This window comes from Heptranchias perlo, chromosome 12, assembly GCF_035084215.1.
Source record: "Heptranchias perlo isolate sHepPer1 chromosome 12, sHepPer1.hap1, whole genome shotgun sequence".
Classification (NCBI taxonomy): Eukaryota; Metazoa; Chordata; class Chondrichthyes; order Hexanchiformes; family Hexanchidae; genus Heptranchias; species Heptranchias perlo.
Genome location: NC_090336.1, coordinates 14,915,033 through 15,158,825, shown reverse-complemented (window position 1 = coordinate 15,158,825; position 243,793 = coordinate 14,915,033). Strand labels below are relative to the sequence as shown.

The window sequence follows — 243,793 nt, the reverse complement described above, 5'->3', positions numbered from 1 at the left end:
CCGCCTCCCCCACCTCCTCGGGCAGTGCATTCCAGATCCTAACCACTCGCTGTATTTTTAAAAAAAAAAATGTTTTTCCTCATGTCACCTTTGGTTCTTTTGCCAATCACCTTAAATCTATGTTCTCTGGTTCTTAACCCCTCCACCAATGGGAACTGTTTCTCTCTATCTACTCTGTCTAGACCCTTCATGATTTTGAATGCCTCTATAAAATCTCCTCTCAACCTTCTCTGTTCCAAGGAGAACAACCCCAGCTTCTCCAGTCTATCCACGTAACTAAAGTCCCTCATCCCTGGAATCATTCTAGTAAATCTCTTCTGTACCTCTCCTCTAAGGCCTTTACATCTTTCCTGAAGTGTAGTACCCAGAACTGGACACAATACTCCAGTTGTGGCAGAACCAGTGTTTTATAAAGGTTCATCATGACTTCCATACTTTTGTATTCTATGTCTCTATTTATAAAGCCCAGGATCCTGTATTGTTTTAACCACTTTCTCAACCTGCCCTGCCACTTTCAACAATCTGTGCACATATACCCCATGTCTCTCTGTTCCTGTACCCCTTTTAGAATTGTGCCCTCTAGTTTATATTGCCTCTCGTTCTTCCTACTGAAATGTATCACTTCACATTTTTCTGCGTTAAATTTCATCTGCCATGAGTCCACCCATGCCACCAGCCTGTCTATATCCTCTTGAAGTCTATCACTATCCTCCTCACTGTTTACTATCCTTCCAAGTTTTGTGTCATCTGCTAATTTTGAAATTGTGCCCTGTACATCCAAGTCCAAGTCATTAATATATATCAAGAAAAGCAGTGGTCCCAGCACCAACCCCTGGGGAACACCACTGTATACCTCCCTCCAGACGGAAAAACAACCGTTCACCACTACTGTTTCCTGTCTTAGCCAATTCTGTATCCATGTGCTACTGCTCCCTTTATTCCATGGGCTGCAATCTTGATGATAAGCCTACCGTGCGGCACTTTATCAAATACCTTTTTGAAAGTCCATATACACCACATCAACTGCATTGCCCTCATCTACCCTCTCTGTTACCTCATCAAAAAACTCTCCGGTTAAACACTATTCGCCTTTAATAAATCCCTGCTGGCTTTCCTTAATTAATCCGCCCTCGTCCAAGTGACTCTTAATTCTGTCCCGGATTATCGTTTCTAAAAGTTTCCCCACCACTGAGATTAAACTGACTGGCCTATAGTTGCTGGGTTTATCCTTACACCCTTTTTTGAACAAGGGTGTGACGTTTGCAATTCTCCAGTCCGTGGGCACCACCCCCGTATCTATGGGTGCTGGAAGATTATGGCCTTTTTGTTCTTTCCTCTCCTTCCCCCAGCCCTTTACCTGGCTCTGTACTTGCTTAAAAACTTTAACTCTTTTAACATCTTCCAGTTCTGACGAAAGGTCTTCGACCTGGAATGTTAACTCTGTTTCTTTCTCCACAGATGCTGCCTAACTGGCTGAGCTTCTCCAGCATTTTCTGTTTTTAATATCAGATTTCCAGCACCTGCAGTATTTTGCTTTTGATTTTGGGTCTACACTGTGCTGGAGCAAGTCAGTCACACAGTGAAAGCTCTGGACTATCATGGGGTCAGTCACACAGTGATAGGTCTAGACTATTATGAGCATATTTATCCCTCAACCAACATCACTAAAACAGATTATCTGGTCATTTATTTTGTTGCTGTTTGTGGGAGCTTGCTGTGCGCAAATTGGCTGCCAGGTTACCCAATATTACAACAGTGACTACACTTCAAAAAAAGTTCTTCATTTGGGTCGATGTACAGAGGCGGTCTTTAAATGCAAGCTCTTTTCTTTCTCTTCCCTCCATCTCTCCTTTTTTCTCTTTTTCAGGAAAACACTGAATAGAATAGACTGGTTATGTTGTATAATTTATTTTACAATCCAGTTATTTGGGGGAGAATGCAGAAAAATATGTTGGGCTGGATTTTGCTCTGAGCGGCGAACGAACTGTGCCCGTTAGACTTTGACATGCCCATAGACTTTTCCCTGGGCTTTTTCACGGCAAGTTCCTCTCATCGGGCCCTAAGCCCAGCGCGGCGCCCTCTCCGGGCATCTGGGACCTGTGTGAACGGGGCACGGAGCTGGCTATCAACCAATCAAATTGAAGCATGTTAATAAGCCACGTAGATACAGAACCAGGAAGTGTAAGTCAGAACAGTGAATTCAATGTAAAATCAGTTACAGGAAATGAAATAGAGAGGGTAAGAAATGCTGAATTAAGAGACAGTTTAAAAAAAAAATTAGTTTTTTTCTTTAAATGTCCAACAGCAATTAAAATGTGAAGGAGTGAGACTCCACACTTGGGAAAAAGTTAATTTTCCATGCCGGAGAGGTTGTTTGGCAGTCATTAAGACTTACCATGTAGTTAAAAGTTTGCTTAAACTTAAAAAAAAACTTGACGTACATTTTTCTGGTGAGATTAGCTCGTATCCATCAGGGCAATAGAGGAAATTCACACTGTTGAAGTAGTTTCAACTGTGAATCAGCTGGCGAGATCTCCTTCCCGCGAAGCTTCTGGAGGAGCAGGGCATCTCGGACAGCAACGTCCAGATTTCCGGGTTTAACTGCACGTGTACGGTCGCAGGAAGTTGCTGCCTGATTTGCACTGAAATAACGGTGAGTGCTGTTAGGCTCGCCGTTTTTAGAGCAAAATCCAGCCCAATCTCCCTTATCTCAGTCCCTGCTGTTGACATTCATAGGAATCCATAAGCTTGCCCATCTGTAAGTTCTTACAGTGATGGATGGCACATGCAACAGTCTTGCTGGTTTGTAGCACTAGTACATTTTTCTAATGGCTGTCGACAGTGGTTCTCCCCTGTTTCCACTCATTCACTGCATCGGTTTCACATCAAGTGGCTCATGTTCAGAAGTAACAGCCGACCTAGTATTGAACTTGATTAAGAAATAGTTGAAGGGTTTGCCCGATTGTTTCACTGGTGTTTAACGTCACCTGGTGTAAAACTGAACCACAGGGGTCAGCAAGTCCTATGGTTGTTGCCCCCCCCTCCCCACCCCCTTCCAGGTTGTGCTGAATTAGCTGCTCTCGGCCAGAATGGAGATTGGTTGCCGCTACTGGCCTCCGGCCCCTGAGCTAGGGAGGGGGAAAACTCAGCCCCTGGTCGCTTTGGATGTGTGGGGGGGGGATGGGATCGGGCTTGGCCGTGATGCCCTCACAGTTGAACAGCCTGCCGACACCCACTGCCCAGGCTCGCTGCGTAAAGAACGGTGGCTTGAATGAGGTACCGGAGGGCACCCTTGGAACTGTAACCCAGCAAGAGTTGGAGCCTTCAGAAGAGGAAGGGGTGAGGAGAAAAAAAAGGAAGAAGCTAGCCAGTAAATAGGTTACTGGAATAAAATAGAAACCTTTGAAAATGGTCGTAGCAAACATTGAAACTGTATCACAATGACACTGTTGTTTATTCCAACAAGTACTTGGAATTTGAAACTTCTTTAGTTCTGTGCTGCACTGATATCAGCCAGATTTCTACTGCATGACTCGTTTTTTTTTCTCTATTGTTGTATGTTCTCTGGGAACTGTTGCCTGCACTGTGTAGGTGTAATTGCAGATTGCGACCTGGATCTTTGCTACGTACTGTACAACAGTACATAACAAATCGTGCTGTCTTGCGTCTGACTGTCTTCGCAAGCCTGCATTGTTACAGGATACTACTTTATATACCTTCACGGATCCAAATGCAACTTTAAATATTAATTTAGTTTGTTTGTTTAACCACTAATTCCCCATCATTCTCTGCTGAGGATTAAAAAGAAAAAAATGCTAGAAATTTGAAATACAGAAGATGCCAGGTCATAGAACCATAGATGTTTACAGCACAGAAAGGGGCCATTCAGCCCTTTGTGCATGTGCCAGCTCTTTGCTAGAAGAATCCAAAACTAATCCCACTGCCTTGCTATCTCCCCGTATCCTCCTCTACTTCAAATATTTATCCATTTTTCTCTTAAAAGTTGTAATCCTTTCTGCCTCAACCACTCCCTGTGGCAAAGCAGTCCATATTCCAATACCTCTCTGCTGTAAAGAAATTTCTCCTAACCTCCCTCCTCTTCCTGCATCGCCCTTTCTTGCTTTCACTCTTGCCTCTCCGATCTCTTCCCACCCCTGCACCGTTACCTCTGGAGTCCCCCAAGGATCTATCCTTGGCCCCGCCCCACCTTTTCTTCATCTACACGCTGCCCCATGACGACATCATTCACAGACATAGGGTCAGCTTCCACATGTACGACACCCAGCACCATCTCTCGATCCATTCACTGCCTTTGTCCATCTTGGATGAGCTGTAACTTCTTCCAGTTAAACATGGGGAAGACTGAAGCCATAGTATTCGACCTCTGCCACCGACTCCAACCCCTCCCCAGCCACTGTCTGAGGCTAAACTAGACTGCTCGCAACCTCGGCATCCTATTGAACCCCGATCTGAGCTTCCTCTCCATCACAAAGACCACCTATTTCCACCTCCGTAATATGGCCCACTTCCATCCCTACCTCAGCCCTTCTGCCGCTGAAACTCTCATCCGTGCCTTTGCCACCTCCACACTTGACTAATCCAATGCTCTGCTGGCCAACCTTCCCATCCTCCACCCTCTTCAGCTCATCCAAAACTCTGCTGCCCGTATTGTGACTCGCACCAAGTCCCACTCACCCTTCACACCTGTGCTCGCTGACCAACAGTGGCTCAAATTTAAAATTTTCATTCTTGTTTTTAAATCCTTTCATGGTTGCCCCTCCCCTATCTCTGTATTCTTCTCTAGCCCTACACTCCCTCTGAACTCTCTGGCCTCTTATGCATTGCCCCCTCCTTTACCCCACCATCTGCCGCAATATCTTCCAATAGCTCTCTGGAATTCGCTCCCTAAATCAGCCTCCCCACCTCCGCACCTCCTTTTGACTCTCCTTGAAGTCCACCTCTGTGACCAAGTCACCCCTCCTAACATCTCCCAGATTAGCTTGGCATCTGTTTCTCCACCCCTGCCTGCCCCCCCTCTCCCAGCCAACTCTGAAACACCTTGGGCTGATTATCTATGTTAAAGACGCTGCATAACTGCAAGCTGCTGTTAATGTTGCAGGTTCGGTCTCCACCAGAGAGGTTTAAACGTCTCACCTCTTTACAGATGCAGATGGGACTAGTGCATATTTCCAGCATTGCCTTTTGTTGTGTCCATTCATAAAGGATGGAGCTATGCATTTAGAAACAAGTGACACTGGGCTGGATTTTCCTCTGCTATACTGCCCAATTTCGGAAAAAGAAGAGAAATGGAGCAAGAAGGCCTGCTGCCAGATTCCCATTTCCCAAAGTGTTGCTAGAAATTTTCTTCCCCACCCCCCTCCCCAGAGGGAACTTGGCCACTCGTTGGTTGACCCCCCTCTTGGAAGGAGAGAGCCTAGTCGTGGCCACCTCTCCCACTCTTCTGCCTCCAGTCATTCGGTCCGCACAGCCCAAGGCTTTAAACTAAACTTCGGCGAAAATCTTCAGGGGTCGTTTCTACCCCATTCGACTGTGGCTCTTCTTTCTGCCACTGCAGGGTGTGTCCCACTGAGGCTTCAGCCACCATGTTTCTCTGGCTAGAAGGGCCTAGCTCCCTCCATGTAGCCCCAGTAAAATGGGTAGGCATCACGGCAACGGGACCAAGTCTCCTCCCGACCCACCTGGAGGGAAATCCAACCCAGTTAACCTTAGTCATCTCATTTAAAAGGTCCCAGCTGAGGCATGTCTGTCCCAGGTCTTCCTAATCAGTGCCAACCAAATTCCACATCAACATTGCTTCAGGTAAAAGCATTTTCATTTTGCTCCCACAGTTGTGTAAGTGTAAGACAGTTTATATTTGGCCAGTAATATACAACCACCACGCTGCATTTAAAGGAGTGAAACTGCTTAATATATAAAAAGAAAGAACTTGCATTTATATGCTGCCTTTCACAACCTCAGGATGTCCCAAAGCGCTTAACAGCCAATTAACTGCTTTTGAAGTGTAGTCACTGTTGTAATGTCGGAAATGCGGCAGACAATTTGTGTACAGCAAGATCCCACAAAAAGCAATGAGATAATGACCAGATCGTCTGTTTTAGTGATGTAGGTAGAGGAATAAATATTGGCCAGGACACAGGGGAGAACTCCCCTGTTCATCTTCAAAATAATGCCATAGATTCTTTTAAGTCCACCTGAGAGGGCAGAAGGGGCCTCTGTTTAACGTCCCCTCTAAAAGATGGCACCTCCGACAGTGCCGCCCTCCCTCAGTGCTGCACTGGAATGAGGGTGTTGGGAGTAGAATGAGGAACATCGCAGTTCAACCATGAACTGCCTTAAGTTTTCCTCAATAAAATAACTTCCTGGAGGTAAGTGATTTGCCCCAGCCCGATATCCTGCACCATTTGCCATAATCTTTGTGCTTGCCGCACGGATTTAATACCCAAATGCTGGACTTTTGCACAAAAATCACACAGTCGGCGACAATTAGAAGAATCCCAGGGATTTATAACAAAAAAATTATTTGCTGCTACAAATCATAACAGGAAGTTACTGCTCACAACAGGACCTCCCAGACAGGTGTGTGGCACAGCCTGTTGCATCCTGTGATGGATGTGCTCTCCAAGTTCTCTTCCTAAATCTGTGCCACGAACAGGGAAACGCTGTCCTTTAATAATATCCCAGTGAGAGGGAAGGGCAAACTGGAGCCTAAATCTTGTGCAGTAAAGATCCAGTGTTCTTGCCATGAGAGGGCACTGGTGCACCTGCTATCCCCACACAGCCGCCATTTGCAATGTAATCGTTGGGCGGGGAGGGGGTGGGGGGGTGGGTGTGGTGTGGATAAGGGAAGCATCCTGAGATGTCACCTGGAGCCAGATCGCATTCCCCGGACAGCCTTTTGTACAGGGGCAGATGTCATGGGCTAACCATCTCGTATTTCCTTCGCTCCACCATTGGCGGCCGTGCCTTCGGCTGCCTAGGCCTTAAGCTCTGGAATTCTCTCCCTAAACCTCTCCGCCTCTCTGCATCTCTCTCCTCCTTTTTAAGTCACTTCTTAAAACCTATCTCTTTGAGCAAGCTTTTGGTCACCTGTTCTAATATCTCCTTATATGGCTCGGTGTTAAATTCCGTCTGATCATGTTCCTGTGAAGCGCCTTGGAACGTTTTGCTACGTTAAAGGTGCTATATAAAGGCAAGTTTTTGTTGCTGTTATACCTGACCCAGTGAGAGCACAGGCGATGCAGATTGGATGGATGAATGAATAGAGCGCGACCCTAAGCTTTAATCAAAAAATCACTTAAATATAAACATTTTCAAAAATTTAACTTGCTGGTGTAGGTGAGAAGAAGCTGTAACTTCACTGCTTAGAACAGAATGATCCCAAAATCCTTTAAAAGCACTAAACTTACACTCTCCATTGTATGTCTGAGGCTATTTTTCTGGCCAAACAGAGATGCAATAAATTATAGTTTGAACAAGGCTGCCTTGTAGTTAGATTCCATATTTTTTGAAGGACACATCTACTCTGTTAATGTTTGTAATTCGTTACTCTGAGTGATTCTGGTACAGTCTAGATAGCGGCCTGAGGTCAATGTTTACACCAGTACTCAGTGATTGCGGTATAGTCCAGATATCAGTGTTTATCAGAATCACCTGAGTCATGGTGTACAGACCAGATATCAGTGTTTACACCAGGACTCCGTGATTCTGGTACAGACCAGATATCAGTGTTTACACCAGGACTCCGTGATTCTGGTACAGACCAGATATCCGTGTTTACACCAGGACTCCGTGATTCTGGTACAGACCAGATATCAGTGTTTACACCAGGACTCCGTGATTCTGGTACAGACCAGATATCCGTGTTTACACCAGGACTCCGTGATTCTGGTACAGACCAGATATCCGTGTTTACACCAGGACTCCGTGATTCTGGTACAGACCAGATATCAGTGTTTACACCAGGACTCAGTGAATTTGATCCTTCCTGACCCTTTTCCAATTTTTCCCTGCTGCTTGATGTCCACTTAGCATCTCCTGCCCTGTAAAGTGCTTGGAAATTTCTTTTTGTATATAATGATTACTGTAGAAATGGAAATGATTTTTAAAAGGAACATAAGTGACCAGATAATCTGTTTTGAGTATGTTGGTTGAGTCAATTTTATGAACTTGCACTCCCAGCACAAAGCTTCGAGCCCCCAGAAGCATTTTTCAAGAATTTGGGGCCAACGGCCGTGAACAGGTACTTTCTGGCTAGCTACGGTAATTTATTACATAAGGAAGGCCGAATTTAAAATGCTTGTCTGCTCCCCCCTGAACAGCTGGTAAGAACTCCCCTCTCTCTTGCGGCTCGCTGCAACACAGTCCTCTGTTCTTCTGACTTGCTTATCCGTGAGAATTTTGAAGGAAGATAATAGAAACACCTTTTAAAACATTAGCAGAAACACCCCAGGAGCAGCTGGCTGCGTTTTGTGTTTGGCGAAAGTACCTGTCAGTGTTGCCGCCCAGGTATAGTGTCCCTGAGGACTTCAAATTGAATGCACAATGCCCTTTTTATAGCTCAGCAACATGTTTCCAGCTCAGTAATTTCATTTCATTTAAAAGGTGTACAAGATACAGTCTCACGGAGCATAAGCACAGCATCCTGTTGCTACGATTCAATCAGTAAACAAAAGGAGCGTAGCCTGTTGTTGCAGAGCCAAGCACAGGGACACGCTTTATTTAATCGGTGGTTTAATTGCACAGAATGAGAAAACTACCAGATACAAGCATTAAACGGCAAGTGGTTCATCGTCACTCTCATCATGGAACCTAGAGAGAGGAGATCCAAGAAAGAATCTTCGTTTATTAATCTAGAGAGGATATAAAGCATTTGGACAGTTACATGGGTAAGATGGGTATAGAGGGATATGGGCCAAGTGCAGGCAATTGGGACTAGCTTAGTGGTATAAACTGGGCGACATGGACATGTTGGGCCGAAGGGCCTGTTTCCATGTTGTAACTTCTATGATATTCACGAGAGAACCTTCAATATACGTTTCTTGATTCTCCTCTCTCTCTCTCTAGATTAATAAACGTATATTGAAGGTTTTCTCTTGATTCTCCTCTTTCTCGATTAATAAAGAACCTTCAAGCTAAGCTTCTTTATCTAGAGAGAAGAGAACCAAGAGCTACGTTAATTAATCTAGAGTGTTCATCACACAATCGATTCCTCTGTGAATCAGAGCAGCGAATTAGTGATCGCAGCGGTGACCCATCAGGCTAGGTGCACAGCACGTCTAGTTGTACCCATTGCACGTCCTGAGTGTTCCTCCGTGTCTTCTTCCTGAAGCTGTGCCCTTTAGTGCTATCCCAGTAAGCAGTGGCTAAATATTGTGAAGTAAGGACCAATTATTTTTGCCATGAGAACAAGAGTAGGCCATTCAACCCCTTGAGCCTGCTCTTCCATTCATTTAGATCATGGCTGATCTGTACCTCAACTCTATTTAACTGCCTTACCTCCATTTGGAGGACTATGGTGTAATTTTAGTATTTTACTGAACTGTACTGAATTTAAGTTAAAGATGCATTGTGCTATTGAAATTCTGCTTTGCAATTTATCTTAGATCTGAATCCAGCCACTTGATTTTATATGAAACTCCCAAATCCAAAATGACCTGGCGTCTTCATTATAAATAGTGCCAGAATGAGTGATATGCTAGACAAGGCATTGGGGACCTCAGTGCACTGCACCATTTGTTGGTAGTTTGCATGTTTGCACTTCCCATTCTGCTCACTGTTCGGTGGGAGAAGAGAAGAGTGCTCCATACACATTTACAATTTGGCTGTAAATATTGAACAAAGAATGTGCTTACGATTTCACTATAAATACTGTCGAGGGGACATTTTCCCCTGTGAGTTTTACAGTCTTGGTCATGTTCTTATGGAAAGGTGTCTAGCAGAGCCCAGCCAGTTCCTCACAGGTATGGAGAGACTATTTTGAGGGGCAGTTTTTCCAGGCCGCCCTTGCATACCTCCAGCTGAGCACTTATAGATTCTCATTAGTAAAATCGGAGGAGTAGGTTTTGGCCTACCTTCAAAGATGGGGGATGTCTGTGGCATGGGAGTGACCAAAGGAAGGGCAGAAACTAATTTTCTTCTCCTCCCTTGATAGTCTGACAGAACTATTTTTTTGTTGTAACATTTCTCTTGCAGACAATGAACAGAGTTCCATACAGTAATATCGGGGAGAGTTCCACAGGCAGAAATGATGCGTGATATGAAGCTTTGCCATGTAGGCTTTTGGATTGATACGGAATATCGGGATGCAGCTGCAACAGCTCTCGTGTTCCTGGCATAAATACGGATAAACACAAACATAACTTAAGCACTAGTTCATAGATAACATGTACAATCTACATGTTCCCAATGCATCCTTAAAGGAGCCTTGAATCTAGACTGTAGGCCTTTTTTTAAAGATTCTGCATGCAAAGGAGTACGCAATAAATCAACTGAATCACTAATATTTTTTAACTTCATATGAAACCATTATAATACAAATATTAAAGGTTGTAAACGACAAGGCGTTTGAAGGGTTTTTTTTTCCACCACGAATATTTCTTGGATGTTTCTGCAAAAATGAGTCCGTCTGAAAGACTTTCCCCTCCTTTTTGGGTAATGCTCTTTTAAAAGCAAGTGCATAGAGGGTTGCCAACTCTGGTTGGACATGTTCCTGGAGGTTTCATCACATGACCTCCCGTCTCCAAGTGCCCCGCCCCCACGTTGCCATCATTGGTTGCCTGACGTGTCCATTGTGGAGCACCGCCTTCCCACGCCAATTGGAAAGAGAACAGATTCTCTGTTACGCGATTGGATGTCAGCCAAACAGCCATTTTTCCACATCTCCAATATTTTTATCACAAACAAAAGTGTTCATAGAAAATTTTTTAGAAACACCATTTTTAAAAAAAAATGCCCCAAGATTTTTCTCCTGGGTTATTTGCAGCAGTGTCCTGGAGATTAACCTTTAATTCCTGGAGGGTTGACAACCCTACTTGCATATGAGAAAACAAAGGTAAGTTTTCCCACTTTGTTGCAGACCATGATGTGTTTATTAGGGCATGATGAAGATGAAAGGCAGATAGTTAGGCTTGGAGGCCATTAGTACACAGATGGGAAAACAAATGGGAACATCACAAATACCACTGTTATTTGCTCAACACTTTAACCCCTTAACTAGCAAAGGAGCAAAACCAAAATTTGGGCTCCTTAAACTGGACATCTATTTCCACGGCTCTCGTTACCTGCTGTGCTGCCTTTAGCCACATTTGTCGGAGGCTGCGTAGTCTTGAGCAGATCCATTGGTTCATCAGGCCTGGCACTGTCATGAGTATAATTTATTGATTTGTGACCTTGGTCCTGCCAAGATTCTGGTTGCTGGTTGCTGGGGCCTGCCAGGGTACTAACTGCTGATTGACTGGGTCCAGTGCCGTCACAATCAAAGCTGCTGGTTCATAGGGCCTCTGTCTGTTAGGGTTGAAACTGTTGGTTCATAGGCCTGGAGCTGGCAATATTTCAACCTGCTGGTTTGCAGGCCCCAGCCTGTCATGGTTTATCTCTTCCCAAAATTACCACAAATATTTTGTAAAAGTCATTATCAACTGAAGGTTATAAAGTTGTGAAACTCATTTTAGAGGACTAATGATCATGTTAGAAATCAATGTAGCTGGAATGGGGAACAGAGCTTCCTCTACTATACTCGTATTTGAAATCAAGATGTGAGTTGATTGATGGTATCACTGGGCACCGGGACTTATTCTCCAGATAAATAAATCCTGAAACCAAAGTATCCTTTCACATATTTTACCTAATACTGTCTCACTAAAATATAGATATTCTGTTAAACGTTTGCATTGAGGGTGAAGTTAACCCTTTGACAGCTGGGTTTGAATGCCGTCAATCAGCTCATCCTGCCAGCATGAGGTGAGCTACCATCTGTGGCAAGCACCAGCAGAGACTGGTGAAGGGATTAAGGCTGATAAAATTGTCAGTCCTTCTTGTAAGTGTCAGCGGGTTAATCATGAAGCGTTCTGTTACAAATGAGACTGTGTTAGGTAAGTATCATATCAAAAAAAGCACCAGTTAGCAGCTTGAAAAACTCAAACCCCTTGTAGAGTGAACAACTAATCAGAGGGACTGGGGTGGCACTGAGTAGGGGCAGCAGTGAGAAGGGGTGATATTGAGGTGAGTAGGGGCAGCAGTGAGTTGGGGAGGGACAGGACTGAATAAGGGTGACATTAATGAGGGTAAATGCAACATTGTGGATGGGAACAAGACTGAATATGAGGGAATGCACAGAAATAACAGCAGTTTGGAGTGAGCAGGTTTGTTGTTTGTGCATGTTGTTTTGGAGAACAATGTAAGCTGTGGTTAAAGTTATGCCTCAATACTTTAGACTTCCAGTCTACAGAAAGCTTCACATTTATTCAGTCTTTGCTGAGTTAGCTAATTTTAGTCAGAGGAGCAGTTGGATGGCTACAATTGGCGTCGGTAGCCAGGGCTAGGGAGCGGAAAAAATTGGCTATGTTTCCTACTCCTGATCGCTGTCCAGTGACCCTGCTGGGGAAGTACACCTGTGTCTATTGGGGAAGGATTGAATCGGACAGACCTGTGATGCTGTTCACCATGGATTAGCTAGCTGGTTGGACTCCCACATGAAAAACTAACCAATTGGGCAAGGTACTGAATTGATGCTGCTATCCATGGAACTAAAGTTCCCTGACCAAACAACAATTAAACTCTGATTGGCCTAAGCCTGTGTTTACTTAACAACAACTAAGCTGTGGCATTAAAGGAACACAATTCCATCTCAGCAGGATAACATGTTGTGCATTGCATGGTGTAACATTCCTGGCCTTCATAAAAAGGCATGTCACTGTTACAGATGCAAAACAATCTTCTAAAAAAGAAAAGGAAAGCCAATCATTTAATGCTGAGTACTTCTGCCCTGCAGCCTGAAACATGCAAGTATTTTTCAATCTGTACTGCTCCTTTAGCAAATAATTAAACTTTAACTAACCTGAGACTTGGCTTATTTGCAGCAATTATACATTGTGGCCTTAAAGAACAATGCGTTGTACATTGCATGGTGTAACACTCATGTTATTATAAAACACCATATCATCTGACACTGTAGGATATATATATATGTAAAACGTGCGCATCGCTTTCAAATGTCACGTATCATATGTCACACTCTTGGAAAAACAACCTTTAAAATAAAAGACAGTTTTTGATCTGCACCCTGACATTTACAAGCTGCAACGATTACGCTCTGACTGGCCTTAGCAGCTTTATAAGTAGCTACAGTTACCTGGATTTTCCTGTCCAGAGCAGCAGCCTTAAAGGCTCAGGCAAGGTCAGTGGCTAAACATCACAACCACGATCAAGAGCAAGAACTCTGGGGGTCGTTTTACCCTAACCCGCCAGGCGCGAAATGGGCGGGTTCAGGTCGGATGCCCATTTTGCACCCTGCCCAATTTTACGCTCTATTGAAGCCATAGAGAGTAAAATAGGGCGGGGTATAAGACAGGAGGCCAACCCAAACCTGCCTGTTTCCCGCCTATGGCATTAGGTTAAAGTTACCCCCAGTTCTGTGTGAGTAACTGCACAGGAGATCTGCTAGTATATATAAATAACAAGATTATTGGACCAGCACTGGTAACGGCCTATTTCTGGTATCAGAAATGATTTGATGATAAAGTCATCCTAAATGCCCAGAAGTGTCATTCAGTGGTTAAGTTAACAGGCGTGAGTGAAACACTGTGGGGGAGGGAGGGTGAGAGCGTGATGTCACATAATGACAAAAAAATGACAGCCTGGAGCAGCTTAATGAGACTGAAGAAAAAACAAGGAGCCATCTGATCACATTATTAGTTATTGTATTAAAATTCGTTTTCTTTTTCTTTTTTCCCTCCAAGGGTGGGAGGAAGTGAGAGATAAATAGACTGAAATCAATAATCGGTTTTAAAAAGTGAAATGACACCCGTCCCTTCCCTGTTTGCCAGCTTTCTTGCTAGAGTCTGAATACAAAATTTGGAGTAAGATGTAGAATGAGGCAGTATAACTCTCCACCCTTTAATGAGATGGTAAAGGACATGGAGATGATCTAGCTCATTAACTGAGGCTAAGTGAACTAAAAGGCATGAGGCATGCAATAAAAGGGACAGTGCCTCCATGAAAATGTTCAATTAAACTGGGGAAGGAGAACAGCCAGAAGCTACAGATTGTCATGAAGACACATTGACACAAAGATCCCTACTTTTCGAACTGTTCAAAATATCAAATTCATCCCTCCATAAGTATCATTAATCTGGGTCACTGGTGTAACCCCCGTATGGAGGGTTGGGGAGCAGCATCAGGGAGAAATCCATGGTTTTGAGCAGGGCACAGAGGATGACAAAACCCGTGCCTCATTTCTCCTCCACACCCCCTCCATCTCCGTGGTTGCACCAATGAATTTGACCCCTTTTTCTTAACAGCCACATCATCACACACTGAACACTGGGCATCCCTATTGACGGTGGAGGCTGAACAGCTGGATTTAATTTTACTTCCCCAGGTGCATCACACGTGAAAGATGTGGCATAAAGTGGCGGTGCAGATTGTTGAACTAATGTGGGTCATCTGAATTGAGCATTTTTCTGCCGCACATCAGAGTGCTGGAATTACATAGCTGTGTTTGGGAAGGAAGTGAAATTCCTTACAGATCAGTGAGGCCTAACGGGGCCTTTCCTTTCTGGTAGCTGAACATGTTTCATTTTTTTTAAAAAAAACTTGAGATGACAGAAAATAGCAAAAGCATTAAGATAAAACAAACTTGTATCTTTTAAAGCCCCTTTCGCAACCTTTCGAATGTCCCAAAGCGCTTCACAGCCAATGGAGCACTTGTGAAGTGTACTCACTGTTCTAACGCAGGGAAATGCGACAGCCACTTTGCGCACAGCAAGGTCCCACAAACAGCAGATCACCTGTTTTTTGGTGATGTTGATTGAGGGATAAATGTTGGTCAGGACACTGGGCGATCTCCCCTGCTCTTCTTCCAACAGGGCCGTGGGATCTTTTACATCGACCTGAGAGGGCAGACGGGGCCTCGGTTTAACATCTCATCCAAAAGACAGCACCTCTGACAGTGTAGCACTCCTTCATTCCTGCACTGGAGTGTCGGTCTAAATTACATGCTCAAGTCTCTGGAGTGGGGCTTGAACCCTCAACTTTCTGACTCTGGGGCAAGAGTAACTACCACTGAGCCAAGGCTGTGAGTTACAAGAAAATTGGGAGGGGCTTGATTACTGCACTAACCTGGCACAAATAGTCAAACTCTCTGAGAGGCCTGACTGGTGTGAGAATTAGAAAAATTCACAGAAGAGCAGCTTTATTGCAACACTGAGTTTGGGGTTAGGGCCTATTGTTTGGGCAGAGCAGAGGGTGCTTTACTCGGCACCAAACCTGTGTTACACCTGAGTCTGATGCTGTCACTGAGTGCCTAATTTAGGAACAGAGATCTGGCACTTTTTGAGCAAAAAAACTTGATAGAAGAAAACTACCCAATTATAAGAACACAGAAATTGCTAGACGAAACAGGACCAAGTTCCACCTAGTTCTCCTTCTACCATCCTGGTATTTGCATGATACAATGATAATGGAGTTGTTGACTGATCAAAGCAATCAATCTCTCTCAATTAGTCGACAACACACCCAGACATGACACGAGGAAAACTCCAGTAGTGGCGAGCTTTGGGAACCACAGGTCCAAAGTCACCTTATTCCCCTCAAACATGCAACATTCAGCACGTCCTGTCTCAAATTACACATATTACAGCTAGGGCAAGCATGTTAGATTGGGAATAATTGGAGTTTGATTTTTTTTTAGTGCTTATGGTCTTGTGAAGCAGTGACTAAATGTCCCTTGCTGGATGTTGGGATGATAATGGAGCAGGGTGCATTTTTCCAAATATTGAACACCAAAGTACCAGTCATGGATGGTTAATTAAAAACATTTATAGTGCACTCCCTCAATTGGTAAGTGCATTTCCCCAATGTGGAGCTGAGTCACCCAGACCAGAGTTGAGTTAGCTGACCTCAGCTGGGGAGGCGGTAGTCATGCTACAATTGGCCTCAGGAGCTTTGGTCTAGGGAGGGAGAATAAAATTGGCCCCTGCTCGCTAACCTGTGACCTGGTGTGGGCATCAGGTATGGGGTGTGGGCATCAGGTGAGGTCCAGGTCAGGCAAGTTTTCTGCAGAGAGTCCACATCCCCAGCAGGGACTAGGTTGAGAGTTTTAAGCTCCCTTCACGGGTCATCCTTGAAAGCCCCATATGGTCAAATAGTCGGTCTATGTCCATTCGTGACGAATGGACACTTGGAAGAGACGCTGGAGACTGTTGGCTCCAATGGGCAGTACCCCAGCGTGAGTCGCCGCCTTTGGGAAAGAAAAAATAAATAAAATTGGTGTGGGGGAAACAATGAAAAAAAAAGTTTCAACGGCTTCTTCAAAGGGCAAGGTTCAATCTTTACTCTTTTTGTTTATGCCTTTGTGTGAAATAAATTAATAACTGTGACCAGCCCAAGGATGTGAAGAGTGACCCTGCAGCCATTAATGTGTCACGCTGACTGGTAATTCATTTGTTTCCTTCGCAGGATGAGGCAGCTCGCAGCAATGAACAGAAGTGGCTGGTGCTCGGCAGGGCAGTGATACCATCTTCCCCCTGCAAAGGCCCTCTCTCTTCTTTTGATCTGGGGGAGGGGGAGGGAGGGTCGGGGGTGGGGGGAAGAGGGATCTCTTTCTTCTTGAAGACCTCGGCCAGCAATGGCAGGGGAGGAAGCCAGGCCCAAAGTGATCGATGCCCAGAAACTCGCCAGCCTCCTGCAGAATGGCGTCGCGGGCACGCTGGTGATTGACAGCCGCTCGTTTGTGGAGTACAACGCCTCCCACGTGCTCAACTCGGTGAACATCTGCTGCTCGAAGCTGGTGAAGCGGCGACTGCAGCAGGACAAGGTCTCCATCACCGAGCTCATTCAGCCTTCCTGCAAGATGAAGGTATTGTGTCCTGCTTCCTTTCTCTTGACCCTCACCCCTGCGGCACGCGATTAGCACAGTGACAGCAATCGCCACAATGCTCCCTATAGTGCAGGAAGCACAAACCCAAGTTACCCTCTCCACTTCCTCCAGTCTTTTTGATGTGACATTTGTGTGTGTGTGTGTGTGTTGGTTTATTTAGTTCCACTCTCTGTCTCAACATGTGTCTCTGTGTTTGTGTCTCTTCCTCTGCCTCTGTCTCTGTCTCTCTCTCTCTTATCTCTCTCTGTTTATCCTCTCTGTCTGTCTCTCTCTCTCTCTTATCTCTCTCTGTTTATCCTCTGACTGTCTGTCTGTCTGTCTCTCTGTCTCTCTCTGTGTGTGTCTCTCTCTTATCTCTCTGTTTATCCTCTCTGTCTGTCTCTGTCTCTCTGTCTCTGTCTCTGTCTCTCTGTCTCTGTCTCTCTGTGTCTCTCTCTGTGTGTCTCTCTCTCTCTCAGCAGCCCCCCCCCCCCCCCCACCCCCCCACCCCCCACCCGGTCAAACTCCTTTTATGAGGACCTCTCTACAGCTAAATCGCACAGCTTTCTCTCTCCCCTCCTCCCCTTTGCTTTAACCTGTTCCCTCTCCTATCCAAAGCCGATAAAGTTGCAAATAATGAAAGACTGGATCAAGCTGGAGCTCTCAAGGCCTGCTGTGATTGGCTAGCAATGACATCATTGGCCTGGCCCTGCGGAGCTAAATACTGTGGCAGATTGAGGGGACAACACACGCAGCTTGCTGCCTGGCAGTGTGCCTGTGTGATTGATGCTGAGTGTTTATGTGCTGCTTGGAAGCTTAATTATAATTTTGCCATCTTGCGCTGTTGAATATTTATTAGACCTTCTTTTTTTTTTCTCCCCAAGTCCCTTGACTAAATCTCTCTGCTCAAGTGTTTGGTGCTTTTGTCTAATTCTGGATGTAGAATAGCAGAGGGGCCCCCCATTAGCCAAAGAATCCGCTTTTCCAAATGTTAGTCTCCTTTTTCTTCTCCGATACCTTTATTCATCCCGGCACTTGTTAATTAGTTTATGGGAGCTCTGAATTCATTTGCCCCTCAATAGCCGAGAGAGAGAGAGAGAGACCCCAACAGCAGCTGAACTGCAACAAAGGTACTTCCTATTGGAAAAGGTTCATTAAAGATTTGTTTAAAAATAACCATTGGGGCTCCCCTGATAGCTCAGTTGCTTAACATACTGAGAAGCTGAGCCATACAAAACAGGGAGGTCCAAGGCCTGTTCCCCAGTCTGTGCTGAGTTAAGGCACTTTAATGTTAAATATATATGGACAGACTCCAGGGATTGCTGAAATGAAGAGCTATGACCTCTGTGCGCTGCTTCTCATTTATGTGTGTTGGCACTCCTGAAAACTATCTTGCTGTGGGTCTCTGAGGTAGTGTCTCCAGAGCTTGGCAGCTTTATTCTAGAGGGTGTCCTCAATGGAAACAGACTCCCGGGTCTACCATCGACCTGAAGGAGAATTGTGTTCTATCACTGACTGAAGGAGGACCAAGGGTCTACTATCGACTGAAAGAGAACCAGGTCTGCCTGGTGTTACCTGATTGCTGCAGAATGCATAGGCTCACAGTTAACACCTACAACACTTGGGGAGCGGAGGGAAAGAGAATTTAGTAAGGATTAAACCCAGCCATCCAGACTGTTGTTATCAACGCGCGACTTCTTCTGCTAAACACTGGTCTATAACGTTCCACAGCGGGGACCCTTTCCAGGATGGTTATTCGGAGCAGATGTAATTCTCGTGAAAATTAACACTGTGGGATACATAAGGATACAGTAGTTGGTATTGAAGCTATATCTGTGTCTCCCCTCCCCCCATAGGCCTCTTGAGCTCTCTCACCCCCATGCAGAGGGTTCCAAGTGGCGCAGTACAGTCTGAACTCAACACTGACAACCTGATGCGATTGAGAGTTAAAGCTGCAGGGCCACGTGATGTTAGTGTGACTTAAGAGACACGATAGATGCAACAGTGCAACTTTTAACACTTTTTTTTTTCTCTCTGTTTATCTTGGATCTTTGTTATTTTTAATCTTTGTTAAAACAAATGTGTAGCACCAGACTTGACTGTGTGGCCAACTGTGTCATCGTGCCTTTCCTCTGTTTATAGAGACAGTAAAATATCTTCACCAGTTTGTTACTGTCCTTTTTTAAATACCTTTTTAGAGTATGGCCTTAACAAAGATTGTAACTCACCAACTAATTGGCATTATTTAGTGATATTTACCAGGACTGTTCCTCAATTATCACCTGATTTTCCCCACTCCCTGCAAATTTATACTTAAGGGCTCCCCACCCCCCCCCACCCCCTCACCGCCATGGCACAGTGAGTTTATCCAGTGAGAAGCTACACCATACAAACGAACAGGTCCCAGGTTCAATCCCCAGTTTGAGTTTCAGTCTCAGCTGAGATGGCGGTCACAGAACTACAGCTGGTTTCAGGGAAAAATGAGGCTGGGTTCATGGGACTGAAAACTGTGTGATGGCTGCTGTTGGAGGTGCACATACACATTTGTTGAGGATAAGGTTGAGCATGGCTGTAGTGTCAGCCTTGGTTCAGTGGTCGCATTCTTGCCTCCGAGTTAGAAGGCTGTGGGTTGAAATACCACTTCAGAGACTTGAGCACGTAATCCAGGCTGACACTCCAGTGTCGTACTGAGGGAGTGCTGTACTGTCGGAGATGCCGTCTTTCGGATGAGACGCTAAACTGAAGCCCAGGCTGTCCTCTCAGGTGGACGTAAAATATCCCATGGCACCATTTTGAAGAAGAGCAGGGACATTCTCCCCAGTGTCCTGGCCAACATTTATCCTTCAACCATGATCTAAAACAGATGATCTGATCATTTATTTAATTGCTGTTTGTGGGACCTTGCTGTGCGCAACTTGGCTGCTGTGTTTCCTACATTACAGCAGTGACTACACTTCAAAAAGTACTTCATTGGCTGTAAAATGCTTTGGAACGTCCTGAGGTCGTAAAAGGCGCTATAGAAATGCAAGTTCTTTCTTTTCTTTCATTCTTGCAGTTGAATAGACTACTAATGCTCTCTGTTAAGGCCCACGTAGGAATAATGACCACTTTTGCAAAGTATGGGAGGGTGAGCAGTGCCTTTGGAAGTGTACCTCGGGAGGGGGTCATTGCTTTCACCAGGGCTAAGGAAGGACAGAAACTTGACTAAAGAAAGAAAAAGTTTGATTCATCAGTCCTCTTCATTTCCAGGGCTCCTCAGTCGAACTCTATAAAGATCCACGGTCTCTAACAGCTTAAGAAGCATTTGAAGTGAGATAATGTCATACAAGAATCCCCTTCTGTGCCTTTGCTCCACAACATGTTTACAGGTCCGGTACAGAGTGATTGGTGGAGGGTTTCTTTTTGAAGTATCAAAACCAATAAAACTGCAAACCCCTCTCCCCCTCAGTCGATGAACTGGATGAGCTGAAGTAGGTTCCCTGTTCTCTCGACCCATTTCCTCCCCGCTGCCGGCCATCTTTCTTGATATCGTTTCACAGCGCTCGCTTCACAAGTCGCTCAAGAAATGGCTGCTTACTGGGCTCGATGGAGAAGGCTCGGGAACGAGAATTGTTCCAAAGTGAAAACTTTGCAAAAACAAATGATACAAGCCGAGGGCGGAGCTCACTGAGACAGTATTGCTCAGTGCTGACATTTACCCACTGTGTGAACTAACCTTCACACTTTCTGCCCGGAAACTGGGCTTGGAACAGAGGCAGACATTCAGGCCTGCCAACCAAGACGCCTCCAAAGGTCACTCGGTTGGTAACTGAGCTTCTAAATATGACATCTCATTACATCTTAGCCGATGTGAGCTTCTGGAGATTTCTATCAGTGCAAGTGGTGGGTGGTGGTGCTTGAAAATGTACCAGCCAAAGCTGTTGTTATCCCCTAGAATCATAGGATCTTACAGCACAGAAGGAGGCCATTCGGCCCATCGTGCCTGTGCCGGCTCTTTGAAAGAGCTATCCAATTAGTCCCACTTCCCTGCTCTTTCCCCATAGCCTGGCAAATTTTCCCTTTTTCAGTATTTATCCAATTCCCTTTTGAAAGTTATTATTAAATGTGCATCCACCTCCCTTTCAGGCAGAGCAATCCAGATCATTATAACAATTCACTGCGTAAAGAAATGGATCCTCATCTCCCCCCTGGTTGTTTTGCCAATAATCTTAAATCCATGCCCTCTGGTTACCGACCCGCCTGCCAGTGAAAACAGTTTCTCCCCATCTACTCTATTAAAACCGTTCATAATTTTGAACACCCCTATTAAATCTCCCCTTAACCTTCTCTGCTCTAGGGGGAACAATTCCAGCTTCTCTAGTCTCTCCACGTAACTGAAGTCCCGCATCCCCAGAACCATTCTAGTAAATCTCCTCTGCACCCTCTCTAAGGCCTTGACTATAATGCAGAAGATTGCACCTTATTTCAATAGAAATTCTATGTGTAAGGATATCCCTCCAACAGCTTTGATGACAGCAGTGCCTAGACTCTGATTGCCCGTGAATTGCACAGTCCGTACCTGGAAGAGGAAGCTTGCACACACTGCTGGTTCTAGCCCTTAGAAACAATCCGTAAGGCAGCCTCAGTTAGAGACAGTGTTAACCTCAGTCCCACAGTTTGCACATATGAATATACAATACGAAAATGACGGGTAGGAAAAGACCAACCGGTCAATCAAGCCTGCCCCACACTCATGATGCCTGAAGCATCCTGACGAGACACTTCCTCCCCCGCCCCCCCCCCCTCCCCCCCCATGTAATCTCCTGGGGAGAGGCAATAAAACAGAACTGTTGCATCAATTACAGGTAACTTTAACATCGTTCTGTTTCCCATCAATTTTGCATTTGAGTAATGTTATTTAGAGATACAAAGATGGAACTTCCATGTATATGGAGACCTTGTCACAGCATAAGGATATCCAAAAACATTTATTGCTTTTGAAGTGCAGTCACTGTTGTTGATGTTTGAAGAAGGAATGTCTGCTCTTCTTCAAATAGTGCCATGGGATCTTTTACATCAACCTGAGTAGGCACAATTTAACATTTTCAGCACCTCCAACACAGCACTCCCTCAGTATCACACTGAAGTGTAGGTCTTGATTAGGTCCTCAAGTCTGTGGAGTGGGGCTTGATTCCACAACCTTCTGAGAGTGCTATTAAGTGGGCCGAGCTGACACGAGAGGAGTGGCTGAGCCTGATGGTGTTTAGGAGGCTGTATCAACATCTGTCCAGATGCCAACCGTTAGCCGACAGTGCTCCAGCTGTACGTGTGGCAGTTTAGCTCCTCGTGCTGTCGGCTTCAATTACTTCCCAACCATTTCACCCAATCATAATCATCAGCACTCATCACTTAAACCGAACACCAAAAGTACATGTGGACTTGTTCACTGGGGAGGACAAACAGCTGGAACAACTGCACAACATCTGAGGCCCAATGGCACCACATGCGGATGACAGAGTTTATTCCATGCAATGACGCACATCAATGCAAATTGCTTCATCACATCACGTTTAGCAAATACGAGGGGGGAAAATGGTTTGGCACTTTCTCAGCAAAGATATTGCAGGGTAGGAATCCATCTTAGATGGCAACGCAAAACGGGCGGGATCGTACAAACTGCCTGTTATACGCCCCTGGGGGGGGATCGAATGGACTGCCTGTTATACGCCCCTGGGCGAGATTGCACGGGCCTCCTGTTATATGCCCTTGGGCGGGATCATACAAACTGCCTGTTATACGCCCCTGGGCGGGCTTGCACGGGCCTCCTGTTATATGCCCTTGGGCGGGATCATACAAACTGCCTGTTATACGCCCCTGGGCGGGCTTGCACGGCCCTCATGTTATACGCCCCTGGGGGGGACCGCACGGACTGCCTGTTATACGCCCCTGGGGGGGACCGCACGGACTGCCTGTTATACGCCCCTGGGGGGGACCGCACGGACTGCCTGTTATACACCCCTGGGGGGGGAATCGCACGGACTGCCTGTTATACACCCCTGGGGGGGGGAATCGCACGGACTTTTTTTTTATTCGTTCACGGGATGTGGGCGTCGCTGGCAAGGCCAGCATTTATTGCCCATCCCTAATTGCCCTCGAGAAGGTGGTGGTGAGCCGCCTTCTTGAACCGCTGCAGTCCGTGTGGTGACGGTTCTCCCACAGTGCTGTTAGGAAGGGAGTTCCAGGATTTTGACCCAGCGACAATGAAGGAACGGCGATATATTTCCAAGTCGGGATGGTGTGTGACTTGGAGGGGAACGTGCAGATGGTGTTGTTCCCATGTGCCTGCTGCTCTTGTCCTTCTAGGTGGTAGAGGTCGCGGGTTTGGGAGGTGCTGTCGAAGAAGCCTTGGCGAGTTGCTGCAGTGCATCCTGTGGATGGTACACACTGCAGCCACAGTGCGCCGATGGTGAAGGGAGTGAATGTTTAGTGTGGTGGATGGGGTGCCAATCAAGCGGGCTGCTTTATCTTGGATGGTGTCAAGCTTCTTGAGTGTTGTTGGAGCTGCACTCATCCAAGCAAGTGGAGAGTATTCCATCACACTCCTGACTTGTGCCTTGTAGATGGTGGAAAGGCTTTGGGGAGTCAGGAGGTGAGTCACTCGCCGCAGAATACCCAGCCTCTGACCTGCTCTCATAGCCACAGTATTTATATGGCTGGTCCAGTTAAGTTTCTGGTCAATGGTGACCCCCAGGATGTTGATGGTGGGGGATTCGGTGATGGTAATGCCGTTGAATGTCAGGGGGAGGTGGTTAGACTCTCTCTTATTGGAGATGGTCATTGCCTGGCACTTATCTGGCGCGAATGTTACTTGCCACTTATGAGCCCAAGCCTGGATGTTGTCCAGGTCTTGCTGCATGCGGGCTCGGACTGCTTCATTATTTGAGGGGTTGCGAATGGAACTGAACACTGTGCAATCATCAGCGAACATCCCCATTTCTGACCTTATGATGGAGGGAAGGTCATTGATGAAGCAGCTGAAGATGGTTGGGCCTAGGACACTGCCCTGAGGAACTCCTGCAGCAATGTCCTGGGGCTGAGATGATTGGCCTCCAACAACCACTACCATCTTCCTTTATGACTCCAGCCACTGGAGAGTTTTGCCCCTGATTCCCATTGACTTCAATTTTACTAGGGCTCCTTGGTGCCACACTCGGTCAAATGCTGCCTTGATGTCAAGGGCAGTCACTCTCACCTCACCTCTGGAATTCAGCTCTTTTGTCCATGTTTGGACCAACGCTGTAATGAGGTCTGGAGCCGAGTGGTCCTGGCGGAACCCAAACTGAGCATCGGTGAGCAGGTTATTGGTGAGTGAGTGCCGCTTGATAGCATTGTCGATGACACCTTCCATCACTTTGCTGATGATTGAGAGTAGACTGATGGGGCGGTAATTGGCCGGATTGGATTTGTCCTGCTTTTTGTGGACAGGACATACCTGGGCAATTTTCCACATTGTCGGGTCGATGCCAGTGTTGTAGCTGCACTGGAACAGCTTGGCTAGAGGCGCAGCTAGTTCTGCCTGTTATATGCCCCTGGGCGGGAATCGCATGGACTGCCTGTTATATGCCCCACTGGGCGGGAATCGCATGGACTGCCTGTTATCCCCCCCACTGAGCGGGAATCGCACGGACTGCCTGTTATACGCCCCTGGGCGGGATCGCATGGACTGCCTGTTATACACCCCTGGGGGGGAATCGCACGGAATGCCTGTTATGCGCCCCTGGGTGGGATCACATGGACTGCCTGTTATACGCCCCTGGGTGGGATCGCACGGACTGCCTGTTATACGCCCCTGGGTGGGATCGCACGGACTGCCTGTTATACGCCCCTGGGTGGGATCGCACGGACTGCCTGTTATACGCCCCTGGGTGGGATCGCACGGACTGCCTGTTATACGCCCCTGGGTGGGATCGCATGGACTGCCTGTTATACGCCCCTGGGTGGGATCGCGTGTACTGCCTGTTATATGCCCCTGGGGGGGATCACATGGACTGCCTGTTATATGCCCCTGGGGGGGGGGATCGCATGGACTGCCTGTTATACACCCCTGGGGGGGGATCACATGGACTGCCTGTTATACACCCCTGGGGGGGGGATCACATGGACTGCCTGTTATATGCCCCTGGGGGGGGATCACATGGACTGCCTGTTATATGCCCCTGGGGGGGGGGGATCGCATGGACTGCCTGTTATATGCCCCTGGGGGGGGGGATCGCATGGACTGCCTGTTATATGCCCCTGGGGGGGATCACATGGTTTGCCCTGACTTGGGAGCATAGCACGCAATTATCCGATATGAAAGGAGCGGTAGAATGGAAAATAAATAAATTGCTACGATCAGGCACTGAAGAGCTTCCAAGTTACAGCTCAGCTTCACAAATGAGATCTTTGCTGTTTGATTCCAGACTCCATCCAACAAGGCCAATGCCTGAAATTAAATAGAAAACAATAAAATAATTGATAGCTGGCATGGGTGGTGCGAGGCAACGGAACTAATGGGGGTTCAGATGCTATCAGTGACCATGAAAGCTAAGCTGGAGTGACCTCTGCACCTCCTCCTGAAGAAATGGCCCATTTATGCTGCAGGTAATGGGTGGGGGGAGTATTTGACACCCCTTCAGGGTGGTACGACCCAATAGCACTGAGTCATGGGGGTCATTTTACGAGGCCGCGCTTTGGGCGGGCAGCCTTGCTTGCCGGTAACGTGAACCAGATATTCGGGCATACAGCAGCCACCAGCGAATATGGACTGGGGGTCGGTGGGGGGGGTTCGTCAAAATAAACTTGTGCTCTGCAGCTGAGACAGGCTGGCCTGTGCTTCACTTCGTGGTGAGCAGATGCCTCGGTGTCGGAGAGAGGCAAGGGTCAGGGCAGCAAAACCAGAGCTTCCAGACATGCAGACATACACATGGACACAAGTACAAACAAGTATACATATGTGTGAATATGTGCCTGCACAAGTCACGTGTGCACACAAACACGCAGGCATAAATATGCATACAAACACACAAGAGCATGCAGACAAACATACGCAAAGATGTTTACATGCAAAGATATGCACGTGTACATAGTCATGCCTGCGTACATTGATTTTTTTTATACACGCTGTGCCCAGGTTCATCTTTCAGAAATGACAAAAGAGCTCAGTGGGGTGAGCAGGGCTGCAGACATAGGATTGTAAGCCCCTGTAGGGACCGTCTTAAGTCTGCACAGATCTCTTGGGGAAAGAAGAATGCCCTGTTTGCTGAGTGAATGATGTCACTGCTGGGACCATCTGCTCGTGAAGGTAAAGCTGGATAGTCAGGGCAAAGAGAGATCGAGTGGAGCAGAACAGACATCGACCGTGGGGTCTGCTAAAAGCATCTGTGCTACAGGCGTTCTCCGGCACAGAAGAGCAGCAGGGAGAAAAATATTCAATGTTATTTTGTAGCCTGCTGGAGAATTAACCTTATGGTGACCGTGACGAGATTTCTGCACCAAGGTCAAAAATGAGACTCAGTTATATTTTCCCAGTTCTAAGGCCAGTGGCACATGGCAGAGCAAGGGAGCCAGAAAATCTGTGATTTTTATTGATTCTCAGGATGCGGGCATCGCTGGGAAGGTCAGCATTTATTGCCCATCCCTGTTTGCCCTGGAAACAACTGCTGCTAGGTCACCTCAGAGGGCTGTAAACCACGTTGGTGTGGGACTGGAGTCACATAGAGGCCAGACAGGGTGAGGACAACCGGTTTCATTAATGCACGAGTTGGGTTTTTTTTTACGAGAGTCCGACAGCTTCACGGTCACTTTTACCGACACCAGCTTGTTATTTTCAGGTCTTTTCGTTGAACTGAATTCAAATTCTCAAACTGTCATGGTGGGATTTGAACTCATGTTCTCTGGATTACTAGTCCAGTAACACAATCACCACTACACTACCGTACCCCTGAGAGCCATATAGTTGGTTTTGCAGAGCAGGGATTTTCCGGTGTGTATTTTAAGCCTCGAGTGGTCTTGCTGAAAACGAGCCGTAGTTTAACTTTAATATTGTAGTACATTGAAATAGAGCTGAGGCAGGCATTGAGGAGGCTTCTCTTTTCACCCATTTGCAATGGGCCCAAGAGCAAGTCCATGAATGAAAAAGCTTTCAAAGGGACAGAGGCTTTTTTTAATTCTTTTTTTCTTCGGTACATTTTTAGCACAGGCTTCTGGTATTATTTTTTTTTTTGGTATGTTAGCACAGGCTTAAATCATCAATTTTTGTAAAAAAAACAATTGGATGACTCTTTTTGCCCACCAAATACAGTATTTCACGGTTGAAGGTGGACAAGGTGAAAGGAGACATCTCTGGGACATCAGCGGGCACCTGGGACAAACTGCCTGCACCCACTATTATGCCACCAACTATATCTGCAAGGTCTGGCACACTTACCTGGCAATGGCTGTGAAGAACTGGTTCCACGGGCTCCAGTTTAGCCAGGAGATTTGTGCCATCTACTGCAAGCACACCTGCAGCCAATCTGCACCACGTGGGTAGCACTGCCCATGGAAGTCAAAGTCACCTCTTCCCCCCCCCCCCCCCCCCCCCCCGCATCGTTTCTTCATTTTCAGGATGTGAGCCTTGTTTACAAGGCCGGCATTTATTGCCGATCCCTAGTTACCCCTTGAAGAGGTGGTGGGTGAGCCGCCTTCTTGAACCGCTGCAGTCCGTGTGCTGAAGGTGCTCCCAAAGTGTTGTTGGGTAGGGAGTTCTAGGATATTTGACCCAACGACGGTGAAGGAAGTAGTTGAAGCAAACAGCGTGACGCTTTGAAGGGGAGGCTTGATGTATACATAAGGTAGAAGGGAATAGAGGGATATAGGGTCAGGGCGTTAAGAGGTAATTAGAGTGAGAGAAGGCTCGTGTGGAGTGTAAACAGCGGCAAAGACCAGTTGGGTCGGATGACCTGTTTCTGTGCTGTAGATTTTATGTAAATCCTGGAACAGTTTTCCTGGAAAGTGGGAAGCGCTGTGCTCATTGTACGGATACTTCATCTGTGGTCCTGTGGAAAATGTACATGATAAAGTATAACAGATACCCAAGAGCGGACTAAGGGCAGAAATCTAATAGAGGGCTTCGGACGGTTTATACAGCAATGAACAACATTTACAGAGCAATTTTCATGTCCTCAAAATGTTTTTTTTCTCCTCCCAGTGTATGATTTTAATTTTGAATGAGAGTTTTATAAAATGTGCTCGTTCCCGCTGCGCGCTCTCGCTCGTTCCCGCCAGTGCGCTGGATCTCGTCCATTTTACCTTTCCAGCTTATTTTTTGCTTCCCTATTCAGTCTCGAGTCCAACATCAGCCCGATGGCTGCTTTCCTTCCCAGTCATTTACTTTTGCCTCTTTTCAGACCCCACCCCACTGCAACTCAGCCGATCATCGGGGTACGTAGGTGAGGGGCGGGGGGGAAGGGTATTTTACGATACCTTTGTATCCTACCACTCTGGCACCGAGCACTGGTCGTGCCGTGTGCTGTTCCCTACGGCCGGTATGCCCTCCTATTGCAGGAAGCTATGCCAATTCTTTCAATCTTGCTCCACGGTTGATCAGTGTATAAAAAGTATGGCATTCTCCTGAAACGGCCGTCAACTCAATTCGAACACAGCTGCTCCTCAAGTCACGTGGCAGACTTATCCCCAAGGCCTTTCGGGAACAGAACATTGAGAGATCATTATGTTTCTGCATGTGTATCATAAAGAATAATTAACACCTCCCGGAATGTGCTCCAAAGCAGTAACACTTCCAGTAACACCTCAGCTTTGGAGTGAGATTAATACATTTTTTGGAAAAAAAACAATTTTCTTTCCACTTGACAATTTTCCCCCTTCCTGTCCTGAAAGGCATCGTCTCTTTGTGTTTGTCTGATTACCGCTTTCGTGAAGCGCCTTGGGGCGTTTTACTATGTTAATAACAACAACTCCCATTCATAGAGCACCTTTTAAAGTAATAAAATGTCCCAAGGCGCTTCACTGGAGCATTATCAGACAAAACTTGATACCCAGCCACATAAGGAGATATTAGGACTGGTGATCACAAGCTTGGTCAAAGAGGTAGATTTTAAGGAGCATCTTAAAGGAGGAGAGAGAGAGGTGGAGAGGTTTAGGGAGGGAATCCCAGAACTTAGGGCCTGGACAGCTGAAGGCACGGCCGCCAATGGAGAGGTGAAGGAAATCGGTGACGCGCAAGAGGCCAGAACTGGAGGAATGGAGGAACTCCAGAAATGGAGAGTTCTGTGAGGGTTGTAGGGCTGGAGGAGGTTACAGAGATAGGGAGGGGCGAGGCCATGGAGGGATTTGAACACAAGGTTGAGAATTTTTAATTTGAGGTGTTGTTGGACTGGGAGCCAATGTAGGTCAGCGAGCACAGGGGTGATGGGAGAACAGGACTTGGTGCAGAGTACCAGAGTTTTGGATGAGCTGAAGTTTATGAAGGGTGGAAGATGGGAGGCCAGCCAGGGGAGCATTGGAATAGTCGAGTCTGAAGGTAATGAAAGTATGGATGAGGGTTTCAGCAGCAGATGAGCTGAGGCAGGGGCAGAGACTGGCAATGTTACAAAGGTGGAAGTAGATTGTCTTAGTGATGGAAAAGATAGGAGGTCAGAAGCTCAGCTCAGGATCAAAAAGGATGCCGAGGTTGCGAACAGTCTGGTTCAGCCTCAGACAGTGGTCGGGGAGGGAGGGCGCTGTATAGGTGGAAGTTGTTGTTTTCGTGGCCCTGGTCTCCCTCTCAGACTTCATCCACGTGGAGCCGTTCATCGCTTACGGACCTTGACGACGAGCGTCAGCGGCCAACTTATCAATGGAGGCCTCGGCCAACACCCGCGCACGCACGCTTCCAGCAGGGATCGCTGAGCAGTGATCAGGAAGGGGTTGGGCATTGAGACGAGGATGGGAATCCTTGGCTCTCTCTCTCTCTCTCGACTCCCTAACTTGTGGCACTGAGGCACGACTGCTTAATGCTACCCCAGCACACAGATCAGGGATCCTGGTGCGTGTAGCTCAGCTACCGAGTGTATAAACTCAGTGAGCGATCGGTGAGGCCTCCTGTCTTGTGGTCTGACACCAACTCAACCCATCGATCTATTGCTGGCTGGTAACACATGATTAAGTGTTTCCAAGTTTCATTTGTTAAAAACTCCCCCTTTTTTATTCCCTTATTGTTTTCTTCATCACTTCCGCTGGGATGTATAATGGAGCCCTGGAACTGTTGATTATTTTTATAGAGTCTGATGCAGGTCTTGACTTTGTGCGATCGTGTAAAACAGGTGATAGCTAGTGGGCAGTCCAATTTGCTCCTCTCCCGATTTTCATTTCCATCGACTGGATTGGTCCCATTACCACAAATTTATTACCTTTTCTCTTTTTTTATTTTAATGCAGAAGGATGTGAGAAGCACATTAGGTAACACTCCACAGTGAAGCAGGTATAAGGACTCGCTCTGAGTGGCTCTGCTCCCAGCTTGGAGCCTCGCTCGATGTGAGCATGGGTCGGAGGCGGAGCTATTAAACCAAGGGCCTTATTCTGTGACCTGTGCTCTAGTCTAGCAACTCTCCACACCAGGAGCGCAGCCTCACAAAATAACCCCTAGAGCATCTAATGCACCAAAACCGATCACCCCCGGAAACCACTGTAGTGGAATTTTTGGAGATGATTTTTAGGCACTGAGTCTCTGAAAATATCCCCATGAGGTGACATCACCCATTTAAAAAGTTTTGCTTAAAGGGGAATGTCAGCACGGGGAGGGGCAAGGCCCTTAAATGCATCTGTCACTTTGGGCATAGATCGTTACAGAAACCGCGCAGGTCGCTAAATAAGGCCCTTGGTGTTATAGCTCTGTCTCCAACCCACGTTCACAGCGAGCGAGGCTCCAAGATGGGAGGAGAGCCACACAAAGTGAGGCCTTGCTTCAGTGTGGAGTGTTGCGATGTGCTTCTCCTGTTCTTCCATGGGTCGTCATTAAAAATAAGAGAGCAAGGTAATAAATTTATGGTAATGGGACCGATCAACACAGCGACAATCATGTCACCGCACCTTCCTCCTTGTGTAAACACGGGAAAGGGTCTTCCAAATTCCTTCACTGTTGGTGACAACAATTCATTGTCAGGACTGCCTTATATTGATAGGGGAAAGAAAGAAATGCACAAAGCTTTCCTGGCATAGCAGATTCTTTCTTGAGATAGCAAACTGCTTAGTCATCAAAATATCCCACTGCTGCAGACATTCTGAGCTGGAGAACAGACGTGAGGAGCTGGAACTTTTTTGTTTTTTAAATAAAAAACTAGGAAAGTGGCACAGTGAGTTGGAACACTGTGACGTGCTTCCATGAACACCTCCGCACTCACACACACACACACACACACACACACACACATTTATATAGCACCTTTAACATAGTAAAACGTCCTAAGACGCTTCGCAGGAGCCATTATCAAACAAAAATTAACACTGGACCAAAGAAGGAGACATTAGGACAGGTGACCAAATGCTTGGTCAAAGATGTAGGTTTTAAGGAGCGGTTTAAAAGAGGAAAGAGAGGTGTGGAGGTTTAGGGAGGGAATTCCAGAGCTTAGGGTCTAGACGACTGAAGGCATGTTTTGGCAAGATGCCAAGTAGAGCTCGGGCACTTTCCCATAGTGAGGGTCGGAAAATAGAAGGGAGATTTTTCCTTGTTCTGCTGTCACGTGGCTATGTTAGAGTGGCACTGGTCACTTGCCAGTCTCTTTGACTGTAGATATTGCGTAGCGAAGGGACATCAGGAGAGAGGCGACCACAAGGAGTCTTCTCCTCTCATTAAAAGTAAGTTAAATAAAACAGCACCGAGTCTGTGCCTGTCCAGCTGGAATTGACCTATTGCAGGCCCAAGGGCCATTTTCTGGTTCCTCAGGTGAGTTGGGACAAATTACAATGCAGTGGCTGCTTGCCCCACTTTGGACCGGGTATCTCCATTTGTCCTGGGCTTGCTTATGTTGGGATTCCCGGCTGTTTTGCAAAATCCTTTTTTTCTCTCTCTTTTTAAGCTTGCGTGAAATCGGTGGAATTTTCACCGCGAAAGCCACCCGCAGCCTGTGGTGCCATACCTACGGTGCAGACCGGTCCTGCCCCTCTCACACTCCCTGTTGTGAGTAATATATTCATGAGGGAGGACAGATGGTGCGAGTGCAACAGTAGGGTGACGTTACCGCTTTTGGGCATGCTATTTCAAAGCAAGGAGCTTTAAAAAAAAAAGGCCGGTGCTCACAGCCAGCGATACAAGAGTTTAATCAGTGGGTAAATGAGGTGGCAGTTAGCGGGAATCAAATGGAGATGTGTATCTGCTGTGATGTGAGCAACGTTCAAACGCCCCCGATACAGTGAGAAAAGAATCTCGGCACTCTGCGGGTCAGAGGGGGGTTTCCAGTGTTTCAGCAAAACAAATGCAATCTGAGTGTTCGTAAAAAGATACACGGGGTTGAGATCTCGCTCAGATTTCGAGCATCAATAGCTCCCTTTGACCAAGAAGGGGACCTCCTGCCAAGAGGCCAAGAGGAGCTTTCCAGCTTGTTTCGTGATGACTTCTCAAATGGGGGAAGGTTTAAGACCTCCCGTGACTCTCTTTTTTGAAACAGGAACTATCACTGAATTGGAGTGTGTGGGCGGATTAGGTTTCCTGCCGTCGACTGCAGTGAAAGTGTTGCAGAAATCCCACACCAGAGGCCGCCAGGATAGGGCTGGCCTTGCCCACCCTCCAAGATTGTCCTGGAGGCTCCAGGAATTAAAAGATTCATCTCCCGAACGCTGCTACGAGCAACCCAGGAGAACAATCATAGGGGGCATTAAAAAAAATAGATTTTTTTTTTTCATTTTCTTTGAACACTTTTGTTTATTAGTTATAAAAAATATTGGACGTTTTGACTGGGAGGGGTGGTTGGAGATGGGAGGTCATGTGATGAAACCTCCAGGAATACGTCCAACCAGAGTTGGCAACCCGTAAGGGGTTGTATATGCTCACTGGCGTGTGGTATATTTGCTGCAGCCCGGAATATTATCTGCTGTCGTTCTTTTGATTTTTTTAGCTTTTGATAAGAGAGAACATTCGAAATGACAACTCAACAGGGGGGCAGGCACAGCCCGTGACACGGTGACATCATTCATCTCACCGGTTTGGATCGTACTGCCGCCTTTTCAAGTTGCAATGTTCTGTCAGCAGTCGAGCTTTGCTCACACTTCTGGTACAAAGTCTTCGCGGGATCCTGTCCCAGGTTGCACTGCCTCTCTTTGGAAGGCTCCCTGCACATCGCCTGACAGGGGCGCACAGGAATGTTCCGGATTTGACTCTACCCTTTTTGGCACTGGGTTTTTTTTTTCCTGGCTTTTTACCTCTCCCAAGAGATTAAATGGCGGTGGTGGAGTGGTGGGGGGGGGGCGGGTAGGAAGTGTCTAGTCAGGATGCTCCAGGTATCATGAGTGTGAGCAGGCATGATGGGCCAGCCTGCCTGTCATTATAGTATGTTTGTACATATTTCATATTTTTGGCTATGAAAGAGGTTGGGGGAAAAGTCTTGTAAATAACGATTACATTTCTCCCCCCAACAACCACCTCTGCACTGTGCGATTGCCGGGTTTTCAAAGCTGCTTTTCAGCCCTTGCTGACAACTCAGCATGTTTATCCAGGATCCAGTTTTGTGCTGAATAATCTGATCTCCACCGGGGCAGTGATAGGGTTGCTGCACTTGGCCTCAGTCCCCTTGGGGTAGAGAGAGAAGAACCAGCCAGTGCCTCCTGCTGCAAGTGTGAGGTGGGTGAACGCTGGGTCTGGTTGGATCTGGCTAAGCAGCGATCCGCACTGCTGGCAAATACCATGGCAGCACTCATTGTCGAGGGTCACATGTGGATAATTGCCACTTGGGCAAAGTACCAGAGGACATACAGTGCTTGTGAAACTGCCCCCCCAGCAAGGAGTCGACGCCTTCAGAAGAGACGGGAAGGAAAATTGAGAGAGAGAGGGGTGTGTAACAAGCCCAATTTCAGAGGTTTGCTGTTTTTCATCTGGCTGTTGCTATCTGAAATGCTTGTGCTCAGGACGGGAAAGGTTCGAAATGCACTTCTTGCCTAGGTCTGACAATCATTCCGTCTCTGCTGCACTTGATCAGGAGCTACGACCCTGAAATGTATGAGCAAGTCTGGGTGCTGCTGCAACTTGAGCATGTGACAGTGGAACTGGGTCTGAGTCTGGGTCTGGGTCCGGGACTGAGTAGGGTACATGGCCAGAGCCTGGGGCCAGGAGAGTACGGCAAGGCATTTAGCTGGGAGGGGCAGTAATGGGGGTGGTGGGGGACGCCTTTTAAGCTATAAAGCTACATTTTAATTATGGCTAGTTCTAACTTTTTGGTTTTTTTGAGCCAGGAGTATAGTTCTGCAATCATCCTACTCAAGCGTAAATGCTTCCAAAGCAGGTCTCAAGTAACAGAAACAAAAACTGAGTACTCCTGAAGTGAAAAATAACCAGCAGGACTTTGACAAGTGAATACACATGTTGGGCAACTCAGAGAACTTAATCTCAGTTGCCAGGATACACTTATGCCTTTACACCAACAGTGGCACATATAGTTCGGCCTCACATTATTCTCTCAGCATTTTCTAAATCGGTGCCATGAAGCCTGAGAGTGAGAGAGATAAAAAAGCTCGTGGAGACTGCTCGCTCACAGAAACACTTGAGTTTAACTAGGATACGGAGCGTTCCCAATCACTTGAACTGGAATGGCTGCTTGTGGGAACAGAAGACATGGGCCGGAGATTTGCCTAGGGGGCGATAGCTCGGGAGGCTGGCCACAATACTGCCCGCCACTCGGGGTTGGGTGGCTGGGAAGATGCCAGATTAGGTCCTGTTGGGTCAGCTAGGATGGGCTCAAGGTAGAAAGTTGCAGAGAGAGCAGGTCAGATATAAAGGCTGAGTGTGATAGGACCTTGTAGGGTCGCCAACCTTTCAGGATTGCCCTGGAGTGTCCAGGGATTAAAGATTAATCTTCTGACTCACTGCTGGCGAGCAACCCAGGTAAAATATCATAGGGGCATTAAAAAAAAATTGGTATGGTTATATTTTATTTTCTTTGAACACTTTTGTTTATTAGTTATAAAAATATTGGAGATGGAGGGGAAGAAAGGCTGTTTTACTGGGCGGGACGGTTGCAGGCGGGAGGTCGGGTGAGGAAACCTCTAGGAATACATCCAGCCAGCGTTGGCAACCCTAGGACTTTGGGGTGTGAATGTGCTCGGTGGGAGAGGAGATTTGGTTCAAGTCGAACAGAAAGATTGAGTGTAAAACCTGGGAAAAATAATTTCAAAATTTAGAAAGCTCAAAGTGAAAGTAGAAAATAAAAATGTGGCTGCCTTATTTGTTCTAATGGGGACCTAAGTGGTCCATGGTGTCATAGCGTTAGATGGACCAATGTTGGGACCTGAGTGGTCCATAGTGTCACGGCATTAGATGGACCAATGTTGGGACCTGAGTGGTCCAAGAGTCACGGCGTTAGATAGACCAATGATGGGACCTGAGTGGTCCATGGTGTCACGGCATTAGATAGACCAATGATGGGACCTGAGTGGTCCATGGTGTCACGCATTAGATGGACAAATATTCGGACCTGAGTGGTCCATGGTGTCACATGATGGGACCTGATTGGTCCATGGTGTCACGTGATTAGATGGACCAATGATGGGACCCGAGTGGTCCATGGTGTCACGTGATTAGATGGACTAATGTTGGGATCAGAGCGCTCCATGGTGTAACGTGGTTAGACCATCCAATGTTGGGACATGAGTGATCCATAGTGTCATGACATTAGATGGACCAATGATGGGACCTGAATGGACCATGGTGTCACGGCGTTAGATGGACCAATAATGAGACCTGATTGGTCCATGGTGTCACAGCATTGGATGGACCAATCAGGTCTCATTATTGGTCCATCTAACGCCGTGACACCATGGCCCATTCAGGTCCCATCATTGGTCCTTCTAATCACGTGACACCATGGACCACACAGGTCCCAATATTGGTCCATCTAATGTCATGACACCATGGACCACTCATGTCCCAACATTGGATGGTCTAACCACGTTACAGCATGGATCGTTCAGGTCCCAACATTGGTCCATCTAACGCCATGACACCATGGACCAATCGGGTCCCGTCATTGGTCCGTCTAATGCTGTGACACCATGGACCTGAGTGGTCCATGGTGTCACATGATGGGACCTGATTGGTCCAATGTGTCATGGCGTTAGATGGACCAATATTGGGACCTGAGCGATCCATGGTGTAACGTGGTTAGACCATCCAATGTTGGGACCTGAGTGGTCCATGGTGTCACGACATTAGATGGACCAGTATTGGGACCTGAGTGGTCCATGGTGTCACGGCGATAGATGGACCAATGTTGGGACCTGAGCAATCCATGGTGTCACATGATGGGACCTGATTGGTCCATGGTGTCACGTGATTAGATGGACCAATGATGGGACCTGATTGGTCCATGGCGTCACGGCATTAGATGGACCAATATTGGGACCTGAACGATCCATGGTGTAACGTGGTTAGACCATCCAATGTTGGGACCTGAGTGGTCCATGGTGGGACATGATGGGACCTGATTGGTCCATGTTGTCACGTGATTAGATGGACCAATGATGGGACCTGAGTGGTCCATGGTTTCACGTGATTAGAAGGACCAATGATGGGACCTGAATGGTCCAGGGTGTCACGGCGTTAGATGGACCAATACTGGGACCTAATTGGTCCATGGTGTCACAGCATTATATGGACCAATATTGGGACCTGAGTGGTCCATGGTGTCACATGATGGGACCTGGTTGGTCCATGGTATAACGTGATTAGATGGATCAATGATGGGACCTGAGTGATCCATGGTGTCATGTGATTAGACGGACCAATGATGGGACCTGATTGGTCCATGGTGTCACAGCATTAGATGGACCAATGATGGGACCTGATTGGTCCATGGTGTCATGGCATTAGATGGATCAATGTTGGGACCGGAGCGATCCATGGTGTAACGTGGTTAGACCATCCAATGTTGGGACCTGAGTGATCCATAGTGTCACGACATTAGATGGACCAATGTTGGGATCTGAGTGGTCCATGGTGTAACGTGGTTAGACCATCCAATGTTGGGACATGAATGGTCCATGGTGTCGCATTATGGGACCTGAGTGGTCCATGGTGTCACGACATTAGATGGACCAATGATGGGACCTGAGTGTTCCATGGTGTCACGGCATGAGATGGACCAATGTTGGGACCTGAGTGGTCCATGGTATCACGGCATTAGATGGACCAGTATTGGGACCTGAGTGATCCATGGTGTCACGGCATTAGATGGACCAATGATGGGACCTGAGTGGTCCATGGTGTCACGGCAATAGATGGACCAATGATGGGACCTGAGTGTTCCATGGTGTCACGGCATTAGATGGACCAGTATTGGGACCTGAGTGATCCATGGTGTCACGGCATTAGATGGACCAATGATGGGACCTGAGTGGTCCATGGTGTCACAGCATTAGATGGACCAATGTTGGGTCCTGATTGGTCCATGGTCACGGCATTAGATGGACCAATATTGGGAACTCAGCGGTCCATAGTGTCATGGCGTTAGCTGGACCAATATTGGGATCTGAGTGGTTCACACTAGTCATGTGACACCATGGGTCAATCAGCAGTGTTGCAGATTGCTGATAGTTTCAGATGTAATATATAAGGTGACAGCCTTGGCTCAGTGGTAGTGCTCTCCCCTCTGAGTCAGAAGATTGAGTCCCACTCCACAGACTTGAGCACATAATTTAGGCTGACACCTCGTGTAGTACTGAGGGAGTACTGCACTGTCGGAGGTGCTGTCTTTTAGATGAGACTTTAAGCCAAGGCCCCATCTGCCCTCTCAGGTGGATGTAAAAGATCCCATGGCACTATTCGAAGAAGAGCAGGGGAGCTCACCCCAGTGTCCTGGCCAATAATTAAACCTCAACCAACACCATTAAAAACAGATTATCTAGTCTTTATTTCACTGCTGCTTGTGGGATCTTGCTGTGCACAAATTGGCTGCTACGTTTTCCGACATTGCAACAGTGACTACACTTTTAAAGTATTTCATTGGCTGCTTTGAGCTATCCAGAGGACGTGAAAGGTGCTATGTAAATATAAGTTCTTTCTATCATGTACACAACACACACATACAAACACACGTACATCATATACAAGAGAGTTTTAATAATATAGGATTCTGTAGCTCATTAAGCCTGCTGGTCTCGCTGCACCAGTACTCCTTGCTAAAGGAGGCAGGGGTACAGTCCACAGTGTTTTGTAGAACATTCTTGAGGGGTGATGTATTCCAAACCTGTTCTCACTATGTTATAGCTCCTGGCACATGAAAGAAAACACGAGAATGACTCAGATCCTAAAATGTAAATGACAAAATGTGGTTTGCAGCTGACTTGGCCGGGCCCCGATATACGTGTCTTTGAATCTGATAGGAAATCAGCTTGAGCGGTGCGAGTGAGGAGTAGGAACAGTATGTTACAATCTGTGAGGTTTTCATTTGTACATACACAGCCTCGACAAGCTGCAATTACTGCATGGGTCTGGTATGAAGCAGTTGCCTGTAGCAGCTACTCACAGGAGAAGGTTGGAATGCACAGTCCTCAGCTGGATGGAGATCCTCCTGTGTATTCAACTCCATTTAGAGCGTAAACAGCAAGGAAGGTTTATCTATAAACCATTGTGGCCTTGTTTAATGGAATGGAGTTGACACAAATATGATTTGCCTAAAAGCATCACCAACCTGCAAGGCTCTCTGGCATTGCATTGACCCAGTTACGAGAGTTGCCAACTCTGATTGGATGTATTCCGGGAGGTTTCATCACATGACCTCCTGCCCACCACTGCCCCCCCCCCCCCCCCCCGCATTGGTCACCTGACACGTCCATCCCAAATTCCCACACCAATTAGAAATCCGATTGGATGAGTCTTGACCGTCGGTCAGACAGACTTTTTTCTCCATTAGTTATATTTTTATAACTAATGAACAAAGATATTCAAAGAAAATGCGAAAAAAACACCATTTTTCTTAATGCCCCAATGATTTTTTTTCCGTGTTGCTCGCAGTGGTGTCCAGGAGATTAATCTTTGATTCCTGGAGACTCCAGGACAATCGTGGAGGGTTGGCAACTCTTGCGATTTACACTTGGCCTGTTGCATCTTTGAGACGAGATAATGCCGGGGGAAGTTTTCTGCCAGTTTGCTGTACGCAGCAAAAGCTTTTGTACAAAGAATATAGTCACAGTTTCACTATCGATATCAAACAGTGGAAATTTCCCCCCCCCACCACTGTGTTTTAATTTTTAAGCCATCTTGTTTGCAATTACCTACAGTGACACCCTGTTTCTAATGCGTTGACTTTAAAATCCCCGTCCTCAGCTTCGAATGCCTCCATGTCCTTTCCCCACCCAGCGCCTGCAACCTCCTGCAGACTCTCGACCCCTCCCGTACCCTTCAGTCTTCCGACTCTGGCCTTCAGTACAACCCCCCTTTCCTTTCCCTTTATTTATTTATCAATTTTCTCCCCCTCTATAAAGGACCTTGGGATACTTAAAGGTACAAGTATAAGTAGTTGTTGTTGGTTGCTGTGTTTCTCAGCAATGCTGAGAACGTCGTGGATAGCACGTTTAGTGAGATGGTCACACCGCAGGTAAAGGTTGTACAGGCAGGAAGTAATTGGGTGACCACCAGGCAGAGTAAGAAGAGCAGGCAGGCAGTGCAGGGGTCCCCTGTGGCCGTCCCCCTCTCAAACAAATATACCGCTTTGGATATTGTTGAGGGGGATGACTTATCAGGGGAAGGCAGCAGCAGCCAACTTCCTGGCACCAGGGGTAGCTCTGCTGCACAGGCTGGGAGGAAAAAGAGTGGAAGAGCTATAGTGGTAGGGGATTCTATCGTAAGGGGAATAGACAGGCGTTTCTGTGGCCGTAAACGTGACTCCAGGATGGTTTGTTGCCTCCCTGGTGCCAGGGTCATGGATGTCACTGAGCGGCTACAGGGCATTCTCAAGGGGGAGGGTGAGCAGGCAGAGGTCGTGGTCCACATTGGGACCAACGACATAGGTAGGAAGGGAGATGAGGTCCTGCATCAAGAATTTAGGGAGCTAGGTAGCAGATTAAAGAGCAGGACCTCAATGGTTGTAATCTCTGGATTACTCCCAGTGCCACGGGCTAGTGAGTATAGAAATAGGAGGATAGAACAGATGAATGCGTGGCTAAAGAGTTGGTGCAGGAGGGAGGGTTTCAGTTTCCTGGATCACTGGGCCTGCTTCTGGGGAAGGTGGGACTTGTACAAGTCGGACGGGTTGCACCTGAACCAGAGCGGGACAAATATCCTTGCGGGGAGGTTTGCTAGCACTGTTGGGGGGGGTTTAAACTAACTTGGCAGGGGGATGGGATACAGAGTGGAGCTACAATAGGGGGTGATGTGCAGCCAAATATAGAGAAAAAAACAAGTCAGCTTGGAAGACAGGGCAAATATGTGAGGGCAAGGCTGGATGGCATCTATTTTAATGCAAGGAGTCTTGCGAATAAGGTGGATGAACTGAAGGTGTTGATAAACACATGGGAGTATGATATTGTTGCTGTCACAGAGACATGGTTGAGGGAGGGGCAAGACTGGCAGCTCAATATTCCGGGGTACAGAATCGTCAGGCGAGACAGAGGGGGAGGTATAAGAGGAGGGGGGGTCGCAATATTAATTAAAGAATCAATTACTGCCATAAGGAGGGATGATATATTAGCAGGTTCCTCTAATGAGGCCATATGGGTGGAGCTTAAAAACAAAAAGGGGGCAAGCACTTTGATGGGAGTGTACTATAGGCCCCCAAACAGTCAGGGGGAGATAGAGGAACAGATATGTAGGCAAATCTCAGAAAATTGTGCAAATAATAGGGTAATAATAGTGGGGGATTTCAACTTCCCCAATATTAACTGGGATACTCAGAGTGTAAAAGGCTTAGAGGGTACAAAATTCTTAACGTGCATCCAGGAGAGCTTTTTGAGCCAGCATGTAGAAAGTCCTACAAGAGAGGGGGCGGTACTGGACCTAATTCTAGGGAATGTGGCCGGCCAAGTGGAAGAAGTGCTAGTAGGTGAGCACTTTGGTGACAGTGACCATAATTCGGTGAGATTTAAGGTGGTCATGGAAAAGGACAGGGAGGGGCCGGAAATAAAGAACTCCAGGGAACCTTGGATGTCAGGGGATATACGAGAATGGATTAGGAAAAAAAGGAGGGCTTTTGGCAGATACAAAAGGCTAAAGACGGAGGAAGCCCTAGAGGAGTACAAAAAGTGCAGGGGGATACTTAAAAAAGAAATTAGGAGATCAAGGAGGGGCCATGAAATAACACTGGCGAGCAAAATAAAGGAAAATCCTAAGATGTTTTATAAGTATATTAAGGGTAAGAGGATGACTAGGGAAAAAATAGGGCCCATTAGGGACAAAAATGGCAATCTGTGTGTGGAGCCGGCAGATGTAGGAGGGGTTCTAAATGAATTTTTTGCATCTGTTTTCACTATGGAGAAGGACGATGTAGACATAGAAATACGGCAGGGGGACTGTGATATACTCGAACATATTAACATCGAGCGGGAGGAGGTATTGGCGGTTTTAGCAGGCCTAAAAATGGATAAATCCCCAGGCCCAGACGAAATGTATCCCAGGCTACTGTGTGAGGCAAAGGAGGAGATTGCGGGGGCTCTGACACATATATTCAGAACCTCTCTGGCCACAGGGGATGTGCCAGAGGACTGGAGAACCGCTAATGTAATACCATTATTCAAGAAGGGGAGTAGGGAAAAACCGGGGAACTACAGGCCAGTGAGCCTAACATCAGTGGTAGGAAAATTATTGGAAAAAATTCTGAAGGACAAAATTAGTCTCCACTTGGAGAAGCAAGGATTAATCAGGGATAGTCAACATGGCTTTGTCAAGGGAAGATCATGTCTGACTAATTTGATTGAATTTTTTGAGGGGGTGACTAGGCGTGTGGATGAGGGTAACGCAGTGGATGTGGTATACATGGATTTCAGTAAGGCCTTCGATAAAGTCCCCCACAGGAGACTGGTCAAGAAGGTACGAGCCCATGGAATCCAGGGTGCCTTGGCACTTTGGATACAAAACTGGCTTAGTGGCAGAAGGCAGAGGGTGATGGTCGAAGGTTGTTTTTGTGACTGGAAGCCTGTGGCCAGTGGGGTACCACAAGGATCGGTGCTGGGTCCTTTGCTGTTTGTGGTCTACATTAATGACTTGGATATGAATGTAAAAGGTATGATCAGTAAGTTCGCTGATGATACAAAGATTGGTAGGGTGGTAAATAGCGAGGAGGATAGCCTCAGTCTGCAGGACGATATAGATGGGTTGGTCAGATGGGCGGAACAGTGGCAAATGGAATTTAACCCGGAAAAGTGCGAGGTGATGCACTTTGGAGGGACTAACAAGGCAAGGGAATACACAATGAATGGGAGGACCCTAGGCAAGACAGAGGGTCAGAGGGATCTTGGTGTGCAAGTTCACAGATCCCTGAAGGCGGCGGAACAGGTAGATAAGGTGGTAAAGAAGGCATATGGGATACTTGCCTTTATTAGCCGAGGCATAGAATATAAGAGCAAGGAGGTTATGATGGAGCTGTATAAAACACTGGTTAGGCCACAGCTGGAGTACTGTGTGCAGTTCTGGTCGCCACACTACAGGAAGGATGTGATCGCTTTGGAGAGGGTGCAGAGGAGATTCACCAGGATGTTACCAGGGCTGGAGCGCTTCAGCTATGAAGAGAGACTGGGAAGATTGGGTTTGTTTTCCTTGGAGCAGAGGAGGCTGAGGGGGGACATGATTGAGGTGTACAAAATTATGAGGGGCACAGATAGGATGGATACTAAGGAGCTTTTTCCCTTCGTTGAGGGTTCTATAACAAGGGGACATAGATTCAAGGTAAAAGGCGGGAGGTTTAGAGGGGATTTGAGAAAGAACTTTTTCACCCAGAGGGTGGTTGGAGTCTGGAACTCACTGTCTGAAAGGGTTGTGGAGGCAGGAACCCTCACAACATTCAAGAAGCATTTGGATGAGCACTTGAAATGCCATAGCATACAAGGCTACGGACCAAATGCTGGAATATGGGATTAGAGTAGACAGGGCTGATGGCCGGCGCGGACACGATGGGCCGAAGGGCCTCTATCCGTGCTGTATAACTCTATGACTCTATGACTCTATGACTTTCCAAGTCGTTCCAGAAGGATTTTTGAACAAGCCGCTGACTGTAGTGAACAAATTGCAGTTTATTCCCCATCTCTCCTAAAGGCAGCGTCTGCTGCCAGGGGACACTACCATGGGTGCAGTGCTGGACACCCCCTGCTACCTGAACCTAAACAGTGAGTGTGGGATAGCTATTTATCCTGGCCACACATCTACACTTCCAGCAGGGGTCACCAGAGAGCAATTAGAAACAAGAACAATGACTGATTTTTTTTCTCTCTCCTGAGCTGAATTATAGTCCAACGATTTTTATTTGAAATCTACAAGCTTTCGGAGGCTTCCTCCTTCCTCAGGTAAATGTCAGGAGCTCCTTGAAGCCTACGCATTTATACATCATAGAACATCATATAAATGCGTAGGCTTCAAGGAGCTCCTGACATTTACCTGAGGAAGGAGGAAGCCGCTGAAAGCTTGTAGATTTCAAATAAAAATCGTTGGACTATAACTTGGTGTTGTAAAATTGTTTACAATTGTCAACCCCAGTCCATCACCGGCATCTCCACATCCTGAGCTGAAGCCATTTGTAGCACCCCAATTCCCACCTCACTGACACAGTGGAGAGCAGAGATTAAACCTGGCACCTCCTGCCTAACACTTCACCGGGCAGTGCATTTAACCACTGGTCGTCCAGTTGAGCCTTTGAACCAGCACTCCATTTGAAGTTGGATTCTGCAGCAGGCTCCCGTGCAGTGTGTAATATTGAACTTAATTTGGACTCTGCATTTTATGCGTTCGATTTTCGTTGCAAATTACCCAGGTTTAACAAATCCTACTTCACTGGACAGTGATCAGAAAAGGAAGCCATAGCTTTTGTTTCTTTCCTCATCCCCACCAGCCCAGTTCAGGAACATTGCAGCCAACCCGCACAGCCCCTTCTGTTTCTGTGACTGAGATCAGCTAAGTCAGGCAAGGGATCGCAACCTGGGGCCTACTGGTCTGTGCAGCACTGGGCGGCGCATATATCAACTGAGCTATTGGGGGAGAGGGGGAGGAGCGGCCATTTTCATGCTCAAAAAACATGCAACTTTATGGTTGTCGTCTTAATAAAATGCAGCCATTTTGAACGATGAACTATTGAACCCTTCGACACTGATCGGCAGGTTGCTGGGGGGGGGGGGGGTCTGGGAAATTCCAGTCTCCCTGGGGTGGTCATTTTTTCCAGGGTTTCCAGCTCGCCCACACAGTGACGGTGAAACAATATTACGTTGGTAGTGGTTTCACTGTTAGGAGAAGCTTTATTACTATAATATTAATCCTGTTCAATTAAAATAAACACCTAAAATACAATTTTAAATAAAAAATAAATTTCAACCACTTCTGCTCACCCTTTTTCCTCTCTTCCCATCCTCTCCTCCATTCTTTCTTCTATTTTTATTATTTTAACTGATTTTTTTTGTTTCAAACTGCTTATCTAGCTTTTCAACACTCTCTTACAGTTTAAATTTGTTTTCCTCACTTGTCTTTCTAAGCCTCTCTGCTCGCACTCTGCATTCTTGCGCCTAACTCAACACTAACTCCTAAGCCAGTTTTTTAACCAGTCGAGGCCTAGGATCCTGAAGGTTGACGAAGGTTCATTCTCATTGGGGTAATCTTTTCTGCGACATGCTACCACTGTGAGCTATTTTGTCCAAGGTGCTTGCAGCCTGGTTGCAACCCCGTCAGATGAGATAACTGCAGATATCCGCACTACGGTAGCAGTTCATTTGTTTTTCTGCTTACTGTGTTATTTGATTGGACGATGTAGCAGCAGCAGCAACAGCAGCAACAAAACCCCAAGGCACTATTTCGAAGAAGAGCAGGGGAGTTCTCCCCGGTGTCTTGGCCCAATATTTAGCCCTCAACAAACATCGTTAAACAGACTATCCGGTCATTACCACATTTGTGGGACCTTGCTGTGCGCAATTCGGCTGCCGCCTACACCTCAGAAATACTTTTACGCCTTCCCGGGAGGGGTTTAATGTCTCACCTGAAAGGCGGCATCTCCGACAGTGCAGCACTCCCTCAGTACTGCAGAGTATCAGCCTAAGTTATGTGCTTAAGTGTCTGGAGTGTGACTTGAACCCACAACCTTATGACTCAGAGGTGAGAGTACTTCTCACTGAGCCACGTTATAGAAGCCGCCTAATATTCATTCCCACTGAAGTCAATAGAAATGAAAATCGGGCGGTTTCTATACTGGGCAGCCGATCCGCACCCGGGCAGCAAGCAGAAGATCTACTATAGTGTTTATTGTAATTAATTCATGAACAGATGAGCCTTACCTGTTCCTGCAGCCTGAACATCTCCACCCAGACTAGATAAAACCAAAGACAAAAACTCCTTTTTTTTTTGTTGCATTAAAAGTCCCTCCCAATAAAAATAACAATAATAGCAACAAAAATTCATTTATATAGTGCCTTTAACGTAGAAAAACATCCCAAGGCGCTTCAGAGCAGTGTGATCAGACAAAAACGGCGCCGAGCAAAAACAGGAAATATTACGAAGGGGGGGGGGACTAAAATCTTGGTCAAAGAGGTGGGTTTTAAGGAGGGTCTTAAAGGAGGAGAGGAAGCTGGAGAGGTTTAGGGAGGGAATTCCAGAGCTTCAGGCCAAGACGGCTGAAGGCACAGCCGTCAGTGGTGGGACGAAGGGATTTTGAGATCTACAAGAAGCCAGAGTTGTACTTATCGCCTTAATGAGCACAAGAAAGTTCAAAAGCTTAAACTCCAAGAAAACAGGAGGAAAGGTTGTTTACTGTAATGTGCACCGCATGAAGCCATTCCTCGCACAGTAACAGTGTAAAGCACATCTGATAAAAACATTTGGTGGGAGAGACCGATTGGCGTGTATATGAATTGTCAATAACTTTACACAGAGAATTATACTAGCGCAGTGCACAGAAAGTATCGGGCTCTTAAATCCCTATATTTAGAGTCCGATAAGCTGGAGATCCTGTTTGCAGCTAAGGTTTACTGTGTTGAGGGTCAATAAAGTAGGCCGCGAAAGAATTTCTCACTGTGATTAGGATTGGTGTGGTTTTTCCGCTGATGTAAAAGATACTAATAGGATCTTCTGTATTTCTGGATTGGGTGGAGGGGAGGAGGTGAACAAACATTCGTTGCCTTCAGACCTTCGCATGAAGGGGAGATATCTTTCTCGCTCCCTCCGATGCTTGAACAGCATCCAAAAGACGGAATAATTTTAGCAGAGAAGCAAATGGCGAGGTTCTCAACAGGGGAAGCCTCTCTGGGGAAGTTTGCCACTTGGTAGAGCATTTCCCTCTCTCCTTCCTGGGCGACACTTCTTTCTGCGGCCGTGTCGTGGTCCTGTGGTATCACAACCGTCAGATCCTCGGCAGCTGGCGCACGTAGTAGCATAGTCACGTTTTGTGGGGGATACTGAACTGAGCCCACTTCTAACGTCTTTGGCGCCATTCTACAGTTTCAAATTATTATTTACTCAAGCCAAATTGACAGGGGCCCATATTTTAAAACAACTGAATTGAGCCCGCCTGGGGAGCCATCATCAGTACATTAAGCTGTATATTAAGCAACTTTGTCTCTCAAGCTATCTTGAGCTCAGTGGTAGCACTCTTGCCTCTGATTGTGAAGGTTTTGTGGGTTCAAGCCCCACTCCAGAGACTTGAGCACATAATCTAGGCTGGCACTCCAGTGCAGTACTGAGGGAGTGCTGCACTGTCGGAAGTGCCGTCTTTCAGGTGAGATGTTAAACCGAGGCCCCGTCTGCCCTTTCAGGCAGAAGTAAAAGTTCCCATGACACTATTTCGAAGAAGAGCAAGGGAATTCTCCCCGGTGTCCTGGCCATATTTATCCGTCAACCAACATCACTAAAACAGATTATCTGGTCATTATCACATTGCTATTCGCGGGACCTTGCTGCGTGCAAATTGGCTGCCATGTTTTTCCTACATTACAGCAGTGACTACACTTCAAAAGTACTTCATTGGCTGTGTAGCGCTTTGGGACGTCCCGAGGTCGTGAAAGTCACAAGTTTATCATTCATTCTTTTTCTATCTGAACCCACTGGGGACTGTAGTCGGATCAGCAAATAGGGAGCATAGTTTTATTCATACCGAATTAGTGCTGTGGCCACTACGTTAACTTGTGATATGAAGGCTCATTGCCTCTCAAACTGACTAAACCTGTCATCGGTGTCAACAAAACGGTGGTGTGAAGAGGCAGATTAACGCACGTGCTTTCAGGGCCCCCTGCCCAAGGTTCCCAGTCAAATATGGGGCCCCTGGTAAAATTAAGCATAAAATATTGTGATAGGATTTACTTTATTATTAATGCAGTGTGTAAATATTCTATGGAGCTGTTTTTCATACAATTTACGAAAAGTTTGTGATTTATTGGATCAGAGGGGCTTCCGAATGATAGAATCATAGAATCTTACAACACAGAAGGAGGCCATCCAGCCCATCGTGACTGTGCTGGCTCTTTGAAAGAACTGACCAATTAGTCCCACTTACCCCGCTCTTTCCCCATAACCCTGCAAATTTTTCCTTTTCATGTATTTATCCAATTCCCCTTTGAAAGTTACTCTTGAATCTGCTTCCACCACCCTTTCAGGTGGTGCATTCCAGATCATAACAACTTGTAGCCAGTGGATACCGTTTCTGCCCATGGCCCCAAGAATGCTTAATCCGCCTCTGGAGGTACAAGGGGAATATTATTGATCAAATTGACTGGGTCCATTCTGCAGCCGTTAATTTTGAAATTTAAGTGCTAAAGGCTCTGATCTGACTTGAATTTTGAGATTGGCTTCTTGGCAGCAGGGGAATGGAGAGAATTAAAGTCCTTGTCCTTTTTTTTAAAACTTGAAACCACTTATAATTTTGAACCAAAAATGTGAGAAAGCCCCTTGGGTTCCCTGTCCTTCGAAATACATTTTCTGTGCTTTAAATTCACCAAATAGAATAGTTACTATTGTCAGAGCTTAACCTTTTATACACAAGACTGAGGCCATTTGAGTTAGTGCAACGTAACAGTACAAGTAACATAGAAACTCCAGTAAGCCTGTCTACGCTCCAGCATCTGGGCAGGAGCGTAATGATCGCATCAGCAAATAATTTGGTATGTGCATAACTCCATCGAGGTATTAGTAGGCCAGTTGTGTGACAAACCAAGTGTGTAATCACTCATGCTGTTCCAGTCATCACTCAAGGAGCACCTGGCCGCACTTGAGACATAATGAACAGAGGAACAGGAGGAGGCCATTCAGCTTCTCGAGTTTGACCCGCCATGCAATTAGATTCATGGCTGATCTGTACCTCAACTCCATTTGTTCCATATCCCTTGATACCCTTACCCAACAAAGTTAAGAAGGGGAGGTAATTCAGAGTTAGCTTGGAAAGGGCTGATTGAAAGACATTAATATACTGCAGGCCAATTAATGGAGACAACTGAAGTCATTTACCTTCGTGCAGTGGTTGAGATTTACTTCAGATTCAACGTGTCAGACTTCGCTCAGTGGTAGCACTCTCACTTCTGAGTCATAATGTCATGGATTTAAACCCCATTCTGGAGACTTGAGTTTCTAATCTAGGCTGATGCTTCATTTCAGTACTGAGGGAGTGCTGCACTGCCGGAGGTGCCATTTTTCAGATGAAATTAAACTGAGGCCCTATCTGCCCGCTCAGGTGAATGTAATATTCAAAGAAGAGCAGGGGAGCTCTGTCGGTGTCCTGACCAATATTTATCCCTCAACCATCAGCGCTTAAAATAGAACAGATTATCTGGTCATTTACCTCACTGTTGCTTATGGGACCTTGCTGTGTGCAAATTGGCTGCTGTATTTCCCTACATTACAATAGTGACTACACTTCAAAAGTAATTAATTGGCTGTGAAGTGCTTTGGGCATCCTGTGATCACGAAAGGTGCTATATAAATGCAAGTATGTCTTCCTTACTGTGGGAGCCAGAAGATGGTGCGGCATAGGAGCTATCAGAGTTCGAGACATTGTAAAGTCAGTTTTAAATCCTCACTTTTAAAATGGAAAATGGCTTCTCCTACACCCTTAATTCAAACAGTTAGTTTGACTTGGCCATAAGTAGAGAGAGATCAAAGGACGCCTGTTATACTGAGGGATGTCACGGTTGGAATAAACAGCGAAATGTGACTGAGTAAAGCAAGCCTGAGTGAAATGGTTTTGGATGGCGGATATCATCTGACAATTCTTTGGGGAGCATCTGGAGATAAAAGGCCAAATTTGTTCAGTAGCATATTGGAGGAGTAGGAAATCTGAAATTCTTGCATGATCAATAGCCTTTTTCAATTTGCATCCATTATTTATATGGGAAAAGATTTTGGATAAGAAAGAATATTGGAGATTATTTTCTCAAAGTAATGGAGAACCAGGGATAAATAGGGAAGTGAATTTTGACTATTAAACATTTATTTTCCTGACCCTGAACTTTGCATATCTGTTTATTGCCCAAGCACACTGGAATCACAGGATAATTGTAAACGAGAAAGGCCATTTGGCCCATTTAATTCAACCATCCATAAGAATTCTACAGTTCCTCCATTACTAGATGATCACATATGTCTCAAACCAAATCATTACACTCAATGAAATACATAGAAGTTAAAAACGGAAACAGGCCATTCGGCCCAATCAGTCCATGTTGGCGATTACCGTCGATGTGAGAAAATAGTTATATTCACATTTACCCATCCTACTCCCATATTCCTTCATCCTCTTTTATTTTCATCCATTAATTCAATCTGATCTTGAATGTTGACATAGCTTCTGCCTCAACCACTAACCTTGGAAGTGAATTCCATAGCCTCACAGCTCTCTTTGTGAAGAAGTTTCTCCTGCTCTCAGTTCTAAATCAATTAAATTTGGTCTTGTATCTACGGCACCTTGCCTTAGACCCCTCAACTACTGGAAACAAGTCTGCTTCTATCTACTGAGGTGATTTTGTACCTGGACTGCACTGCTGGTAATTCAAGAGATCTGTGGAGAGGGCGAGAGACACAGCCCCAGACAAATATAGAGGCTAATAAAGCCACAACAGTGTTCGACACAGTTTTGGTGGAGAGCCAGCTTTCAGGCTTATCGTGCATTGTAAACTCAAAGAGGCAGGACTCTCTATTCTAATGTTGTACTTGAGAATTGATACAATCTTTGGTTCTAACAGAGGATGAACATCTTCATAGGCGGATATTAATCTTCTACAATCCCTGAGTCTTTGTTTGACATTCTTTTAAAAAAAAATCTATATCAGAACTCTCAACAGTAGCAATTGAAAGTTGAGTGCATCTCTTCATCAGGGACAGTCCGTTATTCTCACGTTTAATAACAGAGTAGGCTCATCTGCTATTATCTGAGAATTGACAAGATGTCTAAAATGGCCAGGATGGTAACACTTGAGAACATTATTACAGATTTGAACTCTGTCATTACCAGAATGAAGGTCCACTTATTTTGTCAAAAATACACAAAAAAAGGAGTTTCTATCTAAATTGCCTATTATATAAGAGAAAATAGAGTTTATTCTAGTGGAAAATTAAGTGGAGTTCCTGAGGCAGGTAGATTGGACAGCACAATAGATTGAAATGCTAAATTCATAGGATTGAGAACTAAAGCTTTGAAATTCCCCTTCCCTATTTGAACATTCTCCTGTGCGAACATTATCTTGGTTACGACCCTACTGTGTGGTTTGATCCCAGTTATTTCTCCGATCTGTTGGAGCCAAATATCCAGCATCTGAAGAAACGGTAGATTCCGCTTGCAATAGATTTAAGAGAGAGAATGCTGTTCAGTGGGGTTAATGAGGGACCTACTGCTAAACCATTTCCAAGCCTCTGGCAGTACCTCTACATACCTGCTTGCTGAGAAACAGGGTAAGCTTGTCCTTGATTAACTTACCTTTCCATTTTCTCCTTCGTCTCTATGAGGTGGTGTGTCTCTTCACCATCTCCCAGGCCAAGATTGAGTCATTGGAAAATTGTAGGCATGAACTTCCTTTCTGTGTTCTCAAGGCTCTGTGTGTATATATAAAAAAACACACTAAATCACATAAATATGGATGAGGAAGGCTAGTCAGCAGCACTTTAAAAAAAAAGTCTTCTAAAGCTCAGCACCATGTCTTCAGCAATCCATTGCTGCCTCAATCCTAAACTCTGGAATTCCCTCCCTAAACCTCTCTGCCTCTCTACCTCTCTCTCCTCCTTTAAGACGTTCCTTAAAATCTACGTCTTCGGTCAAGTTTTTGGTCACCTGTCCTAATATCTCTTTATGTGACTCGGTGTCATATTTTGTTTGATAAAGCTGCTCTGAAGCGCCTTGGGATATTTTGTTACATTAAAGGCGCTATATAAATGCAAGTTGTTGTTGTTGAAGTGTCTTGCCTTCACTGACTCTCGAAGTAAAATAATTCTCCCTTTCCACAGGTGGTTTGAAACCCCTTTCTGTTGTCTACATCAGACAGACTGTACTTTTTTTTTCAGTATCATGCTGGGGGGGCTAAATTAATCTGGCATCAAGAACCCATCCAAAATCTGGGATCAATTCCTTTTATTCCATCCTGAGATCCCCTTTCTGCTGTTTGTGAGTGTGACAGTGGTGCAGAGTTAAACGAGGGTCCAAAACAGATAAGAATCCAGGTGGGGGTATAGATGGGGAGAGCGACAGTAAGGAATACGATTCAAATAGTGGAACCCATTCAAAAGATACACTCCACAGAAAGAGTTGTGGGGGGGGGTCGTTGAAGTCGATGAAAGGGAAATTCGGGCAGGTGTATAATGGGCGGCTAATTCGCTATCACCCACTCACACCATCGCTCAAAGTTAAAATTACCCACTTAGATTGTAGGGAGGGCCCAGAGGCCTTGAGGGAGCATCAGTGGTGAAACAAGGCAGGAAAGATTCAACAACAACAACAACCTTTAACGCAGTAAAACGTCTCTAGGCACTTCACAGGATCGTAATCAGACAAAAGAAAATTGACACCGAGCCACAGAAGGGGACATTAGGACAGGTGACTAAAAGCTTGGCCAAAGAGGTAAGTTTTAAGGAACGTCTTAAAGGAGGAGAAAGAGGTGGAGAGGTTTGGGGGGGCGACTTCCAGAGCTTAGAGCCTAAACAACTGATGGCATGGCTGCCAGTCGGGGGGGTGGAGAGAAGAAGTTGGGGATGCACAAGAGGCCAGAACTGGAGGAACGCAGAGTTCTTGGAGGCTTGTAGGGCTGAAGAAGGTTACAGAGATAGGGATAGGAGAAATAAGATAGCTGGAAAGATTTGGACAGGTTTTCTAAGAACAGATAGAGTGGGGGATGAAAGGGAAAATCATGCAGGTGGTGTTGTTCCCAGGTGCCTGCTGCCCTTGTCCTTCTAGGTGTTGGAGGTCACTGGTTTGGGAGGTGCTGTCGAAGAAGCCTTGGTGAGTTGCTGCACTGCATCCTGTGGATGGTGCACACTGCAGCCACGGTGTGCCGGTGGTGAAGGGAGTGAATGTTTAGGGCGGTGGATGGGGTGCCAATCAAGCGGGCTGCTTTGTTCTGGATGGAGTCAAGCTTCTTGAGTGTTGTTGGAGCTGCACTCATCCAGGCAAGTGGAGACTATTCCATCACATTCCTGACTTGTGCCTTGTAGATGGTGGAAAGGCTTTGGGGAGTCAGGAGGTGAGACACTTGCCACAGAATACCCAGCCTCTGACCTGTTCTTGTAGCCACAGTATTTATATGGCTGCTCCAGTTTAGTTTCTGGTCAATGGTGACCCCCAGGATGTTGATGGTGGGGAATTCTGCGATGGTAATGCTGTTGAATGTCAAGGGGAGGTGGTTAAACTCTCTCTTTTTGGAGATGGTCATTGCCTGGCACTTGGCTGGCGCAAATGTTACTTGCCACTTATCAGCCCAAGCCTGGATGTTGTCCAGGTCTTGCTGCATGCGGGCACGGACTGCTTCATTACCTGAGGGGTTGCGATTGGAACTGAATACAGTGCAATCATCAGTGAACATCCCCATTTCTGACCTTATAATGGAGGGAAGGTCATTGATGAAGCAGCTGAAGATGGTTGGGCCCAGGACACTGCCCTGAGGAACTCCTGCAGCAATGTCCTGGGGCGGAGATGATTGGCCTCCAACAACCACTACCGTCTTCCTTTGTGCTAGGTATGATTCCAGCCACTGGAGAGTTTTCCCCCGATTCCCATTGACTTCAATTTTACTAGGGCTCCTTGGTGCCACACTCGGTGAAATGCTGCCTTGATGTCAAGGGCACTCACTCTCACCTCGCTTATTTACTTGGGGAGTAAGGGTATTGAAAGAATTGGAGGAAGGGTGGTGAATTGGAATTGGAAAGATAAAGCTACCGTGGCTAACACAATGACAGAAATGGCTCAATGGGCTGAATGGTCTAGGTCTGTGACTCTATCACTGGGATATGATTCTGTGATGCCGGTCAAACGTCTAGTACCTCTCCCGAGTGGTCATTATTCAGGTGCGAACTTAAATGGTGAGTGTCACCAGGATCTGCGGGAGGAGGAGGCATCCCAGCCGAGCAGCCCACCCCTGCCCTCATGGAGCGTCCATACACACTTACTTACAGCAGGGTTTGCTGTATGATGATGAGACATAGGATGACTTTCTTCTCACTATCGCACAGGTACTGTGGCCAATTGTAGTACCCTGCCCTGACTGAGATCCACCACCTCAAGTGTTGAACCTAGGACCTTCTGGCTTAGAGGTTGAGATGGTACCTCTAAGGCCATTGGGACCAGCTACCTATGACTTCTATAGGGAACTCCACCAATCCTGTTGTGATGTACCGGGCTTTCCATAACATCAAAAATTCTTAGTCATTCAGTTGCCCAGTAACAGGTCGTCACTGTCATGGAGTGGTCACATGATTATAGGTCTATGCTCTTGTAGAGTCAATCAGTCCCACTGCAATTACAATCACCCAGAAGCTCCTATTCTCCTCTCCCATTGAAATGATTGTGAGTCTCAACAGCTCGGCCAAGGCTAGAACATTCTTATAGAATGAAAACAATGACCTTTTCCTTTGTTGGTGCCTATGGCACGGATTATCTCATCGGTTATTAACTACCTCCCTGGGTCTAAGAGGAAGTGCCTTTATTTTCATTGTCGTATCTGATCGACTGAGCTGACTAATCTCTTACAGTCACACAGAGTTGAGGTGAATTAAATTGCTCAAAGGGACTATTAGCATGACCTCACCCAGATAACGAATGGTCACTGTAGGCGTAGGTATCTTTACCTCAATTTGCACACTGAAAATTTTTTTAAAAATCAAAGTTTGAATCAGAAAATAAAAATTCAGCTCCACTCAGCAGGTGAGGGGATTATCCTTTGTGCTACTTGGCCGTTCAGATCCGAAGGAGCCAGGTTCAATCTATGCTAAGTTACCTGATCTCAGCGGCAGCGGGCAGCATTTTGGGCATTCCAAGAGACCTCAACATCTCTGGACTAAGGGAGGGGGACGTCGGTCAGCGCTCCCGTTCCTGATTGTGCTCCCGGTGACCACTGCCAGAAGGTTGTTGTGAGTGGATGTCAGGTCAGTACAGGATCAGGCTTGGCTGTGATGCCTGCCAGTGCCAAGTAGCCTGCAACGCTCACTGTCTTGGCTCACACACGAAGGGGTGGATTTTCAACTTGCCGTCCTGGTGTAAAACCAGCGTTACGGATCGGCTGCATATTATAGAGACCGCCCGATTTTCCATTTCAATAGAAATAAATATCAGCCGATTTCCACAACGGATGGCTGATCCGCAACGCCAGAGAAGCCATTTTGTTGTGGTATCAGAGGACTCCCACGAAACTATAAGCTGATTCCTCAGTTGGGCGTTCCCAGCGATCGCAGGGAACGCGTGTCGGGAAATTCATGAAAAGAACCGCGGGCTGCGGCTCCGTGATTCCCCATCCTGTGCTCCTTGCGCATTGGGGATTGTCCCAAGGAGGAATCTGCCCTTGTGTCTCAATGTGAGTCAATAGCCCGAATGTAGGAGGAGAGAAAACTGGAAGGAAAAAATACATAAAAAGTGTTGTGAGGAGGAATGGCGCCGTTTCCCAGGATGGAAAGTGCCTGAAAGGACCACACACATTGTATGCAAGCTCCAAGATGATGGTTTGCAGGGTGGACTGCATCATTGCGCTGTCGCGTCGCGGTGCTGGTCATCTTTAGGGAATCAGCTTTCCCAACAATTTTACCAGAGGGACGATGCCCCCTTTAACAAGTTGGTGGAAGTTCCATCCTTTTTGTCCGTGATTGTTAACTTTAACGGGAGCCCATGTGCGAGAGAAGGAGCCCGCAGGTCACTGCAGCTTTCAGATGAATAATTTGAGATCAGCCTCGAGTAGCAGGGCGAGCACCACCCTCTGTTCCAGAGCCGGGTTCATTTTCACCTTTTTAGCTGATTTTGATGCCACAATGAGCTTCGTTTATGCCGTTCGGGTTCCAGGAAGTTGGCGTTCGCAATCCCCCTCCCGGCATTTACACCGTGAGATACGGGCTCCCTTGCCCCGGCGGCAGGCTCCTGGACCCAGCTTTCATACAAAAGAAAAGAAAGACCTGCATTTATATAGTGCCTTTCATGACCTCAGGACGTCCCAAAGCGCTTTACAGCCGATGAAGTGCTCTCTGAAGTATAGTCGCTGTTGTAATGTGGGAAACGCAGCGGCCAATTTGCGCACAGCAAGGCCCCACAAATAGCAATAAGATAAATAACCAGATAATCTGTTTTACTGATGTTGGTTGAGGAATATATATTGGCCAGGACTCAAGGGAGGACTCCCCTGCTCTTCTTCGAAATAGTGCCATGGGATCTTTTATGTCCACCCAGGAGGGCAGACGGGGCCTCGGTTTTAACATCTCATCCGAAAGACGGCACCCCTGAGGTGTCAGCCTAGATTATGTGCTCCAGTCCTTGGAGTAGGACTTAATCCCATAACCTTCTGACTCAGAGGCGCGAGTGCTACTCACTGGGCCTCATGGGGCTCAATTTTGAAACGGTGATGGGTTGGCAGCGGGGGGTGAAGGTGCGTGTGGCAAACCCGAATTTAAAAAAAACTTACCGTTTCCGACGCGGTCAAAATGCAATTGATGGTGATTAAAGTTGTTTCCGGGTTTCGCGCCCGGCAGCCGGCCTGATTTGACAAGCTGGCTGCCGACGGGAGCTGCAACGCCGAGAGTGCGGGAGAGAAAGAGAGAGAGAGAGAGAGAGACGTCATCTGACGCTGGAACAGAGATTGGAGGGCGCTGATGATCGGGGGGGGGGGGAGAGGGTGGGGCAAGAGGGGAAGATCAGGGCGGAGAGGGAGAGATCGGGGCGGGAAGATCGGGGGGGAGAGGGGGAGATCGGAGAGGGACATGATGGGGAGAGGTGGAGATCGGAGAGGGAAACATCGGGGGCTAAGAGGGACATCAGAGAGGGAGACATGGGGGGAGAGGAGGACATCGGAGAGGGAGACACCGGAGCAGGGTGGAAAGGTAGGTTTGTTTCGTTTTTTAACTGTGCAGTGTTTTTTTATTTAATTTATTTTGTTTATTTTTGCCTGATGAAACCAGGCGTGAATCGGAAGCCGTGGGAAAGCCGCCCAGTTTAGTTTAAAATCGTTTTAACGATCTGCTACGTCAGAAATAAAGTACCTTAAGTATCTCAATGGAACATTTGGTACTTTAACTATCATCCCGCCGACTTTAATTGCCAGCGGGAGTCCACATTCGTGAGGCGCGCGCGCACAAGGACGCGTCTGCGGGGAACCTGGAGGTCGGCAGGTTGGTGCCGGCTTCCTCACCCGCTCGAGATATCCCCCATTTTTGCAGCCCCCAGCCCACCCGCAATTTCCTTTGAAAATCGGGGCCATGGTCTCTATACCTGCTGCCAGGATAAGGGAGCTGGATTTAGCTGTGTTAAATGCCAGGGGCCAGCTCAATGATGCTGGTCTCACACAATCCAAACTAAACAAGCATCAGTGTGAAAGCATCTCTGATCGGTGCCAGATCCCAGCCACCAAAACCATTCAAACCCCTGTTCCCACAGTGGAGATCACCCGTGCAAGTGGAACAGAATTGCTCTTAATTTGAGTTGGGAGCACTTGTAAAATGGCGAATCCCAACATTTCAGCTCAAAAACTGATTGCACTCTTTGGAACCGTGCTGGGTTTTTATGAATTGGAGGTATATACTTCCTCCCCCCACCCCCCCCCTTTATATCTTATATTATTATATCTGCTAAGAAAGCACGAACTCATATCTGGGGTCCAGTTCCACAGGGTTTGGCAGCTCTCCACTATCTTCATGTGTGTGAGCCTAGACAGTGAGTGTTGGCAAGATGACCGACCATGGAGGGAAGGGAGGGAGGGAGGGGTGTGGACAGACATCATAGTCTAACTTGACCCAGTCTGGTGTCCACGTGCAGCCCCTCCAGCTGCAGTCCTGGCTGATTTTTATTTCTCTCCCTGGTGTGTGGACACTGAGGTCAACGTAGGACACTCACTGTGACCCCACACCAGGTCAGTGTAGGACACTCACTGTGACCCCACACCAGGTCAGTGTAGGACACTCACTGTGACCCCACACCAGGTCAGTGTAGGACACTCACTGTGACCCCACACCAGGTCAGTGTAGGACACTCAATGTGACCCCACACCAGGTCAGTGTAGGACACTCACTGTGACCCCACACCAGGTCAGTGTAGGACACTCACTGTGACCCCACACCAGGTCAGTGTAGGACACTCACTGTGACCCCACACCAGGTCAGTGTAGGACACTCACTGTGACCCCACACCAGGTCAGTGTAGGACACTCACTGTGACCCCACCTCAGGTCAGTGTAGGACACTCACTGTGACCCCACACCAGGTCAGTGTAGGACACTCACTGTGACCCCACACCAGGTCAGTGTAGGACACTCACTGTGACCCCACACCAGGTCAGTGTAGGACACTCACTGTGACCCCACACCAGGTCAGTGTAGGACACTCACTGTGACCCCACACCAGGTCAGTGTAGGACACTCACTGTGACCCCACACCAGGTCAGTGTAGGACACTCACTGTGACCCCACCTCAGGTCAGTGTAGGACACTCACTGTGACCCCACACCAGGTCAGTGTAGGACACTCACTGTGACCCCACCTCAGGTCAGTGTAGGACACTCACTGTGACCCCACACCAGGTCAGTGTAGGACACTCACTGTGACCCCACGCCAGGTCAGTGTAGGACACTCACTGTGACCCCACCTCAGGTCAGTGTAGGACACTCACTGTGACCCCACGCCAGGTCAGTGTAGGACACTCACTGTGACCCCACACCAGGTTAGCCAACTCAAAATAGCTCTGCTTTTTTTTCAAATAGGAAACCCAGAAGTTAATTGAACATAATGGCTCAGTGGGGGAATTTTTTAATGAAATTGTTGTGATTCTGTAATCAGATCTGGAGGTTTGTCCTATCGTGAATAAGTGTAATATGTTGAATAAGAGTCTCTGTGGGTGTTATGACCAGTCTTCACTAATGCTTGCATTTAGATGAATGTTTGTTGTTATAAGGAACCTCAGATGAGTCCTAACTTGCCTCCTGTTTACATTCTTAGTGTTACATGAGGGCTCAAAGTATCAAAATGACAAGCCCTGCAACTTATCTCTGTGTCACACTGATTCTAATCCCTTACTTCCAGTCCTTTGGCACTGCACAACCTGAAGGACAGATGCGGGTCAGATAGGCAAAACCCTCTGATGAATTCAATGCAGTGATGGGGGGAGCTGCACCTTCTTAACGGTCTTTTTGGTGAGCCTGCACCAGGTTGGATGTGGATTTCTTCCACCTCAGCAATCGGACATTGAGAGCTGGAAGTGTCCCAATAAAATTCAAGACGGCCGTCGTTGCCCTCTTGGTTTTTATTGTTTTATTATTTGGTGCTTCTCCCAAAAGCGTGTGGATACATAAAATAGTTGTCCTGCGACAGTTTAGCCTGGCATTTGCGAATCTGGTTAACTAATTACACACTTTACCTTCTGCACAGCAGTGATCAGTCTGATCACTCCTTTCCCATGTAATGAAACTGTTTCAGAGTGAAGTGGATTTACACCAGATTAAATTTGTAGACTTGCCATTGCTGTGTGTTTTTGATTCCCTGAAATTCAGGACATTCTGCCGGATTGGCTGTGTTGGTTTTAAATGTTGCAGCATGTGGGAAATCTGTTTCTCCCCCCAATTTCCCACCTTACGACTCGTTTCCTGGTAGCAATGACTCGTGCTGGGGTACAGTTGTATGGAAACCATAAAACCATACTCCAGCTGTCAGCTTTAAGGTGCCAGCCTTGTCTCAGTGGCTAGCACTCATACCTCTGAGTCAGACGGTCATGGGTTCAAGCCCTACTCCAGCAACTTGAGCACCAAATCTAGGCTGACACTTGAGTGCAATACTCTTGGGAGTGCTGCACTGTTGGAGGTGCAGTCTTTTGGATGAAATATCAAACTGAGGTCCTGTCTGCCCTTTCAGGTGGATGTAAAATATCCTGTGGTGCTATTTGAAGAAGATATGGGGAGTTCTCCCAGTGTGCTGGCCAATGTTAATCTCTCAACCAACAATACTAAAACAGTTTAATTATTCATTTATCTAATTGCTGTTTGTGAGACCTTGCAATGTACAAAGTGGGTGCTATGTTGCAACAGTAACTACACGTCAAAAATAATTCATTGGCAGTGAAGAGCTTAGGGACGTGGTGATGAAAGGTGCTGTATAAATGCAAGTTCTCTTTTACATACCAACAGCCCTCGAGTATCATGTCCAAGTGACTTTCTTTTCATCAAATTTTCACCTTTTTTGTGAGCAAGAATCCACATTGATGTAGCACCATTCATAGCTTCAGGAGATCCAAACAAACACTTCAATCACTTTTCGAATGTAGTCGCTGTTGTTAAGTAGGCAAATGTGGTAGCCAATTTGCACACAGCCAGGTCCCTCCCAAACAGCAAAAAAGATAAATAATGTGTTAATCTGTTTTGTTGGTGTTGCTTAAGCAATGAATGTTGGCCATGATACTGGGAGAACTCCCTGCTCTTTTTCGAATATCGTTCAGGGATGCCTTTCATCCACCTAAATAGCGGAATCTCACCCAAGTCGGCATTATCCAAAAATGGGCCTTGACGGTGAGTGGTAGCAAACTATTCCACCATGTGGGCATCACAGCCAATCCTGGTCCTGCCCTCACCTGATGCCCATACATGTACCATCTAGCTGGGATCACTGGCTAGCCATCTAAGAATGGGTATCCAGGCCCATGCTCTCTTTCCTAACCCAGGGTTGCTGAGACAACAAGAACCTACCTTTCTATAGCACTTCTCATTGGTTGGCCAATGTCTCTGGGCACTTTACAGGGTAGTGGGCGACCAGAGGGAACACCCAGCCGGAAGCAGAAAAGGAAAAGAGAGGGGTCGGGGGACAAAGGCACCATCAAAGGGAAGGGTCTTTGACGGTCTTTGAAAGCAGAATGGGAGGTGGCGAGGCAGAGGTTTTGAGGGAGGGAGTTTCACAGGGCAGAGGCAGAAGGAATGGCTGCTGTTGCTTGAGTGGAGGGAAGGGGAATCCGCAATGGGTGTCAGAGGAGTAGTGGGTGCGCGCAAGGGTGTATGTCCGATTGTAGCACCCGCATCACTGCTCCAACTGGGAGCAGCTAATTCCACATGGAACGTGGAGCAAACCTGGGGCCTACTATATGGATAAAGTGAGCTTAGACAATAAATCTTGGGTCCTTGTTTGATTGTAGTAACCATCAAAGGCAACCCCCTCCATCCTTTTGCCTGGAGATATTGAGACAAATGGCACTGGCTGAGATTAGCTATCAGACCAAGGCTCAAACCTGGTACTTTCCTCGGCTGTGGTCATCGAGTTTTAAATAGTGCCGTGCCGCAGCAAGTTGAGAATGGTTTGATTGATTTGTATACATTTCAGTCTACGGAGTCATCTGCTCATTTTGTTGATTCCATTCCAAGGTGAGATCATGTCAGTGTAATTTAAGATGGCTTCCTGTGTCATATTAGTTTTTAATGTCACCTCAGCACCTCCGGAAATCTCCGTCAGATTTGCACTGAGTGAATTGAGTAAGCAGATGTTATCAAGCCCTATTAACAAAGATTATTATCGTAACTCGAATGCAGTGACATTGACTTTATGTGTTAGTGTAAAACGGGTGAAAGTGAGTCGGCAGCCCATCTTACATCTCTCCCGATCTGATGGTCTAACTCTCCAATGCCCCTGCATGGGCACCGAACGGAACAGGCACCAGGAAAGCATTGAGGACTTGAATTTTGCCGAATTGCGCTAACATTTTAGTTTGCTGCTGGTATCAAAGTTGCACGTGGCAACCATTTCAATTTGGCAGCCTCATTTTGTACCATTCTGGGTTTTATTACGTTATTTTAATTTTCATCTCCCAATCAATAGGGGTAGATTTTGATTTTGTGCAATCGTGCGAAAGAGGAGAGTGAATCGGCCGCCTTTTTTACATCTCTCCCGATTTTTATTTCCATTGACTTCAGTCGGGAGAGATGCAAAATGCCAATTGGGAAATCTAGGCCAGTGGGGTTGTCAATTTGGGTTTGTTCAATACAGCACGTCATTCCAAATCTATCATGGAATGGTGATCCAGTGGCATAGAGTGCTGATTCACTGTCATCCGTTTTACACTATCACACAAGGTCAAGATCTACCCCATTGTGTCTTCTGCTTCCACCAAGTAACAACACATGAAAGATGTTTGTTAAGGCAAGACGCTTGGTGTATTTGAGTTAAGCTGACAAGACTTTTAATCTTCAGGAAATAAAAGCTCATTTCTAACTAAGTGATATTATCCTGTAAATGCCACTCCACATCAAACATGCTTACTAATAGCATGATATGCAGAGCTGTTCATTTCTGTTTAGCTTGTACTAATGTTTGTTTAAATATTTACACCTTTGAAAACTGCTTCATGCTGGTTGTATTTTTTTTAAATTGAGAAACCTAAGTAAAGGGCCGAGGCTCACAATGGAGGACATCACTGAGGTTGAAAAGTGTAGGAGAGAAAGAAATAAATACTTGCATTTATATAGCGCCTTTCACAACCTCAGGACGTTCAGAGGTGCTTTACAGCCAATGAAGTACTTTTGAAGTGTAGTCACTGTCGTAATGTAGGAAACGTGGCAGCCAATTTTCGCAAACAGCCAGGAAATAATTGATCAGAAAATCTGATTAAGTGATGTTGATTGAGGGATAAATATTGGCCAGGACACCTGGGAGAACTCCCCTGCTCTTCTTCAAATAGTGTTATAGGAGAGGTCGTCTGATCCGAAAGACGGCACCTCCGACAGTGCAGCGCTCCTTCAGTACTGCACTGGAGTGTCAGCCTGGATTTTGTGCTAAAGTCTCATGGAGTGGGACTTGAACCCACAACCTTCTGACTCAGGGGCAAGAATGCTGAGCCACGCACCAGAAGGCGAGGTAAATCAAGAAGTAGTGATTATAGTGATATCAAAGGCTGTAAATTGTAAGAAGATGGAAAGAGGGACCTAAAGAATTCCATAGTTTTGAGGTCCTGGGGGGGAAAAACTGAGTAGGAATAGGTGCGGTGAGTCTTGAATTGAACACAGTGAGGACTCAAGGAGGAAGTAGGACAATGTATTTTGAGCTTAAGAGGAACAAGAGAAGAAAGTGGAAGGAGATAACTGGTCAAATCCGCTCAGGAAGCATTAAACACTCGCTATTCGATGCAGGGTTAAACAAACAAAACAGACCGAATGTATAAATGTCAGTTCAGATTTGCAATCATTTGAGGCTCAAGGCTCCTAGCAACTCTCCCTGCTGGTCTGCACATACACTTGGCTGATCACACCAGGATTAATGTTCCTTGGGATTTTTCATTTATTCAACATGTGCACAAATGCTGGTATCATACAACTAACTGCACTCAGGAAGTCCATTAGGACGCCCTTAATTGTTTACACGGATTATAGTCGCTCAGGCCTATAAATAACTAGAACATTCTATCACTGCTCAGACCTATAAATAACTAGAACATTCTATCACTGAGGGAAATAATTGACCAGTTTTTAATAGAACAGCTATTAGTGTATTAATGAACTGCATTAAAACGATATAATGTGCCGTGTGTTACAGTGTTTACATTGTAATATGCTTATGTATTTGTTTAAGCACTTAGCATCACAGGCTTCCATTTAGTTACTTCTCATTTGCTTAAAATGTTTAAACATTCAACAGACTTAATCATAACATGCAGAACTTTTTGATATGAAGCTGTTTATAATTGTGACACAGACATGAAAGCTACTTTGCAAAGTAATATTTTTCGAGGCCTGCAGTGTTTTGAAATCAGGAGATTGGCATGTCTGAGCAACAAAGAAAGAGCCTGTTATAATTGCTATTTACTGTCCTTTGCTTTTAGTAGCTCCACTCTTTCCAATAGTGTTGCTTGGATGCAGAACCGAGAGAGAGAGAGAGAGAGAGAGATGGAACTGCACTTCCAAATGGGCACTCTCATCAATTTGGGAATGGTCTATGTATAGACTAAGTACCAGGAACCAGCTCATTGAACACCAACCACTCTATTGGCCACTGGCCTGAAAATGTACTCAGCAAATTCCTTTTTCCACCAGTTCTTTTCCCTAGTCTCAGGACATTTACCTCTTTGCTGAAGTTCAGTTCCGTGGGAACCGAACATCCTCCCTTGCCTCACCCAAGAGACCGTTCTTCGTGTGTGAGCCTGGGCCTTGAGTGCTGGTAGGGCAGCATGGCGTCAGAGCCGAGTCTTCGCCCGACTCCCACTCACGCACATTTGCACAAATGGCCACCAGATAGTGATTTTTCCTTCCTCTGACCCAAGGGTAACTGTTAACACCCTTAACTCTGCAGCAGCTGAGATCAGCTAACGCAGCACAGACTGGGGATTGAACCTGGGTCTATTCTGGGCTGTAATGGATAAACCCGTTGAACCATCGAGGAAGCTCACATAGTTTGGGATTTAATGTTCTCATTGTAGATGCTGTAGCCCCTGATGGTACTTCCTTACTCAACTTGACTTATATTGGGAATTGAACAGGCAAGAGCAAGGGGAACCTGCAGCCCCCCCCATCGATGGTACATACGAAGAATGATGGACAGGAAAAGACCGGTTAGTCCATCCAGCCTGTCCCACACAGTTGGAATGTCTTTGTGCGTCACAATACATACACTCCCCACCCCACCCAGAGCTATGTAATCTCCTGGGAGAGGCAAAAAAACAGATCAAAACCCAGGCCAATTTGGGGAGGGGACCTGGAATATTCCTCTCCGACCCCCCCTCTTACGCGATCAAAACTAGTCCAGGAGACCACCCCGGCCCTGATTAACGTTACCAGTGCTGCGCATCAGTGTTCCAATGTCCAGTGCCTTTGTTCTCGCTCCGGCCCTCCCAACATCAGGCCTCATTTCTTGACCATTGAGAGAGTTGTCAAGCAAGGGTGCGGTGGTGTAGTGGATATGTTACTGGACTAGTAATCCAGAGGCCTGTGCTAATAATCTAGAGACTGTGAGTTCAAATCCCACCATTGGCAGTTTGAGAATTTGAAGAAATTTCCAGTTTAAAAAAAAATCTGGAAAACAGTAGAAGTGAACATGAAGCTGTCGGAATGTCGAATAAACCCAACTGGTTCACTAATGTGCTTTATGGAAGGAAACCTACCATCCTTACCCCATCTGGCTTATATATGACTCCAGTCCCACACCAACTGTCCTCTGACATGGCCTAGTTGTAACTAAGGATGGGCAATAAATGCCAGTAAAACAAAGAAACATGGCCAGGGTGAGGACTCACGGCCTTAGTTACCCACGTAGTTTAGCTTTCTTTTTAGTCTCAGCCGCTGCATCAAAAGGAGGGAGCAGCGAAGAGAGAGCAATGGCTTCTTCACACGGAGACTGAGGCAGTCCCTCCCCCCTTACTCCAAAGCACCCCGTGCTGCTCTGAGACAGAAGAGAGCACAAGGAAAGACCTGGGGCTTGCAGTTCTAGAACATTCTGTCAGTCTAGTTGGGGTGCGGGGTGGGTGGGGTGGGCGGTATGCAGCACACTGGGGGAACTTTAAATGTTGAACAGGAAATTTAAAAAAGACAAGCAAAAAAGCCCAAATAATACTCAACATAAGTTATTCAAAAAAAACTGAACTAAAAACACAAGCTGTACCAGTAGTGAAACATATAGGACAGAACTCGACAGTCTCAGGGACTTAACGCAGCAGCAATGTAATATGTAATAGCAGCGAGTGAGGAATCCCCCTCCCCTCTCCCCTTCCCCCTACCCCCGGAAACCACATCTCTGCAATCCTGTGGTGATGCTAGCTAGCTCTGTTCCTGGTTTTAATGGGAATGGATAAGCTGCTGATGATGTCACCTCCTGCTTCAGATGAGCCAACATGTAGTATCTCCTGCCGAGTCGCATAGAACTGTGTCCCAGGGGGGAGATTCTCACTGACCTGGGACTTTCAGTATCACGCTGCAGCTCAGCAGTTTCTTGGAGAAGATTACATAAGTTTCCATTACTAAATGCACATCAATATATATGTATGTTTGTGTACGTATATATACCTGTATACATATAAATATAAATATATATATACACATACACGTATAAAAATATACATAATATATAAACACACCCGCATATGTATATATATTAAAATATACATTCATGTATATATATATATATCTGGCATTGATGTCCTGGAGTCCTGCCCACTTCAAGGGGGAAATTGGAGCCCTGGAACAGGACAGAGGAAGACATTGTGCTGGCCTTGCTTTTTTTAAAAAAAGAAAGTCAATTGTTCATTCATTTTATTTTTACAAACTGCTGACACACATGCACATATTGGGTTGCAGTCTGCAGGAGGGCAGGGCCTGTGAATTCCGTCTCCATTGATAAGTACCATGTTTCTGGGGCGGAGGAGGGGCCTCGCGAAACGGATGCTGTACATCTTGTTCGGTGCCACTTCTGAAGGTCCTGCTGCAAAAGGAGTGTGACTCTCTGTCGGGCCTGCCCTGTTTTTTTTTTAATCCTGCTCTCTTACAGTTTTCTTTTTTTTTCATTTCCTACCAGTACCTCCCGTCAATGATCCTTCTTCATCTGAGAGCCTTGGGCAGTGTCAGCAGCCTCTTTGACCTTTGACCTTTGGGAGGAGGTGCCACAGCAAAGTTCCCCCCCCCCCCACTACCCCCCCAACATTCTGCCCTCACCTGACATCACGCATGAAGACCTTGTAGCAGCAATCAGGAGCGGGAACTCTGGCTGTTTTTTCTCCTCTGGTGCACTGAGGCCATTCGTAGGCAGCTTACCATTAACCCCGGTTGAGATCAGCTCGCTCACATTAGACTTAGTTCCACATCAGGCAGCAATGTGCTGAAAATACATTGGTTGCCTGACAGGTGCTGCATCGACAGTACTGATATAAGGTTTATCTTAACAATTCAGGTCTTCAGTCTGCACGCTGACTTAATGGGCAAAATGAGACCCTGCGCGACGCGTGGATCTTGTGTATTCAAATGTGCTGATCAGTGGCATGGCAACGACCAGTTAATGCCTCCTCCAAGACATGGGTGCCACTATTTTTTAATCAGGCCTCAAAATAACACTGATCGGGAAATCTAGGCCCACGGTTGTCGATTTGGGTTTGTCCAATAGTGCCGGTTGTTCCAAAAGTATCGTGGAATGGAGATCCAGTGGCACAGGGTGCCAACATACCGCCGTGGGATAAAAGTTGGCAAACCACCTTCGGTTGGGCTTGTGCCAGCACTCAGCAGGGCCATTGGCACCAAGGTGCCAGACGCAGGCTGAGGGTGACTCCGCTTCGGACCGGAAGGTCTGTATTCAGGTGCGGTGATTGGGAGGAATAAAGCACAACGGTTACAATTAGATTTTCTTTGGCTGCTGCATTTAGAAAGAAACACGGCAATGCGCATGGCAGAGTGGGCCAGCGAGGGCAAACGCGCCATTTTCCTGCCTTCACGATTGTGCGCAGGGGCGAGCAAACCCGTTTGGCGTCTGCATACAGCTGTTTTCAGAGCCACGGCCCCGCCCACACTGGGCAAAAAGTGATTGGGCTCTATCTTGACTGTGCGATAGTGTAGAACGGGCAATTGTGAATCAACAGCCCATCTTACATCTCTCCCGATTGAAGTCAATGGAAATGCAGGAGCATTATCAAACAAAATTTGACATCGAGCCACACAGGGAGACATTAGGACAGGTGCTTGGTCACAGAGGTAGGTTTTAAGGAGCGTCTTAAAGGAGGAGAGAGAGGTGGAGAGGTTTAAGGAGGGAATTCCAGAGCTAGGGACCGAGGCAGCTGAAGGCACGGCCGCCAATGGAGGGGCGAAGGGAATCGGGGATGCGCAAGAGGCGAGAATTGGAGGAACGCAGAGATCTCGGAGGGTCATAGGACTGGAGGTGGTTATAGAGATAAGGAGGGGCGAGGCCACGGAGGGACTTGAAAACAAGGATGAGAATTTTAAAATCGAGGCGTAGCTGGATCGGGAGCCAATGTAGGGTCAGCAGGCACAGGGGTGATGGGTGAACAAGACTTGGTGCAAGTTAGGATACGGGCAGCAGAGTTTTGGAAACAGGGAGTGAGGGGCTGCCCTTCTGCAAAGCAAGTTTTCAGTAAGATTTTTCTATGGTCTCCAGGAACTCTGCACCTGCTGTTTCGTGCAATTATTTTGCAAACTTTCAGCATAGATTTATAGATACCCGATTTACGAGGTCTGCTTTCAATCTTGTGGGGACAAAGGAAAAACACTGTCCAGAAAATCCGCTCCCCACCCCTGCCTCTGTTGTGTTTTCCAATTCCGAGTTAAGGCTTACAATCCAACGCAGTGCCGTTAGACTAGGAAGGGGGAATCGGCTGGGGTTCTTGCTCCTGGTCGCTATCCGGCAACTCCTACCCGCGGATGGCGGCCAAGGACAGGGTCGGGCTTGGCTTTGATTTGCCCACTGTCGAATATCCTGGCAGCATTCACTCTGTTTAGGCTCGCATGGCCACTTGAATGAGTTTCTAGAGGGCAGTTGGCTCTTGAGGAAAGGTACCCCAGCATGAGTCAGTGCCTTAGGACAGGAAGGGCAGAAATGGATACAAAAGGGAAACAGGGAAAGGCTGATCCAGGCCTGGAAACATTACATTAAAGTCGATCACTGCTTTGAGCTTTTCAAGTACTTTAATAGAATACCAAACTGGATCGGGTGAACTTTAGGTCTAAGGCATTATTTTTACCACAGAACACAGGATGTAAAGCTAGGCCTTCACAATATCGTAAGGCCTGACGTGAATCCTGCTGCCACTCAGCTCAAGGTTTAGTCGATCTCTAGGTGATATCTTTTATATTCGGTCAGTGGGTATCTGACACGTGGAGGAACCCGTCACTGTGTTTAAGAGTCTCCAAACCAAGCTGCTGAGAATCCACACGAGCACCGTTTCTGTTCGCCCAATATGGAGTCCAAACTTTTCCCATAAGTTAGGGTTGCCAACTCTGGTTGGATGTATTCCGAGAGGTTTTATCACATGACCTCCTGCTCCAACTGCCCTGTCCAGTCAAATAGCCTTTTTTTCCCATCTCCAATATTGTTATAACTAATAAATGAAAGTTTTCAAAGAAAATGAAAAAAAAAATCACCCTTTTTTTTAATGCCTCTATGATTTTTCGCCCGGGTTGCTCGCAGCAGTGTCCAGGAGATTAATCTTTAATTCCTGGAGACTCCGGGACGATCCTGGTGGGTTGCCAATCCTACCCTAAGGTCACAGCTTACTCACTTAAATCCAGGTTGGCAACAGTCAGGATCCAGGAGCTCTACAGTGTCTGCCGTCCTACACCTGGTGTATAAGCAGCTCAAACCACATGGCTTACTAGCATGGAGCATTGGTAATGTTCCTACTGCTTCTCCAGCCAGAATTACCCTACCTGTTATAGGGCATTGGCTGCTGTGTTATCTCTGAAGAGAAAGCTTAGTTCAGGCAACAGCTTGTCAGTTTAATCTCGCCAGAATCGATTGCAACTGGGATGCAGCAGGAGTTCCCTGCATTTCTGTGTTTACCCAGGAAACGCGATTGGTTCATTGTCGATGTGTTAAAACATACAACTGTGTCCGGACAGAAGATGAATCTCACCCTGACACTGCTTTCCTTATCAAATGTAGTCCAAGGGCTAGATTGGACATTTTAATCCTACTCTGGCTAGTTTTCCTTGAAGCTGTCATTCAACAAATCAAAGTGATTTTTTTTTTTAAAAGTCACATTGTCCTCCTGAAAAAAGATATTTAGCAAACCTTTATTTACAAGCAAATGATGCAGTGACGTAAATCCAAACATATCTTCTTGCCATTTGCATGTGACATGCCAATGACCAAAATGGTGCCTCGCTTTCTAGCTCCTTCCTACTTCAGTTGGAAGAAAAAATGTTTTTCATTAAGAGGGAACTCCATTGTAAAAAAAATTTTAAAAGCACTTTGTCTTCACTCAAAGAGTTTTGGCAAGTTTTTTTTAATGTTTGGAGAGGGAAGAGTCAAAACTTTGTCATTCTTGTCATGGTGACAGAAGGACGATTTTCAATATGATTTATGTGGCTACATTGAGTAATTAAGAACATTCCCTTTTCAAACTTTTCCGTGAGATGTTCTTTTGTTGTTGAGGTTATTTTAAGGGTACAGATGTTCATTTATGAAGTCATTTATTTCTGAATTTAATTACAGGCAATAAAGAAATAGAAACTACTCAGCAGTCGGAGACTCAGTTATGTGACTCTGCGACCAGCACAGCTCACTGCCAACCAGTACTATAGGTTGTCAGTGCTGAAAAATGAAGTTTATCGTACACTAACGAATGTTAGACTGATGGGAATGTGGTATATCGGAGAGTGTTAGAGTGAGGGACATGTTGCATTGGAGAATGTTAGACTGAGGGATGGGGGTATATCGGAGAGTGTTACAGTGAGGGATGTGGTGTATTGCAGAGTGTTATAGTGAGGGATGTGGTATATCAGAGAGTGTTATAGTGAGGGATGCGGGTATATCGAAGAGTGTTAAAATGAGGGATGTGGTATATCAGAGAGTGTTATAATGAGGGATGCGGGTATATCGAAGAGTGTTAAAATGAGGGATGTGGTATATCAGAGAGTGTTATAATGAGGGATGCGGGTATATCGAAGAGTGTTAAAATGAGGGATGTGGTATATCAGAGAGTGTTATAATGAGGGATGCGGGTATATCGAAGAGTGTTGCAGTGAGGAATGTGTGGTGTATCGGAGAGGATTAGACTGAGGGACGTGGGACATCGGAGAGTGACACAGTGAGGGATACGTGGTATATCGGAAAGTGTCAGACTGAGAAGTGGTATATCGGAGAGGGTTATAGTGAGGGATGGGGGTATATCGGAGAGTGTTAAAATGAGGGATGTGGTGTATCGGAGAGTGTTATAGTGAGGGATGGGGGTATATCGAAGAGTGTTAAAATGAGGGATGTGGTATATCAGAGAGTGTTATAATGAGGGATGCGGGTATATCGGAGAGTGTTGCAGTGAGGAACGTGTGGTGTATCGGAGAGGATTAGACTGAGGGATGTGGGACAGTGGAGAGTGACACAGTGAGGGATATATGGTATATCGGAAAGTGTCAGACTGAGAAGTGGTATATCGGAGAGGGTAACAATGAGCGATGTGTGGTATATCGGAGAGTGTTAGACTGAGGAACGTTGTGTATCGGAGAATGTTGCAGTAGGGCAAGTGCAGTATATTGGAAAGTGTTACTGTGAGGGATGTTCAGTATATTGGAGAGTATTACAGTGAGGTGTGCAATATATCACAGGTTGTTAGAATGAGGTGCGTATGTGTCATAATGAGGGTAGTATGCGCTTATATTATATCAGAGGGCACGGAGGAGGTCAAGATTTGATGAGAACCATTGCACTGTGAGAGAACTGGAGGTTATAAATCCAAATGAATGTAGAGTAGAATCGTCAGCAAAGAGTGAATAGGGTGGGTTGGTTGATGAGAAGGATGTTGGTCTGGAGAAGAAACAGAGCAGAAGAGAACACAGCCTGAGCAAAATCCTGAGCTAATGAGAAAAGATGTGGAGATGCCGGTGATGGACTGGGGTTGACAATTGTAAACAATTTTGTAAACTTGGTGTTGTAAAATTGTTTACAAATGAGAAAAGAGGCAGAGGATGAGCCATCGATGCAGCAAAATTGGAGAGGAAACTAGATAGCAAGCAGTCAGCTTTGACTCAGTGATAGTACTCTTGCCTCTGGGTCAGAATGTTGTGGGTTCAAGTCCCACTCCAGAGACCTGAGTACGTAATCTAGGCTGATACTCCAGTGCAGTCAGAGGTGCCGTCTTTCGGATGAGACATTAAACCGAAGCTTGTCTAGGAGTGTGCAGTGCCAGACCCTGTCAAAAATTGGGTAGTTGGGAACAATTTGTGTTTGGTTCAGGGTTTGGTATTCAAATGTTATATTTGGATGAGGAATTCCATACAATCTAGGGAACGGGAAGTGGTTTGTCAGACTGGTATTCTGCGCTTCGTGCTTTTCTAGAGTTAGCCATGTGCATATCATAACATTGGACCTTTCCTCATCAACAAGATGAATGGCAGCCCGAGCCATACTTTCTCCTGGTGGATGGCTTTAGTCAGAATAGAAAATGCACTCCTGCCACTTTTAAAAATAAAAACATTTACACATTTAAGCCATTTTCCTCCCTTTCCCTCTCTTCAAGGTCTCCTGCATGGTGTGGCATACCCTGACTGAGGGGACAAGCAGACTCCTGGTCTACTCCTGGCCCTCCATCGTCGCAGTGTCACCAATTTGGTAGAAGGCAGCACAGGAAGGGGTGACTGGCCCACCTGTGATGTCTCCCCTCTTTGCCCAGTTCCTGCGTGGCACCTCTGCCAACAGCATGCCATGGGTATGAAGCTGCGACCTATCACCCTGAGGCACATTGAGTTAGTCAAAGCTCCCAATGTCACAGTGCCATTACATCCACATATTTAGAGGAGCGTAGCGTTTGTCAGGATAACAAACCCTGGTGTTGTGTTTTGGACTGCCCATGGCCACCCTTTCCTTGACTTGTGGAGTAGGCTTGATGGACCAGCTAGGATATGGGGGCACTGGGGAAGGTGTAAAACAAGATTTACAAGGATTTTACCAGAACTGAGAAGTTATAACTATCAGGAAAGACTGAATAGGCTGGGGCTCTTCTCTTGACTCAGAGATGACCTAATAGAGGTCATCAAAGTTATGAAGGAGTTCAATAGGGTAGACGTAGAGAAGATGTTTCTACTTGTGGGGAATCCAAAACTAGAGGTCAAAAATATAAGATAGTCACTAATAAATCCAATAAAGAATTCAGGAGAAACTTTTTTACTCAGAGGGTGGTTAGAATGTGGAATTTCCCACCACATGGGGTAGTTGAGACAAATAACATAGATGCATTTAAGGGGAAGCTGGGTAAGCATATGAGAGAGAAAGGAATAGAAGGGTATCCTGATAAAGTTAGATGAAGTAGGGAGGGAGGAGGCTCGTGTGGAGCATAAACCAGTTGGGCCGAATGGCCTGTTTCTATGGTGTAAATTCCATGTATTTTTCCTGCCTGTCATTTCTGTATATTCGTTCTGTACTGCAGCTGCATCACGGCTTTGCAGGATGCAGGTGCCTTTGTCTAATTCAAGGATTAGCTCATCCGCCTTTTGATGGTATTTCCACCAACGAGAGTCCCACTCCCCTCTTGCAGGCGGTCCCCTCGCCGCCCCCCCCCCCTCCCTCCCCCCCCCCCCCCCATCCCGCCTCCCGAAGCCATTGACATCTTCCAGAGGAGACCAGATTAACCTTAACCACTTTCCCGCACTCGGTGTTGACCAATCACAGGTGGCGCCGTCCGCTGTCATTACAGTAGCAGGTTTTAACACCTGTTCCTACCTTAAGAGGTGTGGAGGACGGTCTCAGGAGCTCCGCTGATGGTCGGCTGATGACCATGAAGGGTGAAGAAAACCTTTGAGCTCATTAATCATTAGTATATAACATGGATACAACCAACTTCTAAGGACTAAGAAAGACTCGCAATATAAAGAACCTTTCACAATCTCAGGACGTCCCAAAGCGCTTTACAGCCAATGAAGTGCTTTTGAAGTGAAGTCTCTGTTGTAATGCAGGAAATGTGCGGCCAATTTGCACACAGCAAGGTCCCACAAATAGCAGTGAGATAAATGACCAGATAATCTGCTTTTTAGTGATGTTAGTTGAGGGATAAATATTGGCCAGGACACTGGGGAGAACACCCCTGCTGTTCTTTGAAATAGTGCCATGGGATGTTTTAAATCCACCTGAGAGGGCAGACAGGGCCTCGTCTTAACATTTCATCCGAAAGACGACGCTTCCAATAGTGTATATGTGAACGTGCCGGAGATGAGGTGAGATGTGCTCCAATGATGAACATTGAACTCAACCTGCTCCAAAAATAACCCGTGCAGCAACGATGTCCCTTTAACAGGTTTTTAGTGTTTCGGATAAAGTATTTTCCAGGTTACTGAACAAAACTCTTGTCTGCTGTGACACGATCACTAAGGTGTCATCCACTTTGGACCTAAGAAAGTATTTTCGAAATGGTGAGAAGCTAGGAATTATGGATGAGCGGAGAGATTTAGGGGTCCAAGCACAGAAATCACTAAACGCTAATGGGCAGGTAAAAAAATAATGTAAAAGGATAATGGAATGTTGGCCTTTATCTCAAGGGGGCTGGAATACAAAGGGGAGGAAGTTATGTTAAAGATGTATAAAGTTCTGGTTAGACGTTATTTAAAGTACTGTGTTCAGTTCTGGGCACTGCACCTCAGGAAGGATATGTTGGCCTTGGAGGGAGGTGCAGCGCAGATTCATCAGAATGGTACCGGGGCTAAAAGGGTTAAATTATGAGGACAGGTTGCATAGACTAGGCTTGTATTCCCTTGAGTTTAGAAGATTAAGGGGTGATTCAATTGAGGTGTTTAAGATGATTAAAGGAGTTGATGGAGTAGATAAACTATTTCCTCTGGTGGGAGAGTCCAGAACAAGGGGGCATAACCTTAGAATTAGAGCTAGGCTGTTCAGGGGTGAGGTCAGAAAGTACTCCTTCACACAAAGGGTAGTGGAAATCTGGACCTCTCTCCCTCAAAAAACCTGTTGAGGCTGGGGGTCAATTAAAAATTTCAAAACTGAGATTGATAGATTTTTGTTAGGCAAGGGTATTAAGGGTCATGGAACCAAGGCGGTCAGATAGAGTTAAGGCACGGATCAGCCATGACCTAATTGAATAGCGGAACAAGCTCGAGGGGCTGAATGGCTTATTCCTGTTCCTATGTGTTAACAAGCGCACACTCGGCCAGTTATCTATGAACCTTCATTAAAAGCAAACGCATAAAGAAGTTCGGGTTGCACCATCTGGCTGTCGCGTAGATGGACAGCTCGACCAGAGGTGGGCAGCTCGGCCAGAGGTGGGCAGCTCGGCCAGAGGTGGGCAGCTCGGCCAGAGGTGGGCAGCTCGACCAGAGGTGGGCAGCTCGACCAGAGGTGGGCAGCTCGGCCAGAGATGGGCAGCTCGGCCAGAGATTCAGCTGAAATTTCTGGAGTGAGCTATTTCCAGGAATTAAGTTTTCCCTGCACACTCCCCTTTAAATGTATCCCTTTTAATTTATTGTGGGTGTGCCGGAGAGTGTGTTGACATGAACTCACTGACGAGGAAGTATTTGGTAGAAACAATGTGATTTTCCAGACTTTTCCTCAGTTTTCCCGCTCCACACCACCTCTCCAAATCACTTCAGTCAGGCTATAAAAACTACCGCTTGGAAAATTCCACCCTGTTTATACAAGTCTGCTGTGTCCCTCCTGATGTGTCCCACCCTAACACTTTTCTTATGTCCCCTTTTCTAACTTTGCAGATTGATATGGAGGGGAAGCAGGAAGTGGTGCTTTACGACCAGTGCACGCGAGACCCGGGCAAGCTGGCGTCAGACAGCTTCACCTCTGTACTCCTTGGCAAGCTGGAGGGCTGCTTCCATTACGTCTCTCTACTGGCAGGTACGGCTCCCCCGCCCACTTTCCACACTCGCTGTTAAATGCCCTCGATTTCCTTCTTTATTTTGAAAAGAAACATTACAACTTCCTCGTCAAAGACCATTTGCAGAGCGCTCAAAGTTATTTGTGGTTTCCTTAAACGTCATGTTCGATTAAATCATTTTTTTTTGAGACGATCTTATGGATGTTCAGGGCTCAACTGAATGTATTTCTTTATGAACGATGTTCATTAAGGCTGTTTGCCGGCTGGGTGAATTTATCCAATGAGTAGCTGATCCATACGGAACAGGATGGTCCTAAGTTCGATCCCAGTTTTGTGCTGGGTTAGTTGGCCTTAGGTGGGTTGGTGGTAAGGGTGCTACAATTCCCTCAGCTCCCTTGGATGAGGGAGGTTGTATATTAGCTGGAGCTTCTGCTCCTGATGTCTAGCCAGTGACCTCCTGCTCGAAGTGTGCGCGCATGGCTGTCAAATGAGGAGAAGAATAGTTTTACTGCGATGCCCACCATGGCCGAATGTCCTGCCGATACTTGGTGTCCAGGCTCACACATGAGGAATGGCCATTTGGGCAAGTTGCCGGAGGGCGCACAGCACCTATACCTCAAAAGGAGGTCAACATCTTCAAGTGAGAAGGAAAGGAGAGCAGAGGGAAGAAAAGGAGGCAATTTTTTTTTAAAAAGGAAGTTAATTATGTAAAAGTTGCTCCTTGGTTTCGGGCAGTGTGATGATATACGTTGCAATAGGGTGCCGTAGTGTAGTAGTTATGTTACTGGATTAGTAATCCCAAGGCCTGGACTAGGAGGGAGAACCTGAGTTCAACTCACACCATGGTAGTTTGAGAATTTGGATTCAGTTTTTAAAATGCTGGTATCAGAAAAGTCCTTTAATATCCCACTCCATGATTTTGTCACAAAGTCTGTTCACCAATTTTCCCATTGCATCTGAACGATGAAGATGTGGAGGAGCAATGTTACAGAGGACTGGTAACCACGGGAGGGCAGTAGGGCACAATGTGCCTGAACACAAGACGCATCGAGGCATGAAAGTCGAGTATCCACCAGCTCATCCACTCCCGAAAATGACAACAGCAACAAGGAATATTAACCTGGGCCACTTCCAAATACCCACCTCACCACCCCCTCCAGACTGAGCTTCAGATCGGCCGTAAGGTGAGGTGATACGTGCCCTGATGACAGAATCACATCCTGAGTCGCAGACACCAGAAATTCAGACACTCTGGAAGCAGAAATTAATCTTGTGTGGCTAATTACTCAAAAAGAAAGGGTTTTTCCAGAGCTGTCAATTAGTGGCTGGCACGGAGAGCGCTGATTGTAGGCTTGCAAAGGCAAAGGCAAGTTCTAAATTAGTTGTAATCATAGAGTATGATGTTCCCCTTTTTTTCTGTGGGGTGCTCGTGTGTATTTTTCTGGTAATAACATCGCAATTCCTGGCGGTCGGGTCGCATGATTAAATGAGATCATTGGGATGAGGATAACAGCCCGTATCAGATGATGTCCATTAGCTGCGGGGAGTGCCGGGCTGATTGCCCGAAGCAGCTGAAAAGCAATGCTAGGATCTGGCTTCGGCTCTTCTGCAGAACTCTGCACCAGAACATAGGAGCAGGAGTAGGCCATTCAGCCCCTCGAGCCTGTTCTGCCATTCGATTAGATCATGATCATCTGTATCTTAACTCCATTTACCTGCCTTGGTTCCATAACCCTTAATACCCTTACCTAACAAAAATCTATCAATCTCAGTTTTGAAATTTTCAATTGACCCCCAACCTCTACAGCTTTTTGGGGGAGAGAGTTCCAGATTTCCACTACCCTTGGTATGAAGAAGTGCTTCCTGACGTCACCTCCGAACAGCCTAGCTCTCATTTTAAGATTATGGTCCCTTGTTCTGGACTCCCCCACCAGAGGAAATAGTTTCTATCTATCCTATCAAATCCTTTAATCATCTTAAACATCTCAATGTACTGTGCCTCGTTCCCATTTGACAGATTTCCACTTTTATGCCGGGAATTCAATAGCTGCTGCAGCTCCACCCCTACTCTGTATCGATCAAATTTTTTGAAAAAGGCCCACAATGTGATACCAGTGGAGCGAGCCTTTGGCTGAGTGGTAGCATTCCTTGCCTCTGAGTCAGAAGGTGCAGGGTTCAAATCCCGCTTCAGACAGTCGAGTGGAGACCAGAGCTCCGGCTCTGAATTCTAGGTTGACTTCCAGCTGGTTACCCCCACCCAGCGGGTGTGGGCGCCCCCTGGCCATCATATGGGTCGTGGGAGTCCATAAAACCCTCCCGCCGTACAGGACTGATCACCCTGTCGGCTGGTGGAAAGATGGTTAGGGCCATGGAAGGAGCGTTCACATCGCGGCCTGTCAGACTGTTAACCAGCCTGAGAATCCTCCCACTGCTTCGTACCATTCCCGAAGGGAAGAGCGTGAAGATATGCTTAAAAAAAAAATGAAATACCAATGGCAAAGCTTCACATGCCACTTCTTCTACCTGTGGGGCCCCATCGCCCCTCAGCAAGACAGTGTCACCTGGGACTGTGCACCTTGCTAGACCTTTAAATACTGAGCTAACCAGCACTTGCTGAGCAAGAATTGCAGGAGCTCGTATTGAGTCACGGGAAATCTTGGTTTCTTGGCAGTTGCTGCAATCTTTCCAAGTCTTTCCGTGCTCCTCGCAGCCACCAGGGTCAACTTCATTCAACACCTTGGCCTGGACTTTCTGTCCGTGCTGTGGAGAGCTGGGGTGGAGGAGCATTTCCGGACGGGGAACCCGGAAGTATGGGTTTCCCAGACGTTCTGACGATTTTAACGTCAAGACGCCTTTTAAATTTCTCTGCTTTGAACGGTGCCAGGCAGATGGTTAGCAAACCCACGTCCGTTGCTCGTGTGCCCTCCTTTGCAGCCTCACGCGACCGACCAAAATCACCTGACAAGTCACAATTATCCCAAACAGACAGTTCCAATCCTCTCCGTGCCCTCTGGGCTCTGTGGGACGGAGCAGTTAGGAAAAATTGTCAATTAGTTGTTAATGTTGACATTTGCATTTAAATGCGATCGTGCATGTTTATATACCTGCGTTTTTTTTCCAAATATCACATTCTCACAAATATTGCAACAAAGCATAAATATTTTTTGAAACCTATTGCAGCAATTAAACTAGTCTGTTCTTGCCAACCATTCTATGAGAAAATATCACAAAGTTTCTTATCTATTGCTTTATAATAGAGAAAGCCTTCCAGAATTTGAATAAATGCTTATCTTATCCAAGTACAAACCTCGGAATGTACCGCTCACCATTGCTGCCACTGTACGTGGAATCTATTTTGTCTAGAAACACAGTCCTAGTGCAATACTCAAATGTACGATGTTTGGTCTTTCGCCTTGCGGATGAGATCCCAATCACACCATAACATTACAATGCTCCATTCCCAATTACAACATTGCATATCCAACCCTGCAAATTAATCAAACAATAACAACAACTTGCATTTATATAGCACCTTTAAATTAGTAAAACATCCCAAGGCACTTCACAGGGGCGTTATCAGACAAAATTTGACACCAGGCCACATAAGCAGATATTAGGAAAGGCGTCAAAAGCTCAATCAAATAATATGGCGGATCTCCCCTGGCGTTGCCCAGGAAAGTCAGGATCATCCAGATTTCCCTCAGAACGCATGAGTGATGCTGTGAGTGAAAGTATGGAGACTCACAGCTTCTGAAGTTCCAACCAGTGGTAGAAGTCTGCAACTGCAGGCGTGATGTTGTGTCACAGAATGGTAATGCATAAATGGGGAGTGTGCAAAATACATACAAATGTATTTTAGATATAATACATGCTTATTTTTTAATGCAAACCACTTCTGTTTGCTGTGCTGTGCTGTGCAAACCGGCCCAGTTAGATCACAGACCAGATACTGAAAATCGTCGACCACAGAGATACCAAGGGAACATCTGCACAGGGCAGAGAAAATGACAGCCGTCACCCATGACTGTGACAACACTGAGGAGGTTTATGGGTCCTGCGGCAGCAATAGCACTACGTCATTGGTATTATAATGCAGCCACTGAAACTGGGGCTCTTGTCGGTGCTAGAGTCGTTATATGAAGGGGCTGAAGTAACGTCCTTGAATTGTGGACACTCAGCGTAACCTTGAAGTTGCAGCAGCAGGTTTTACTCAATGAACTGGAAGAGGAGACCAACATCGCATCAGTTAGAGTAGTACCGCACCGGGGAGACCTCTACCGTACCGGGGAGACCTCTACCGTACCGGGGAGACCTGTACCGTACCGGGGAGACCTGTACCACACTGGCGGAGACCTGCCCCACCCTTGGGAGAACCTCACCGCATTTGTGGAGACCCGCCCCGCGCCCGGGAGACCCGCTCCGCACTGGGGAAACTTGACCTCCCCCCTGGGGAGCCCCTCACCACAGTGGGGAGACCGGCACCACACTGGGGAGACCCTCACCCCACTGGGGAGACCCTCACCGCCCTGGGGAGACCCTCACCGCCCTGGGGAGACCCGTACCGCCCTGGGGAGACCTGCCCTGCCTGGGGAGACCTGCCCTGCCTGGGGAGACCCGCACCGCCCTGGGGAGACCTGCACCGCCCTGGGGCGAACCTTACCGCCCTGGGGAGACCCTTACCGCCCTGGGGCGAACCTTACCGCCCTGGGGAGACCCTTACCGCCCTGGGGCGAACCTTACCGCCCTGGGGAGACCCTTACCGCCCTGGGGAGACCCTCACCGCCCTGGGGAGACCTGCCCTGCCTGGGGAGACCTGCCCTGCCTGGGGAGACCCGCACCGCCCTGGGGCGAACCTTACCGCCCTGGGGAGACCCTTACCGCCCTGGGGAGACCCTTACCGCCCTGGGGAGACCCTTACCGCCCTGGGGAGAACCTTACCGCCCTGGGGAGACCTACCCCACCTGGGGGACTCTCACCGCTCTGGGGAAACCTGCCCTGCCTTGGGAGAACCTCACAGCACTGGGGAGACCCTCACCACACTGCGGAGATCTGCCCCACACTAAGGAGATGTGCTGCTATTCTAAATATTTTTAGATTTAACACTTTTGTATTTGGGGTTTCAGGAGATCGATATCCACATGCCAACTCCCTGTGTTTACACTGCCAAAAAGTGCCTCCTTAATCCTGACAAGAGAATCATAGACCATCATCTTCATAGGTCTCTCACTCTGACATTGGGAGAAGGGATCTGGTGATGTAAATGCAGGGAGGTCGCTGTCCTACGACTTCAAGTACAGAAGCGCTGCATAAAAATGCCTCAAAGATCAGTCAACATGACTGAATCCTGCTCGACCTTTACCTCCTGCATTTGTCTCTGTACATGTAACAAAATACGGACCAGCTCCTGATTCCAGCGAAACCTTCCCACGCAGATAGTCGGTGGCAGAAACATTTCATTTTCGCAAATCATTACCACAATCCTGAAAAAAGTATCAACCATTTTTTCGGAAGTTGCTAATAAGCTAACAGAAACAAGCAATGCTAATCTTTTAAAGTGTCAATTTTAGTACCTACTGTCAGCCTTTCTAAAAACCAAATTGTTAGCAGAAAATTAACTTCCCTCTTCTACAAGCTTGCTGACCTGTGCCTCAGATTAGTCTGTGACCAAGCTGACAATTGTTAACAAAAGAGAAACCTACAATTTGTGAGGCTCCTTTCTATGTGAGCAGTGGTTGTGTTTGTGCAGTCGTTTAGTTACAGATCTGCACACAGGGCTGACCAACTACCTCACTGCTTGGGGGTCATTTCGATTTTGTGCGATGATGTAAGTCGGCAGCCCGTTTTATACATCTCTCCTATTGAAATCAGTAGAAATAAAAATCGGAAGAGATGTATAAAACGGGCTGCCGACTCACTATTGCACCTTTTACACTATCGCACAAGTCAAGATCTACCCACTCACACTGACTCCAGTTTCCCCTCCATGAAATGATCCAAATGAACAACTTGTGATTCAGGGCCTGAAGGGGACTTGGAGCCGTGTGATGTCCATACAGTGGAAGAGCAGGCAGTCAGTCTGTGGTGCTGTCCTCTCGGTGCCCCCACACTGCTGCTGCTACACTAACTTTTTAAAATTCATTTTTGGCATAGGAGCATCGCTGGCAAGGCCAGCATTTATTGCCCATCCCTAGTTCCCCTACAGAAGGTGATGGTGAGCTTTCTTCTTTGAACCGCTGCAGCCCATGTAGTGAAGGTTCTCCCACAGTGCTGTTAGGTAGGGAGTTCCAGGATTTGGACCCAGCGACGCTGAAGGAACGGCGATATATTTCCAAGTCGGGATGGTGTGTGACTCGGAGGGGAACTTGGAGGGGGTGGTGTTCCTGCTGCCCTTGTCCTTCTAGGTGGTGGAGGCCGTGGGTTTGGGAGGTGCGGTCGAAGAAGTTTTGGTGATGTGCTGTAGTGCATCCTGTAGATACACACACTGCAGCCACGGTGCGCTGGTGGTGGAGGGAGCGGATGCTTAAGGTGCTCTTCTACAGTAACAAAAGTGATTGGTAGATTGACCATTGCACCCGCCCTGCACCCTTCTCGCCACACCACCCACCCCATTTGCCTGACTCTCCAGTGTGGGGCGGGTCTCCCCAGTTGCGGGTCTCCCCGGTGCGGGGCAGGTCTCCCCAGTGCGGTACTACTCTAACTGATGCGATGTTGGTCTCCTCTTCCAGTTCATTGAGTAAAACCTGCTGCTGCAACTTCAAGGTTACGCTGAGTGTCCACAATTCAAGGATGTTACTTCAGCCCCTTCATATAACGACTCTAGCACCGACAAGAGCCCCAGTTTCAGTGGCTGCATTATAATACCAATGACGTAGTGCTATTGCTGCCGCAGGACCCATAAACCTCCTCAGTGTTGTCACAGTCATGGGTGACGGCTGTCATTTTCTCTGCCCTGTGCAGATGTTCCCTTGGTATCTCTGTGGTCGACGATTTTCAGTATCTGGTCCGTGATCTAACTGGGCCGGATTGAACAGCACAGCACAGCAAACAGAAGTGGTTTGCATTAAAAAATAAGCATGTATTATATCTAAAATACATTTGTATGTATTTTGCACACTCCCCGTTTATGCACCACCATTCTGTGACACAACATCACGCCTGCAGTTGCAGACTTCTACCACTGGTTGGAACTTCAGAGGCTGTGAGTCTCCATACTTTCACTCACAGCATCACTCATGCGTTCTGAGGGAAATCCGGATGGTCTTGACTTTCCTGGGCAACGCCAGGGGAGATCCGCCATATTTATTTGATTGATCTTTTGACACCTGTCCTGATATCACCTTATGTGGCCTGGTGTCAAATTATGTCTGATAACGCCCCTGTGAAGCGCCTTGGAATGTTTTACTAATTTAAAGGTGCTATATAAATGCAAGTTGTTGTTGTTGTTTGAATATATAATTAATTTGCAGGGTGTTCATGTGTGGATTAGGGATGGATATTGTTGACCGGAGGTCACCGGTTATGGTTATTGGCTTAGTGCAAAGAGGAGAAGAGTCAATTCTCTCTTAACTCTCAATTCGCTTTATTCACGTCATAAGATCATATACATATAGCTTATACATCTGGTTAGATATAGACATGCAGTTTGCACCAGGTTATACAGTTTTATACCCAAACTAGGATCTAAACACACACCCACTAGGTTTCTCTGACACTCCCTGAGTAGTCACAGAATATAAAGGCTAATACCCGAAAAGGAGAGCTGACGCTGGCCAGGCGCTCCGTTCTCTCTCTCTTTCGACGTTGTCTCTACGTCCCTGACGTAGGTGCTTCCACTTCCGCGATGGTTGGTCTCCGGAGTCTTCGCTGGCTCCGCGCCCGAGATTCTTCATTCTTATTCCGAATCTTATCTCTTCAAGCTGTGCTGTCTCTCTCTCCCGTTGTTTTAGGCTTGCTCGCCTAGTCCGTGTCTTCTCCTCATTGGCTCTGTCCCAAGGACTTAGGTAGCATTACCTCATTACTCCTTTTCTAAATAAGGACTTGTGTCTTATCACATCTCCTTTATCTTTCACGAAACTTAGCTAATTCAAACCGGTTCCAGCCAGCTCAGGCCAGCGACTGAACTCAGATTACTTCAGTTCAAAAGTTGCTTTTGCCTGTGTGTCAGCAGTTCGGAATAAACTCAGTAGTTTCTGCAGCCCCATGCAATGTTGTAATTGGGAATGGAGCATTGTAATGTTATGGTGTGATTGGGATCTCATCCGCAAGGCGAAAGACCGGAAATAGTACATTTGAGTATTGCACTAGGACTGTGTTTCTAGACAAAATAGATTCTACGTACAGTGGCAGCAATGGTGAGCGGTACATTCCGAGGTTTGTACTTGGATAAGATAAGCATTTATTCAAATTCTGGAAGGCTTTCTCTATTATAAAGCAATAGACAAGAAACTTTGTGATATTTTCTCATAGAATGGTTGGCAAGAACAGACTAGTTTAATTGCTGCAATAGGTTTAAAAAAATATTTATGCTTTGTTGCAATATTTGTGAGAATGTGATATTTGGAAAAAAAATGCAGGTACATAAACATGCACGATCGCATTTAAATGCAAATGTCAACATTAACAACTAATTGACAATTTTTCCTAACTGCTCCGTCCCACAGAGCCCAGAGGGCACGGAGAGGATTGGAACTGTCTGTTTGGGATGATTGTGACTTGTCAGGTGATTTTGGTCGGTCGCGTGAGGCTGCAAAGGAGGGCACACGAGCAACGGACGTGGGTTTGCTAACCATCTGCCTGGCACCGTTCAAAGCAGGGAGAGAGAGAAAAAAAAATTTATTTTGTGATCCTGCGAACTCTTCACTTTCTAATTAGGCCATCATTGAATTTACATCTGTACAGTGTGGGGGAGTCAAGGTCATTGAAATGTAGAATAGTCATCCATTGTTGCTCGCAACAACAAAAAAATAGGTTTCTCTCCACAAATCAGTGTGTGAAAAAAGAACAGCTGACCCGCCCCCCGTAGGAAAAAGGGAGACGGAAAGTAAATAATATTTTGCTAAGATCAGTGTCAAAGAAAAAAAAATCGGAGCTACAAATAATCCCATTTAATTATTTATTTTTCATGTGTGCCCTTCAGAGCGAGGAATGATAGCGTTGTGGAATAGGACACTGCTCACTTCAGACACCCGGGGATCAATTCTACCGTAGAGCAGTCCCGGTACATTGCTTTGGGCGATGGGGGGGGGGCACATTTCAGGAATTCGGAGGCAGAGTCCATGCCGTTCCTATTGCTCGGAGTTCTGCGCCAGCAGCCCTGAATAACAACAACAAAAACTTGCATTTATATAGCGCCTTTAACATGGTAAAATAACCCGAGGCACTCTACAGGAGCTTCAATCTGAGAAAAAGTTAACACTGAGCCAAAGAAGGAGACATTGAGACAGGTGACCAAAAGCTTGGTCAAAGAGGTAGGTTTTAAGGAGCGTCTTAAAGGAGGAGAGAGGTAGAGAGGTGCAGAGGCTTAGGGAGGGAATTCCAGAGCTTGGGGCCTAGACAGCTGAAGGCACGGCCGCCAATGGTGGAGCGAAGGAAGTCAGAGATGCACGACGACAACAACTTGTGCTATGGACTTGCACCCATTACAGACTGATGTTTGACTGCCCCCATCTCATTTCATATACAAATCTTACAACCAGCAGAGAGATTTTTCATCCCAGCGATCTGGCTGGATCCAAGGGATGGAAGAACCACGTTCGACCCTTCCGACCAAGGCCATTTTTTTACACAGACATAATTATTCAAAATAATGGAACCCAGTGACGAAGTTACAATCCTTTCTGCTAGGTCAATGTTCCTCTGAAAGGAGGGGTGAGCGGAGCATGTCATGCCAAGTTACGAAACAGTCTCTAAATCTGAGTAAACCTCAAATCATCATTCCCTTCAGGTAGTGACTGAATAGGCCGCAATCCGTCAATCTCTGATAAAATCCTCTCATAAAGAAAGACTTGCGTTTACATAGCGTTTATCACGACCTCAGGATGTCCCAAAGTGCTTTACAGCCAATGAAGTACTTTTAAAGTGTAGTCGCTGTTGCAATGTAGGAAACGCGGCAGCCAATTTACGCACGGGGAGAACTCACCCGCTCTTCTTCGGAATAGTGCCATTTTCGTCCACCTTAGAGGGCCTCAGCTTTACATCTCATTCGAAAGACGGCACCTCCAACAATGCAGCACTCCCTCAGTACTGCGCTCGAGTGTCAGCCGAGATTTTGTGCTCCAGCCTCTGGAGTGGGATTTGAACCCATGACCTTCTGACTTCAATTTATTTTTCAGCAGCAGGGATTGAGCTTCCATTTGTCCCAGTTTTGGACACAGAGCTGGAGATAGAAAAAGGAAACTAAAAGTATATACCACAAGTGGGCAGTAGGAAGGGATCTTATCCCAAGTTTTGCGTGTGTGTGGTCATTCTGTGTGCACAATGAAACCTAAAGAAGCCCATTCAATTCAATGCATTCCCAAAGTTACTGCGTTTTCCAATTTTGATTGCTACTGGGCAAAGTAGTTGAATCCTGATAAACACATAAGTTGTTCGCCAAGGAATGTTTTGCTTGGATCCAACTTCCTATAAACATTTGATAAAAATAGCTTGTTTGCAAATTTTTGTGCCACAGCCCATTTAATCATTCATTCAACAGTCCGGTTTAAAGATAAACAACAAAAAACACTCAACAAAATGATTGGACTGTAAAAATATGCTGCTGTGTCTTCTGTTACATTTGGCTGTGGATTGATTCATGTAGTGAACAAGCGCCATAAAGTGGATAATTTGGGGGAAATTTTATTAATGTATGGCTCGGGATTCTGAATTTAACTGCTGTGCTTGGATAATTAATTGCATATAGTAGGGATAAATAGGAAGGGCTGTAATCCACTGGATTTGAAGTGGGAGTGAATGGGAACGAGTTTGTCCCACTGAGCTATATAATGAAAGTAAATGGGTTTTAGTCCATTGGGGTTCTATACAATGAAAGTGAATGGGGCTTAGTCCAGTGAGGTTCCACTTTATGAAAGTGAATGAGGTTTGATCCATTGAGGTTCTATATATTGGCAGTGATTGGGTTTTAGTCCATTGAGGGTTTATATAATGAAGGTAAATGGTGTTTAGTCCATTGAGCTTCTATATTTTTTTTTATTCGTTCATGGGATGTGGGCGTCGCTGGCGAGGCCGGCATTTATTGCCCATCCCTAATTGCCCTTGAGAAGGTGGTGGTGAGCCGCCTTCTTGAACCGCTGCAGTCCGTGTGGTGACGGTTCTCCCACAGTGCTGTTAGGAAGGGAGTTCCAGGATTTTGACCCAGCGACGATGAAGGAACGGCGATATATTTCCAAGTCAGCATGGTGTGTGAATTGGAGGGGAACGTGCAGGTGGTGTTGCTCCCATGTACCTGCTGCTCTTGTCCTTTTAGGTGGTAGAGGTCGCGGGTTTGGGAGGTGCTGTCGAAGAAGCCTTGGCGAGTTGCTGCAGTGCATCCTGTGGATGGTACACACTGCAGCCACTGTGCGCCGGTGGTGAAGGGAGTGAATGTTTAGGGTGGTGGATGGGGTGCCAATCAAGCGGGCTGCTTTATCTTGGATGGTGTTGAGCTTCTTGAGTGTTGTTGGAGCTGCACTCATCCAAGCAAGTGAAGAGTATTCCATCACACTCCTGACTTGTGCCTTGTAGCTGGTGGAAAGGCTTTGGGGAGTCAGGAGGTGAGTCACTCGCCACAGAATACCCAGCCTCTGACCTGCTGTTGTAGCCACAGTATTTATATGGCTGGTCCAGTTAAGTTTCTGGTCAATGGTGACTCCCAGGATGTTGATGGTGGGGGATTCGGCGATGGTAATGCCATTGAATGTCAAGGGGAGGTGGTTAGACTCTCTCTTCTTGGAGATAGTCATTGCCCGGCACTTATCTGGCGCGAATGTTACTTGCTACTTATCAGCCCAAGCCTGAGTGTTGTCCAGGTCTTGCTGTATGCGGGCTTGGACTGCTTCATTATTTGAGGGGTTGCGAATGGAACTGAACACTGTGCAATCATCAGCGAACATCCCCATTTCTGACCTTATGATGGAGGGAAGGTCATTGATGAAGCAGCTGAAGATTGTTGGGCCTAGGACACTGCCCTGAGGAACTCCTGCAGCAATGTCCTGGGGCTGAGATGATTGGCCTCCAACAACCACTACCATCTTCCTTTGCGCTAGGTATGATTCCAGCCACTGGAGAGTTTTCCCCCTGATTGCCATTGACTTCAATTTTACTAGGGCTCCTTGGTGCCACACTCGGTCAAATGCTGCCTTGATGTCAAGGGCAGTCACTCTCACCTCACCTCTGGAATTCAGCTCTTTTGTCCATGTTTGGACCAAGGCTGTAATGCGGTCTGGAGCCGAGTGGTCCTGGCGGAACCCAAACTGAGCATCGGTGAGCAGGTTATTGGTGAGTAAGTGCCGCTTGATAGCACTGTCGACGACACCTTCCATCAATTTGCTGATGATTGAGAGTAGGCTGATGGGGCGGTAATTGGCCGGATTGGATTTGTCCTGCTTTTTGTGGACAGGACATACCTGGGCAATTTTCCACATTGTCGGGTAGATGCCAGTGTTGTAGCTGTACTGAAACAGCTTGGCTAGAGGCGCAGCTAGTTGTGGAGCACAAGTCTTCAGCACTACAGCAAGGATGTTGTCGGGGCCCATAGCCTTTGTTGTATCCAGTGCACTCAGCCGTTTCTTGATATCACGTGGAGTGAATCGAATTCTATATAATGAAAGCTAATGGTGTATAGTCCATTGAGCTTCTATATAATGAAAGTGAATGGGGTTTAACATAAGAACATAAGAAATAGGAGCAGGAGTAGGCCAAATGGCCCCTTGAGACTGCTCTGCTGTTCAACAAGATCATGGCTGATCTTCAACCTCAACTCCACTTTCCCGCCCTATTCCAATATCTTTGATTCCCTTAGTGTCCAAAAATCTATCAATCTCAGTCTTGAATATACTCAACGACTGAGCATCCACAGCCCTCTGGCGTAGAGAATTCCAAGGATTCACAACCCTCTGAGTGAAGAAATTTTCCTCATCTCGGTCCAGAATGAAAGTGAATGGGGTTTAATCGATTGAGGTTCTATATAATGAAAGTGAATGGGGTTTAATTGATTGAGGTTCTATATAATGAAAGTGAATGGGGTTTAATCGATTGAGGTTCTATATAATGAAAGTGAATGGGGTTTAATCGATTGAGGTTCTATATAAGGAAAGTGAATGGGGTTTAATCGATTGAGGTTCTATATAATGAAAGTGAATGGGGAATAATTGATTGAGGTTCTATATAATGAAAGTGAATGGGGTTTAATCGATTGAGGTTCTATAGAATGAAAGTGAATGGGGTTTAATCGATTGAGGTTCTATATAAGGAAAGTGAATGGGGTTTAATCGATTGAGGTTCCATATAATGAAAGTGAATGGGGTTTAATCGATTGAGGTTCTATATAATGAAAGTGAATGGGGAATAATTGATTGAGGTTCTATATAATGAAAGTGAATGGGGTTTAATCGATTGAGATTCTATATAATGAAAGTGAATGGTGTTTAATCGATTGAGGTTCTATATAATGAAAGTGAATGGGGAATAATTGATTGAGGTTCTATATAATGAAAGTGAATGGGGTTTGGTCGATTGAGGTTCTCTATGATGAAAGTGAATGGGGTTTAATCGATTGAGGTTCTATATAATGAAAGTGAATGGGGTTTAATTGATTGAGGTTCTATATAATGAAAGTGAATGGGGTTTGGTCGATTGAGGTTCTCTATAATGAAAGTGAATGGGGTTTAATCGATTGAGGTTCTATATAATGAAAGTGAATGGGGTTTAATCGATTGAGGTTCGATATAATGAAAGTGAATGGGGTTTGGTCGATTGAGGTTCTCTATAATAAAAGTGAATGGGGTTTAATTGATTGATGTTCTATATAATGAAAGTGAATGGGGTTTAATCGATTGAGGTTCTGTGTGATGAAAGTGAATGGGGTTTAATCGATTGAGGTTCTATATAATGAAAGTGAATGGGGTTTAATCGATTGAGGTTCTATATAATGAAAGTGAATGGGGTTTGGTCGATTGAGGTTCTATATAATGAAAGTGAATGGGGTTTGGTCGATTGTGGTTCTATATAATGAAAGTGAATGGGGTTTGGTCGATTGAGGTTCTATATAATGAAAGTGAATGGGGTTTAATCGATTGAGGTTCTATATAATGAAAGTGAATGGGGTTTAATTGATTGAGGTTCTATATAATGAAAGTGAATGGGGTTTAATCGATTGAGGTTCGATATAATGAAAGTGAATGGGGTTTAATCGATTGAGGTTCTATATAAGGAAAGTGAATGGGGTTTAATCGATTGAGGTTCCATATAATGAAAGTGAATGGGGAATAATTGATTGAGGTTCTATAGAATGAAAGTGAATGGGGTTTAATCGATTGAGGTTCTATATAATGAAAGTGAATGGGGTTTAATTGATTGAGGTTCTATATAATGAAAGTGAATGGGGTTTAATCGATTGAGGTTCTATATAATGAAAGTGAATGGGGAATAATTGATTGAGGTTCTATAGAATGAAAGTGAATGGGGTTTAATCGATTGAGGTTCTATATAATGAAAGTGAATGGGGTTTAATTGATTGAGGTTCTATAGAATGAAAGTGAATGGGGTTTAATCGATTGAGGTTCTATATAATGAAAGTGAATGGGGTTTAATTGATTGAGGTTCTATATAATGAAAGTGAATGGGGTTTAATCGATTGAGGTTCTATAGAATGAAAGTGAATGGGGTTTAATCGATTGAGGTTCCATATAATGAAAGTGAATGGGGTTTAATCGATTGAGGTTCTATATAATGAAAGTGAATGGGGAATAATTGATTGAGGTTCTATAGAATGAAAGTGAATGGGGTTTAATCGATTGAGGTTCTATATAATGAAAGTGAATGGGGTTTAATTGATTGAGGTTCTATATAATGAAAGTGAATGGGGTTTAATCGATTGAGGTTCTATAGAATGAAAGTGAATGGGGTTTAATCGATTGAGGTTCGATATAAGGAAAGTGAATGGGGTTTAATCGATTGAGGTTCCATATAATGAAAGTGAATGGGGTTTAATCGATTGAGGTTCTATATAATGAAAGTGAATGGGGAATAATTGATTGAGGTTCTATATAATGAAAGTGAATGGGGTTTAATCGATTGAGATTCTATATAATGAAAGTGAATGGTGTTTAATCGATTGAGGTTCTATATAATGAAAGTGAATGGGGAATAATTGATTGAGGTTCTATATAATGAAAGTGAATGGGGTTTGGTCGATTGAGGTTCTCTATAATGAAAGTGAATGGGGTTTAATCGATTGAGGTTCTATATAATGAAAGTGAATGGGGTTTAATTGATTGAGGTTCTATAGAATGAAAGTGAATGGGGTTTAATCGATTGAGGTTCTATATAATGAAAGTGAATGGGGTTTAATTGATTGAGGTTCTATATAATGAAAGTGAATGGGGTTTAATCGATTGAGGTTCTATATAATGAAAGTGAATGGGGAATAATTGATTGAGGTTCTATAGAATGAAAGTGAATGGGGTTTAATCGATTGAGGTTCTATATAATGAAAGTGAATGGGGTTTAATTGATTGAGGTTCTATATAATGAAAGTGAATGGGGAATAATTGATTGAGGTTCTATAGAATGAAAGTGAATGGGGTTTAATCGATTGAGGTTCTATATAATGAAAGTGAATGGGGTTTAATTGATTGAGGTTCTATATAATGAAAGTGAATGGGGAATAATTGATTGAGGTTCTATAGAATGAAAGTGAATGGGGTTTAATCGATTGAGGTTCTATATAATGAAAGTGAATGGGGTTTAATTGATTGAGGTTCTATATAATGAAAGTGAATGGGGTTTAATCGATTGAGGTTCTATAGAATGAAAGTGAATGGGGTTTAATCGATTGAGGTTCTATATAAGGAAAGTGAATGGGGTTTAATCGATTGAGGTTCTATATAATGAAAGTGAATGGGGAATAATTGATTGAGGTTCTATATAATGAAAGTGAATGGGGTTTAATCGATTGAGATTCTATATAATGAAAGTGAATGGTGTTTAATCGATTGAGGTTCTATATAATGAAAGTGAATGGGGAATAATTGATTGAGGTTCTATATAATGAAAGTGAATGGGGTTTGGTCGATTGAGGTTCTCTATAATGAAAGTGAATGGGGTTTAATCGATTGAGGTTCTATATAATGAAAGTGAATGGGGTTTAATTGATTGAGGTTCTATATAATGAAAGTGAATGGGGTTTGGTCGATTGAGGTTCTCTATAATAAAAGTGAATGGGGTTTAATTGATTGATGTTCTATATAATGAAAGTGAATGGGGTTTAATCGATTGAGGTTCTGTGTGATGAAAGTGAATGGGGTTTAATCGATTGAGGTTCTATATAATGAAAGTGAATGGGGTTTAATCGATTGAGGTTCTATATAATGAAAGTGAATGGGGTTTGGTCGATTGAGGTTCTATATAATGAAAGTGAATGGGGTTTGGTCGATTGAGGTTCTATATAATGAAAGTGAATGGGGTTTGGTCGATTGAGGTTCTATATAATGAAAGTGAATGGGGTTTAATCGATTGAGGTTCTATATAATGAAAGTCAATGGGGTTTAATTGATTGAGGTTCTATAGAATGAAAGTGAATGGGGTTTAATCGATTGAGGTTCTATATAATGAAAGTGAATGGGGTTTAATCGATTGAGGTTCTATATAAGGAAAGTGAATGGGGTTTAATCGATTGAGGTTCTATATAATGAAAGTGAATGGGGTTTAATCGATTGAGGTTCTATATAAGGAAAGTCAATGGGGTTTAATTGATTGAGGTTCTATAGAATGAAAGTGAATGGGGTTTAATCGATTGAGGTTCTATATAATGAAAGTGAATGGGGTTTAATCGATTGAGGTTCTATAGAATGAAAGTGAATGGGGTTTAATCGATTGAGGTTCTATATAATGAAAGTGAATGGGGTTGAATTGATTGAGGTTCTATATAATGAAAGTGAATGGGGTTTAATCGATTGAGGTTCTATATTATGAAAGTGAATGGGGAATAATTGATTGAGGTTCTATAGAATGAAAGTGAATGGGGTTTAATCGATTGAGGTTCTATATAATGAAAGTGAATGGGGTTTAATCGATTGAGGTTCTATATAATGAAAGTGAATGGGGTTTAATCGATTGAGGTTCTATATAATGAAAGTGAATGGGGTTTAATTGATTGAGGTTCTATATAATGAAAGTGAATGGGGTTTAATCGATTGAGGTTCTATAGAATGAAAGTGAATGGGGTTTAATCGATTGAGGTTCTATATAAGGAAAGTGAATGGGGTTTAATCGATTGAGGTTCCATATAATGAAAGTGAATGGGGTTTAATCGATTGAGGTTCTATATAATGAAAGTGAATGGGGAATAATTGATTGAGGTTCTATATAATGAAAGTGAATGGGGTTTAATCGATTGAGATTCTATATAATGAAAGTGAATGGGGTTTGGTCGATTGAGGTTCTCTATAATGAAAGTGAATGGGGTTTAATCGATTGAGGTTCGAAATAATGAAAGTGAATGGGGTTTAATTGATTGAGGTTCTATATAATGAAAGTGAATGGGGTTTGGTCGATTGAGGTTCTCTATAATGAAAGTGAATGGGGTTTAATCGATTGAGGTTCTATATAATGAAAGTGAATGGGGTTTAATCGATTGAGGTTCTATATAATGAAAGTGAATGGGGTTTGGTCGATTGAGGTTCTCTATAATAAAAGTGAATGGGGTTTAATTGATTGATGTTCTATATAATGAAAGTGAATGGGGTTTAATCGATTGAGGTTCTGTGTGATGAAAGTGAATGGGGTTTAATCGATTGAGGTTCTATATAATGAAAGTGAATGGGGTTTAATCGATTGAGGTTCTATATAATGAAAGTGAATGGGGTTTGGTCGATTGAGGTTCTATATAATGAAAGTGAATGGGGTTTGGTCGATTGAGGTTCTATATAATGAAAGTGAATGGGGTTTGGTCGATTGAGGTTCTATATAATGAAAGTGAATGGGGTTTAATCGATTGAGGTTCTATATAATGAAAGTGAATGGGGTTTAATCGATTGAGGTTCTATATAATGAAAGTGAATGGGGTTTGGTCGATTGAGGTTCTATATAATGAAAGTGAATGGGGTTTAATCGATTAAGGTTCTATAGAATGAAAGTGAATGGGGTTTAATCGATTGAGGTTCTATATAATGAAAGTGAATGGGGTTTAATCGATTGAGGTTCCATATAATGAAAGTGAATGGGGTTTAATCGATTGAGGTTCTATGTAATGAAAGTGAATGGTGTTTAATCGATTGAGGTTCTATACAATGAAAGTGAATGGGGAATAATTGATTGAGGTTCTATATAATGAAAGTGAATGGGGTTTAATCGATTGAGATTCTATATAATGAAAGTGAATGGGGTTTAATCGATTGAGGTTCTATATAATGAAAGTGAATGGGGTTTAATTGATTGAGGTTCTATATAATGAAAGTGAATGGGGTTTGGTCGATTGAGGTTCTCTATAATGAAAGTGAATGGGGTTTAATCGATTGAGGTTCTATATAATGAAAGTGAATGGGGTTTAATCGATTGAGGTTCTATATAATGAAAGTGAATGGGGTTTAATCGATTGAGGTTCTATATAAGGAAAGTGAATGGGGTTTAATCGATTGAGGTTCTATGTAATGAAAGTGAATGGGGAATAATTGATTGAGGTTCTATAGAATGAAAGTGAATGGGGTTTAATCGATTGAGGTTCTATATAATGAAAGTGAATGGGGTTTAATTGATTGAGGTTCTATATAATGAAAGTGAATGGGGTTTAATCGATTGAGGTTCTATATTATGAAAGTGAATGGGGAATAATTGATTGAGGTTCTATAGAATGAAAGTGAATGGGGTTTAATCGATTGAGGTTCTATATAATGAAAGTGAATGGGGTTTAATCGATTGAGGTTCTATATAATGAAAGTGAATGGGGTTTAATCGATTGAGGTTCTATATAATGAAAGTGAATGGGGTTTAATTGATTGAGGTTCTATATAATGAAAGTGAATGGGGTTTAATCGATTGAGGTTCTATATAAGGAAAGTGAATGGGGTTTAATCGATTGAGGTTCCATATAATGAAAGTGAATGGGGTTTAATCGATTGAGGTTCTATATAATGAAAGTGAATGGGGAATAATTGATTGAGGTTCTATATAATGAAAGTGAATGGGGTTTAATCGATTGAGATTCTATATAATGAAAGTGAATGGTGTTTAATCGATTGAGGTTCTATATAATGAAAGTGAATGGGGAATAATTGATTGAGGTTCTATATAATGAAAGTGAATGGGGTTTGGTCGATTGAGGTTCTCTATAATGAAAGTGAATGGGGTTTAATCGATTGAGGTTCGAAATAATGAAAGTGAATGGGGTTTAATTGATTGAGGTTCTATATAATGAAAGTGAATGGGGTTTGGTCGATTGAGGTTCTCTATAATGAAAGTGAATGGGGTTTAATCGATTGAGGTTCTATATAATGAAAGTGAATGGGGTTTAATCGATTGAGGTTCTATATAATGAAAGTGAATGGGGTTTGGTCGATTGAGGTTCTCTATAATAAAAGTGAATGGGGTTTAATTGATTGATGTTCTATATAATGAAAGTGAATGGGGTTTAATCGATTGAGGTTCTGTGTGATGAAAGTGAATGGGGTTTAATCGATTGAGGTTCTATATAATGAAAGTGAATGGGGTTTAATCGATTGAGGTTCTATATAATGAAAGTGAATGGGGTTTGGTCGATTGAGGTTCTATATAATGAAAGTGAATGGGGTTTGGTCGATTGAGGTTCTATATAATGAAAGTGAATGGGGTTTGGTCGATTGAGGTTCTATATAATGAAAGTGAATGGGGTTTAATCGATTGAGGTTCTATATAATGAAAGTGAATGGGGTTTAATCGATTGAGGTTCTATATAATGAAAGTGAATGGGGTTTGGTCGATTGAGGTTCTATATAATGAAAGTGAATGGGGTTTAATCGATTAAGGTTCTATAGAATGAAAGTGAATGGGGTTTAATCGATTGTGGTTCTATATAATGAAAGTGAATGGGGTTTAATCGATTGAGGTTCCATATAATGAAAGTGAATGGGGTTTAATCGATTGAGGTTCTATGTAATGAAAGTGAATGGTGTTTAATCGATTGAGGTTCTATACAATGAAAGTGAATGGGGAATAATTGATTGAGGTTCTATATAATGAAAGTGAATGGGGTTTAATCGATTGAGATTCTATATAATGAAAGTGAATGGGGTTTAATCGATTGAGGTTCTATATAATGAAAGTGAATGGGGTTTAATTGATTGAGGTTCTATATAATGAAAGTGAATGGGGTTTGGTCGATTGAGGTTCTCTATAATGAAAGTGAATGGGGTTTAATCGATTGAGGTTCTATATAATGAAAGTGAATGGGGTTTAATCGATTGAGGTTCTATATAATGAAAGTGAATGGGGTTTGGTCGATTGAGGTTCTCTATAATGAAAGTGAATGGGGTTTAATCGATTGAGGTTCTATATAATGAAAGTGAATGGGGTTTAATCGATTGAGGTTCTATATAATGAAAGTGAATGGGGTTTAATCGATTGAGGTTCTATATAATGAAAGTGAATGGGGTTTGGTCGATTGAGGTTCTCTATAATGAAAGTGAATGGGGTTTAATTGATTGATGTTCTCTATAATGAAAGTGAATGGGGTTTAATCGATTGAGGTTCTGTGTGATGAAAGTGAATGGGGTTTAATCGATTGAGGTTCTATATAATGAAAGTGAATGGGGTTTAATCGATTGAGGTTCTATATAATGAAAGTGAATGGGGTTTGGTCGATTGAGGTTCTATATAATGAAAGTGAATGGGGTTTGGTCGATTGAGGTTCTATATAATGAAAGTGAATGGAGTTTGGTCGATTGAGGTTCCATATAATGAAAGTGAATGGGGTTTAATCGATTGAGGTTCTATATAATGAAAGTGAATGGGGTTTAATCGATTGTGGTTCTGTGTGATGAAAGTGAATGGGGTTTAATCGATTGAGGTTCTATATAATGAAAGTGAATGGGGTTTAATCGATTGAGGTTCTATATAATGAAAGTGAATGGGGTTTAATCGATTGAGGTTCTATGTAATGAAAGTGAATGGGGTTTGGTCGATTGAGGTTCTGTGTGATGAAAGTGAATGGGGTTTAATCGATTGAGGTTCTATATAATGAAAGTGAATGGGGTTTAATCGCTTGAGGTTCTATATAATGAAAGTGAATGGGGTTTAATCGATTGAGGTTCTATGTAATGAAAGTGAATGGGGTTTGGTCGATTGAGGTTCTATATAATGAAAGTGAATGGGGTTTAATCGATTGAGGTTCCATATAATGAAAGTGAATGGGGTTTAATCGATTGAGGTTCTATATAATGAAAGTGAATGGGGAATAATCGATTGAGGTTCTATATAATGAAAGTGAATGGGGTTTAATCGATTGAGATTCTATATAATGAAAGTGAATGGGGTTTAATCGATTGAGGTTCTATATAATGAAAGTGAATGGGGTTTAATTCATTGAGGTTCTATATAATGAAAGTGAATGGGGTTTGGTCGATTGAGGTTCTCTATAATGAAAGTGAATGGGGTTTAATCGATTGAGGTTCTATATAATGAAAGTGAATGGGGTTTAATCGATTGAGGTTCTATATAATGAAAGTGAATGGGGTTTGGTCGATTGAGGTTCTCTATAATGAAAGTGAATGGGGTTTAATTGATTGATGTTCTATATAATGAAAGTGAATGGGGTTTAATCGATTGATGTTCTGTGTGATGAAAGTGAATGGGGTTTAATCGATTGAGGTTCTATATAATGAAAGTGAATGGGGTTTGGTCGATTGAGGTTCTATATAATGAAAGTGAATGGGGTTTGGTCGATTGAGGTTCTATATAATGAAAGTGAATGGGGTTTAATCGATTGAGGTTCTATATAATGAAAGTGAATGGGGTTTAATCGATTGAGGTTCTATATAATGAAAGTGAATGGGGTATGGTCGATTGAGGTTCTATATAATGAAAGTGAATGGGGTTTAATCGATTGAGGTTCTATATAATGAAAGTGAATGGGGTTTAATCGATTGAGGTTCCATATAATGAAAGTGAATGGGGTTTAATCGATTGAGGTTCTCTATAATGAAAGTGAATGGGGTTTAATCGATTGAGGTTCTATATCATGAAAGTGAATGGGGTTTGGTCGATTGAGGTTCTATATAATGAAAGTGAATGGGGTTTAATCGATTGAGGTTCTATATAATGAAAGTGAATGGGGTTTAATCGATTGAGGTTCTATAGAATGAAAGTGAATGGGGTTTAATCGATTGAGGTTCTATATAATGAAAGTGAATGGGGTTTAATCGATTGAGGTTCTATATAATGAAAGTGAATGGGGTTTAATCGATTGAGGTTCCATATAATGAAAGTGAATGGGGTTTAATCGATTGAGGTTCTCCATAATGAAAGTGAATGGGGTTTAATCGATTGAGGTTCTATATCATGAAAGTGAATGGGGTTTGGTCGATTGAGGTTCTATATAATGAAAGTGAATGGGGTTTAATCGATTGAGGTTCTATATAATGAAAGTGAATGGGGTTTAATCGATTAAGGTTCTATATAATGAAAGTGAATGGGGTTTAATCGATTGAGGTTCTGTGTGATGAAAGTGAATGGGGTTTAATCGATTGAGGTTCTATATAATGAAAGTGAATGGGGTTTAATCGATTGAGGTTCTATATAATGAAAGTGAATGGGGTTTAATCGATTGAGGTTCTATATAATGAAAGTGAATGGGGTTTAATCGATTGAGGTTCTATATAAGGAAAGTGAATGGGGTTTAATCGATTGAGGTTCTGTGTGATGAAAGTGAATGGGGTTTAATCGATTGAGGTTCTATATAATGAAAGTGAATGGGGTTTAATCGATTGAGGTTCTATATAATGAAAGTGAATGGGGTTTGGTCGATTGAGGTTCTGTATAATGAAAGTGAATGGGGTTTAATCGATTGAGGTTCTATATAATGAAAGTGAATGGGGTTTGGTCGATTGAGGTTCTATATAATGAAAGTGAATGGGGTTTGGTCGATTGAGGTTCTATATAATGAAAGTGAATGGGGTTTAATCGATTGAGGTTCTATATAATGAAAGTGAATGGGGTTTAATCGATTGAGGTTCTATATAATGAAAGTGAATGGGGTTTAATCGATTGAGGTTCTATACAATGAAAGTGAATGGGGTTTAATCGATTGAGGTTCTATATAATGAAAGTGAATGGGGTTTAATCGATTGAGGTTCCATATAATCAAAGTGAATGGGGTTTAATCGATTGAGGTTGTATGTAATGAAAGTGAATGGGGTTTAATCGATTGAGGTTCTATGTAATGAAAGTGAATGGGGTTTAATCGATTGAGGTTCGTTATAATGAAAGTGAATGGGGTTTAATCGATTGAGGTTCGTTGTAATGAAAGTGAATGGGGATTGGTCCACTGAGATTCCATACAGTGAGAGTGAATAGGAAGGGGTTTAGCTCATTGAGTAATATCCAGTGGGAGTGAATGGAAAGGGTTTGCATGAATTACAGTTGGATCAATTTTTCATTGACCTTGAGCCAATTACAGTGAATATTCTTGAGCTGGGTTTGTGTTTGTGAGAGGACACTGGACTGCTGGTGAGAATTCAGTGCAGACAGGAGCTCGATTTGACTCTGTTGTCAAAAGAGCTAACATTCAGTACATTTTCTAAACATATTGTTTGTTGAATGCATATCACATAACAGTCTAATTGAAAATTTGCATAATGGCTTCTGTTTTGTTCTTTGCTTTAATGGGTTCATTAAGCATAATTTGAGCGTCAGCACTATAGAGAAATCAGATTGTGCAGGACTGGGTTAGATACTTGATCTGATGACTCTACAAATGGCAGGTTGTCTGGGTTGAATAATAAAACATGAGCCTTTCTAATTATATCTACAATCTAATGGCATTTTTTGCCTCCCCTAAGAAATAAAATGGTACTTACATTTTTAAACGTTTCCGCAGAATGACAGTGATTTAATGCACATCACAGTTTATTATGACACGCCCGTCCAGCATTGCTTTGCTCCATTGATACCAGTGGAGGATTGCATGCGCACACATGCCCCTTTTACTTTACAGTGCTGTCACCAATGTCAGCCTCAACGCTAGTGCTGTTAGCTAAATCAGTGTTGTCCAATTCCTTAGCCGCTAGCCACATGTGGAAATCCAGATGTGGCTAACTGCACTTCAGATTAGTAAATTAAAAATGAGTAATAGTCACCGTCATTGGGCTTGTGATCTCAATACTCATTCTCACAACTTTTTGCATGTGAATTTTAACCTATTTGTGCGTTTGTTGGCAAAATGGTAAGACGAAAAGCAGAGTGTGCAAGAGTTTTTTGATCATTGTGAGTGCTTTACTTCCTTGATTACTGAATGGTGGTGAACGTTTGTTAAGTAAATATACACTTGTGAAGTACATTCACCTGTGTTGTAAGGGTGTATGGATGGGATTTTTCACTAAAATAAGTGTATGTGACTAAAATGGTGTCGCTGTAGCCATACCTGTGGCTAGTCATCAAATACTATTGGACAACACTGAACTAAATGAGATGATGCTGCTGCCTGCCAAAGTCCAACAAAAAGTTGGTTTTCACCAGTGCCTCAGGAGGTAAAACCAGCCCCGTGGTAGATATAAATTCTGAGAAGTCTCAATCTTTTCTAGCCACGGCTGTGCTGTGCCGTCAAACCCCCCGCCCCAGTCAGCAATACAGTTTCTAGCTCACTGGCCCATGCGGGCATTCGCCAGTACCGTGCCCCTGTGCCTGACCTCTTCTGTGGTGTCTGTCCTCCGTTACAAAATAGGTAGATTTCACAGTGCCTGCAGTTTCAGGCGAGACTCAGGCAGCCTCAGGCTTTCTTCAGGCAACTCTGCCTTACAAAGAGAGCATCACGCTCACTTGCACCTAATCGCCTTTGCACATACATACACGCCAATCAGTAAGTGATGCTTTGCACCTTGGGGCCGAGCATGGGCAGACAGCAGAAGTCAAGAACCCAATGCTAATCCTGCACAATTAGTGTCTTGCAACATCTGTGCCCGCCCATGCAACATTCATCAGTTAAGGGACGGAGAGCTCCACGGCTGTGATTTAGCACCAAAATATTGGTTCTCATGTATAAAAATGTCATGCAAAGATTTGCCTGTATTTGTATCAAAACCATGCGCATGGTGATAGATGGAATTTTGAAGTTTTTTTCTATCCATTGATGGAGTTGCCGCAAGTTAGACCTCTGGAAGTGGTTGGAGAGGACATACGATGCCTGACAGGACGTTAGTACTGAGGGAGTGCTGCACTGTCGGAGATGCCGTCTTTCAGATGAGGTGATAAATCGAAAACCCGTCTGCCCCCTCAGGTAGACGTAAAAGATCCCATGGCACTATTCGAAGAAAAGCAGGGGAGTTCTCCATGGTGTCCTGGCAAATTTGTCCCTCAATCAGCATCATTAAAAACAAATGATCTGGTCAGTATCTTATTTCTGTTTGTGGGAGCTTGGGGTGTACAAATTGATTACCGTGTTTCCTATATTACAATAGTGACTTCATTGGCTGTAAAGCGTTTGGGACGTCTTTTAGCTGCTAGTTGGGGGAATGCAGCATTTGGTCCAACATTCCAATTTAGTTCCTCTCAGCACCAAACAGTGAAATGATTGTGAGTGACATCAGTTTTAACCCATTTGCACACCATTTTTCTGTCCACCATTTAATGGAGTTGATAACCTCTTTAAATTAAACAGGTAACGCCCAGGTTCAAGTAGCAGGTGAAGAAATACCACTCGGACATAGTGGATGCATTGGTGATCATCTTCCAAAATTCTATAGACTCTGGAACAGTCCCTACAGATTGGAGGGTGGCAAATGTAACCCCACTATTTAAAAAAGGAGGGAGAGAAAAATCAGGGACTTACAGACCAGTTAGCCTAACATCAGTAGTGGGGAAAATGCTAGAGTCTATTATAAAAGATGTGATAACAGAACACTTGGAGGGCATTAACGGGATTGGACAAAGTCAGTATGGGTTTATGAAAGGGAAATCATGCTTAACAAATCTACTGGAGTTTTTTGAGGATGTAACTAGTAGAATAGATAGGGGAGAACCAGTGGATGTGGTGTATTTGGATTTTCAGAAGGCTTTTGATAAGGTCCCACACAAGAGGTTAATGTGCAAAATTAAAGCACATGGGATTGGGGGAATGTACTGGCATGGATTGAGAATTGGTTGACAGACAGGAAACAGAAAGTAGGAAAACGGGTCTTTTTCCGGGTGGCAGGCAGTGACTAGTTGGGTACCGCAGGGATCAGTGCTTGGGCCCCAGCTATTCACAATATATATCAATGATTTGGATGAGGGAACGAAATGTAACATTTCCAAGTTTGCAGACGACACAAAGCTGGGGTGGAATGTGAGCTGTGAGGAGGATGCAAAGAGGCTCCAATGTGATTTAGACAAGTTGGGTGAGTGGGCAAGAACATAGCAGATGCAGTATAACGTGGATAAATGTGAGGTTATCCACTTTGGTTGTAAAAACAGAAAGACAGATTATTATCTGAATGGTGATAGATTGTGAAAAGGGGAGGTGCAACGAGACCTGGGTATCCTGTACACCAGTCACTGAAAGCGAGCATTCAGGTGCAGCAAGCAGTTAGGAAGGCGAATGGTATGTTGGCCTTCATTGCAAGAGGATTTGAGTACAGGAACAGGGATGTCTTACTGCAGTTATACAGGGCCTTGGTGAGACCACATCTGGAGTATTGTGTGCAGTTTTGGTCTCCTTATCTGAGGAAGGATGTCCTTGCCATGGAGGAAGTGCAACGAAAGTTTACCAGACTGATTCCTGGGATGGCAGGACTGATGTTTGAGGAGTGATTGGGTCAACTAGGCCTTTATTCACTAGAGTTTAGAAGAATGAGAGGGGATCTCATCGAAACATATAAAATTCTAACAGGACTAGACAGACTAGATGCAGGGAGGATGTTCCCGATGGCTGGGGAGTCCATAACCAGGGGTCACAGACTCAGGATACGGGGTATGCCATTTAGATTCGAGATGAGGAGAAATTTCTTCACTCAGAGGGTGGTGAACCTGTGGAATTCTCGACCACAGAAGGCAGTGGAAGCCAAGTCATTAGATGTATTCAAGAAGGAGATAGATATATTTCTCAACGCTAAAGGGATCAGGGGATATGGCGGAGAAGCAGGAATAGGGTACTGAGTTAGACGATCAGCCATGATCATTTTGAATGGCGGAGCTGGCCCAAAGGGCTGAATGGCCTACTCTTGCTCCTATTTTCTATGTTTCTATGTAAACCCTAAGGTAGCCACCGCAAATTTCAGCTTTGTGAAATCAAAGAGACAGATTTCAATTGTAGATTACCTCAGAAAAGTAAGCTGGATTTCATTATTTTTTCGACTTGTTTCAGCAGCAGTTCAGTTTCCTCCCCACTCTGGGTGTTGCCCACTGCCCAATACGGCTTTCTTTCGCTTGGGTGGGCGTGGGGGGGGGTTTGGGTTCGGGGTGGGGCTGTACGCTTCCTGTGGGCTGCTGTCATCACCCTTGTGTGTGGTCAACTGATGCCACGTTTGCTGCGGAGCGAGATGGATCTCGTGGTTTTCACTGCGAGAATGAAGTGTTGGGGCGTCTTTCAATGTTAAGATGCTGTATAAATGCGAGTTGTTGTGTCATAGGTAGTGAGTAATAATCATCGACTCAGCCATGTGAAAAAGTCGTTCGGTCTGTAGTTTAGTGTCGATGATAATCCCTGTACTGTGGTGGATCCTCTTTATGTGGAACATCCTCCTGTGCAGATCTGGACCACGGTTTCTCTATTGTGCTGGACCAGCCTCCCGTTGTAACATTTATCCAACCAGGCTCACCAATTCAACGAGACCTACAGCTGAATAAAGTCTTTGAATTGATCATCGGGCCTTTAATCAAAACAAACTCAATATTCGAGAACCTGTACAATGATTCCGACAGCCCCAGTTGCCAGGCGATCATTTGATAATAAAGTCTACCAGCCATTAACAAAAACCCTTTCAAGGCACAATATTTAATTTAGATGAGCAAATTTATCAAGTATATTAAAATGCGACCTATCGTTTACCCCAGGCATTGCTGTGGGTGTGCAGCTGAGGCCTGTGCGTTCCAGCAGAAAAGAAGCAATTGTCATACAATACAAAGTTAATTTTGTAGCAAAGACTATTTTATAGACACCAGTACAAAGCTGATGCGTCTCCTGGGGTCGGCAGGACCATTAATTGATGAATCTGTGCGTGAAGATTTTCACTAGATGCAGTGCCTCAGGAGGTAAAACCACCCCCGTGGTAGATATAAATTCAGAGAAGTCTCAATCTCTTCGAGCCACGGCTGTGCTGAGCATTCAAACCCCCCGTGCCAGTCAGCAATACAGTTTCTAGTTCACTGGCCTATGCGGATATTCGCAAATTCTGTGCGCGCGTGCCTGCCCTCTTCTGTGGAGTCAGTCCTCTGTTACAAAATAGGTGCATTTCACAGTGCCGGCAGCTTCAAATGCGACTCAGGCAGCCTCAGGCTTTCTTGAGGCAATTCTGCCTTACAAAGACGGCATCACGCTCACTTGCACCTATCCGCCTTTGCACATACATACACACCAATCACTAAGTGATGCCTTGTACCTTGGGGTCGAGCGTGGGCAGACAGCAGAAGTCAAGAACCCAATTCTAATCCTGCACGACGCAATTAGTGTCTTCCAACATCTGTGCCCGCCCATGCAACATTCATCAGTTAAGGGACGGAGAGCTCCACGGCTGACATTTAGCATCAAAATATTGGCTCTCGTATAAAAATGTTATGGAATGATCTGCCTGTATTTGTATCAAAACCATGTGCGTGGTGATGGATGGAATTTTGAAGTTTTTCCGAACGATCGATGGAGTCGCCACTGTTAGACCTCTGGAAGCGGTTGGAGAGGACATACAGTGCCCGACAGGACGTTAGTACTGAGGGACTGCTGCACTTTCGGAGATGCCGACTTTCAGATGCGATGTTAAATCGAAGGCCTGTCAGCCCCCTCAGGTAGGTATAAAAGATCCCATGGCATTATTCGAAGAAAAGCAGGGGAGTTCTCCATGGTGTCCTGGCCAATATTTATCCCTCAATCAGCATCATTAAAAATAAATGATCTGGTCATTATCTTATTTCTGTTTGTGGGAGCTTGGGGTGCACAAATTGATTACCGTGTTTCCTACATTACAATAGTGACTACACTTCAAAAGTATTTCATTGGCTGTAAAGTGCTTGGGACGTCTTTTAGCTGCTAGTTGGTGGAATGCAGCGTTTGGTCCGCGGCGGTGGGGGGATTGAAGAGATTATAACAGAAAATTCTGGCTGGGTTCTCCTACATTTAAATTGCATTAACTTTGGAATCCAACATTCCAATTAATTCCTCTCAGCACCAAACAGTGAAATGATTGTGGGTGACATCAGTTTTAACGCATTTGCACACCATTTTTCTGTCCACCATTTAATGGAGTTGTTAACCTATTTAAATTAAACAAGTAACGTCCAGGTTCAAGTAGCAGGCGAAGAAATGCCATACGGACATGTTAAACCTTCGTCCGCTAATGTAGCCAGCGCAAATTTCAGCTTCGTGAAATCAAAGAGACGGATTTCAGTTGTAGATTACCTCAGAAAAGTAAGCTGGATTTCATTATTTTTTTGACTTGTTTCAGCAGCAGTTCAGTTTCCTCCCTACTCTGGGTGTTGCCCACTGCCCCACACGGCTTTCTATCACTTGGGAGGCAGTGCAGGCTGGGGGTGGGGTGGGGGTGGGCTTTGGGTTCAGGGTGGGGCTGTACGCTTCTTGTGGGCTGCTGTCATCACCCTTGTGTGTGGTCAACTGAAGCCACGTTTGCTGCAGAGCGAGATGGATCTCGGGGTTTTCACTGCGAGAATGAAGTGTTGGGGCGTCTTTCTATGTTAAGATGCTGTATAAATGCGAGTTGTTGTGTCATAGGTAGTGAGTAATAATCATCGACTCAGCCATGTGAAAAAGTCGTTAGGCCTGTAGTTTAGTGTCGATGATAATCCCTGTACTGTGGTGGATCCTCTTTATGTGGGACATCCTCCTGTGCAGATCTGGACCACGGTTTCTCTATTGTGCTGGACCAGCCTCCCGTTGTAACATTTATCCAACCAGGCTCACCAATTCAACGAGACCTACAGCCGAATAAAGTCTTTGAATTGATCATCGGGCCTTTAATCAAAACAAACTCAATATTCGAGAACCTGTACAATGATTCCGACAGCCCCAGTTGCCAGGCGATCATTTGATAATAAAGTCTACCAGCCATTAACAAAAACCCTTTCAAGGCACAATATTTAATTTAGATGAGCAAATTTATCAAGTATATTAAAATGCGACCTATCGTTTACCCCAGGCATTGCTGTGGGTGTGCAGCTGAGGCCTGTGCGTTCCAGCAGAAAAGAAGTAATTGTCATATAATACAAAGTTAATTTTGTAGCAAAGACTATTTTATAGACACCAGTACAAAGCTGATGCGTCTCCTGGGGTCGGCAGGACCATTAATTGATGAATTCTTGGGTGAAGATTTCCACTAGGTCCTGTTGTCAAACACCGAGATACTTTGATTTACACACACACCACACTCTAGATAAGCTCTCATATAAAAAGGATGCAAGAGAGTCCCCAATTGATACCCACCATCTGAATGCAATTAACACTATTTATATTTGCACCCAGAAGCACTTTGCCTCAGAAACCTGCCTCGCAAGGTGAGTTTTGGTGCCTCCAGGTGCACCTGTCCTGCTTCATTCATATTAAAACGCTGCTGCTGAGGGAAGCTCTTTAATGTCAAAAGGAAATACAAGGAGAGTGGGTGATATCGATGTCAGCCTTGGTTCAGCGGTGGTGCTCTTGCCTCCGAATTAGAAGGCTGTGGCTTCAAGCATAACTCCAGAGGGTACTGTCTTTCGGATGAGACGTTAAACCGAGGCCCCGTCTGCCTTCTCAGGTGGATGTTGAAGATGCCACGGCACTATTCCGAAGAAGAGCAGGGGAGTTCTGCCCAGTGTCCTAGCCACTATTTATCCCTCAACCAAAGTCGCGAAAACAGATTGTCTGGTCAGTATTTCATTTGTGGGATCTTGCTGTGCGCAAAATTGGCTGTCGCGTTTCCGACATCGCAACAGTAACTACACTTCAATGAAATACCTCATTGGCTGTAAAGTGCTTTGGGACATCCTGAGGTCATTAAAGGCACTATATAAATCCAAGTTCTCTCTCCTTCTCTTAAAAGGTGTTTACATGCATCAGTGTCTGTATTAATTCTTAATATTTAAAAAAATGGCTGGGGGAAGGCAGATCAGGGCTGAGCAAATTGGTGTCCCGCTGTGGCTGCCTGTAAAATCTGCGCTGGCAGTCGTTTTCAACAGTGACTGTCACCTCCCCTCCCCCCAACCCTTCCCCATTTCATTTTTCACAGTGCAAAGGTCTCTGTCACCATCAAATTGTGAGTAAAGGGGACGGGGAGAGTGGGAAAAATAGGTGTTTTATTTTCGTACTGGCAGATAGTCCTCTGCTAAAGCACAATGAGGGATTGAGTGTGAGGACTTGCAGCTGGCCCCGACCGCGCTCTTTGTCTGAGAAAGACTGAATCATCTTTCCGGCTGATCCCAATGTGTCACAACGCCCTGAATTTGCGGAAGATTAACATAATTACAGCCTGCTAGGGGAGGACGGAGTGTGACAGGGTTATGTGGTGACATTGTTCTACAAGGTGATGACTCCATTATGAAGCAGATTTTCATAACACAATCATTAGACAGTCAGTATTCCTCCCCAACAGATCTCTCATATTTAGTGGGATGTAAAGGATGCTTTCTCTGCCACTGCTATTTGTATGTTCTCTTCCCATTAAACGTGCTGCTTTTAGACACCTCAACGCATCAGCAGGTTATAGGCAGTGGTGTACAAGATTATTAAAAAGACTTTCGCATCTGTTTCTGCAGACTTCCTGCCGCTCGCTCCAATCGTGCGGGTAAATTTTGTCACTGTGGCCTTGAAATCCGCTACCTGGGTTAGGCCTAGGGTTAGGGCTTGGGCCTAGGGTTAGGGTTGGGCTTTAGCCTGAGGGCTAGGATTGGGTTCAGGGCCAGGGTGATTTTATTTCAGTGGGGACTTTATTTTGTTGCAGGGGACTTTTGATTATGATGGGTCGATAACATTGGGAAGCAGAGTAATGCTGTTGAGAAATACACGCTAAGGCACACGTGCAAGACATTTCGAATGGGTGAACCTAAATATACGGCAGCTGTGTGAGAGTGTGTTATAATGATAGGTCAGTGACACAACCGATGGGTGCTGATGCCCATGTAGGAAATTGTAAATGTTCAGTTCCCGTTATCCATGCGGTGTTAATTGCTATCGGAGACTTTCCACCCACAGCCCCAAAACAATTCATGCTTTAAAATTTACGAAATGAGCATATTTTATATTTTTTCGGGGTCACTCCAGGAAGCAGTTTGATTGTGAGGTACAAGTATTTGAATTGATTAATACATTGTCCCCCTCCTCTCAATTCCAGTTTCATTATCCTCCCTGCAGATAGCTCTTTCTTCTCCATCATTTCCACTTGGGCAGCAGGGAGGATACTTTCTGTTTGCCAGTTTAACCTCCCTCTTTGCCTTGCTGGGATACGGTTCTGCAGACACTAGACACACTTTGACGTTGCGCCCAATTAAGCTGGATCCTTCCTTGCCTGGCTCCAACACGTGCATTTCCAACAGAGGTTGTTGGATACCTGGCATCCTTCTGATCAGCTGTACACTGAAGAAACCTGCTGAACTATCAGGGCCACTGGAGACTTCAATTCAGACTCTGCCCGCTCCACTTTAATTCAGACTCTGCCCGCTCCACTTCAATTCAGACTCTGCCCGCTCCACTTCAATTCAGACTCTGCCCACTCCACTTCAATTCAGACTCTGCCCGCTCCACTTCAATTCAGACTCTGCCCGCTCCACTTCAATTCAGATTCTGCCCGCTCCACTTTAATTCAGACTCTGCCCGCTCCACTTCAATTCAGACTCTGCCCGCTCCACTTCAATTCAGATTCTGCCCGCTCCACTTTAATTCAGACTCTGCCCGCTCCACTTCAATTCAGACTCTGCCCACTCCACTTCAATTCAGACTCTGCCCGCTCCACTTCAATTCAGATTCTGCCCGCTCCACTTCAATTCAGACTCTGCCCGCTCCACTTCAATTCAGATTCTGCCCGCTCCACTTCAATTCAGATTCTGCCCGCTCCACTTCAATTCAGATTCTGCCCGCTCCACTTCAATTCAGACTCTGCCCACTCCACTTCAATTCAGATTCTGCCCGCTCCACTTCAATTCAGACTCTGCCCACTCCACTTCAATTCAGATTCTGCCCGCTCCACTTCAATTCAGACTCTGCCCGCTCCACTTCAATTCAGATTCTGCCCGCTCCACTTCAATTCAGATTCTGCCCGCTCCACTTCAATTCAGATTCTGCCCGTTCCACTTCAATTCAGACTCTGCCCACTCCACTTCAATTCAGATTCTGCCCGCTCCACTTCAATTCAGATTCTGCCCGCTCCACTTCAATTCAGACTCTGCCCACTCCACTTCAATTCAGATTCTGCCCGCTCCACTTCAATTCAGACTCTGCCCGCTGCACTTCAATTCAGACCCTGCCCACTCCACTTCAATTCAGACCCTGCCCACTCCACTTCAATTCAGACTCTGCCCACTCCACTTCAATTCAGACTCTGCCCGCTCCACTTCAATTCAGACTCTGCCCGCTCCACTTCAATTCAGACTCTGCCCGCTCCACTTCAATTCAGACTCTGCCCGCTCCACTTCAATTCAGATTCTGCCCGCTCCACTTCAATTCAGACTCTGCCCACTCCACTTCAATTCAGATTCTGCCCGCTCCACTTCAATTCAGATTCTGCCCGCTCCACTTCAATTCAGACTCTGCCCGCTCCACTTCAATTCAGATTCTGCCCGCTCCACTTCAATTCAGACTCTGCCCGCTCCACTTCAATTCAGACTCTGCCCGCTCCACTTCAATTCAGATTCTGCCCGCTCCACTTCAATTCAGACTCTGCCCACTCCACTTCAATTCAGATTCTGCCCGCTCCACTTCAATTCAGATTCTGCCCGCTCCACTTCAATTCAGACTCTGCCCGCTCCACTTCAATTCAGATTCTGCCCGCTCCACTTCAATTCAGACTCTGCCCGCTCCACTTCAATTCAGATTCTGCCCGCTCCACTTCAATTCAGACTCTGCCTGCTCCACTTCAATTCAAACTCTGCCCGTTCCACTTCAATTCAGACCCTGCCCACTCCACTTCAATTCAGACTCTGCCCACTCCACTTCAATTCAGACTCTGCCCGCTCCACTTCAATTCAGACTCTGCCCGCTCCACTTCAATTCAGACTCTGCCCGCTCCACTTCAATTCAGATTCTGCCCGCTCCACTTCAATTCAGACCCTGCCCGCTCCACTTCAATTCAGATTCTGCCCGCTCCACTTCAATTCAGACTCTGCCCGCTCCACTTCAATTCAGACTCTGCCCGTTCCACTTCAGTTCAGACCCTGCCCACTCCACTTCAATTCAGACTCTGCCCACTCCACTTCAATTCAGACTCTGCCCACTCCACTTCAATTCAGACTCTGCCCGCTCCACTTCAATTCAGACTCTGCCCGCTCCACTTCAATTCAGACTCTGCCCGCTCCACTTCAATTCAGACTCTGCCCACTCCACATTAATTCAGACCCTGCCCACTCCACTTCAATTCAGACTCTGCCCGCTCCACTTCAATTCAGACTCTGCCCGCTCCACTTCAATTCAGATTCTGCCCGCTCCACTTCAATTCAGACTCTGCCCGCTCCACTTCAATTCAGACTCTGCCCGTTCCACTTCAATTCAGACCCTGCCCACTCCACTTCAATTCAGACTCTGCCCGCTCCACTTCAATTCAGATTCTGCCCACTCCACTTCAATTCAGACTCTGCCCGCTCCACTTCAATTCAGACTCTGCCCACTCCACATTAATTCAGACCCTGCCCACTCCACATTAATTCAGACTCTGCCCGCTCCACTTCAATTCATACTCTGCCCGCTCCACTTCAATTCAGACTCTGCCCACTCCACTTCAATTCAGACTCTGCCCGTTCCACTTCAATTCAGATTCTGCCCGCTCCACTTCAATTCAGATTCTGCCCGTTCCACTTCAATTCAGACTCTGCCCACTCCACTTCAATTCAGATTCTGCCCGCTCCACTTCAATTCAGATTCTGCCCGCTCCACTTCAATTCAGACTCTGCCCACTCCACTTCAATTCAGATTCTGCCCGCTCCACTTCAATTCAGACTCTGCCCGCTGCACTTCAATTCAGACCCTGCCCACTCCACTTCAATTCAGACCCTGCCCACTCCACTTCAATTCAGACTCTGCCCACTCCACTTCAATTCAGACTCTGCCCGCTCCACTTCAATTCAGACTCTGCCCGCTCCACTTCAATTCAGACTCTGCCCGCTCCACTTCAATTCAGACTCTGCCCGCTCCACTTCAATTCAGACTCTGCCCGCTCCACTTCAATTCAGACTCTGCCCGCTCCACTTCAATTCAGACTCTGTCCGCTCCACTTCAATTCAGACTCTGCCCGCTCCACTTCAATTCAGACTCTGCCCGCTCCACTTCAATTCAGATTCTGCCCGCTCCACTTCAATTCAGACTCTGCCCACTCCACTTCAATTCAGATTCTGCCCGCTCCACTTCAATTCAGATTCTGCCCGCTCCACTTCAATTCAGACTCTGCCCGCTCCACTTCAATTCAGATTCTGCCCGCTCCACTTCAATTCAGACTCTGCCCGCTCCACTTCAATTCAGATTCTGCCCGCTCCACTTCAATTCAGACTCTGCCTGCTCCACTTCAATTCAAACTCTGCCCGTTCCACTTCAATTCAGACCCTGCCCACTCCACTTCAATTCAGACTCTGCCCACTCCACTTCAATTCAGACTCTGCCCGCTCCACTTCAATTCAGACTCTGCCCGCTCCACTTCAATTCAGACTCTGCCCGCTCCACTTCAATTCAGATTCTGCCCGCTCCACTTCAATTCAGACCCTGCCCGCTCCACTTCAATTCAGATTCTGCCCGCTCCACTTCAATTCAGACTCTGCCCGCTCCACTTCAATTCAGACTCTGCCCGTTCCACTTCAGTTCAGACCCTGCCCACTCCACTTCAATTCAGACTCTGCCCACTCCACTTCAATTCAGACTCTGCCCACTCCACTTCAATTCAGACTCTGCCCGCTCCACTTCAATTCAGACTCTGCCCGCTCCACTTCAATTCAGACTCTGCCCGCTCCACTTCAATTCAGACTCTGCCCACTCCACATTAATTCAGACCCTGCCCACTCCACTTCAATTCAGACTCTGCCCGCTCCACTTCAATTCAGACTCTGCCCGCTCCACTTCAATTCAGATTCTGCCCGCTCCACTTCAATTCAGACTCTGCCCGCTCCACTTCAATTCAGACTCTGCCCGTTCCACTTCAATTCAGACCCTGCCCACTCCACTTCAATTCAGACTCTGCCCGCTCCACTTCAATTCAGATTCTGCCCACTCCACTTCAATTCAGACTCTGCCCGCTCCACTTCAATTCAGACTCTGCCCACTCCACATTAATTCAGACCCTGCCCACTCCACATTAATTCAGACTCTGCCCGCTCCACTTCAATTCATACTCTGCCCGCTCCACTTCAATTCAGACTCTGCCCACTCCACTTCAATTCAGACTCTGTCTGCTCCACTTCAGTTCAGACTCTGCCCACTCCACTTCAATTCAGACCCTGCCCGCTCCACTTCAATTCAGGCTCTGCTCGCTCCAGTTCAATTCGGACTCTGCCCGCTCCACTTCAATTCAGACTCTGCCCGCTCCACTTCAATTCAGATTCTGCCCGCTCCACTTCAATTCAGACTCTGCCCACTCCACTTCAATTCAGACTCTGCCCGCTCCACTTCAATTCAGACTCTGCCCACTCCACATTAATTCAGACCCTGCCCACTCCACATTAATTCAGACTCTGCCCACTCCACTTCAATTCAGACCCTGCCCACTCCACTTCAATTCAGACTCTGCCCGCTCCACTTCAATTCAGACTCTGCCCACTCCACATTAATTCAGACTCTGCCCGCTCCACTTCAATTCAGACCCTGCCCGCTCCACTTCAATTCAGACTCTGCCCACTCCACTTCAATTCAGACTCTGCCCGCTCCACTTCAATTCAGACTCTGCCCGCTCCACTTCAATTCAGACTCTGCCCACTCCACTTCAATTCAGACCCTGCCCACTCCACTTCAATTCAGACTCTGCCCGCTCCACTTCAATTCAGGCTCTGCCCGCTCCACTTCAATTCAGACTCTGCCCGCTCCACTTCAATTCAGACTCTGCCCACTCCACTTCAATTCAGACCCTGCCCACTCCACTTCAATTCAGACTCTGCCCACTCCACTTCAATTCAGACCCTGCCCACTCCACTTCAATTCAGACTCTGCCCGCTCCACTTCAATTCAGACTCTGTCTGCTCCACTTCAATTCAGACCCTGCCCGCTCCACTTCAATTCAGGCTCTGCCCGCTCCACTTCAATTCAGACTCTGCCCGCTCCACTTCAATTCAGGCTCTGCCCACTCCACTTCAATTCAGACCCTGCCCGCTCCACTTCAATTCAGGCTCTGCTCGCTCCAGTTCAATTCAGACTCTGCCCGCTCCACTTCAATTCAGACTCTGCCCGCTCCACTTCAATTCAGACACAGCCCACTCCACTTTAGTTGTTGTCGTCCTCTACTCCCAGAGCAGGGCAATGTCATTCTAGACTCCTTCAGCTTTGACGACTCTCTACATTTACCTCCTCCTGTTTACAGACAGTTGGGGGGTAATTCTAACCCCCAGGAACAGGTGGATTGGGGGCAGGTGGGAGGTTAAAGTACCTGTTTTGTGGAGCGTGACCCCATCCCGGCTCCAACACATCCACTTCTGGGTTTAACCCAGGCTCCTAAGGATGTGTGCACACAACAGAATCCACTTAAAGCCGGCGGGCCGATATTTAGAGGGCCAATTCAGGTCGTTGAAAGACTTTAGATATTTAACTTCTTGTGGATTCTGCAACAGAAACGGATTTAACTACTTCTGAACGTGTCTCCCGTGGCTCCTGAAACACGCCATTGAAACGCAGGCGAGATGCAGCCGAAGCTCATTTGGCCCTTTAAACCAGTGACTGACAGGTCACAATAAAAGGTGAGGTATTATAGCTGGGCACTCAGTTCTCTCAGACAAACGTTTGGTTCAGACAAATTTACCTACATTTTGAAGCCCCTCAAACTGACAAGATCAGGATGGGGGGGTTGGGGGGGGCGCAATGAATGTATTCCACAGTACATCTGTGGAGGAGGCACATCACCATCCACAGCAGGCACGGCGCGCAGTTCTGGGATCTGTGGTTGCACAAAACAAGAGGTGCGTAACAAGGACCTGGAGAAGAGCTGAGAAGGGAGCAACTGAGAGGCCAAGGTCGCTGGAGGCACGACCCACGTGAGATGGTCTACAGGCAGAGGCTGAGCTTCCTGGACCTCTCGGAGCAGAGCCTATGCAGGCTCAGATTGAATCGCCAGGTGGTCGCAGACGTCTGTAGGATCCTTCGTGAAGAGCTGCTCCCGGCTGGACCTGGTGGCTAAGCATTGCCCGTGGCAGTTAAAGTCACCAATGCCCTCAATTTCTTCATCTCCGGATCCTTCCAGAGCGCCACCAGGGTGTTTCAGTCGTCTACACATAACTGTATACGACAGGTGTTGGATGGCTTGTTTGCCGGGGCATCCGAACTACGTCAACTTCCCCCGCGATGACATCAGCCAGACTGAGAGGACGGTGGGCTTCAACTCTCTGGCTGGCTTCCGGCGGGTGCAGGGCGCAATCGATTGCGCACACGTAGCAATCCGAGGACCACCACATGAGCCAGGACCGTTCATAAACTGAAAGGAATGCACAGCTGGTGTGTGACCACTGGAAAAGATTTCTGTAGGTGTACGCCATATTCCCTGGCAGCTGTCATGATTCATTCATTTTGCACCAGTCCAACATTCCAGACCTCTTCCAAACAGGAGACAGACTTAAGGGCTGGCTCATTGGAGGCAAGGGATACCCCCTGCAGACGTGGCTTATGATAGCTGTGAGGAAATCCACCAACGAGGCACAAGAGCGATACAACCAGAGCCTCATGACCACCAGGCCTGTCATTGAACAAGCCATAGGAATGTTGACGAGGTGCTTCAGGTGCCTGAATTGGTCTGGGGGAGCCCTTCAGTACTCGCCAGCGAGGATGTGCAGAATAATCGTGGTGTGCTGCATCCTGCACAACATCGCTCAGCAGAGAGGGTTACAGGTGGAGGAGGTCAAATGCGCTCATGAAGCATCGTCACCTGGCAGCAACATTGAAGGAGAGGAGGAGGAAAATGAAGATGGGGAACCCATCGCCAGGGCAGCCGTGCACATTGCTGCCCATGATGTCAGGGATTCCCTCAACTCTAACAGGTTCTCACAATGGGATGTACAAATTGAAGACTTTGAAATACTCAAGCTGCCTGGAACATCCACCACCACCACCAAACGCCGCCCCCCCCTTACACAAAACAGTCCTTCAACCATGCACACCTTCAACCCATTGCACACGCACTTAATGGTTGGCATCACGTCTTGGCATTCATGAAGCACATGAAAGGGCGAATTCACAAAAGGGACTCAATCATGGCCAAGATGTGGCAGTGGTGGTGATAATGATTAAATTTAATGTGCCATAGCAAAAAAAATATAAATTAACAACATGACAGCTCATCAAACACCCATGTGCATACCCTTGGCGAATTACAATTGCTTAGCCTTTCTCTTCCTACCACTTCTACCTGGTGCATCCCCTATGGCTTCAGCAGAGTTAGTGGCAGGTTGCTCAGATACCTGCCCTGATTGCTGAGATGTTATCGGCCTACGATCTCTGGGTTTTGGAGCACATAAGAGCTCCGACAAAGACTGCTCCACCTGCACCTGTGCAGGGGCAGACTCGGCCATCGGGAGAGGAGGCAGCATTGTGGTTACTGGTTGAGGAGGGGGCAACGGGTGAGACCTGGGAGTGCTTTGAATGGAGTCCCCACTTCCATGTCCGCTTTCGCCATTGTCCCTCTCCCAAGCCAGCACAACATCACTCTCACCACTCTGCTGACCAGCAGGTTGGTGAGCAGATGTGCTGCTAAAGTATCTGTCTGCCTGTTTAAGGCGGCAGACATGTTGGCATTCAGAGTCCGTTGTCATGGCCTGCTTGGACTCATTTTAGAGCCATGCTGAAACTCAGTGGAGGCGGCCATTCTCTCCATCTCCGATGGATAGGCATGCAATGGTGCGATTTATCTCCATGGCCTCCTCCTCCACATCTGTCAGCTGGACTATTTGTGGTGGTCCACCTACAGTCCTCGTCCTCTCCCTTGCATTTTGCGCTCTCTTCTACAAGGGGAGAAAGAACAGACCTGTGAGTGAATGAAGGTGATGTAGTCACCCGATGGATGCATTGCTTTGGGTGAGGCTGACAATGAAGCAGATGCATCAGAGGGTGACTGTCTGACAGATGCATCATATTGCATCAGGATTGGGGTGGATGACGCCCACATGAGAGGGCAGACAGGGCTTCGGTTTAACATCTCATCCAAAAGACAGCACCTCCAACAGTGCATCACTCCCTCAGTACTGCACTGGAGTGACAGCCTAGATTTTGTGCTCAAGTCTCTGAAGTAGGACTTGAACCTGCAACCTTCTGACTCAGAGGCGAGCCACGGCTGACATCTGTGAATGCAAAGCACCTTTATAGAAACACAGAACAGATGATGCCATTGCCTTGGTCAAAATTCACTCCTTTCCAACTTATGATGAAATGCACAACTAAAAGCACTTAGGCCGGCTGAATCAATGAGAACAACTGGACTGGGCAGGCTCAAGAAGTGGAAGATTTAAGTTACTACTGGCCCTGTAACTCAAACCCGCAACCACTTGGATCAGAATCATGGAGACTACCATTCGCGTTACCAACTCACCTCTAGACTAAGTAAGAAGCTATCCTCTGTCTGGTTCAAAGGCATGCACCATTTATACTTTCTTTACGTGTCACATCAGACCTGAATTCACCATACGGTCTAGGCCTTGAGCCTGCCACCCTCAAACTCAAGAGATCCACCTGCATTAACAAGTCAAAGTGGGCCTGAGACCCTAATCCATGACCATCAGATTTAGATAAAAGGTGCTACATGATTATGAACACACGAAAATGACGGCCAGGAAAAGACCAGCTGGTCCATCAAGCCTGCCTCACATTCATGGGGGGTAATTTTAACCCCCAAGAACGGGTGTGTTGGCTCCCTGCTCCACGCGCCCACTTCCAGGTTTGACCCAGGCAGGTTTGGATGCGTGATGCGTGTGCACAACAGAGACCAGAAAGTTCCACCCCCACTTCAAGCTGGCGGGCCAATACTTAAAGGGGCAGTGTAGCTCATTGAAATACTTGAGGTACTTCGTTCTTTGTGTATTGGAAAACTTGAATGAATTTAACCTAACCCTGTTCGGGTTTCCCATCCCTTCCTATTCATGTCAGGTGAAAGCAGGCGGGAAGGGCCGGATCCATGAGGTGAGTGCCTTTATTGAACTGCTTGTGGGCCCAGAGGAGCAGAGTGTTTCTTCCAGGTTCAACAAGCTCACCTAGCCGACAGGATCCCAGCGACTGGCTGCCCCCTCCCCCCCGCCTTGATGGTGAACTACCCCCACCCATGGTGGACCCCCCCAGATGGTGGCCCGCCACCTACCTCCAATTCTTCACCCGACCTCCAGTGACCTCCAATCTCCAAGTCTTGGCCCATGATCTCCACCTGCTACCCCCCCCCCCCCCCCCCCCGGCCCCGATCTCCACCTACCGGCTCCCACCCCCCCATCTCCACCTGCCGGCCCATCCCCCCGATCTCCACCTGCCACACCCCCCCCCCACGATCTCCACCTGTGCCCCCCCCACACCGCCAACCTCCACCTGCCGCCCCCCCACCCCCCCCCCGATCTCCATCTGCGCCCACCCACCGATCTTCACCTGCCGGCCCATCCCCCCTCCCCCCCGACCTCCACCTGCCGGCACCCAGATCTCCACCTGCCAGCCACCCCCCCCCCCCCCCCCCGATCTCCACCTGCCACACACCCCCACGATCTCCACCTGTGCCCCCCCCCCACACCGCTAACCTCCACCTGCCGCCCCCCCCACCCCCCGATCTCCACCTGCGCCCACCCACCGATCTCCATCTGCCCGCTCCCCCCCGACATCCACCTAACGGCACCCCCCCCCCCAACGATCTCCTCCCCGGCCCTCTGATGTCAACCATAGCTCATCATCTCTCCCCCCCTCCCTCCCTCCAATCCCCAGCTGTGACCTGCTACTGCAAGCCTTCCTCTCTGACAGCCAGCCAGCATGGTCAATCAGGCTGGCTGCCGGGTGCAAAGCCTGGAAGTAAAATTTGTTGACCTCATTGTGACCCGCCAACTTACCTTCCGGGTTCCGCACCCGAAAATCTCCCCCCACACCCGCCCCGCCCCCGCCCCGCTCCCCTGCCAGCTCAAGGTCAAAATCATGCCCATGGTGACTGGACCATCATGACTGGACACTTCCTACCGCCCTCCCCGCCCACACCCCACAGCCATGTAATCTCATGTGAGAGGCGAAAAAGATAAGGGAAAACCCAGGGCCAATAAGGAAAAAACACTCTGGAAAATTCCTCTCAGGCCACCGAAGCCAGCCCAGGCGATCACATCGACCAAGTGTTATCTGTTAATCCTCTAATACTGAGCTGCCATTCACAATTCTGGTAGATGTATCTTGATCCAGCTCCCCTAGTGGCTTGAGGGGCGGGGGGCGGGGGGGATTAAAGGAACTACCCATTGCATTACTATGCCCCACGGACTAGAAGACCCCAGGTTCAGTTGCCTGTCTGTGTTGGGTTAGCTGATCTTACCCTGGAATGGTACAATTAGCCCGTGGGCTAGAGAGAAGAAAACACCAACCGGGGTTGCCACTTCTGAATGGAAAGTACATGGGATAGAAATTCACCCTGGATCAGTAGCGCGAAACGGGCAGGATCGCACTGGCCGCCCGCTATAGGCCCCGCCCGATATATGGTTCCGTTGACTGTAATAAATGGGCAGGACCTATAACGGGCGGGGCCTGCAATGGGCAGCCGACACGGTAACGCCTGTTTCGCGCAACTGCCCCCTGGATGAATTTCTACCCCCAACGTGTCTGGAAATTGGACGAAAACAGGATCAGCTGTAATTCCTTCCACAGTCGAATAGCTTACCACCACTCACCATCGAAGCTTGCACGTGAAGAAGAGACCACTTGGGCAAGTTTCTGGAGGGCTCTTGACACCCACCGACTCCAACATGAATGGACACCTTCAGGAGGGGAGCAGAGGAAACGTGACTGCTGGGGAAACTCGACACTCGGAAAGATACCCTCAAGGGTTAATCCCACCTTTACCCATTAGGTAATCAGTGGCCATGCAAAAATATGCCTCGGTTCCCCCCCCCCCCCGCCCCCCCCCCGAAGCCTGAGGGCAATCATGGAATGTGAGTGGCACATGCTGCTGCTGCTGCTGATGACACAACACGGTCAGGAACACTGTGTACTTCTTGTGGTGCAGCACAGCTGCAGGGCGAGAAAAAAAACCTAACAGCTCATTCTTGGTGAAGGGAAGCTGCACAAACACAGGGCATTATGAGGATGATGTCATGCCTAACGGGCGGTGGGAACAGAGGGTCAGGGATTGTTTGCTGAGCACACAGTGGTACCCAGCGGAACAATGTAGGTAACAGCAGGTAGGTGTGTGCCTGGCGCTCCAGCCTCCTGATTAAAGTCCATTAGCATATTGTGGAAGCAGGCTGATGTCATACGGATTAAGACCAAAGCCTCTGTGTTTACCCTAGGCTCTTGTATAATAGGCGATGCAGGTTTGGAGGATTTACTTGCACATACAGGGAGTTGTTGTAGAAGTAGCACCATTCATCTCCCTGAATAGAATCGTTACAGAGCAACTAAAAAGCCAGCGAGATCATGCTGACTTATCCTGACAATCAAACACAGGGCTTTCGAGCAACAGAAAATGAAACCCACTACGGCTGTTATAAGGGAACCTACAAGCAGGCTCCTCTCTTTTGTTTGTGTGTGTGTGTGTGTGTGTGTGTGTAAAGAGTCTTCACAATCTGCGGCTTGTTATTTTTTTTAAAAAAAGCATAATGTGCTATTATTAAATATTTTTTTTAAAAAGGCCTTTTGGTTTTGATGGAACGGACGCTGTGTCCTGGTCTGCATCTCATTAGTGACAGATGATCCTCATCAGCGATGAAGTCATCTTCTCTTTTCTGCTCCAAGGTTACCACAACGCTGGGAGGCAGGAGCCCATTACTGATGCCGGCTGCTTGGGGCAGGCTGAGCTACTGATTGAACGTGCTCATTTCACCGGTGTAGCCCTACACTCACTTTTGGCGCTCCTACTGGAGGCCCAGGCTGCTTAAAATACAGCAACGACTTGTTTTTTATATATATGTATATCTTAGCTAATTGGCCAATGGATTTTATAGGTCTGCGTCTCCCCGTTTATACAGTAACAAACTGCAATGACCTGATTACTGCGGTTGTGGGAAATATTAACAGCTGTTTCGGTAAAGAGATATCCGGTTATGAGGGTGACCACCCATTGGTTTTGAGCTGAACCGTGCTGAATTTGGTGGTAGCTGCTCGATAGTTCTGATCATTGAAAGCTAAGGTGGTAAAAGTCTGGGTTTTTAAAAAATGTGCGTTTGCCCACTTCTCATTTATGTGATCACACTGGCTCGGCATTTGCACATGTGCGATTAGGTTCACTCCATATTCACACCTCTCCCTGTCTACTTTTGGAATTCCATGGCTCAGTGGGTAGCACTCTTGAGTCAGAAGGTTGTGGGTTCGAGTCCACTCCAGCGATTTGAGCACAAAATCTAGGCTGATACTCCAGTCCAGTACTGAGGGAATGCTGCACTGTCGGAGTTGCCGTCTGTCGGTATGAGACGCCTGCCTTCTCAGGTGGGCGTAAAATATCCCATGGCATTGTTTTCGAAGCAGAGCAGGGGGAGTTCTCCCCAGTGTTCTGGCCAATATTTATCCCTCAACCAACATCACTAAAAACAGATTATCTGGACATTAATCTCATTGGTGTTTTTGGGACCTTGCTGTGCGTAAATTGGATGCTGCGTTTCCTACGTTAGTGACTACACTTCAAAAGTACTTCATTGACTGTAAAGCACTTTGGGACATCCCGAGGTCGTGAAAGGCGCTATATAAAAACAAGTTCTTTCTCACTAGAATATTTTAGAAGTTACTGATATAGATTGAAAATGTTATAGAAGTAAAACTAAGAAAATTATAGAGTTTTAGAACATTAGAGTTCTGAGTTTTGATATCCCAGGCAACTGTAACTGTTCCTTAACATATGAGATTATCCGCTGTGCTTCCAACCGATTCGCATGATGTAAGGTTTTTTCCATGCCATCGATTAAATGACACGATGTGGACATATGAGCTGAGTAGTGGAAAGTTTCTAGTCGAATCAAAGCTTTGTGCGTTTAAGCGAGCAGAGCAAGAGGGAGAGTTACTGGAATGCTTGAGGGTGCGGTGCTGCAGTAAAGTCCCTGCACTAAGTTTTCGTCTTCACCGCCTGGCCGGTAATCTAACAGAGTGGACAGCCCACCCTTTGACAATCCTGCCCGATTTTCATTCCATTAGCGATCCGCTCCCCTAGATTAGCGCCCAGCCGATAAAGACAAAAACTTTTCACTTAAGGTAACGATTTAAGGCCCAGAGGTACAAGCCTGTTCATCCTTTCAGCCGATAGGTCAACAAGATAGATACAGATGAACAAAGCCGGTCAGCCCATTTTAGCTCATCTGTCCAGAAGCAACCTGCAGTCCCCCATCCCAATATCCAACTGTTTTGCAAATGATTTCAGAGTTTTTTCCTCCACGAGAGATCCATTCCAGGCATTGATCAATCTTTGTGTGAAGTAAAACATTCTGACATCACTTCTAACTTTGTCTTTTGGTAGTTGGAACCAGTATGTCTCTTGTCCTACTGTCACGGTTTAGCTGGAAGTAGTTTCTGGGTTTACCTTCTCTATACTGTTTGGTATAGTTTTCCAGTTTTTCCTCTTAACTCCACCTTCTGACACTAGGGATTAGCCCTTGTGACTCTTCTCTGTAATGATCATGAGCTTGAATATCCACCTTGTATCTTGGTGACCAAAAGCATTCATAGTACTAAAAGTGCGGCCTGTCCAGAGCACTCTACAGTCTTTACATGTCATCCTCCAACCTCGCACTCTGTATTTTTGGCTATATAATTCAACATTCTGTTTGCTTTGTTTAACCACAAAGCTTCAATCAACAATGAGTCTGCTAATACCCCACGAAATCTCAACTACCTATTTCAACACTGATTATAGAGTATGTATGTTGCCCATTTTATGTTTCATATCCCTATTAAATTTCATCTGTTGCTAGTCTACCCACTCATTTAATCTAAATCATTTTGAACGTCCTTGGTTGGTGATTCAAATTCAACTTCCTCCCCCTTCAGTTTGGTATCATCTGCTAGTTTAACCAGAATACACATCGCACAGTGATCCTGCTCAATCATTATTATACCACGTTGAGCTGCATCAACGCTTTGGAGCTTCGTCAGCAATTAGTTACGAGGTTACACTGAGTTATTGACATTGGGCAATGTCCTAGGTGTGAGAAAACACTGATTTCTCCTCAACATCCTTCTCTCCAGACTGTAGAGCCTGAGCTTCTATCTATAGGGATTGCTCTTGTTGCTCTTCTCTGTAGGACCTCCACTGCATGTATGTTCTTTTTATGACTTGGTGACCAAAATTGATTATGGTACTCCATGTGTGATCTGACCAGTCCATTCCAGAGTCTTAAATGTTTCAGATTTTGTATTCCATAGTGGACAACCACATCTCTTCTATACATTATTACAGTTGAAAAGGATCTTTTATACCATTGGTCCCCAGACAAACTGACAGATCCAAGAAAATGTGAGTATAGGAACATAGGAACTCAGGAATTGCTAGACGAAAAAAGACCACGGTCCATCTAGTTCGCCATCTACAATCCTGGTGGTCGCATGATACAATGATAATGGAATTGTTATCTAATCGTAGCAATCAATCTCTATCGCTTAGTCTACAACAGACCCAAACATAGGAACCTAGGAACAGGAATAGGCCATTCATCCCCTCGTGCCTGCTCCACCATTTGATAAGATCATGGCTGATCTGTGATCTAACTCCATATACCTGCCTTTGGCCCATATCCCTTAATACCTTTGGTTGTCAAAAAGCTATCTATCTCAGATTTAAATTTAGCCATTGTGCTAGTATCAATTGCCGTTTGCGGAAGAGAGTTCCAAACTTCTACCACCCTTTGTGTGTAGAAATATTTTCTAATCTTGCTCCTGAAAGGTCTGGCTCTAATTTTCAGACTGTGCCCCCTACTCCTAGAATCCCCAACCAGCGGAAATAGTTTCTCTCTATCCACCCTATCTGTTCCCCTTAATATCTTATATGATGTGGAGATGCCGGTGATGGACTGGGGTTGACAAATGTAAGGAATCTTACAACACCAGGTTATAGTCCACCTGTCAGAATCACACGCAGAGCACAGGGTGAGAGTTACCCAGAATCACACGCAGAGCACAGGGTGAGAGTTACCCAGAATCACACAGAGCACAGGGTGAGAGTTACCCAGAATCACACAGAGCACAGGGTGAGAGTTACCCAGAATCACACAGAGCACAGGGTGAGAGTTACCCACAATCACAGGGTGAGAGTTACCCAGAATCACACACAGAGCACAGGGTGAGAGTTACCCAGAATCACACAGAGCACAGGGTGAGAGTTACCCACAATCACAGGGTGAGAGTTACCCAGAATCACACAGAGCACAGGGTGAGAGTTACCCACAATCACAGGGTGAGAGTTACCCAGAATCACAGGGTGAGAGTTACCCAGAATCACAGGGTGAGAGTTACCCACAATCACAGGGTGAGAGTTACCCAGAATCACACACAGAGCACAGGGTGAGAGTTACCCAGAATCACACAGAGCACAGGGTGAGAGTTACCCAGAATCACACACAGAGCACAGGGTGAGAGTTACCCAGAATCACACACAGAGCACAGGGTGAGAGTTACCCAGAATCACACAGAGCACAGGGTGAGAGTTACCCAGAATCACACAGAGCACAGGGTGAGAGTTACCCACAATCACAGGGTGAGAGTTACCCAGAATCACACAGAGCACAGGGTGAGAGTTACCCAGAATCACACAGAGCACAGGGTGAGAGTTACCCAGAATCACAGGGTGAGAGTTACCCAGAATCACACAGAGCACAGGGTGAGAGTTACCCAGAATCACAGGGTGAGAGTTACCCAGAATCACAGGGTGAGAGTTACCCAGAATCACAGGGTGAGAGTTACCCAGAATCACAGGGTGAGAGTTACCCAGAATCACACACAGAGCACAGGGTGAGAGTTACCCAGAATCACACAGAGCACAGGGTGAGAGTTACCCAGAATCACACGCAGAGCACAGGGTGAGAGTTACCCAGAATCACACAGAGCACAGGGTGAGAGTTACCCAGAATCACAGGGTGAGAGTTACCCAGAATCACACAGAGCACAGGGTGAGAGTTACCCAGAATCACAGGGTGAGAGTTACCCAGAATCACAGGGTGAGAGTTACCCAGAATCACAGGGTGAGAGTTACCCACAATCACACACAGAGCACAGGGTGAGAGTTACCCAGAATCACAGGGTGAGAGTTACCCAGAATCACAGGGTGAGAGTTACCCAGAATCACAGGGTGAGAGTTACCCAGAATCACACAGAGCACAGGGTGAGAGTTACCCAGAATCACAGGGTGAGAGTTACCCAGAATCACAGGGTGAGAGTTACCCAGAATCACAGGGTGAAAGTTACCCAGAATCACAGGGTGAGAGTTACCCAGAATCACAGGGTGAGAGTTACCCACAATCACAGGGTGAGAGTTACCCAGAATCACACAGAGCACAGGGTGAGAGTTACCCAGAATCACAGGGTGAAAGTTACCCAGAATCACAGGGTGAGAGTTACCCAGAATCACAGGGTGAGAGTTACCCAGAATCACACAGAGCACAGGGTGAGAGTTACCCAGAATCACAGGGTGAAAGTTACCCAGAATCACAGGGTGAGAGTTACCCAGAATCACAGGGTGAGAGTTACCCACAATCACACACAGAGCACAGGGTGAGAGTTACCCAGAATCACAGGGTGAGAGTTACCCAGAATCACACACAGAGCACAGGGTGAGAGTTACCCAGAATCACACACAGAACACAGGGTGAGAGTTACCCAGAATCACAGGGTGAGAGTTACCCAGAATCACAGGGTGAGAGTTACCCAGAATCACAGGGTGAGAGTTACCCAGAATCACACACAGAACACAGGGTGAGAGTTACCCAGAATCACACAGAGCACAGGGTGAGTTGGACTATAACCTGGTGTTGTAAGATTCCTTACATAATATCTTATAAACTTCGATCAGATCACCCCTTAACCTTCGAAACTCTAGAGAATACAACCCCAATTTGATATGACACGAGGAAAAGCCCAGTGGTGGAGAGCTTTGGGAACCATAGGTCCAAAGCCACCTGTTCCTCCCAAGCATGCTACATTTACCATATTTCATGACTCAAATTACTGCTATACTGTATCCCAAAATGTGTAGATAGTGATTTGGTTGTCGAGGGCATCTTGGCTGAGCTCAATCCCGTCCTCACCCAACTTTCCAGAAGAGGTCACTGGGAGTGGGAACCCTGGCTAATTTTTTTTCCACCTCCCTAGCCAACCTGAGGCCAATTATAGTGCCTTTGGTGGCTGCCCTGACTGGGATCAGTTAACTCAACACAGACTGAAACTTTAATGTGAGATATTCCAGGTCTGTATGACCCCAGTACTGCACAGTCAGTGCATTTATCAATTCAGCCACAGAAGGAGCCCCCTAATATGTTCAGCTTTATCCGAATTTTAATATAACATACTGTAAATGCAGATCCAATCTGGCTCTTAGGTTCCAGATAGACATGACTGTGCTGATATATATCTATGTATATTTGTATGTTTATAGTTCTCTCCCTCCTCTGGTCTTTTAATTAAACACCTAAAAGAAGCATTTCTGTTTTGTTTAAGTTGAGTATACAGAAAGGATCCATTCTATTCTACTCCAGTTACTTGCAGGACTCTCTGTAACTTATGCACAATGCTGGGTAATTTCTGAACCAGTGTAGCTCCGATTGCATTTTCCTGTCCAAAATGTCCTCACATTTTCATTGTGCCGAAAGAGCGTGACATCTTAATTATCTTGGAACAGTTGCTTTGGGGCCTTGTTCTGGCACGAAGCGATATGATCCTCGAATCCCAGGACAGGATTTGAATTGGAAGGATAATGACTTCAAGGGTAGCGTATTTAATAAAGGCAAGCATGTGTCATCCCAAGTCAAGTGTAGAGTTTGGGAGATACAGGAGCAGTCAGTGGCCTAGGCTGGTAGGATAACTAAGTACTTAACAGATTCTCAACACAAAATAATCAAAATAAAAACTTGCCTTCCATAGATTTTTGTTCCCAGTTTTCTCACCCCCTCTGCCAACAGTGTTGACTCTTGATGTGGTACTATCCCACAAGTGCTGGTTGCCCTCTGGTACCTCACTGGCATGGCTATTCTTTTTTATATTTGTTCTTGGGAAATGGGCAACACTGGCAAAGCCGGTCTTGGATCATGAGAGTCACCAGCATTCTGCTTGTTGTATACAAATTAAAATATTCCTGAATTGCCTCACCTGAAGGTACTGACCGTGGCAGCCAATTTGCGCACAGCAAGCCCCCACAAACAGCAATGAAATAAATGATCAGATAATCTGTTTTAGTGATGTTGGATGAGGGATAAATATTGGCCAGGACACCGGGGAGAACTCCCCAGCTCTTCTTCGAAATAGTGCCGTGCGATCTTTTACGTCCGCCTGAGAGGGCAGACGGAGCCTTGGTTTAACGTCTCATCCTGGGCCGTAGGTAGGCTGGGACCAAGGAACTTTCTGTAATGGGACATCCCACCCCTTGGCCCTGTCCCCGTCTGACGTCAGGGGCCACATTTGAAGCCGGTCTGGGATCATGAGAGTCACCAGCATTCTGCTTGTTGCATACAAATTAAAATATTCCTGAATTGCCTGACCTGAAGGTACTGACCGTGGCAGCCAATTTGCGCACAGCAAGCCCCCACAAACAGCAATGAAATAAATGATCAGATAATCTGTTTTAGTGATGTTGGATGAGGGATAAATATTGGCCAGGACACCGGGGAGAACTCCCCTGCTCTTCTTCGAAATAGTGCCGTGCGATCTTTTACGTCCGCCTGAGATTTATTGTCCATCCCTAGTTGCCATTAGTGTAGGCTAAACCACGCAGGAGTGACAGGCTCCCTACCCTTATTGGACCATTCGGATTTTTATGACAATCCAGCGCTGGGGTTCATTTCTAGAGGGATAGAATTGAAAAGCGGAGAAGTTATGTAAAGAACCTTGGTTAGACCACACATGGAGTACTGTGAACAGTTTTGATCTTCATATTATAAAAAGGATGTAGCGGCACTGAAGATGGTGCAAAAAAGATTTACTAGGATGATACCAGAACTGAGAGGTTACACCTGTCAGAAAAGATTGAACAGGCTGGGGCTCTTTTCTCTGGAAAAGAGAAGACTCAGGGGTGACCTGATAGAGGTTTTTAAGATTATGAAAGGGTTTGATAGGGTAGACGTAGAGATGTTTCCACTTGCGGAGGAGACCAAAACTAGGGGCCATAAATATACGATAGTCACTAATAAATCCAATAGGGAATTCAGGAGAAAGTTCTTTATCCAGAAAGTGGTTAGAATGTGGAACTCGCTACCACAAGGAGTAGTTGAGGCGATTAGCATAGATGCATTTAAGGGGAAGCTGGAGAAGCACATGAGGAGGAAGGATTAGAAGGATATGCTGATAGGGTTAGATGAAGTAGGGTGGGAGGAGGCTCGTGTGGAGCATAGACACCGGCATGGACTCGTTGAGCCGAAAGGCCTGTTTATGTGATGTACATTCTATGTAAAAATGACCAGATTTATTGAATTCAGTTCCACAACCTGCCTTGGTAGGATTTGAACTCACAACCTCTAGGATTAGCTAGTCCAGTACCATAGCCACCAGACTACCATACCCCTAGAGCCTTGATGGTAAGTGTCAGTGGGGTTCTTGACATGGAGGGGATCATAACTGAGGGTAACCCCATTGGTATCCACGTGCAATGCACTTTTAGCTTGTGAGTGAGTGAAGCTGATGATCTGAGATTGTCTGTGACCATGAGAGTCACCAGCATTCTGCTTGTTGTCTGTGAATTAAAATATTCCTGAATTGCCTGACCTGAAGATACTGACCGTGGCAGCCAATTTACGCACAGCAAGCCCCCACAAACAGCAATGAAATAAATGATCAGATAATCTGTTTTAGTGATGTTGGATGAGGGATAAATATTGGCCAGGACACCGGGGAGAACTCCCCAGCTCTTCTTCGAAATAGTGCCTTGGGATCTTTTACGTCCGCCTGAGAGGGCAGACGGAGCCTTGGTTTAACGTCTCATCCTGGGCCGTAGGTAGGCTGGGACCAAGGAACTTTCTGTAATGGGACATCCCACCCCTTGGCCCTGTCCCCGTCTGACGTCAGGGGCCACATTTGGGTGAAAGCCCGAGTTCTGCCTGATCTGGGCCCCTGAGTAAATTGGGAGGCAGCAGTCCTCCAGGCAGAGATCCAGTTTTTCCGGGTCCTGCCCGAATTTTTGGAGTTCACTTCTGGGAATCGACTGTTAGGCCTGAGGCTTTTCAGGCTCAGTTACACTAAAGGTGCTGTCAGGCATGGGTTTGTCATAACCTGAACTGCATAATCTACATAATGGAAAATTGTTGCAATCACTGTGGGGATTTCCCCTCATTACTTAGAGGAAGGGCAATTATTGTGGCTATGAATTGGCGGTTTCTTTCACGGTATATGATTTTTTTATGGTCACGGTGGCACGGAAATATTCATTTCCCCTCAGTTCATGCTGGTGCTCTGCTATCCCCTCTAAGTTTACCCTGCTACCTCTCCCCAACCCCCAAGCTTCACTGCCACTTCCAATCGCGACCTAATGTACCTACTGCTCCGTGGGAAGAAATTCTACTGCACTGCGTGGGTGGGGAATCTTAATCTTTGCAAAATTATTACAAGCGTTTATCCCTCCCGTGATGAAATAATTCTAATGACATTTACCCATCTCGTTCTCATATTCTTTCAACCACTTTTCACCAATCCAGTCTAATCTTTGATGTTGACATAGTTTTTGTCTCAACCACTAAGCCTAGAAGTAAATTCCACAGCCTCACAACTCTGTGCAACAAGGTTTCTCCTGCCCTCTGTTCTACATCTCTTACATTTAATCTTGTTATCTATGGCCCCTCAACTACTGGAAGCAGTCTGCTTCTATACACCCTATCCCATCCTTTCATAATTTTAAACACTTCTATCATATTGTCTGGTAATCTGTGCTGTTCTAATGAAAAAAAAGCCCCAATTTTTCAAGTCATTCTCTGTATTTGTACATTCTCATACCAAGAAGCATCCTAGTGAATCTGCATTGTGTCCTCTCTAAAGCCGCAATATCCTTCCCATAGTGTGGAGCCCTGTACTGCACACCGTGCTCTAACTAAGGTCTTATTAAGGTTTTATATAACTGGTCATTCACCTCATTGCTGTTTGTGGGAAATGTTTGGTGCAGAATGACTGCTGCATTCCATAAGTGTTCATAATGGGATGTGATTTAAGACATTTGATGATGCAATGAGGCATTATATAAATGCAAGTGTTATTATTATGGAACTGCGGGTATTGTAGGAACCGTGGCCCGTAAAACTGCCTGAAGGGTTGCCTTCGAGCTTTCCCCTGCCCCTCTTTTGCGCTTCACTAAGTGCTGGCTGCCTACACACTTTGTAAAAAAATAAAGTGACCTGGAGCTGTGCAGGGCGACTCTGGTTAAATCTGTTGTGACACAGCTGATCACTGCACAAGGCGGTTGTAGCAGGATGGTCATTACATGGGACGCTCTTCTGCTTACTCTGAAACAAAACTAGTGACCAGAACAGCTGTAATCAGAATGAAAAATCACCACCACAGAAAGACCTTTCACACCCAAGGCAGGGAACAGGATTATAATTCATCGAGTTACATTGCAACTACAGCACAGAAACAGGCCATTCGGCCCAACTGGTCTAAGCCGGCGTTTATGCTCCACATGAGCCTCCTCCCTCCCTACTTCATCTAACCTTATCAGCACACCCTTCTATTCCTTTCTCCCTCATTTGCTTATCTAACTTCCCCTTAAATGTATCTGTGCTATTTGCCTCAACCACTCCTTGTCTTAGCGCATTCCACATTCTTACCACTCTTTGGGTAAAGAAGTTTCTCCTGAATTCTCTATTGGATTTATTAGCGACTATTTTATATTTATGACCACTAGTGTTAGACTCCCTCACAAATGGAAACATTTTCTCCAAGTCTACCTTTCATTATCTTAAAGACCTCTATTAGGTCACTCCTCAGCCTTCTCTTTTCTACAGAAAAGAGCCCCAGCCTATTCAGCCTTTCCTGATAAGGATATCCTCTCGGTTCTGTTATCATCCTTGTGAATCTTTTTTGCACCTTCTCCAATGCCTCTATATCCTTTCTACAATATGGAGATCAGAACTCTGCACAGTACTCCAAGTGTGGTCTAACCAAGGTTCTATATAAGTTTAACATAACTTCTCTGCTTTTCAATTCTATCCCTCTAGAAATGAACCCCATTTGGCCTTTTTTATGGCCTTATTAACCTGCATCTCTACTTTTAGTGATTTGTGTATCTGTACTCCTCGATCCCTTTGCTCCTCTATCCCTTTTAGATTCTTATTATCCAAGCAGTATTTGGCCTCCTTGTTCTTCCTACCAAAATGCACCATTTCACACTTATTTATATTGAAATTAATTTGCCAACAATACGCCCATTCTGCAAGTTTATTAATGTCCTCTTCCATTTTGACGCATAGATCCTTTGTATTAACGACACCCCCCAATTTGGTGTCGTCCGCAAATTTTGAAATTGTACTTCCATTTTCCGAATCCAAATCGTTAATGTAAATTGTGAACAACAAAGGTCACAGCACTAATCCTTATGGAATACCACTTCCCACCTTTTGCCAATCTGAGTAGCTACCCTTAACCCCTACTCTCTGTTTTCTGTTTTGTAGCCAACTTGCTATCCATTCTGCTACCTGGCCCCTGACTCCACATGCTCTGACCTTAGGCATAAGTCTACAATGCGTTACCTTATTGAAGGCCTTTTGAAAATTCAAAGGAACAATATTTTAGTTCAGCAAAATATTGGAGTCAGGAATATGACAGTGGTCAAACTCGGACTTAAATTAAATCCATAGCAGTAAATGTGATGGGGACATGTCGGTGGGTGAATCATTGGGGCAGTGAGACAATTAATGCTTAGTCTGTCTTACACCCCCGTGAACAGTTGTTTGTCAGTTGATGTCTTAAAAAGAAGCATGTCTGTAACTTGCAAGAACTATAATGCACTCCCACAGCCAAGCGTGTGATTACACAGTCATGCTGCTTTTGTGGATCCACATTGTCCTAATGGTGAGTCCACTTGACTCACCCACAACTACACTCACCTCTTCCTCAGGCTGAGTGACTGATTTGACCTGGACACCTTACTGTAAAAGTAGTTGGTTAAAAATCACGACCCAGTTCGGGGGGAAACGAGCACCAACGCATAGATTGCAGCCAGGGTTAGACGCTGGTTGCATGTCTTTATTTGGTAAGTGTGAGCACAGACACAGAGCTGTGGGATTTCACTCCAGCAAAGTGAAGGGAATGGCAAATGAAAAAAAATAGCAACGACAAATGCCTCGAAAGAGGAACGAAGAGATGGAGAGGGAAACACAGAGAAAGAATGATCAGCTTTAATTGGCCTGCAATGAGGAGTGAGAGGACAGGAGAATAAGACAAGAAAAAACATTCAGATTTGCTAAGTTGGACATGGTGAATGCAGCTGCCGAGCCCTTTCTCCACATAGGAGAAAGTGAGATGGGCAGTTTTGAAAGTCACACATCCATAGATGGATGTGAAGTCAGTAGGATATGTAAGGTGCTGTGTGAAGACAATGATCGTATCATCTATATACATCACAGAAAGATACATTTCAAAAGCCTTGTTTAAAATGGGCAGCCTGCATTTTAATGAGAAACAGCTGACTGTAGTCAGACCAAATGGTAGAATGTTGTAGGATTTTCCAGTGGAGATCAAGATCACTCCATGTTCAGTGTCTGTCCCCATCTCCCACAACCCAGGCTCCTGCTGTTTTCCATCTCTTATTATATGTACAACATCAGTTTAAAATGATTGGGAAACTAAATGTGGTGAATTTTGATTTGCTATGAAAAAAGGAACTTGCATTTATATAGCGCCTTTCACATTCTCAGGATATCCCAAAACTTCACAGCCAATGAAGCACTTTTGAAGTGTAGTCACTGTTGTAATGTAGGTAAACGCAGCAGCCAATTTGCACACAGCAAGCTCGCACAAACAGCAATGTGATAAATAATCAAATAATCTGTTCTGGAGGATAAATATTGGCCAGGAGTCCGAAAACTCCACTGCTCTTCAAATCTGCCACGTAAATTTCAGAGGGCAGATGGGGCCTCGGTTTAACATCTCATTCAAAAGACTTGTTCTTGGTAGACTGGCTGTGGCATTTTTGGGAGATATGCTGCTGCCATTTAGTAGGTTTGCTGACTTATTTTGGTGGGCTTTCTGGCTTATTTTGGGTTTATTAGTGGGTCTGCCAATTTGTTCTGGTGCACTGGCTGTGATGTGATGTGCTAGTGCCATTTAGTGAGCTTTCTAGTGAGTATTGATCATTCTGCAGTAAATTAGACTCTCGTACTTAACGCCCTTGACACCTCTACTTAAGCTACTGGGGCCCAGTAATCAGATCCCAGCTGTTCCAGGGTCTACTTGAGACTCCCTGGCCTTGCAGCATAGCATGGAAATAATCAGCCAGTCCCAGTAAGTTCAACACTGAATATCACAGCTATTAAAAGAGTGCCAGGGCTAATTAGGAGTGCTTCATGGGAGGTTTATCACAGAAGTATCATTATAATAGTCATAGCTGTAGGTAAATATGGAAGCATAAAGTCAGTGTCTAGGATAGTAGTGACCTTTATAGTTGAGGAACCTTGGCAACTGTTACTGTAGTGTTGTGTGAGCTTAATTAATGGCCATTGACTGGGCGATGCTATAGTAAATTTAATGTTTTTATTGTTCTGTATTGTGCGGCATCTAGGCATGAAAGTATTTCATTGGGTTCAAAGGTTGGAGGACAGTAGATCTGACATTAATGTCTGCTGCCATTTGTGTTAAGCTCTGACACTGTCCAGTTTCAACCATTCCTCCTGGCAAGCCACCTGTGAGTCTGTCCGTGTGAGAGAACAGCCAGACCACTCTCTGTGCAGACAAGTTGAACAGTGCTGGAACTCAGTAAAAATTGCCTCGAAGTCGAGCAGCAGCCAAAAGTAGTAATCCAGCAATTTACTCGTAAATCCTGCGTGATTCCTCTAAATGCCACTGACCAGGGGGCCCTTCATGCCAGTTACTACCATGTTCTGCTGAGTGAGGTCAGCACGTGGCGTCCGATTCACTGGGGCCTCCCAGAATGGCAATCACTGCCTGCAATCAGCGCTGCACACTCACCCGGGTGATTATCTCCCTCCTCTGCATGTTGCCGGTGTGTGAGAATCTCACGGCCGCTGCCTCCTGCACCAAGATGGCGCACTGTACACTTCCCATTGGAAGTGTGCATGCGCATCTTGGACACCGTTTTTGGGTCCTTGGGTGGCTGCGTAGTGCCTGAAAAACATGCGCTAGGCAGCCCAATTTCACACCCCAAGTCACCTCAATGCTTAGATTAGCCAGCGGTGCGGGATACCACACTATTTCCAGTGCGATGTCGGCCAGTGTGGCACATAGCTTCTAACAGCTTAACCCTCAGAGGGGAGTATCTCTTTTTAGCACCAAAATTTAGCCAGTTTCATTCTTGTTCTGACCGTTTGGCTGTGTAAATTTAAACCATCCGATCAAATGAATGGATTTTTCACACAGGGTTTAAGAAGAGCTAGAGGGAGGCATTCACAAAATATGAAACCCCGCTGCCTTCTTGACACTCTTAGATATTTCTTTTGAACTGAATTACCTGTAACTTGGACGATTTCAATAAGATCGTGCATAAAACCATAGCAAAAGTACAAAAGCAGAAAATAGTCACAAAATGCAAAAAAACTAAGCACACCAGTTCGAAACAACCCTAAATGGCTCGCATTCCCTGGCTAAGCCAAGAGTCCAGCAATTTTAGATTCTATTACAAAGCCTCCCACATGATTATGCTGAGTTACAGTATCCGGCCGAGCAGGGCTTTCCAAGCCTTATTATACTGCTGGCTTCGACAGCCACTCGATGCGTTAGTTTTATGAAGTGAGTGCGTTTTGTGGTGGGGAGGGGAGGGGTGTTTTTTAAGCACTGAGGGCTAATGTTACTTTTTAATTTTCTCTTTGCGTCAGTATGTTGCAACCTTTCATTTTCATTGTATGTACGAATCGTCACGTGGGAGAACTCCGCTGCCAACATCCTCGCACCAGGTAGGTACTAATGGTGCTGTTGTGGACTTTGTAGCTGTAATTTTCCATTACTGAAATAAAACAGTGAAACATTAAATCCAAGTATGTTAGCAGTACAGTGAGGGACTCGCTCATATATTGTGCTATAAAGAGCCAGGCACTTGGCAATGATACGGTTTTAACTCTATGGAGCCATGGAAATCAAGTTCCTTTGACTAATGTCTTTGGGATCACTGCACCTCACAAGGCATAATAGCGTTTGAATAAATAAAAAAGAGCTTTTTTCTCTCTTCTATTTTTAACAAGGTCTGAAAGCAGCCCCCGTTAAGCTGCCCCTTCTCCGTGTAGGAATGCAAGCACAGTACTATGAAATGCATTCTGAATTGTGCCAAGACTTGGCTTGAACCCTCGTCCAGTGGAGGGTTTGTAAAGTGGGTTAATGTTCCTTCTACCCTGTCTTATCAGCCACTCGAAGTCAGATATACCATGGTTAGATGCAGAATAATGCTCCCTGTGTATTATCCCACAATGCGATGATGGTGGCCTCCCATCTTGCTCAAGACATCTCCAAACTTAATCATATCCTTTGCCGCATCCTCAATCCTTTTTACTCCCTCTGTCCACCTTTTTTTTTGGAATTAAAAACAGAAAGTGCTGGGGAAGCTCAGCAAGTGAGGCAGCATCTGTGGAGAAAGAAACAGAGACAACGTTTCAGGCTGAAGACCTTTTGTCAGAACTGGAAGATGTTAATAGAGTTAAAGCATACATTGGCAGTTCTACTTTCTTGATTCCAAGCCTGACTGACCCCAGGGTCTCAGTGGCATCTGTGCCTTCAGAGCACTCTTGACACAACTAGACACTCACAGATTAAGGTCAGATAATGAAGTATAACGTGCAGCTCGCCACCTGTTTGGCTGGCCAAGACAGGGGATCTGAGAGCACTAACTACAGCGTAGGATAAAGCAGACGGCTTTTATAGACTGTTTATGAAATGGCTGAACTCCAAAAATAAAAATAACATTTAAGAAAAAAAGCTTTAATCAAACTGCCCTGCCCAGATATGACCTAAATGGATGGGCTTTAAGTACAAAAATTGACTCTCAGTCTCCGGGCTTTTTAATGAATACTGTCAGGACCAATAAGGAAGTTTTGCTCTTAATTAAAGAGGGAATCTCACCATCAGGACCCTTTTTATAAAAAATTATGGTTGATGTCTTTCTTTTTTGATTCCATTCTCAATTTTCTGCCCCGTCCTCTCCTAGGGGAGTTGACTTCCTGCTGAATGGGCTGATCATGGTACTTTACTCAAGAGTCCATCCTTCATGTGTTAGCCCAGACAGTGAGGGGACACCAGATCCAGGCTGACCTTGTCTTCGCCCCGCCGTCCACCTGCATACTCTTCCTTGCAGGGCTGGCTGAGGAGCGACTGGAAGCTGGAACTCTGGCCGCTATCTCTCCTCCCTAGCCAACAGGCACCGAGGTCAAATGTAGGGTACCGTACAACTGTCCCGGCTCAGAGCAGCCAATTCAGCACAGGTCAGGGGTCGAAACTGGGACCTTTCTGGCCTGTGGTGCTCACTGAATGAATCTGCTGAAACATTGTCTCTCCCTGGCTCTGGCTGAGAGGACGGGCGGTCTGGTGACCTGCTGACAACATCTACCTCTCTAAACTTACCACTGTAAGGCTGGTGAAAGGGATGCAAGGAGGATCCTCTCTCTGATTTCCCCTCTTCTCTGTGCCACAGTGACAGGGCTAAATGACAGGAACTCAGCAGCATGCGGATTCAAGACCCACTAATTGGTGGCGCTGTACATTGTCACTTCTTAATTCACTCTCAGGATATGGGCGTGGCTGGAAAGGCCGCCATTTATTGCCCATCCCTAGTTGCCCTGAGAGGCGGTAGTGGGCTTTCTTCTTGAACCACTATAATGATTTGATACAACTGAGTGTCTCGCGAGGCCACTTTAGAGGGCAGTTAAGAGTCAATCACGTTGGGGGACTGGAGTCACATATAGGCCAGACTGGGTAAGGACGGCAGGTTTCCTTCCCTAAAGGACATCAGCGAGCCAGATGGGTTTTTACGACAATCCGACAGCTTTATTTGCAGATTTTTTAAAAGAAAAACTGAATTCAAATTCTTAAAGAAAGACTTGAAAGACTTGCATTCACGATCTCAGGACATCCCAAAATGCTTTACAGCCAATGACGTGTACTCACTGTTGTAATGTAGGGAACGCGGCTGCAATTTGAGCACAGCAAGATCCCACAAACAGCAATGAGATAATGACCAGATAATTTGTTTTTAGTGATGTTGGTTGAGGGATAAGTATTGGCCAGGACACCCTTGTTCTTCTTCCAGTAATGGCTGTGGGATCTTTTACGTCCACTTGAGAGGGCAGACATTGGTTTAACATCTCATCCGAACGACTCATTCTGTTGGGTTTTTGGATATTTTTGTTCAAACTGTGAGATGCAATGAAATAATTTGAAGCACCGGCTTGAATGAGCTGATCGTGTCAGGGAGATGACTTAACTACAGAAACAGTCATTAATCAAAGGGTGATTCAGCATCAACTGTATGTTAATTCCACTCCTGCACATTATCAGGTTGAGTAACTTTTCCAAGCCAGTACCTCCCAATGATGTCATTCCCATTCAATGTTTAAACAAAAAATACTCAACACATTGACAGAGAGAAAAAAAAGATCTTTGAGTTGATCATCGTTCTTTGTAACAGTTTGATTTTTCTCTCTCCCAGTTCTGTCTCCCTTATCCCTCCTCTCCTGAAGGTGCTGACCCTTGCAGGGGTACAGTTTCACAAGCACCCTAAAACTCACTCAACTGACCATTCACTTGCTGTCCAGTGAGCCTCGGCAGACAATGCCGTCGATGCCTCTTGTAATGCAGTTGCTTGGGGTAGTGATGGGGATGTTACAATTGGCCCCATGTCCTTGGGCTAAGGTAGGGCAGAAACAGTCCGGGCTCCTGCTCCTAAATGCTACCCAGGGGCTCCTGCCACAAATGTTGTGTGTGAACTCTGGGCCAGGACTAAATCAGGGTAAGATGTGATAACCCCCCCCCCCCTCCCAAACCAATACTCACGGTCTAGCCTCGCGCAAGGAGAATATCTGTTTGAGTGAGTTACTTGAGGGCACCCAACAGTAACAACAACAACTTGTATTTATATAGTGCCTTTACCATAGCAAAACATCCCAAGGCACTTCACATTGGCATCATCAGAAAGCCACACCTACATATCTCTACCCCAGCAAGAATGAGAGCCTTCGGGGCGGGGGGAGGAAGGGGGTGGGGTGAGGAGATAAAATTGGACAGGAGGAGGGAGAAATTCAGTTGCTGTCAGCCCCTAACTGCCGCCCAGAGTCTGTGAAAGGAGATCTTCCTCTGCCCCCCGACCCCACCCCCCGTCTCTCTCTCTCTCTCTCTCTCTCTCCAGGAAAACTGCATCAATATCAATTTGGAACAATTTCCCATTCCATTCATAACAGTGGGAACCGTGTCCTAATGAAATACAGTGGGCATTACCCAGCCCTCAGTGGTCACAGTTGGGCTTGATTTTTTTTTTTGTGCAACAAAAGGCAGATGACAGGATGGCCTCAGTCTGAAAGCATCCAAACCGCATAAGCCCTTGGCTATGATCTTATCATAATCAGGTTATTCAGGTATGCCGGGCTGTGTGTTGGATTACTCATCTCTGCCGTGCCAATAGCACATTCCTCTGCCAAGATTTAAATATTTTAAAAGAATCAAATATTTAATGATTTAGCACCCCCCATAGATCCCGCTAATCTCAGTTATCTGAAACCTCTACATTTTTTTAATCAACTTGAATGGCAAACCCATTTGCGAGGTGTGTTTATTTTCTCCTCGATACAGGAAAAGATTACGTATCTCCTGTCAATCTCCTGACAGGATGTATCATCATCATTCTCTCTATCTAGTTAGTGCTGGGCCGGTTACAGAAGGCTCTTGCAGGGCACAGGCTTTACACTACACGTGTCTAAATCACAACACTAAACCAGTTCCACATGGTGGGGGGGGGGGAGGGAGTCAGGGGCGGGAAGCTGGATTGGAATACTTTGGCCTTTCTTCGGAGTGACAGCACGGATGGTTTGGGACATGACCCAGATGCCTTGCACCAGTTGGGACAACAAACGACAACAACTCGCGTTTATATAGCGCCTTTAACGTAGTAAAAGGTCCCAAGGCACTTCACAGTAGCGTCATCAGACAAAATTTGACACCGAGCCGCATAAGGAGATATTAGGACAGGTGACCAAAACCTTGGTCAAAGAGGTAGATTTAAAGGAGTGTCTTAAAGGAGGTGAGATAGGCGGAGAGGTTTAGGGAGGGAATTCCAGAGCTTCGGGCCTAGGCAGCTGAAGGCACGGCCGCCAATGATGGAGCGATGAAAATCGGGGATGCGCAAGAGGCAAGAATTGGAGGAGAGCAGAGTGCAGGAACAATGAGTGAACCTGGACGGTAGCATCGTACTCCACCAGCATCAGGGAGCGCTGTGTTATGTCCTGAAACTCTAATGGCCATGCCGGAAAAGGACATAAGATGAAACGGGAGTACTGGATCCTGAGCACCTCCAGACTACAGCATGGAGTGACAGTAACATTACAGGACGTTAGTGCCCCGACTTCTGACCCCGACAGACTGTTCGTGTCACTTAACGTTAAATTTACAACTCAATATTTAGTAGTGTATAACAGAATAGGCACAGATAGAGAAGAAATCAGCCCTGTTTATAACCAACATACTTCCTTTGTTTAATTGCATTTGCGCCCTCCTTTCACGAAGCCTGCGGCCTTTGCTGTAATGTGTACCCACAGTCCTGCCAACCCTCCTGTGCCCTAGCCGAGAAACCAGGCAGTGGCAGGGCTATTCAACCGCCCGGACATCGGGACAAAGCCTGATTCTGTTCCCAGTCAAAGTCTACAGGAGTCCCTGGATCAGGAGTAGGAATGATCAAGTGACACCCCATCCACTGGCTTAAACATCCATTCCTGCACCATCGGCATACCGTGGCTGCAGTGTGTAATATCTACAGGATGCGGCAGATCCTGTCGCTTGGGCATAAATAATCGACTGGGAGGACTGCATAGAGCAGACACCAGATGGGGAGGATCAAATGCTCTTGACTGAGCCCGACCTATTTTTCTGTCCTTCTAAAGGAATGAATGGAAAGTCAGCCAGGCTTCGTCACTTGTGTGCACTCCTCCCCACCCGGTTTTCCTCCACATGTTCCACTCAGCTGACTCTTTGTGCCCGCGTACAAAAGAGGAATATCTGCCTCTTATAAACTTGACAGGGTCGGCCCGCGGGGCTTAATGCAGTACTGGCAGGTTATTTTAGATGGAAAGTTACAGAGCAATCCACTCATTGGTATATATTCTAACCGGGCTGTTGCATCACATGCTGTGCAATAAATATTCAGCGTGCAATATGGGGAAGCACTCCATCTGTGCTGACAAAACACTCCAGGCTCTGTGTGTGTGTAGCAATTTAATTTGAAGCTAGGAAATGTATTGTGAGGAGTTGTGAAGGTGTCCTTAGTTCCAATCGGGTTGGACTTTTCGGGTCCGGATGAGGTGGGAGCCTGGCTCCAGTGTTTCCTGTTCCAGGTGTGTACATCTGCCCATCTATTTTTTCTAAGCGCCAGGTGCTGACATTTAAAGCAAAAGGATAAAACAAAGATGACGCCGCAGATTGGAGCAACATGGCACCTCGTCCCTTCGGATGGCCAGCCGTCAATTGCGTCCCCTGCTCCTCCCTCGCTGCGATCCCACTAAGGGAGCGCTGAGAGGAGATATAATCCGAGGAACAGCTAGGCCTTCTCAGGGAAAACTCTGAGAAGTCACCATCTGGTGTCCTGGGAGTAAGTGCCAGCCACGGGAGGTGTGTGGCAAAATGATACGACCAGGGGAGGAAGAAGAATGTCCCCAACAAACAGGACCTGTCAGTGAATCGACCTTGGGAGGAATCAACACTTCATTTGAGATTCAAAAAAGTAGCGTTCCAAATCAGTCATATTCCCATTTTCCTGACTCGGGTACAAACAGCGCTGTGTGAGGCAATTGACACCAAAAGGGTTAAACTATTCCAACATATGTTATCAGCTGGATTGGTAAATAAAATTGAGGAGGTTTCTTTGGAAATTAAGGCTATATAAGATAATGTTTTTGATACGAAAACTCAGTCTTCAGTCCCTAGTTCTTAGCTTAGTTCTAATTCTTTTGGCAGTCTTGGTAATGGAAGGTGTAGGGGAAGACAAAGGCAGCATCAATGAAAGGTTGGAGATGGAGGCACTAAATTTCCTTGGACTTTCTGCCACTGCGTTGCTGTAACTTTGTTGCTTGCCAGTGTTGGAATATTGCACGGTTCTACTGCATGTTTCAGCTTGCTGCACCAGGATAACTCGGTTGTACGTTGGGCTTCCTGGTGGCTCAGTGGCTCGATGCGTCTTGTAGTTGTCATCGTGAGTCACATGGACCAGGAATGGCCCACGTTTGATTTCCTAGCCTGCGTAGAGGTAGCTCAGCCAAGATGGCGGTCGGTGGGAGTGTTCCAATTGCCACTTGCCCCCTGAGGTGGGAGGGAGGGGCGGAGCGGGGAAATCATCCAGTGTTTCAACTCCTTTATCAATACCTAGTGACCTCTGCTGGAAAGTGCACACAGGTGTGAACGTCAGCTACGGGCGGGGTTTGGTCGTGGCAGTGATGGCAGTCATTGTCAAATAACCTGCTGGCATTGCTCGGAAGGGTGACCATTTGGGCGATGTACGCATAGAACTGTACTTTAATGAGAGCAGGGCAGAAAACTGGCAACTTTGGGAAACTGATTGGCAAGGCAGTGACGCTGCCCCAGCTCCAATACCTGCCATTTATCATTTTCTGACTGCGTCTTGATTCTTCATGAGCTTTTTACCCGAGCCCATCACCATGACCACTTTTTTCCCTCATTTCCCCTTGACATTAAAGGTTTACTTGCTTCCTCAACTGGGTTTGTATTTCTCAAATTACACCCTCTGGCGACTGAAACATTCATTTGCCTGATTAAAAGCAAAGGAGAGTCCCGCCGAATTAGACATAACTAGCAACAAGTGTTTACCTTAAATTGCAAAACCTTAAAACAAGGTCTTTCTTCTGTGTACAGATAGCGAACTCATTCAGAGCAATGTACCTCAGGCACCTCTTCAGTGATGAACTGGTGTTTCATGTTTAAGAGGCCCTCTCCTGGTAGAAGAGGAGAACTGCATGCATAAGACAGAGCAGAGCAGGAAAATTAAAGGAAAGAGCGTAGCAGGCCCCCTGGGTAATGTCCAATGTGTACATAATAATGTCCAGTGTTCCAGTGAGTGTGTATTAATGTCCAGTGTCCTAGTGAGTACATATTAATGTACTCTGGGTGGGGGACTTCAATGTTCATCACCAAAAGTGGCTCGGTAGCACCACTACTGACTGAGCTGGCCGAGTCCTGAAGGACATAGCTGCCAGACTGGGCCTGCGGCAGGTGGTGAGCGAACCAACACGAGGGAAAAACTTACTTGACCTCGTCCTCACCAATCGACCTGTCGCAAATGCATCTGTCCATGACAGTATTGGTAGGAGTGACCACCGCACAGTCCTCGTGGAGATGAAATCCCGTCTTCGCACTGAGGACACCATCCAACGTGTTGTGTGGTACTACCACCGTGCTAAATGGGATAGATTCAGAACCGATCTAGCAGCACAAAACTGGGCATCCATGAGGCGCTGTGGGCCATCAGCAGCAGCAGAATTGTATTCCAGCACAATCTGTAACCTCGTGGCCCGACATATTCCTCACTCTACCATTACCAACAAGCCAGGGGATCAACCCTGGTTCAATGAGGAGTGTAGAAGAGCATGCCAGGAGCAGCACCAGGCGTACCTAAAAATGAGGTGCCAACCTGGTGAAGCTACAACTCAGGACTACATGCATGCTAAACAGCGGAAGCAACATGCTATAGACAGAGCTAAGCGATTCCACAACCAATGGATCAGATCGAAGCTCTGCAGTCCTGCCACATCCAGTTGTGAATGGTGGTGGACAATTAAACAACTCTGTAAACATCCCCATCCTCAATGATGGCGGAGTCCAGCACGTGAGTGCAAAAGACAAGGCTGAAGCGTTTGCAACCATCTTCAGCCAGAAGTGCCGAGTGGATGATCCATCTCGGCCTCCTCCCGATGTCCCCACCATCACAGAAGCCAGTCTTCAGCCAGTTCGATTCACTCCACGTGATATCAAGAAACGGCTGAGTGCACTGGATACAGCAAAGGCTATGGGCCCCGACAACATCCCGGCTGTAGTGCTGAAGACTTGTGCTCCAGCGCCTCTAGCCAAGCTGTTCCAGTACAGCTACAACACTGGCATCTACCCGACAATGTGGAAAATTGCCCATGTATGACCTGTCCACAAAAAGCATGACAAATCCAATCCGACCAATTACCACCCCATCAGTCTACTCTCAATCATCAGCTAAGTGATGGAAGGTGTCGTCGACAGTGCTATCAAGCGGCACTTACTCACCAATAACCTGCTCACCGATGCTCAGTTTGGGTTCCGCCAGGACCACTCGGCTCCAGACCTCATTACAGCCTTGGTCCAAACATGGACAAAAGAGCTGAATTCCAGAGGTGAGGTGAGAGTGACTGCCCTTGACATGAAGGCAGCATTTGACCGAGTGTGGCACCAAGGAGCCCTAGTAAAATTGAAGTCAATGGGAATCAGGGGAAACCTCTCCAGTGGCTGCAATCATACCTAGCGCAAAGGAAGATGGTAACGGTTGTTGGAGGCCAATCATCTCAGCCCCGGGGCATTGCTGCAGGAGTTCCTCAGGGCAGTGTCCTAGGCCCAACCATCTTCGGCTGCTTCATCAATGACCTTACCTCCAACATAAGGTCAGAAATGGGGATGTTTGCTGATGATTGCACAGTGTTCAGTTCCATTCGCAACCCCTCAAATAATGAATCAGTCTGAGCCCGCATGCAGCAAGACCTGGACAACCTCCAGGCTTGGGCTGATAAGTGGCAAGTAACATTCGCGCCAGACAAGTGCCAGGCAATGACCATCTCCAACAAGAGAGAGTCTAAACCATCTCCCCTTGACATTCAACAGCATTACGTTCACCGAATCCCCCACCATCAACATCCTGGGGGTCACCATTGACCAGAAACTTAACTGGACCAGCCATATAAATACTGTGGCTACAAGAGCAGATCAGAGGCAGTGTATTCTGCGGCGAGTGACTCACCTCCTGACTCCCCAAAGCCTTTCCACCATCTACAAGGCACAAGTCAGGAGTGTGATGGAATAGTCTCCACTTGCCTGGATGAGTGCAGCTGCAACAACACTCAAGAAGCTCGACACCATCCAGGATAAAGCAGCCCGCTTGATTGGCACCCCATCCACCACCCTAAACATTCACTCCCTTCACCACCTGCGCACAGTGGCTGCAGTGTGTACCATCCACAGGAAGCACTGCAGCAACTCGCCAAGGCTTCTTCAACAGCACCTCCCAAACCGGCGACCTCTCCCACCTAGAAGGACAAGAGCAGCAGGCACATGGGAACAACACCACCTGCACGTTCCCCTCCAAGTCACACACCATCCCGACTTGGAAATATATCGCTGTTCCTTCATCGTCGCTGGGTCAAAATCCTGGAACTCTCTTCCTAACAGCACTGTGGGACAACCTTCACCACACGGACTGCAGCGGTTCAAGAAGGCGGCTCACCACTACCTTTTCAAGGGCAATTAGGGATGGGCAATAAATGCCGGCCTCACCAGCGACGCCCACATCCCATGAACGAATATTTTAAAAAATGTGCAGTGTCCCAGTGAGTACATATTAATGTCCAGTGACTCAGTGAGTACATATTAACGTCCAGTGACTCAGTGAATACATATTAACGTCCAGTGTCCCAGTGAGTATGTATTAATGTCCAGTGTCCCAGTGAGTATGTATTAATGTCCAGTGTCCCAGTGAGTGTGTATTAATGTCCAGTGTCCCAGTGAGTATGTATTAATGTCCAGTGTCCCAGTGAGTATGTATTAATGTCCAGTGTCCCAGTCAGTATGTATTAATGTCCAGTGTCCCAGTGAGTGTGTATTAATGTCCAGTGTCCCAGTGAGTGCGTATTAATGTCCAGTGTCCCAGTGGGTATGTATTAATGTCCAGTGTCCCAGTGAGTATGTATTAATGTCCAGTGTCCCAGTGAGTGTGTATTAATGTCCAGTGTCCCAGTGAGTGCGTATTAATGTCCAGTGTCCCAGTGGGTATGTATTAATGTCCAGTGTCCCAGTGAGTATGTATTAATGTCCAGTGTCCCAGTGAGTATGTATTAATGTCCAATGTCCCAGTGAGTGTGTATTAATGTCCGGTGTCCCAGTGAGTATGTATTAATGTCCAGTGTCCCAGTCAGTATGTATTAATGTCCAGTGTCCCAGTGAGTGTGTATTAATGTCCAGTGTCCCAGTGGGTATGTATTAATGTCCAGTGTCCCAGTGAGTATGTATTAATGTCCAGTGTCCCAGTGAGTATGTATTAATGTCCAGTGTCCCAGTCAGTATGTATTAATGTCCAGTGTCCCAGTGAGTGTGTATTAATGTCCAGTGTCCCAGTGAGTGCGTATTAATGTCCAGTGTCCCAGTGGGTATGTATTAATGTCCAGTGTCCCAGTGAGTATGTATTAATGTCCAGTGTCCCAGTGAGTGTGTATTAATGTCCAGTGTCCCAGTGAGTGCGTATTAATGTCCAGTGTCCCAGTGGGTATGTATTAATGTCCAGTGTCCCAGTGAGTATATATTAATGTCCAGTGTCCCAGTGAGTGTGTATTAATGTCCGGTGTCCCAGTGAGTATGTATTAATGTCCAGTGTCCCAGTCAGTATGTGTTAATGTCCAGTGTCCCAGTGAGTTTGTATTAATGTCCAGTGTCCCAGTGGGTATGTATTAATGTCCAGTGTCTCAGTGAGTATGTATTAATGTCCAGTGTCTCAGTGAGTATATATTAATGTCCAGTGTCCCAGTGGGTATGTATTAATGTCCAGTGTCTCAGTGAGTATGTATTAATGTCCAGTGTCTCAGTGAGTATGTATTAATGTCCAGTGTCCCAGTGAGTATGTATTAATGTCCAGTGTCTCAGTGAGTATGTATTAATGTCCAGTGTCCCAGTGAGTATGTATTAATGTCCAGTGTCCCAGTGAGTATGTATTAATGTCCAGTGTCTCAGTGAGTATGTATTAATGTCCAGTGTCCCAGTGAGTATGTATTAATGTCCAGTGTCCCAGTGATTATGTATTAATGTCCAGTGTCCCAGTGATTATGTATTAATGTCCAGTGTCCCAGTGAGTATGTATTAATGTCCAGTGTCTCAGTGAGTATGTATTAATGTCCAGTGTCTCAGTGAGTATGTATTAATGTCCAGTGTCTCAGTGAGTATGTATTAATGTCCAGTGTCTCAGTGAGTATGTATTAATGTCCAGTGTCTCAGTGAGTATGTATTAATGTCCAGTGTCTCAGTGAGTATGTATTAATGTCCAGTGTCCCAGTGAGTATGTATTAATGTCCAGTGTCCCAGTGATTATGTATTAATGTCCAGTGTCCCAGTGATTATGTATTAATGTCCAGTGTCTCAGTGAGTATGTATTAATGTCCAGTGTCCCAGTGAGTATGTATTAATGTCCAGTGTCTCAGTGAGTATGTATTAATGTCCAGTGTCTCAGTGAGTATGTATTAACGTCCGGTGACTCAGTGAATGTGTGTTAATCAATTCATTTTTAAGCTAACAGCATAAAAAGAGAGGGGGTCTTCTTTTGCCCTTCAATTGTAAGTATTTTACATTGGAACATAGTTCAAGCTATAAACTGACCCATCAGCTCTCATTCAACTCCTGAAATCATAAGCAAGGACATGGTCCACATCAAGGTGAGGAATTTCAACACTGGGTTATGGATATTTTTGGTACCCAGCAACAAGCACTCATAAGTCAGGTATAGAACAGGATAAAGCTCCCTCCTCTGATCCAGCAACTTGCCTCAATCCGAAGGTAAAAGAAAAAGCCCTTTCTGCATCAGTGCAGACATTGTGATTTTCCAGGTCAGCCATCTTACTGAGCGAGGTTACCAAGTGGAACCAAATTGTTGGACGTTTTGCACTGTGGACATAACCACCGGGTTGAGACTGCCCAAACTCATCTCCACACAAGAGACTTACAGCCAGCAAAGACAGAAGGCTGACATGTTGTCGGTCTACTGATGACTAAAACCCACCTCCGAGAAGTGAAAGGCCAGTGTGGTAACATACTGCCACACCAAGATCCCCCTAGTCCCAATCTTTGTCCCATTTCTTATGCTTTGTCCCATGTCTCTCCAGACTCGGGCTTCTGTGTTACTGTAATTGTTACAGTGATTCTTAATGCTTCAGATTCTACCATACTCATTCCTAGACAGTGTGCAGTTACAGAGTAACAAAGGGTGGGGGGGTGGTGTGAATAACTTGTTACCGATGAATACGGCAGCTGTTGTCTCCATATAGGGTTACCAACTGTGATTTGATTCCTGGAAGTTTCCTCGTGTGACCTCCCGCCTCCAAACGCCTCTCCCAGAAAAACAGCCTTTTTTCCCACCTCCAATATTTTTATAACTAATAAACAAAAGTGTTCAAAGAAAATGAAAAAACGCACAAATTTTTTTTAATGTTCCTATGATTTTTCTCCTGGTGCTCGCAGCTGTGTCCAGGAGGTTAATCGTTAATTCCTGAAGACTCCAGGATAATCCTGGAGGTTTGGCAATCCTATCTCCATGGCATCTGTTGAGACCTTTAAAATCGGTTTGTACCAATTTCCCAGATTTTCCGGGCTGGTAAAGAAAGGATTTTGCCCGATTTGTACCTTTCAAGAGCACGACATCTCCTAGTCTTTGTGTATCACAAGATGCACCTATGTGGTCATGTGCATTGCATGACGTCATATGTGCACGATGACATCACTAGCATGATGCGCACACATCCCGAGATCGACTTCCAGTGCCAAGTTCTGGAACTGAAGCCAGCTTAGATAAATTCACTAGTTGATATCGCTTAAAGCCTGTTTAACCAGAGCCTCTGTCACTGTTAACACTGAGGTGAGAGGTTACACCTACCAGGAAAGACTGAACAGGCTGGAGCACTTTTCTCTAGAAAAGTGAAGGCTGAGGGGTGACCTGATAGAGGTCTTTAAGATAATGAAAGAGTTTGATAGGGTAGACGTAGAGAAAATGTTTCCACTTGTTGGGGAGACCAAAACTAGAGGTCCTCAATACAAGATAGTCACTAATAAATCCAATAGGGAATTCAGGAGAAACTTCTTTACCCAAAGAGTGGTAAGAATGTAGAACGCGCTACCGCAAGGAGTAGTAGAGGCAAATAGCATAGATGAGGGAGCAAAGAATAGAAGGATATTCTGATAGGGGTAGATGAATTAGGGATGGAGGAGGCTCAGCCAGCATAGACCAGCTGGGCCGAATGGCCTGTTTCTGTGCTGTAGACTCAGTGCAACTCAATGTAATGCAATGTAAAGCAGCTGGGAGCAGAAGCAAATCGTGCCCTTGAGGTCACAGTCAGCTCAAGTGTGACGAGTAAAAAAAGTGGGTGACGTGTGTGGAAGGGCAGACGACATAAAGAGGAGGAGCAAATACCCTTAAACACAGAGCTTTTGGAACTGCCATTGAGGCCCATAAATGTGGAGTCAGTGAACTGTGTAAATAATTGTGGTTTGTCCTTTAGCTTCACTGTACCTTGTATTTGTTGAGGTTTACTATTGTTTAAAATAATCAGTGATTTTCTCCTGTCGTTTTTATTTTGGGCCGTTATTTTATTTTCTTGATTTTCTACCAGTATTTAAATGCAAAAACTGAAAAACACCCAAGATAAAAAACCCCAGACTTTTAAACTGGCAATAAACATCGACTTCAAAGAGGACCTTTGACATCTGGCACTTAACAGTGGAGTGTTGGTACTTCTGTGTGTGTGGTTTTTGCAGGCAGGTTTTTCTTGTTTTATTCTGAGCTGCTCTCACTCTCACTGCTCTGCGATTCAAATAATCTTTTGTTGAGGCGGGGGGGGGATATCTTTTCTTTCAAATACCTTCCAATTTTTTTTCCTTCCCTCCCCAAAGTTCTCCTATGCCACAAGTATCCCTCAGCCAACTGCTTGAAGTGGGGACCTCAGACTCTTTCAGTCATTGTCCATGGAGGAGCCAATAGGAGCAGCACGGGAACAACCGCAGAAATGATTCTTGTATTTTGTAAATCTCCCACACCCCCCCCCCCCCCCCCTCACTGGGAAACATAATTAAATCTTCACTTACAACCGCGGAATCAACCACACAAACTAGCGCTCCTGGAGTTGTGAAAATAATCGCACAAGGAAAGAAGATCTGAAGTGTCGCAGGGGCACGGGTTGAAAACTCAAGATATCTTTTCGTAGCCATGAACTCCCCGAATTACTTGCTGTTCTTCAAGCTTTCCGTGAATAGTTGGAAATAAAAAACCTTCGGTAATTGAATGCTGCAAAAAAAACAGATGTGAGCCTCCTTTCATGAAGGGTTTTTTGATAAATTGAGAGGAAACTAACCTGGTTCTGTGCTGATTTGCACACCGCAGAAGGATAAATATTTGTCCCATACGGTTCCTCGGACTGCCTGGCCAAGGATGCTTTTTCTTCCTCGAGCTGTGGTTTTCTCGTAACTTGACACAGTGGTGCACATAGTCAAAGGTTGTAGACACACCGTGAGTCGATCTGCAGCACCACTGAGATTGGGTTCAAATTTTTTTTTCATTTTAGCAGTTTAAAAGAAAAAAGAACAAACTTGGGTTTATATAGCACCATTCGCGACCTCAGGACGACCCAACGCTTTAGAGCCAATTAAGTACTTTTAAAGTGTAGTCAATGTTCCAGTGCAGCTGCAACACAGGCATCTACTCGACAATGTGGAAAATTGCCCAGGTATGTGCTGTCCACAAAAGCAGGACAAATCCAATCCGGCCAATTACCGCCCCATCAGTCTACTCTCAATCATCAGCAAAGTGATGGAAGGTGTCGTCGACAGTGCTATCAAGCGGCACTTACTCACCAATAACCTGCTCACTGATGCTCAGTTTGGGTTCCGCCAGGACCACTCGGCTCCAGACCTCATTACAGCCTTGGTCCAAACATGGACAAAAGAGCTGAATTCCAGAGGTGAGGTGAGAGTGACTGCCCTTGACATCAAGGCAGCATTTGATCGAGTGTGGCATCAAGGAGCCCTAGTAAAATTGAAGTCAATGGGAATCAGGGGGAAAACTCTCCAGTGGCTGGAGTCATACGTAGCACAAAGGAAGATGGTAGTGGTTGTTGGAGGCCCAATCATCTCAGTCCCAGGACATTGCTGCAGGAATTCCTCAGGGCAGTGTCCCAGGCCCAACCATCTTCAGCTACTTCATCAATGATCTTCCCTCCATCATAAGGTCAGAAATGGGGATGTTCACTGATGATTGTACAGTGTTCAGTTCCATTTGCAACCCCTCAGATAATGAAGCAGTCTGTGCCCGCATGCAGCAAGACCTGGACAACATCCAGGCTTGGGCTGATAAGTGGCAAGTAACATTCGCGCCAGACAAGTGCCAGGCAATGACCATCTCCAACAAGAGAGAGTCTAACCACCTCCCCTTGACATTCAACAGCATTACCATCGCCAAATCCCCCACCATCAACATCCTGGGGGTCACCATTGACCAGAAACTAAACTGGGCCAGCCACATAAATACTGTGGCTACAAGAGCAGGTCAGAGGCAGGGTATTCTGTGGCGAGTGACTCACCTCCTGACCCCCCAAAGCCTTTCCACCGTCTACAAGGCACAAGTCAGGAGTGTGATGGAATACTCTCCACTTACCTGGATGAGTGCAGCTCCAAGAACACTCAAGAAGCTTGACACCATCCAGGACAAAGCAGCCCGCTTGATTGGCACCCCATCCATCACCCTAAATATTCACTCCCTTCACCACCGGCGCACCGTGGCTGCAGTGTTTACCATCCACAGGATGCACTGCAGCAACTCGCCAAGGCTTCTTCAACAGCACCTCCCAAACCCATGACCTCTACCACCTAGAAGGACAAGGGCTGCAGGCACATGGCAACAACACCACCTGCACGTTCCACTCCAAGTCACACACCATCCCGACTTGGAAATATATCGCCATTCCTTCATCGTCGCTGGGTCAAAATCCTGGAACTCCCAACCTAACAGCATTGTGGGAGAACCTTCACCACATGGACTGCAGCAGTTCAAGAAGGCAACTCACCACCACCTTCTCAAGGGCAATTAGGGATGGTCAATCAATGCCGGCCTCGCCAGCGATGCCCACATCCCATGAACGAATTTTTTAAAATGTAGGAATTGCATTAGCCAAATTGTGCACAGGAAGGCCCCACAAACAGCAACGAGATGATGACCAGATAGTCTGTTTTAGTGATGTTGGTTATGGGATAAATATTGGCCAGGACACTGGGGAAAACTCCCCTGCACTTCTTCAAGATAGTGCCATGGGATCTTTTATGTCCACCTGAGAGAGCAGAAGGGGCCTCAGTTTAACATCCCATCTGAAATGCAGCACTCCCTCCGTACTGCACTGCAGCATCAGCCTAGATTATGTGCTCAAGACTCTGGATTGGGGCTTGAACCCACAACCTTCTGACTCAATATTACCGTTGAGCCAAGGCTGACTCCCTTCCTCTCCTGAAAACACTGACTCATTCTGGCGCAAGGTTGTACAGTTGAGCCTGGACGGTGAGCATCAGTGGGCTATTCAGTGATGGAGAGCATCACAGCCGGAGCCCCCAGTCTTATCTACACAGATGGGGCTGCTCAGGCTAATATGTAAAGAATGGCCTATTATCTGAGGTACCAAAGGGTGGCTGAGGTAGCAGAGGGCAACCAGCATCCGTCAAACCGTACACTCAGCATGGATCAGCACCCTCAGTAGAAAAAGGAAGGAGAAAAAAAGAACATTGATTTTTGCAGTTCAAACAGGTGCTCAGGATGTGGTTCAGTGGTAGCACTCTCTCCTCTGAGTTGTGAGTTCAAGCCCTGCTCCAGAGACTTGGGCACGTAATCTAGGTCGACGCTCCAGCGCAGTACTGATGGAGTGCTGCAATGTCAGAGGTGCCATCTTTCAGATGAGACGTTAAACCAAGGCCCCATCTGCCCTCTCAGGTGGATGTAAAAGATCGTATAGGTCTATTCGAAGAAGAGCAGGGGAATTCTCCCCGGTGTTTTTTTTTTATTCGTTCATGGGATGTGGGCGTCGCTGGTGAGGCCGGCATTTATTGCCCATCCCTAATTGCCCTTGAGAAGGTGGTGGTGAGCCGCCTTCTTGAACCGCTGCAGTCAGTATGGTGAAGGTTCTCCCACAGTGCTGTTAGGAAGGGAGTTCCAGGATTTTGACCCAGCGACGATGAAGGAACAGCGATATATTTCCAAGTCGGGATGGTGTGTGACTTGGAGGGGAACGTGCAGGTGGTGTTGTTCCCATGCGCCTGCTGCTCTTGTCCTTCTAGGTTGTAGAGGTCGTGGGTTTGGGAGGTGCTGTCGAAGAAGCCTTGGCGAGTTGCTGCAGTGCATCCTGTGGATGGTATACACTGCAGCCACTGTGCGCCGGTGGTGAAGGGAGTGAATGTTTAGGGTGGTGGATGGGGTGCCAATCAAGCGGGCTGCTTTGTCCTGGATGGTGTCGAGCTTCTTGAGTGTTGTTGGAGCTGCACTCATCCAAGCAAGTGGAGAGTATTCCATCACACTCCTGACTTGTGCCTTGTAGATGGTGGAAAGCTTTGGGGAGTCAGGAGGTGAGTCACTCGCCGCAGAATACCCAGCCTCTGACCTGCTCTCGTAGCCACAGTATTTATATGGCTGGTCCAGTTAAGTTTCTGGTCAATATTTATCTCTCAACCAACATCACAAAAACAGACTATCTGGTCACTATCACATTGCTGCTTGTGGGACCTTTGTACAAATTGGCTGCCGTGTTTCCTACATTATAACACTTCAAAAGTACTTAATTGGCTGTAAAGAGCTTTGGGATGTCCTGAGGTTGTGAAAGGCACTATAGAAATGCAAGTTCTTTCTTTCATTAGAACAAGCTTGCTTGAAAAACAGAATAGACAGTCAGTACTCGGGTTAAATCTGAAGGCACATTATCTCATAGTGCTGCGTGTTTAATGACTAGGTCGAGCTGCCTTTTAATGGTCAAGTACGAGTGACTTCCCAGATGAGGTTTTGCATTTAGAGACCAGATGAGGACAGTATGTAATTAGTCTCATGGGCAGCTCAAAGTGTTCCCGCAACCAGATTCCAGAGATCTTTAACCTCCTGCCTTTTGATTTCTCTCTTTGATAAGAAGCCTAGTTTATGTATTATATCTGTTTCCCCTCATTTTATTGTTTCTGACAAACACGGAAGTATTCTGCCAAGAATTGTTACAGATGGATCAGGATTATACTTGGACTAAGACTTGTGTGAAGTCCAGATAAAAATAACTAGCTTGTACCACAGGCATTTAGTCCTTCATTCAACAATTCAACTCAACAAAACCACTCAACAAAAACCTGTATTTTATACAGAATTGACTAGACGTTTAAAGAGTGCTGCTGTCTCCAGGGTAGAAGTGGCATTCTTGGGTCAACTATATTTAGTCAGCTGAACATTAAAACCCAGATAACCGGGTACCGTGTTAAAGAGTTTTGTTATTTAGGTATTATCTTTAGATCAGAAATTCTATACAACAGAAGTGAATGGGAAGGGGTTCAATCCTGTATGGTTCAATATAATGTGAGTGAATGGGCAGGGATTTGGTGCACTAGAATTCTACACAATGGGAGTGATTGGGAAGGAGTTTGGTGTTTTGGAAGTCTATACAATGAGAGTAATTGGGAAGGAGTTTGGTGTATTGAAAGTCTATACAATGAGAGTAATTGGGAAGGAGTTTGGTGTATTGGAAGTCTACACAATGGGAGTGATTGGGAAGGAGTTTGGTGTTTTGGAAGTCTATACAATGAGAGTAATTGGGAAGGAGTTTGGTGTATTGGAAGTCTATACAATGAGAGTAATTGAGAAGGAGTTTGGTGTATTGAAAGTCTACACAATGAGAGTAATTGGGAAGGAGTTTGGTGTATTGGAAGTCTATACAATAAGAGTGATTGTGGAGGGGTTTGATGTACTGCAATTCTATAAAACAGGAGTGATCAAAAAGAAATTTAGCCTATTGGAATGCTGTACATAGGATTGAATGGAAAGTTCTATGTTGTCTTGTCTTAGAATCAGGAATGTGTGCATGTCCTATTCGGGGGGGGTGGGGGGGGGTAGTTTTGTGTCAGCCGTGGCTCAGTAGTAGAACTTTTGGCTCTGAATCAGAAAGTCATGGGTTCAATCCGCACACCAAAAACACGAGCATGTAATCCAGGCTGACAGTTCAGTACAGTACTGAGAGAGTGCTGCATTGTCAAAAGTGTTGTCTTTCAGATAAGACGTTAAACTGAAGCCCTGTCTGCCCTCTCAGGTGAATGTAAAAAATCCCACGGCACTTTTCGAAGAAAAACAGAGGAGTTCTCCCCAATGTCCTGGTCAATATTCATTCCTCAACTAACATCACTAAAACAGATTATTTGGTCATTTATCTCATTGTTGTTTGTGGGATCTTGTTATGCGCAAATTAGCTGGCACATTTCCTACATTTCAACAGTGACTGCACTTCAGAAAAGTACTTCATTGGTTGTAAAGCGCTTTGGGACATCTGATAGTCGTGAAAGGCACTATGTAAATGCAGTTCTTTCTTTTCTTTAATAAAGGGATACAGCCTTCATACACAATGTTTTCATCAGACTATTTTTGGGATGGTCAAATGTAGAAGGGTCATAGAATCAGAATCATATAGCACAGAAGGAGGCCATTCAGCCCTTTGTACCTTGTGCCAGCTCTTTGAAAGAGCTATCCAATTAGTCTCACTCTCCTGCTCTTTCCCCATAGCCCTGCAATTTTTTCCTTTTCAAGTATTTATCCAATTCCCTTTTGAAAGTTACTATTGAATCTGCTTCCACCGCCCTTTCAGGCAGTGCATTCCAGATCATTACAACTCGCTGCGAAAAAAAATTCTCCTCATCTCCCCCCTGGTTCTTTTGCCAATTATCTTAAATCCATATCCTCTGGTTACTGACCCTCCTGCCAATGGAAACATTTTCTCCTTATTTACTCTTCATAAACCCTTCATAAGTTTGAACACAAAAAGCCATATATCATTTTCATCATGATAATGTCACTCACAACTGCCTTAATGTATTTCAGCAGTTTATGTCATTCTGCCACGAGTTTGTAAACAAACAAAAATGGTTAGCTTAAAACTTTCTCCATGAAGGCAGTGGCCCTTTAAAGGTTAGTTATTCTAGGCAGCGTTCCTGTTGGAAGTAATAGAATCATGTTCTTTTTAGAGTTTGTGTTTCACAGACGCCGTTAAAATAAACCCACAGTCACTGCATACCAGGCAAGCAGGAGTCTAGTTTTTTCTCCCCATTATTTTGTAATTACTGTGTATACTTAGAGATTTGTCGCTCAGCGCCTGGGTGGTATAAGGAGTTAAAATACTTTTCCTGCCAGGAGAAAAGGGAATAATTGGTGTTTCTGTGTGAGTGGACCACAGCGATTGTACTAATTTCTAAGCCAGTGCTGAAGTTTATCTGTCAAAGTTCACATTGCCCGGTGTGATACTGGGGCACAGGGACCAGCAAAGTCCCAAGTTCAACCCCTGATCCATGTTGAGTTAGCCCGTCTCTGAGGGCGTGCCAAATAAGGTCGCTACTGCGATTGGCATCTGCAGCCCTGAGTCGGGAGGGGGGAAAACTTAGCTAAGGTTTCCTGCTCTTGATCACGATCCAGTGACACTCGCTACAAAGTGCATGTTGTGCATATTGGGTGTGGTGGGGGGGATCAGGGTCAGCTTTGCCTGTGACAACCTCCTCCCCCACAGAGTCAAGTTGCCAGCACTCACCCATGGATGAAGAATAGCCTCTTGGGCTAAGCAGCAGTACCTAGCAACAGTCGAAGCCTTCAGGGCACAGGGGAGAAAAGGGAAGCAAATTCAGGACAGATAGAGATATATATACGGGTAGAATGTTGCTGACATTCATGCCCTCCCCGGTGACCTCAGGTCATCGGCATTACTCAGTCCCTACTTTTCCTGGACATGGACATTAGCCATTGCAGGAGAATGGAGAGATTTGAATGTCACATGTTACAGCACTGAACGAGATCACCTCATAAAAGCTTACTGGGGTTACGGAGCGCTGCGAGTTTGACAATCAGAACTGAAGTGAAGTTGAGAATGGAAACGTTCTATATTTAAACAATGCTTCCTTTTCAAAAGCAGTGATACTTTTAACCGTCAGCCTGGCTGTGCAGGACTCCAGCTGGGTTATTTAGGTTTAGAGTTCTGTCCATCCAGTAAATATTTAAAGCATATGCTGTTTCAATCCCAAAATGACATTTGTGGTCAGAACAACGGGAAATAAGTTTCCTGAGTTCTGTTGTTCAGAGTGTTAAGTCCGCACTCTCCTTTTTGGAGTTATTTTTGGTGCGTGAGTTAATTCACTTCTGAGAAATTGTTGGCCTTTCTTGAAATCCAGTCATTGGTTGCACGGAGAGGAGGTGAATTGTTTTACGTTCTGATATCATCTATGGTTTTTGTGTGGCTGTCTTCCCATGGCGGCTTGTATTGACGTATGAGAAATGGGATGAGGAGATTGTTGATGCTGCCTGAACCTCTGCAGGAGTGCACGCCAGGAAGTAGCTAACACTCAGACTGGTCTGGCAGTCTGCAGAGCAGCAAGAGGAGCCAGGAACAGTCAGCAGTGGAGGCTGTTCAGCTACAGGGAGAGTAACTGCAAGAAAGCAGGATCAGTCACTGGCCACCTGGATACCCCTATTGTGAAAGCATCCATTTTCAGAACACTTTCGTCAGGAGCCTTGTTTCCTTTCTTTGAGGGACTGTTTCAGGGAGTATGTTTGGCATGTATTTGCACTGTCCCAATAAATGGGTCTCATCTTTTGGTGTTCTGTTTTCATATTTTGTCAATGCAATTTTTCTTTAAATGAGGGGGAAAATGTTAATTTACTTCTTGCTATGTGGGAATGACTTGAGGGGTTTTACTGTTTCACAGTGACCATTCTTGAAAGAATGCATTGACCTCTTTATTTTGGGAAACAAAAAATAATTCATGATCTGTGTTATTTGTTTTTTTTTAAAGAAAAATTACTTTTTAATCCACGATGCTGCAAATTGATGCATTTCCATCTTTCATGTGGATCTACGCAAAGGATCTTAGCCAAGGGCCGCAATGCTGGTGGTTATGCTGATGAGCACTGTCTCCATGGAAATGAGTATGGGATACTAAACGTGATGGTGTATAAATGACACTTATACAGTGGGTGGTGCTGGTGTTTCTCAGGGCTTTAGAAATATTGTACTTTGAGAATTGCGTATTTATCCAATATAAAGTACACCTAAGTTCAGTGCTTGGATTTAATGCATTCCATTCACTTGCATAAGTAAAGGATCTCCATTGGGGATGTAGCTGATACAATGCTTGTTCAATGGGCAGGCCCCCACCTGATAACCTGTGAAGTATTAGTGACAAAGATTTAATGTGGATGGAAGAAGTGCAGCATAGGGTGTCATTATATCTTAGAAGACAGGTTACAGAATTCACAAAGTAGAAAAAAGTCCTTTCTAGTCAACTTTCTGGGTCAAAGCATTCAGAATTCCCTGTCACACCCGTATCGGCAATGATGATTAATGTTACCTCTTGACTCAGCAGTGCGGTCTGCATACATACATTGTCTTGTACCATGGGTGTAACTATTCATGATATCAGCAAGAGACTGGCTCACCAAAGCGGAAATCTGAATTTGGTTTGATTGAGGTAAACCCCGGCTGATTAAACGTTGACAAAAAGCAAACAAGCAAAAAAACTGCAGATGTTGGAAATCTGAAAACAAAAAATTCTGGAAACACTCAGTAAGTCAGTCAGCCTCTGTGGAGAGAACAGAGGAGCTAACGTTTTAGGTGTGGACCCTTCTCAATTAATGCTTATTGGTTTAAGCAGGAACATGGACCTGAGCCAACTGTTCCCCTCGTCTTCCTTCAGACGCTGGGACATTAATGGTTTGGACTTTATTCTGGACCTTTTTCATCGAGGGGTGGGTGAGATGGTTGTTGGGCCTGATTAGTCAACATTGCTTTTATAGGATGTCTTTCATGTGAAACGATTCCAGAAGTGAGGGCCAGTACCTATCACTGAGTTTTTTTTTTAGGTATGGTTTCTATTCAGATTTTTGGCATAAAGAGAAGCTTTAGAAAAAAGATCTTTAACAGCCATATGATATATTGCTGGAGATGTCGGAAGTAAGTAAAACCTCATCCAAGTAAATCTTTGCTGTATTAATTTACTCTCTCACTTTTGCTATCACACTAGGCTCCACAAGACAATAAAGATCAGTTAAGTGACCTTACACAGTGATGAATGGATTAGTGGAAGCAATGGCAAGGTGGGGGAGAATTTGCACGGTGATTCTTCTACCATGGGACATCAGCAGAACCCCCAATGTAAATGGCTAAAAACGGCCATGCGCGCCGTTTCTCCAGGGTTTCCGCTGAAATTCCGGCGGGAGATAGGGAGAACCCCTGCGGAAATCCCCCCCCCACCCCCAGAGTGTTTAGGCATAGTGACGATTATTCTATGTATGTACCTCTCTGTATTTTCAGAAAAAGATAGTTACCCAATCGTGACCATTGGTATAAAATCTGGTCCTCAACAGAGATGTTTAATGAGCTGTGGATCTTGGGGTTGGTTTGTACACCACTGTGAGCGATAGTTTTCAACATGTAAAAGTCAGGGTCTGACTTGCACACCAGTGTGATGTACACACTGCTTTTTGCAGTCATTCTTGATGCCCATTTTTATAGTATGTACTGTGCCCAATCCACACATCTGAACAATCTGAGTAGAAATCTCGTCTGAGAAAGTAGCTTAGTGCAGTGGGTTAGACGCTGACCTTTCATCTCTGGGACCTTTACAAATCCAGCCCAGATTGACGGGACTAAAGTCTCCTCTGTCAGCTGTGAAGTGTAAGGGTCCTTTGCGAAAGGAGTTTGAGCAGTCGTCCCAATTCTGAAAAGTGTGCCTACAGCACACACCTGAGCCTAGTTCAACATTAAACTGGCTTAGAGAGGCCACATGATGGTTTTGCACAAAGTAAGAGGGTGCTCTTCTGAGGTTGGGCTGAGGCACATAGTTGGGGAAGATTAGAAGGAGCTTTCCTTTCCAATGGTTGATCTGGGAGTGCCTGCACCGGGTACCTGAAGCGGTTCAGTATTCAAATTCCAGCATGATCATCCCACACACCTCAAAGAGCACAAAACTCACACCAAAAAAAAAGGTTGGAATCTGAGAAATCACCTGCTGCTCATGAGGCACCGCGTCGTATGGGGGGATCGTGGGCCAAAACCCGTGTCGCATCGCTCTTTGATACAATCAAACCAATAAAAAAAAACATTAATCCAGAAACCCCCCCACCCCGGCCCGGAAAGGTGGTTTGATACAGTCTCCCGCTTCAAAAGTGTAATTTTAATTAGAAAAAATTGTTCCTTTGTTTTTTTTTTGAACAAATATTATTGAATGTGTTCTCAGCGTTCTGAGAATGGTAAGAGGAACAGAATCTCCAAAAGGCTCGATGGTCGTTCTTTCTGCCTCCAGCAGAACCTCTGACCCGTTATAATATTCTACTGTGGAAAAATAACATCAGAATATGTAGACTTTAAGCACTGATTGCCGTTCTGTTATTCTGTGGCTTGTTGGCCCTGTTTTCTCTTTACAGACAGACCTAATCTGTCTGGAGCCACAGCCTACACTAGACATACCATGTGGTGACCAGTCTCAGGCTATTTATTTATTTTATTTTATGGTATTATTCGTTTTAAAGGTTTCGTCTTGTACTGGAGATTGTTGGGGAAGGTTAAGCTTCTGGAACGGGTTGCGTCCAGCATTCAATTTAAACACGTTGTGTTAGAAAGAACAAACTTGCATTGATTTGGAACTTGCTCATGTCCTCAGAATGTCCCAAAGTGCTTCACATACCAGTAAATACTTTATTGAAGTGCAGTCATTGTCATTTCGTAAGCAAACACGAGTTCAAATCACACCATGGCAGTTTGAGAATTTGAACTCAGTTCAAAAGATAATTTGCAAATAAAAAGCTGGGCCTCGATGTTAATTCCCCCACGACGGGCGGGTCATGGTGGGGGGCAGGAGAGTTAAAAAGTGAAATGTGTGGAACACGACCCCAACGTGTAGCACACATACCAGCCACCATTTTTAAGGCGGCGGATATCAGGCCGTCCGAGTGTCCGCCGGACGCATAATTAACATATTTAAATTCAGGCTCCTGCACTGCAATTGGGAGCCCGATTTGAAATATACAGCTGCTGCACAGGAAACTCGGCAATGAAACGGGGTGGGAGCTGCTGGCTCCCCAAGGTGGCTGTTTCATCACTCCTTGTGGGCCATGAGGAGCAGGAGTGCTCCCCCCAGGCCCCCCAAGGAAGCCTTCGTACTCTCCCAGCCATGATCACCAGTCTCCCCCCCCACTCAACACCTCCCCCCCCTCCTCCCCAGCCCCCATCTCCATCCTCCCCCAGCCCTCCTGATCATAAGAACATAAGAAATAGGAGCCAGAGTAGGCCATATGGTCCCTCAAACCTGCCCCACCATTCAATCAGATCATGGCTGATCTTTGACCTCAACTCCACTTTCCTGCCTGGTCCCCATATCCCTTGATTCCCCTAAGAGTCCAAAAATCTATCAATCTCAGCCTTGAATATATTCAACCACCCAGCATCCACAGCCCTCTGGGGTAGAGAATTTCAAAGATTCACAACTCTCTGAGTGAAGAAATTCCTCCTCACCTCAGTCTTAAATGGTCGACCCCTTATCCCGACTCTCCAGCCAGGGCAAACAACCTCTCAGCATCTACCCTGTCAAGCCCTCTCAAAATCTTATGTTTCAATGAGATCACCAAACATTCTTCTAAACTTCAGAGAGTATAGGCCCATTCTACTCAATCTCTCCTCACAGGACAACCCTCTCATCCCAGGAATTAATCCAGTGAATCTTCGTTGCACCGCCTCTAAGGCAAGTATATCCTTTCTTAGATAAGGAGACCAAAACTGTACACTGTACTCCAGGTGAGATCTCACCAAAGCCCTGTACAATTGTAGTAAGACTTCCTTACTCTTGTACTGCAACCCCCTTGCAATAAAGGTCAACATGCCTTTTGCCTTCCTAATTGCTTGCTGTTCCTGCATGCTAACTTTTTGTGTTTCTTGTATGAGGACACCCAAATCTCTCCAAACACCAATATTTAATAGTTTCTCACCATTGAAAAAATATTCTGTTTTTCTATTCTTCCTACCAAAGTGAATAACCTCACATTTCCCCACATTATACTCCATCTGCCGCCTTCTTGCCCACTCACTTAACCTGTCTATATCCCTTTGCAGACTCAGTGGGGGTGATTTTAAACCCCAAGAACGGGTAGGATGGGGACGGGTGGGAGTTGAAAAAGTTTTTTTTGGGTCGCGACCACAACCCGGCTTTATTTCCAGGTTTATCGTCGGCAAGTGAAAGTACAGGCTTCCCACTGGGAATGCAAAGTCCGAAAATTTTGCGGTTGCGACCCATAAAAACAACTATTTTCAACTCACACCCAAACCTAAACCACCCGTTCTTGGGGTTTAAAATCACCCCCTTTGCGTCCTCCTCACAACTTACTTTCCCACCTAGCTTTGTATCGCAGGCCTCTCCCCGCCCCCCCTCCCGATTACGACCTCGCCCCTCCCCCCCAGCCCCAATTGCTCATCTTCCACCCCCAGCCCTGAATGCCGATATCCCCCCTCTCCCGATTGCCGGAGATGGTCCCCAAGGGTCCCCAGCTGCGGCCTCCTGTCACTCGTGTTTCCTCCCGCCTGCCTGCCGGCCAGTCTGTCCGTTTGGCTGACTGCCAGGCAGGAAACAGAGTTACCAGATGTTAATGAGGTCCTGGCAGGACCTTCGCTTCGCTTCCCCGGTCTTGCCTGGGATTCCGGCCATGTTCCCGAACCTTCCCCGTAAATATCGAGGCCCTGGTATCAGTAAGAGTGACCACGAAGCTGTCGGATTGTCGTAAAAACCCAGCTGGTTCACTAATGTCCTTTAGGGAAGGAAACTTGCCATCCTTTCGCGGTCTGGCCTATATGTGACTCCAGTCCCACACCAACGTGGTTGACTCTTAACTGCACTCTGAAGCCACTCAGTTGATTAGGGCAACCAATGATGGGTAATAAATGCTGGCCTTGCCAGCGACACCCACATCCCAAGAATGAATTTTTTTAAAATGACAAAGTCCCACAAAGAGCAAACGAGATGAATGGTCAGTTAATCTGTTTTTGATGTTGATTGATGGATAAATGGTGGCCAGAAGCCTGGGAGAACTCATCTTTGAATAATATCATGAGATCTTTTACAGCAGACTTTACCAAGCAGACAGGGCCCCGATTTAACGTCTTATCCAAAAGAAGGCACCTATGACAATGCATCACTCCCTCAGTATTGAACTGAAGTGTCAGCTTAGACTATGTATTGTGGGCCTTGAATCCACAACCTTCTGACCATTGTCGAGAGTGCTACCGACTGAGCCAAGCTGACACGCAAGTCAACCTGGTATCTCGCAAGCCGGCCACACTCTTTAACTTTTTGGGAAATGAGCCGGAAGGGTTAATTACGTAAAGTATGCCATCGGCATATGGTGAAATGTTTTGCTCCTCTATTCTCTGCTCCATAGATGTTTGCACTCACCCACCCTGAGTATTGCAGCCAAAAGCTCAATGGCCAGGACGAAGAGATGGGTTATGTTTGTTTATAATAATAAAATAAAAATATTACTAGTAAAGATGATCAGTGACACAATGACGTCACCGTGGCACTGGACTTCCTTCCAGGGTCACTAGACCTCTACTAAGAGCCATACCTTGGCCTGTTCCAGCTGCACAATTTCAACTTGTTGCATTGCAATAATGCAAACCTTCCAACTCTCAATTCAAGTGTTGTCCGCCCGCCAGGATTGTCCTCGAGTCTCCAGGAATTGAAGATTAATCTCCTGGAAACTTACGCGAGCAACACAGGGAGAAAAATCGTAGAGGGCATTTAAAATAAATGGTGGTTTTTTTCATTTTCTTTGAACACTTTTATTTGTTATAAAAATATTGGAGCTGAGAAAAAAGGCTGTTTAACTGACAGTCAAGAATCATTCAATCGGGTAATAGAGTTTGTTAACTTTCCAAATGGCGTGGGATGGCGGTGCGCAGCGAGCATAGGAACATAGGAACAGGAGTAGGCCATTCAGCCCCTCGTGCCTGCTCCGCCATTTGATAAGATCATGGCTGATCTGTGATCTAACTCCATATACCTGCCTTTGGCCCATATCTCTTAATACCTTTGATTGCCAAAAAGCTATCTATCTCAGATTTAAATTTAGCAATTGAACTAATATCAATTGCCGTTTGCGGAAGAGAGTTCCAAACTTCTACCACCCTTTGTGTGTAGAAATGTTTTCTAATCTCACTCCTGAAAGGTCTGGCTCTAATTTTTAGACTGTGCCCCCTACTCCTAGAATCCCCAACCAGCGGAAATAGTTTCACTCTATCCACCCTATCCGCACCAATATAAAGGCAGCTTGCTTTAGATACTGCCTTCAGGAGAAGGGGGGAATAAAATCAGATTGCAACAAGTGTTTATATTTATCCAAATTATTTACCTGTCTAGTTAACAATGCTCCTCCAATCAAACTGCGTATATATTTGACTGGCAGTCCACTTTCATGCTGACTATCACATCATGGTGAAGCAGCAGAAAGAATGAACTTGCATTAGGACGTCCCAAACTGCACCACAGCCAATGAAGTACTTTTGAAGTGTAGTCACTGTTGTAATGTAGGAAACACGGCAGCCAATTTTCATAGAATCATAAAAAATAGGAGCAAGAGTAGGCCATTCGGCCCTTTGGTCCTGCTCCGCCGTTCAAAATGATCATGGCTGATCGCCTAACTCAGTACCCTGTTCCCGCTTTTTCCCCATATCCCTTGATCCCTTTAGCATTAAGAAATATATCTATCTCTTTCTTGAATATATTTAATGACTTGGCCTTCACTTCCTTCTGTGGTAGAGAATTCCACAGGTTCACCACCCTCTGAGTGAAGAAATTTCTCCTCATCTTGGTTCTAAATGGGATACGCCGTATCCTGAGACTGTGACCCCTGGTTCTGGACTCCCCAACCATCGGGAACATCCTCCCTACATCTAGTCTGTCTAGTCCTGTTAGAATTTTATATGTTTCGATGAGATCACCTCTCATTCTTCTAAACTCTGTTGAATATAAGCCTAGTTGACCCAATCTCTCCGTCAGTCCTGCCATCCCAGGAATCAGTCTGGTAAACCTTCGTTGCACTCCCTCCATGGCAAGGACATCCTTCCTCAGATAAGGAGACCAAAACTGCACACAATACTCCAGATGTGGTCTCACCAAGGTCCTGTACAACTGCAGTAAGACATCCCTGTTCCTGTACTCAAATCCTCTTGCAATGAAGGCCAACATACCATTCGCCTTCCCAACTGCTTGCTGTACCTGAATGCTCGCTTTCAGCGACTGGTGTACAAGGACACCCTGGTCTCGATGCACCTCCCCTTTTCCCAATCAACCATTCAGATAATAATCTGTCTTTCTGTTTTTACAACCAAAGTGGATAACCTCACCTTTATCCACATTATACTGCATCCGTCATGTTCTTGCCCACTCACCCAACTTGTCTAAATCACATTGGAGCCTCTTTGCTTCCTCCTCACAGCTCACATTCCACCCCAGTTTTAAGTCGTCTGCAAACTTGGAAATGTTACATTCAGTTCCCTCATCCAAATCACTGATATATATTGTGAATAGCTGGGGCCCAAGCACTGATCCCTGCGGTACCCCACTAGTCACTGCCTGCCATCCAGAAAAAGACCCGTTTATTCCTACTCTCTGTTTCCCGTCTGTCAACCAATTCTCAATCCATGCCTGTACATTCCCCCCAATCCCATGTGCTTTAATTTTGCACATTAACCTCTTGTGTGGGACCTTATCAAAAGCCTTCTGAAAATCCAAGTACATCACATCCACTGGTTCTCCCCTATCTATTCTACTAGTTACCTCCTCAAAAAACTCCAGTAGATTTATTAAGCGTGATTTCCCTTTCATGAACCCATGCTGACTTTGTCCAATCCCGTTAATGCCTTTTGCACACAGCAAGGTCCCACAAACAGCAATGAGGTAAATGATCAGATCATCTGTTATAGTGCTGGTGGTTGAGGGATAAATATTAGCCAGGACACTGGTCGAATAGTGTCATGGGATCTTCTACGTCAACCTGAGAGGGCAAATGGGACCTCGGTTTAAAAGCTCATCCAGAAAGCAGCACCTCTGCACTCATTCAGTACTGCACTGGAGTGTGAGCCTAGGTATTGTGCTCGTCTATGAAGTGGGACTCGAACCCACGACCTTCTGACTCAGTGGTGAACGTGCTACTACTGAGCCAAAGCTGATACCAATCTTTGGCATGGATTCCCCCCCCCACCCCCTTGCATGTACCTTCATGTTTATTATTGACTAAATAAGGTTTATTTTCAGCCATTCCATGTCTTTGAGGACGTTGCTATGAAACCCCGCCAGAAATGACGTGAACCAGCGTCGCAAGATAATCAGTCAGTCACGGTGTAAAAACAATTCCTCTATTATTTTTGGCTAAACAGCCCCCAAGAAGTCAGGCTAGTTACAGTCCAAACACAGGCGACACCAGTCATGCTGTTCATTGCCAGGAAGAATGCACTGTGATTTCATCAGTGAAAAAGCAATGAATCACTGCTTGTGATGTTTGGAGCTGGAGGGCATGGAGCCAATGACGCCCTCCCAATGTGTCAGTCGAAAGAGGACAATATCACTTCAATCATCAGCTTCTTGCTGGCTGCTATTTTGTTTTGGCCTCAGTAGAAATGTTGAAGCAGAAACCTCGAAGTGCTGACCTTCACGCGATCCCGTGAAATCCATCGCCGTATTCAGGAAGTGAGGCCCGATCAACTCAAATCCGCTCCAAGCATTTCTGGTATTCGCACTGGCGATGCTGGAGGCATTGATTGCAGCGTTGAATCAATAGCTTAATGGCGTGTGCCAAAAACAACGACAATTAGGCCAGAACATGGAGGCTTGTGGAAAGATGAAACTTATTCTTACAGGTTCTGGGTTAATAAAGGTCAGATAAAACAAGGCTGAGTTCTATAAATACAGCAGATATAGCAAGTAAGACAGACTTGCATTTATATGGCGCCTTTCACGACCTCAGGAAGTCCCAAAGCGTTTTTCAGCCAATTAAGTACTTTTGAATTGTAGACACTGTTGTAACGCTGTGTACAAAGCAGGCACAGTGCGACACAACAGGAACTATGGAGGGCAGTGGAATACAGGTAACAGAAGATGCTTTTATATTAAATTCCACATTTTGGGACAGTGACTCTAAACTGCGTGCTCAGACCAGATCTGTGCTACCTGAGTTGGTCTCTTCCAACAAATCTACAGGAAAGCATTTGTATCTTCAGAGAAAGAAATCTTTCCCATTGCCAAACCTGATTAAACAAAATTGACTCTGAGCTGATCCCATGCATCAAGAGGCTCATGTCGCAACACGAAATAGTGTCATGACACGAGCATACTGTTACACTGACGCAGCTGTCACTGGTTCACTGACCCAGCTCATACTGGTGCACTGTCCCCCACTCACACTGGTACACTGACACTACTTGTCACTGGTACACTGACCCAGCTCTCGCCAGTACACTGACCCAGCTCTCACCAGTACACTGACCCAGCTCACACTAGTACACTGACCCAGCTCACACTAGTACACTGACCTAGCTCTCACTAGTACAATGACACCAGCTCTCACTAGTACAATGACACCAGCTCTCACTGGTGCACTGACCCAGCTCTCACTAGTACAATGACACCAGCTCTCACTAGTACAATGACACCAGCTCACACTGGTACACTGACCCAGCTCTCACTAGTACACTGACCCAACTCACACTAGTATACTGACCTAGCTCTCACTAGTACACTGACACCAGCTCTCACTGGTACACTGACCAGCTCTCACTAGTACACTCACCCAGCTCACACTAGTACACTGACCCAGCTCACACTGGTATAATGACACCAGCTCACACTGGTACACTGACCCAGCTCTCACTAGTACACTGACACCAGCTCACAATGGTACACTGACCCAGCTCTCACTAGTACACTGACCCAGCTCTCACTAGTACACTGACCCAGCTCTCACCAGTACACTGACAACAGCTCTCACTGGTCCACTGACCCAGCCCACACTAGTACAATGACACCAGCTCTCACTAGTACACTGACCCAGCTCTCACTAGTACACTGACCCAGCTCACACTGGTACACTGACACCAGCTCACACTGGTACACTGACACCAGCTCACACTAGTACACTGACACCAGCTCACACCGGTACACTGACCCAGCTCACACTAGTACACTGACCCAGCTCTCACAAGTACACTGACAACAGCTCTCACTGGTGCACTAACCCAGCTCTCACTAGTACACTGACCCAGCTCACACTAGTACACTGACCCAGCTCTCACTAGTACACTGACCCAGCTCTCACCAGTACACTGACAACAGCTCTCACTGGTCCACTGACCCAGCCCACACTAGTACACTGACCCAGCTCTCACTAGTACACTGACCCAGCTCTCACCAGTACACTGACAACAGCTCTCACTAGTACACTGACCCAGCTCTCACTAGTACACTGACCCAGCTCTCACTAGTACACTGACCCAGCTCTCACTAGTACACTGACCCAGCTCACACTAGTACACTGACCCAGCTCTCACTAGTACACTGACCCAGCTCTCACAAGTACACTGACAACAGCTCTCACTGGTGCACTGACCCAGCTCACACTAGTACAATGACACCAGCTGTCACTAGTACACTGACACCAGCTCTCACTAGTTCACTGACCCAGCTCACACTAGTACACTGACCCAGCTCTCACTAGTACACTGACCCAGCTCACACTAGTACACTGACACCAGCTCTCACTAGTTAACTAACCCAGCTCTCACCAGTACACTGACCCAGCTCACACTAGTACACTGACCCAGCTCTCACTAGTACACTGACCCAGCTCACACTAGTACACTGACCCAGCTCTCACTAGTACAATTACCCAGGTCACACTAGTACACTGACCCAGCTCACACTAGTACACTGACCCAGCTCTCACTAGTACACTGACCCAGCTCTCACCAGTACACTGACCCAGCTCTCACTAGTACAATTACCCAGGTCACACTAGTACACTGACCCAGCTCACACTTGTACACTGACCCAGCTCTCACTAGTACACTGACCCAGCTCTCACTAGTACACTGACCCAGCTCACACTAGTACACTGACCCAGCTCTCACTAGTACACTGACCCAGCTCTCACTAGTACACTGACCCAGCTCACACTGGTACACTGACCTAGCTCTCACTAGTACAATTACCCAGGTCACACTAGTACACTGACCCAGCTCTCACTAGTACACTGACCCAGCTCTCACCAGTACACTGACCCAGCTCTCACCAGTACACTGACCCAGCTTTCACCAGTACACTGACCCAGCTCACACTAGTACACTGACCCAGCTCTCACTGGTACATTGGAGTAGGGATAAGCAGATTAGGGAGGTGAACATGTGGCTGAAGGTGTGGGGTGGGAAAGAGGGGTTCCATTTCATGGGACACTGGCAACAGGAAGGAACTGTAACGTTGGGACAGGGTCCATCTGAACCGGGCTGGGACCAGGATCCAAACGAAAAGGATGAATAGGGCGGTCACAAGGACTTCTAACTAGTAAATGGGGGGTGGGGGGGTGCTCAGGTGGAAAAGGTAATATAAATAATAATTCTAAAACAAATGAAAAGGAAGATAGTAGAGCAATAATCAGAAATTATGCTTTAGGCACTAAGGTAAAGGTGAAACTAAAAGATATAAAGTAATTAAACCAGGAGAGAGAAATAAGAAATGTGTGAGAAAAACTGCATTAGAGCAGAAGGACAGGTTAGGGTATGTGCCCAAATAAGTGTTCTTTATGCAAACGCACAGAGTATAAGGAACAAACTGAATGAATTGCAGATGCAAGTTTAACTTAGAGGGAACGACATAGTAGCTATTACTGAGACATGGCTGCAAGACGGTCAGGACTGGGAACTGAATATACCAGGTTATAAGATCTATGGGAAGGATATGATAGAGATTAAGGATGAAATTACTTCAATGATGAGAGGATATGACGAGAGGTAAGCAGGCAGTGGAGACTTTATAGGTGGAATTAAGAAATAGAAAAGCATTTAAGACTCTAGTGGGAGTTGTGCATAGACCACCTAGTAGCATCTGTGGAGCGGCAGAATATATAAACGCAGAGATTAGACAAGCATGTAGCAAAGGCAGGGTTGTTTTTAATGGGGGATTTTAAATTTCATATTGATTGGGATAAGCAGATGAGCTCATATCAGAAAGGTAGTGAATTTCTTGAGTGTGTTCAGGACAGCTGTCTGTAAAAATATGTCCTAGAACCAACAAGGGGGAAGACCCTATTAGATTTAATAATGAGTAATGAGCCAGATTTAGTTAGGAGCCTAACGGTGCGTGAACGTTTCTCTAATAGCGATCATAATATGATCGCGTTCAACATTGTATTTGAAAGAGAGAAACCTGAATCAGCTACTAAGATTCTAAATTTAGGTAAGGCCGACTTTAACAGGATGAGACAGAGACTGTCCACAATAAACTGGGCAAATCTGTTAACTGGTAAAACAACAGAAGATCAGTGGGAGGTGGTCAAAAAGAATTTGATACAGAACCAGTTTGTACCTCTTAGGGGCAAGGGCTGTACTTGCCAAAAGAAACAGCCATGGGCAACAAAAGAGGTTAGAGACAACATAAAGCTAAAAGAAACAGCATACAAAAATGCAAAAAATAGCACAGATCCTGGCGACTGGGAGAGATGCAAAGAACAGCAAAGGGTGACAAAACAGATATTAAGAGCTACAAAAAAAGAATATGAAAAGAAACTTGCAAGGGATATCAAAATCAACACAAAAATTTTTTATAATTATATTATGAAAAAGAGGGTGGTCAAGAGCAATGTGGGCCCCTTAAAAACTGATAATGGTGATATTGTAAATGAAAATAAGGAAATGGCGAATATATTAAATAATTACTTCACTTCAGTATTTACAGTAAAGAGAATAGCATGCCGGATACCCCAAGGCAATTAATTTTGAATCAGGGTCAGGGACTCACCATAATTAACATAAGCAAATTAACAGTAATGAAGAAAATAATGGCACTAAAGAGTGACAAATCCCCAGGATCAGATGGTTTCCATCCCAGGATTTTAAAGGAAGTAGGGTGAGAGCATTGCAGATACCCCAACTATAATCTTCCAAAGTTCCCTCGATTCAGGAACCGTTCCTTTAGTTTGGAAAATTGCACATGTCACACCGCTATTTAAGAAAGGTGAGAGAGAGAAACCAGGGAATTATAGACCAGTTAGTCTAATATCTGTTGTCGGGAAATTACTAGAGTCTATAATTAAGGATAGAGTGACTGAACACCCTGAAAATATTCAGCTGATCAGAGAGAGACAACATGGATTTGTAAAGGGTAGGTCATGCCTGACAAACCTGATTGAATTTTTTGAAGAGGTGGCTAAAGTTGTGGGCAGGGGAATGTTGTTTATATGGACTTCCAGAAAGCATTCAATAAAGTCCCTCATAAGAGATTGTTAGCTAAAGTTGAAGCTTATGGAATTGAGGGCAAATTATTGACCTAGTTAGGAAATTGGCTGAGCGGCAGGAAACAAAGAGTAGGGATAATGGGCAGGTACTCAATTGGCAGGATGTGACTAGTGGTGTCCCACAGCGATCTGTGTTGGGGCCTCAGCTATTCACTATATTTATTAATGACTAAGATGACGGGATAGAGAGCCACATATCCAATTTTGCCGCTGACACAAAGATAAGCAGCATTGTAAACACTGTAGATGGAAGCATAAAATTACAGAGAGACATTAATAGATTAAGTGAACGGCCAAAACTATGGCAAATGGATTTCAATGTAGGCAAGTGTGAGATCATCCACTTTGGACCTAAAAAGGATAGATCAGAGTACTTTCTAAATGGTGAAAAGCTCGAAACAGTGGTGGTCCAAAGATACTTAGGGGTCCATGTACATAGATCGTTAAAATGTCATGGAGAGGTACAGAAAATAATCAAAAAGGCTAACAGAATGCTGAGCTTTATATCTACAGGACTAGAATACAATGGGGTAGAAGTTATGCTACAGCTGTACAAAGCCCTGATTAGACCACACCTGGAGTACTGTGTTCAGTTCTGGGCACCTCATCTTAGGAAGGATATATTGGCCTTGGAGGGAGTGCAGTGTAGATTTACTAGAACGGTACCTGGACTCCAAGGGTTAAATTATGAGGAGAGATTACACAAACTAGGGTTGTATTCCCTGGAAGTTAGAAGATTAAGGGATGATTTGATCAAAGTTTTCAAGATATTAAGGGGAACGGATAGGGTAGATAGAGAGAAATATTTCCGCTGGTTGGGGAGTCTAGGACTAGGGGACATAGATGAAAAATTAGAGCCAGGACTTTCAGGAGTGAAATTAGGAAATACTTCTACACACAAAAGGTGATAGAAGTTTGGAACTCTCTTCCACAAACGGCAGTTGATGCTAGCTTATTTGTTAATTTTAAATCTGAGACTGATACATTTTTGTTAGCCCTATATCCCTTAATACCTTTGGTTAAGGCGGGTATATGGAGTTAGGTCACAGATCAGCCATGATCTCATTGAGTGGCGGAACAGACTTGAGGGGCTAAATGGCCTACTCCTCCATCCTATTACCAGAGATCTCACTGGTACACTGACCCAGCTCTCACTGGTACACTGACCCAGCTGTCAGCGGTATACTGACCCAGCTGTCAGCGGTATACTGACCCAGCTGTCAGCGGTACACTGACCCAGCTCTCACCGGTATACTGACCCAGCTCTCACCGGTACACTGACCCAGCTCTCACTGGTAGAGCTCAGCGTATTTATGGAGAAGGTTATTATCCTGGCAGTAAATCAGGCATTGGGAGCTGATCATAATGGAATAAAAGTGCTTAGAAACTCTGCGCAGAAAATTCACCTATGAATGTCCTGCCTCTACACTGCTGTCCCCACCAGCTGAATGAAAGCAAGGTTACGGGTTGCGTGAAGAAGTCGAAAAACCAAATGCAGTCTATGTTGGCAGAGAAACAAAAACAGCAGGTCAGGCAGCGTCCATTGACGTTCCGGGTATAAACCTTTGCTCAGAACCCTGGATACGGAAGAAGGTGTAGACCTGAAACTTCAACTGTCTGGTGTTTTCCTGACGGACGCCGCCTGACCTGCTGAGCTTCTCCAGCGTTTTCTGTTTTCCTTTCAGATTTCCAGCATCCGCAGTATGTCGCTCTCTGTTCTATGTCGACAGAGGCTGTGTACAGGGATCGGACCTTAGCATCCCCTGCCCTTCCGCCTTAAGGAAGGGTGACTGTGTGGTCAAGCTGCTTGTCCCATCCAAGCCATCTTTCCAGCTGAAGGAAGGCCTGGAGAATTTTAGGAAGCCAATAGATCCGCCCATCCCAGTGCAGGTGGACACTGCAGAGTAGAGGGCGTCTTATGGACAACAACATTATGATTTAGTTTGGACGGTTCTCTTTGGTTTTGTTGGGACGTTTTTTGCTTATGTTGAGCTTTTAGTTTGATTGGACCATATGTTTCTTCTCAGTGATAGCACTCTCGTCTCTGCGTCAGAAGGTCGGGGGCTTCAGGTCCCACTCCACAGACTTGAGCATAAAATCTAGACTAACACTTCAGTGCAGTCGGAGGTGCCGTCTTTCAGATGAGACGTTAAACCGAGACCCCGTCTGCGCTCTCAGGTAAAAAATCCCATGGCACTATTCGAAGAAGAGCAGGGAAGTTCTCCCTGGTGTCCTGGCCAATATTTATCGCTCAACCAACATCACTTAAAAAAAAGATTGGCAAATTGCAAACTTCACCACATTTTATTGCAATGTTTAAACCAGATTGATTTTGCCAATATTTCCTACATTACATCAGTGACTACACTTCAAAAGTAATGAATTGGCTGTAAAGCGCTTTGGGACGTCCTGGGTCGTGAAAGGCACTATACAAATGCAAGTTCTTTCTTTATATTAGTGGTGTCCTAAAAGGGGCACTCGTGCTGTTTCTTGTTTGGGGACACTGGGGCAACCTTACTGGTCCATCAAAATAGGCCCAGTGCAGGAGGCTGCATCCATCTTCACCAGCGGATGGAGGGGGTGGTGAGGGGGGGCAGGGGGATTACATTATAGTTCTCGAAGCTAAAAAGGAAAAATTAAACGGAAACATATTTAATAAAGCAGCTATCAAACACTGCCAGAGAAGCTTCATTTTAACAACGTTGCCGGGTTAACCTTAAACAGCCTTCAGCTGCTGCAGTGACCCATTTTAGCATTTTTATCTCCTGGCGATTAGCTGGGTTCTTGCATAACCATGAGGTCACCACATTGTAAGTGCACATTTCCAAGACGATGACTGAGTTTTTTCCCCTTCGACACGATTCTAAATTTGGCCAGCCGGCTCTCTCACAAAAATGCAAGGAAAAAAAAAATCCCGAGATGTCGTCAATGAATGTTCCCACCCAGACTGGGCTGGGGGGGGGCGGGGGGGGTTGCGATCAGGACAGGGAACTGGCAGGAGTCCCAGAACACTTATGCTGCAGCAGGCCTGGAAAGGCTTTAAAAATCTCGAAGAGGAACAAATTTATAAGGAAGTGGAAGGAAACTATGCTGGAATGCTGGCCAGACTGGCAGCTAACTCCTCAATCTTGCTTTCTGGGAGAAGGGGAGGGTAATGCTGATGTCGATGATGTCGGTGGTGGTTGCAAAACATGAAAAGCAGAAAGGGACACATTTCCTTCTGAGGGCAAAATGTGTTTTAAGTGGAGGTGACGAAATGCTGATAAAATGTGTCAGTTAGCCTGGAAAGGAAATGTGTTTAGTAGTGGTCACGTTGTAAATGGCTCCCCTGGGGCTTCTGTGGAAAGGGGGTATCAGGAAAGGCTGCTTTTTTGCAAATAGTGTCTTGGAGAGTGCCAAGCTTTTCCTAAAAATGCAACCATTTTAACACCACCTGGGTGTTGTTGTTTCCCGCACTGATGTACAGCTTCAGGTGGTCAACGAAACAAGAGAGCTTTAAATATATCACCGCCTTCCCCTTGCTCTATTTTTAGTTTGCGTTTCCAGTTTTCTTCCACACCCCACCCCCCTTCCCTCTCCCATTCCTGCCATGAAGCCATTAACCCCTCACCGATGGAGTAAGTTCCGCAGGGGCTGGATGTACTCCGATTCCTTTACCCAGTGCCCACTACTCACGTGGGAGCCCTTGGCGGTGAGGATGGGCAGGCAATTCGACCACTGGGGACGTTGCAGTTGAGCCTGACCGTGCCTCTCCGCACACCTGCCCACTTCTTTCCAGCAGCAGTCAGTGGATAGCATTCAGGAGCAGGAACCCTGACTAATCCCCGACTCCGCTTAGTCCAAGTGAACGCTAATTCTAACATTCCCACCGTCATCCCAGTGAGCAATCAGCTACCTGAGGAGAATCTAGGGATCGAACCTGGGATCTTTCTGATCGCTAAGGCTCAGTGTCACACCAGAGTTGAATTTATGGTTTGCCATTGGCTGGGCTAACATGTTGACTGGTAACGCGGAAAGCCCAAAGGTTGTTAAATGTTGCACGTTGATCATAATCTAATACCTCATGGAATACAGAAGACAGATGCTGAATTTGCCTCAATTCCCACATGAATCCAATGTCTGTTTTCCTGCTGGTTAATGAAATGCCCCGTTTGAATCAGTGATCAAAAAATTGGCTGCTCGTACTTTGACTGCTCCCGAGCTCCCACAACTGGCTCCATTCATGCACTCGGTCAATATAAAACCATGTAAATTAATTAATATAAACACACTCCTATAAAACAAACACTCTAATTGACTGACATGCAATTGCAAATCGCCAGAGAGTGCACCATCCGACAACCATTTTCATAGAATCATACGGCACAGAAGAAGGCCATTCATTCCATTGTGTCTGTGCTGGCTGTTTGAAAGAGCCATCCAATTAGTCCCACACCCCTCTTTCCCCATAGCCTTGCAATGTTTCCTTTTCAAGCATTTATCCAATTCCCCTTTTAAAGTTACTATTGAATCTGCTTCCTCTGCCCTTTCAGGCATCATAACAAGATCAGATCATAACAACTCGCTGCGTAAATAAATTTCTCCTCATCTCCCCTCTGGTCTTTTTGCCAATTATCTGTTTTGGGGGAACCAATTTGGGCGACAGAATTAATGGCAGGATTCACTGCAGACACAGTAAACATACAATCAAAATGTAATCACTTTTCAGAGCAAACAGGGTACTTCGGGACTCCTCCACAGCACTGAAAGTGCAGCCTGGATATTCCTTTGAACGGAGTTGGATGGAAACGGTAACACTATAATCCAGCCAGCAGCAGCCAACTTAACAACTGCAGTGTCTGTCCTGATGGAAGAATAAGGCAGAGAACTGCACATTGCTATTAGTCACACGCCATCAGTGTGTTTCTGCTGACACAAACGCCTGGTAGAAATTCAGTGAAGTGACTATATAATGCTAAAAGTGACTATATAATTTTTGGGCCTGGATGAAAACTTGCCAACATTTTGGAAATAGTAGTACTGAAGCCAAGATGTATGCATTATGTAGGATTTCATGGGAGCGCAGTTGAAATAGATGTCAGGGAATTTCACGGGTAATGCAACGTTCACAGCTGCTCGTCTTTACACAGGCCACCCCAGCTCTAGCATCAGTTTTTAACGGACCCATCAACTCCCTTTACAAAGGGGTCGCTTTGTCCACTTGGATGTCAATTTTCTTCAGGGGTCCAGGGCCAGGCGTAGGTCTCGACCCCCGAGTGGGCACCATTCCCACTGGCCTGGAGACCGGCTGCCTGGTTTCTTCTGGTATATACCGGCTGCCTGGCAGATCCCAGGCCAGGGCTGAGAAAACTCCTGGGCTGGGAGTCCCTTCCCCCCCCCCCCTTTCAGGCCATGTTCCTTTTGACATGGGGGACCATATTTCGGAAGGACGGAGGTTCCACCACAAACCAGACCTCACGGATACTCGTAGCAGAGTCCGGGACCCAACCTATCCTGGCTCTGGCCTCATTGACCAGCCTTCCGTTACATTCCAACCCGACTTATGGAGCTTAAAGGGTTAAATTATGAGGTCGATTGCATAAACTCGGCTTGTATTTCCTTGAGTGTAGAAGGTTGCGGGGTGAGCTGATCGAGGTGTTTAAAATGATTAAGAGATTTGATAAGGTGGATATGGAGAATCTATTTCCTCTGGTGGGGAAATCCAGGACACGAGGATTAAAATTGGAGCGAGGCCATTGAGGAGTGAAATCACTTTTTCACACAAAGGGTAATGGAAATCCTCAAATGACTGGATGCTGGGTCAACTGAAATTTTTAAGGTGAAATTTCCACATCGTTCACCTGAGGAAGGAGGTAGCCTCCGAAAGCTTGTGAATTTAAAATAAAATTGCTGGACTATAACTTGGTGTTGTAAAATTGTTTACAATTGAAATTTTTAAGACTGAGATCAATAGATTTTTGTTAGTAAGCGTACCAAGGGATATGGAGTAAAGGCGGCTAAATGGAGTTGAGGTACAGATCAGCCATAGAATGGCGGAACGAGCAAGAGGGGCTGAATTCCTGAACTCCTGTTCCCACGGCTGGCACAAGCTGCAATTTTTGTTGCTGACTGCAGGCGGACTGAGAGCTTGGCCTGGCGGCGAAACCAGTAGTGTGGTTGGAGAAGGTGGGTAGCCAGAAGTGAAAATTGCTGCTGTGTCTCCCAAGCAACTACAGGTGCAGAGAGCTGTGCTGCACCTGGAGCTGTGGGATTGGCTGTGTGACAGGGTCCCACTGCAGCGGGTCAGGGGATTATAAACAGTGGGGAAAGGTTGGAAGTGAGATCAGTGATCGCAGATAGTGAGAAGTCATTTTAATCCCACTTACCCCTTTCCTACATCACAACAGTGACTGCACTTCAGAAGTACTTAATTGGCTGTCAAGGCATATGTAAAATCCTTCCTCCCCCCTGCCCGCTATTTTAAAGCAACATTGTAAACGCCTTCTTTATACGGATGTTCGTGACTTTGCTAGGAATGGTCCCCCCTCGAAGGTTTGTTTACGAGTGAGATATGTCAAAATTAAACCATAGTGGTTGAGACCTGTTGGTTCTACGGGGACACCCAGCTTGTTACAAGGTACTTTCATACTCGTGCTTGCACCGCAACTTCCAGGCGCTGCTGTCCTAGCCGTTAAGTGTCGGAACGGTGAGCACCGTGGGTGCACTGGCGGAGCCCCAAAGAAAGCAGAGGGGGCAGCTCCTGGCACTTACCCCAACTGCCAAAACTGACCTCCTGACAGTAGTGCCCAGGGCTTCCCTACACTCACAGAATGCAGCTTGCGCTCCCTGCAGTGGAAAAGGACCCCACAAATCTGCGTGAAAGGGGGTGGGGGGTGAAATCTGCAATATAAACTCCACACAAGTACAAAGGGTTAAGGGTCACCGAAGTGAAACTGCTCCTCTTTTGTATTGAGCGGGCACCGCGTCGCAGCACTTGAAGCGTTAAAGTGTTTAACAAGTGTCCTTCTGCTGTGTGTCCCATTCATGCCAGCAATACAATGCATAATGCCCCACATTTAACAGCAGCCTGCATGTGTTGCACTGCTCGCCTGCCTTATGCTATAAAATGCTGCAGATCATTCCGCTGTTTTCATGAAAGAATTAGCCATTGCAGCTCGTAGTAAACAGGGTTTTTTTAAAAAAAAACTCTCGTTATTTAGCAATGGAAAATTTTGCAAATTGCAAAAAGGAAAGGAGCAATTAACTCATTGCCAAATATGCTCAAAAGTTTAAATGACAGGAGGGGGAGGAGGGGGGAAATTTGGCACTGAGCAACCCAACAGGAAATCTTTAACTGGAGTCCCACAGCAACTGCACCTTTTCCTTCCGACCACATGTATCCCCCTCCCCTGGACTCAAGAAAAAAAAATAGATCACTTTTCCAAAACACATTTGCCTGTCGTTTTGAGACCGAAAGGTGGCCCCGCATATTTACGCGGTGACTCAGGAATGCAGATCGACACACGCCTCAGGCAGGAGCTGGGAAGGCTCCCGAGTATTGTACTGTAGCCTGCTGCAGTACAGCCGGGAGTCTGCACAGTCACAGCGAGGGAGGGCAGCACAGAGCACAGTGGCAGAGACAGATGCACACACATCCAAAGATCCGCTGAGACGTACTGCATATCAGACTAGATTCTGTGCTCGTTCCACCATCGCTTTGCCTCACACAGGATTGCCTTTTATTTATTTTTTGTTATTGGTATAAAAACGACAACAGCAAAAATCTGATCGCTGCTTTGAAAATGTACGAAACGGAGATGAAACTGAAGATCAGAGTGAGACGGATGAAAGAAGGAAGGGAAGTCCGAGGTGTGTATGAAGCGTGAAGTTCTTATATTTGTATTTATAAGCAAAACAAAAACTTTTTCAGCTTAAGTTGCAACCAGAAGCGAGTGCTCGTATATCTGCACCGTTTGCACTTTTTTTTTGTGCACCATATGTTATGTTCAACAGTCCCTGGTGTTTGAACCTGTGTGAAGTCGGTAGTTAAAAGTGACATTGATGGAAGCAGGGAGACTGGCCAGGGGTGAGGGCGCTTTTTAATGGTCAGGAACATTGTGCCGGGAGAACTGTTATTGCAGCGAGAATCGAGGGTCAGCCGATTTACAGGCTGCCCTGTGCCACTGACCTTACCGTACATGCCAATCTAACAGGGGGCTTCGGCCGTTTGATCTCAGAGTTTACAATCTAAAGTATCCTCATTCATCGCAACTGCAAATTCGCAGGCGGGGCTGGCCAGTTAACACACTTGACGAGGCCAGACTGATGGCCACAGAGAGTGAAGGGTTAATGGAGAAATAAGAAATGGTTAAACAAGAAATCCAACCCATCAGATTTACGTGATCCTACCCATAATGTACAGTGTGACAGCTGAGAGAGAGAATGCTTTGTGAATTATGTAATGACTGTGCACACCCTGCAGAGGATACTCGGTGCTGTATGACTAATAGCATGTTAAGACAATAATGATCACACATCACTTTGTACTTTATTGCTAATGGGAACAAAGGGTGAGGAAATATCTTTTATTTCTTGAACCTTAAATATCCCACATGCACTGTGGATCTGCACAGATTGGGGGTAATTGCATCTGCCTGTCCACTGCTTGTACAGGGCATGTTCCGGTACACCACAGATCGACTGATGTCATGCCTCAGGAATGGTATTTGCATCCCAAAAGCTCGCTATCTAATCGAGCCAAAGCCTGCTCCAGATGAAATGATTTATTGGAGCAGTTCCATGGCAACGCATCTCCTGAGCGATGATGTCAGAGAACTGGACAAGTGTTGGGGGTTAAGGGATAGAGGGGGTTAAGGGGTGGAAGGCTTGCGACTGGGAAGCTTTGTCTGATGGAGCATGACAAGTGGTTGAGTTGTCGAGCGAGCGGTGAGAGAGGTAAAGAAGCACACTGTTCTCCTGAGAGTGATAGACATAGATGGGGGCCTACTGCAGCATGATGTCATCCATCTGGCTCACAGCAGTCAGAAGGCTTTGAACCACCTATAACCTAGTGCTATTGTTGAGGCTTGAGGAGCAAGTTTCACATCATTTACCACAAAGTGGTACATGCATTTAGATAGCACCTCATCATGCCATCGTATCATCTCCAAAACACTTCACACTTTTTAAAGGGTGGTGAGTGTTATATAGCCAATCCACTCAGCCATTCTGGGCCAGCAACACTCCACAATGGGATGAGTGACTGAGTAATATGGTTTTTTCAGGTGGTATAAAAAAAATAGAATGATACAGTACAGAAGGAGACCATTCGGCCCATCGTGTCTGTGCCGGCTCTTTGAAAGAGCTATCCAATTAGTCCCATTCCCCTGCTCGTTCCCCATAGCCGCTGCAAATTTTCCTTTTTTAGTAGAGATCCAATTCGCTTTTGAACGTTATTATTGAATCTGCTTCCACCGCCCTTTCAGGCAGTGCATCCCAGATCATAACAACTTGCTGCGTAAAAAAATTCTCCTCATCTCCCCTCTGGTTCTTTTGCCAGTTATTTTAAATGTTGGAAGTTTCCTTTTTGCAACCCTGTTATTGGATTACATTCATTTTGAGGCCAGTCTGAAGAATGCGCAATTATTGGGGGGTCTTGATGTGTGTGCTGCCCCTTAATGTTAATTTGGTTAAGATTTACTCTCAGCAGGCATAGAGGATGGCAAGACAGGTTGCTGATCGTCAAGTGCTGAATTTCAGTTTGTAGTATCCCATTTTACAGGGTCATTTATGGGCTGAGATTAAAAGCCTTCCAGGCAGCTGATCATGTTAGTTAAATGTGTTTTTGTAAATTGTTCTTGTAAGTATAAGGGAACGGGGGAGGGGGGAGGAGAAAACCACACTCCGTACATATATTTAGGGCAATTGTGCATATCCATATTTTGAAAAGGACAATATATAATGTACATATAATTAAACATTGTTCAAACAATGAGGTTTCAACTTTTGTTGCAATTTTTATTTTATTAAACAGATCTACTTTTGTATCTGAATTTAGATCAATCCTTAATTCGGATAGTTGAGCTAACAGTGAAATGTCAGCCATCATGTTTCAGGCACGGGTAGATAAGCATCAAGGTCAGATAAGTTTGTGTGTGCGTGTTTTTCCATATAAACTTCTGTTCCACGTGCTGACTTAGCTGATCTCAGGGCGGTGGTAGGGGAGCTACAATTGGCTTCAGCACCCCTGGATTAAGGAGGGGGGAAATTGGCCAGGTTTCACACTCTTAGAAAGAATACACTTTCCTTTATATAGCGCCTTTCACGACCTCAGGACATCCCAAACGCTTGACAGCCAATTAAGTGCATTTTGAAATGTAGTCACTGTAATCACTATCTCATGTTTTGTGTGGATCTCGCCATTGTTTGCAATGGCTCCCGTAGTGGAATATTGCGCCAACGCTCACTCTCGATACACGTGTGAAGAATGGGTCCCTTGGAACCATTCGCCCCGGCAAGGAGTCATCACGTTAAAAAAAAACGTCTGGTTAACAATAAACAACACATTAACCACGGCTTAAAACTGGTAGCTCTGATTTGGTAATGTATGTTAATGTGAATTCTGATACCGATGAGGAGGCCGGCCCGGAGACTGTTGTGTGACTGTAGCGTTGTTATGATCTGTTTATGAGCTGGTGGTCCTGCTTTGCTTTATATTATTGAAGAGCTCTAACCTGGTTGGGGTGGTTGGTCCTGTTCCTACGTTCACATCAGTCTAAAGCCCTTTAAATTCAGAATGAATTAAATAAACATTTAATGTTTACAACTCGCTGCAGATGTATTTATGTTTGCGCAGTGCTTGATACCAGGCCCCCTACTGAGAAACACTGCTGAAAACAGTGGACGTTTAGCCAAAAATAAAAAGCAGCAAGCTCCTTTAATTTGTAACCTATCAGATTACCACCTCCAGGTTAGCTGAACACCAGGATATAATTTATCTGGCTGGCCAATTCAGTCATCCGTGTATTATGTGGGAGCAGCAGAGCTTTCCAATTAAGGAGTCGAGCTGATTTTCAGCCCCAGAACGTACCCTGACCCAGCAGCCAAATGATTTATTGCAGGCGTTTGGAGCGAGGGCTTTGACCTGCACCTGTGCTTTGCATCATTCGTGATGTGATGTAATTGTCAAATCAAGGAGGTGATGTAATGCAGCTAAAAGAGCAGATTGAAACCTTGGGGGGAGGGGAAGGGAGCTGAAACACTACACTGGGTGTGGATTCAGAATGTGTAATGTTTCTGTTAAGGCAGAACATTGTACAATTCAAATGTGTTATGTTTCTGTGATCATGCACTCACCTCTGCTTCCCTTGAATGACCATGAATCCCCTGATGTTGCTATAAAAGAGGCTCTCAGCAGTTAGTTCTGAGATTTCATTGTCTAATATTTAAAAGCAATTGTCTTAGGAATTTGAACTCGATGTCGCAAAGTGAAACTTTGCTTCCGATTAGGATTATTTTTGTTCTTATGTGGGCTCACTGAATATTGTGGGAACCAAGAAAGTGAAATTGAAAGTAGGGAAGGTAAATTTCTTCTTTCATTCTCGGGATATGTTTGTCGCTGGCAAAACCGTCATTTATTGCCCATCCCTAGATGCACTTGAGAAGGTGGAGATGAGCCTTCTTCATGAACTGCTGCAGCCCATGTGGAGAAGGTACTTCCACAGTGCTGTTAGGTAGGGAGTTCCAGGATTTTGACCCAGCGACGATGAACAAACAGCGATATATTTCCAAGTCATGATGGTGTGTGACTTGGAGGGGAAATTGAAAGTGATGGTGTTCCAATGCACCTGTTGCCACCGTCCTTCTAGGTGGTAGAGGTCGCAGGTTTGGGAGGGGCTGTCATAGAAGCCTTGGCGAGTTGCTGCAGTGCATCCTGTAGCTAGCACACACTGCAGCCACAGTACACCGGTGGTGGAGAGAGTGGATGTTTAAACTGGTGGATGGGCTGCTGATCAAGTGAACTGCTTTGTCTTGGATGGTATCGAGCTTCTTGAGTGTTGTTGCAGCTGCACTCAACTAGGCAAGTGGAGAATATTCCATCATACTCCTGATTTGTGCCTTGTAGGTGGTGGAGAGGTTTTGGGGAGTCAGGAAGTGAACTACTTGCTGCAGAATACCCAGCCTCTGACCTGCCCTAGTAGCTATGGAATATATGTGGCTAGACCAGTTGAGTTTCTGGTCAGTGGTGACCCCCCCCAGGATATTGAAGGTGGGGGATTCGGCGATAGTAATGCTATTGAATGTCAAGGGGAGATGGTTAGGCTCCTTCTTGTTGGAGATGATCATTGTCAGGTACTTGTGTGGTTACTTACCACTGATCAGCCCAAGCCTGGATGTTGTTCCTCCCCGATGACAAGTGATTTGGCATCTCGCTGTAAAAGGTGCCATTCTATCAATAACATGATCAGTAAACTTCAACTTTCTTCAACCATTGACTCATTGACCTGGTGTTGGAAATTTTTGGGGCTATGCTCCAGTTGTGTTTATACTGTGGGTCAATGTTATACTCCAATTTGCACACACAGTTCTGCCGCAGAAACAGTTAGGGCAGGAACTGGGACGATTGAGAGCAAGACCCCGATTTTTCTCTAGCCCAGGATCGCTGATGGTAACTCTAGTGCCTTAAAAAAGCTGAGAAGATGTTTTTATGCATGGCACTCTCCTCAGTTGTGTCTTTTCCACCAATTTTGCTTTTTTCACTTTCCTTTTTCTTTTACGTTATTACGACTTTTGAGCCAATTTAATTTGCGTTTGAAAGGTTTGAATTCTCCTATCCAACAGTTTTCACATCTCGCATGCCCCTGGGCTTCAAGCCTGCTTTTTATTTGAACGGCCTGTGCCGAGTGTAGAAAATGACTGTGGTTTCAGTGGGGATTGAATGTAGCGGAAAGAGGTGAGGGAAGGCATGTTTTATTTTTTATATATATATGAGCGCAGACTTCTAGCAATGAGCTAGGCAGCCACTGTACTCAGGAGGGCTGCCCATAATAATTAGCCTCTGTCATGATGTAAAGGATCTTTTTTCAGAGCGGATAGGGGGAAAGTGCTGAGGCGACAGCTGTTAAGATCAGAGCAATTTTCCGCATCATCTCTCATTAGGCCTACGAGGGGATATTAAAAGCTTGCATAGTGTGCCAGCACTGGGTAGTAATCATATGGCAAACTGACAGACTATGGGGGGATAAAAAATGATCCACTGGCAAGCCTCTCTTAAAGGCGCAGGGCCCTATACGGGTCCCAGATTTTATTTTGGTTTCTCAAGAAGGAAGCTGGCCTGATCCTAAAGTTTCTTCCAGGAACCAGGTTTTTTTTGTTTTCTATGTAAATTGATGGTTAGATTTGCTCAGAGGAGATGAATTTGAGTTCCATGGGGCTTGAGCTCATCCAAAACTCTGCTGCCCGTATCCTAACTCGCACCAAGTCCCGTTCACCCATCACCCCTGTGCTCGCCGACCTACGTTGGCTCCCGGTCCGGCAATGCCTCGATTTTAATATTCTCATCCTTGTTTTCAAATCCCTCCATGCCCTCCCTATCTCTGTAACCTCCTCCAGCCCTACAACCCTCCAAGAACTCAGCTAGCCTCCAATTCTGGCCTCTTGTGCATCCCCGATTTCCTTCGGCCCCACATTTGCTGGCTGGGCCCTAAGTTCTGGAATTCCCTCCCTAAAACTCTCCACCTCTCTACCTCTCTCCTCCTTTAAGATGCTTCTTAAAACCTACCTCTTTGACCAAGCTTTTGGTCACCTGTTCTAATATCTCCTTACGTGGCTTGGTGTCACATTTTGCCTGATTACGCTCCTGTGAAACGCCTTGGGACATTTTACCACATTAAAGTAAATTACTACTATTCAGACTGGCAAAAGCTGGGAAGTGGTGTTCCACAGGTATCAGTGCTGGGACCACTGTTGCTCACAATTTACAGTAACAATTTGGATTCAGGAATCAAAAGTACAATTTCAAAATTTGCAGACGACACCAAATTGAGGTGACTAGCCAATACAAAGGAAGAATGTGTCAAAGTGGAAGAGGACATGAAGAAACTTGCGGAATGGGCGTGTAATTGGCAAATTAATTTCAATATAGATAAGTGTGAGGTGATGCATTTTGGTAGGAAGAATAAGGAAACCACATACTGGTTGGATAATAAGAGTCTAAGTGGGGTAGAGGAGCAAAGGGATCTAGGGATACAGATACACCAATCACTAAAAGTAGCGACGCAGGTTAATAAGGCAAATCACACATTGGGGTTCATTTCTAGAGGGATAGAATTGAAAAGCAGAAAAGTTATGTTAAACTTGTATGGAACCTTGGTTAGACCACACTTGGAGTTCTGTGCACAGTTCTGGTCTCCATATTATAGAAAGGATATAGAGGCATTAAAGATGGTGCAAAAAAGATTCACAAGGATGATATCAGAACTGAGAAAATATACTTATCGGGAAAGGTTGAACAGGCTGGGACTCTCTTTAGAAAAGAGAAGGCTGTAGGGTGACCTGATAGAGGTCTTTAAGATAATTATAGGGTTTGATAGGGTTAGACGTAGAGAAAATGTTTCCACTTATGAGGGACTCTAAAACTCGAGGTCATAAATATAAAATAGTCACCAATAAATCCAATAGGGAATTCAGGAGAAAGTTCTTTCCCAAAGAGTGGTAAGAATGTGGAACTTGGTACCACAAGGAATAATAGCATAGACACATTTAAGGGGAAGTTAGATAAGCACATGGGGGAGAAAGGAATAGAAGGGTATGCTGATAGGGTTCGATGAAGTAAGGAGGGAGGAGGCTCATGAGGAGCATAAACGCATAGACCAGTTGGGCCGAATGGCCTGTTTCTGTGCTGTAGTTTCGATGTAACTCGATGTAAGGGTGCTATAGAAATGCAAGTTATTGTGTATTAGGCCCACTGACGTCTGCTTTTTGCTCTAGATTCCTACCAGTTACTCAGCTCAATGGCAAGACTCCCTATCCGCACACAATGTAAACTTCACCATCTCCCTAGTGGATGAGCTTTGTTTTCCGATCCCTTTACCCTGCACCAACTCTGGACTGTCGGATGTTGTAATGAAGCAACAAGTAGAAAATACTGTTGGTTGTGCAGTAGGTCAGTGATAGCAATCTTGCCTCTTGGGTCAGAAGGTTCTGGGTCCATAGCTGCACCCTCAGAGACCCAAGCACGTGATCCAGTGAATTTATGAGGGAGTGCTGCACTGTCAGAGGTGCCATCTTTTTGCATTTAGTTGTTCAGCTGACGCGCCGCCTGCCTGCTCAGGTCGATGTAAAAGATTTCCATGACACTATTCAAAGAGGAGCAGCATGTTCTCTCAGTGTCCCTGCCTACATTCATCCCTCAATCACCACCGCTAAAGCAGATCATCTGGTCATCATCTTATTGCTGTTTATAGGACCTTGCTGTGTGCAAATTGGCTGCCATGTTTCCTATATTCCAGCACTTCAAAAGTACTTCATTGTCTGTAAAGCGCTTTGGGGCGTCCTGAGGTTGTGAAAAGCGCGATATAAATGAAAGTTCTCTCCTTTAGCTGAACCGGTGCTTTTGTATTGCACGATTGCCGCCGGGTACACAAAGTGCAATCTTTGGCTCAGCCAAAGTAAGACCAAGACTGGTAGCCCAGAAGATATATTAAAAAGGGGCCTTCCTGGCCACTGAGGCAGTCTGGGGCAGCTTTACATTTGACTTGTAGCCGGCTGTGTGAAACCCGCTCTTCAGGAACCAGGCGGCACTAGTGCAGATCTCACACAGTACAGAATTCAGCACCTGAAAGAGAAGGACATGTTTAGGTTTTGGGTGGGACCCTTGATCCGAACTGTTCTGTTGAGGTGTCCCACCCTATCTATCTCTCTCAGATGCTAACTTCATATTGGCTGCATTTTCAGTTCTATGTCAGTGGTCCCACAGTCACTGTTTTGTTTTTCTTTTTATGGTTTACTGTAAAAGGGGCTGTTTTTCTGTAGCCAATTTAATTTACTGTTAAGAACCGTTCACTGCAGTTGATGGCACAGCAGCGCAGATATTTATCTTCTGAAGACGCATGTGATAAAGGGTAGAGTTGGCGATGGCTTCCTGCCTGAATTTTCCTCTCCCTGTGCTGCTTTCACTAATGCTCAGGGCATCCTGTTTATTGCTCGACATCTTTTGACCTTTCTTTGCCTGGTTGTCTGGTTTTCCTGACAACTAGACACAAATAAAGCCTTTCGTTTATATTGCACTATTCACAACCTCAGGATGTCCTAAAGAGCTTTACAGCCAATTAAGAAACTTTTGAAGTGTGGTCGTTGTTGTAATGTAGGAAACGCGGCAGCCAATTTGGGCACAGCAAACTGCCACAAACTACAATGTTGGTTGAGGGATAAATATTGTGCAGGACAATGGGGATAAATCCCCTGCTCATCTTTGAAATAGTGCCATGGGATCTTTTACATTCACCTGAGAGGGCAGACGGGGGCCACAGTTTAAAGTCTCAACCAAAAGGCGGCACCTCCAACAGTGCAGCACTCTCCCAGTACTGCACTGGAGTGGGACTTGAACCCATGACTTTCTGACCCAGAGGCGAGAGTGCGACCCACTGAGTGGGTGAACTTGAAATGTCATTGTTGCAAACTCGTGGGGACCACCGTGGTAAAGTGCCTGATCAGGGTTCAGTTTGTCAGTCTTTCTGCTCCTTTCTGACTGAAGGACATGCAGTTCAGATCAGGAACAGAAAACTGTCATCATAATAGAGAGCTTTCTAATAACAGTTGATGTCATGGATTACACAGTTGTAATTCATGGCCAGGTTGCTCTGAGTTATCTTTAAACTCTGAAAGGAATACTTTTTATACTCCTTTTTTTATCACATTTGGTACAGATGTGCTTCATTTTAAATAAGCTGCACTTTCCTAAACTGAAAAAATGGTTTGCTTTTCAGATGTTTCAAGATGATTCAGAAATAAAAGCTGGTCTTAACCTCATTGCAGACTTCTTTTGCAAGTACTTATCTTCTAATATAGTTGCATTAATATTTCAGTGGCCTTTTAACTTTGGCAATTATTAACACCGAAAATTGTAAAATGACCGGGTTCCAGTTCAGTACATGCTGTTGGCTTCAGTTTGTACCTGTTCAGTTTCACCAGCTCATTTGACTACCACACAGCAGTTCCCGAGTGCGGGTATCAACACAATGAAATTGTTCTGTTTTGAGGGGGGCGGTGGGGGGAGTTCTTCAGTCTGTGCCGAGCGGTTCTCATGAGTCATTACAAGTTGTGTAAATTTACTCAGTGTAGCAGGAAAGATTGAATCACTCTCGAGTGAAGCTGTGGTCATGTGGGTTCAACTGCTAGTTTTTGCATAACGTCATTTGGCTCTGCACACCTGAGAGAGGCTGTCGCATGGGAGTCGCTGATCTGCAGTCACACACACATTGTGTGGCTTTCTCGAGTGCCTTCTGCTCGTTTACGATGTAGTTCTTCCTCTCTCAGCAAGTGGAGACAGGTAGGTAGCCTATTCTGAGGGGCCCTGAGAGGCTGCATTTGCTCATGGCCACCAAACTGTGTCTTGTCCGCTTTTCTTACTGACCTGTGATTCTTTTCTTTCATTGCTTCCCCGCCATCGATATCTTCCTGGGCAGTAAAAGAAAGTTGCAGTTGTTACATTTTAACAATTTTTTTATTAGCTGGAAGGTCCCAGATCCGATTCCTGGACCATGATCTTAGCTGGGATGGTAGTAAGGGTGATATAGTTGGCCTCGGTGCCCTTGGGTGAGGAAGGGGTGGGGGTGGGGGGGGGAGGAATCAGCCAGGATTGGTGCTTCTGGTCGCTATCTAATGATTGGTGCAGGAAAGTGTGTATGAGGGGGCAGGGGTGGGGATGGACGTCTGACGAGGATAAGATCAGGCTTGGGTTGTGAGATCCCCTCCTGTATAGCTTCCCTGTCTCGGCCCACACAAGAAGCAGGTCCACTTGGCCATTGTAGAGGACGACAGTCTGTAGAAACACACTTCAGTGCGAGTCGGTGTCTTAAGGGACTCCAAGTGAAGTGTGCTCTCTTTTTTCTCATCGTGACACGTGCCGTGCCTCCTCAGTGCTGCCTGGTGACTGAAGGTGCTTTGGGACGAACCAAATTCTAAAACAGATTGCCGGGGGGGGGGGGGTTTGTGGAGTTGAACGGCATAACTGAGAGAACAAGCCCCACATCCTTCCACCCTGCTCCAGCAAGACACAGTCTCAATGTAGTTAAGCAAATGCAGCATCTTCCTTTCCTGCGTGGGCTTTGGGTTGTCACACAGTGAGGACACTGTAGTGTTCGTTCGAGGTTTTGCAATCCATGAAGTAAAAGCTCACGGAATCAGGCGTGTTGCGAATTGGCAAAACTCCTCTGTAGCTCAGAACTTCTGTCACAAAGCAGTCTGAATTGAAGTGAATTGCTTTTCACTTGTCGAGCCTGGTCCTAGCCTAGTTAAATTAAACTGACCAGACCGTGCTTTGGACCTGTGTTTGTTATAGGTTATTGTGAGCCAGACAAACATAAGGTAGTATGAGGTAACAATGGAATCATGTTTGTTTTTCTTCGTCTTCCAGGGGGATTTGCAGCATTTTCATCCTGTTTCCCAGGCCTATGTGAGGGCAAGCCTACTACTATCCTGCCAATGAGCATCTCTCAGCCATGCCTACCTGTCGCCAACATCGGTCCGACTCGAATCCTTCAACATTTGTACTTGGGGTCGCAGAAAGACGTGCTAAATAAGGTATATTTACATTTCTAATAGCTGGAACAAATTGGACTTTTGGGCGAGTTATCTGTAAGCTCTGGATTTCCCTCCCTAAACCACACCACCTCTCTCTCCTCCTTTAAGTCGCTTCTTAAAACCTATCTCTTTGACCAAGCTTTTGGCCACCTGTCCTAATATCTCCTTATGTGGCTCGGTGTCAAATTCTGTCTGATAATGCTCCTGTGAAGCGCCTTGGGATGTTTTGCTACCTTAAAGGCGAGATATAAATACAGGTTGTTGTTCATAAAATCTTACAGCACAGAAGGAGGCCATTCAGCCCAACATGCCTGTGCCGGCTCTTTGAAAGAGCTATCCAATTAGTCCCATTCCCCCTGCTCTTTCCCCATAGCCCTGTTGTTTCATACTGGTAGTTGGAGAGCTGCAGTTACACTTCCACGTACCATTGCCAATGTAAACTGTCTGAATTCTGTGCTCTGTGACCCAGTGAGTTTACATTACAGCATGATCAGTTCAGAGGTCACACCACATCCACAGCAGGTCTGATTTCAGCAGACGTTCAGTTTGCTTCAGGCTCTGTTTTTCAGTATGAGTGGGGTGTAAATCACCTCTCAGCAGCTCTTTTTAGCATCTGGTAATCTTGTTTTAACACACCATATGATGATTTATCTTCCCTTTGTATTCTTGATAATGACTTAACTGCTTGGTAATTATAGCCATCACTTTGCCAGTACATGGTCATTAATTCCCCTGTGCACACAGACAGTGCAACACTGCAATGGCCATTATGGCTTTCACACCTTAGAGCTTATGCAGAAGATCATTTCCTGCCCACAGAATGGGAAAGGGTGTGCTGAAACTAGCTACAAAAGGAAGGACACACCTGGCTGCATTTAAGAGGGCTTCCGACATGTATGTATGGAGCAGTCAGATGTAGGTTTGCCCCCGTGATTTCACCTGAACTCAACCGTGTAAATAAGATGGCACCAAATGAGGCTCAGCACTTTTCCCACATGGAGAGGGAAAGAAGATCATTCCAGACCTAGAGTTACCAGAGCCTTAGGCATAAGCCCGGTTACGGTACATGCTACTGGGAGACTTAGCAAGCGGGAAACAGGGAGAAAACAAATATGTCACAAAACAAAAGAAGCATCTGTGATTTTAAAAGAAATCTGAAAGAAAAATGGGAAATGTTGAAATACAGAGCAAGCCAGTCGGCATCTGAAAAGGGAAAAAGGCATTTTGGACGGAGACCTTTCGTTAGAACCTGATGTCGGAGAAGCTGAATGTATGCTGTAAAATTCCAATTTGGAAATTGCACAAAACCCAGTGTTCTCTGAGCAGAGGAATTGTAACTCAGTTGGTTTGCTTTAGAGCAGAGTGGGGGTGGCAAGCCACCCAGCTTTTCATGGAATCATAGAAAGGTTACAGCATGGAAGGAGGCCATTTGGCCCATCGAGTCCACACCGGCTCTATGCAAGAGCAATCCAGCTAGTCCCACTCACCCACCCTATTCCCATAGCGCTGCAAATTTTTCCTCTCAAGTACTTATCCAGTTCCCTTTTGAAGGCCATGATTGAATCTGCCTCCACCATCCCCTCGAGCAGTGTATTCCAGATCCTAACCACTCGCTGTGTAAAAAAGTTTTTCCTCATGTCACCTTTGGTTCTTTTGCCAATCACCTTAAATCTATGTCCTCTGGCTCTTGACCATTCCGCCAATGGGAAGAGTTGCTCTCTATTTATTCTGTCTAGACCCTTCATGATTTTGAATACCTCTATCAAATCTCCTCTCAACTTTCTCTGATCCAAGGAGAACAACCCCAGCTTCTCCAGTCTACCCACGTAACTGAAGTCCCTCATCCCTGGAATCATTCTAGTAAATCTTTTCTGCATCCTTTCTAAAGCTTTCACATCTTTCCAAAAGTGCGGTGCCGAGAACTGGATACAATACTCCAGTTGTGGTCAAACCAGTGTTTCATAAAGGTTCATTATGACTTCCTTGCTTTTGTACTCTACGCCTCTATTTATAAAGCCCAGGATCCCGTATGCTTTTTTAACCGCTTTCCAAACCTGCTCTGCCACTTTCAACAATTTGTCCACATATACCCCCAGATCTCTCTGTTCCTGTACCCCTTTTAGAATTGTGCCCTCTAGTTTATATTGCCTCTCCTCGTTCTTCCTACCAAAATGTATCACTTTGCATTTATCTGCGTTAAATTTCTTCTGCCACATGTCCGCCCAATCCACCAGCCTGTCTATATCCTCTTGAAGTCTATCACTATCCTCCTCACTGTTCACTACACTTCCAAGTTTTGTGTCATCTGCAGATTTGGAAATTGTGCCCTATACACCAGTCCAAGTCATTAATATATATCAAGAAAAGCAGTGGTCCTAGTACCGACCCCTGGGAAACACCACTGTATACCTCCCTCCAGTCCGAGAAACAACCTTTCTACTCACTGCTTCCTGCAACTTAGCCAATTTTGTATCCATGCTACCACTGCCCCCTTTATTCCATGGGCTTCAATCTTGATGATAATGCGGCACTTTATCAAACACCTTTTGAAAGTCCACATACACCACTTCAGCTGCATTGCCCTCATCAACCCTCTCTGTTACCTTATCACAAAACTCTATCATGTTAGTTAAACACGATTTCCCTTTAACAAATCCATGCTGGCTTTCCTTAATCAATCCACACTTGTCCAAGTGACTGCTAATTCTGTCCTGGATTATCGTTTCTGAAAGTTTCCCCACTACCGAGGTTAAACTGACTGGTCTGTAGTTGCTGGGTTTATCCTTACACCCTTTTTTGAACAAGGGTGTAACATTTGCAATTCTCCAGTCCTCTGGCACCACCCCCGTACCTACGGGTGATTGGAAGATTATGGCCAGTACCTCTGCAATTTCCACCCTTGCTTCCCTCAGCAACCTAGGATGCATCCCATCCGGACTGGGTGACTTATCTACTTTAAGTACAGCTAGCCTTTCTAGTACCTCCTCTTTATTAGTTATTAGGCCATCCAATATCTCAACTGCATCTTCCTTTACCAAGACTCTGGCAGCATCTTCTTCCTTGGTAAACTCAGATGCAAAGTACTCATCTAATACCTTGGCCATGCCCTCTGTCTCCATGAGTAGATCTCCTTTTTGGCCCCTGATCGGCCCCACCCCTCCTCTTACTACCCATTTACTGTTTACATGCCTATAGAAGACTTTTGGACTCCCTTTTAAGTTTGCCTCCAGTCTGTTCTCATACTCTCTCTTTGCCCCTCATTTCCTTTTTCACTTCCCCTCTGAACTTTCTATATTCTGCCTGGTTCTCACTTGTGTTATCAACCTGACATCTGTCATGCGCCCCCTTTTTTCTGCTTCATCTTACTCTCTATCTCTTTCGTCATCCAGGGAGCTCTGGTTTTAGTTGCCCTACCTTTCTCTCTCATGGGAATGTACCTAGACTGTACCTGAACCATCTCCTCCTTAAAGGCCGCCCACTGTTTAATTACAGCTTTGCCTGTCAATCTTTGATTCCAATTTACCCGGGCCAGATCAGTTCTCATCCCACTGAAATTGGCCCTACTCCAATTGAGCATTTTTACTTTAGAGTGGTCCATGTCCTTTTCCATAGCTATTCTAAACCATATGATACTATGATCACTGTTCCCTAAATGTTCCCCCACTGATACTTGCTCCACTTGGCCCGCCTCATTCCCCAGAACCAAGTCCATCAATGCCTCCTTCCTCATTGGGCCGGAAACGTACTGGTCATGAAAGTTCTCCTGAACACACTTCAAAAATTCCTCCTCCTCTTTGTCCCTTTACACTATTACTATCCCAGTCTATATTAGGATAGTTCACGTCCCCCATTATCACTACTCTATGGCTTTTGCACCTCTCTGTAATTTCCCTGCAAATTTTCTCCTCTTTCTCCTTTCCACTAGTTGGTGGCCTATAGAATACACCCAGTAGTGTAATGGCACCTCTATTGTTTGTTAACTCTAACCAAATAGATTTGGTCCTTGACCCCTCCAGGACATCCTCTCTCTCCAGCACTGCAATATTCTCCTTAATCAATACTGCCATCGCCCCCCGCCGACTCCTTTTTTTCCTTCCCTATCTTTCCTGAACACCTTGTATCCAGGGATATTTAGTACCCAATCCTGCCCTTTTTTGAGTCAGGTCTCCATTATCGCCTCACCATCATATTCCCATGTGGCTATTTGCGCCTGCAGCTCACCAACCTTATTTAACACGCTTTGTACGTTTACACACATGCACTGTAAACCTATCTTAGACTTTCTTGTACTCTCTCCTAGTCTGTTCCCATCTACTACCGTACTATTCCTTACTCTAGTGCTATCTTTCTCTCCCAATCCTTTGTGCACCTTCTTTCTCCTTTCCAAGGCTACATCCTGGTGCCCACCCCCCTGCCAAATTAGTTTTGAACTGACAGTCTGGTTTCAGGGGTGGTCACCTAGTAATTTTCACAATCATAAAAAACAGATAGCGATGGTCTGGTTCTCAGTTGCTACAGTTAAGAAAAAAACATGAGCCAGGAATTTTCTTGAAGCTGTTTCCACTCTGCTGCCGTAACTTTGCCGGAATTACATAGAATCTACAGCACAGAAACAGGCCATTCGGCCCAACTAGCCTATGCCAGTGATTATACCGCACACAGCCTCCTCCATTCTAATTACCTCTTCCCACACTGCCCCATATCCCTCTATTCCCTTCTCCCTCATGGATGTATCAAGCCTCCCCTTAAATATGCATCATTGCTCTCCGCTTTAACCACTCCATGTGACATTCCACATTCTCACCCCTCCCTATGTGACGAAATTCCTCCTAAATTCTTTATTTAGTCTGTTGGTGGCTATCTTATATTTATGCCCCCTTGTTCTGGACTTACCAACAGGTGGAAACGGCTTCTCCACATCCACCCTATCGAGCCCCTTCATATTCCGTTTACAATTGCAAGTTACAGCAGTGGAGCGGGAGAAGCTCCGAGGTCATTCCTGTCTACGGTATGAGTGTGAGGGTGGGGACAAGTGCGTGTGTGTGAATGGGGTTTTTAAATGTCCCATCCCTTCTGGCTTTGGGCTGGGCAAAAGATGGTGCTGTAGCTAATAGCTTTCAAATTTCACCATTAAAAACATTACCTCAAAAATTCTAGAAATGGGTTTGGAATGAGTTATGTTTTATCACTGATGTTATACCTGTATATTTATCTGTAATTATTTTTCTCTTGCAGGACTTAATGGTACAGAATGGAATCACATACGTTCTTAATGCCAGCAACTCTTGTCCCAAGCCAGACTTCATCTCAGAGAGTCATTTCATGCGCATTCCAGTCAATGACAACTACTGCGAGAAGCTTCTGCCCTGGTTGGATGAATCTGTGGAATTCATAGGTAATACACGCAGGTGTGCTTTCAGCATTATTTAGGTGCCACTAGTCGCTGTAGAGGGGTGTGACAGCTTTGGGACACCAACTCTCAGCACAATGCAGGGAACTGTACCTCAACGTGAACCACCTTAGAAAAGGAGGGGATGAATATAGAAAAAGAAATTGTGTGTGTGTGTGTGTGTGTGTGTGTGTATAATCAGCCCATTGGGAAACACATCCTGAAATGTCTGCTCTAGCCATCCATCCTGCACAATGCTCCAAGCCTGGACAGATATGGTAGAGAACCCACTGACTCTGTTACCATGTGATATGTAACTAGGAAGATGGGGCCAACGGGGCAGTAGAAGTGCAGCTCCAGTCTCCTCCCTTGGCTCGGCTCAGCTCAGCTCTATGGCTTTGATCCTGGCGTGAGAGAAATTGCTTTATGTGATATTTCTTCTTACCGTTCACGTGCAGTTTCAGGTTTCGCATGGTTAGGGGGTAGAATGGTCGTATTGAGTGTAGGAAGGAAACTGGCACAATCCACTCAAAACTGTTCTCTGCTTCCCCTTAGACAAAGCGAAGGTCGCCAACTGCCGAGTGCTTGTTCACTGTTTGGCTGGGATCTCTCGATCGGCTACAGTCGCCATCGCCTACATCATGAAGACCATGGGTCTGTCCTCAGATGATGCTTACAGGTAAATGTTACCAGACCTGCACTGCAAACCTTGTGGCTTGAGCTGGAGCAGGTTCTATTGATTTTGATCACTTCCAGGATGCAATCTTTGTGTTTTTTTCCTCCCTCCCGTTGGTGCTTTTGAGATGTGCTTCACTCCATTCCAACCTCTCCAAAATACGACTCCACCAAAATGTTGTTCAGTTTTGAACTATTCAGGAGAGGTAAAAGCATTGGAGGAGGGACAAAATACACAGAAATTCAACACGGAAACAGGCCACTCGGCCCGACCAGTCTGTGTCGGCGTTTACCCTCCCTGCGACAAATATTTCTAAACACCTTTACCCACCCTGTTCTCAAGTGCCTTCAATCCCTTGTCTTTCATCCACCCTCCAGTCTAATCTTGAATATTAACATAGTTTCTGCCTCAACCACTAACCCTGGAAGTGAATTCCACAGCCCTACACTCCGATGAACGCTCAGCCCCACTGTTTGATGTCTTGATGGTGCCGTACGGATTGAATATGGGCGAATGATGGAGAATTTCAGGAACTGAAAACCTATTGCAGGAAAGATCATGGGCTGAATTCATTGGTCCATGATGTTCTTTCCAAAGAGGGCTCTCTCATATCCCACTGCTTCACATAACCACAATTTTATGGACCCAAGCTCCTTGATATAAATTACAGTACGTTATAAGATGGTTTGATGGTTCTTCCTAGAGGATTTGCTATTATGATGTGCACATTGCATGTTACTTAGTTTAGATGAAACAGCTTGATCAAATAAATGCAACAGCAGTACTGACTGTATATATGAGTGTGACTGAGAGAGAGAGAGAGAGAGAGAGACAGGGCAGCCGATGTGATCATGATTGCACTGGTGACTTCGTGTTGTCAGTATCAGGGCTGTTTACATTGGTACTGACTCCGTACGTGTGTGTGTGTGTGTGTGTGTCTATGTTAAGCTGCACTTATATCGTGCAAAGACCTGTATAAGTCGTGCTGGTTCCCAACGCATGGGTTTTGTGCAACTCATTGCAACCCGACAGTAAACTTGCGGGGAAGCCCTAAAGTCAACATGTTTGCTTTCAGGCTGTAGCTGGCAGTGGGATAACTGCGCGTGGGGAGAACGAGTCTTGTGCAATATAAAAACAGCTGGAGAGAGAGGGGTTAATTTTGACTAATGGACACACAATTTGCTATAGGTTTTTAGTAATAACTGTGTAACCATGTGAAATCTTCTGATGCAATGAAAAGGATGGAAGAAGCTACTTGGAAATGTTTCATTGCATCTTGATAAGTGAATAGAAATATGAGAAAATGACTATGTGACCTGTTGCTGCCGACTATTCTAAAGTGTCTGGGTGGCGGCTTTACTGAATTCAGTTTCTATGCTGAACACACTAGTGCTTGACTGAAAGCAGCAGCTTAGCGTCTTTGTGTTCTTATTAAAGGTTTGTCAAGGATCGAAGGCCGTCAATATCTCCCAATTTCAACTTCATGGGGCAGCTGCTGGAGTACGAGAAGAACCTGAAGCCTCTGAAGGTCCGGTCCCTGAGCTCCCTGAAGCCTCAGGCAGACAGGCCGGAGGAGGAAGCCGCCAAGGAGGTGACTGACGTCTGCAGAGGCCGCTGGGAAAGGACGTGTCCTGTCTCCTTGGCCTCCGAGACGACAGGGCAAGCTGTGAACCAGCAGTGCATCAGTGATTCGGAGAGCAGCGGAACGGATTGTAAAAACGCATCGCACATCATCTTGCAACAGGGCCTCAACGGCCTACATCTATCCACGGAGCGGATTCAGGACACTAATCGCCTCAAGCGCTCTTTCTCACTGGACATCAAGTCTGCCTACACGCCGAACGCCAGCTTCAATTTTAGCAAAGCCACCACGCCGATGGATTCCGACGGCATCCCAAAGCTTTGTAAACTGGAGGTCAAAGTGGGCAGCCCCACCTTCGAGCAGTACTCTCCGGGCCTGGACAGCCCAGACAAGCCCGTGGGATCTGACTTCAGCTCCGAATCGAAAGCTCGGCAGAGGCGCAAGCCAAAGCACAACGGTACTCTCTCGAACTCGTCCAGCTCTCCAGTGCACCCCTTAAGTTTAAACTTAACCAGGACCGGCATGCCCTGCCCAATCCACAAGGGCAACAGCGCGGAGGACAACTTGAAACAGGCGCTGCTGCTCAATATTCCGAGCGCCCAGCAGCTCCCCTTGGGGAACAATGGCATTAACCGGTGGGGGAAGCATTCAGAACTGGTACAGCCCCCTGCCCCAACAACCCCCTCCGTCAACACTCCATGGTACTTCAGCACAGACACCCAGTCCAGTCACATGGGGGGAGGGGCCAACCTCTTTAGCAGTGGCGCCCCTTCGTACACCTCCTTCGGCTGCAACGCCACGCCAAACGGCTGCGAGCAGTACGGGGCGGTCCGACTGCGCGAGAAGCAGCCCGAGCCAAGGGACACTAGGAGGAGCTGGCACGAGGAGGGCGCCATTGAGAAACAGTTCAAGAGGCGGAGCTGCCAGATGGAGTTCGAGGACGGCATGTCAGAGAGCAGGTCGAGGGAGGACCTGGGGAAAATAGGCAAACAGTCCAGCTTTTCCGGCAGTATGGAGATCATTGAGGTGTCGTGACAGCGCTGGGAATTGCTACTTTTACTGGGCGAAGAGGAGGAACTGTGGTTATTTATTGTCTGAAAGTAGACAATTGGGAAGCTGCGGACTTCATCTTTTTAAAAAATGTTTTTCTCTCTCATGATACAGAAAGTGGGTTGATGCTTCACTTGAGACTTGTCTTGAACGTTTTTAGAAAAGCTAATTTATTTCTCCACACACATTCTGGCAATGGTGAAAGACGAGGGAACTGGCCACCCCGTTTCAAGTTGTACAGTGCGGTATTTAAGTACTTCAAGCAATACTCAAAAAAGAAAGTCTGGTTTTATCTTATTAATTATATATTTTTTGTGTTTTATGTTTCCTTTGTTCTCGCATCATACCCTGGTCTGCACAGGACTGCTGCCTGAGAAGGCCATTTATTGCACTTTGTCCTTCCTTGTACGTGACTGAGCCAGTTGAAATGTAGACTGAGACACTAAAGGCTGGAAAAAGTACCTTCTATGAGATAACCTGTATGAACCGATTGCGAATGGATGCAGACATTAATATAATGTAAATAGTGGTGTATCTATTATTATGGCTGATTTAAATGTTTTTAAATAGTTTAAAGATATCCTGGCTGCTTGATGCAAATACCTCAGGTTTGAATAAACGTAAAAATTAAAAAAGGCTTTTTCTTTTCACCCCTCCCTCCCCCACCTTGTTTGTGAAATGAACACGAGCTGCAACCACAATACAAAAGAAAACAACAACAAAAAAAAATCTCAGGTTTTCAAACTGATTGATTTACGGGGATTCGCGCATTTCTGGGGGTGGGAACGAGTCTGGGAGAGCCTGAAACGCTCTTTCTCACTGGACGTCAAGTCTGCTCGCCGAATGCCAGTTGCACATGTCTGTTGCATCCGCCGCAAATGTGCAGCGATGCAATTGCGACACATTCCTCCCCCGCCTCGCACGATTGCGACGCATTCCTTTCCCCCCCCCCGACGATTGGGAGACGACGCAATTCATGGCGATCACGTCACTGCGACACATGCCAATAACCACCTGTTGGAAGGCCGTTCTGGTGACCTCCCAACAGAGAAGCTGCCCCACCTCGGGAGCTGCATGTTATATTTTTTTCTCCTCTCTGCCACATTGCTCGTCCCCTAAACACCTTAGCATCTAGATGGGTGAGAGCTTATTATAAACACGCAAAGAAACAAATCACTTCTGGTCCAGGCTGGCTGCAGGAGGAGCTGGAGTTTTCAATGTAATTTGTTTCTAACTGAGCAATGCTGGTCAGATGCTTGGTGATTGCATTGCTGAAGGATTGAAGGCCGTGCTCAGAGATAAATGTTTCGGTGATATTTTTATCTGGCTTTGCTGCCTCACTGCAAAAAAAAAAGCATCATAGTTATTTATATTTTAGATTTCGCTGTTTGGAAAAAAAAAAATCAGTTTGCTGTCTTTTCTTTTTAAATTCATTCTCAGGATGTGGGCGTCGCTGGCAAGGCCGGCATTTAATGCCCATCCCTAGTTAATCCCCGAGAAGGTGGTGGTGAGCCTTCTTGGACTGCTGCAGTGTAGCGGTTTGAGATAACTGACTGGCTCACAGAGGGTAGTTAAAGAGTCAAACATGTTGGTGTGGGACTGGGCCAGACCGGGTAAGGACGGCAGGTTTCCTTCCCTAAAGCACATTAGTGAACCAGTTGGGTTTATACGACAATCTGACTACTTCAAGGTCACTTTTACTGGTACCAGCTTTTTATTTGCAGATTTTTTTTTTTAACTATTCCATTTCTCAGGGTGGAATTTAAACTTTAGTTCTCTGAAACTCCCTCCCTCAACACCTCCACCTCACCGCTTCCTTTTCTGTTTTCAAAGACCCTTTCCTTCGATGGTCTCTTTGTCCCCGTTCCCCCCGCCGACCCCTCTCTTTTCCTGGTCTGCCACTGTCGCCCACTGCCCTGTAAAGATGTCAGAGACATAGGTCCGTGTCTGTTGTGTATAATTCCACGACCAACCTGTTGGCTATTTAAACATTGGGGAAAATGATTGCCACTTTAATGGCTTGTTATCGGTGGAAGAAGGGGTTTTATCATCACTCCTCCCTCCTTTGTCCAGCACGGTTTGAGCGGTGGATCTTTCCGCAGAGGCTCCCAGTGTTACTCCTACAGTTATCCTGCCAGGCATCAAGGGACACTCCCATCTGACAACCTTCCCATCTTTCCACACGTGCTCCCACCCCCACAGGGAAACTCATATGGGAATATCAGTCAATTCTGGGATCTGAAATTTGCCTTTCCTCTGCTCCAGCAGTTTGCCAATGAAAACAGTTCTGATTTAAAGAGATCCCACTACTCCGCCTGTGTTCAGAATAAACTCAGCTGCTGTTCATGAGCACTAAGTTATTCTTTGGCTGATTTGATGTTGCAATATTTGCTTAAAAGCTTTTTTTCAAGTGAGGGGATGAGTACGATGGCACTGAGCATCACCATGGTACTGCGGAATGGGGACTGTCGCAGGTTCGAGTCCCACTCTGCTCAGTTCTCAATTTGAGCTGCACCAAGTGGTAAAATAGCACGCAGAAGGGTAAAGGGTCTCCCTGCACAGGGTGGGGAGGGGGAGTCACAATCGAGCAGTCTCAGGTGCTTCCTGCTGGCTGGCTGTAAGGACACTGGTGGCAGCCTGGGAGCGGGATATTTATCCGCTTTCCCATTTACAGGCATCGGGGCTCGGAGGATGGGGGAGACTTACCCAAAAAATTAAAGAAAATGACAGTTCTTAACACCTGTTTAGTTGAGCATGTCAAACCCAGCATGAGCCGACACAAGTCACCTACGGTTACTGACCACAGATAAGGCAATCGGCTGGTTTAAATGAGTGAGGAGTAACCCCTGTTTTACGATAGCTCATTGCAGTAGATGAGTCAATGGGCTCATGTGGAATCTGTTGATGTTGGAGTTTGACTCTTATTGATAGGTATCACGGCTGCTGGTAACACAACTCTTGAATCCCATTTTCATCTCTGCTGTTAAATCAGGGTATTATCACACGAATGGAACAGTCATGTCTCACGGGTGCTATTCCGCTCCTTGTGTTATCCACCTGTCATTCTCACATTACAATTATGTTCTCATTTCCTCTTATCAGAAATAACGGTACCAAACAAAGTCTTAAAAAACATTTATTGTCTGTGCACCTTTTTGATCCCATCTGATTTACTGCGGTTGTTCAGGGCAAGCAGGAACATAGGAACAGGAGTAGGCCATTCAGCCCCTCGAGCCCGTTCCGTCATTCAATTAGATCATGGCTGATCTGAAGTAGAGTTCAACTTTGTTCATTTTTGCCAAAGGTTATACATTGTGAGGCTTCGAGATTTTAAGGCTAATTTCCTGCACTTTCCACCCCCCCCCCCCCCCCCCTTTCACTTGGGCGCTAATGAGACAAAGCGCACCCGAAGTGAGCCTCATCTAAAATGTCCTGACGCTCCCTGTAATTCTGGGATCAGGTCATTTGGTTGGCTTCCCAGCATTCCCCAGCACAGGCCCGGCTCTCGCCTGGAGCCCAGGCCCAGAATCAGGGACAAAACGAGCCTCTGCTTTAGGCCTGAGAGGCCTGCAAGAGTGGTAGTGGCTGCTGGCTGTGGGGCCTTTTGACTGCTGTCCAGAAATGGAAGTTAGAAGGCCTCCAGTGCTGCAGGTATTTTTCAGTACCTTCTGCAAAAAGAAGAACTTCTTCTGGGCTCCTTATTCTTGCTGCCTGCCCCTTATCAGATCCTCAAAGGCAGGTAAATGGAGTTAGGGTACAGATCAGCGATGATTCTAATTGAATGGCGGAACAGGCTGGAGGGGCTGAATGGCCTACTCCTGTTCCTATGTTCCAATCTGAGTAGGACTGGGTGCAGGGCCTAAGGCCTACTTCTTCTGGGTCTCCTCCTCATGGGTACCCACTGGCATTGGGGGAGGAGAATAAGGTGGAAGGTGATGTTACATCACTGCTACCTCACTTCCACGGGAAACCTAGAAATCCCAGGGCAACGAAAAGTGGGCAAAGACCTCAGGCCTCCGTTTCATATTTTCCTCTTATTTTTTTGCATGGGAACTGAATGGTCCCTGGCCCAAAGCAGAGGAAAATCACCCCAATTCTCTCAAAGTATTAACTAATTTATCTGCACGTAGAATATTAAAGGTCTGCTATCTTCATTTATAAAAGCAGAATTTGACAAACCTCACAATGATGGAAGAGTTTGAGAGGGTAAATAGTGAATTTAGTCGGTGAGTTGGTAAAGGGGGGCATAATTTAGGATTAATAATAAAAGAATAAAGGGGGAGCTTAGAAGAATTTTTTCCACTTTAAAGTGAATATTGGAGCGGAGGCATTTGCAGCGTTTAAGAGGGAATTGGATAAACACATGAAAAAGAAAATAGTAAAGGTCTTCGACACTATATGAGATTAGACCCAGATATCTGTGATGTGGACAAATGAGTGCTGCTTGACTCCATTCGTACCGAAATTTCTCTGATGCTGTATTTTTTTTTGGGGGGGGGGGGGGCGAGGGGAAGAATCACACGCTATCGTTGTCATGGTGACCTCACATGCCGATGACATGATGGATCGTTTCGCCGCAATTTACAGAAAATAAAAAGGGAAAATGTTTTCATTTAATGGGGATGCTTCTCCTTGAACTGTTGAGACAGTATATCCTTATTTCCGATCTAGGCAGTGTGCAGCCTTCTGGAGAATAATAATAAAAGAAGAATGATCTTGAGTTTGTCTCTCCGTTTGGTATTTATTTATTTGTCCCCTGGCCCGCTCAGTGGGGCCCTATTTTCTAGTTCTGTTCTAGAGTAAAACACCCATATTGTCGTTGTTTTAGAATGGAGCATTCGGTCCCAGTCAGTAACTTTCAAACCATCAATGCAAAGTCAATTCTGAATTCTCAGTGCAACTTCCCGCCCTCTTCACCTCCCCTTCCCCATTCCCCCAGCCATCCTTGTCCTTTTGAGGGAGGGAGAAGTATTTTTGAAAGGGGGGAGGTGGGGGTCAGTCACACTAGTGGACCAGATTATTTTGCCATGACGGAGTTCCTTTGAGAAACTGTTGAAAACTCCTGTTCTTATTGGGAAACGAAATGACTGACTTTGTATTGCTGTCCTCAATTTGAGGCCTTGCCCTGAACTGACCCCCGACTCCAGTTTATAAATTCCCTGAACACAGTGTTCCTGCAACTTATTTCTGCAACTTATTTCCCCCAACCAAAACTGGCTTGACTTTAAGAAGTACTGCAATTTCCTGTCATAATAAGCTATGGAGAGAGATACAAATCAGAAATATAAATAGTGTAGATTAAATATTTATTATAATGACATTTGATGCTTTTCCTTTGGTTGTTCCTTTTTGTTTTGATCTTACTTCAACCCTAGCTTTTTATTATATTTTTTTTGGTCTGTTGTGTATTGTAGCCTTTATCCTATGTGATTGATGCATCATTTTTGCTGGTCTTTTACATTGTGAAGTATTTGATATTGTTACCAAGTGTAATGAAGAAACTTCAATTTCTGTTACTAGCCCTATTTATTGAATGCTGTATTATGGTGCTTTTTTGTATTTGAACAGTGGTGTAATAAATAAATGGATAGACATTTTAATTTGGGGTTCTTTCATGTCGAGTATGTCAGTCTCCAGATAACTGTGTCTGCTGGGATTTATTCAAAGGAAATAGTTGGGAGCAGAGAGGTTCGACTGCTTGCTTCAGGGGCTGTGCGACCTTTGTTCAAATACTCCTGCCTTTCCACCTTTGGGATCTAGGGACTAATGTAGTCATTTTAACCTTTGGGATCTAGGGGCTAATATAGTCATTTTAACTTTTGGGATCTAGGGGCAAATGTAGTCATTTTAACCTTTGGGATCTAGGGGGCTAATGTAATCATTTTAACTTTTGGGATCTAGGGGCAAATGTAGTCATTTTAACCTTTGGGATCTAGGGGGCTAATGTAGACATTTTAACTGTTGGGATCTAGGGGCTAATGTAATTTTAACCTTTGGGATCTAGGAGTTAATGTAGCCATTTTTAACTTTGGGATTTAGGGGCTAATGTTGTTAATTTAACTTTTGGGATCTAGGGGCTAATGTAGCCATTTTAACCTTTGGGATATAGGGGCTAATGTAGCCATTTTAACTGTTGGGATCTAGGGGATAATGTCATTTTGAGCTTTGAGATCGAGGGACTAATGTAGCCATTTTAATCTTTGGGAACTAGGAGTAAATGTAGCCATTTTAATCTTTGGGAACTAGGAGTTAATGTAGCTATTTTAATCTTTGGAACGTAGGAGCTCATGTAGCCCAGACGGAGGGGATTTAGGCCTCTTTTCTCTGAGTACGACTGGATGATGCATTGTGTTAGAATACAGGCATTATACCTTCTGGGTGCTTGGCTTACAACCATACAAGATGAAAATCTCTTTTAGGTTCTTATGATTGAATCATATCTCATGATTTGAACTGCTGTAATGCCACATTTTAACTCAATTGCTACAGAGAAACAAAATAACCCTTTATATATGACACTCAATATTCAGATACTATTCTAAAACCATAACAGCAAATCTTGAGCAGTTTTCAGCCATCTAAAGCCAGAGTGCATTACTAGACATCTTTTTAATATGTATTAATATGTGCAGGTTGATTTTTTTTTTAACATTTGTCCTCAAGTCAATTTATTCTCAGAGTCTATATCTTCCACAGTCGCAACTATTACTGTTGTTAGCTTTTCAAGTTGTACCCTACAGCAGAGGTTTGGAATCGTACAGTACAGAAGGAGGCCATTCAGCCCATCATGCCTGAGCTAGTTCTTTGAAAGAGCTACCAATAATGCAGGTTGAATGCCTCACTGAGGAAAATCTTCCATTTTACCAGTATAACTCTTCTTTATATGTTAGAACACATATTATTGAAAAATATAATCATGTAGTAACTCCAGAAATGTCATCTTTTTAAATTACCTGACACAAACGATTCTGATAAGACTTTCACTGGAATCAGTAATGCTTGGAAGAAGCCATGAATATCACCAGCACAGATAAATAATATATTTAAAAGCTTGGATAGGTGGGAGGATATTTTCAGTTGTGTGATTCAAATTGAGGCACACAAACCACTCGAACTGCATTCTCAGGTTTCGTGATGTCACCTGATCTCGTTACTGTCTTGTAACTCCCTCCTACTTGAATACGGATCTGCAGATTATTTTCATCAAGTTACAAAAAACAAAGGGACAGGAATACTTCAGTACTTGTCAAAATGAACAAATTCGTTGTGACCGGTGATCTCTCCCAGACTGTACAAGGAGAACACATTGGGCCAGAAAGTGCTCCCGAAATAACGGAGGAGCTCAGCAGCGTTGGGTTTTTAATGGCCAATTGAAGGAGCAAGTTCCTGCGTTCGCACATGTGCAGTGAAACGTGGAAATCCGGCACTTGCTCCTAGTGGTTCACTGGTGGTATGACAACTTCGCTTTAAAGGGCCATCGCACGCTGCAATCAGGGAAATCATTGAAAAAGCGTCAACTTGCTCATCTGCCCAGCTAGAAAGTAACTAATTGCACCACCAAACAGGCACACTTAAATACCAGGTCTAAACTAAGTTTTAACAGTCTTAATGACTGCCAAACAACTAAAAATGAACTTTTACAAGTGTGGAGTCTCATATTACTCCTTATTTTAATAATTTTTGGTCATAAAAAAAATTTGAATTAAAAATTTACATTTTTTTTGCTTTTTCCTTCTGTCTGTTTAATTTAATTCAATTATTTCTTTGGCTTTTTATAAAAAAAGTAAAATTTTTATTTACGATGACATCCAGAACGCTAACTTTAAATGAATGAAGTCTGCTTGCCTGCTTGAGCAATGCAGCCTGAATCTGTGGGCGTGACCTCTCTTCCCGACAGATTTTGTGGGCGTGTCTTCTACTCTCACAGACTGTTCCATGCGCGTCAGCTCACGCTGCTCAGAGGCTGGGTTGATAGTGCACAATTTGTTTAAAGTTCAAATTCAAGCAATTGGACGTTACAGAGCCCGCAGTAAGTATCTTTGTTCATTTAATTCTCAGGAGCTACGGTGAGCATTGCCTCACCACTCTGCGGGATTTCTGGCCCAATAATTTTAGGACTGGAACAGGCCATTAGGCACGACAAGTCTGGTCTTTTCTGATTGCTCTTAACTCATCATAATCTCTAATTTCTTCTCTCACTAAAAAGAAAGACTTGCATTTCTATAGTGCCTTTCATCACCCCAGGACAGCCCAAAGCGCTTTACAGCCAATGAAGTACGTTTGAAGTGTAGTCACTGTTGTAATGTAGGAAACGCAGCAGCCAAATTGCGCACAGCAAGGTCCCACAAACAGCACTGAGATAAATGACCATAACATGTGTCTTTTTTAGGTGTTAGTTGAGGGATAAATATTGGCCAGAATACTTACTGCTCTTCTTAGAAATAGTACTGTGGGATCTTTTACATCCACTTAAGAGGGCAGAATGGGGCTCAGTTTAATGAGTCACCTGAAAGACAGCACAGCACTCCTTCAGTATTGCACTGGGTGTGTCAGCCTAGATTATGTGCTCAAGTCTCAGGAGTGGGGCTTGAACCCATAACGTTTGGCCCAGAGGTGACAGTGCTACTCACTGAGCCAAGGCTGACACCTAAGTATCTCCATGGAGAACACTTTGACTGCATTTCTTCCCTTTAGCTGAGACATGAACACTGTTCAGACAAAATGTGGATTGGCAGCTGGACCAATTTACAGAACCGGAATGTCTATGCGTTCTTTAAACCGAGGATCTGTCAGGTGGATGGAAAGGATCCCAAGGCACTATTTTGAAGAAGAGCAGGGGAGTTGTCCCCGGTGTTCTGGCCAATATCTATCCTTCAACCAACATCACTAAAACAGATTTTCTGGTCATTTAGCCCATTGCTGTTTGTGTAATCTTGCTGTGCACAAATTAGCTTCTTCATTTCCTACATTGCAACAACTGTACTTCATTGGCTGTAAAGAGCTTTGAGACTTCCTGAGGTTGTGAAAGGTTCTATATAAACGTAAGTCCTTTCTTTCTTTTTACTTCTGCTAATCTTCAGTGAGCAATGCCGAATATTAATTGATTATAAAAATAGAAAATACTCAGCAAGTCAGGCAGCATCTGTGAAGAATAAAACAGAGTTAATGTTTCAGGTCGATGACCTTTCATCAGAACTGGAAGAAGTTAAAGATTTAACAGTTTCTAAGCAAGTATAAAGTCAGGGAAAGGTGAGGGGGGGGGGGAAGGAACAAAAGGGAAGGTCTGTGATAGGGTGAAGGGCAGGAGTGATTAAATGACAAAAGGGATGATGGTGCAAGGCAAGGGGGGTGGAATTGGGACAAGTAAAGAAACAAAAGATGGGTCTAGAGGAGCTGTAAATGGCAACATCAGAACCATTACCAGCACCTGCTGTCCAAAAAAATGGGAGCAGTGGTTATGATCTGAAGTTATTGAAATCAATGTTGAGTCTGGAAAGTTGTAAAGTACCCAATCGAAAGATGAGGTGCTGTTCCTCGAGCTTCTGTTGAGCTTCATTGGAACAGTGTAAGAGGCCGAGGACAGAGAGGTCAGAACGGGAGTGGGACGGGGAATTAAAATGGCAAGTGACCGGAAGCTCAGGGTCACTCTTGCGGAATGAACCGAGGTGTTCAGCAAAGCGATCACCCAATCTGTGTTTGGTCTCCCCAATGTAGAGGAGGCCCCATTGTGTGCAGCGAATACAGTATATTAAATTGAAAGAAGTACAAGTAAATCGCTGTTTCACCTGGAAGGAGTGTTTGGGACCCTGGGTGGTGGAAAGGGAGGAGGTGAAAGGGCATCTCCTGCACTTGCACAAGAAGGTTCTTTGGGAAGGGAGCGGGTGTTGGGGGTGATGGAAGAGTGGACCAGGGTGACACAAAGGAAGATGGTAGTGGTTGTTGGAGGCCAATCATCTCAGCCCCAGGACATTGCTGCAGGAGTTCCTCAGGGCAGTGTTCTAGGACCAAACATCTTCAGCTGCTTCATCAATGACCTTCCCTCCATCATAAGGTCAGAAATGGGGATGTTCACTGATGTTCAGTTCCATTTGCAACCCATCAGATAATGAAGCAGTCCGTGCCTGCATGCAGCAAGACCTGGACAACATCCAGGCTTGGGCTGATAAGTGGCAAGTAACATTCACGCCAGATAAGTGCCAGGTAATGACCATCTCCAACAAGAGAGAGTTGAACCACCTCCCCTTGACATTCAACGGCATTACCATCGCCAATTCCCCCACCATCAACATCCTGGGGGTCACCATTGACCAGAAACTTAACTGGACCAGCCATATAAATACTGTGGCTACAAGAGCAGGTCAGAGGCAGGGTATTCTGCAGCGAGTGACTCACCTCCTGACTCCCCAAAACCTTTCCACCGTCTACAAGGAAGAAGTCGGGAGTGTGATGGAATCTGTCCACTTGCCTGGATGAGTGCAGCTCCAACAACATTTAAGAAGCTCGACACCATCCAGGACAAAGCAGCCCGCTTGATTGGCACCCCATCCACCACCCTAAACATTCACTCCCTTCACCACCAGCGCACCGTGGCTGCAGTGTGTACCATCCACAGGATGCACTGCAGCAACTCGCCAAGGCTTCTTCGACAGCACCTCCCAAACCCGCGACCTCTACCACCTAGAAGGACAAGAGCAGCAGGCACATGGGAACAACACCACCTGCACGTTCCCCTCCAAGTCACACACCATCCCGACTTGGAAATATATCGCCGTTCCTTCATTGTCACTGGGTCAAAATCCTGGAACTCCCTTCCTAACAGCACTGTGGGAGAACCTTCACCACACGGACTACAGCGATTCAAGAAGGCGGCTTACCACCACCTTCTCAAGGGCAATTAGGGATGGGCAATAAATGCCGGCCTCGCCAGCGACGCCCACATCCCATGAATGAATTAAAAAAAAGGATGTCGCGGAGGGAGCGGTCCTTTCGGAATGCTGAAAGGGAAGGGGAGGGAAGATGTGTTTGGTGGTGGCACCATGCTGGAGGTGGCGGAAATGGCAGAGGATGACCCGTTGAATGTGGAGGCTAGTGGGGTGGAAGGTGAGTACAAGGGGGACCCTATCATGGTTCTGGAAGGGGTGAGGGCAGAAGTGCGGGGAAAGGGATGGACGTGGTCGAGGGCCCTGGAGGGGAATACTCGGTTGAGGAAAAAGGAAGACATATCGGAAGCACTGGTATGACGGAGGCGATGGAGATGGAGAAACTGGGAGAATGGAATAGAGTCCTTACAGGAAGTGGGGTGGGAGGAAGTGTAATCATGGTAGCTGTGGGAGTTGATGGGTTTATAGTAGATATTGGTTGACAGCTTATCCCCAGAAATGGAGGTAGAGAAGTCTAGGAAGGGAAGGGAAGAGTTGGAGATGGACCGTGTGAAGGTGAGGGAGTAGTGGAAATTGGAAGTAAAGTTGATGAAATGTTTTCAGTTCGGGGCGAGAGCAGGAAACGGCACCGATACAGTCATCAATATACCGGGAAAAGAGTTGAGGGAGGGAACCTGAGTAGGACTGGAAGAAAGAAGGTTCCACGTATCCCACAAAAAGGTAGGCATAGGTAGGACCCATACAGTTCCCATAGTGACACTTTTTATTTGGAGGAAGTGAGTGGAGTCAAAGGAGAACTTGTTCAACGTAAGAACAAGTTCAGCCAGGTGGAGGAGGGTGGTGGATGGGGACTGTTTGGGCCTCTGTTAAATGCCCACAGACTGTCCCGATGGGGGATAGAGGTGTAGAGGGACTGGACGTCCACAGTGAAAAGGAGACGGTTAGGGCCGGGAAACTGGAAACTGTTAAAGTTGTGGAGGATGTTGGAAGAGTCGCTGATGTAGGTCGGGAAAGACTGGACAAGGGGAGTCGGGATAGGAAAAAATAAGTTCTGTGGAACAAGAACATGCTGAAACATTGGGGTCTACGGGGGCAGTCCTGTTTGTGGATCTTGGGAAGGAGGTCGAAGCGGGCTGTGTGGGGTTGGGGGACTACGAAGTTGCAGGCCGCGGGGGGGAGATCTCCAAAGGAGATGAAGTCAGTGATGGTCTGGGAAACTATGGCTTGATGTTCGGTGGTCGGGTCATGGTCCAGGGGGAGGTAGGAGGAGGTGTCAGTGAGTTGCCGTTCAGTTCCACAAGGTAGAGGTCTGTTCTGCTGTTGTCATTTACAGCTCCTCTAGACTCAACTTTTCTTTCTTAACCTGTCCCATTACCTCCCACTTTGCCCTTGCACCATCATCCCTTCTGTCATTTAATCACTCCTGCCCTCCACCCTATCACAGACCTTCCCTTTTGTTCTTTCCTCCCCTTCCTCCTCCCTCCCCATCCTTTCCCTGGCTCTGTACTTAAAAACCGTTAAATCTCTAACTTCTTCCAGTTCTGATGAAAAGTCTTCGACCTGGAACGTTAACTCTGTTTCTTTCTCCACAAATGCTGCCTGACTTGCTGAGTATTTCCTGCATTTTCTATTTTTATCTGCAGTATTTTGCTTTTGAGTATTAATTGATAATTTGGTGATGAATCCTTGACCTAAAAGTGTGTCGATGGTAGAAATTACTCGTTGCCATATATTTGTGGTTGAAAGTATGATAAATCCTGACGAGGTTTGCAGGATGAGTCATGTTGGATGATGACACCATTACCTATTACTCATGTCTGGGTGGACCATAATGCCTCTTATGTTGCAAAAAAAGAACCGGTGAGCCCCAAGCCACAAAGAATTCATTATCTCCGTGTGAATGTCCCACTGCTCTCTTCACACCGGCTTAACAGTACACAGACTGGCATGAGCAATGTGGCATTGGCTGCCATGTCCAACATGAGGTCATTCCACTCTGTTCAAGGTGGTGCTTGCTGTCACACTGAATCATGTTCTGATACCAGTCCAAAGTAGGAGGGAAGAATTACACCACCCAGTGAGAGCAGTGTGCACAATGTAGGAGAACAGCCAGTGAACACAACCAGCTGCGATCAACAAAATGCTACATGAGATACATCCCCAACCAGTTCAGAAATGGGCCTGACTGCATGCTGTGCAATATTAGTGCATGAACTGATCATACTGGATTCCTCAGTCCACTATTTTAACAGAGATATTAAACCGATTACACTGATTAGACACGATATAATGTCAAGCCCAGTGAGACCTAACTGACTTCCCAGAAATGGCTTTACAGTATTTGGTCACATTGTGTCAACATCACGGAAAATTGTTAGCACGATTCCCCCAGTGTACCAACATTTATTTTGGTTTCCCTTCTGTTTCCTTGAAGTCTGCCCTATACCACGATAGTTGCTGCTCAGTGAGGACCATTTCAATATTGGGCAGAAGTTAGAAGTTCCTCAATTTCTTTTAAACAGCGCCTGAAGTTAACAATTTCTTACCCGTGTGGTGAAGTGACATAAAGGATCAAACTGGCTACAATGTGCGGTCACATCTTAGATAAGTTTATGAAGATTTCCTGTGTTTGGTGCTAGCTGTGGCTCAGTTGGTAGCATTCTTGCCTCTGAGACAGAAGGTTGTGGGTTCAGAGACTTTAACATATAATCTAGGCTGACACTTTCAGTCCAGTGCTGGGGAGTGCTCCACTGTTGGGAGGTGCTATCTTTAGGATGAGACGTTAAACTGAGGCTCTTTCAGGTAGACATAAAAGATCCTGTGGCACTCTTTTGAAGAAGAGCAGTGGAGTTCTTCCCAGTGTCCTGGCCAATATTTATCCCTCAACCAACATCATTAAAACAGATTATCTAGTCATTATCTAATTGCTTGTTTGTAGGAGCTTGCTGTGCGCAAATTGGCTGCCAGGCTTCCTACATTACAACAGTGACTACACTTCAAAAGTAATTAAAAGGCTGTAAAGCACTTTGGGATGTCCTGAGGTCACGAAAGGCGTTATATAAATGCAAGTCTTTCTTTTTCGAACAAAATTGCAACCCTGTTCGAAAACTCATAGCGATTTTTTCCACTAACTTTAGGAAACTAGATCTGCCCCCTTGATAATATCTGTAACCTCAATGAAAGTACCTTTGATAGGAATGTTTTATGTGCACATTTGAGTGTTGTTGGTGTTGCTGTGGGAGGGGAGAGATCCGTGGATGGGAATTTCCACTTCAATGCTTCTGGTGCAAGTTGGGAGTGCACATTGGCGAATTCAACAGTTTTCTGACCACTACTTTTAATAGTCAGGAAATTGCAGGCACAGGCGACAAATTTTCCGGTTTATGCCAAGGGTGCTGAACGGAAAATCCCCCAGCCGATGTATTTTAAGCTCCCCATTGAAAGTGATTGTCATGTGTAAGATTAAACTGGATAGTCCATGGTTTTGCTGCCCCCATCTGGTCACCTGGAAACTAAAACAGATCGAGAGTATAAAGCAGCATGAGAGATGGGAACTGGAGGACATAGGTACAAAATGAACAAGTTTCAATTGAGACTAGTGAATTTTTTCCACATAGAGTAATGGATGTGTACAATAAACTCCCAATGAAAGCAATTGAAGATGTGTCCTTTAATCCCCTTTTAAAAAAACTGCTGTTCTTGTGGTGACAGTGGTGTTAGACAATTCCAGGATTTTGACCAGGTGACAATGAATGAACGGGTACATACATATATGCAAGTCAGGATGGTGTGTGACTTGGAGGGAAACGTGCAGGTGATGGTGTTCCCATGATGTTGCTGTTCCTGTCCTTCTCACAGGTAGAGGTCACAGGATTGGGAGGCGCTGTTGAAGTAAGCTTGGTGAGTTGCTGCAGTGCATCCTGTAGATGGTTCAGTTTGTCACACTGAGCTAGTGGTAGAGGGGATGGATACTGAGTTCAGTGGCAGGGACTCTGATCAAGCAGACTTTTTGTCCTGGATAGTGTCAAGCTTCTTGAGTGTTGCTATGGCTACACTCATCCAGGTGAGTGGTGAGTATTCCATCACGTTGCTGACTTGAGCCTTGTAGATGGTGGAGGGGCTCTGAGATGTTAGAAGCTGAGCTACTCTTCACAGAGTACTTGGTCTCTGCCCTGCTCTTATAGCCACGCTGCTGATATGGCTGGTCAAGTTCAGCTTCTGGTCAATAATAATCTCCAGGATGTCAATAGTAATCTCCAGGATAGTTGGGGACTCGTCTGGTGGTGCTCTTGAAAGTCAGGGGGAGGTGACTGGGGCTTTTCTTGTTGGAAATGGTAATTGCTTGTCACTTACGTGCCACAAATGTTATCTGCCGCTTGTCAGCCCATGTTATCCAGGTCCTGCTGTAGGCTGATGTGGGCTCTTCATTATCGGAGGAGTTATGAATGGAGCTGAGCACTGTAGAATTGTCAATGAGCAGCCCCACTCCTGGCCTTATGACAGATGAAGGTCAATAATGAAGCATTTAAAGATGGTTGGTCCAAGGATGCTTCCCCGGGGAACTCCTATGGCAATGTCCTAAGACTGCGATGATTGGTCACCAGCAATCACTGCCATCTACCCTTGCATCAGGTATGACTCTAGCCACTGAAGGGTCTTCCTTTTGACCCCTACTGAGCTCAGTTTTGCTAGGGCTCCTAGCACTACTTGGTCGAATGCCGCCATGATGTCGAGAACAGCTACTCTCACCTCTTGTCTGGTATTCAGCTCTTGCGTCTGTGCTGGGATCAAAATTGCGATAAGCTCTGAAGCTGAGTCATTCTGGTGGAACTCGAACCGAGCATCGGTGAGCAGGTTATTGGTGAGTAGGTGTCACTTGATGGCACGATTGGTAACTCCTTCCATTATTTTCCTGCTGATTGGATGGAGGCTGATAGGGTGGTGATTGGCTGGGATAGGTTTGGCCTGCTTTTTGTGGATAGGGCAATTTTCCACACAGAGCTGTACTGGAATAGTTTGGTTAGTGAGCTGTGATAGTTCTAGTAAGCATATCTTCAGCACTGCAGCTGGAATCTTCTCAGGGCTCATATGTGAATATTACAGCTTTATTCTGGTGGTATTTATTTAAGAGTATGGAACCTCTCTATTTTCCCATTACTTTCTGTCCAATTAGTATTTCTTGGTCATGTATCTCGCGACTGAGCAGGAGGTAGGCAGTCTGCCACAAAACATCTGCTAATGTTGCTCTTTAGTATCCAGCAATGATTCCTTTTTGAGGGGCTGTCCACTACATTGTACCTCCTGACAACACTGCAACAGCCGTGGCTCAGTAGTACCCTCACCTTTGAGTCAGAAGGTCATGGGTTCAAGTCCCACTCACAGAGATTTGATCACAAAATCTAGGCTGCATTCCGGTGGAAAAACAAGGGAGTGCTGCATTGTTGGTGGTGCCGTCTTTCGGGTGAAACGTTAAACCGAGGCCCCATCTGGTCTCTCAGGTGAATGTAAGAGATCCCATGGTACTATTCGAAGAAGAGCAGGGGCATTCGCCCTGGTATCCTGGCCAACATTTATCCCTAAACCAACATCACTAAAACTGATTATCTAGTCATTGCTGTTTGTGGGACCTCGCTGTGCGCAAATTGGCTGCTGCGTTCCCTACATTATAAGTGACTACACTTCAAAGTATTTCATTGGTTGTAAAGCACTTTGGAACGTCCTGAGGTCGTGAAAGGTCCTTTCTTTCAACTGAGATCAGGAACTTAGTGGAATGGGAGAGGATCAAACCTGCTGTCTATAGACCTCCCCCTGTGGCTTTGTGGTCAAATGTGCCATATGTTGTAGTTGTGAAACCAGAAAGATCCCAGGCTTTGATCCCTGATCTGTAAGTTAGTTAACTGATCTTAGCTGGAGCAACAGTGGGATGTACCCTAATTCACCACAGTGTCCCAGGTATATAAAGTCGAAAAGTTAGCAACAGTTCCTGCTCCTGATTGCTATCCAGTCACCCTTGCTGGAAGAAAACAAGTGTAGACATTGCGCGAGAATAAGGACCAGAGGGGAGAAGGATAAAAAAAGAACTGGTCTCCCCCTATTTGGAGGGTGTAACAGGCTGCTCTGTTCTTCCCATTTTTTTTTGATTCGGGTTTAAGGACGTAATAAGGTAGGATTGAGAAAAGGCCTCTTCAGGCTGTCAATCTCACTCTGTAAGCCAGTCATATGTTTGCACCATCCTTCCCTAAACCTTCCATGAACTCATTTTTAAATTTAATTTTTTTAATGAGATTTCTCCATGTCATCGTCCCACATTGCGTTCTGTTTTATTTATGTTTTAAACCAGCAATTGCATTACTCTTTTCAACCTGAGTGTAACTTCTGTCATTCCTGGCATTATTCCATGGTCCTTCACTGCTTGCAATCACCTCCTGTTTCCTGTTCCTTTTCCCCTTGGTCACTGGGACAACTGCAACAGGGTTTGACGTGTCTAAATGATTTCATCTCTCTCAAGATGATTCCAGATCGGCAATATTGAGTTTGCTTTGTTTCATGTATTTCAACACTTTTGAGTGGGTTCAGGGAGTTGGGCTGGAAAATTCCACCCACTGACTTGCCAGGGGAAAGGTACTGTCCAGCTCTGACAAGGCTGAAGAGCAGTGCAACTCAGCTGTTGTTATTAACACCCGACTGCTTTACCTTTCATTCCCACATCCAATTGTTCATATCTTGCTCCTTTCCTAAGGACCATGAGTAAACTGAAGATCAGTGCTTTAAAAGGAATAGGAGCAAGATGATGTTTCAGTAACTTATAATGACATGACAGAAGAATGGAAAACCAAGGAGCAATCTGGGTTGAATTTTTAGTAATTAGGAGGATAAAGCAATAACTGAAAATTCTGAATGACCGACAGCGTGTACAGGTTACTGCACTAGTGCACACGTTACTGCACCGTGTACATGTGACCATGGTCATGCAAGATCGGGCTGCCAACACCATGGAAAAGCTAATGGTCATGAGGCTCTATTCCATGTTTGGCTATCTCAAACAAATCGATCATGTTTAGAGGTCTAGGTTATGTTGCATTGAAAGACTAGTGGGTAACTTTACTTAATTTTGTTCCTTGAATTTATTTGTTATGTGCCAATTTGCTCCTTCCCCCCCACCGAACTGCCGTAAGGATCTATTGGCAACAGCTACCCTCTGCTACCTCATTCAAGTCAGCCTCGACTGTGAGCGTAAGCAGGGTATTTGAGTTGGGAGGGGAGCTCAGTCCAATTCTGTCCTCCCCTGATGTCCACATACACACACACACACACGCTTCCATCAGAGGTCACCAGACAGCAATCAGGAGCAGGAAGAAGTCATTGTCGTATTCCAACCATCACCAGTTAACTGGGAATCAAGCCTGGATCTTTCCTGATTGGTATAGTTCAGTTACTCCCTGGATAAACTACCAGAGCAATCAGGGGAACCCTTTAGGTTCTTACTTTGCAGCCCTTAAATGGTTAAGACTTGCCTAACACTTTTTCATTACATCATTGCATGCGGACATACAGCTGAGTTAGTGAGGTAACCAAATGGGGAAAAAAATCACATTGGAATAAAGACGTTGCTCACCCCTGAACATTTGAATGGTTAGACTATTGCTGAGAAATTGGCAGAATGAATGAAAATTCGTAATGGTGTGGGATAAGGAAATGGCAAAATGACTGAATGTATGTGCTGCCAAGATTCAGCAAATCTGATGAGTAAGAAGGCAGCAATAACCCTTTCTGTGAATTACAGAACTCTGGGCCCAGTGCATTATTTATTGATAAGACGTTGCTTTCATTCACTGCATTAGTACTGCTGAGTGCATCCTGTCTATCTGCAATGCGCCAAGTCAAACAGGACCAAGGTAAATAATTAACAAGAAGCACTTCAGAAAGGGACTGGGTCTTTGAATTCACAATGCTAGACACAGGGTAATGGTTCAAAAGGATAAAATCTTTTGGTTCACTTGTCACAAATCTATTTATAGAAATGCTATATGAAAAGTACAGATGACACAAATATTAAAGCTGCATTTGCTATTTTTGTGGAACTTTTAAGGTCTATTAGAAAATTTGAAACACAATAAAAGCACACCTTGAGAACATAAGATAGTGAGGAATGACAAAAAGGTGTTTGGCCTTTGCGTTAGTATAAACTCTCCATAGTTTACTTAATCCCCTGAGGAAGGTAAACAGCCCCAGGTAAAACCTCAAACCGCAGTCTCAGCTCTTCTTATACTTAATGTGTATACAGGCCCGTTATGTAATCATAAACTGCACCTCAGAGCAATGCGATAGTCCCTAGTTAGATTAGTCACCTTCTAATAGTGTTATTGCTATGGAATGGACACACTATAGTAGGGTGCAAAAAATTAATGGTTTAACAAGAGAAGGCCATGATGTACACATAATAGCCACATTTACCACTCATTCATACAACATAAACTGTTTTAAATCACCATCTTTGTCCCTCCATTACATGTCCTTTTGACTGGGCCTGGACATGACAACTTCAGGCAATGGGAATGGTTGCTGGGCTAACAGTAGTAGAAAGGCAAGTTGTCCTCAGACAGATAATTTGTTGTATCCAGCAATTGTTATCTGCAAGTTCATGAATTGCAATGTTTAAATGGGTGCAAGGTTGGTACAATGGATCTGTTTTTTTCATTCTCAGGCACTGGCAAGGCCAGCACTTATTGCCCATTCCTGGTTGCCCTGAGAAGGCGGTGATGGGCCTTCTTCTTGAACTGCCTCAGTCCGTGTGGTGAAGGTGCTTCCACAATGCTGTTAGAAAATGGTTGGTTATAACTGATCGGCTAGCAAGGCCAATTCAGTGGGCAGTTAAGAGTCAATAAATGGGTCTTTTTCGGGGTGGCAGGCAGTGACTAGTGGGGTACTGCAGGGATCAGTGCTTGGGCCCCAGCTATTCACAATATATATCAATGATTTGGATGAGGGAACCAAATGTAATATTTCCAAGTTTGCTGATGACACAAAACTAGGTGGGATCATGAGTTGTGAGGAGGATGCAAAGAGGCTTCAAGGCGATTTAGACAAGTTGAGTGAGTAGGCAAATACATGGCAGATGCAGTATAATGTGGATTAATGTGAAGTTATCCACTTTGGAAGGAAAAACAGAAAGGCAGAGTATTATTTAAATGATGATAGATTGGGAAATATTGATGTACAAAGGGACCTGGGTGTCCTTGTACACCAGTCACTGAAAGCAAACATGCAGGTGCAGCAAGCAGTTCGGAAGGCAAATGGTATGTTGGCCTTCATTGCAAGAGGATTTGAGTACAGGAGCAAGGATGTCTTACTGCAGTTATACAGGGCCTTGGTGAGACCACACCTGGAGTATTGTGTGCAGTTCTGGTCTCCTTACCTAAGAAAGGATATACTTGCCATAGAGGGAGTGCAGCGAAGGTTCACCAGACTGATTCCTGGGATGCCATGACTGTCGTATGAGGAGAGATTGGGTTGACTCAGCCTGTATTCACTTGAGCTTAGAAGAATGAGAGGGGATCTCATTGAAACATATTAAATTCTGACAGGGCTAGACAGACTGGATGCAGGGAGGATGTTTCCCTGGGCTGGGGTGTCCAGAACGAGGGGTCACAGTCTCAGGATATGGGGTAGGACATTTAGGACTGAGATGAGGAGAAATTTCTTCACTCAGAGGGTGGTGAACCTGTGGAATTCTCTACCACAGAAGGCTATGGAGGCCAAGTCACTGAATATATTTAAGAAGGAGCTAGATAGATTTCTAGACACAAAAGGCATCAAGGGGTATGGGGAGAGAGTGGGAATATGGTATTGAGATGGAGGATCAGCCATGATCATACTGAATGGCGGAGCAGGCTCGAAGGGCCGAATGGCCTATTCCTATGTTTTCTATGTTTATTAACATTGGTGTGGGACTGGAGTCACACATAGGTCAGACCGGGTAAAGACAGCAGGTTTCCTTCCCTAAAAGACATTAGTGAACCAGATGGGTTTTTACGGAAAATCCGACTGCAACATGGTCACTTTTACTGATACCAACTGTTTTTTTATTTCCAGCCTTTCAAAAAAAAACTGAATTCAAATTCGTAAACTGGGAGTTAAACTCACATTCACCAGATTACAGGTCCAGTAACATAACCACTGTTACCATACCTGTTGTATGTATGACTCGGTATTGGTGATATTGGTGTATGATTTTTTCACCTTGGGACATTGTCTTACTGAAATGGATGAGCAGGCGACCTTCAGGAACAGTGTACCAATCAGTCCTTCAAAGCAGGTGGACATAGTGCTTCAGATAATGTCAGTAATTGGAATGAAGGAGCAGTAAAGAAATTTAGAGTAGCTGTGACTTGCCCAGCCTCTGTTTTAGTCAGACATGTTTGACTGGGTTTAATAAAGTATTCACTTCTATGACTCCCTCTCTAGAGATGCTACGCCTTTTAGTCCTTAGTAGATATTCTGGCCCTTTAAACCCTCTCCTTCAGATATGGTCATCTGCTGATAGTCCTAATCTTGAGTTTCCTCACCTCCTAGTCATCCCTGTTCCTCTTGGAAAGGATGATGACAAACACAATAGGAGCAAATGTCATACTACCGGGTTTGGCAAAGTGTTGTCCTAATAGTGCAGACGGGGAGTCAAGAGCCAAGTGTAGTCTTCAGGTGAAGTGGGGTTAGAGGAGTGGGGGATAATTGGACAAGGGTGCACAGTTGTACCTCAGTTCTCACTTTAAAGTGATACATTCTGTTTTTATTTTTATGCAACACTTACAGCGGTTTAGGAAGCAGGGAAGTAGAATTAGTTGCAGGAGCGGCATTTGCTTTGCGGGGGCCATATGCAAAGGTTCGGTTTGGGGCTCCTACCTTTTACTAGACAATGACACTAAATGCTACCCACTTATTCTGGAGTCAAATCCTCTTACGTACGATCGTGAAAAGGTGTGCTTGCAATAGGTAATATAAAAATAGATCGGTTTACTTATCACTGGAGCCACTCGGGGCCCCTGACTGGCTCAGGACCCTGTGCAATTGCAGGGTTTCAGGGTCCTAATGCTGCTCTTGGTTAATTGGAACAAACAAGTTTCTCTTCAGTACAGGCCGAGGAACTGGGAGATCCAAAACTGAGTCGTTAGAGCACCAGGAAAGGCAGGGGCGTGTAATTACATCGTCACATGTTTACATAGGCAGTTTTCATTGTAAATGTGGCCATAAGAATTTATAATGGCAAAAGTTCACACAGGCAGTGTGTGCAGACTTAAAATTTTTAATATGTTAGTGATGGACCTCCTGTTGCACATGGGAAGGTAAGACCAAGTGTTGTCTTTAGGAAAAGCGGAATTAGAGGGTGAGGGATAATTGGATGATGGCTGAGAAAGGACTGCAATGCTCAAAGCCAGGAGAGAATGTAGGGCAGGGTTAGAGGCCAAGGGGGCACAGCAAGGGTGAGGTAGAGCAGGCTTAGAGGTTGGAAGCAAAGAAGGTAGAGCGGAGCCACAGGCTGGGGAGAGGGGAAAGGTAGAGGACAGTGAGAGACCAGAGAAGAGTTCAAGGCCTGGGGAAGGAGGGGAAGGAAATTGTACGCCTGGAGTGGGGTGGAACGCAGAGGAAGTGACTGCACTGGTGTAAACAGTAACAACAGTACAGTAAGCCTAGTTGGGAGGTCTGGGGTGAGAGGGCAGGCGGAAGAGGGGGAGGGGAAGAGGCGGGAGGAAGGAAGGGGGAGGGAAGGAGCAGAAGTGGAAGAGGAAAGGGATAAGGGGGGAGAGGTGGAGGCAAAGGAGGAGCAGAGGATGGGAAAGGATGGAGGATGGGATGAGGGGTGGATTTGGAGGTAAGAAACATGAGGGCAGAAGAGGAAGAGGCTGGTGGGTAGAAGGACAGAGGTAGTAGGGCAGTGGAATAGGTGGGGCAAACAGTAAGGAGGGGTAGAGAGGGAAAGGGGGTGTGGATAGGGAGGGTGAGAGGAGGGGAGCATAGTGCAGGACAGGATATGAGTTCTGAGTTTTGGGCAAGTTGAAGCTTATAAAGAGCGAAACAAGCAGGATGTTGGAGAAAACGTCTAGTGGTGACAAAAGCATGGATAAGGCAAAGGGGCTGAGGTAGAGGCAGAGGTGGATAATGTTGCAGAGTTGGAAAATAAATGTTCTTGCTGATGGACAGCTCTGGATCAAACAGGATACAAAGATTGTAGAGAGTCTTTTTTATCCTGAGGTTGGAGGAGCTGTGGGGGGGAAGTTACAGTGTGGGTGAAAAACAATGGCTTCAGTCTTCCTGATGTCCAGTTGGAGGAAGCTTTGACTCACCCATGACTTTATGTCAGTCTGACAGCACAGGGGTGGTCTCAGGGCTGAGGGAAGTGGTGGAGAGGTGAAGCTGGGTGTCATCAGCATACATATGGAAGCTGACCCAATGTCCGCCAATGGATGATGTCACCAAGCAGCAGCCTGTAAGTGAGGAACGGGCCAAGAATAGATCCAGAGGTAGCGCCACGAGAGGCGGGAAGAAAAATCATCGCTGGGGATGTGCTTTCTGCATTTGGATAGGTAATCATGAAGCAAGTGAGGGCACTGCCATGGTGCAGGATAATGGAAGAGAGGCAGTGGAGGAGGATGGCATGGCCAACACTGTCAAACGCTGCAGAGAGATCGAGGAAGGATAGCACACCACATCACAGAGGATGACAAGAATTGTTGGCAGGTTATTTTACCGCAGGGGGGCATCACATATGAGTTTATTCCTGTTCTCTCCTGACATCCATATACTTGCACTTGTAGTAGGGGGTCACTATCCAGTAGGATAGTGATCAAGGTCATGATTTTACCTTGGCTGATTTTACCCTCCTTAATCCAAGGGCATTAAGGCCAATTGTCAGACCTCCACCACCATCAAACAGCCTGAGATCACCTAACTCAAACCTGGGACCTTCATGGTCTTCGTGTCTACTCACTGGGGTAAATTTAATGATCCTGCGGCCTCAGCGGAGAGCTGCGGTCAAAGAAAACGTAGGATGGTGATAGGGCAACAACAATGCAGCATCAATGCTCCAGCCTGCAATCCCTTCAAGTGAGAGCCCCCTCTTGGGCATAGAACCCTACCGAGCCATCGGCAGAACCCAGAATAACATTCTTAAAACATTACAGTAAAAGTCGTAGCATAACCTTTCGCATTCGGAACAATTGCCCATGTCCCACAGATCAATGGAAAATAGACCCTTTGGTTAGAAAGAACATCTTGTTTTGGATGCCCCCACCGGAGGAAATGGTTTCTCTGTATCTACCCTATCGACTCCCTGCATCATTTTAAATAGCTCGATTAGATCACCTCTGAACCTTCTAAACTCAAGGGAATACAAGCCAAGTTTATGCAACCTGTCCTTGTAATCGAATCCTTTAAGCCCTGATATCATTCTGGTGAATCTGCGCTGTATTCCCTGTCTGAACCTGACCGAATCTTTTTAATTATACTTTCTAAAAGTGTTAGATTAGATCTAAGTGAGCTACAGGAACCTGATGTTCTGAATGAAGTATCAGTCAGTTTTAAATCAGCATCCTGGCCTGAAAAAGTTCTGCGATCCTGCAACCAACTGGATTCGAGCTCACTAGTTCTGTCAGACTGTCAGTCAGTGGTATTCAATCAGCCAGCTCCAGGGAAACTGAATTTCCTGCTACAGATATCCCTGGAGCCCAGATTCAATCAAAAAATGGTCTAAACAAGTATTGCTATCAAATTAAAACATTTGAACATTTGGGCAATAAGCAGAACATGATATCATACAATGAGTTCATTGTAGCACCTGTGCACATACGTTGCAGCAAAGACTACTGCAGAAGCTTGCAACCAGTGCCGTTTAGGTTGGTTTTAGGACTCAGGCTGTTTACTAATTGTTGACTAGATGACAGTGCCCCTTTTAGCTACACTATATAGTTAACAATCAGGATTGGCGAAGAGCTTTTATCGCATGTGCTTTCTTAACACGAATGTCAATTTTACAAACTAACATGGTAAGATCAAGTCTGTGTTTGTTATGTTGTAGGCATGATCAGGCTTTCTGATCTTTGGTGTAAATGGGGGGGGTTATGCTACTCAATGTCAGATCCAGGTAGGCCAAGCTAATTGCTACAAGAGAGATAGGAACAATTAGGGTAGAGATGAATGTTGTTGGGCCTGTCACAAACTCAGCAAAGGAGCCCAATTGTCAGCCAGGCTAGAGTTCACATGCCCATGGATTTTCGGATCTGATGGGTTTTGTTGATTAGAAATTAATAGGGTCATTTATAGGGTATTAAACTGTGGAATTTATTTTCTTGCCACCAAAAAGCAAGTTACTGTGTCGACTCTTTGCATTAATCAGTCCCCGCTATGGTATGGCATAGGTTAGGTGTAGTGTAAAGCTCCCTGTACACTACCCTAACATGATTTCTCAATTCCAAGGAAGATCGCCCCCTGATGCACCAGTGTGACACTTCACCATTTCCCACAAAAGCTACCCTGTGGCATCATTGAATGACAAACCAATTTAGTGACAAAATAGGCGCAGTTTTCTGCTGTGGGATGATGTGTACTAGGCATTGGATTGAGCCAGAAACTGTAAGCACTTTGATGTTTCAGTGACAAGTGGTCAGTGCTTCTGATGCGACATGTAAACGGTACATGTCTTCAAAGACTGATAAATGGAAACTGCAAAAAAGCGATTTATATCAATGTGTGTCATCGCAAACAGGCATTTCCTGGATTGTGAAGATAGAACTACCCCATCCCCAGCACGAGTCTATAATTAGATTTGAACAAACAGCTCCAAGTGTCGATAACCCACATTTTGCTTCAATTGGCTAGTGAGGCGAGGAAAGTACATTTCAAACCTGTTTTGTGCGTGAAATTGTTAGAAAGCAGATACAACTAAACAGGAATTTTACCAAAAGTTATAAGATACGTAGCAGCGATTTGCAGAGGGGAAATGTCACATTTAAATAGGCACCTCTGTCTGGTGGAGTGTCTTATAAAACTCATTACGAGGTATCTAAGGTGGGTGCACGCAATGGTATGAGTGGCGTCGAGCTGATTTTGAATTAAAGCTATTTGAGTCAGAGTTCACATGCCTCACACACAGATAACCCAAAGGCACGTGGTTTGGTCTTGTCCATGCCTGAGTGGCCCTGGAGAGGGAGCATGTGGTGTCTACCAAAGGGAATAGAGCGTTTGATAGACACGGACAATGATATTATGATCGAGAATATAAGTTTTCTTTTGGTTTTTGGTAATCAAGATTAGATTGAAGAATCTAATCTTCACATTAGTTTAAATTATTATATTAGTTGTGCCTCCTTACAAGGGGGCACCTGCAAATTTGTTTTTCTATTGATGGCACTGGGGTACCCACTGTCACCCATATTGATCAATTTAAAAAGGACTCAAAAGAACTTTAATTCAAAACTAACAATAAAAAGTTAACTAGAAAAATCGCACAGCAGCTGAAAGTTTATCCTTGTGGGCTTTGAGCCTCGTGTCTACTCCTGGTATTATCCAATTTACCTCCTTCTTTCTGTTTCTCTTATTCTGCCAATTTATCTTCCCCCCCCCCCCCCCCCTCACATCCTGAAGGTGTGGTTTCTGGTTGTCCTTTGGTACCTAGCCCAAATAGCCATTAGTCCCATGTGAGTCGTGACAGTGCCAGCGTGCTACTCAACTAGTGGGGGCATCTCAGCCGCACCTGATCCTGTCATCACGTGATGCCCATACTTTCAGCAGGGCTCAGAAGAAGGAACACTGGCCAACATTCCCTCTCCAATCTAGGGCACTATGGTAACTGTAGTCAGCCTATCCCACATTCAAAATACCTAGAACTTCTACATGGCTAGTTGTGACAAACAGAACACTACCGTGCATTTATTTGGTGCCTTTAACATAGAAAAACATCTCAAAGTGCTTCACAGAGGCGTAAATTAAAAAATGGACACCAAACCAAAGGAGATATTAGAAGGGGCGGCCAAAAGCTTGGTCAGAGGTGGGTTTTAAGGAACTTAAAGGAGGAGAGCGAGCTGGAGAGGTTTAGGGAGGGAATTCCAGAGTTGGGGGGGTGGGTCTAGGCAGCGAAAGGCACAGCCACCAATGGTGGTGGAAGGAGGGGCACAAGAGGTCAGTCAGAGAATTTGGAGTGGGGGAGTGGGGGGATTGGCGCAGCCAGTTGTATGGCAAGGGAAGTTGGAGTTACCTCCACTCCCCACAAAAATTGGGCACGTCTGTTTCCTATCATCAACATTGCAGATTCTAAAGAAATCAGAACCAAATGTGACACACATTTATTTATTCTGAATTCAGGGTCTCTGCCTGTATAGATGCCGGTAAGCTAAATGTGTGAAGGTGGTGGGAATTAAACACAGCTGCTACCTGTCTTCTTACTGGTTGCAACTGAAGAGGTTCCCACAGAAGGTACAGTACCTCACATTTGCTCCCCCTTGTGGTAACAATGAGGAAAATAAAACTGCATCCATTTGGATGTAGCACGCGATTGCAGCATGTTAGACAGGTGCAAGTACTTTTCGCTGGCTCTTTTTTTTTTGTGAAGAATAGCAAGAGGAGCAATTAACGTGTGAAATAATTCCTGCTGAATTTACAGAAATTCCACAGGCTGGTAGCAGGACTGTTTTATCCCCACAGTGGTTTTCCTCCTTCCTGTTGATACAGTATGGATGGGGAGGTACAGTATCCAACTGGAGCTACAGTGTCTTTTGGTCAGAGCTTCTGTGGCTCTGAGTATATGTCACACAGAACTACTGATCCAAGCCAAATGCCTACTGAAATATTTTAAATCGTTCATTCTACGGATGAGAGAGCTGCTGGCAAGGCCGGTATTTATTACTCATCTCTGGTTGCCTTTGGGAAGGTGGCAGTGAGCTGCCTTCTTGAACCGCTGCCGTCTGTGGGGTGAAGGAGCTTCTACAGTGCTGTTAGGTAGGGAGTTCCAGGATTTCGACCCCGCGACTATGAAGGAACGACGATTCTAGAACGGTCCCAGCGGATTGGAAGGTAGCAAATGTAACCCAGCTATTCAAGAAAGGAGGGAAAGAGAAAACAGGGAACTACAGGCCAGTTAGCCTGACATCGGTCATTGGGAAAATGCTGGAATCCATTATTAAGGAAGTGGTAACAGGGAACTTAGAAAATCATAATATGATTAGGCAGAGTCAACATGGTTTTATGATAGGGAAATTGTGTTTGTCAAATTTATTAGAGTTTTTTGAAGATGTAACTAGCAGGGTAGATAAAGGGGAACCAGTTTATATAACATATTTGGATTTTCAAAAGGCATTCAATAAGGTGCCACATAAAAGGTTGTTACGCAAATTAAGAGCTCATGGGGTTGGAGGTAACATATCAACGTGGATAGAGGATTGGTTAATGGACCGAAAACAGAGAGTAGGGACTTTTTTTATTTGTTCATGGGATGTGGGCGTCGCTGGCAAGGCCAGCATTTATTGCCCATCCCTAATTGCCGTTGAGAAGGTGGTGGTGAGCTGCCTTCTTGAACCGCTGCAGCCCGTGTGGTGAAGGTTCTCCCACAGTGCTGTTAGGAAGGGAGTTCCAGGATTTTGACCCAGCAATGATGAAGGAACGGCAATATATTTCCAAGTCGGGATGGTGTGTGACTTGGAGGGGAACCTGCAGATGGTGGTGTTCCCATGTGCCTGCTGCCCTTGTCCTTCTAGGTGGTAGAGGTCGCGGGTTTGGAAGGTGCTGTCGAAGAAGCCTTGGCGAGTTGCTGCAGTGCATCCTGTGGATGGTACATACTGCAGCCATGGTGCGCCGGTGGTGAAGGAGTGAATGTTTAGGGTGGTGGATGGGGTGCCAATCAAGAGGGCTGCTTTGGCCTGGATGGTGTCGAGCTTCTTGAGTGTTGTTGGAGCTGCACTCATCCAGGCAAGTGGAGAGTATTCCATCACACTCCTGACTTGTGCTTTGTAGATGGTGGAAAGGCTTTGGGGAGTCAGGAAGTGAGTCACTGGCCGCAGAATACCTAGCCTCTGACCTGCTCTTGTAGTACAGTATTTATGTGGCTGGTCCAGTTAAGTTTCTGGTCAATGGTGACCCCCCAGATGTTGATGATATTCGGTGATGGTAATGCCGTTGAATGTCAGGGGGAGGTGGTTAGACTCTCTCTCTCATTGGAGATGGCCATTGCCTGGCACTTGTTTGGCACGAATGTTTCTTGCCACTTATTAGCCCAAGCCTGGATATTGTTCAGGTCTTGCTGCATGCGGGCATGGACTGCTTCATTATCTGCAGGGTTGCGAATGGAACTGAACACCGTGCAATCATCAGTGAACATCCCCATTTCTGACCTTATGATGGAGGGAAGGTCATTGATGAAACAGCTGAAGATGGTTGGGCCAAGGACACTGCCCCGGGGAACTCCTGCAGCAATGTCCTGCAATAAACGGGTCATTTTCAGGTTGGCAGGCTGTAACTGGAGGGGTGCCACAAGGATCAGTGCTTGGGCCTCAGCTATTTACAATCTATATTAATGACTTACATGAAGGGACCAAGTGTAATGTATCCAAGTTTGCTGACGATACAAAGTTTAGGTGGGAAAGTAAGCTGTGAGGAGGACACAAAGAGTTTGCAAGGGGATATAGACAGGTTAAGTGAGTGGGCAAGAAGGTGGCAGATGGAGTATAATGTGGGGAAATGTGAGGTTATTCACTTTGGTAGGAAGAACAGAAAAACAGAACATTTTTTTAATGGTGAGAAACTATTAAATGTTGGTGTTGAGAGAGACGGGTGTCCTCGTACAAGAAACACAAAAAGTTAGCATGCAGGTACAGCAAGCAAATAGGAAAGCAAATGGCATGTTGGCCTTTATTGCAAGGGCATTGGTGTACAAGAATAAGGAAGTCTTGCTACAATTGTGCAGGGCTTTGGTGAAGGTGCTTCTACAGTACTGTTAGGTAGGGAGTTCCAGGATTTCGACCCAGCGACTATGGAGTACTGTGTAGTTTTGGTCTCCTTATCTAAGGATATACTTGCCTTAGAGGTTGTGCAACGAAGATTCACTAGATTAATTCCTGGGAAGAGAGGATTGTCCTATAAAGAGAGGTTGAGTAGAATAGGCCTATAATGTATGGAGTTTAGAAGAATGAAAGGTCATCTCACTGAAACATATAAGATTATGAGTGGGCTTGACAGGGTAGATGCTGAGAGGTTGGTTCCCCTGACTGGAGAGTCGAGAATTAGGGAGCACAGTCACAGGATAAGGGGTCGGCCATTTAAGATTGAGATGAGGAGGAATTTCTTGACTCAGATGGGTTGTGAATCTTTGGAATTCTCTACCCCAGAGGGTTGTGGATGCTGGGTCATTGAGTATATTCAAGGCGGAGATAGATAGATTTTTGGACTCTAGGGGAATCAAGGGATATGGGGACCAGGCGGGAGGGTGGAGTTGAGGTCGAAGATCAGCCATGATCTGATTGAATGGCGGAGCAGGCTCGAGGGGCTGTATGGCCTACTCCTGCTCCTATTTCTTATGGTCTTAGATATATATTCAAATTGGGATGGTGTGTGACTTGGACGAGAACTTGGAGATGATGGTGTTCTGATGCACTTGCTGCGCTTGTCCTTCTAGGTGGAGGAGTTTGCGGCAATCAAAATGGAAAAATAAATTTGATTTTCTATTTGAAATGTCCCCCTCACGCTGATCATATTGATATATGTGAACAGTACTTCCACTTGTCACTAAAGTGCAATTTTGAAAAGTCTTTTCTTTTCAACGGGTTCATGAGGTTCTATATAATAAAGGCATTAAAGAGGCCTAACATGTCAGTTGAAATATTTTTAAAAGTTAAATTTGCACTTGTTGAGCCTATAGAAGACATGGGGTTATTAATAACTAATCCAGTGGAAAACCATAAATGCAGCCTGGAGTATAGAAAGACTCTCCAAGGACCGAGTGTTTGTTAAGAACAAAGTTGTCACTTCTACCACCAGTCGCTGATTTTAATATATGTAAATAAATAAGGAACACCGGACTTTACCCACTGCATTTCTCCCCTGCACATAAGCATTTTTAAATCTGTGTGCACTATTAGACTGTAATCATAGACAAAGGCTTTGATGCCATCTAGTGACACTATTGAGTATTACACAAGTTGCAGTAATTTTTCTGTTAATTTACCTTTGTCTATTAATAATAGCTTGCATTTATACAGCACGTTTAATGTAGGAAAAAGCCTCAAGGTGCTTCACAGGAGTGTAATCAGACATAAATAGACAATGAGCCAAGGAAGGAGAGATTAGAAGGGGTGACTAAAAGATTGTTCCAAGAACAGAAACAGGCCATTCGGCCCATCATGCCTGTGCTGGCTCTTTGAAAGAGCTATGTTATTAGTCTCACTCCCCCGCTGTTTTCCCGTAACCATGAAATGTTATTTTCTTTTCAAGTATATATCCACTTCCCTTTTGAAAGTTACTATTGAATCTGCTTCCACCACCCTTTTCAGGCAGTGCTTTCCAGCGGTGGGTTTTAAGGAGGGTCTTACCGGGAAGAGAGAGAGGTGGAGAGGTTTAGTGGTGAGATAGCTGAAGGCATGGCTGCCAATGGCAGGGTAAAAGGAGAGGGAATGCAACAGAGGCCAGAGTTGGAAGAACACAGAGTTCTCAGAGCTTTGTAGGGCTGGAGGAGGTTAAGAGATGATAAAGATAAAAATTAAAAAGTTCAAATGCTAGAAATCCAAAATCAGCAGTCCTGTCACCATGTGAAAAAAACACAGGTTAGCAGTTTGGGTTTTTAAGTTTCTGGCTTTTTAAGTTTCTAACTTTTGTTAGAACTGAAAACGAAAGGCAAGTAAGATCAATCGAAGCAAAGGGGGGAGGCTGCCTATTTGTTCTAATAGCGAGCCTATTTATTTGCAACATTTAGCTGCTGTTCTTCCCTCACCTCTGTTTTGGTCACTTCTATAAAGAGGCTCATCTGTCTACCTTTATAAGTGCTGACGTGCGCTCTCTACTGAGCCATAAAGGCGTTCCAATTATCCTCTACTGATGAACTGAACAAATAAATCCCTTCTGTCAATTTGCTCAACCCCTTTCCTCATTGAAGTCAGCCTTTTCAAATGACGTATATCTGACTCCTGATCCCGATTATTTCCAAATCCCAGATCAGATGATCATTCTGTGGCTGCGATCTTCCAAGGGTGCGACGACTTTGATTATCAGAGACACTTATAATTACCAAGTCAAGATGCACAATGCCATACGTGGCTTTATTGGCACAGAATCATGAGGCAGTCACCCATAATGTTTGGACTCTGAATCACTCGGGTATTCCCCAATTTATATTTCACTGTGTGAAGTACATCTTATCATGACGTTTTGACGACATGATAAGGTGCAAAATGAATGCTACTCTTTCATTTTGATTTTTGTTTTATAATCAGCACAGCGACAGGGAAAAGTTTGTTATGACATTTTCTAATCTAAACAGGAAGTACTGCTACACCTTTATCGCCAAAAAGACCAAGCTGGCACTAGCCCAGCTGATCCTTGTCTTTTATTTTTCTACAGTGAGACAATGAGCTACAAATTACAGGGTCGGAAACAAACATGCTGTACCTTAAATTAAAAACCATCCTTTGAATACAACCAGGCTTGCAAGAAACACACACAACTTCCCAGTTCGATATAAAGAAATACAGTGATTAAATCATTTTTGGCTTTACAAGATATTTACATGGGTGTGTACAGTAAGTTAAGGTTGACTCTCACTTTTCAATTACAGCAGCAAATCAGTGAGCACAACCATAAAATGTACTTACAGATTGCAGATAGAACATCTATAGAAATAAGGGGATTCTGTACCTCTAAAAATATATACATTTTATTTATAGCAGAAGAAAAACAACTTTCAACCTTGGTACTTGTTGCAGGAACAGTTCCTGAAGCAGGATCAGATATTGTCAATGGTTACTGCAGAGTGTCGACAAAGGCATCAAACTCTTCCATATTCTTCTCATAGATTGCTAGCTTCTCAGGCAAGGAATCCTGGTACAAAGGAACAAAATAAATGAAAAAGAAATGCTCTTCATTCTTTATTAAAGTTTAGCGAAATATTGGTGGCTTACATTCCTACATATACCAGTTTGTATTCAATTGGTAGAACTCTCGACTCTGAATCAGAAGGAGTGCGTTCAAGCCCCACTCCTCGATTCGAGCACATAATCTAGGCTGTCATTCAAGGGCAGCATTGAGGGAGTGCTGCAATGCTGGAATCACCATTCTTCAGATAAGATGTTAAACCAAGGCCTCATCTGCCTGTTCCTGTGATTCAGGTGGATGCTAAAGTTCTCATGGCTCTTTTGGTTGAAGAGCAGGGAGTTCTCCCGATGTGCTGGTCAACATTCCTCCTCAATCAACACTAATCCCACGTGCCTTCCCTGTTCCCATATCCCTTTATCCCCATTTCCTTTAACCACCTATCTAACCTATTCTTAAATGTTGACATGGTGTCTGTACTCCAACTATGGTCTTGCTGAGGTTTTATATAGATACACAATTACATCTTGACTTTATATTCCACACCTTTTTATAGCCTTATCCACTTGAGGGTCTGTATTTAATATATTGCAAATCTGAACTCCCAAATCCCTCTGCTCACCCACTTTTCCCCCCTTCAAAGTATAATTATTACTTTTACTCAAAATGTACCAACTCACACTTAATAACACTGACTCCCATCTGCCACTTTTTTGCCTATTCCACCATCTTATCAATATTCCCATGCCACTTTCTTTGGTCCTCAGAATTATTTTCTATGCCTCCTATTTCGGTATCATCTGCAACTTTGGGCACCATTCCCTCTGGTCATCTATCCAAATCAATGATGTACACAGTGAATAGGAGCAGTCCCAGATCAGAAACCTGTGGGACACCACTACCCACTTCCATCCATTCTGTCCTAAACTCCTATTTTCTGTTTCTTATCTTCTAACCAATATTTGATCCAACTTGCACAACACATCTACTGCAATTTCCCATCCACCATATATCACCTCCTTAAATCTGTTCATGACCAAAGGCTTTCCTGACAAAGTATTTAAAATGTTGCTCCTTGCATTAAAGGAGGAAATAATTCTTATATCACTGTAAATGCTGAAGTAATTCCCTCCTAGCTTCCTTCTGAAAAATGTACCTTAAAATAGTCACAATTTAAGAAGTCTATATATAGTCCTTTTTGTCCACCCATCTGATTCACTCTCTTTAATGCTCCTCTCCTGAAGGCGGTGATTCATACTTAGATGCAATTCCACAAGCACCAGCAGGCATCTGACATCACGTTCAAATGGCCACCCCTCACATGACAGCCCGGATACGAGTGTCAACAAAATATATGGTTAGTAATGGGAGGGGAAGAGGAAGAGCTCGTCAGTTGATTCTATCCTTATCAAATTAGCACACACGCAGCACGAGTGGCTTTTTCCTTTCAGAGTTCCTGTTAAAATGCATCTGCTTTCAGAAATGCCTCCCACCCCTCTCCAGCCCCGCAGCTTTGCTAAGTTTTTGCTATAGTCACTCTTCTACTGACTAAATGGAGTTGATCAGTCCAGACAGTCTATTACACTTAGTCCCAGATTGGGGCAACTCAGCACATCAGGTAGTGTGATCACCTGTTTCTTCTTGGGGTTAAGTTCTAGGCCTCCCAGTCACTCGAATCGAACCAGTCATAGTAAAGGCTCATATGTTCGACTTGTTAATTCAAAAAAGAGACTCATGATAACTTTATTTGTGTAAGCGGACTTGGGGGCGGGGGGGGGGGGGGAGAAACAGGCAGAGAGATCATGTGACCTGCGACATGCCTATCTCCTCCAAATTGGCACTGATCATGGTGAACTCCATCGCCTAAACAATTATGTTGCACTAGCCTAAGGCGACTGCGCAAAGGAGGAGGAAATAGAAAACAAAATTAGAATATTGAAAAGTTAAAGCAGCATTGCAACAGAGAATCTATTAATTCCACTACTAGTAATGTGAAATGCCAAATCTTTACAAAAAATAGTTAGATCTAAAAAATTGTATCATTAAAATGACTTCTTGATTCTTGGGCAGGTCAGCCATTTTGGCTCTGTGCTGTAGTCTAACAAGCTAAAGGGGAGTGGGAGAACTTGCTACCCCCTCCTCTTCAACAGGTGAGGGAATTACAGTGACAGATATGAGACAATGGGGGAGGTGAGCACTTGCATCTACAGCACATCAAACTACATACAGCAGAGTGAAAAAGACAGACCTGGCCAAACTCAGGAAGTGCTAATGATTTCCGCCCTATTATTAAGCTTTTTCACTATAGATTCAAATGATTTATATATTCATATTTTAATGAAAGTCCGTGAGTATTTTCTTACCAGATCCTCAGCCATTGACTGGGCACTGATGTCTATGGAGAGGCTGCTCAACTGAGGAGGGTTCTGGAATTCCCTATAAAAGGTGCCCAGATCCATAGGTAGAAAATCATCCTTGGAAAAGGCAGGCTTCTATATCACAGATATCAAGAGAAATTTGTTACATTCAGCTTGATCATTTTTTTTTTAAAAACAAGTTAAACATAAAAGGATCTGCACATAAACTGGCTTTTTAACTTGGTCTGCAAATGCAGCAACAGCAGACACAGGTTTTAAATGAGAAATTATTGGAAATACCCAGTAGGTCTGTAAGCTTTTGAAAGAGACAAATAAACATACAAAGTGTACGTTTTCATCACAGCAGTTCTGATAAAGGGTTCTGTGATGGAAACGCAGCTCAGTCATGCCTCAAAACAGGTCAAGTACCTCAAGTATCTAAATAACTATGTGAAGTAGCATCCCACTGGCTTTAATTGCTGGTGAGAGTCCCGCATGCGGGAGCTGCGCGTGCACCCGAATGCGTCACTGGGGAACCCAGAAGTCAGCGGGTTGGAGCCTGGCTCTGAATCCGCTCCAGGATTCCGCCATTTTAGGAGCCCCCCCCCCTTCCCAACGCACCCGATCGGCCATCCAAAAATTGGCCCCATAGAGTACAAAAGCAAGGAAGTTACGCTAAACCTTTATAAAACACTGGTTAGGCCTGAGCTGGAATACTGTGTTCAATTTTGGGCACCACACTTTAGGAAGGATGTTAAGGCCTTAGAGAGGGTGCAGAGGAGATTTACTAGAATGGTGCCAGGGATGAAGGGTTTCAGTTATGTGGAGAGACTGGAGATTCTGGGGTTGTTCTCCTTAGAACAGAGAAAGTTAAGGGGAGATTTGATAGAGGTGTTCAAAATCATGAAGGGTTTTGACAGAGTAAATAAGGAGAAACTGTTTCCAGTGGCAAAAGGGTCAGTAACCAGAGGACACAGATTTTAGGTGATTGGCAAAAGAGCCAGAGGCGACATGAGGAAACATTTTTTTATGCAGCGAGTTGTAATTATCTGGAATGCACTGCCTGAAAGGGTGGTGGAAGCAGATTCAATAGTGACTTTCAAAAGGGAACTGGATAAATAGTTGAAGAGAAAAAATTTACAGGGCTATGGGGAAAGAGCAGGGAAATGGGACTAATTGGATACCTCTTTCAAAGAGCCGGCCCAGGCACGATGGGCCTTCTCCTGTGCTGTACCTACTATGATACTATGAATTCCTTGCCCTCTGGAACTCTTCCTAAATCCTTCTATTTTGCCCCCTCACAGTATGCTTTGAAAAGCTTTCTAAAATCCCTTCTTTGACTGCTTTTGCCATCCCAATTTTCTACACCCATTTATTTTTCACTTTGTAAAGTACACTGATGTTTTTCTTTTATGTGAGGAATATTATAGTTATAATCTGTGGAAGGCAGGGAACTGAGGTTGAACAATTATGATGAAGTATTGCTCGATCCTGATACCTTTGGGAATTCAGGGAGCATTTATGCAGAGGATTAGCGAGGGATATAATCCATAACAGGATAGCTTTACAAGGTTTGCAGAAAGAACGGGTTTGATATGTTGAACAGCCTTTTCTTGTTCCACGTTTTCTAATGTTCTTAATGATCTGATCAGATTGCTCAAGGATTCAGGACCATCTCAGGAGCATTATATTACCAGAGATATCAAAAATCTTATAACCAGTATAGCCCAAGTAGATACTTCCAATACACTGTATCATGGAGTGCTGGTACTTTAGCTCGCAATTCCCGTTACGGCAAGTTCCAATCTTAGTCATGCAACCAGAGAAAGACACTGATTGATGAACCGACATCTTAAGTGTTAAAAACGTACTCAACAGTTCATAGAACAGAGGGACATAATATGCCATCACAAAAGCGAGACTCTCTGATCAACTTTTGTATGCACAGTAACGATCCAATACCCACAGGGCCATTAGTTAATACCTTTCCGCTTTTCCCCATCTCTTTTAATTCACTCTCCCAATTACCTCTTTACCTCAACCCATTGGGCCAGAAATCGCGCAGCGCGGTAAGGCAACGCTCACCGCAGCTCCTGTGAATTTAATTAATGAAAATACTTTATGCGGGCTCTGTGGAGTCCAATTGCTTGAATTTGAACTTTAAACAAAATGTGCGCTATCAACCCAACCTCTGAGCAGCGTGAGTTGCCGTGCGGCTGGAAACGTCCGAGGAGAAGACACGCCCACAGATTCAGGCTGCACTGCTCAAGCAGGCAAGCAGACTTCCATCATTTAAAGTTGGTATTCTGTATGTCATTCTAAATAAAAATTTTAAATTTTTTCTTCAAGAAAGCCAAAGAAATAATTGAATTAAATTAAGGAGACAGAGGGGAAAAATAAAAAAGTTTAAATTTAATTAAAATGTTTTTTAAATGACCAAAAACTATTAAAATAAGGAGTAATATGAGACTCCAATTTTTAATTGTTTGGCAGTCATTAAGACTAGCCACACTTTTAAAACTTAGTTTAGACCTGGCATTTTTAAGCGTACCTGTTTAGTGGCGTAATTAGTTTCTGTCCAGCTGGACAGATAAGAAAGTTTGCGCTTTTCCAATGATTTTTCTGATTGCAGCAGGCGATGTCCCTTTAATTTGAAGCTGCCATACTGCCGGCAAACTATTAGGAGCAAGTTCACGATTTCTGCGTTTTACTGTGCATGTGCAAACACGCAGTTCACCACTAAAAACTGAGAGCGCTGTTGAGCTCCACTGTTATTTCGGGAGCGATTTCTGGCCAATTGATTCCTTGCTACGATATGGCTCCATGGATACTGACTGGGTGCTCTCCAGTATCATATCCAAGTGGCGATCATTCATGTGTCACCTATTCAACCAGCTGAACCTAATCTGGTTTTCACTTGACTATCATGGTTGCACACTTCGAGGAGGGGTGCTGGATAGTGAACAGGTGAAGGAACCAGAGCTCATTTTCCCCTCCCCAACACAGAGGCAGATTGAAGTGTCTCTACCACAACATCGCTTGAAATCTGCTAACTTAGCGCAGACCAGGGAATCAAACCTAGGATCTTCCTGGCCTGTATGGTTTGGCTACTCACTGGATAAACCATTGGAGGAACAGTCAATCCCTTTTCTGTCAGTTTACTGCCTTCTCCACAGATGACGTGGAACCAGCGAGAAAAAATATAGAATCACAAACATTAAAATAAAAAAACATTTTTTTTTATCAGCGCAGGCACAATGGGCCAAAGGGCCTCCTTCTGTGCTGTATGATTCTATGATCTCTGAGGGTTCAAAATCTAACAAAAAGTTTATATCATTTTACAATTTAGGACAATGTTACTTGTTACATCAAATAAATTATTGCTGACCTTTCCCCAAAATACCGTAAGCAAATGACTTACAAGTTCCACCATAACAAATTCATCCTGTGTGAGTCCACTGCTCCCACTGGACTGGTCTGAGTGAAGACTAGCATGCAGGGGCGATTCTGGGGTGGGGGAATCAGGTGGATTGACCTGTGTTAATAAAATAGAAAGATGTCATCAACTCAGATATGATAGGCTGCTAACCTGTAACACTTAGGAAAAGTGATTAACAAACAGAACGAACCTGGCTGGCAGCCAGATGGTGCACTAAGATACTGCATCAAGTGACAATACTGGTTATAAGTTGGCACGTGGAGAATTCTAGATTTCAGTCCAGGTCTTCAGGAGGTAGTGCACAGCACAGGAAGGAGAAACCACAGGCTGCTCTCACACATTCCAAAATAGCTGGGGAGACAGCACAATTGGCAGAGGCCTGGGAGCAGATTGCCTGCACACCCTTACAGTACAGTAACAAAATAGTATACTTGGATGCATTTTTTGCGATTAAATGTAAGTTTAAAATTGTGGGTAGCAAAACATGCTGGTAAGACAAGACTCTGTAGCATTACTAGCTCGAGACAGCTGGAGAGGAAGCAACGCTTGTTTTCTTGAACTTGAGGTGTTTGTACATATTTCAGAATATAAAAAAGAATTGGAGAGAGTCAGAAAGGATTAAATCATAATTTAGATAGGTTGATACATTTGTTTGTAAGATACAGATGTCCTAGTGGTATGCTGGTCTCCACTTTGATAGTGATCAAGAATGTATGGTTGCTTAGAGGCCTGTGAGGTAATCACATTCCCAAGAGCTTGTTGGGCTGAACTGAAGCCTTTGCTCACTGGTTTGGCCAGACAATACCAACCACGAGTGAACTGGTTTCATCTTCCAGGTAGTATTTTTCACTGCATAAAAAAAACTAGTGCACACCAAAGAAGCGCCTAATGCAGCTTTAAATTCCTTCTAGTTTCCGAAGATTGGCCCATTAACTTTCCCAGGCAGACTCACCATGACATCCGTGTCCTCAGGTTCAACATTTTTTGGTGCAAATATAGCGAATGGTAAATCCATACTGGCAACAGTAACCTGGGTTAAATAGAATACATAATGGGGTTTGTTCCAAGAACAGGTGAGGTCATTTAATAGCAGTAAATAACAAAAATAGCCAGTTTTTAAAATGAGCTACTATAGATGACATTTTTTTCAATTTCAAATATGTCAACTGGCCTGCACGACTGTGAGGTAAGTTACTCAACAAAAGTCTGCGCCAACATGATGAAGTAGCAATTTTGCACTAAGATACAATTCCTCTAAATGCTATTACCCTATACCCACTACATCCTTCAGTGCAAACACTACTGAGATCAGTCAATCTGAACAGGTAAGCAGCTTCTTTAATGACGTTCCAAAATCAAAACAAATCTATAGGGAATGAAAGCTGCTATCAGGGCAGCCAAAAGGACATTGGAGCTGGGTTGTAATACCAGGGTCTTTTTTTTTTTGCTTTGTTAAGAGTCAGAGGGCCATTATGTCTGCATAGGGTCATTAAAAGATTCCTCAAGGCAGATCCAGGATATGGCAGAGATTTTCAACGGCGACTTTATATCGGATTTCACTACAAAGCCGATGCTGAGTTCCCCATAATGCATCCTAGGGTTGATTCTGAAGTTGAAAGCGTCAAAGTGGACTGATATCGGGTGTTCCTAATGACGTCACTCAATAACTTCCAGTGGCCATATTGGATTACAAGCGTTAAATGCGTTTCTCTTGATTTACGTTAAGTTGCACTAACTTTTACAGGTTATCGTTTCAAAATGACATTTATTTATGGATGTCCTTTCAACTGATTGAATGCTGCTGATGCTATTTGAAGTGTCGGGCACTGTGCGAGCAGATGCGACTCTGAATCTTGTCCTTTTTTACAAAAAGTTTGCTGGCTAAACTCCCCTGCTGTAAACCCCCTCCCCTCCCCACCACCACACACACATTTTTACTTATTGGTGACGGGTTTGTGGTAGATTCTGAATTATTTTGCGAACAATAAATGTGTTTTGAGGTTACTTTCGATTACCCCATACACCTCCCTGATCCCAGTTTGTTTACAGTGTTCATTCTGACTTCATTCCCATTTACTGATTCTTATTTCCAGTTGTTACCGGTGGTCAAAGCTTCTCACCTTCAACCGAACAGTTTTCAATATGGGTGAAATTGGCTTTCACCCTAACAAGTTAATATCAGCGAAACAGTTAGGGCTGTTTGTAAATTTAAAATAATATCCTTATGTTCAATTTGAGTGATTTATAAAACTTTTGGTCGCTCAGTTTTTCTTCAGTCTGTAACTCACGTGTCGCTATCCCGAATCACAGAATAATATTGCCTTCGGTGAAATCTAATTTCTAGTTTCTTTAACAAAAATTTCTCCAACTGACATTTGGGGCATGATTTTAAATGGGAAAAAAGGGTGGGTGCAGTAAAAATTTTAAAAATCTAAAGTCTGCTCCCAATCCGCCTACTTCCTGTTTTCACGGAGGTGGGACGAGGGGTGGGCGACCAGCCTGCTTTCAGGAGGCGGATCGCTCATCAGAAGCTTTCAAGGAGGCTGCAGGCCTCCATTTTTCCAAAATTTTTTGTTTTTAGGCCCTGGGGGCCGGGATTCCTGGGCCTTCTGATTCACACCACGTGAGAGGAGGCAAGAAGGCCTCAAACTACAGGTAAGTGCCTTTATAGCACTGAGTGTGGGCCCGGAGGAGCTGGAGTGCTTCCCCCAGGCCCAACAAGCCTACCTGCAGCGACCCTACAAAAGTAATCTCCGCCCCCCCCCCCCTCCCCACCAACGACCTCTGACCCCACAATCTCCGAGCCACCCCCTGGTGACCTCCCCCCCCCCCCCCCGCACAGCTAACATTTACCTGTTCAGTCCACTTCCTTCCTCTTCTCCCGTCCGACTGAGGCCAGCCTGTCAATCAGGCTGGCCTGTCGGGTGGGAAACTATCAACAAAAATAATAAAAGACGCCCTTACATCAAAATTGTACGGACGTCCGGGAAACCCGTACTTCCGGGTTTCCAGACAGGAATTGCCCCCGTCGCACCCCCGATAAAATCATGCCCTTGATTTAGTTCAAAGCGACTGGGAAAATTTTCAACATTATTATTATAATTCAGCACAAATCTGATGACCAGGGCCGCTGTCTTTGTTTTTTAAATGTCTGGTTTGGAATCTGCAACAAGATGCGAGCTCACATTGCTGAGACTCAGCCCCTGGCATCTTTCTATTAAAATCTGCCACTTGGTAACGCATTTTACACAATCCAGACAAACAGCGCATTGTTCTGATTATAAAAATCATGGCCTAGGGACTAAATTATATTTAAATGCTGTTTTGTAAAATAAACAATTTATATTTTGTGACGACGATCTGTAAATAAATTGAACTCCTTTGAGAAATATTATCTGAGAAATTCTGCCTTCATTCCCTCACTGTGCATTTCCATAGGTACAGTTCGGCACTACTGGACCACTTAAGGACACGACACGTCTTGTTATTAGAGCAGAGTTAAGGAGACAAAGTCAACTATTTTCCTGCATCGTTGTGTTTTTATGTTAAAAATATATTTCTAACGACCGCGCGACCTGTTGTCAAGTGCTTCAGGTTTAAACTTTATTGTAATAAACTCTTTTCCAACAGTCCCCATTCTCCGGCCAATCTGTGTGTATAGTGATCAGAGGGTTGACTCCGAATCGGTGAGTTTGACCTGAAAGTGAGATGTCGGTGGTGGAAAGGACACAGGGGCTCTCAGCTCAAAGATACCAAACTCGATACTGCTGCTGTTTGACAGACAGTGTCTCAATATCACCTTTGTTCCAAAAACGATGGAAATAATTCAAGTGCTACCCTGGTTTTTATTAATTTCGTGCAATAAGGACGGAACGACACTGCCCGAGAGAGGGGAAAAATACACACAAATACATAATATCCAAATACAATTTGCTGCAACCGGTAGTTTTAGAATTTAAAGGAAGAACCGATGGATACATTGGGAAGTTCCCTGTGCCTACGGCCTCACATGTACCTTTGCTCAATCAACACGCTTGTGCTCCAACATGGCGTGTCACGTGACCTGTGATGTGTATTAGGAACACCCTACAGTCCTGGCCGGAAAAAGGGATCTCAACACAGATCGGGCTGCTGGGCCTGACGCCACCAGAGGGTGCTCAAAAGAAATGGGGGCCGAGTCCTTCGCTCATATATTTAACAGCTCACTGGGATCGTTCCGATAGACCAAAGAAAGGCCCATCTGGTCCTAATATTTAAAAAGGGCCACTAGAAGAAGGAGGCATATGACATGCATAGGCAGCTGGGATCAAGTGGATCCCTTGAAGAGTATAGAGATTGCCGGAGTAGAGTTAAGAGAGAAATCAGGAGGGCAAAAAGGGGACATGAGATTGCTTTGGCAGATAAGGCAAAGGAGAATCCAAAGAGCTTCTACAAATACATAAAGGGCAAAAGAGTAACTAGGGAGAGAGTAGGGCCTCTTAAGGATCAACAAGGTCATCTATGTGCGGAAACACAAGAGATGGGTGAGATCCTGAATGAATATTTCACATCGGTATTTACGGTTGAGAAAGGCATGGATGTTAGGGAACTTGGGGAAATAAATAGTGATGTCTTGAGGAGTGTACATATTACAGAGAGGGAGGTGCTGGAAGTCTTAACGCGCATCAAGGTAGATAAATCTCCGGGACCTGATGAAATGTATCCCAGGACGTTATGGGAGGTTAGGGAGCAAATTGCGGGTCCCCTAGCAGAGATATTTGAATCATCCACCGCTACAGGTGAGGTGCCTGAAGATTGGAGGGTAGCAAATGTTGTGCCTTTGTTTAAGAAGGGCGGCAGGGAAAAGCCTGGGAACTACAGACCGGCGAGCCTGACATCTGTAGTGGGTAAGTTGTTAGAGGGTATTCTGAGGGACAGGATCTACAGGCATTTGGAAAGGCAGGGACTAATTAGGAACAGTCAGCATGGTTTTGTGAGAGGAAAATCATGTCTCATGAATTTGATTGTTTTTTGAAGGGGTAACCAAGAAGATAGATGAGGGCTGTGCAGTAGACGTGGTCTACATGGACTTCAGCAAAGCATTTAACAAGGTACCGCATGGTAGGTTGTTACATAAGGTTAAATCTCATGGGATCCAAGGTGAGGTAGCCAATTGGATACAAAATTGGCTTGACGACAGAAGACAGAGGGTGGTTGTGGAGGGTTGTTTTTCAAACTGGATGCCTGTGTCCAGCGGTGTGCCGCAGGGATTGGTGCTGGGTCCGCTGTTATTTGTTATTTATATTAATGATTTGGATGAGAATTTAGGAGGCATGGTTAGTAAGTTTGCAGATGACACCAAGATTGGTGGCATTGTGGACAGTGAAGAAGGTTATCTAGGATTGCAACGGGATCTTGATAAATTGGGCCAGTGGGCCGATGAATGGCAGATGGAGTTTAATTTAGATAAATGTGAGGTGGTGCATTTTGGTAGATCGAATCGGGCCAGGACCTACTCCGTTAATGGTAGGGTGTTGGGGAGAGTTATAGAACAAAGAGATCTAGGAGTACAGGTTCATAGCTCCTTGAAAGTGGAGTCACAGGTGGATAGGGTGGTGAAGAAGGCATTCGGCATGCTTGGTTTCATTGGTCAGAACATTGAATGCAGGAGTTGGGATGTCTTGTTGAAGTTCTACAGGGCATTGGTGAGGCCACACTTGGAGTACTGTGTACAGTTCTGGTCACCCTATTATAGAAAGGATATTATTAAACTAGAAAGAGTGCAGAAAAGATTTACTAGGATGCGACCGGGACTTGATGGTTTGACTTATAGGGAGAGGTTAGACAGACTGGGACTTTTTTCCCTGGAGAGTAGGAGGTTAAGGGGTGATCTTATAGAAGTCTATAAAATAATGAGGGGCATAGATAAGGTAGATAGTCAAAATCTTTTCCCAAAGGTAGGGGAGTCTATAACGAGGGGGCATAGATTTAAGGTGAGAGGGGAGAGATACAAAAGGGTCCAGAGGGGCAATTTTTTCACTCAAAGGGTGGTGAGTGTCTGGAACGAGCTGCCAGAGGCAGTAGTAGAGGCGGGTACAATTTTGTCTTTTAAAAAGCATTTGGACAGTTACATGGGTAAGATGGGTATAGAGGGATATGGGCCAAGTGCAGGCAATTGGGACTAGCTTAGTGGTATAAACTGGGCGACATGGACATGTTGGGCCGAAGGGCCTGTTTCCATGTTGTAACTTCTATGATTCTATGAAATTAGAACCAGGAAATTACAGGCCCATTCGTTTAACTTTGGTTGTAGGTAAACTGTTAGAAGGGATCATTAGAGATATACTGTACGAGCACTTTGACAGAGAAGGGGTTATTGCAGACCCTTAATATGGCTTCTGGAAAAAGAAGGCCCCGTCTCTCCAACCTGGTTGAATTTTTGAGGAAATTACTAGGCTGGTGATGTTCGTTGCCCGGTCGACACTGTGTATCTTGATTTTCAAAAAGCCATCGACAAAGTGCCACACAAGAGGCTAACTGAATACAGTATTCTAAATGAGACCTGAGTCTTGTGGAATTAGCAGATTTTGGGTTGGATAAAGAACTAGTTGCATTCTTGTAGGCAGAAGGTAGTTAT

At 45.3% G+C, this 243,793-nt stretch overlaps 2 protein-coding genes across 9 annotated transcripts in view; one reads left to right on the top strand and one right to left on the bottom strand.

The window, feature by feature from the left end:
• The first annotated feature begins 16,833 nt into the window (after positions 1–16,833).
• Positions 16,834–204,012, top strand: dusp8a (dual specificity phosphatase 8a). 2 transcript variants are annotated; one of them, XM_067993692.1, is made up of 6 exons: positions 16,834–17,095; positions 75,442–75,580; positions 189,582–189,748; positions 194,984–195,143; positions 195,693–195,816; positions 197,251–204,012. In XM_067993692.1, exons 1-6 carry the CDS (start codon positions 16,865–16,867, stop codon positions 198,428–198,430), a joined length of 2,001 nt encoding a protein of 666 aa, XP_067849793.1. In that variant the 5' UTR covers positions 16,834–16,864; the 3' UTR covers positions 198,431–204,012. The 2 variants fall into 2 exon arrangements, with proteins under 2 accessions (XP_067849793.1, XP_067849794.1); XM_067993693.1 differs by lacking the exons at positions 16,834–17,095; positions 75,442–75,580 and adding an exon at positions 178,394–178,816 and having other exon boundaries at positions 197,251–204,011.
• A 26,837-nt stretch (positions 204,013–230,849) lies between these two features.
• The window catches only part of atg13 (ATG13 autophagy related 13 homolog (S. cerevisiae)), a 90,119-nt gene continuing 77,175 nt past the window's right edge, over positions 230,850–243,793 (bottom strand). For all 7 annotated transcript variants that reach the window (XM_067993684.1, XM_067993688.1, XM_067993685.1 and 4 more), the window contains 4 exons: positions 238,130–238,207; positions 237,160–237,273; positions 233,745–233,873; positions 230,850–231,390 (listed from right to left, as the gene is read on the bottom strand). In XM_067993684.1, coding sequence (XP_067849785.1) covers positions 231,313–231,390; positions 233,745–233,873; positions 237,160–237,273; positions 238,130–238,207 — 399 coding nt within the window. In that variant the 3' untranslated portion in view covers positions 230,850–231,312. The remainder of the gene's footprint in view (positions 231,391–233,744; positions 233,874–237,159; positions 237,274–238,129; positions 238,208–243,793) is intronic.

Coding starts and splice junctions, on each gene's coding strand:
- dusp8a (XM_067993692.1), top strand. CDS start 16,865: ATGGCAGGGGAGGAAGCCAGGCCCAAAGTGATCGATGCCCAGAAACTC. Junction 75,581..189,581: donor TTACGTCTCTCTACTGGCAG/GTACGGCTCCCC, acceptor TTCGTCTTCCAG/GGGGATTTGCAGCATTTTCA. Junction 195,144..195,692: donor TGAATCTGTGGAATTCATAG/GTAATACACGCA, acceptor GCTTCCCCTTAG/ACAAAGCGAAGGTCGCCAAC.